The sequence below is a fragment of the Tamandua tetradactyla genome, chromosome 7 (assembly GCF_023851605.1).
Source record: "Tamandua tetradactyla isolate mTamTet1 chromosome 7, mTamTet1.pri, whole genome shotgun sequence".
NCBI lineage: Eukaryota > Metazoa > Chordata > Mammalia > Pilosa > Myrmecophagidae > Tamandua > Tamandua tetradactyla.
In genome coordinates this window covers 57,476,872-57,765,229 of record NC_135333.1, presented here as the reverse complement: position 1 = coordinate 57,765,229, position 288,358 = coordinate 57,476,872, and the positions used below count along the sequence as shown (strand labels likewise).

Sequence of the window (288,358 nt, the reverse complement as noted above, 5' to 3'; positions counted from 1 at the left end):
ATTAATTAAAAAAAGAATTAACAAAACAATTAGAAATCATTCCAATCTACATGTACAATCAGTAATTCTTAATAACATCACATAGTTGCATATTCATCATTTCTTAGTACATTTGCATCGATTTAAAAAAGAAATAAAAAGACAACAGAATAAGAATTAAAACAATAATAGAAAGAAAAAAAAAACAAAAAACCTATACCTCACATACAGCTTCATTCAGTGTTTTAACATAATTGCATTACAATTGGGTAGTATTGTGCTGTCCATTTCTGAGTTTTTATATCCAGTCCCGTTGTACAGTCTGTATCCCTTCAGCTCCAATTACCCGTTCTCTTTTTTTTTTTTTTAATTAATGGAAAAAAAGAAATTAACCCAACATTTAGAGATCATACCATTCTACATATGCAATCAGTAATTCTTAACATCATCACATAGATGCATGATCATCATTTCTTAGTACATTTGCATTGGTTTAGAAGAACTAGCAACATAACTGAAAAAGATATAGAATGTTAATATAGAGAAAAAAATAAAAGTAATAATAGTAAAATCAAAACAAAACAAAACAAAAACCTATAGCTCAGATGCAGCTTCATTCAGTGTTTTAACCTGATTACTTTACAATTAGGTATTATTGTGCTGTCCATTTTTGAGTTTTTGTATCTAGTCCTGTTACACCGTCTGTATCCCTTCAACTCCAATTGGCCATTATCTTACCCTGTTTCTACCTCCTGCTGGACTCTGATATCAAGGACATATTCCAAATTTATTCTCGAATGTCTGTTCACATCAGTGGGACCATACAGTATTTGTCCTTTAGTTTTTGGCTAGACTCACTCAGCATAATGTTCTCTAGGTCCATCCATGTTATTACATGCTTCATAAGTTTATCCTGTCTTAAAGCTGCATAGTATTCCATCGTATGTATATACCACAGTTTATTTAGCCACTCTTCTGTTGATGGAGATTTCGGCTGTTTCCATCTCTTTGCAATTGTAAATAACGCTGCTATAAACATTGGTGTGCAAATGTCCGTTTGTGTCTTTGCCCTTAAGTCCTTTGAGTATATTCCCAGCAATGGTATTGCTGGGTCGTATGGTAATTCTATATTCAGCTTTTTGAGGAACCGCCAAACTGCCTTCCACAGTGGTTGCACCATTTGACATTCCCACCAACAGTGGATAAGTGTGCCTCTTTCTCCGCATCCTCTCCAGCACTTGTCATTTTCTGTTTTGTTGATAATGGCCATTCTGGTGGGTGTGAGATGATATCTCATTGTGGTTTTGATTTGCATTTCTCTAATGGCCAGGGACATTGAGCATCTCTTCATGTGCCTTTTGGCCATTTGTATTTCCTCTTCTGATAGGTGTCTTTTCAAGTCTTTTTCCCATTTTGTAATTGGGTTGGCTGTCTTTTTGTTGTTGAGATGAACAATCTCTTTATAAATTCTGGATACTAGACCTTTATCTGATATGTCATTTCCAAATATTGTCTCCCATTGTGTAGGCTGTCTTTCTACTTTCTTGATGAAGTTCTTTGATGCACAAAAGTGTTTAATTTTGAGGAGCTCCCATTTATTTATTTCCTTCTTCAGTGTTCTTGTTTTAGGTTTAAGGTCCATAAAACCGCCTCCAGTTGTAAGATCCATAAGATATCTCCCTACATTTTCCTCTAACTGTTTTATGGTCTTAGACCTAATGTTTAGATCTTTGATCCATTTTGAGTTAACTTTTGTATAGGGTGTGAGAGATGGGTCTTCTTTCATTCTTTTGCATATGGATATCCAGTTCTCTAGGCACCATTTATTGAGGAGACTGCTCTGTCCCAGGTAAGTTGGCTTGACTGCCTTATCAAAGATCAAATGTCCATAGATGAGAGGGTCTATATCTGAGCACTCTATTCGATTCCATTGGTCGATATATCTATCTTTATGCCAGTACCATGCTGTTTTGACCACTGTGGCTTCATAATATGCCTTAAAGTCAGGCAGCGCGAGACCTCCAGCTTCGTTTTTTTTCCTCAAGATGTTTTTAGCAATTTGGGGCACCCTGCCCTTCCAGATAAATTTGCTTATTGGTTTTTCTATTTCTGAAAAATAAGTTGTTGGGATTTTGATTGGTATTGCATTGAATCTGTAAATCAATTTAGGTAGGATTGACATCTTAACTATATTTAGTCTTCCAATCCATGAACACGGTATGCCCTTCCATCTATTTAGGTCTTCTGTGATTTCTTTTAGCAGTTTTTTGTAGTTTTCTTTATATAGGTTTTTTGTCTCTTTAGTTAAATTTATTCCTAGGTATTTTATTCTTTTAGTTGCAATTGTAAATGGGATTCGTTTCTTGATTTCCCCCCGAGCTTGTTCATTACTAGTGTATAGAAATGCTACAGATTTTTGAATGTTGATCTTGTAACCTGCTACTTTGCTGTACTCATTTGTTTTGTTGTGGATTTTTCCGGATTTTCGACGTATAGTATCATATCGTCTGCAAACAGTGATAGTTTTACTTCTTCCTTTCCAATTTTGATGCCTTGTATTTCTTTTTCTTGTCTAATTGCTCTGGCTAGAATCTCCAACACAATGTTGAATAATAGTGGTGATAGTGGACATCCTTGTCTTGTTCCTGATCTTAGGGGGAAAGTTTTCAATTTTTCCCCATTGAGGATGATATTAGCTGTGGGTTTTTCATATATTCCCTCTATCATTTTAAGGAAGTTCCCTTGTATTCCTATCCTTTGAAGTGTTTTCAACAGGAAAGGATGTTGAATCTTGTCAAATGCCTTCTCTGCATCAATTGAGATGATCATGTGATTTTTCTGCTTTGATTTGTTGATATGGTGTATTACATTAATTGATTTTCTTATGTTGAACCATCCTTGCATACCTGGGATGAATCCTACTTGGTCATGATGTATAATTCTTTTAATGTGTTGCTGGATTCGATTTGCTAAAATTTTGTTGAGGATTTTTGCATCTATATTCATTAGAGAGATTGGTCTGTAGTTTTCTTTTTTTGTAATATCTTTGCCTGGTTTTGGTATGAGGGTGATGTTGGCTTCATAGAATGAATTAGGCAGTTTTACCTCCACTTCGATTTTTTTGAAGAGTTTGAGGAGAATTGGTACTAATTCTTTCTGGAGTGTTTGGTAGAATTCACATGTGAAGCCATCTGGTCCTGGACTTTTCTTTTTAGGAAGCTTTTGAATGACTAATTCAATTTCTTTACTTGTGATTGGTTTGTTGAGGTCATCTATGTCTTCTTGAGTCAAAGTTGGTTGTTCATGTCTTTCCAGGAACCCGTCCATTTAATCTAAATTGTTGTATTTATTAGCGTAAAGTTGTTCATAGTATCCTGTTATTACCTCCTTTATTTCTGTGAGATCAGTAGTTATGTCTCCTCTTCCATTTCTGATCTTATTTATTTGCATCCTCTCTCTTCTTCTTTTTGTCAATCTTGATAAGGGCCCATCAATCTTATTGATTTTCTCATAGAACCAACTTCTGGTCTTATTGATTTTCTCTACTGTTTTCATATTTTCAATTTCATTTATTTCTGCTCTAATCTTTGTTATTTCTTTCCTTTTGCTTGCTTTGGGATTAGTTTGCTGTTCTTTCTCCAGTTCTTCCAAGTGGACAGTTAATTCCTGAATTTTTGCCTTTTCTTCTTTTCTGATATAGGCATTTAGGGCAACAAATTTCCCTCTTAGCACTGCCTTTGCTGCATCCCATAAGTTTTGATATGTTGTGTTTTCATTTTCATTTGCCTCGAGGTATTTACTAATTTCTCTTGCAATTTCTTCTTTGACCCACTCGTTGTTTAAGAGTGTGTTGTTGAGCCTCCAGGTATTCGTGAATTTTCTGGCATTCCGCCTATTATTGATTTCCAACTTCATTCCTTTATGATCCGAGAAAGTGTTGTGTATGATTTCAATCTTTTTAAATTTGTTAAGACTTGCTTTGTGACCCAGCATATGGTCTATCTTTGAGAATGATCCATGAGCACTTGGGAAAAAGGTGTATCCTGCTGTTGTGGGATGTAATGTCCTATAAATGTCTGTTAAGTCTAGCTCCTTTATAGTAATATTCAGATTCTCTATTTCTTTATTGATCCTCTGTCTAGATGTTCTGTCCATTGATGAGAGTGGGGAATTGAAGTCTCCAACTATTATGGTATTTGTGTCTATTTCCCTTTTCAGTGTTTGCAGTGTATTCCTCACGTATTTTGGGGCATTCTGGTTCGGTGCGTAAATATTTATGATTGTTATGTCTTCTTGTTCAATTGTTCCTTTTATTAGTATATAGTGTCCTTCTTTGTCTCTTTTAACTGTTTTACATTTGAAGTCTAACTTGTTGGATATTAGTATAGCCACTCTTGCTATTTTCTGGTTGTTATTTGCATGAAATATCTTTTCCCAACCTTTCACTTTCAACCTATGTTTATCTTTGGGTCTAAGATGTGTTTCCTGTAGACAGCATATAGAAGGATCCTGTTTTTTAATCCATTCTGCCATTCTATGTCTTTTGATTGGGGAATTCAGTCCATTAACATTTAGTGTTATTACTGTTTGGATAATATTTTCCTCTGCCATTTTGCCTTTTGTATTATATATATCATATCTGACTTTCCTTCTTTCTACACTCTTCTCCATACCTCTCTCTTCTGTCTTTTCGGTTCTGACTCTAGTGCTCCCTTTAGTGTTTCTTGCAGAGCTGGTCTCTTGGTCACAGATTCTCTCAGTGACTTTTTGTCTGAGAATGTTTTAATTTCTCCCTCATTTTTGAAGGACAATTTTGCTGGATATAGGAGTCTTGGTTGGCAGTTTTTCTCTTTTAGTAATTTAAATATATCATCCCACTGTCTTCTAGCCTCCATGGTTTCTGCTGAGAAATCTACACATAGTCTTATTGGGTTTCCCTTGTATGTGATGGATTGTTTTTCTCTTGCTGCTTGCAAGATCCTCTCTTTCTCTTTGACCTCTGACATTCTAACTAGTAAGTGTCTTGGAGAATGCCTATTTGGATCTAATCTCTTTGGGGTGCGCTGCACTTCTTGGATCTGTAATTTTAGGTCTTTCATAAGAGTTGGGAAATTTTCAGTGAAAATTTCTTCCATTAGTTTTTCTCCTCCTTTTCCCTTCTCTTCTCCTTCTGGGACACCCACAACACGTATATTTGTGCGCTTCATATTGTCCTTGAGTTCCGTGATACCCTGTTCAAATTTTTCCATTCTTTTCCCGATAGTTTCTGTTTGTTTTTGGAATTCAGATGTTCCATCCTCCAAATCACTAATTCTATCTTCTGTCTCTTTGAATCTATCATTGTAGGTATCCATTGTTTTTTCTATCTTTTCTACTTTGTCCTTCACTTCCATAAGTTCTGTGATTTGTTTTTTCAGTTTTTCTATTTCTTCTTTATGTTCAGCCCATGTCTTCTTCATGTCCTCCCTCAATTTATCGATTTCGTTTTTGAAGAGGTTTTCCATTTCTGTTCGTATATTCAGCATTTGTTGTCTCAGCTCCTGTATCTCATTTGAACTATTGGTTTGTTCCTTTGACTGGGCCATATTTTCAATTATTTGAGCGTGATCCGTTATCTTCTGTTGGCGTCTGCGCATTTAGACAGATTTCCCTGGGTATTGGATCCAAAAGTTTGGAAGATTTTTCTGTGAAATCTCTGGGTTCTGTTTTTCTTATCCTGCCCAGTAGGTGGCGTTCGTGGCACACGTTTGTCTGCGGGTCCCACCAGTAAAAGGTGATGTGGGACCTTTAACTTTGGAAAACTCTCACCGTCCAGGAGGTTCGCTAGCCGAAGCAGCTTGAGCCGGCCCGGGGTCCGAATGTAGGGAGGGTTGCTGGCCACCGCAGCCCGGGAAAGAGCCCGTCCGAATTTCCTAGTCGGCCCGGGGCGACAAGCGTGGAGGGAGGGCGCCAGCAGCAGTGGCCCACCCGCGAGAGTGCACGTTCCCTGGGAGTCACGGGTTTGGAAGGGACCTCCCCCACCCGTCACCGTTCTCCACGGCTGGGGATTTCCGATCCAATTCTCTCAGTTGGTCCGGGGGGCCGCGCATGGTGTGGGCGTCAGCCGCCGCGGTTTCAGGGGACCGCCTCTCCAATTCTCCCAGCTGGCTCGGGAAGGGGGAAGGGAGTGACTCCGGCCGCTTGCCACCCACCCGGTGAGGCCCGCGCGCCTCGGTGATCTCACCCGAGCTGCTTCTCTCAGCCAGCCAGCTGTTCCAGGATGGGGTGCGCTGTCTTTTTTATCTCTGTTGTGGCTTTGGGCGCTTTCTGTATCGTTTCTACTCCCCTAGTAGCTGTCCTGGGGAAGAAACTAAGATCCGCATGTCTTACTAAGCCGCCATCTTCTCCGGAAGTCTGGACAACTTTTTTGAGGGCCATTTAGTTCTCCGTAAAAAAGCTCTTCTACTTCCTACCTAGAGAGCATTTGCTCAGATGCTGATTTTCTGGAAGGTGAACTGGGTTTCCTCCATTTAATTCAATAAACTTTTTTTTTAATTTCTTGTTTTCAGCCTGAGGTCTAGACTTCATCCTCAATTGAGTCTTATGTCCTTGAGCCCAGAGCTACTCTGATTTTTCTTAATATGCCCCAAAAAGCCCTCTGTAATTACTTCTAATTACTTCTGTATCCTTATCACCACTAACTCCTGCCCAGGTACGGCCACACTGAACTTTTAGTTCATTGACCTTGTTTGCCTTCAAGACATCTGTGTTAAGCTGTTTCTTCTACTTTAATCTAGATAATTTCTCCTTAGCCTTTAGGTTTTAGTGCTTAGGTTATTATTTCCTCCAGGTATCCTTTCATCTATGTACACATAAACACACACACACACACACACATATATGTGTATATATATATATATATATATCGGTGTGTGTGTGTTTATGTGTACGTAGATGTGAGAATACAGCAATCTCAGTGTGGATTTTCTGCTCCTATCACACCCTTTGCCAACCCTTATGATAACACTTGTCACACAATAGAGGTTGTCTGGCTGCAAATCTGTTACCCCACTAGAAAGTAAAATCCATGAGTGCAGAAAGTATTTATACCGTGGACTGCCAATGTGTCCAGTGCCAGCCAGCACATCATGAGCTCACTAATAGATATTATTATTATAATGTTCACAGCTCAATGATTGAGCTGTGAACATTTTTGGTATGACTTTTGGACAAATAGTCTAACCTTTGACTTTTTTTTAATTGGTAAGTTAAAGCTTATGATGTTTCAAGGAAATTAATATGTATTGGTGAACTCAAAGGAAATTTTTGTTTTTGTTTTTGCAGTCTCCCTTCTAACCTCTGCCATCAGTAAAAAGGATTTCTTTACCTAGGGGGATACTTGAACTGGGGCAAAATTCATCTGAGGCATTAATATTACTGAAGACTAACTTGAGTGGACTCATACAGTTTGAGAAAAGGAGAAACTTGAAATACAGGTTCTCATTGGGTCATCATTGATGTCAACAAGGAGGCATTACTGGATTAGGTTGTCAAGCAAAGGCTGTGTTTGCACTTCAAGTTGGCACTTGACCTTTACATCATGCAGAGAAACAAAGAACTAGAATCCTGCTAATTGCTTTAGAAGCAATTTGAATCTAGTTAGTGGATGTGGTAATTATCCAACTAAAACTAAATCTAAACAAAACGACAACAACAAAAAACAACTTTGGTTTAGAGTTAACACAGTAACTGATATATCTGAAATTTTGGATTATAGAAAGCCCAGTTACAACATTACTTAAGATGGGTCTAAAATATACTGTCAAATTTGTTATTTTCAAATTTGACAGTTGTTGCTGGAATGGCCCTAAGGATACTTGTCCAGAATAGATGGGTCAGGAGGGTGAGGAGAGAGAGGTGAAGAGAGCAGATAGAACAAGAGTACAAGGGAAACTGTGTATTAGGAAGTATGCTCTGAGTAATCTTATTGAATAACCAATTTTCCTACCTGCCTTGCCTCATGCTGCATTATTTTGTTTTGTTTTAATCATATTGTGAGGAAAGAGGACACTGCTCAACCTCAGTCGGAGGTAAGGAAAGGCTGGTTGTAGGCAGAGTCAGAGTGGAGCTATTAATAAATCCAGTTTTCTCTCCCATAAGTCAATGGAAACCATAAGATATTTGTCAGCAAAAAATCCAGTTCCTGAGTGAACAATGGCATTATAGGCAAATGGAAAAAATATGTATTCTACATGATTATAAGGGTTATATATGGCCTCATATAACAGAGACAACAAAATATAACAGCTTACATAGGATGCTTATTTTGTCCTTCCCATAAAAGCCCTAAGGTGCTCAACCCAAAGGTAGTAAAGTTAAAATATCAGGAACCCAGGCACCTCTTATCTAATTGCTTTGCCATCCTCTGCATGTGCCTTTCACCTCATGATCCATGACGGCTTACATTTCATCTGTCATACCTGCCTTCCACCTGCAAGAAGGAAAAAGGGGTGGAAGAAGAGTTCACACATGCAAGCTGTTCTTTAATAGTGTTATCTAGTATTTCTGCTCATGTTGCATTGGACATAACTTAGTAATATAAATATCTAGATGCAGAAGAGACTGGGGAACATAGCCTTTTTTCACACAGCTTTGTGACAGCTTTGAAGGTTCTATTTTTAAGGAAAAGGGGGTGAGTGGATATTAGAGTAGGCAACCAGCATTCTTCTGCAGTCAGAGTGACCTGTCTTTTCATACAGAAAGTAATTCTTCTGTTACTTTCTGTGTATAGAAAGTAATTTCTTAAATGAATCTCTCCAAAAGTTATTGTGTTTTTTAAATGGCTTTCTAAATGTCTTGATACTATTTTTTCTAAAGGAATAAGAGATGGCTAAAGAACTTCCGAACTTTTTTTTTCCTAATGAAATTCAGAGTGGTTGTATTACATTAGAAATTCCAGAGAAGTTATGCTTACCATGTGTTTTACAAGCATTACTTTATAGCTAAAGGCCAGTCCCATATCACACTCCAAGATTCCCTCAGCTCACATAAATCAGTGTGCCATCTCCTTCCTGCATATGGGTGTCATGAAGTCTCTCTGCTCTTCTTCTAAGTGCATTCCCTTTCATGCCCCTCTTCTTAGGAGATGTTTACCAAAAATCCAGAGTTATGAAAATAATTAGAATTTCTGCAACAATCTAATAAACCTGGATGTTATTACAGAAAACAAAAGGGAAGAACTTTTTTTTTTGGTGAAGACATCTATTCACACACACAAAAAAACTTTAGCCCTGTAGGAAGTCTTACTGAGACAAGGATGGAGGAGGAATATTTTCTCACTCCCATCACCTCAAATATCCCCTGGTCCAATGAGTCATCTTTCACTTTGACTCATGTTCTCTGACTCACTTGGTTTCTTTCTCTGTTAAATTATTCTTAATGTTACTGCTGAGGTGAGCTTCCCAGCTGCAGAGATTGTGTTCTGCTCAAGTTCTTGTTCACATTTCTGTCATTTTTTTCAGCTTCACCAAAGCAAATTATTGCCCCTGGCCAGTCAATTAATCTATTCCAACATCCCTTGTCAAGGAAGCTTCCCAGCAGGAAGGACTCAGTAATTTCTTAGCTCAAATCCTGGCCTTGGGGATATGGAGGGGAGGGATTGGAACTGGGCAAGTAGATGAAAATAGGGCAAGAGGCAGGTAGGGCCCAAGGCTGTTTTTCTCCTGAGCCTAAATATTTTCATACACATCTCTATCTTTTCCCATATATTTCTCTTCATTTAGACTATAGTATGCTCTAAATGACAGTGTACCTAATGGTCTTTGCTTGACAGCACTTCTAAACCAAAGTATCCCATCCTTTTACTTGAGAAAATAACTCAGAAAATAGAAATCAATAGTTTCCCTTTAATAAAAAAAAATCTCAGATTCCCAATGGACTGCGTAATAGACAATTGCTTATAAAACTTATGAATGCATTGCCTGCAGCAACATGGATGGTATACAATTTCCACATTTTGCTACACTTCACCAATTCTATTATTTTTGTAACAGTGACTGTGCAGAAATAAAGGCAATGCTTTTTCCTCCCAGTGATTAGACAAATGCACATTTCCTGGCAAAAATAAACCTTCCTCCTCAAATGTCCTTTTTGATTTCCCACCAGTCACCCACACAGCTCCTCATTCTGAATAGCTAGTTCTCTTCTACTAGATGACAGACTTTTTGGGCAGAGCCAGAGGTTGCTTCCTAAGACTAAGATAATATTTCTAACAGACTTATGCTATTTGAAAGCTTATGTGTGTTGAAATTTACTTCCTTCTCAGGGCTTGAAGGGGAAAGGGACTGGAGTAAGATATTGAACTTCTTTTTGAAACAAGTGGATTTGGAAATATTGACCAAGGGGGGAATAGTGATGTAATGGTTGCTTTTTCCAGTGTTTAATAGGTGCCATCTCTCTCCTTATCTTCATAGAGTAATCATTTAAGCCAAATTATGTAATTTACTTGTTGACTGGGGCAGGTTGAGGAAATATTCAGGGAAATTAAATAGTTTGCTATGTGTTAGCCCCTGGGGCAATAAAGTATTTTGAAATCTTGTTGAAAGGAACACAGATATAGTTATAAAATACTCAATGATTCTAATAAACAATGAAACTATAATATAATTGTCTCTAAAACACATTCAGAGCTTAGGGAAAAAGAAAGCTAAACATTTTCCCCCTGTTCTGGCTGTTAGAACCTTATTAAAACAACAAGAAATTCCAAAGCATAGATCCTTTAGCAAAGCTACTGAACACTTCATCCACTCCAAAACCTCAAATGTTGAACTGGATCATGAGGTCTTTGTAAACTTTCCTCTCCAGCTAGAAATGAATGAAACTTTGTTTCATTCAGAAACCAGTCAGTTTTTCAGGTCTCAGTCTGTCTAGCCAGTCTGTCTGGCCAGACATTGATCTCTCTGCATCCTTAGTCAAATGGCAAAGCCATAACAATGTACTTACCTGCAAAATAGGGTGTTATTTATGCACTTTTAATTAATCATGGGAATCTGAAATAATTCATTTGAGTAAAATGTTTAAAAATTCAGAGTCTAATATTGGTGCTTGTCTAAAACATTTGCTTTACATATATTTTAAGGACTGGAATATGAAGAACTTAGATATACCACAGAGCATTCTTCTACCACTCAAGTCTGGGTCATTGTGAACAAAACTTAAAAGGTCATCAAATTCCCTCCTCAACTATCCAGAAACACTGTGGAGAGCACTGCATTGGGTTAACACACCATTCCCAACCCCTTTTTCCCTACATGTCCCTATTCTAGGAAACACTAATTTTTGAAAATTTTCCCTAATAGCTAAGGTATCATAATTCTGTCTAATGAAATGAAAGTAGAAACATTGGGGTCTTTGGGGGAAAGAGTTTGCTCTACTGATAAATGGGAAAGATACAGGTGTCACTACCCTTTTGTGCCCCAGTGTCAGCCCAGAATGCACTGACCCGATGCCTGGAGATACAGCAGCAGTCTTGGATCATGGACAACAAGCCACCTTGCTATGGTTGGTGGAATAGAATATTACTGAGCCATTGCACCAGCCTGGGCTTGCTTATCTCCAGACTTCTTATACAAGAAAAAAAAAAACATGGACAAAAACATCCCTAACTGACACAGAATTTGGTGTCTAAAAATGAATGGTTCCAAGTTGCAGCAGGAGAGCAGCAGGGCCAAGAAAGTGACTTACCTGCTGTGTGCTGCTCTGCCTTCCCACCAACCCTCACAGCCATGTCCTAGCAGAAGCCCAAGGAGGAAGTAAGACAGAACGACCACATCAATCTGAATGGCCGGGAAGGATGGGTCAGTCATCCAGTTCAAGATTAAGAGGCACACTCCACTGAGCCAGCTGATGAAGGTATACTGTGATAGGCTTGTCCATGAGACAGAATAAACTCAGGTTTGATGGGCAACCAATTAATCAAACATATCCCAGCACAGCTCAAGATGGAGGATCAGAATAGCCTCCAGGGTTTCCAGCAGCAGCCGGGGCAGTGCGTGAGGCCCTGGGCCTCTGGGGGCGCAGCATCTAGAAACACCAGCTCCACAGGACATCTGCCCTTGCATTTCCTATTAAATAGTAAGCACGTGGACATGCCAATCACAAAGGCGACTGCAGAGTCTAAAGGACACTCACCAAAATTATTTTTCTCTCTCCAACATGCTGTGAGTGCAGCTCAAAACTACATCTTCAGGGATTAATCTACAACTTCAATTGAGCCAATGAGAATTGTTATATTTGTTTAGGTAAAATCAGTTGCCAGGTTGTTTTTTTAATTGTGAAATATATATATATATGCAATGAATTTCAAAGTATATTGTAATAGGTAGTTATAGGACAGGTTTAGGGTTTGGTATGGTTTACATTCCACAATTTTAGGTTTTTCCTTCTAACTGCTTGAAGACACTGGAGACTAAAATAGATATCGATATAATGATTCAGCAGTCACACTCATTTGTTAAATCCTATCTTCTCTGTTATAACTCCTCCTTCTCCTTTAATCTTTCTCCCAATCTTTAGAGGTATTTGGGCTATGACCATTCAAACTTTTCCATGTTGGAAAGGTCTGTCAGTAATATGGGATAGGGGGATGGAACTAGTTGATGTTCTGGAGAAGCTGGCCCCTCTGGGTTTTAGGACTTATCTGGCCTAGGAAACCATCTAGAAGTTGTAGGATTCTGGAAAGTAATCATAAGGCATGGAAGCTTTCTAGAATCTCAGATAAAACCCTAGGTGCTCTTTAGGGTTTGCAGGGATGGTTTTGGTTATAGTTTGGCAAACCATGGTAAGTAGCAATATCTAGCAGATGCTTGTGTAAGAATAGCCTCTCAACTCTATTTGAACTCTCTCAGGTGCTGACTCCTTATTTGTTACAATTCTTTTCACCTTTTGGAGCAAGAAGGCATTGTTGATCCCAGGTACCAGGGCCAGGTTCATCCCTGGGATTCATATCCCACATTGCCAGGGAGACTTTTACCTCTGGATGTCAGGTCAAACATAGTGGGGAGGGTAATGATTTCACTTGCAGAGTTGGGTTTAGAGAAAGAGAGGCCACATCTGAGCAACAAAAGAGGTCCTCTGGAAGTAATTCTTAGGCATGACTATAGGTAGGCCAAGCTTCTCTGCTACATAAATAAGCTTCACAAGAGCAAGCCTCACGATCAAAGATTTGGTCTATTAACTTGGGAGTCCCTAATGTTTGAGACAGTATCAGGGGTTTTCCTGGTGACAAAGCTTAACTGTCCATATTTTTTTTCTCCTATCCCTCAAGGGACTTTTCCAATACTTTTTAAATTATCTGCTCAACATACTTTGGGATATATCCAGGCATTACATTAAGCGATATAGAATTACAAGCCTGCATTCCCATTCTGAGCTCTATGTGTTTGGGTTGTTTAAATGGTCTATCCAGAGAGAGTGAACTAGATTATGTGCTACAGACTATTCAAGTTTGGACAGAATAAACCTCTGTTCCTTTGCTCTCATTAGGTAGGCAAAGTTCTAAAATACAGACAATGTCTTCATTACCCCTGTGTTCTGATTTATCTCAGTGCCAACCTGATGGGCTTTGTTTTTATCTCTAATTGAAGCCTGATCTCTTTTTCAACTTTTTTGTATGTGGCAATGCTGACTTTCAAACCTGCAGAACTCCTACTCTGAGTCTTCGGTGTCATACAGGTACCCAAAGTTCCAAGGAAATACAAGATTACACATATATAGCAGAGTCTCTCTAAGTCTAGAAAAAACAATTACAGATCTGGACTAAATGTGACTGCTATAAGAGCTTACGATCTAGGCCCAAATTTTCTTATAATTATTTTCTAAAAGAGACAATACAATATTTGCTCTTTTGTCTCTGGCTTATTTTGTATCACATAATGTCCCCCAGGTTCATTCACCTCATTGCATGCCTCATGACTTTGTTTCTTTCTGTAGCCCCACAATATTTGATAATATTTTGCCATTCTACATAACAGTTTGCCATTCTACTTCTCAGTCAGTGTATCCTTCAGCCATCTCCATCCATTGGGCATCATGTATAATGTCCAAAGTCAACAATTATCCTCTCTAACATTATCCTCACTTAGTTGTATAGCCATCAACACTCTCAATTTTAGACAATTTCCACTGCTCCAAGAGAAAAATAACCCATAAACACATACTCACCAAATAGAACACCCAAACCTCCCCTTAACTCCTGTCCTTCCCCCATCCCCCTGCAATTATTTACTCCCGGTATTACTGTGGTACTGTTGATGTCTTTCTGTTAAACATAGACCATATCATGCAATAGTAATTTTCCCCCTATACCCCGATATTATTAACCCTGTGTACAAGATTCATACCTTTGAAGTAATTCATGCAAGAACTTATTTATATTTGTAGTGTTAATTCATGTGAGACATGGATCTATATAACCCCTTTCAATCATGTTCACTTTCAATATGGCAGTAGAACTTATAGATGCACTAATGAACTGCCTTCACTTCTAACCATCCCCTTACATTTAAGTTCAACGTCATTAGCTAACCATTCATCCACCTCTAGCTTCCATGTATCTCTAGGTCCCCTATATTATATAGTATAAGCCTTGGAGTTTACCTTTACAAGATCATAAAAGTGAAATCATATGGTATCTATCTTGGCTTATTTCATTCACCATTATGTCCTCAAGTTTCATCCATGTTGTCATATGCTTCAGGACCTCATTTTGTCTTACTACTGCATAATATTTCATTGTATGTGGTATTTTGTTACTCCACTCATCTGTTGATGGGCATTTGGATTGTTTCTGTCTTTTGGCAATTGTGAATAGTACTGCAATGAGCATAAGTGTACAAATGTCTGTGCCACTGCTTTCAGCTCTTCTGGGTATATACAAAGTATTGTTATTGCTGGGTTATAGGGCAGCTCGATATTTAGTTTTCTAAAGAACTGCAAGATTATATTCCATAGCATTGCCAGGTTTTTTTGGTTTTAGTTTTTATTTTTGTTTTTCCTCCTTCTCCATTTTCACCTCAAATTTGTGCCCTGAATGTTCACTTTTAGTCTGTGGATGGAGATCTTATTCCCAGTTCCTGTGAGTCCTCCCACCTCACTGCTGTTTCTAATCATGTGGCTAACTCATGTGTCCATGGCAGTAGGGGTATTTCTGTTGGACAAGTTTTAGGGGAACATGGGGATGGAAGGCAAAATTTGACTTACTAATTGTTATTAAAATGCTAAATATTGCAAATTTAAGTTTGGTCATATTATGGTAAAGTTAAAGGGGAAATACTAGATTGCTTCTTAAAAGATAAAAGAAGGAAATATGGCCCTGAGCAGCCCCTACACATGAGTTTTGAGGCCCAGGACTCCCACCATTACTGCTTGGTACATTGGACAACAACTGGCATGGCAAAATTGGCTCCCCACCCTCTTTTTTTATATGGAAGAAAATAATTATCACAGTTCTCATTTGATGATAATGTTGTGGCCTCAGATTTCTTCTAGTATTTGCTTCTGATGAATAATTATGGTCTATGTATTTAAAAAAGTAAGGTTAAGTATTGCTGAATTTGCAGTTACATCATAGCATAAAAGAGCCATTCAAAGTGTGGTTAAAAATTAGATCCATAGTCTCATCCTCAGGGAAAACTAATGCAGGTGACTCTTTCCTCCTTAGAGGAGGCCAGTCTGGTCTGGAAAAATCTGACAGGGGTCTATAATATCTAAGCATACCCTCCTAAGGAGAAAAAAAAGGCTCCGTATAGGCAGGGTAAGAAACAAGAAAACAAGAACTGAAAAATTCTGATCTGTTAAACAAAACCTATGCTAGAGGTCTAGAATAAGTTCAAATGAATGTCAAAGAACAGATAAAGAATAAAGCCATTGAGCAAGAAAATCCTAGGTAAAAGAGTGAAAGCAATCTCCAGAATAAGCTTATTATGGAAATCAAATGCCTAGATGCCAGCAAAAAATAATGAGTCATACTAGGAAAATTGAAGATATGGCCCAGTCAAAAAAGCAAACCAACAATTCAAATGAGATACAGGAGTTGAAACAACTAATTCAGGATATTTGAACAGACATGGAAAATCTCATCAAAAATCCAATCAACGAGTTGATGGAGGATGTAAAGAAGGCAATGGGTGAAAAAAAGAAGAAATCAAAAGTCTGAAAAAAACAAATCACAGAACTTTTGGAAATGAAAGACACAGTAGAAGAGATGTAAAAAACAATGGAAACCTACAATGTTAGATTTCAAGAGGCAGAAGAAAGGATTAGTGAGCTGGAGGACAAGACATCTGAAATCCAACGAGCAAAAGAAAATATAGGGAGAAGAATGGAAGAATATGAGCAGGAACTCAGGGAATTGAAAAACAGCATGAAGTGCATGACTATACATGTTGTGGGTGTCTGAGAAGGAGAAGAGAAGGGAAAAGGAGGAGAAAAACTAATAGAGGAAATTATCACTGAAAATGTCCCATCTTTTATAAAAGATGTAAAATTACAGATCCAAGAAGTACAACATACCCCAAACAGAATAGATCCAAATAGACATACTCCAAAACACTTACTAATCAGGATGTCAGATGTCAAAGACAAAAAGAGAATTTTGAAATCAGCAAGAGAAAAGCAATACATCACATACAAGAGCATCCCACTAAGGTTATGTGTAGATTTCTCAGCAGAAACCATTGAGGTGAGAAGACAGTAGTATGATGAATTGTAAACTTGCAACTTAATAAATTTCCTTTATAAAAGCCAACCCATTTTTCCTTAATGAGGAAAGAATGAAAACTTTCCCCCTAAGATCAGGAACAAGACAAAGATGTCCACTATCACCATTGTTATTCAACATTGTGTTGGAAGTTCTAGCCAGAGCAATTAGACAAGAAAAGAAATACAAGTTATCAAAATTGGAAAGGAAGAAGTAAAGCTCTCACTGTTTGGAAGTGATATGATACTATATGTTGAAAACCCTGAAAAATCCACAGCAAAACTACTAGAGCTAATAAATGAGTAGAGCAGAATGGCAAATTACAAGATCAATGCTCAAAAATCTGTAATGTTTCTATACACTAGTAATCTGAGGGGGAATAAAAAATTCCATTTATAATTACAACCAAAAAAATAAAGTATTTAGGAATAAACATAACTAAGGGTAGAAAAGATCTATACAAAGAAACCTACAAGAAATTGCTAAAAGAAATCACAGAAGACCTAAATAAATGGAAGGGCATACCGTATTCATAGATTGGAAGATTAAATATAGTTAAGATGTCAGTTCTACCTAAATTGATTTGTAGATTCAATGCAATACCAATTTAAATCCCCAAAACTTACTTTTCAGAAATAGAAAAACCGATAACCAAATTTATTTGGAAGGGCAGGGTGCCCTGAGTAGCTAAAAATATCTTGAGAAAGAAAAATGAAATTGGAGGTCTCATACTACTTTAAGGCATATTACGAAGGGACACTGGTCAAAACAGCATGATACTGGCATAAAGAGAGATATACTGACCAATGGAATTGAATAGAGTGTTCAAATATAGACCCTCTCATCTGTGGACAATTGAACTTTGATAAGGCAGTCAAGCCAACTCACCTGGGACAGAACAATCTCTTCAATAAATGGTACTTGGAGAACTGGACATCCATATGCAAAAGAATGAAAGAGGATCCATATCTCACAACCTTATACAAAAATTTACTCAAAATGGATCAAACATAATCATTAGAGCTAAGATCATAAAACTCTAGAAGAAAATGTAGGGAAATATCTTACAAAACTTGTGACAGAAGGCAGTTTCCTCGACGTAATACCCAAAGCACGAGCATTAAAGAAAGACATAGATAAATGGGAGCTCCTCAAAATTACACACTTTTGTGCATCAAGGAACTTTGTCACGAAAATATAAAGGCAGCCTACACAATGGGAGACAATATTTGGAAATGACATATCAGATAAAGGTCTAGTATCCAGAATATATAAAGAGATTGTTCAACTCAACAACAAAAAAGACAAACAACCCAATTATAAAATGGGCAAAAGACATAAATAGATACTTCTCAGAAGAGGAAACACAAATGGCTAAAAGGCACATGAAGAGATGCTCAACTTCTCTGGCTATTATGGAAATGTAAACCAAAACCACAATGAGATATCATCTCACAACCACCAGAATGGCCAATATCAATAAAATAAAAAGTGACAAGTGCTGTAGATGATGTAGAGAAAGAGGCACACTTATCTGCTGTTGGTGGGAATGTAAAATGGAACAACCACTGTGGAAGGCAATTTGGCAATTCCTCAGGAAGCTAAGTATAGAATTGCCACATGACCTGGCAATACGATTGCTAGGTATCTATTCCAAGAACACGAGGGCGAGGAAACAAATGGACATTCACACATCCATGTTTACAGCAGCATTATATATAATTGCCAAAAGATGGAAACAGCCCAAATGTCCATCAACAGATGAGTGGCCAGACAAGCTGTGGTATACATATGATGGAATATTATGCATGACAGATAAAGTCGTGAAGCATGTAGCAACATGGATGGACCTTGAGGACATTACGCTGAGTGAAATTAGCCAGAAACAAAAGGACAAATACTATATGGTCTCACTGATATGAACTAAAATTAATGAGTAAACTTGGAGAATCTCAGTTAAAAACAGGGACCATCAGGAGATAGAAATAAGGTAGAGATTGGGTAATTGGAGCTGAAGGGATACAGATTGTGCAGTGGGACTGGTTGTAAAAATTCAGAGATGGATAGCACAATACTACCTGATTTTAGCACAGTAATGAAGCTGAATGTGAGAATGACGGAGGAGGACTGGGGGCACAAAGGAAATTAGAAGGAAAGATAGATGATAAAGACTGAAATGGTATAATCTAGGAATGCCTAGAGTGTACAATGATAGTGACTAAACGTCCAAATTAAAAAATGTTTTTGCATGAGGAAGAACAAAGGAATGTCAATAATGCAGGGTGTTGAAAATAGATGGTAATTCATATTTAACACTTCAACTTCTGTGAGACTAATGCAAGAAATGTTTATCTGATAGAAAATTTATATTTTGACTAATGCATTTCCTAATTTAACTTATATGGAGAGTTTAACTGAACACCATATGTGCATGGAACCTTGGATAGGGCATGAGATTTTGCAGGTTTGTCCATGTTGGTTTGGTGCCCTGATAAATCCCAGAGTGATTTGACAGTGAATAAAGTATTTGCAAAGTCCCCTTGGGGGAATGGCAAGTGTGCTGATTTGAAATGATATATGGACCCTAGAAAAGTCATGTTTTAATCCTAATCCCATTTTATAAAGGCAGCCGTTTCTTCTGATCCCTATTCAGTATTAAATGTTTGAAACTGTAATTAAATTATCTCCCTGGAGATGTGATTTAATCAAGAGTGGTCGTTAAACCGGATTAGCTGGAGGCTTGTCTCCACCCATTGGGGTGGGTCTTGATTTGTTTCTGGAATCCTATGAAAGAGGAAACATTTTGGAGAAAGAAGGAGATTCGGAGAGAGCAGAGAATTCTGTAGCACCACGAAGCAGAGTCCACCAGCCAATGAAGGAAAATGCCTCCTGGGGAGCTTCATGAAACAGGAAGCCAGGAGAGAAAGCTAGTAGATGATGCTGTGTTTGCCATCTACCCTTCCAACCGAGAGAGAAGCCCTGACTGTGTTCGCCGTGTGCCTTCTCACTTAAGAGAAAAACCCTGAATTTCATCAGCCTTTGTGAATCAAGGTATCTTTCCCTGGATGCCTGTGATTGGACATTTCTATAGACTTGTTTAATTGGGACATTTTCTCTACCTTAGAACTATAAACTAGCAACTTATTAAATTTCCCTTTTTAAAAGCCATTCCGTGTCTGGTATATTGCATTCCGGCAGCTAGCAAACTAGAACAGCAAGAAAGGGTGAAAAATTCAACTTCCCTACTTGGAGAATTCCTGTTATTATCACAAGCAATGGGGACAACCAAATCAATAGGCTGAGCACTCAGTCTTGGGGTTTGTTCACATGAAACATATACTCCACAAAGGATAGGCTAAGCCTGCTGTTCTAGTTTGCTAGCTGGGTGTAAACCTCCCTGGCAACATGGGACTGAAATCCTAGAATGAGCTGAGATTCATCATCAACAGATTGAGAAAACCTTCTTGACTAAAGGGGGAAGAGAGAATTGAGACAAAATAAAGTGCCAGTGGCTAAGAGATTTCAAACAGTCTAGATGTTATCTTGGAGGTTACTCTTATGCATTATATAGATATCCCCTTTTTAGTTTAAGGTGTATGAGAGTGGCTAGAGGAAAGTGCCTGAAACTGTAGAGCTGTGTTCCAATAGCCATGTTTCTTGAAGATGATTGTGAAATGATATAGCTTTTGCAATGTGTCTATGTGATTGTGTTTGATGCTCCTTTTTTCTATGGTATAGACAGATGAGTAAAAAATATGGATTAGAAATTAACAGATAATATGGGGAACAAAGGTTAAAATAAACTGAGTAGATTGAAATATAGTGGTCAATGAAAGGGAGTGGTAAGGGGTATGGCATATATGAGTTTTTTCTTTCTTTTTTTGGAGAGACACAATTGTTCAAAAAATTATCATGGTGATGAATACACAAATATGTGATTATATTGTGACCCATTGATTGTAACCATGTCAAGAATGTTTCTATGTCAGGAATGTTTGTATGTTTGTTCATTGTTTATAATAAACATATTTTTTTAAAAATGAGACCCATGGGAAAATGACTTCATGTTAATCTCCTGGATCTCACAGACCTTTGCTCTGCTGCTTTCCAAATATGTATTGAATTTATGTGTTAGTACAGTGATTTTGGTTCTGTGAAATATTTTGGGATCTGTGCCAATTCAAATTTTCCATAGTTCTGCCTGTTTTCCATCAGTTGGGATCCATTGCTCTCTACAGCCATTCTCTGCTTTTTTTATAGTGACCTGAGCAGGTGGACCATAACCAATCATCTCTTGCCTGCTTGAAATCTTACTGCAAATGTCCTCACTTCCTTGGCATTTTGCTGTACAGACTAGGGTGGGGTATTTTGTTGGCTCTGTTGTGTTTATTCACCAATTATTTTGCACAGTTTTTGTTGTCTTTTACTACTGTAAACAGTAAATATAGTTTGATATTTAAAAAAAAGAATGGCTCCAAGGAACTAAACTAAAATGTGGAATTGGCTCAGTGAAAAAGGTAGGGTGATGGGTAGCAGGAACCCAATTATTTCAAGCCGAAAAACTAGTGGCCCTTGTACTTCGGTGGCAAATAATCAATTATATTTTTATCAGCTCTAGTACCTAGAGATTAAGATTGTGAAAAGAGAAATGGTAGGAACACTTTAGATTGTTATATGTTAGCTAATGTTTCAATGCTTTGACCAATGTGTGAAAACACAATATGAAGAAATTTGCAACTTTATTAAAAGAAGTCTCTCTGCTATTGGCCTGCATTCTAAATTAACTGAGTTCCATAATAAGGAAACTTGTAAGAGATGAAAATCCACTTAATGTGTCCTAATCTGGAGCCAATGGAGCATGGTCAATGAAAAGCCATGTGTTCAGGAGATAAGATCGTCATCCAAGGTGGTAATATCTGATTAAGTTGCTGCTTTCTTTCTCTTTTACTGGTTTGTTTGTTTGGTTTTTGACAAACATTAAGATAATAACCACTGGGCTAAATAAGAGGGAGATGGGTAGAAGACTAAGGCCAGCTTCTGAGAGACAAAAAAAATTTAGGCTAGATGACTGTCAAGAAAGGTCTTTACTGTGATTACCTGAGCATGCAACTGAACCAGAAGCTTACTAAGTTTTTGAGGGTATTAGGTTATCAAAGAAACACTAACCCTGGCTGGCAATAGCCCAGGCCAGTCCAACACCTAAAGCAATCTGAACTCATACTAACAAAAATTGAACTGCAGAGCTTTATACTCCTCATGAAGTGTATCCTGTCCAATGCTCATCTCAGATAAAATCTTGGAGGCTCTTCCCAGAGGTAGACTAGGAGATTTGCCCAGAAAAACAGAAATAAGGCTACCAGATTGGATAATCAAAGAACTTGCTCTATTGCCAGGGCAGGGAGACCTCACTCCTCCTTTCAGCAAGATTTGACATGTATAACTGGTTTCATTTTCTCTTCCTCTGTTTCTCAAAAATAATTTTATTATAAGGATTCTGTTCCTTTTCCACCATTTGTCAGTTGATGTGTGAGGAACAACTAGTCTTTTTTTTTTTTTTTTTTTTTTTTTTTTGTCTTTTGAGGAAAGAGGGCTTTTTATTGCACGTTTGACTGGCAAGTAGACAGGAGTCAAGGCTCAAGTCTGTCTTCCCGTGCAAGAACTAAGGAGGGAGGAGAGGACAGTGACAGGGATTAGGGCTGGCATATTCTCATGGGTTGTTTTTAGGACTTAGACCACTTCACTTTAAGCTATAACTGGTCAGCGTCTGCATTTGGACCTGGCAGAAAAGACTGCACATCATCTAGCTGCCCCTGGGCTAGATAAGTTGGATATAATTACTTGGCAGACTTCAGGGTGCTTTCCCAAACCCTTGGGGAAAGGCATATTCTTGTATAAAGTATATGCCTGTTGAGCTGCCAGAAGGGTGGAATGGGTCAGATTTGTGAGAACTCCAACCCAATTTTCATTCTCAAACTCCGTTTCATACTTAACTTTTTGGAAAAGCTATTCTCTTTCCTAGCTTCCCTTGCAGCTAATCAATAAAACATAAACAGAAATTTTCTGGGTGTGGGGGTGGTTCTGAGAGTGCTTATTTTATTTTATTAAAAAAAATTTTTTTTTTATTAATCAAAAAAAAGAAAAGAAATTAACACAACATTTAGAAATCATTCCATTCTACGCATGCACTCAGTAATTCTTAGTATCATCACATAGATGTATGATCATCATTTCTTAGTACATTTGCATCGATTTAGGAAAAGAACTAGCAAAACAGCAGAAAAAGATATAGAATGTTAATATAGAGAAGAGAATTAAGATAATAATACTAATAAAAATATATATATATATATAAAGGAAAAAGAAAAAAAACAAAAGATACAGACAAACAAACAAACAAACAAAAAACGATATTTCAGGTGCAGCTTCATTCAGTGTTCCAACATAGTTACATTACACTTAGGTATTATTGTGCTGTCCATTTTTGAGTTTTTGTATCTAGTCCTGTTGCACAGTCTGTATCCCTTCAGCTCCAATTACCCATTATCTTACCCTGTTTCTAACTCCTTCTGGTCTCTGTTACCAATGATATATTCCAAGCTGATTCTCGAATGTCGGTTCACATCAGCGGGACCATACAGTATTTGTCCTTTAGTTTTTGGCTAGACTCACTCAGCATAATGTTCTCTAGGTCCATCCATGTTATTACATGCTTCATAAGTTTAGTCTGTCTTAAAGCTGCATAATATTCCATCATAGGTATACACCACAGTTTGTTTAGCCACTCATCTGTTGATGGACATTTTGGCTGTTTCCATCTCTTTGCAATTGTAGATAATGCTGCTATAAACACTGGTGTGCAAATGTTCGTCTGTGTCTTTGCCCTTAAGTCCTTTGAGTAGATACCTAGCAGTGGTATTGCTGGGTCGTAATCCATTCTGCCATTCTATGTCTTTTGATTGGGAAATTCAGTCCATTAACTTTTAGTGTTATTACTGTTTGGATAATATTTTCCTCTACCATTTTGGCTTTTGTATTATATATATCATATCTGATTTTCCTTCTTTCTACACTTTACTCCATACCTCTCTCTTCTGTCTTTTCATATCTGACTCTAGTGCTCCCTTTAGTATTTCTTGCAGAGCTGGTCTCTTGGTCACAAATTCTCTCAGTGACTTTTTGTCTATAAATGTTTTAATTTCTCCTTCATTTTTGAAGGACAATTTTGCTGGATATAGAAGTCTTGGTTGGCAGTTTTTCTCTTTTAGTAATTTAAATATATCATCCCACTGTCTTCTAGCTTCCATGGTTTCTGCTGAGAAATCTACACATAGTCTTATTGGGTTTCCCTTGTATGTGACAGATTGTTTTTCTCTTGCTGCTTTCAAGATCCTCTCTTCCTCTTTGACCTCTGACATTCTAACTAGTAAGTGTCTTGGAGAACGCCTATTTGGGTCTATTCTCTTTGGGGTGCGCTGCACTTCTTGAATCTGTAAATTTAGGTCTTTCATAAGAGTTGGGAAATTTTCAGTGATAATTTCTTCCATTAGTTTTTCTCTTCCTTTTCCTTTCTCTTCTCCTTCTGGGACACCCACAACACGTATATTTGTGCGCTTCATATTGTCATTCAGTTCCCTGATCCCCTGCTCAAGTTTTTCCATTCTTTTCCCTATAGTTTCTGTTTCTTTTTGGAATTCAGATGTTCCATCCTCCAGTTCACTAATTGTAGCTTCTGTCTCTTTAGATCTACCATTGTAGGTATCCATTGTTTTTTCAATTTTTTCTTCTTTGTCCTTCACTCCCATAAGTTCTGCGATTTGTTTTTTCAGATTTTCTATTTCTTCTTTTTGTTCAGCCCATGTCTTCTTCATGTCCTCCCTCAATTTATTGATTTGGTTTTTGAAGAGTTTTTCCATTTCTGTTCGTATATTCAGCATTAGTTGTCTCAGCTCCTGTATCTCATTTGAACTATTGGTTTGTTCCTTTGACTGGGCCATATCTTCAATTTTCCGAGCATCATCCATTATTTTCTGCTGGTGTCTGGGCATTTGATCAGATTTCTCTGGGTGTGGGACCCGGCTGGTTGAAAGGTTTTTCTGTGAAATCTCTGGGCTCTGTTTTTCTTTTCCTTCCCAGTAGGTGGCGCTCGTGGCACTCGTCTGTCTGCGGGGCCCACCAGTAAAAGATGCTGTGGCTTCTTTAACTTGCCAATCCGAATCTCGCAGTCGGCCCGGGAAACCGCGCGTGGAGGGTGTTCGCTGGCCACCGCAGCTTGGGGGAGTGCCGGTCCAAATTGCCCAGCTGGCCCAAGACGCCAAGCGTGGCGGGAGGGCCCCGCTATCCAATGTTCCCAGTCAGACCGGGGAGCCACATGCGTGGAGGGGACCCCAGTGGCCAGCCGCCCCGGCCGGGAAAACGCGCGCCCCTTGGGTATCTCACCGCAGCGGATTCTCCCTGCCCGTTCAGCTGTTCCAGAATGGGTACGCTGTCTTTTTGGTCTCTGTCGTGGCTCCGGGAGCTGTTTCGTATTGTTTCTGTTTCTTTAGTTGCTTTTCTGGAGGAGGAACTAAGACCCGCGCATCTTACTAAGCTGCCATCTTCTCCGGAAGTCGAGAGTGCTTATTTTTCTAGATAAAAGAGACATACTGCTGCCATTCCTACCCCTAATACATAAATGATGTCTGTCACTGTAGCAGCTAAATTGTGATCTAGAGGGAAAGGGTAGGTGGATTACAGAGAGGTTGGCCTTGACTTTATTGAGTCTCTGAACCAGGACTAGTGCTGCTCTCTGCAGACTTTCTTGTTAGTTGAGAAAAACAAATTCCAATTTATTTAAGCCTCAATGAGTCAGGTTTTCATGGACATACAGGCAAAAGCATTTTTAGTGGATATAAATACACAAGAGAGAAGTTTCTCAAACCTTTCTTAAGCAAGACTGGTTTCATGTGTTAGCATAGGTATCTTCCTGTGGAGTGAGATTTGGGATGAATTGCCTAGTCCTGTTGATGCCTGAAATTTTCTACATGCAGAGCCATACATGATGTGTGTGTGCACATAAAAACATTAGGAAGATTCTGGGCAGCCTATAGTTTTTCTTATTTAGGATCCTATATTCTACAATCCTTGGCTATTTATAATAGACCTCACTTTGAGAAAACTCTTGCATAATCCAAATCTTTCTTTTTATAGTGTAAATTCCTTCCCTCTTCTTTCAGCCATTTCATTTCTGATAACTTTTTTTTTAAAGGTATTTCTATTTACATCATTTCTAAGACACTACTTTCAATTTCTTGCTTTTTCTAATCTGCTCCCCTCCACCCTTGCCTTATCAGAAACATTATTCTGTATTCTGGATAATGGTAACTCATGTGTTCTCGAAATGATTCACTCCTTAAGCTATCTATGCACCCCTCTCTAAGTGACTCATCGGTGATGACAATGTGGGCAACCAGGAAAATGAGAGCATGCAAAGGAGAGGGTAAAATCCTACTGGAGCCTGGAACAGGGACCTGTTTTGGTAGATGAGCAAAAGGCACAGTTGTTGGGAAGAGAGAAGAAAAAGATCTAGCACCTTGATGTATGGGAGATTTGTGTGTGTGCATGAGGTCAGGGAGTTTTTTGTTGTTGGTTTTTTTTCTTATCTTTACCACTTAAGTTTAACTATGTTCAACCTACTGTTTCTAGTGAAAGAACAACAACAACCAAAAAAAAACCAGTTTTTTTTTTCTGTAGAACAGCATATGGAATAAAAATGACAACAGAAGAAAAGGGGCCCAGTTGTGATCCCCTGTACCTTTCCACCTTTATCCCTTATTCACTGCTTCATCAATTACCTCCTCTCATTCCATTGCCTGGTCAAAGTAACTAAGTTGAAATGGTCTTCTCCTAATTCCAGACACTGTATCAGAAGGAGAAAAGCTCTATTTGACTGACCTGGACTTCAATGGAAATACAATCTGACTTCTTTGCACATCAAAATTAATAAAGTTATTCAGTTATTCTTCCTTGAGGAGAGAAAGATGATCTGATTTCCTATATCTGCATTAACTGAAAGAGTTTTCAGTGAGGGTGGTTAAAAGCATTAATTCCTCATACTCATGTGAGGGGGTGCTGCCGATAGCTTGGTGGCTTGTACCCTGAACTGGGGCATGCTGGTAACATGTCAGCAGTGGCCTGAGCAAGCCCACTCAGGCGCTGGGAGAGGTAGACTCTTCCCTCCCCCTCAGACTACCCTTGTTTTGTTTTGCTTTTTAGCTTTTTTAAAATTATATATAATATATATACAAAGCAAAGAAAGAAAAAACAATAATTTTCAGAGCACTCTTCAACAAGTAGTTACAAGACAGACCCGAGTTTGTCATGGGCTACCGTATCATCAGCTTAGATTTTTCATTCTAGCCACTCCTGAATATAGGAGGCTAGAAGGAATAAACATTTTTTTATCATAACAATTGCATTTTTTTGTGTGTGTGAAAAATAACATATGCACAAAAAAGCAATAAATTTCAAAGCCCAGCACAATGATCAGTTGTAGAACAGGTCTCACAGTTTGGTATGGGTTACAATTCCACAATTTTAGATTTTTTTTAAATTTTTTTATTAATTAAAAAAAATTAACAAACAAAACATTAAGATATCATTCCATTCTACATATACAATCAGTAATTCTTAATATCATCACATAGTTGCATATTCATCATTTCTAGAACATTTGCATCGATTTAGAAAAAAATAAAAAAGACAACAGAAAAAGAAATAAAACGATAACAGAAAAAAAAAGATTATACATGCCATACCCCTTACCCCTCGCTTTCATTTACCACTAGCACTTCAAACTAAATTTATTTTTAACTTTTGTTCCCCCTATTATTTATTTATTTATTTATTTTTATTAATTAAAAAAAATTAACAACATTTAGAAATCATTTCATTCTACATATGCAATCAGTAATTCTTAACATCATCACATAGATGTATGATCATCATTTCTTAGTACATTTGCATCGATTTAGGAAAAGAACTAGCAAAACAACAGAAAAAGATATAGAATGATAATATAGAGAAAAAAATAAAAATAATAATAATAAAAAATATATACATATATAAAAAAGGAAAAAAACACAAACCAAAAAAAACTATAGCTCAGATGCAGCTTCATTCAGTGTTTTAACAAAATTACATTACAATTAGGTAGTATTGTGCTGTCCATTTTTGAGTTTTTGTATCTAGTCCTGTTGCACAGTCTGTATCCCTTCAGCTCCAATTACCCATTATCTTACCCTGTTTCTAACTCCTGCTGGGCTCTGTTACCAATGACATATTCCAAGTTTATTCTCGAATGTCGGTTCACATCAGTGGAACCATACAGTATTTGTCCTTTAGTTTTTGGCTGGACTCACTCAGCATAATGTTCTCTAGGTCCATCCATGTTATTACATGCTTCATAAGTTTATTCTGTCTTAAAGCTGCATAATATTCCATCGTATGTATATACCACAGTTTGTTTAGCCACTCGTCTGTTGATGGACATTTTGGCTGTTTCCATCTCTTTGCAATTGTAAATAATGCTGCTATAAACATTGGTGTGCAAATGTTCGTTTGTGTCTTTGCCCTTAAGTCCTTTGAGTAGATACCTAGCAATGGTATTGCTGGGTCATATGGCAATTCTATATTCAGTTTTTTGAGGAACCGCCAAACTGCCTTCCACCGTGGTTGCACCATTTGACATTCCCACCAACAGTGAATAAGTGTGCCTCTTTCTCCGCATCCTCTCTGGCACTTGTCATTTTCTGTTTTGTTGATAATGGCCATTCTGGTGGGTGTGAGATGATATCTCATTGTGGTTTTGATTTGCATTTCTCTAATGGCCAGGGACACTGAGCATCTCTTCATGTGCCTTTTGGCCATTTGTATTTCCTCTTCTGAGAGGTGTCTGTTCAATCTTTTTCCCATTTTGTAATTGGGTTGGCTGTCTTTTTGTTGTTGAGTTGAACAATCTCTTTATAAATTCTGGATACTAGACCTTTATCTGATATGTCGTTTCCAAATATTGTCTCCCATTGTGTAGGCTGTCTTTCTACTTTCTTGATGAAGTTCTTTGATGCACAAAAGTGTTTAATTTTGAGGAGCTCCCATTTATTTATTTCTTTCTTCAGTGCTCTTGCTTTAGGTTTAAGGTCCATAAAACCGCCTCCAATTGTAAGATTCATAAGATATCTCTCTACATTTTCCTCTAACTGTTTTATGGTCTTAGACCTAATGTTTAGATCTTTGATCCATTTTGAGTTAACTTTTGTATAGGGTGTGAGATATGGGTCCTCTTTCATTCTTTTGCATATGGATATCCAGTTCTCTAGGCACCATTTATTGAAGAGACTGTTCTGTCCCAGGTGAGTTGGCTTGACTGCCTTATCAAAGATCAAATGTCCATAGATGAGAGGGTCTATATCTGAGCACTCTATTTGATTCCATTGGTCGATATATCTATCTTTATGCCAATACCATGCTGTTTTGACCACTGTGGCTTCATAATATGCCTTAAAGTCTGGCAGCGTGAGACCTCCAGCTTTGTTTTTTTTCCTCAAGATACTTTTAGCAATTCGGGGCACCCTGCCCTTCCAGATAAATTTGCTTATTGGTTTTTCTATTTCTGAAAAATAAGTTGTTGGGATTTTGATTGGTATTGCGTTGAATCTGTAAATCAATTTAGGTAGGATTGACATCTTAACTATATTTAGTCTTCCAATCCATGAACACGGTATGCCCTTCCATCCATTTAGGTCTTCTGTGGTTTCTTTTAACAGTTTTTTGTAGTTTTCTTTGTATAAGTTTTTTATCTCTTTAGTTAAACTTATTCCTAGGTATTTTATTCTTTTAGTTGCAATTGTAAATGGAATTCATTTCTTGATTTCCCCCTCAGCTTGTTCATTGCTGGTGTATAGAAATGCTACAGATTTTTGAATGTTGATCTTGTAACCTGCTACTTTGCTGTACTCATTTATTAGCTCTAGTAGTTTTGTTGTGGATTTTTCTGGGTTTTCGACATATAGTATCATATCGTCTGCAAACAGTGATAGTTTTACTTCTTCCTTTCCAATTTTGATGCCTTGTATTTCTTTTTCTTGTCTAATTGCTCTGGCTAGAACCTCCAACACGATGTTGAATAATAGTGGTGATAATGGACATCCTTGTCTTGTTCCTGATCTTAGGGGGAAAGTTTTCAATTTTTCCCCATTGAGGATGATATTAGCTGTGGGTTTTTCATATATTACCTCTATCATTTTAAGGAAGTTCCCTTGTATTCCTATCCTTTGAAGTGTTTTCAACAGGAAAGGATGTTGAATCTTGTCAAATGCCTTCTCTGCATCAATTGAGATGATCATGTGATTTTTCTGCTTTGATTTGTTGATATGGTGTATTACATTAATTGATTTTCTTATGTTGAACCATCCTTGCATACCTGGGATGAATCCTACTTGGTCATGATGTATAATTCTTTTAATGTGTTGTTGGATTCGATTTGCTAGAATTTTGTTGAGGATTTTTGCATCTATATTCATTAGAGAGATTGGTCTGTAGTTTTCTTTTTTTGTAATATCTTTGCCTGGTTTTGGTATGAGGGTGATGTTGGCTTCATAGAATGAATTAGGTAGCTTTCCCTCCACTTCGATTTTTTTGATGAGTTTAAGGAGAGTTGGTACTAATTCTTTCTGGAATGTTTGGTAGAATTCACATGTGAAGCCATCTGGTCCTGGACTTTTCTTTTTAGGAAGCTTTTGAATGACTGATTCAATTTCTTTACTTGTGATTGGTTTGTTGAGGTCATCTATGTCTTCTTGAGTCAAAGTTGGTTGTTCATGTCTTTCCAGGAACCCGTCCATTTAATCTAAATTGTTGTATTTATTAGCGTAAGGTTGTTCATAGTATCCTGTTATTACCTCCTTTATTTCTGTGAGGTCAGTGGTTATGTCTCCTCTTCCATTTCTGATCTTATTTATTTGCGTCCTCTCTCTTCTTCTTTTTGTCAGTCTTGCTAAGGGCCCATCAATCTTATTGATTTTCTGATAGAACCAACTTCTGGTCTTATTGATTTTCTCTATTGTTTTCATGTTTTCAATTTCATTTATTTCTGCTCTAATCTTTGTTATTTCTTTCCTTTTGCTTGCTTTGAGGTTAGTTTGCTGTTCTTTCTCCAGTTCTTCCAAGTGGACAGTTAATTCCTGAATTTTTGCCTTTTCTTCTTTTCTGATATAGGCATTTAGGGCAACAAATTTCCCTCTTAGCACTGCCTTTGCTGCGTCCCATAGGTTTTGATATGTTGTGTTTTCGATTTCATTCACCTCGAGATATTTACTAATTTCTCTTGCAATTTCTTCCTTGACCCACTCGTTGTTTAAGAGTGTGTTGTTGAGCCTCCACATATTTGTGAATTTTCTGGCACTCCACCTATTATTGATTTCCAACTTCATTCCTTTATGATCCGAGAAAGTGTTGTGTATGATTTCAGTCTTTTTAAATTTGTTAAGACTTGCTTTGTGACCCAGCATATGGTCTATCTTTGAGAATGATCCATGAGCACTTGAGAAAAAGGTGTATCCTGCTGTTGTGGGATGCAATGTCCTATAAATGTCTGTTAAGTCTAGCTTATTTATTGTAATATTCAAATTCTCTATTTCTTTGTTGATCCTCTGTCTAGATGTTCTGTCCATTGATGAGAGTGGTGAATTGAAGTCTCCAACTATTATGGTATATGTGTCTATTTCCCTTTTCAGTGTTTGCAGTGTATTCCTCACGTATTTTGGGGCATTCTGGTTCGGTGCATAAATATTTATGATTGTTATGTCTTCTTGTTTAATTGTTCCTTTTATTAGTAGATAGTGTCCTTCTTTGTCTCTTTTAACTGTTTTACATTTGAAGTCTAATTTGTTGGATATTAGTATAGCTACTCCTGCTCTTTTCTGGTTGTTATTTGCATGAAATATCTTTTCCAAACCTTTCACTTTCAACCTATGTTTATCTTTGGGTCTAAGATGTGTTTCCTGTAGACAGCATATAGAAGGATCCTATTTTTTAATCCATTCTGCTAGTCTATGTCTTTTGATTGGGAAATTCAGTCCATTAACATTTAGTGTATTACTGTTTGGATAATATTTTCCTCTACCATTTTACCTTTTGTATTATATATATCATATCTGATTTTCCTTCTTTCTACACTCTTCTCCATACCTCTCTCTTCCGTCTTTTCGGTTCTGACTCTAGTGCTCCCTTTAGTGTTTCTTGCAGAGCTGGTCTCTTGGTCACAAATTCTCTCAGTGACTTTTTGTCTGAGAATGTTTTAATTTCTCCCTCATTTTTGAAGGACAATTTTGCTGGATATAGGAGTCTTGGTTGGCAGTTTTTCTCTTTTAGTAATTTAAATATATCATCCCACTGTCTTCTAGCTTCCATGGTTTCTGCTGAGAAATCTACACATAGTCTTATTGGGTTTCCCTTGTATGTGACAGATTGTTTTTCTCTTGCTGCTTGCAAGATCCTCTCTTTCTCTTTGACCTCTGACATTCTCACTAGTAAATGTCTTGGAGAACGCCTATTCGGGTCTATTCTCTTTGGGGTGTGCTGCACTTCTTGGATCTGTAATTTTAGGTCTTTCATAAGAGTTGGGAAATTTTCAGTGATAATTTCTTCCATTAGTTTTTCTCCTCCTTTTCCCTTCTCTTCTCCTTCTGGGACACCCACAACACGTATATTTGTGTGCTTCATATTATCATTCAGTTCCCTGATCCCCTGCTCAAATTTTTCCATCCTTTTCCCTATAGTTTCTGTTTCTTTTTGGAATTCAGATGTTCCGTCCTCCAGTTCACTAATTCTATCTTCTGTCTCTTTAAATCTACCATTGTAGGTATCCATTGTTTTTTCCATCTTTTCTACTTTGTCCTTCAATCCCATAAGTTCTGTGATTTGTTTTTTCAGATTTTCTATTTCTTCTTTTTGTTCAGCCCATGTCTTCTTCATGTCCTCCCTCAATTTATTGATTTGGTTTTTGAAGAGGTTTTCCATTTCTGTTCGTATATTCAGAATTAGTTGTCAGTTCCTGTATCTCATTTGAACTATTGGTTTGTTCCTTTGACTGGGCCATATCTTCAATTTTCCTCACATGATCCTTTATTTTCTGCTGGCATCTGGGCATTTAATCAGATTTCCCTGGTGTGGGACCCAGCAGGTTGAAAGATTTTCCTGTGAAATCTCTGGGCTCTGTTTTTCTTATCCTGCCCAGTATGTGGCACTCATGGTGCTTGTCTGTCTGCGGGTCCCACCAGTAAAAGATGGTGTGGCTCCTTTAATTTTCGAAGACTCTCGCTGTGGGGGAGGGTCGCCAGCCGAAGCGGCTTGGGGGAGTTCCGATTCCAATCTCCCAGCCGGCCCGGGAAGCTAAGCGTGGCAGGGGGCACCGGCCGCCGCAGCTTGGGGGAGTGCCATCTAACGTTCCCAGCCAGACCGGGAAGCCACGTGTGTGGAAGGGACCCCGTTCGCTGGCCTCCGCGGCTTGGGGGACCTCCTATCCAATTCTCCCAGCCAGCCCGGGAGGCCGCGCATGGGGGGGGGCGCCGGCCGCCACAGCTTGAGGGGACCACCTGTCCAATTCTCCCAGCCGGCCCGGGAAGGAGGGAGGGACTCCGGCCACCAGCCGCCCCAGCCCGGGGAAGCGCGCACCCCTCGGGTATCTCACCGCAGCAGATTCTCCCTGCCGGTTCAGCCATTCCAGAATGGGGTACGCTGTCTTTTTGGTCTCTGTCATGGCTCCAGGAGCTCTTCTGTACCGTTTCTATTTCTTTAGTAGCTGTTCTGGAGGAGGAACTAAGACTTGCGCGTCTTACTAAGCCGCCATCTTCTCCGGATCTCAAGAATTTTAGATTTTTCCTTCTAGCTGCTCTAAGATACTGAGACTACAAGAAATATCAATTTAATGATTCAGCATTCATATTCATTTGTTAAACTCTACCTTCTCTATATAACTCCACCATCACCTTTGATCTTTCTATCCCTCTCTTTAGGGTGTTTGGGCTATGGCCATTCTGACTTTTTCAGGTTGGAAGGGGCTGTCAATAATATGGGGTAGGGAGATAGAACTAGTTGATGTTCTGGAGAAACTGACTCTTCTGCATTTCAGGACTTATCTGGTCCAGGGACCCAAGTGGAGGTTGTAGGTTTCTGAAAAGTTACCCTAGTGCTTTGAACCAGATTACCCTGGTTTTAAAGGATAGTCTAAACTGCAGGGAGTTCTAGGGACTCAACATGAATTCTGTTTATAATTAAATTGTGTTAGCTATTTCAAAAGCTAATTTTAAAAGCAACATTGCTTGCAAATGGTTCCAAAATTAAAAAAAAATCGCTTTATTTGTTCAAATACAAATGTTTAGAGTAACATATATGCAATTTAACAACAAAATATCAGTGATTTTGTTCTTTGGTATGCAAACTCTTACCTCTGGGAACTCAGGGCAGGGAACTCAGGGCAGAAGCTTATATAAACTTGAAGGCTGGAAAAAAAATGGGGGAAAGGTTTGCTCCAATGCTGCAAGTTTGAGTCCTGCTTTCAAAGTCAAAAAACCTTTCACTGCTAGGGCAGAGTAAGTGTTGCTAGTTGGGACTTGAGAATGTGACTATTTCCTCTATAGGATCTCATTTCCCCCAAAAGACCTCACAGTCCATTTACAGTTTTGCAGCTCCAAAGGGGTTGTTTTTTAATAAATGTTTTCTATTTTCTTGTCTTTACCATTTAAGTTTGACTTGCGCTTAAGAGAGCTTAAGCATAAGCTTCCCTCTCAATCTTCAGGTTCATCTACAAAAACTAGAACAAAACACAATCCCAAGGCCAAGATGACCAAATTAGATTAATCTGAAATATCTTTAGGAATTATGACTTCAGAGTGTCCTTGAGTACAGCTGAGCCTGTAACTGAGAAATCAGGATTTAAGGGATGATTTTTTAAAAATTGTTTTTATTAATTTTTAAATTTTTTTTAAAAATATGAGAACAAAGAAACACAAACATTCTTAACATATGATCATTCCATTCTACATATATAATCAGTAATTCACAATATCATCGCATATTTGCATATTCATCATGATGATCATTTCTTAGAACATTTGCATCAATTCAGAAAAAGAAACAAAGACAACAGAAAAAATTACATACATATAATACCCTTTACCCCCTTTCTTTTTTTAATTAATTTATTTTTTATTTATGATACATAACCCCATACAAACACAAAAATTCTTATCATATGATCATTCTGTTCTTGTTATATAATCAATAACTCACACTATCATCACATAGTTGTATATTCATCATCATGATCATTTCTTAGAACATCTGCATCAATTCAGAAAAAGCAATAAAAAGAACACAGAAAAAAATTCATGCATACCCCTCCCCTTCACCGATCACCACCATTTCAATCTACTAAATTTATTTTAACATTTGTTCCCCCTATTAATTTATTTTTAATCCGTATGTTTGACTGGTCTGTCAATACGGTAGACAAAAGGAGCATCAGACACAAGGTTCTCACAACCACACGAGCACACTGCAACAGCCATATCATCAAACAATTATCTTCAAGAAACATGGCCACCAGAACGCAGCTCCACATTTTCAGGCAGTTTCCTCCAGCCCCTCCATTACATCTTGACTAACAAGGTGACATCTATTTAATGCATAGGAATAACCTCCAGGATAACCTCTTGACTCTGTTTGGAATCTCTCAGAAACTGACACTTTATTTTGTCTCATTTTGCTCTTCCCCCTTTTGGTTGAGAAGATTTTCTCAATCCCTTGATGCTGAGTTCCAGCTTATTCTAGGATTTCTGTCCCATGTTGCCAGGAAGGTCCACACCCCTGGGAGTCATGTCCCACATAGAGAGGGGGAGGGCAGTGAGTTTGCTTGCTGTGTCAGCTGAGAAAGAGGCCACATCTGAGCAATAGAAGAGGTTCTCTTGGGGGTGACTCTTAGGCCTAATTTTAAGTAGGCTTAGCCTATCCTTTGTGGGGTTAAGTTTCATATGAACAAACCCCAAGATTGGAGGCTCAGCCTATTGCTTTGGCTGTCTGCACTATCTGAAGAGAATATCAAGAATTCTCCACTTGGGGAAGCTGAATTTTCCCCCTTTCTCACCATTCCCTGAAGGGGACTTTGCAAATACTTTTTAATTCACTGTTCAAATCACATTGGGATTTATCAGGGCATCACTCTGGGCAAACTTACAAAATCTTATGCCCTACGCAAGGTTCCAAATAGTTTGGTGTTCGATTAAGCTGTACACATAAGTTATTTTAGGAAATGCACCAGTCAAAGTATAAATTTTGTACCAAATAAACATTTTTTGCTTTAGCCTCACACATACATTAAAGTTTTAAAATATTAATTACCATCTATTTTCAACACCGTGCATTATTGACATTCCTTTGTTCTTCTTCATGCAGAAACATTTTTAAATTTGCACATTTAGTCACTATCATTATGCACTCCTGGCATTCCTAGATTATACCATTTCAGTTTTTATTGTCTATCTTTCCTTCTGATTTCATTTGTGCCCCCAGGCCTCCTCCCTCTATCATTCTCACAGTCAGCTTCATTCAGTATTCTAGCAATATTGTATTACAGTTAGGTAGTATTGTACTATCCATTTCTGAAATTTTATAATCAGTCCTGTTGCACAGTCTGTATCCCTTTAGTTCCAATTACCCAATATCTACTGTATTTCTATCTCCTGATGGTCTCTGTTACCGATGAAATTCTCCAAGTTCATTCACTAATGTCAGTTCATATCATTGAGACCATACAGTGTTTGTCCTTTTGTTTCTGGCTAATCTCATTCAGCATAATGTCCTTAAGGTTCATCCATGTGTTACATGCTTCATGGCTTTATTCTTTCTTACAGCTACATAATATTACATCGTATGTATATACCACAGCTTGCTTAGCCACTCATTTGTTGATGGACATTTTGGCTGTTTCCATCTCTTGGCAATTGTAAATAATGCTGCTATAGACATTGGTGTGCAAATGTCCGTTTATGTTCTTGCCCTCATGTCCTCTGAGTAGATACGTAGCAATGGTATTGCTGGATCATATGGCAATTCTATACTTAGCTTCTGAGGAACCACCACACTGTCTTCCACAACGGTTGTATACCATTTGACATTTCCACCAACAGTGGATAAGTGTGCGACTTTCTCCACATCCTCTCCAGCACTTGTCGTTTTCTGTTTTATTGATAATGGCCATTCTGTTGGGTGTGAAATGATATCTCATTGTGGTTTTGATTTGCATTTCCCTAATAGCCAGGGAAGTTGAGCATCTTTTCATGTGCCTTTTGGCTATTTGTATTTCCTCTTCTGAGAAGTGTCTGTTCATGTCTTTTGCCCATTTTGTAATTGAGTTGTCTGTCTTTTTGTTGTTGAGTTGAATGATCTCTTTGTATACTATGGATACTAGACTTTTATCTGATATATCATTTCCAAATATTGTCTCCCATTGTATAGGCTGTCTTTTTACTTTCTTGATGGAGTTCTTTGATGCACAGAAGTGTTTAATTTTGAGGAGTTTCCATTTCTTTCTTTCTTTCTTTCTTCAATGCTCATGCTTTGGGTGTAAGGTCTAGGAAATCACCTCCTATTATAAGATTGATAAGATATTTCCCTGCATTTTCTTCTAAAAGTTTTATGGTCTTAGATCTAATGTTTAGATCTTTGATCCATTTTGAGTAAATTTTTGTATAGGGTGTGAGACATGGATCCTCTTTCATTCTTTTGCATATGGATATCCAGTTCTCTAGACACCATTTATTGAAGAGACTGTTAGGTCCCAGGTTAGTTGACTTGACTGCCTTATCAAAGATCAATTGTCCATAGATGAGAGGGTCTATATCTGAACACTCTATTGGATTCCATTGGTCAGTATGTCTATCTTTATGCTAATACCATGCTGTTTTGACCACTGTAGTTTCATAATACACCTTAAAATCAAGTAGCGTGAGTCCTCCAACTTCATTTTTCTTTCTCAGGATATTTTTAGCTATTTGGGGCACCCTGCCCCTCCAGATAAATTTGGTTATTGGTTTTTCTATTTCTGAAAAGTAAGTTTTTGGGATTTTAATTGGTATTGCATTGAATCTGTAAATCAATTTAGGTAGAATTGACATCTTAATTATATTTAGTCTTCTAATCCATGAACATGGTATGCCCTTCCATTTTGCCTTTTGGATTTTATATGTCAGATCTAATTTTTCTTCTTTTTACCTTTACTAATAGTCTTCATTTCTATACTGTTCTCCACACCTCTCTCACCTGTCTTTTCTTATCTGTCTCTAGTGCTCCCTTTAGTATTTCTTGCAGAGCCAGTCTCTTGATCACAAATTCTCTGTGAATTTTTATCTGCAAATATTTTAATTTCCCCCTCATTTTTGAAGGACAGTTTTGCTGGATATAGAACTCTTGGTTGGCCATTTTTCTCTTTTAGTATCTTAGATATATTATCCCACTGTCTTCTCTCCTCTATGGTTTCTGCTGAGAAATCTATGCATAGTTTTATTGAGCTTCCCTTGTATGTGATGGATTGCTTTTCTCTTGTTGCTTTCAAGATTCTCTCTTTCTTTTTAACATCTGACATTCTGATTAGTAAGTGTCTTGGAGTATGTTAAGGGATTATTGTGATTACTGAATCATTATATAGATACTCCTTTTTGCTTTCTGGTATATTGAAGTAGGCAGAGGGAAATTCCTGAAATCTCTAAATTGTAATCCGACTGCCTTGATCCCTGATAATGACTGTACAACCTTTATCTTCTGCCCCTGTGATTCTAAAAACCTTGTGAGTAAACTTCATTTGTATCCACTTGGTTCAATTTTTCAACTTTAGAGTCTTGTAATCACTAAAGATAATCATGGTTTTAGTTATTCTTAAAAAGCTACATATCACAGAAACAGCTAAATTATCACTTGCACTGCTTTGCTCTATACTTCTCTAAAGGTATATATGGTCAGCTATAGGTTAGAACCCTATAACAAGGACAGATTAAAAAATGCAGGACAAATATATTAATATTTTAATCTGTTAATTAGCATAACTCTGGTAAATGTGCAAAAGTTAAAAAGAAAAACCTCTGCTATGGTTTGTTAATATAAAAAACTGTCTAATGTTTTTATTTTTGAAAGTAGCTTCATTTGAAAATACTTCTAAAAATTATGGTCCAGATTGTAAGTTTTAACTGTTATCTTTAAATTCTTAAATGCTTTTCTCTTTATACAACCTAGTTATTCCCTGAAACTTTAAATATCTGTGTGACACCTGAGACTCAGATTTAGTTCTCCAGTTCTGAAAGTCAGCATAAGTCCATAAAGCAATTGTAAAAAAAAAAAAAACTGAAAAATTATCAAATTCCAATTAAAGATATAGTGAAACTGATCTGGTTAAAACTAAAGTAAATCAATATACAACATAAAGAAAATATTGTCTGTATTTTAAAGCTTTAAGTTTTGTGCGAGACAAAAAGAAAAATGTTTATTTTGTCTAAAATTTCAATTTTATATACCACACTAATCTGTCTGGTCAGTTAATTTAATACCATAATTCAGCTTTATTTGATATGGAACCTATAATAAGAAATAAAATCTTAATATTCTGTACAAGTTAATGTTATACCATGATGCATTTCAGAATATTTTGGGCAGAAAATCAAAGTGTTTGCAAAGTCCCTTGAGGGACTCAGAAAAATAGAACTATTAAATTTTCCCACTTGGGGAATTCCTGACATTTTCTTAAGCAAGAGGGGCTTCCAATTTAATAAGCCAAGATCTCATTTCCAGGTTTGCCCTTATGAAACTTATTTCTGTAATAACAAACTGAACCTACTTATTGTTAGTGCCTAAGAGTCATCTCCAGAAAATCTCTGTTATTGCTCAAATGTGGCCTCTCTTGAAATCAAACTTTGAACTTCCCCACTATGTGGGACATAATTTCCAGGGGTATAAGTCTGGCCCTGGCATGGTGAAATATAACTGGCCCTGGCATCATGGGACACAACTCGCACTGGCACCATGAGACATAATTTCCTAGGATGAGCCTGGTGCTGGTATCATAGATTAACTGACCAAAAGGGGAGAAACAAAAAAGTTTCAATGGCTAAGAGATTTCAAATTGAGTCAAGAATTCTTGATATTCTCACAAGCAGTGTGGACAACCAAAGCTATAGGCTGAACCGCCAGTCTTGGGGTTTGTTCATATGAAACTTAACCCCACAAAGGACAGGTCAAGTCTACTTAAAATTTAGGCCTAAGAGTCACCCCCAAGAGAGCCTCTTTTGTTGCTCAGATGTGGCCTCTCTCTCCAGCCAACACAACAAGCAATCTCACCACCCTCCCCCTGTCTATGTGGGACATGACTCCCAGGGGTGTGGACCTTCCTGGCAATGTGGGACAGAAATCCTAGTATGAGCTGAGACTCAGCATCAAGGGATTGAGAAAAATCCTAGAATGAGCTGAGACTTAGCATCAAGGAATTGAGAAAACCTTCTCGACCAAAAGGGGGAAGAGTGAAATGAGACAAAGTGTCAATGACTGAGAGATTCCAAACAGAGTCGAGAGGTTGTCCTGGAGGTTATTCTTATGCATTAAGTAGATATCATCTTGTTATTCAAGATGTAATGGAGAGGCTGGAGGGAACTTCCTGAAAATGTAGAGCTGTGTTCCAGTAGCCATGTTTCTCGAGGATGATTGAATAATGATATAGCTGTCACAATGTGACTGTGTGATTGTTAAAACCTTGTGTCTGATGCTCCTTTTATCTACCTTGTCAAAGAATGAGTAGAACATATGGAATAAAAATAAATAATAGGGGGAACAAATGTTAAAATAAATTTAGTTTGAAATGCTAGTGATCAATGAAAGTGAGGGGTAAGGAATATGGTATTTAATCTTTTTTTTCTGTTATTGTTTTATTTCTTTTTTGTTGTCTTTTTATTTCTTTTTCTGAATTGATACAAATGTTCTAAGAAATGATGAATATGCAACTATGTGATGATATTGAGAATTACTGAATATATATGTAGAACAGAATTATATGTTAATGTTTAATGTTTTCATTTGTTCTTTTTTTAATTAATAAATAAATTTTTTTTTAAATTGAGTCAAGAAGTCATTCTGGAGGCTACTCTTATGCAAGTTTCAGCAAGATATAGCAAACTGCCACAATATGGCAACCCCCAACCAACAGTTATTGCTGAAAACCCTGAAAGATATCCTTAGCTTTAAAAAATTTTACTTATTAAGTTTGTTTTTCAGAGACTTAAACCCTCCAGATTGTTCCAATGCTAGAGAAGTTCTGAAACCTAGAAATACTGGACTCTCCAGGAGCAACAACTGATTTCATCATTTCATCCCTTTGTCCCTTAATAACAGTGCCCATTTTCAGCCTTGAAGCAGTTAGAGAGTCCTTGCTAAGATATCCCTAAAGATTGAGGGATAATTATCAAATGAGAGGAAGGTATTATAACTAATAAATCAGGAGTTAAGGGGTTATTTTGATTACCATATCATTTTATAGATATTCCATTTTGCTTTCTGGTATATTGGAGTAGAAAGGGAAATTTTTGAAATCTCTACATTGTAATTCAGCTGCCTTCATCTCTGATAATGACTTATAGCCCCTATCTTCTGCCCCTGCAATTGTAAAAACCTTTAACTAACCTTCATTTTTACCCAGTTATTCAGTCTTTCAACTTTAGAGTCTTGTAATCACTAAAGACAGCCCCTAATGTTTATTAATGAATGATCTTGGATCAGCTCAGAACTAACTCATCCCAAATCCAAAGTTATCTTGATAACCTAGACTTGATCTAAACAAAGTGGGCCTACCTGACACATAGAGTAGCTTAGACTTTAACCTACAATTCACCTATATTTCATTTCATCATTTTCTTACACACATTCTGTAACTAAGCATGTATTCAATTTATGCATGCTCAATAATTAGATCACCTCTAATCACATCATCTGGGGCCACTGTGCTCATTGTCCTAAACCCTGCCCATTCTTTTCTCTAATAAAACTATCATAATTACCATAGTTCGAGGAGACAGATTTTGGGCCGCCAGACCATTTGCTCTCCTACCATGTGCCTAGTAATAAACTCTTTCTCTCTTTGAAACCCCAGTGTCCCAGGAATTGGTCATTGAGTGCATCAGGCAAAAAAATCCATGGCTTGACCAACCAACAAAACTCCTGCCACAACAGATTTTTGAAAACGTATGTCTGTCACAACAAGAACATCGCTATCAGCCTGTTCCAACTGAAGATGCCCAGAAACCCAATTAATGATATCGCCACTTGGCTTGATGCAATTTATCCACTCCCACCCCAACTACACCCTTTGATCTGCAGGAAATAACTAAAGAAAGAGCACAACATCCCTGCTCCCTTCAAAACTTGCTTTGAGCTTGGCTAGAGCATCCCCCCAAACCTAACCCCAGCTCCAGTAAAATAAAAAGGCAGGAATGTCAGGTCTCAGAAAAGGACCTTCACATATAAAATGGACTCCGTAGCCCAAAGGCCTCTCAGTATCTTCCTCTCATCTTCTTTTGCAGAGCCTGATGTTTGCGAGTCAGAGAAGTATGTCAGTAACAGAGCAGTGTGTCAGAACCCCAGCAACTTATCAAATTATAAGCTAACAAGCTCCCATCCAATCAAGGGATGACACACTACCTAGAAGGCACCCTCCCCTCCCGATGTCACTGTACCTTCAAAACACAGCTCCCAGGACAAAGATGTAGAGCTATTTTCTCTTTCCTTTTGCTGGCTCACCAGGCAGGAGCCATTTTCAGGCTCCCCAACTTCTTTCTCTCTTTTGCTCTCCCACCTACCTTCTCTCTGCTTTCTCACCTTCAATAAATCTATTAGGCTTTGAAAAAAACAAAGACAAAAAGAATCCATGGCTTTTATCCACCAACAAGCCCAAGTTACAGCCAATGGAATAATTTAAGGTAGATTATATTATTTTTACTTAATTTTTTTCCTGGAAGCTTTCTCTGACTATTCCAAACCGACCTGTTCTTCTGTTTTGGTTTTCTTTTTAAATTTAATATAAACTTAGGAGATGGTGTTTATTTAATTGCATTTTAACAAATGTTCACTGAGCAGTTTGTGTGTGTCAGGCATTGTGCAAGGCTGATGATCCAGAAAGGAATAAGACACATTTGGAATCAAGCCACGTGGAAATAGGAGTCCACAGACTTGCAACAAGGATAGCTTTGTGATTGATTCACTCATTTGTGCATTTATTTAACAAAAAATGTGCATCTACAATGAACTAGACTCTTGGAACTGGAATTATGCAGGTGAATGTCCTGGTTCTAAGCTTTTAGAAGTACAGTCTTTGGAAAGAAAGTAGTTCTATATAGCCTTCTGTTGTAGTTTGCTAGCTATAGAAATGCAATATACCGGAACAGGAAGAGCTTTTAAAAAGGGGAATTTAATAAGTTGCAAGTTTATAGTTCTAAGGTCATGAAAATTTCCCAATTAAACAAATCTATATAAATATCCAAATTAAGGCACAAGAAGATGTTACCTTCACTCAAGAAAGGCTGATGAACTTCAGAGTTTTCTCTAAACTTGAAAGGAACATGGCAAACATGGCATCTGCCAGCTTTCTTTCCAGGCTTCTTGTTTCATGAAACTCCCCCCAGGGATGTATTCCTTCTTCATCTCCAAAAGTCTCTGGTGGCATGGGCTCTGGCTCTTATCATTTTCTTGGCTCTAAAAAGGGACTCTCTCCAAAATGTTTCCTCTTTAAAGAATTCCAGTCAAGACCCACCTGGAATGGGTGTATTCACATTTCCCTCTAATCAAAAGTTAATGCACACAGTTGAGTGAGTCACATCTCCATGGGAACAATTAAAAAACTCCCACCCAACAATACTGAATGAGGATTAAAAGACATGGATTTTCTGGGGTCCACAAATTCAAACCAGCACACCATCCATTAATCTATCCAATAAATATTTTTCTAGGACCTACTGTGCATCATGTCAGGCTTATAGCTCATGAAGGGAAATCTCAGGAAGGATGGTGACATAAGACCTTTATGTCTTTTGAATACTACAATAGGTACCAGAAATTAGATTCAGAGAGGAATAAAATGAGGGTGAGGAGGCCAGCTTTTTCAGAGCCCGGCTGAGGTACTTCAGTGGATCAGGAGGCTTGAAGAGTTGGGACTTTCTCCCTGTGGGTGACCAGGAGCTCCTGTGTAATTTATGCCACCAGCCCTTGTCCAAATTCCTAAGCAATTTCCCCTGGCAAAGAGACATTCTGTGTAAAGCCTTATTTCCTTTAGGGTGTTTGCTGTGTAATAAATATCAGCACCTCCATCAATCTAAGTGACTGGTTTTGCCATTATTCCTCTCCATTGCTCCCAGATCTACCTTTCTGTCCCTAATTCAGAGAACTATGTCAGGCTAGGAAGAACTCTTAGTAGACTTTTAGTCATTTTATAGTTGGGGAAACTGAGGCCCAGAGAAAGGAAGGGGCTTGTCCAAGTTCACAGAACAGGAGTCAGCAATAGATCTAGGTGTCTCAATTCCAATAAATCCATTGGATAATTCTGCCTTGGTGAAAACCAAGAAGATGAGCTGCTATTTCTAAACCAAGTTTGACCTTTTTGGATGGCCCAGAACCTTCACCATCACCCCTTCTTAGAATAACTCCTCTTTCTCTTGGGAACTTCTCTTTCCCCAACTCAGAACAGATGGTTCGGGGGTGGGGGTAGTTGTCTCATTCCTTAGAATCTTCTCTGATGATGGTGGGATGAAAGGGGAGATGGAAGGGTGGAGCACAAGAACTGCTCACAACCTATCATCAGCATGTTCCCTGCCACATGGAGGAGGCTAATCTGCAGTGACATAATGAAACCAAATACTAGCAAACCAAATTCAGTAGTAAATTGAAAGTCTTATACACTATGACCAAGTGATATTTATCCCAGTATTGCAAAGGTAGTTCAGCATATGAAACTCAATCAATACCTCACATCAATAGAATGAAGAAAAAAAGCCACTGATCATCAATAAGTAGGAATAGAAGGAAATATGCTCAATATGATAAAGGTCATATATGAAAAACCCACAGCTAAAATATTTAATCATGAAAGATCAAAAACTTTTCCCCTAAGAAAAAAAAAAAACTTGGCAAAGATGCCTGTTTTCACACTTCTATCCAAAATTGTACTGGAAGTTCTAACCAGAGCAATTAGACAAAAAAACAAAAACAAATCAAAGGCATCATATTTGGAAAAGAAGAAGTAAAACCATCTCTACTCACAGTTGACATGATCTTATGTGTAAAAAACCCTATAAAATCAAAAACAAAAAAATCCCACAAAACCCTATTATGGCTAATAAATGAATTCAGCAATGTTGCAGGAAACAAAAATCCACATTTAAAAATCAGTTGTATTTCTATACACTAGCAACGAACAATCTGCAAAGGAAAATAATTCCATTTATCATAATAAAAAAAAAAGAATACAATACTTGGGAATAAATTTAACCAAGGAGGTACTAGAACTGTACACTGAAAATTACAATACATTGCTGAGAGAAATTAAAGAAGATCTAAGCGAATGGAAAGACATCCCATGCTCATAGACTGGAAGATATAAGATTGTTAAGATGACAATACTGACAAAAGAGATCTACAATTCAATGCAATTCCTATAAAAATCCTAATGGCATTTTTTGTTGAAATAGAAAAACTCATCCTAGAACTTATATGGAACTTTAAAGGACCCTAAATAACCAAAACAATCTTGAACTAGAAGAATAAAAATTGAGATTTTTCCTGATTTCAAAATTTACTACCAAGTTATGATAATCAAAACTGTGTGGTACTGGAATAAGGATAGACACTGCTGGTTTGACTCTGTTATGTATCCCAGAAAAACCTATGTACTTTTAATCCTTCCCTATGGGTACATACCTATGGTAGGTAGGAAATTTTGCTTAGTTTGTTTCCATGGAGATTTGACCCTACCCATTCAAGGTTGGTCTTAATCCCTTTTCTGGGGTCCTTTATATGAGGATAAAAGGCAGAGACATTTTGGAGAGAAGGACCAGTAGATGTTGTCATATGTCTTCCCATGCCAGATGCCAGTAACCTTTCCCGAGAGAAGGTATTTTCCTCTTGATGCCTCAGTTGGCACATTTTCCTGGCCTTAGAACTGTAAAATTGTAACCTAATAAGTCCCCTTTGTAAAAACCAACCCTTTTCTGGTATATTGTATTCTGGTAGCTTTAGCAAACTAAAACAGACACCATAGATGTAGGGAACAGAAGTGAGAGTTTGAAAATAAACCCTCACAGTTTTAGGCCAATTGATTTTTGACAAGGGTGTCAAGACATCTCAATGGGAAAAGAACAGTCTTGTCAATGAATAGGGCTCAGAAAATTGGATATCCATACAAAAGAATGAACCTACCTCACACTATATGCAAAAATTAACTTAAAATGGATTAAAGACCTAAATTTAAGAGCTAAACCATAAACTCTTAAAAGAAAATATAGGGGAAAACCTACATAACCTTGATTTGTCATTGATTCTTTGATATGACACCAAAAGCACAAGCAACAAAAGAAAAAATAGATAAATTGGAATTCATCAAAATTAAAAATGTGCATCAAAGCACATTATCAAGAAAGTGACAAGACGATTTATAGAATAGTAGAAAATATTTGCATATCATAAATCTGATAAAGGTCTAATATCCAAAATATATAAAGAATTATTACAACTCAACAACAACAAAAAGAACAATACAATTTAAAAATGGACAAAGGACTTGAATAGAAATTTCTCCAAAGAAGATAAACAAATGGCCAAAGGCACATGAATAAATGCTCAATATCTTGACCATTATGGAAATGCAAATCAAAACCATAATGACATACTGTGCTGGTCTGAAGATGTTATATACCCCAGCAAAGCCATGTTTTAATACTGATTCCATCTTATGGAGGCAGCCATTTCTTTTAATCCTGATTCAGTAATGTAGGTTGGAATCTTTTGATTGGATTGTCTCCATGGAGATGTGACACACCCAATTGTGGGTATCAACTTTTGATTAGATGGGGATGTAACACCACCCACTCCAGGTGGGTCATGATTAGTTTATTGGAATCCTTTAAAAGAGGAAACATTTTGGGGAGAGCCAGAATGAACAGAGCTTAGAGAAACCACAGAAGCCTCAGAGCTGACAGAACTTCACAGCTGAGCTGACAAAGATGCAGACACATGGAGAACAGAGACATGGATGTTTGGAGATGGTTGGAGTCCAGCAGACATTGCCATGAAGTGTTAAGTGAGCCTGAACCTGGAGAGAGCCAAGGGATGCCAAGAGATGACAGCCAGCCCTGGAGAAGTAAAGTGAGGAACCCCCACAGGAACAGAGGCTGAAAGCAGCGGAGTCCAGGAGCAATAGGCCACTGTACCTTCCCAGAGGATAGAGGTATTGCAGATGCATTGGCCTTCCTTGAATTAAGGTATCTTTTTCTGGATACCACAGTTTGTACATTTCCACAGGCTTAGACTGTAAACTTGTAACTTATTAAATTCCCCTTTATAAAAGCTGCTCCAGTTCTGGTATATCACATTTCAGCTGCTTGGAAACTAACACACGTACCATTTCATGTCCACTAGGATAGCATAATTAAAAAAATTTTAAAATGGAAAATAACAAGTGTGGAGAAATTAGAACCCTTGTCCATTGATGGAAATATAAACTGGTGTAGTTATTGTGTAATATACCTTGGCAGTTCCTCAAGAAATTAAATATACAGTTATTAAATGACCCAGCAATTCCATTCCTAGGTTTATACCCCAAAGTATTGAAATTAGGGACTCAAACAGATACTTGTGCACTGATGTTCATAACAACAGTATTCAAAATAGCCAAAATGGAAACAATCCAAGTATCCATCAACAGATGAATGGATGGAACAAAATGTGGTATATCCATAAATGAAATATTATTCAGCCATAAAAAGTAATGAAGTTCTGATACATAGATGAACCTTAAAGACATCAGGTTGAATGAAATAAGCCAGATGCAAAAGGAGAAAGGATATTGCATGATTTCACTTATGTGAAATATCTAGATTAAACAAACTCATAGGGAGAAAAAGTAGATAACAGATTACCATGGATGGGGGGTGGGAAATGGGGAGTTAAGGTTTAATTGGTACAAAGTTTCTGCTTGGGGTGATGGAAAAGTTTTGGTAATGCACAGTGGTTATGGTAGCATAACATTGTGATTGTAATTAGCACCACTGAATTGTATACACAAAAGTAGTTAAAATATATTACCCCAATAAAAGCTGAAAAATTAAACCTATAAAACTGTAAAACACAAAGAGCAAACCTTGATGCAAACTGTGGACTTTGGTTAATATAGTTATGATAATATTGGTTTGTCAGTTGTAACAAAGGAATCATACTGATGCAAAATGTTCATAATGATGGAAAACTGCAGGGGTGGGGTGGGGGTGTATGGGAAATCTGTACTTTCTGCATAATTTTTCTCTAAACCTACAACTGCCCTACAAAAGTGTATTTTAAAAAAAAAATTTTTTTTTTTGGCTCTGGAAATTGAACCTAGGTCTCCAGTACAGCAGGCAAGAATTCTGCCACTGAGCCACAGGTGCACTGCCCTAAAAATTTTTTTTAAAGCTTTTTTTTTTTTAGATCACATCTAGAAAATTTCCCAACAGTGAGTCTATAAATTAGCTTTCTTTTTAGTTTTAAAGATTTAAAAATTTTTATTATTGAAATAATATATCATCATTTCCTGCCACCCACACCTACTGTTTTGAAACAAATGCTGCTGTTTCTTTGGAGTATATATCAGTGCCAGATTGTAATCTTATCTAATTCTGACAAAAGCCTGCTTTTTCTCCTACACTCTATTTTGTTTCAATGGTGGCTTCTTTTTTTGAGCATCTACTACATGTGCCCGGCCCCTTTACAAATCCTACTTGAATTCTCAGATGAAACTTGAAAGGCTCGTGTTATTACCCACTTTAAGTTGATGAAATGGAGGCTTAGAAATGTTGTAACTAGACAAAGATCTCATAGCTAATATGAGAACAGATAGGTGAAAGAACATAGAATTCTGTCAAGTACAAAGATGCACAATAGAATCTCATGGATTCAAAGGATCCAACAGTATGGCATTGTATAGAAAGAGAACATCTCTTTAGAGTCATAAAACACAGAAAATACTTGAAGCAGTCAAGGAAGATAGCCACGACAAGGTGGGGGACAGGCAGAAGAATCAGGTAATCATAGGACAAATCCAGGGACAGGCGGCAACACCAGCAAAAAGGGCTCAATCAGTGTATTCTGTCCCTTTCACCAGCAGGAATTAGTTCTGGGTCCCTGTAACGGGTCTTTCTGGTCAGTAAATAGTTTCAGAGCCATGAGACAAGACCCCCGACTCCTGGTAATGACATAACTGTTTATGTATTAAGTTTCTTTTAGACCCAGAAATATTTCTATTTAAGCAGAAAAATGTAGAAGTAAATTAAAATCATATTTTTGATAGTTGGGGTTTATTTAGGTGATTTGTATGTATTCGGTATTTTAAGAACTTGTAGTTTTAACAGAATATGGTATAGAATATCCAGTGGACTAGCCTTGTGATTCAACTTAAAATACGTAATTGAGTAATTGATTTAGAATTGTGATATAAACCCAAAGGTGCAATAAGCAGTCTGAGAACATTTAATAGAATTTACGATTTACCATATTTAGTTGGTTAAGAAGGTTAAAAGACTTGTAAGCAAACTGAAGTATTTAAAACTATGAACATTGATTTTATAAATGCAGTTAAATTTTTTTTTCTTAAATGTGTCACTAAAAGAACAAAGTCTTGAATGTGCCAATATACGTTAGAGTTAAGGAATTCCCGCTTTGGGCCAAAGCAGGCTGAATGGCATTTACCAAATCCATTTAACCTCTGATAATTGCACAAACATGTATTATATACCAAGTATGATTGCATTGGAAACTAGTGACAGTTTAAAATTTTAAGGCAGTTTAAATAACTAAATTTTTGTATGGCCCCAGTTATCAAAATTTCCCCTAACATTGTTAAAATTTACTATATTATAAAATAACATTTTAGAGTAATGTAGTTTTAAGTTATCTAAAAGCATAAGAAAGGTCTAGAATTTTTAATTTTAATAAAACAAATACAAATTTTAAAAAAATTTCAAGCAATGTTTTGTATATACAAAAGCAACCATCGGTTACAGTAAAAATGTATTGTTCTAGTTTGCTAGTTGCCAGATTGACTTTTAAACGGGGACTTTTGAAAAGGGATGACTTTTAAAAAGAGGACTTTAATAAGTTGCTAGTTTACGGTTCTAAGGCCAAGGAAATGTCCCAATTAAAGCAAGTCTATAGAAATGGCCAATCTAAGGCATCCAGGGAAAGATACCTTGGTTCAAGAAGGCCAATGAAGCTCACAGTTTCTCTCTCAGGTGGAAGGCACATGGCGAACATGATCAGAGTTTCTCTCGCATCTGGAAGGGCATATGGTGAACTCAGCGTCATCTGCTAGCTTCTTCTCCTGGCTTCCTGTTTCATGAAGCTCCCCGGGAGGCATTTTCCTTCTTCTTCTCCAAAGGTTGCTGGCTGGTGGACTCTGCTTCTTTTGGCTGTGTTGTTCTACTCTGCTCTCTCTGAATCTCTCTCATTCTCCAAAATGTTTCCTCTTTTATAGGACTTCAGAAACTAGTCAAGACCCACCCAAATGGGTGGAGACATGCCTCCAGCTAATCCAGTTTAACAACCACTCTTGATTAAATCACATCTCCAGGGAGATGATCTAATTAGTTTCAAACATACAATACTGAATAGGATTAGAAGAAACGGCTGTCTTTACAAAATGGGATTAGGATTAAAACATGACTTTTCTAGGGTACATACATTTCAAATCAGCACATGTATCATCATCTAATTGTATATATTTGTTTGAAATTTCTTTCTTTATTTACTTAACAGCCATTTGCTTCTTGCATTTGGCCAATGACTAACATTCTCTGCATAGTACAAGTGGGGAAACACAGAGAAGAAGGAAGAAGTGCCCTCCAGCAAGCAGAAAACAAACCCAGGGCTGAATTTAGCTAGGCATCTTCCCCCACCTGGGCTCCTGCCTCTTGTTTAACTTGATCTTGGGAGTGTCCTTATTACAGGTGAAGTGGAACCCCATATCAAAGAATTATCTCTTTTTTTCTGGAAATGACTATATAATTAATTTAAATCACTGTGATTCTTTGTTTTCCTCTTTAAAAAATATCACCCTACTTTAGGAACGTAATGTGGTTAGAAAGTAAGCACTTGGCTCCAGAAGAAGCCTCAGCCTGATTTCTGGGAAAGAAGCAGCCAGGCTCCGCCCCCATAAATAGCATTATTAAAACCAAATGAATCAAGGCTGAGCTGCCCTCAGCTCCCTGGGGAAAGATACTGTGGCACCATCAGAACTATAGCCCCGATCAAAAGACCTAGATGGAAGTCTCTGCTCTGCTTTCGTTCTGAAGGAGCAACCAGGTCAAGTCACTTTCCCTAGCTGAGTCCAGCTTTGTCTCAGTGAAATGGGGTTAATACTTGCCCCTGCTGGAATTAAAATTCATCATGATACTATGAAAAAAATAGATATGCAAGCTTGTTGTAAAAAAAAAAAAAAAAAGCCTGGTTATATATTTGACATGGGGATGAGTTTCTAAGAGCAGCCTAGTTACCTTTTAAAGTCATTTAGGGCTCTGATGTTTTTCAATGGCTACATCTCCAACGCTCAGTGTTTTTCAAAGGCCAGAGTTAAATCCTTCGTGCAGCCTGCAAAAGCCTCCTGCCGGCCTTGGGAGTCTCACTTCAGTTACTGTCTCCTTTTGAAAAAAGGGGCAACTGTGACAGACTTGCAGGAAGCTAGTCAGCCTTGGGGGATACACATTCCTACTTTCCAGGGCTACAAGTGCTGGGTTCTTATGAAGTTTCAAAGATAGTTGAACAATAGACACAGCAGGTATCTTCCTTGCATGGGGGGCATTAACCACAGATTTGAAAAGAACCTGTTCCCTAATGTTTTAGTTTGGAAAACCTGCCAGAATCCAATACACCAGAAACAGAACAGTTTTTTAAAAAGGGAATTTTTTTCATGCTAAACGTTTTTTTTAATTAACAAAACAAAACAACATACAAAAGAACACAACATACAAACATGAGTATTCTTAACATATGAACATTAAATACTTGGTGTACAATCAATGCCTCACAATATCATCACATCACCAAGATCATTTCTTAGAACATTTGCGTCACTCCGGAAAAAGAAATAAAAAGAATAAAGAAAAGACTCATACATACCATACCCTTTAACCCTCCCTTTCATTGACTACTAAGTATTTCCATCTACCCAATATATTTTAACCTTTGTTTCCCTTATTTTTTCCTATGCCCCTTACCACTCACTTTCATTGATTACTAGTATTTCAATCTACTCAATTCATTTCAACATTTGTTCCCCATATTTGTTTATTTTTTTAATCCATGTTTTTACTCATCTGTCGATACTGTAGATAAGAGGAGCATCAGACACAAGGTTTTCACAATCATACAATCACATTGTGAGAGCTATATCATTATACAATCATCTTTAAGAAACATGGCTACTAGAACACAGCTCTACATTTTCAGGCAGTTCCCTCCAGCCTCTCCATTACATCTTGGCAATCAAGATGATATCTACTTAATGTGTAAGAATAACCTCCAGGATAACCTCTCGACTCTGTTTGGAATCTCTCAGCCATTGATACTTTATTTTGTCTCATTTCACTCTTCCCCCTTTTGATTGAGAAGGTTTTCTCAATCCCTTGATGCTGACTGACACTTTATTTTGTATCATTTCTCTTTTTCCCCTTTTGTTCAAGAAGGGTTTCTCAATTTCTTGATGATGAGTCCCAGCCCTACATAATAATCTTGTCCTCAGGGACCTTGGTCATTTCTCCCTCCCACAAGACATCACACTGGTCCATTATATTGATGACATCATGATGATTGGACCTAGTGAGCAAGAAGTAGCAACTACTCTAGACTTATTGGTAAGGCATTGCATATCAGAGGCTGGGAGATAAATCCAAGAAAAATACAGGGGTCTTCCACTTCAGTGAAATTTCTAGATGTCCAGTGGTGTGGGGCATGTCGAGTTATTCTCTCTAAAGTGAAGGATAAGTTGCTGCATCTGGCGCCTCCTATGACTGAAAAAGAGGTACAATACCTGGTTGGTCTCTTTGGGGTTTGGTGACAACATATTCCTCATTTGGGTGTGCTACTCTGGCCCATTTACCGAGTGACCAGAAAAGCAGCTAATTTTGAGTGGGGACCTGAACAAAAGGAGGGTCTGTAACCAGGCTGCTGTATAAGTTGCTTTGCCACTTGGACCATATGATCCAGCAGATCCAATGGTGTTGGAAGAGTCAGTGGCAAATAAAGATGCTGTCTGAAGCCTTTGGCAGGTCCCTACAGGAGAATCACAATGCAAACCCTTAGGATTTTGGAGCAAACCTTTACCAGCTGCTGCAAATAACTACTCTCCTTTTGAGAAACAGCTTTTGGCCTGCTACTTGGCCTTAGTAGAGACTGAATGCTTAACCACAGGCCACCAAGTTACCATGAGATCTTAGTTGCCTATCATGAGCTGGGTGTTGTCTGACCCGTCAAGCCATAAAGTTGGGCATGTGCAGCAGCAGTCCATCATAAAATGGAAATAGTATATATGAGATAGGGCCAGAGCAGGTCCTGAAGGCACAAATAAGTTACATGAGGAAATGGCCCAAATGCCCATGGTCTGCACTCCTGCCACATTACCTTCTTTTTCCCAGACCAGAGCTATGGCTTCTTGGGGAGTTCCTTACAGTGAATTGTCTGAACAAGAGAAAACTCGGGCCTGGTTTACAGATGGTTCTGCACAATATGCAGGTACCACCCAAAAATGGACAGTTGCAGCACTACAACTCATTTCCAGGATGTCCCTGAAGGACAGTGGTGAGAGGAAGTCCTCCCTGTGATCAGAACTTTGAGCAGTGCACCTGGTTGTTCATTTTGCTTAGAAGAACTGGCCAGAGGTGCATTTGTATACTGACTCATGGGCTGCTGCTAATGGTTTGGCTGGATGGTCAGAGACTTGTAAAGAACATGATTGGAAAATCAGTAACAAAGAAGTCTGGAGAAGAGGTATGTGGGTAGACCTGTCCGAGTGGGCTAAAAACATGAAGATGTTTGTGTCCCATGTGAATGCACACCAGAGGATGACTTCAGCAGAGGAAGGTCTTAATAATCGAATGGATAAGATGACCCGTTCTGTGGATACCAGTTAGCCTCTTTCCCCAGCAACTCCTGTCATTGCTCAATGGGCTCATGAACAAAGTGGTCATGGTGGTAGGGTGGAGGTTATGCATGGGCACAGCAATATGAACTTCTACTCACCAAGGCTGACCTGGCTACAGACACTGCTGAGTGCCCAATCTGGCAGCAGCAGAGACCCACATTCAGCCCCCAATATGGCACCATTCCCCGAGGTGATCAGCTGGCTACATGATGGCAGGTTGATTACATAGGACCACTCCCATCATGGAAGGGCAGCAATTTGTTCTAACTGGAATAGAAACATACTGTGGATATGGATTTGCTTTCCCTCCATCCAATGCTTCTGCCAAAGATACCATCTATAGATTTACAGAGTGCCTTATCCATCGTCATTGTGTTCCACACAGCATTGCTTCTGATCAAGGAACACCCTTCACAGCAAATGAAGTGTGGGGATGGGCACATGGTCATGAAATTCTCTGGGCTTACCATGTTCCCCATCATTCAGGAGCAGCTGGATTGATAGAACAGTGGAATGGCCTTTCAAAAACTCAATTACATTGACAACTAGGTGGCAATACCTTGCAGGACTGGGGTGATATTCTCCAGGAGGCTGTGTATGTTCTGAATCAGCATCCATTGTTTGGTCCTGTTTCTCCCATAGCCAGGATCCATGGGTCCAGGAACCAAGGGGTAGAAATGGGAGTGGTACCACTCACTAATACCCCTAGTGATCCACAAGGAAAATTTTTGCTTCCTGTCCCTGCAACCTTGAGCTCTGCTGGTCTATAGGTTTTAGTTCCAGAAGGGTGAGTGCTCCCACCAGGAGAAATGACAATGATTCCATTGACCTGGAATCTAAGACTGCCACCTGGTCACTTTGGGCTACTCGTGCCCCTAGATCAACAAGCCAAAAAGGGGATTACTTTACTGGCTGGGGTGATTGACCCTGACTATCAGGGGAAAATAGGGCTGCAACTACACAATGGAGGTAAAGAATAGTTTTCCTAGAATATAGGAGATCCCCTAGAACATCTTTTAGTACTGCCATGCCCTGTGACTAAAATCCATAGAAAACTACAACTCAGTCCAGGCAGGACTACCAATGCCTCTGAAACTTCAGGAATGAAGGTTTGGGCCACCCCACCAGGCAAAGAACGACGGCCAGTTGAAGTACTTGCTGAAGGTAAGGGGAACATGGAATGGGTAGTGAAAGAAGATAGTGATAAATATGAACTATGACAACATGATCAGTTACAGAAACAAGGAATATAATGCTGTTTTGTTCATGTTATAGTTTTTAAGTTGTAAGATATCAATTTTAAGAGTGAATATTATCCAAGGACTTGCACCCTATTCTGGGGAGATTTAATGCATTTCCAGTTGTGCACAGGAGTTGAGTATTGTTAGATGAGGAAAAAAGAATCTGTAATTGTTTTCTATTCAGAGATTAAGTATGGTTTAAGATGATGTGTACAGCTGCCAAGTTGATAAGGGGAGGACTGTCATGATCAGGTTCATGTGTCAACTTGGCCAGGTGGTGGTGTCTGGTTGTCTGGTCGGGCAAGTGCTGGCCTGTCTGTTACTATGAGGACATTTCTTGGACTTAAGTCATGATTATGTCAGCTGCATTCACAGCTGATTGCATTTGTAACCAGCTAAGGGGCACATCTTCTGCAATGAGTGAAAGTTAATCAAATCACCAGAAGGCTTTTAAGGATGATTCACATGAGTCAGTCAGTTTTCCTGCTTCAGCTGGTGAGCCTCTCCTGTGGAGTTCATCCAGACACTTCATCGGAGTCACCAACTTCACAGCCTGCCCTATGGATTTTGGACTCTCCATTCCCGTGGTTGTCTAGCCAGCCTCTCCTGAGAGGTCATTAAGGAACTTCATTGGAGTTACTAGCTTACAGCCTGCCCTACAGACCTTGGACCTTTACATTCCCATTTTTGCCCAGCCAGCCTCTCCTGAGAGTTCATTGTGGACCTTTATTGGAGCTTGCAGCCTGCCCTACAGACCTTGGACTCTACATTCCCACGGCTATGTGAGACAGGTTTATAAATTTTATATCTATGGATATCTCCTGCTAATTCTGTTTCTCTAGAGAACTCTAGCTATTACAAGGTACTTCCCTCTAGTCACTCTAGCACACCATAAACTAAAAAGGGGATATCTATATAATGCCTAAGAATAACCTCCAGGATAACCTTCCAACTTTTTTTGAAATCCTCAGCCACTGACACTTTATTTTGTCTCATTTGTCTTTTCCCCCATTTTGGTTGAGAAAGTTTTCTCAGTCCCTTGATGCTGAGTCCCAGCTTATTCTAGGATTTCTGTCCCATGTTGCCAGACAGGTCTACACCTCTGGGAGTCATGTCCCATGTGGAAGGGGGGTGGGGAGGGCAGTGAGTTCACTTGCTGTATTAGCTGAGAGAGAGAGAGTCCACTCTGAGAAACAAAAGAGGTTCTCTGGGGGACCCTTAGACCTCATTTTAAGTAGGGTTAGCCTAGTCTTTGCAAGGATAAGTTTCATAGGCTGAACACCAAGATCGAGGGCTTGGCATATTGATTTGGTTGTCCCCACTGCTTGTGAGAATATCAGGAATTCTCGAAATGGGGAAGTTGAATTTTTCTCCCTTTCTCCCCATTCCCCCAAGGGAACTTTGCAGATACATCTTTATTCACTGCCCAGATTACTCTGGGATTTTTTTGGGCATCACACTAACCTGGACAGACCAACAATCTCATGCCCTATTCAAGATTTCATGTACATATGGTGTTCAACTAAACTGACCATACAAGTTAAATTCGGTAATGCACTACCAAAAATATAAATTTTGCACCAAATAAATATTTCTCCCATTGGTCTCACATAGAAGTTGAAGTTTTAAAATATGGACGAGATATCATCCTTTACCCTATATTATGATATACCTTAGTCCTATCCAGATCAGCTTCCTTCATACCTCTATTCAATATCTTATCACTTTTTCAACTTTTTAAACAGTTCCTAAATGGGATATTACTGACTTTCATAGCATCAGAGCTCTAATTCTAAATCTCATAATTCCCTGATGTTTCTGGAAATGACCAGGAAATACACAAACATCTCAGTACCTCAGAATTTAGAGTTAACAGTTATACTTCCTGAATATATGTGACTGCAGTAAGAGCTTACAGTCTAGGCCCCAACCTGATAACAACAGGCCCCAACCTGAAAACCCATGCTCTCGACTTCAGTTCACTGAATTTTTATATTATAGTTAGTCCATATGATTGAGGCATGATAATATTTGTCTTTTGTTCCTGACATTTCATTCAACATACAGTCCTTAAGATTCATTCACCTAGTTGCCTGCCTCACAACTTCATTCCTTCTTGTGGCCACTCAGTAGTGCATTGTATGTGTACATTATAGTTCCCCCTTCCATTCCTCAGTCTTTGTATCTTTAGGCCACCTCCGTCCATTGTGGATAGGAAACACTGTTGCCGTAATGCCAGTGAGCAAATGTCCATTCATGTCCCCACACTCAGTTCCTCCAGGTATATACTGAGCAACAGGGTTTCAGGATCCTATGGTAACCCTACCCCTAGCCTCCTGTGGAACAACCACACTGCCCTCTTAGGCCACACCTCTGTTTCCCTACCAACAGTGAATACGTACATCTCTTTCTCTACGTTTTCTCTAGCACTTCTTTCTCTCTGACCATTTTTAAATAGTTTTATTCACACATCATACAATCTAACCTAAGTGTTTAGACATGTCTTTGCCACCATAATCTATCTGAAGACATTTCCTTTTCTTCCACAAAGAATCCAACCCCACCCCTGCTCCACCCACCTGTTAACATTTCATTTTGACATAATGCCTTTGCTACATTCAGTGGAAACATATTACAATGTTACTGTTGACTATAGACCTTAACTTGTATTGATTGTACTTTTTCCCATATACCATCCATTTTCAACACCTTGCAATGTTGACATTCATTTGTTCTGAGAAGGGAATTTACAGATGTAATTAAGATCTTAAATCAACCAACCTTACAATAGGGAGATTATATGGGTGGTCCTGCCCTAATCCTGAGCTCTTTAGGGTGAAGTATTTTCTCTGGCTGGCCCATAAGAAGAGGCCAGTGATTCAAAGCAGAAGGAGGATTCCACCTGCCCTTGCTGACTGGAAGATGGTGGGGTCACATGGCAGGAAGTGCAGGTGGCCTCTTGGAGCTGAGGGTGACCCTAGCCAACAGCTAACAAGGAAATGAAGACCCCATTCCTACAACCACAAGGAAATGAATTCTGCCAACCACTGGAATGAGCTTGGAAATGGATTTCCCCCCAGAACCTCCAGGAGGTAATTCAGCTCAGCCATCACCTTGCAGAGAACATCAGGTATCACACCTTACTTCATATCATACCTGACTTTGACCTACACAACTGGGTGTTAATAAAGGGGCATTGTTTTAAGGCACAGAAGATGAGAAAGCAAAATAAACATCTCTCATTAAAATGCAAATGTCATTCAAAAGCTTAGTAGGTGTGAATTATCATCAGTCATTGCCTTCCTGAAGGCATTGCTTTGGAATACTTTCAAACTTTAAAAAATTAATGCGTATCCCCTTCATCTGGATTGTCCAGTTGTTCACCAATTGTATGTTTGCTATGTCATACTCTTTCCCTTACTCTGTCTACATGGGGATGTAATTTTTTTTCTGAATCATCTGAGGCCCATTCATTCCCACAAAGAAAAACATCCACTTTTATAACCAGAGTTATAAAATTTTATAATTAAAAAAAATTAAATAAAAAAAAATCAGCATTGATAAAAAAACTACCTACTCCACAGACCTAAATTAAAGTAAGTATCCTTGTGTCTACTTTACAGGTGGAAAAAAGTAATGTATCCAAGAAGTTAGGATTTGAGGGATGATTATGATTACTGAATAATTATATAGATATTCTTTTTTATTTTCTGGTATATTAGAATAGACAGAGGGAAATACCTGAAATCTCTGAGCTGTAATTCAGCTACCTTCATCTCTGATAATGATTTGTATAGCCTTTAACTTGTGCCTTTGTGATTATAAAAACCTTGTCACTTGTACCCCCTTTACCCAATTTTTTTTTAAACTTTAGAGTCTTGTAATTACTAAGGCAACTCCCTAATGCTAATGGAGGTAGTTGAATCAGCTCAGAACTAACCACTGACTTGTTCCTGCAATGATTAGTTTGGTTCTAGAATAGTTCCTCTCCTTTACATTTGTGAATTGTTTTTCCCTATATTTGCCATCAGATGGTTACAACTCCATCTCCCCTTGTTTGAATCCATAAAAACCTTGAACTCCTTAGACAAGGAGATTTTTAGGCCAATAGACTGATTTCTTGCTTCATGCCTAACAAAAAATTCTTTTTCTCTTTGAAACCTCAGTGTCACAGATTGGCTGTTAGGCACATTGGGCAGATTACTTACAACTTTTGTCCAGTATCAGTAAGTAAGTAAATCACACAGACGGTAAGTGGCAAAATCAGGATTCTAACTCTAAAGTCTATACCCCCTTTTTTAGGCTACATCTGTTTCAGTTAGGTCTATTAAAAAGAAAAGAAACTGCCATAGGTATATCAAGGACTGGGGATTGGTTTAAAACTTTTGGGAGAGCTAGATAAACCAAAATTCCTAGAGATTAGTAATTGTAGCAAGTCTCAACCATTGCTCAGTGTGGAGGAAACAAGGAGGGCAGTGAAGCTACCCTCAGCCAAGAATGCATTCATTGCTGAGGCTTCAGAAGGGCTGCTACGTGGACTGGGTGGGGGGGGGGGGTAGAGCTGCTGCCACTCCCGCTGAGCAGGAGCCCAGGGGCCCACACCCAGTGACTGCTGCAGCTACTGGAACCTAGAATGATGCTTCTAGAGGCAATAGGCTGTTATCCTCTGCATGCTCTATCTGCTCCAGGATTGCAGGAGACTTGACTTCAGATCTTTTCCATGGCTAGTTGTGTGGCCCTGTACAAGTAAGTCCCTTGGGCTCTGAATACATCATTTTATAATAGGGGGTTTGATTGCGTTGCTCTCTGAAAGGAAAGTGAATGAATGTAGAGGAGGAGAATGCTCAAAAAGAAGGGCTGGATAGACCTCAACGGATCATGGCAGGCTTTATTAGAGAGCTTGAGAGGAACGGCTGGAGGAGCAGTCAAGCCTGGAGGACTGACAACCAAGAGCTGTGCAAAAGGGGAGGGAGAGTGGCATATTTATAGAGCAGGGTTTATTGAAATCAAGAAAAATAAAAAACAAAAGAACAATGTATCTTGTCGTTACACTTCTGTGGTTAAACGTTTGATATGCCTTGGAGATTGTTAGGAATAGGCAGGTGGGGCTCTCCAGCTTGCCAGGATGGGTAAAGTTCAATCAACTGTGAAAGGTTAGGTCAGTTTCTGTTTTCTGTTAGTTCCATCGTTCCAGACTCTGGAGGAGTATAAGAAGGGAATGGGGTGACATCGGCATATCTAGTGGCTTCCTGCTGATGGGGGGAGGGGGGCATCGTGTGGGGAGGTCCTTGGTGAGCCTGAAGGAGGAACATTGCTTTCACATAATCTTGAGTTGCGGCTCGGGAGATAGTGGTGATTCATCTGGCAAAAAATGTTTGCAGGACATAAATAAAATAGGGAAGGAAAGAGAAAATTAATACAAGACATAGGAGGGGAGTTATAAGGAGTATGCGCCAAGAGGGGGGATTACTGAGGGCCCATAAGGAGTTAGGTGAGGCTTGATCCCTGATTCTAGTAGATAGGTCTCTAAGGCGTTGGGCTCCATCTCGGACTAAGTGAGATTGTTCTTGGAGTAATGCACAGACGCCTCCATGTGCAGCTGTTAAGAGGTCGAGCCCACGCCTGTTTTGTAAGACTACTGCAGCTAAGGCGTCTACTTGGTCCTGTAGAGCTCTAAGCTGTTGTGAGATTTCCTGGAGGCTTGCAGCCTGTTATTGTGACAGATGGTAAAGCCATGTAATAATACACCTAGTCCTGCTATCCCATACTTACCCCAGAGAGGACCCCAAGTGTGGCTAGTAGGGGGATTAACTGGATGACACTTTTGATTTTTGGGAGGGTGTTTGGTTTGGACCAGGTTTGTGGGAATAGGGGTGTTGGGGGGAATTTGGTTTATTTGGGGTGATAGAAAGGCTAATGTGCGTGTTCCCATCCACAGAAAGGCATTTGAACCACATACCCAGAAGAGTCCAGACGTATAGCCCAGGCAGGGGAGAAAATTAACCCTGGAAATTGGGAAGAATTTACCTGCTCCTTGGCAGTGTTTTCCCTGGTGTGTCAGAAGGACATGGAGTGTCCAAGGGCCATAGCTGTAAGGGGCTGAAACTTTGTTAGGCTGTAACGCTTGGAGGGGGGTTTCTTATTGCAAATTGATGTTTTGGAGCTCAATGAAGATGGGGAAATGATGAGAAGCAATTTGAGGATGGTCTCTGTCCCAAATGGCAGGGTTGATGTGGGGGTCAGGTGGGTTGAGGGGGCTCATGGGGTCTAGGGGCTTGGGGGGCGGGGAGTCAGTCTGGGATTGTTGTCCCGGTTCTGCTGTTTGGAGTAAAACGATGGCAGTTTCACGTAGGGGTGGGATGTGAAGGGAAGCTCGAAGCTTACGGAGGATATCTCTTCCTAAATGGGGGACTAGGCAGGTGGGGATGATAATGAATGAGTGAGAGAATGTGAGGTCCCCAAAAGAGCAGAGGAGGGAAGGGGTTTTCTGGGGATACGTAATAGTTCCTGATACTCCTCCTATGGGCTGGGCTCCTTTTATTGTGGGCCCCTGCCATGTATTCAGGAGGGAGAGAGTTGCCCCAGTGTTGACCATTGTGCTGGTTTGAAAGGAAGTATGCCCCCTAAGAAAAACCATGTTTTAATATAACTCTCATTTCTTAAAGGTAGAATAATCCCTATTCAATACTGTATATTTGAAACTGTAATGAGATCATCTCCCTGGTTGATGTGATTTAGTTAAGAATGGTTGTTAAACTGGATTAGGGGATGACATGTCTCCACCCATTTGAGTGTGTCTTGATTAGTTTCTGAAGTCCTATAAAAGAGGAAACTTTTTGGAGAATGAGAGATTCAGAGAGATTCAGAGAGAGCAACACTACAAAGCAGAGAGTCCACCAGTCAGCGACCTTTGGAGATGAAGAAGGAAGACGCCTCCCCGGGGAGCTTCATGAAATAGGAAGCCAGGAGAGAAAGCTAGCAGATGACGCCGTGTTCACCATGTGCCCTTCCAGCTGAGAGAGAAACCCTGAACTTTGTTGGCCTTCTTGAACCACGGTATCTTTCCCTGGATGCCTTAAATTGGACATTTCTATAGACTTGTTTTGATTGGGACATTTTCTCGGCCTTAGAACTATAAACTAGCAACTCATTAAATCCCCCTTGTTAAAAGCCATTCCATTTCTGGTATATGTATTCTAGCAGCTAGCAAACTAGAACAACCATGAAGGAAATGATATGGCCAGCAACTGTCCCTACTACCCTGGGCTCCCTGGGATTGTCATACTCAGTGGCAAAGGCAGTGGAGTCTGGGTTCCCTCATTCCAGTAACGATGGAAAGTTGTTTTTTGGTTCTGTAACTGGGAGACCCAAGGGGCAGGGTGTCTGCCCCTGAGGGCACCCCACTTTTCAATGTCCCCATTGTCTGCAGCTGGGGCATGGCTTGGAGGGAGGTTTAGGGGCTGGGCAAGCTTTTGTCCAGTGCCCCTGGTTGCTGCAGCAGAAGCAGATCCCAGGAGGGTCTAAGATTTTTTGTTTCAGGGAGATGGGAGGCTGGGGTGTGGGGCCATGTCAAGGACCCTGTAGGGTCATGGCTAAGAGCTGGTATTTGCTCTTGCTTGAGGTTTTTGTCTCTTTCCCTCCATGCCTCCTTGTCCTGGTTGTTAAACGCCTGGAAGGCTACATTGAGCAGTTCTTGTTGTGGAGTCTGTGGGCCTTGTTCAAGATTCTGAAGCTTTCTTCAGATGTTGGGGGCAGATTGGCTGATAAATTGCACATGTAAGAAGGGGGTGCCTTCTGGTGTGTTGAAGTCCAGATTGGTGTAGTTTGTTACAGTCTCAGTTAGTCTGGCCATAAAGAGGGAGGGGTTTTCTTCAGGCTTTTGGGTAATTTCCTGGATTTTTTCATAATTTATCTGGGTATGAGTGTTCTTGAGCATCCCTTCAAATAAGAAGCTATCATGTCGTCCCTATTCTGAATTCCAGGGACCCTGGTTTGGTATGTCAAATCTGGCTCGCTGGTGGGGAGTGCCAGATCTGCAGCTGGGTTAAGGTTTCTATTTTCACCATGAAGGCAGTCTACATGTTCTCAGGCAGATTGCCAAATGCAGCTCCATTCATCCGGGGTTAAGGTAGATGTGAGGATGTAATAAAGATCTGACCACGTGTGGTAGTTAGATTCAGTTGCCAACTTGGCCAGGTGAAGGCATCTAATTCTGTTGCTGTGGACATGAGCCAATGATACATGTAGCTCATCTGTTGCTGATTACATCTGCAGTCGGCTAGGAAGCGTGCCTGCTGCAATGAATGATGTTTGACTTAATTGGCTGGTGCTTAAATGAGAAAGCTCAACGCAGCACAGCCCAAGCAGTTCGGCATACCTCATCTCAGCCCTCCCAGCTCAGCCCAGGCCTTTGGAGATGCAGAAAGAAATCACCCCAGGGAAAGTTGTTGGAACCCAGAGGCCTGGAGAGAAGGCCAGCAGAGATCGCCCTGTGCCTTCCCACATAAGAAAGAACCTCAGTTGAAAGTTAGCTGCCTTTCCTTTTGAAGAACTAACAAAATAAATCCCCTTTTATTAAAAGCCAATCCATCTCTGGTGTGTTGCATTCTGGCAACTGGCAAACTAGAACACCATGTAAGCAAGAAAGCCTGAGTAAAGCAGACAAAGTCCTTGCAATATTTGGTATGATTCTTGGAGAAGGAGCCTAATTTTTCCTCAATTTGAGACCTATCTGCCATTGAGAAGGGAACATGAACCCAAAATGGTCCCTCCACTCCTGCCACCTCTTGGAGGGGAAACATGTGGTGAGGTCGGTTTTGGCCTGAAGAAGATTTGGAACGTGTGTAAGGAGGGGAGGGCGAGGCTGCCTGGGGTGTGGAAGCTGGGGTTTCGATGGGGGTATCCTGTGGGGGAATAGGAGGGGGCAGGTTAGGGTTTTGGGGAGAGGGTTGGTATGGAGGGGGGTTGTTGCCAGGGTCTGGGTTGGTGAAGGTGGGGATGGAGTTGGGGCAGTGTTTTCCTGGGGGTATCAAGGAGAAGTTGGAGTGGAGAGCATGATTTACAAAGGGAAGGTCTGGAGTGGAGATAGAAAAAGGCCTGGAGATACAGTACCTCCGACCACTTGCCATTTTATTGGAGGGGGGAGAGTCCAGTTCGTTTAGAATGACAGGGTCAAAAGTTCCAAATTCTGGCCATTGATGTTGATTGTCTAAATTGTATTGTGGCCAGGTCTGGGTTGAGAGTCAGAGGAATTTAGAGGACTTTAAATCAGGCATTAAACCTAATGTTTTTAGATTTTTTATGAGACAGGCTAGAGGTGAGTCTGCTGGGATGGAGGTCCCAGACTCCATTTTGAGGGAGAGAGAGCCAGGAGGAAGGCTAACTCTGAGAGGCCAAAAGGTTGGTGAGAGGTCAGAATGGAATCCTCGTTGGGCAGAGAATACTCTGGCCAGCCGAGGGGATCCCCAGGGTCCATGTTGGAAGAGCAAGAGAGAGAGAAAAGAGCCCACAGGATGCCTCTGTGGGGAGAGAGTAAAAGGGGGAAACTCACCCGCCAGCGATCTCTGAGGGCAATTTTAATCAGTTGGTGGTGGAGGCAGTGACTGAAATGGCAAGGGTCCCCTGATCCAGAGGTTTTAATGAGAGAGCAGAGGGCTAAAGATTGCTCAGGCTCAGGGTTTGCCAAGAGGACCAATAAAGAACCACTGGGGTCCTTGCACCACTCGCATGGCAATGAGACCTCAAAAGCTGTGCTCTCCTAAGAGAGGTTAGCTTCAGGTCGCTTTCCAGCAGCTGTTTAGCCTATAGTGAGCTCAGAGGGTCACTCAGGTCCCATGGAGCCAGGCATGAAAATGAAAGAAAAGGAAAGGAGGATTTAAAGGGAAAGGGCTCAAATGGAGGGAGAAAGAGCCAGGGACTGGGGGGTCCCTGCCTTAGCCACCTCCTGGGTTTTGGCACCGTTATGAAAGGAAAGTGAAGGAGTATAGAGGAGGAGAATACTCGACAAGAAGGAACAGACAGACCTCAACAGATCATGGCAAGCTTTATTAGAGAACTTGAGAGGACAGCCCAAGGAGCAGTCAAGCCTGGAGGACTGACTTAACCAAGAGCCATGCTAAGGGGAGGGAGAGTGGCATATTTATAGAGCTTATTGAAATCAAGAAAAATAAAAAACAAAACAATGTATTTTATGGCTACACGTCTGTGGTTAAATGTTTGATATGCTTTGGAGATTGTTAGGAATAGGCAGGTAGGGCTCTCTAGTTCACCAAGGTGGGTGAAGTTCAATCAGCCATGAAAGGTTAGCTCAGTTTCAACATGTCAGGTCAGTTTTCTGTTAGTTCCATCAATCTCTAATGTTCATTCCAGCTCTGAAATAACTAATTCTGCCATTGTTTTATTTTTTAGCTATAATCAAGCCACTTTGCTGTGTTGCATTTCATCTTTTTCAGTAGCCTCTTTATATCTGTGCTGGTTTGAAAGGAAGTGTGCCCCCTAAGAAAAGCCATGTTTTAATATAAATCCCATTTCATAAAGGTAGAATAATCTCTATTCAATGCTGTATGTTTGAAACTGTAATGAGATCATCTCCCTGGATGATGTGATTTAGTCAAGAGTGGTTGTTAAACTGGATTAAGGGACGACATGTCTCCACCCATTTGGGTGGGTCTTGATTGGTTTACTGGAGTCCTATAAAAGAGGAAATATTTTGGAGAATGAGAGATTCAGAGAGAGCAGAGAATGCTACAGCACCACGAAGCAGAGAGTCCACCAGCCAGTGACCTTTGGAGATAAAGAAGGAAAATGCCTCCTGGGGAGCTTCATGAAACCAGAAGTCAGGAGAGAAAGCTAGTAGATGATGCCATATTTGCCATATGCCCTTCCAGCTGAGAGAGGGGCCCTGACTGTGTTCACCATGTGCCTTCTCACTTGAAAGAGAAACTCTGAACTCCATCAGCCCTCTTGAACCAAGGTATCTTTCCCTGGATGCCTTTGATTGGACATTTCTATAGACTTGTTTTAATTGGGACATTTTCTCGGCCTTAGAACTGTAAACTAGAAACTTACTACATTCCCCTTGTTAAAAGCCGCTCCATTTCTGGTATATTGCATTCTGGCAGCTAGCAAATTAAAACAACATCTAATAGAAATCCAAGAAGGGAAAATGGGGGAGAAAGCTAGAAGTGGTGAGAGAAAGCCAATAATAACAGTTAACACATATGTTTATCATGTGCAAGGTTCTGTTCAAAGTACTTTACCTCATTCTCATCCTGATTTTTCTTCCTTTTTTCCTCCTTTGCTCCTTTCCTAGGCTGGGAAATTCCCTGCCATCTGAGAATTCTGAACCCATCTTCTGTGAATGATGCTGAAAATGTCAGGTATTAATTTACTGTCCTTCCTTACAGGGAGGGTGTAACTATGAGACCTGCCCTGCATCAATCACAAACACCTGCCCCAGGCCCAGTCTTGAAACAGTACATAGTAACACAGAGAAGCAAGGATAGACAAACACTCTCCTGAAACCCACAGTGGTGGCAGTGGCCTCCAACTTCCAGGGTCAGCAAGGACAGCAGTACGAGTGTTGGCATCTGGGGGAGGATGCCGACTGTGCATCCAGTGCTCTGAGCCTGCTTCTCTAGTGTGAATTTGGCTATGGTTTTGACTGATATTACTAATTCTCCAGATCTCCCAGAAAAACCTGTGAGCTACTCAATATCATTTTTTTTTTACATGGGCAGGCACTGGGAATCAAACCCAGGTCCTCTGGCATGGCAGGCAAGCATTCCTGCCTGCTGAGCCACCATGGCCCGCCCTACTCGATATCCTTTTAATAAATTACTCCTTGACTAAATCATCCTGAGTTGTATCTCTTTGTTTGCAACCAAAAACCCTGTCTGATACACAAATGACCTCATTCATCAAACAACACTGGGTGTTCCAGCCCAGCACAACCCTGAGACCAAAGAACACACTAGATAGAAGATGACCCATAAGTTTAATTAGGGACTTACACTCAGGAGGAAAGCTTTCCCAATGGCGGCCAGTAGGCAGATGAAAGTCTGCACTCTGCCCAAAGCCAAGAGAGGAAAAGAACAAGAGAGAGGCATGCCCAGGGAAAGGCTTGTAAAGATTAAGAGCCTCACAAGATTTGGTTACAGTGGAGTTTTAGCAGACTCTCATGAAATTTGAATATTAGGGGAGGGGGTTCTTACATACTCTGACCTTTAACATCTGTCCTGGTCATGTGTGACTTGTTCTCAAAATGTTGGAAGGGGCAGGGCCTAGGCCCTGTGTCCTTACAATTTACACCAACACAGCAGACTTCATTGACCACAGGATGGACACTGCATTCATTAACAGTATAAGAGACACTAGAACATTAGGAGTTCTCTACACAGAGATAACTTCATAAAGTGAAGCCACCTTGGTTAAGAAAAGGAATTAAATCATTTTACTGATATTGATGAAACCTGTGATTTCAGGCTTAAATGAGAAGATTCTCTTCTCACAGGAGGAAAATTTTCTGATGTGCTGAATTCTTCCCAGGCTAGCAAGGGATTCTATGTAGTCCAATTCACAGGAGTCATGGTCCACTGGTGACACCTGACAGTGACAGCTCAGTGCACACTCAGCATTGAGATCTGTTGTGCATGTAGATTACTGCAGAAGCCTGTTACAAGAAGGGATCTGCTACAATCCTAAGGGCAAAAAGGATACAAGATAAACTTCCATTAAAAGACAGATACTGCACTTTTACCCCCAGTAATTGCAGGGAGAATTCTGGAATCATATCCACAGTTAGCCTGGGCACAAATAGCCACAGATTCATACATACTGTGCCTTGGGGTATGGGGATTCCTGGGCTGGGTACATATATACTTTTGGCATTTTGTGTATAAACTGTGGTCTGATACTTAGATTTTGGGTGACCCCAATGCTCCAGGAACCTAGGACTTCCAACCAGCATGGCTGCATTGGCCAGGACTGGACTTATTTTCCCCAATTTCTAATGCTTGTGGCACAGGCAAGAGCAAGTTATTTTCATTACCTTGTTATGGCTGTAGCATTGCTGGTCTTTTTCCCTGAATTTGCCATGACTGTATGGGCCCTGCCATTACCAGTTCAACAGGAGGGGGAGCAGCTGCTTGGGGCTGGTGAGGGACAAATTTAAGCAGGGTGTCGACTGCTGCAGGACTGCTTATCACCTTTTAATTGCTCTTTTAAAAGCCCAACCATCCTTTCAATTAACCCTGCCGCTGTGGGGTAGTAAGGCAAATGAAATGTCCATAAGACGTCATGTTCATTAGCCCAGGCTTGGGTTAGTTGTCCAGTAAAGGGACCCAGAAGAATGCACTTGGCTTTTGTAAGCTATATGTTGTAGCTCTTTGGTTAGCTTTCCCAGCTGTAAAGGCATATTTTGCACTCTCAGGTAAAGGAAAAGGCCCATTATAATTTACCTGTCACCTGGTGACTGGAACCTATTCCTTGCTGATATAACTGAGTTGATGAGGAAGCATCCTCTAGCATCACAGTGTACAGGAGGGGCAGGCATCCACAGCTCCTTTCAGTTGTTGTCTGGTGATAGGCAACTGGAATTGCTGTGCCAGTCTCCACAGAGTCTGGTACTCATGGTGCCCTGTTTTTCTATGCAACCATTCAGCAGCCTTGTATGACGTTGATTCGAGACTATGAATTTTTGCTAAAGCATCTGCTTTAATATTGCCATAAAGAATCAGTGTGACAGGCAGAGGCAGGCAGACACGGTGTGCTAGTCGGGGCCAAGATGGTGGTTTAGCGAGGTGTAGAATTTAGTTCGTCCTCCAGAGCAGCTAGTAAATAGGCAGGAAAAGTACAGAATAACTTCTGCGGCCACGTCAGTGACTGGACACACAGCGTATCCCAGTCTGGACCAGCTGGACTGGCTGCAAGCCCACCCAGACCCATGAGTTCCCTAAGTCATGGCGGCCAGTGCCCCTCCCCCACAGACCGCTTCCCAGAGGGGAAAGGAAAGAGACTTTACTGGAAGCAGGGGCTGAGCACAACCAAACTCCAATCGTGGAATTAATGAACAAATTCTGACTACTAAAAATAGGCCCCAAGCTCAGCTGAACCTTGAGTAAAAGCGGAGGTTGCTGTTTTTTGCCCCGGGTGCAGTGGGGGCAGGGCTGACAGAAAAAGAAAAAAACAACAACAGACGTTTTTGTGGATCTGTAAAGGTCTGGGCCCTGAAGGAAAGGAGGGGACACATAGGACCTGGAGATACACAGAGCAACGTACCAACTTAAGCTCTTGATTAGCAAACCCAAGAAATGAGGGTCCTGCTCTGAAAAGGATTTTTCTCTTTTGTTTTGGTGGCTGTATTTCTACAGCTTGACTGCTCTTTGGATACAACTGCAAGGCTTCCCGGATTCCACTCCACCAGGTATAGGCAGAACTAAGCTTTCTGAGTGTTTGTCTGGAGCCTGTGCCTTCCCCAGGAGAGGGGTGGGGCCCAGCTTAGGTGGAATCCCTCCCTCAAGTACTTCAGACCCCAGGGTCTGGAAAAGTGAAGCAATTAAAACCAGCCTACAACCTCCCCTCTGTCTCTACCACGCCCCCAGCAGGGAGACTCTGCTAAAGCTAAAGATACCACATCACCTTATGCTGGTGGGACCTGCAGGCAGACAAGTGCCACATACTGGGCAGGATAAGAAAAACAGAGAGCCCAGAGGCATTATAGGAAAGCCTCTCAATCTGCTGGGTCTCACTGTCAGGGAAAACTAGCACAGGTGACTCTTTCCTCCTGACAGGCCATTTTGGTATGGGAAAATCTGGTTGGGGTCTATAATATCTAGGTAGACCCTCCTAAGGGGGTGGGGGGGAAGGCACCTTACAGGCAGGATAGGAAACAAGAAAACAAGAACAGAAAAATTCTGATCTGTTAAACAAAACCTAAGCTAGAAGTCCAGAATTAGCTGAATTGAATGTCAAAGAAAAGACACACAACAAAGTCATCAATCAAGAAAATCCTAGGTAAAAAAAGTAAAAGCAATCTCCAGAATAAACTAATTAAGGTAATTAAATGCCCAGACACCAGCAAAATAAACGAATCATACTAGGAAAATTGAGGATATGACCCAGTCAAAGGAATAAACCAACAATTCAAATGAGGTACAGGAATTGAAACAATTAATTCAGAATGTTTGAACAGAAAATGGAAAACCTCATCAAAAATCAAATCAGTGAATTGAGGGAGGATATAAAGAAGGCAAGGAATTAACAAAAAAAAGAAATTGAAAGTCAGAAAAAACAAATCATAGAACTTATGGGAAGGAAAGGCACAGTAGAAGACATGAAAAAATGGAAATCTACAATGTCAGATTTTAAGAAACAGAAGATAGGATTAGTGAAATAGAGGATGGGACATCTGAAATCTGACAAGCAAAAGAAAATAAAGGGAAAAAATGGAAAAATATGAGCAGGGACTCAGGGAATTGAATAACAACAGCAAGCACACAAATATATATGTTGTGGGTGTCCCAGAAGTAGAAGAGAAGGGAAAAGGAGGAGAAAAACTAATGGAGGAAATTATCACTGAAAATTTCCCAACTCTTATGGAAGACTTAAAATTACAGATCCAAGACGTGCAGCATACCCCAAACAGAATAGATCTAAATAGACAAACTTCAAGATACTTACTAATCACAATGTCAGAGGTCAAAGAGAAAGAGAGAATCTTGAAAGCAGCAAGAGAAAAGCAATTCATCACATACAAGGGAAGCCCACTAAGACTATGCATAGATTTCTCAGCAGAAATCATGGAGGTTTCTGAAGAAGACAGTGGGATGATATATTTAAATTACTACAAGAGAAAAACTGCCAACCAAGAATTCTATATCCAGCAAAACTGTCCTTCAAAAAATGAGAGGGAAAATAAAACAATTTCAGGCAAAAAATCACTGAGAGAATTTGTGACTGGCTCTGCAAGAAATACTAAAGGGAGCACTAGAGACAGATATGAAAAGCCAGGGGAGAGAGGTGTGGAGAAGAGTGTAGAAATGAAGACTATCAGTAAAGGTAAAAAGAAGGAAAATTAGATATGACATATAAAATCCAAAACGCAAAATGGTAGAAGAAACTACTGCCTATGCAGTAATAACACTAAATGATAATGGATTAAACTCCCCAATCAAAAGACATAGACTGGCAGAATGGATTTGAAACAGGACCCATCTATATGTTGTCTACAGCAAACACATTTGTTGTCCGTCTGTTCTTTGACATTCAGTTCAGCTTTTTCTGGACCTCTAGCTTAGGTTTTATTTAATAGAGGAGAAATTGTCAGTTTTGTTTTCTTGTTTCTTGCCCTTCCCGTATGGTGCCTTCCCCCCACCCTTAGGAGGGTCTACTTAGGTATTATAGACCTCAGTCAGATTTTCCCAAACCAAACTGGCCTCCTGTCAGGAGGAAAGAATCACCTGCAAGTTTTTCCTGAGGGTGAAACACAGCATGTTGAAAGACTTTCCTGTGAAGTCTCTGGACTCTGTTTTTCTTATCCTGCCCAATATGTGGTGCTTGTCTTCCTGAAGGTCCCACCAGCATAATAAGAAGTGCTACCTTTAACTTTGGCAGACTATCCCTGCTTGGGGTGTGGCGGAGACAGAGGAGAGGTTGTAGACTGGTTTTAGTAGCTTCAATTTACCAAGCCCTGGTGTCTTAATTCCTTAAGGGAGGGATTCCACCTGAGTTGTGCTTCACCGCTGGGGAAGGCACAGGCTCCAGACAAGCCCTCAAACAAGCTTGTTTCTGCCTGTGCCTGGGGCAGTTGTAGCCTGAGAAGTCCTGCTGCTGTATCCAAAGGCTGTCAAGACTTTGTAGAAACACAGCCACAAAAATCTCTGTTTCTTTTTTTTTTTTCTTTTTCTGTCAGCCCTGCCCCCTTGGCACTGGGGCAAAAATGAGCGACCTCCACTTTGTCCAGGTTCACCTGAGCTGGGGGCCTATTTTTAGTTGTCAGAATTTGTTAATTAATTCCACAATTGGCATTTGGTCAGGCTCAGCCCCTGCTGCTGGTAAAGTCCCTTTCCTTTCCCCTCTGGGAAGCAGCCTGTCGGGGAGGGACACCAGCCGCCACGTCCTGGGGAACTCACGGTTCTGGGGAGGGCTCACAGCCAGTCCAGCTGGTCCAGACTGGGGTACGCTGTGTGTCTGGTCACTGACGTGGCCCCAGGAGCCGTTCTGTACTATTCCTGGTTATTTAGTAGCTGTTCTGGAGGACGAACTAAATCGCACACCTTGCTAAGCCTCCATCTTGGCCACCTCTTGGGCAACTGATCTTTGAATAGGCAGTCAAGCCAACTCACCTGGGACAGTACAGTATCTTCAATAAACAGTGCCTAGAGAACTGGATATCCATATGCAATAGAATGAACAAGGATCCATATCTCACACTCTATACAAAAATTAACTCACAATGGATCAAAGACCTAAACATTAGATCTAAGACCATAAAACAGTTAGAAGAAAATATAGGGAAATATCTTATCTTATAATAGGAGGTGGTTTCCTAGACCTTCCATCCAAAGCCTGAGCATTGAAGAAAGGAAGAAATGGGAACTTCTCAAAATTAAACATTTTGTGCATCAAAGAATTTCGTTAAGAAAGTGAAAAAACAGCCTGCACTATGGGAGAAAATATTTGGAAACGGTATATCAGATAAAGGTCTAGTATCCAGAATTTATAAAGAGATTGTCCAACTCAACAACAAAAAAATAGCCAACCCAATTACAAAATGGGCAAAAGACTTGAACAGACACTTCTCAGAAGAGGAAATACGAATGGCCAAAATGCACATGAAGAGATGCTCAACTTCCCTGGCTATTAGGGAAATGCAAATCAAAACCACAATGAGATATCATCTCATACCCACCAGAATGGCCATTATCAATAAAACAGAAAATGATATATGCTGGAGAGGATGTGGAGAAAGAGACACACTTATCCATTGATGGTGGGAATGTCAAATGGTACCACCTCTGTGGAAGGCAGTTTAGTGGTTCCTCAAAAAGCTAAATACAGAATTGCCAAATGACCCAGTGATACTATTGTTAGTTATCTACTCAGAAGACATGAGGCAAGGACACAAACGGACATTTTCACACCAATGTTTATAGCATATACAATCACAAAGAGATCAAAACAGCCAAAATGTCCATCAACAGATGAGTGCCTAAACAAATTGTGGTATATACATACGACGGAATATTATGCAGCCATAAGACAGAATAAAGTTATGAAGTATGTAACAACATGAATGGACCTTAAGGACATTATGCTGAGTGAGATTAGCCAGAAACAAAAGGACAAATACTGCATGGTCTCACTGATATGAACTGACATTAATGAATAAACTTAGAGAATTTCACTGGTTAACAGAGACTATCAGGGGATAGAAATAGGGTAAGATATTGGGTAACTGGAGCTGAAGGGATACAGATTGTTCAACAGGACTGATTGTAAAAACTCAGAAATGGATAGCAGAATACTACCTAACTGCAATACAATAATGTTAAAACATCGAATGAAGCTGAATGTGAGAATGATAGAGGGAGGAGGGCTAGGGGCACAAATGAAGTCAGAAAGAAAGATAGACAATAAAAATTGAGATGGTATAATCTAGGAATGCGTAGAGTGTATAATGATAGTGACTAAATGTACAAATTTAAAAATGTTTTGTTTTGTTTGCATGTGCAGGCACCAGGAAGCAAATAAAAATGTTTTTGCATGAGGAAGAACAAAAGACTGTCATTACTGCAGTGTATTGAAAATAGATGGTAATTAATATTTTAAAACTTTAATTTATGTGTGAGACTAAAGCAAAAAATGTTTATTTGGTACAAAATTTATATTTTGACTAGTGCATTTCCTAATATAACTTATGTGGGCAGCTTAATTGAACAGCATAAGTACATGGAACCTTGAGTAGGGCATGAGATTTTGTAGGTTTGTCCAGAGTGATGCCTTGATATATCCCAGAAGGATTTGAACAGTGAATAAAAAAGTATTTGCAAAGTCCCCTTGGGGAATGGTGAGAAAGGGGGAAATTTCAGCTTCCCCAAGTGGAGAATGCTTGATATTCTCACAAGAAGTGGGGACAACAAAGTAATAGGCTGAGCCCCCAATCTTGGAGTTTGTTCATATGAAACTTAACCCCATGAAGGATAGACTAAGCCTACTTAAAATTAGGCCTAAGAGTCACCTCCAAGAGAACCTCTTTTGTTACTCAGATGTGGCTTCTCTCTCTCAGCCAACATGACAAGCAAACTCACTGCCCTCCTCATCTCTTCGTGGGACATGACTCCCAGGTGTGTGGACCTTTCTGGCAACTTGGGAGAGAAATCCTGGAATGAGTTGGGACTCAGCACCGGGGGATTGAGAAAACCTTCTCAACCGAAAGGGGGAGGAGTGAAATGAGACAAAATAAAGCATCAATGGCTGAGAGATTCCAAACAGAATCAAGAGATTATCCTGGAAGTTATTCTCATACATTAAACAGATATCACCTTTTTAGTTATGGCATAACAGAGAGGCTGGAGGAGACCGCCTGAAAATAGAGCTGTGTTCCGGAAGCCCTGTTTCTTGAAGATGATTGTATAATAATATAGCTTTTGCAATGTTACTGTGTGATTGTGAAAACCATATGTCTGATGTTTCTTTTACCTACCTTATAGACGGATGGAGAAAACATATGGATTAAAAATAAATAAATAATAGGGGGAACAAATGTAAAATAAATTTAGTAGATTGAGATGCTAGTGATCAATGAAAGGGAGGGGAAAGGGGTATGGTATAAATGATTTTTTTTCTGTTTTCTTTTTATTTCTTTTCCTGAATTGATGCAAGTGTTCTAAGAACTGATCATGCTGTTGAATATGCAACTATGTGATGAAAAAAAAGAAGAAAAAACACAGTGCACTGGTTTGATGCTGTTGTGAACCCCAGAAAAGCCATGTTCTTTACCCTATTCCAATCTTGTGGGGGTAGACCTATTGTTGGGTTGAGATATTTTTTATTAAGTTATTTCCATGGAGCTATGGCACACCCAAGTATAGGTGGAACATTTTGATTTGGTGGGTTCCATGGAAATGTCTCTCCACCCATCTAAAGGTGGGTTTTCATCTGTACTGGAGTCCTTATGAGGCAACCATTTTGGTTCCCTCTTAAGCTCAGAGCCCACACAGATGGAGACCTTTGGAGATGTGGAAAGAAAACACTCCTAGGGAACTGTTCGAAACCAGAAGCCAAAGGATCAGCAGATTCTGGCCAAGTGCCTTCCCAGGTGACAGAGGTGCTCTGGATGCCATCAGCCTTTCTTGAGTCAAGGTATCTGTGCTATTTTGAAAGGATGTATGTCCCCTAGAAAAGCCATGTTTTAATCTTAATCCCTATTCAATACTGTATGTTTGAAACTGTAATTCGATCATCTCCCTGGAGATGTAATTTAATCAAGAGTGGTTGTTAAACTGGATTAAGTGATGACATGTCTCCACCCATTTGGGTGGATCTTGATAAATTTCTGGAGTCCTATAAAAGAGGAAACATTTTGGAAAATGAAGGAGATTCAGAGAGAGCAGAGCAGAATGACATAGCCATGGAAAGCAGAGTGTACCAGCCAGCGACCTTTGGAAATGAAGAAGGAAAATGCCTCCTGGGGAGCTTCGTGAAGGGAAACCAGGAGAGACAGCTAGCAGATGATGCTGTGTTCACCACATGCCTTTCCAGATGAGAGAGAAACTCTGACCCTGTTCATCATGTGCCTTCTCACTTGAGAGAGAAATCCTGAACTTCATTGGCCTCCTTGCACCAAGGTATCTTTCCCTGGATGCCTTTGATTGGACATTTCAATAGACTGGTTTTAATTGGGACATTTTCTTGGCCTTAGAATTGTAAACTAGCAACTTATTAAATTCCGCTTTTTACAAGCCATTCCATTTCTGTTATATTGCATTCCAGCAGCTAGCAAACTAGAACAGTATCTTTCTCTAGATTCCTTAGTTTGACATTTATGTGGTCTTAGAACTGTAAACTTGTAGCTTAATAAATCCCCCTTATAAAAGTCAACCCATTTCTGGTATATTGCATTCTGGCAGTTTTAGTAAATGAAAACACATGATTACCTTTTGCTTGTGACAGGTAGTTCAGGTGCCTTCACATTTCTTTTCCCTATAAGGGCAGCTGACCACAGTCCATTGCTCTTGCTTCCATGTGGCCATCCATCCTGACAGGCCCTGGTACCTTGCCCAGTTGTCAGCACAAATAGTTAATGCATCTTCTGGTTCATGAACAATGACCATCCATACAGCCCTTAATTCAGCCTGTTGGCTGCTTGCTGAGTTCTAGTTTCCCAGCATATAGTGTTGTCCTAGGGTGCACAGCTACTGCCATCCAAGTGGCAGGCTGCCTGTGTGCTAATCCACCAGTGTACCAGGCAGACCTAGGTATACTGCCACATCCATCAACGGTAGGCACAGAGACAGTCACCATGGGAGGATCAACATGGAGGGGCAAGCATTGTTCTCCCATAAAGGAAACTGGCCTCAGGATATTATGCATTTCTGCACTTAAGGGGATATTGTTGAAAATGCTGCACTGAAGCACATATATACATACTCACTCCTGTACGGGGATAGCTGTTCTTAATTTCACAGGGCATTTCTAAGTTAGTCCTTCAACTTGCAGTAAGGCATTATAGGCAGCACACAGTTGTTTTTCTAAGGGACTGTACTGCAGTTTGGCTGATTTCTAGAACTGAAGCAAAAAGCCAATAGGAACTCACTTTGTTGCCTTTGCCACAAGCCCCACCCAAAGTCAATATTGGAACTGGCCATATTTAATTCACAAGCACATCTGTGTCTACCCCCTATAAACCCTGAGCCAGTGCAATGGCCCATCTGGCTTTTTCAAAAGCAGCCTCTTGGGAGGTATCCTATTTCAAGGGACAGCTTTTCTTAATCAAAATATACACAGTTTTTAACATTTGGGCTGAGTGATAATTGAAAGTTTTCCAATTCCCAAACAATCCCAAGAAAGCCATTATTTGTTTTGGCATACACAGAATAGAAAAACTTTTTATCTTATCAATTACTACAAAAGGAATAAATTTTGTTTCTCCCAACCATATAATGCCCAAGAATTTGACAGGGCAGCCGAGGCACTGTAGTCCACCATGATCAATTGTCCATCCCTAGCTGTTAAGATGAAATAGCAATAAATCTGAGGCTTTTATTTAGTTTTTGAGAAAAGTTACTGGTTAACATGACATCACCAACATAATGAAATAGAGTTACATTTTTTCACTTAGCCAGATTCTTTACTATGAGCTCACTGCAGATGATCAGTCAGGTTATGTGAATAGCCTCATGGAAGTGCAATAAAATTCTTTGTTCTCTTTCCCAGGTGTGCTGGTTTGAAACTACTCTATATCCCAGTGTTCTAGTTTGCTAGCTGCCTGAATGCAATATATCAGAAACAGAATGGCTTTTAAAAGGGGAATTTAATAAGTTGCTAGTTTACAGTTCTAAGGCTGAGAAAATGTCCCAATTAAACAAGTCTATAGAAATGTCCGATTTAAGGCATCCAGGGAAAGATACCTTGGTTCAACAAGACCGATGATGTTCAGGGTTTCTCTCTCAAGTGGAAGGTACATGGTGAACACAGTCACAGTTTCTCTCTCATCTGGAAAGGCACATGGTGAACACAGTCACAGTTCCTCTCTCATCTAGAAGGGTACATGGTGAGCATGACATCATCTGTTAGCTTCTTCTCCTGGCTTCCTGTTTCATGAAGCTCCCTGGGAGGCATTTTCTTTCTTCATCTCCAAAGGTCGCTGGCTGGTGGACTCTGCTTCTTGTGACTATGCCGTTCTGCTCTGCTCTCTGAATCTCTTTCATTCTCCAAAATGTTTCCTTTTTTATAGGTCTCCAGAAACTTATCAAGACCTACCCAAATGGGTGGAGACATGTCATCACCTAATCCAGTTTAACAACCACTCTTGATTTAATCACATCTCCAGGGAGATAACCTGATTACAGTTTCAAACATACAGTATTAAATAGGGATTATTTTGCCTTTATGAAAGGGGATTTAGATTAAAACACGGCCTTTTTAGGGGACATGCAGCCTTTCAAACCAACACACCCAGGAAAGCCATGTTCTTTAACCCTGATTCAGAATTGCTGAGTGGGATATTTGGATTAAGTTGTTTCCATGGAGCTATGACCCATCTAATTGTGGTGGGACCTTTTAAGTTTTTTTCCATGGAGATGTGTCTCCACCCATTCATGGTTGGGTCACTTACTGGAATCCTTTAATAGCAAGCCATCTTGGAAAGAGTAGACAGAGCCCACATAGGCAGAAATCTTTGGAAAGAAAATATCCCAGGGGAAGCCACTGAAGAAGCCAGGAGAGAAAGCTAGCAGATGTTGCCGTGGGTCTTCCCAGCTGACCAAGGTGTCCAGAGGCAGGAGGCCCCAGCAGATGCCAGCCCCTTGCCTTCCCAGCTGACAGAGGTGTTCTGGACAGCATCAGCCTTTCCTGAGTGATGGTAACCTCTTGTTGGTGCCTTAATTTGGACATTTTCAAGGCCTTTGAACTGTAAACTTGCAACTTGATAAATTCCCTTTTTAAAAGCTGCTCCATTTCTGGTAAGTTGCATTCTGGCAACTTTAACAAACTAAAACAGCAGGTGAGGGCAAAAATGGGTTGGTTGGCCCTATTTAAGAGAAAACTACAGAATTGAGTGCTAATTCCCTCTAGGAAAGAGGTAACCTTTGAAAAAGTGGCATACGAAGGTGGTGTTGCTCCATCCTTTGCCTCCTAAATTTCTTCTTTTTTCTCCTTTTCTTTATCAGTAGAATCTAAGGGATCCCTGTCAGGGAAAATCAGGAGATATACTCTTTGTCTTGTATACCTGCATGCTGATATTTCTAAACTCTGATCTACAAGGCATAGCCTCTCATTCAATGCATACTCCAAATCTGCTGATTTTTCTGTCCTTCTGAAACAGTCAGCTGCAACAACATGCAAGGACTTGTGGATATCTGTCTTCCTCAAGACAGCAAACAATAGCTGGCTACACTGCACACAATGGCCCACTGACCACAATGCAGTCAAGCAAGTGAATGACTGGCTGGCTTGCCAAATGTTCTAGCCGAGCACAACCCCAAGATCAAAGAACATGCTAGACAGAATATTACCCATAAGTTCAATGAGGGGCTTATGCACAGGAAGAAAATTTTCCAAACGGCAGCCAGTTGGGAGATGAAAGTCTGTATTCTGCCCAAAGCCAAGGGAGGAAGAGAGAGAGGCATGCCTGGGGAAAGGCTTACAAAGTTTAAGATTGTCATGAGATTTGGTTACAATGGAGTTTTGGCAGACTCTCGTGAGATTGGTTATTAGGGGAGAGGGTTTTTACATTCTCTGATCTTTAATGTCTGTCCCAGTCATGTGGGCATTCGCTGTGTGATGTGCTGTTGAAATGGAGGAGGGAGTGGAACCCAGGCCCTGGATCCTTACACTGGGGGTAGGTGTCATTATTATCACCATCTGACACATCAGAAAACTGAAACTCTGTGAGGCTAAAGAATTTGCCCCAAAGTCACTGAGCCAGTAAGTGGTGGAATCCCTAAGTTATATAGCCAATTTAAGGTAAGATGTGGAGGTTGTAAGGAGATGGGATGATGACAAGAAGATCTTGACTATCCAGCTAGACTCTCTGTAAATGACAGGGACATCTAAGTGTCTGATCAGCTCTACCTTTGAAAGAGAAGCCATTACATCTCAAACCCATCAGAAAAGCAATATTCCCTGTAAAGTTTTTCTTCTTTTTAAATTTTTTAAAATTTGGAGCAGATGACCACACCATACAAATGGCAAACTAGAAAAACTAGACATACTGTTCTAATGGTAGAAAAATGATTTCTCTAATGTAACAGAGTAAAATATAGAATAAACTAAGTTTGAGACTCATTTAATGAGAGACATGGTCCTCCTTTCATGCATTAGAATTAGACTGTTTATATCAATAATGATAATTAGAAGATATTTACACAGCTAAAACAATTTTGGGGTTTTCTCTTCCATTTAGTGAGTTCTTGAGCATCTATAATTTGATGTTTTTAATTTTTTAAACTTTTCATTTTGAATTTCAGATTTGCAACAATGCTGTAAAAAATAGGTTAAAGAATTCCAATATTCCCTTCACCCAAATTCTCCAAATGTCCCGTAACCACAGATCAATTCCAAAACCTGGAAATTAAGATAAATATAATACTATTTAAATTTCACCAATTTCCCTACTAATATCCATTTTGTTGTCCAGGATCTAGTCCAGGGTCACATGTTCCACTTAATTGTCATGTCTCTATACTCCTTAGTGTCCTTCAATCTGGAACAGTTCCTCAGTCTGTCTTGCATGATTTTAAATTTTTGAAGAGTTGGTTAATTATTTTGTAAGATGTTGTTCCAGACCAGCTCTTGGAAGGCTTGGGTTTGACAGCCTGAAGACCAAAGGACACAAAGGCAAAGAGTTAGACATGAATTTAAATTAGGGCTTAAGTACAGGAGATGATCTTCCATGGTGGCAGCTGGCCATGGAAAATGAAGCTTAGTACTCTGTAAAGGACTGGGAGTGACAGGGGGTGGCTTATAAGGGCTTAGGGCAGAAATTTCATAGGGTGTTTCAGCAGATTTTCACCAGGGTCTTCTGACACTGGGGTTTGGATATTTCTTATCAGTAATCATCAGTGGAGGGGAGTTTCAATGTCTTGTTTATGCATTCTTTCCCCTACTGAGGAGGTTTGATGACCTTTAATACCTGTTGAGGTCATGTTGGTGGCCACATGCAATGATCTTCTCTCAATATGGAGAGGGAATCCAGGGCCCTGGATCTCCTCAAATGCCCTAACTTTAGGTATCTCTTGATTAAATTCAGGTTATGCATTTTCGGCAAGGATACTACAGATGTAATGTTGCATCCTTCTCAGTGCATCATATCAAGAAGCAGATGATACTGATTTGGTCCATTACTGGTGATGTTAACTTTGACATTGGGCTAAGGCAATGTCTGACAAGTTTCTACTTTAAAGTTACTATTTTTGCCTTTGTAATTAATAATTTTTGAGATAATTTGAGAAATGATACTTTGAGACTGTAAATAGTCTGTTTCTCTTTGTATTTTCACTCCCTAATTTTAGCATCCATTGATGATTCTTCCCAGTGGAATTTGCCAAATGGTAATTGTTTAGGTCTGAATCACGTCCACACAAAAGGCATGTTCAGGTTCCAACCCCTGGTCCCATGCGTGTGAACCCATTTATAAATAGGTCTTTTAAAGCTGTTATTAGTTACGGTGTGCCCAAACTGGATGAGGGAGGCTGCAATCCAATATGACTTGAGTCTTTATGAGAAAATAAATTGGACACAGAAGGAGGAAGCCAGAGGGAGCAGCCAGCAGTTGGAAGTCAACAGAACCTGGAAGAGAAAGGAAAAGATGCCCCCACATACACTGCATATGGCAGAAAAACCAAAGAACTCCAAAGAACAGCCAGAGGATTCTGACCCCAGGAAGGGATCATATCGAGCCTCTGAATCCATGAGCCAATAAACTCTTGTAAACCAACCATTGTGTGGCAGTTTCCTTTGTTTTTTTTTGGTGTGGGCAGGCTCCAGGAAATGAACCCGGATCTCCAGCATGGCAGGTGAGAATTCTGCCACTGAGCCACTGTTGCCCACCCTGGCATTTTTTTTAGCAGCCAGGAAACCAAAACATTCTATTTCCATGATTCCATCTATATTTATTAGTTGAAATTGTATTGTAATCAGATGTTTTCCCTTCTTTCCCTTTCTTTCTTTCCTTATTTCTTTTCTTCCTTCCTTCTTTTCTTTCCTTATTTCTTTTCTTCTTTCCTTCCTTCTATCTTCTCTCTCTCTCCTTTCTCTCTCTCTGTCTCTCTCTCTCTTTCTTTCTTCCATCAAGATGGATTCACGGATTCTCATTTTACTCTAGTGGTTATAATCCATTACTACCATGACTTATCTTGTTGCTCAAATTGTTCCAGAGGAGCTCCTTCTGGTTGCTCCCCATGTCCTTTGGATATGTCCTGGCCATTTTTGGGGCACGTTCATATCTGGCACCACAAATGTTGCAGGCTCATCCTGACACCAGTCAAACACAGGGTTCTCTGTCCAATATGCCTAACAACCAATCTATGACACAGGGATTTCAAAAGGAGAAAGGGTTTATTGCTATTTGAAGCAAGGAGAACAAACGACCCATCTGCCTAAAATATGTGTCCTCTAGTCTAAGGAGGTTAGGGCTTTTATGGATTCAAGCAAGGGTAGGTGGAGTTGTTACTATTACAATAACAAGTACATACAACTACAATTTACAAATGTAAAGGAGTGGAGCTTAGCTAGAACCAAGCTAGCATATCTATTACAATAACAAGTATGAACACTGTAGTCAGCAGCTGGTTCCGGATTAACAAAAGTTCCTTCATTTACATTAGGGGGTTGTCTCTGTGATAACAAGACTTAAAAGTTGTAAAAGATGATAAGGAGGTATAAGAGGGGCCATCATGAGGTTTTTACAATTAGCATTTCAGTGCGTTTCAGTAATTTCGGTTATCTCCTTTTGGCTTTTTTACAGTATACTAGAAATTAAGAAAAAGGCATTTTTGTAATGATTCAGTCATCATAGTTATTTGTTAAATTTTAATTTATCAGTTACAATCTTGTACTTTCTCCAAGGACTTGTGGTTCCTTTGATCAGAGAATGGTATTTAGAAATGAAGATCTGTGAGGTAGATATGTACATATAATTACTTTGTGTTCATGGTTCAGATAAGGTGAATCATTAATGTTTTTATAGTCACATCTGTGTGCATAGACACAAGAACTCACATTCTGGTAAAAGGCAGAACTCCAGGAGATCATCCCCCAAAAGCTGGCTTCTCCTGCCCCACTTGTAACTGAGAAGTTAGGATTTAAGGGATGATTATAACTACTAAATCATTATATAAATATTTCTTTTTCTTTCTTTCTGGTATATTACAGAGAGAAAAATACCTGCAATATCTGAGCTATAATTCAGCTGCCCTGATACATGACAATGATTGTAAATGCCCTTATTTTGTGCCTTTGTGATTGCAAGAGCTGTTACTCCCTGTATATGTCTTTTTTTTTTCAAAGTAATTTATAAAGGCAAAGGCCCTACTGCTAATAGAATAACTTGAGTCAGACATTAACTGGATCCAGCCCCTTTCACTCCTTTACATTTGTGAATTGTTTTTGCTTACATAAGCTATTGTAACAATCATTCTAGACTAGTCTCAGCCTTGTGTGTATTTACTATTATAATGTTAACAATTCTATTTCTTCTTGTTTGAATCCATAAAAACCTTGAACCCCTAGACTGAGATTTTTGGGCAGCTATGTAACAGAAATCAGGATTTAAGAGATGATTTTGATTACTGAATCATTATACAGATATTCCTTTATGCTTTCTGGTATAGTCGAGTAGATAGAGGGAAATTCCCGAAATCTCTAAATTGTAATCCAGCTGCCCTGATCTCTGATAATAGTTGTACAGCCCTTATCTTCCACCCCTGTGATTGTAAAAAACTTTGTGCCTAACCTTCATTTGTACCCATTTATCCAGTTTTTCAACTTTACATCCTTGTAATCACTAAAGACAGCCCTTAATGATTTTTTTTTTTTGTCTTTTTCTTTTCTTCCCCCTGCATGGACAGGCACCAGGAATCAAACCCGAGTCTCCAGCATGGCAGGCAAGAACTCTGCCACTGAGCCATCGTGGCCTGCCTGCCCTTAATGTTTTTTAATGAGAGGTCTTGGGTCAGCCTAGAACTAATCACCCCCAAATCCAAATTTATCTTGTTAACCAAGACTGGATCTAACCAAAATGGGCCCACCAGACATGTGCAACAGCTTAGATTTTAACCTACAAATCACCTATACATCATTCCACCATTTTCTTACATAAATTCTGTGACTAAGCATGTAATCAATCTGTGCATGATCAGTAATTAGATTATCTCTAATCACATCATTTTTGGGGAGACAGATTTTGGGCTAATAGACCATCTGCTCTTCTACTATTCACATATTAATAAACTCTTTCTCTCTTTGATACCCCAGTGTCTTAGGAATTGGTCAACTGAGTCATTAGGCAGAAAATTTATTGCTTTAGGTATCACACACACCCCTACTTGAGCTCAGGGCTGATGTTTCCTGCACTGGCCTAAATGCTCCCACCCAGTGCCCACCCACATACCCCCAACACTTTACTCCTTTCCTGAGACCAGGGCTTCCCACTGCTCTAAGACCCTCAAAATAGCTTCCCCCAGCTTCCAGGTCTAATAATAATAATAACAACTGCCATATATGGAGCACTTATTAAGCTCCAGGAAAACAAGATTTCATTGAATCATTTGAATAATCCAGAAAGAATGTATGGAGACCTTTTTGTCTCCTGATAGCTACCAATTTCTCTAGCAATTTCTTCTTTGACTCACCAGTTGTTTAAGAGTGTGTTACTTAATCTCCTTCTTATTTGTGAAAGTTCTCTTTCTTTGGTAGTTATTGATTTCCAGCTTGTGATCAGAGAAAGTGCTTTGAATAATTTCAGTGCTTTAAAATTTATAAAGGTCTGTTTTGTGTCCCAGCGTATGATCTACCCTGGAGAATGTTCCACGAGCACAAGAGAAAAATGTATATCCTGGTGTTTTGAGGTATTACAACCTATATATGCCTAGTTGGGTCTAATTCATTTTCCTCTGTTTGGTTGTTCTATCTTCAGAGGAGAGTGGTATATTGAAGTGCCCTACTATTATTGTTGAAACATCTATTGCTCCCTTCAGTTTTGTCAAAGTTCAATTTATGTACTTCGGAGCTCCTTGATTGGGAGCAAAAATGTTTATAATTGCTATTTCTTCTTGGTTAATTGTCCCTTTTATTAATATATAGTGTCCTTTTTTGTCTCTTATGATGTCTTTACATTTAATGTCTATTTTTTTCTGATATTAGTATAGCTACTCCTGTTTTCTTTCGTTTACAAGTTGCACAGAACATCTTTTTCCTTCCTTTCATTTTCAATCTATTTGTATCCTTGCATCAGAGGTGGGTCTATTGTAAGCAGTATATAGCTGAATTATATTTCTTAATCTACTCTGCCAATCTGTATCTTTTAATTGGTAAGTTTAGTCTGCTAACATTCAAAGTTATTACTGAAAATGCATTTCTTGAATACACCATCTTATTTTTTTATTTATCAGATCTATATTTTATTTTCCCTCTTTCTCTTTACATCCTTTAAGTTACTCTTAATGGTACTCTTCAATTCTGTGCCCTCCTCCAGACCTCCCTCTCCTGTTTTGTTTTTTTTTTCAGCTGGCGGAACTCCCTTTAGTATTTCTTGTAGGGCTGGTCTCTTAATTGGCAAATTCTTCCAGCATTTGTCTATGGAAATTTTAATCTCTCGCTCAGTTTTAAAGGACAATTTGGCAAGGTACAGAATTCTTGGCTGTAAGTCTTTCTCTTTCAGGATCTTAAATATTTCATACCACTGCCTTCTCACCTCCATAGTGCCAGTTGAGTTTGTCTAAAGTCAGTCTATGTGGTTTCCCTTGTATGCAGTAGATTGTTTTTCTCTTGCTCCTTTCAGGATTTTCTTCTAGTCTTCAACATTTGACAGATTGATTAGTATGTGTCTTGGGAAAGGTCTATTTGGATTTATTCTATTTGGAATTCATTAGGCTTCTTTGAGTTGCTTATTTATGTCCTTTATAAGGGTTGGGAAGTTTCCCCCATTATATCCTCAGCTAATCTTCCTAGCCCTTTACTCTTCTCTTTTCCTTCTGGGACATTGATGATTCTTAAATTGTGTGCTTTGTTTTGTCCATAATTTCCCTGAGACCCAATTCAAATTTTTTCATCTTTTTTGCCATTTGCTCTTTTGTATGTTCAAAATCAGTTGTCCAGTTTTCTAAGTTGCTTATTCTTTCTTTTGCCTCTTCAAATCTGCTGTTGCATGCCTCTAGTATATTTTTTATTTTGCCTACAGCATCTTTAATCTCTGTGACAGCTGCTATTTTTCTCTTTACTCTGTCAAATTCCTCTTTATACTCTTCTAGTGTCTTCTTGTTCTCCTTTATGTTATTAGCTATTCCATTGATTTTATTTAGTAGAGTTATTTGAACATCTTTGATTAGTTGTTCCAAAGTGTGTGTCTCCTCTGTATTTTAATCTGGTCATTAGGCTGGGCTATATCTGTATGCATCTTCATATGCTTAGTGATATTCTGTTGTCTTCAAGGCATGTAAATATCTTGATAGGGTTCCTTTGGAAATTGATTTCCTTCAGTAGGAAGGAAAGCTTTGTATTTGCAGGGTGAATGTGGAGGAGGATCCTGGGCATGGGACAGGGCAGAACAGTGTGGTGACAGGTTGTTGTGCAGATATGGGCATGGGTTGGGAATGCTATGCGGGTGCATGTGAGTGTAGGGTGCAGGGCATGGGGTTGTGGAGGTGCTGTGCGGGTACCCTGAGAAGTGCAGCCCAGGCAGGCCTTGGAGCACAAGAGCAGGGTATGGCATGGGGGACACAGAGGCAGGGTGTGGCAGGAGGCAGATGGGGGTGGCTGTGCAGATGCACGAGGCTGGTATATAAGCAGGATGTGGGTAGGTGCATGAAGCATGGGGGTTGTGGGTATCAGGGTGTGGGGTACAAGGGCACAGGGGTCAGGGCACAGGGAGGGCAGGGGGCGGGGGTGTCCTTACACAGGGGGAAGGGTCTTAGGGGTCTGGGATGCGGGTGCGTGAGTGTTTAGAGATGGGGCACAGGTCGCAGGAGTTGTGGGATATGGGCCAGGGGTGTCTGATGTCGGGTGGGTGGGGCCCTGTGCGGGTGTGCTGGTGTGCAGTTGCATGGGTGGGGGGTAGGATGGGGGCAGGGGTGCACACATGTGCAGGGCAGGGGCTATGTAGCACAGATGTGCATGTGAGCACCTGCCAGATGTGGGAGCAGGGCGCCTGTGCTGGGGGTGGGGCAAGGGTACAGATGTGTGTGGGGCAGAAGTTTGGGGTGCAGGATTCAAGAGGTGGGTGCACAGATGGGTAGGCACCCAGTAGGGAGGATGTGGCTATGCAAGCGCATGGTTCTGCTGGGCGGGGCCCTGGTGCGCTCATGTACAGAGCTCAGGAACAGCGGGCTGGGGGCAGGTGGGGCCCAGATGCCCAGGTCAGCACTTGCCCAGAGCTGGAAGGGATGGCGGGGATGTACGCATGCACCTGCATGAATATAGGGGGCAAGGGTGACCAGACACTGATGCATGGGTGCACAGAGCTCAGGGGGTGTGGAGGGCCGTTGCGTGACTATATAGACAGTGGGTGCAGCCCAGGCCTGAAGGTGAGCACCTGCAGGAGGCAGGGAAGGGGAGGTCAAGGGCCTGGGTGTGGCTGCATGGGTCTTGGAGGGTAGGGGTGACACTGTGCACTTGCGCAGGAGAGGTAGGTGGGGCTGGGCCTGTTCCCGGTGGGGGTGTGGGGTGAGGACGTGCGGTGGGGTGAAGACAGGTGGGGCAGGGGCACTTGGAGCGTGGTGGTGGTGGCGTGACAGGGTTCAGGTGCGTGGGGTGTGGGGGGAGTTGCGGGGTGGGGGCAGTGTGCATGAGAGCAGCATGTTCAAAGAACGCGACTTGGCTTACTTCCTCATCCCTATCTCCCTGTCTGTGCACTTGTGAGGGTTCAGGGCTTCTGCTTTGCCAGGGGTGCGTTAGGCTGCTTGCCCTAGCTGGATGGTCTCTGGGTCTCTGCATCTCAGTTCTTCAGCTTTTGCAACCAGAGCTTGCCTATGTGGTGTAGAAGACCCTCCCAGGTCACTTACACTCTGGAATCACCGTCCCAATCACCTTCCTGTTACTTCTCTAGTTGTTCCTTGGTGCAGGGGTGAACTTGACCTATCTTATTCCGCCATCTTCCCAGAACCTTTACCCCTTTTATTAGACAAAATACTGAGGCTCAAAGAGGATAGGTCACACAAAAGGTGACAGAGTGAGAATTCAAATCCAGACTTGTTAACAGACAAAGGCTATGGATTCTTTTGCCAGATGAGCTCAATAACCAATTCTTGAGACACTGGGGTTTCAAAGACAGAAAGAGCTCTTTACTAGGCACATAGTAGGAGAGCAGATGACCTAGTGGCCCAAAATCTGTCTCCCTGAACTGCACTAATTCTGATAGTTTTATTAGAGAAAAGATGGGCAGGGTTTAGGATAATGAGCACAGTGTCTCCATATGATGTGATTAGAGGTAATCTAATTACTGAGCCTGCACAGATTCATTATATGTTTAGTCACGGAAATTATATATGAAAATGGCGGAATGAGGTATAGGTGACTTGGTTAAAAACTAAGATACTGCACATGCCTGGTGGACCCATTTTGGTTAGATCCAGTCTTGGTTATCAAGATTACTTCGGGGTGGGTTGTGGGCTGACCCTAATTAATAAACATTAGGGGCTGTCTTTAGTGATTATAAGACTCTAAAGTTGAAAATCTGGATAACTGGGAACAATTGAAGGTTAGTCACAAGGTTTTTACAATCATAAGTTCAGAAGATAAGGGCTATACAATCATTATCATAAATCAAGGCAGCTGGGTTACAATTTAGAGATGTCAGGAATTTCTGTCTACTCCAATATGCCAACAAGCAAAAAGGAACATCTATACAATTATTTAGTAATCAAAATCATCCCTTAAATCCTGATTTCTCAGTTTTTGGTTACATCATCTCTGCTCTGTGCATCTACTCTGCAGTCCACCAGCCCTTAGGCAAATTACTCTGTAGTTCTGGGAAGTTTATTGTGGCAGCAACTTTAAACCCTGGGTAGTACTCTATGCAAAGGGGAATCCTTTGGGGGGAAGATCAGGCAATGGGGTACCAGCAGTGGGAGTCTGACAGAGGCATGGGGGCAGGAGCAGGAGGAGGGTGGTATAAGGGAAATGAAGAAATCAGGCTCCCAAGTACTTTATAGATCCTGCTGGACCCTGCCCCAGGCACCTCTCTCCCTTTCCTCCTTCCTTGTTTCCTTTATACACGTTCTTCACAACCAAAGTCCTCTGCCCCCCATCAAAAGGCTCTCAATGTGCTTCCTATGGCCTGAAATTCATTCACTGGGATACAACCCTATCTCCTATAAGTAGAGAGGAAAGGCTTAAAATGCAAATATCTGGAGAAGGGAGAGCAGTGGAAGAAGTTTTAGTTGTAAGGGTAGTGTTACATCTTTTTCTATTTAAGTGTTACCCTCCCTTCTTTGGAGAGAGCAGGAAAGCTTGAGGCCTACGTACCTGGGAAAGATCTCTAAGTGGGAGGCTTAGTGATGAAAACTGGAAGCTGTGGCCATGCGTGCTTCCTGGCCCAAGAGCTTGGGCAGAGATGCATTTAACTGGGCGCAGGTGCCAGGAGAGAAGTCTGGGTAGAATATTCTCAAGGTTCTGATTAGTAGTTAGTTCCCTGGATAGGTTGGCACCAGGAAGGGGTGGCCTGGATAGGGCACCATGGAGAGCTCCCGGTGGGCTGCAGTGTACTAATTCCTCCAGTGTTGTCCTCTCACAGCTGAGCTCCAGTCCCAGAACAACTTTAGATGTAAATCAAGCCTTTTCTCTTAAGTTCTCAGAGCATGGTTCCCAAGGTAGCAGAACTAGCAAGATCAGCATTTCCTAGGAACTTGACAAGAAATACAAATACTTGAACACCTAGTGAATCAGGAACTCTGGGGGTGGGGCTCAGCAATTCGTATTTTAATAAGCCCTCTAGATGGTTCTGATGCCTGTGCAAATCTGAGAACCTCTGCCTCAAGGAACTCAGATTATCAAATTATGCTATATAACATGAGCATTCTAAACGATGATACAACTGGGGCCTGGAGAAAGAGCTGAGTGTGGCCATGTAACCTTGTAGTTTCCTCATGATTCTTACCAATGAAGTAAGGTTTTTAAAATACCATTTTGATGTGCTAAGAGCTCCTTAGATGAGCAGTGTTTTCTTCTTTTTTTTTTTTTTTCAAATCAATAGTATACTTGACAGAACAGAAATGTCAGCAGACACAATCAAAAGTTTGATGACTGATGATGAAATTATTTGGTTCTGTGAGTGATACCATAATGTCAACAGGGCCTGGGAATCTATTCTCACTTTAAAATAGTTTCAAATCTCTTCTCCACGTCTGGAAACTAGCGGGACCATGTCCACACTCCCCCTGCCCATTTCCCAACCTTGTCCTGGCTGTCAGTTAGTTCTTCAGCCCAGCATGGCTCAGCAAATCCCATTACCTGGGGCCTGTTCTATCACATACGTGTATCTGCCTAGACTTTTCCTCCCAGCAGCTTCCTTTTTTGTCTGCAAGGGACAGACAAGGCAGAAACTCTCTGTTATTAAACACTGACATCAGTTCTTGTTTGCTGATACCGATTTGCAGTGAAACGATGAATGTTCCCAGAGATTATTTAAAAACAATGATTAAAATCTGAGAGGACTGTTATCTCTCTGGACATGGAATGGAAACAAGATGATAATGGGTTCCAATGTTCTTTTTTTTTGTATATGGGGTTAAACAGACTCAAAGGGCAGAGAACATCTGTCACAGAATCCTGTAAACATATGGTTCCAAAGAGGGATAAAAGTGCTATTGGAAGGAATAATGACCCATCCACTTCATGGACACATCCCCTAGCTGTACTACTACATGCGGCGACAGCAGATCTGGCACATTAGCCTTACACACTTTATCTGGACCGGTTAGCCTTAAATAAAATTTACCTTCTGTGGCAACTAAGTCCATGGAGCTAAGTCCAGGTCCACATGACGTGATGTTATAACAGGGAAAAGGGCAGAGGGTGCTGATGACACCTCCTAACATTGAATCTGGGTCTCCCCCTACCACCCACTTGTGCACAGACTGATACACACACCCACGGTGGCCACGACACTGTGGGTCTGAGCTTCAGAATGCAGAACTCCAGTCACAGCCATGCAGCATCTTTTTGGAAGGTCTTGCCAGCCACCACGTTCCCAAGCCAAATGACAGCAGGCTAACTCAGCAGTTGCTTCTTTCTCCCTAGCACCTTCTCCCTTCAAAAGCAGGAAAAGAGTTTGGACTGTTGTCCATAAAAGTCAGCAGGCTAAGAAATTGATTCTAATCGTAAAATAATAAAAACTACCACCACCACCAGCACAACCCCACTGACTGCAACTTTTCAGCTTGTCTGGATGGATTTTTCACTACAAAGAAAGTAGGCAAATTGCTATTTGCATGGGTGCTTTAAATATTAGCTCTGGAAATTCGTCCTAACATTTCTTCAAAATGTAATATAAAATAGTGCATTTCTCAGGAATTAACTTCTGACCATCACATTAAGGCATTTTTAGGTGCTGGCCATAAAACATGGGAAATAAGTGGAAACCTGAGGGATGATCCTTCTCCCCTTATTTCTCTTTGTTATAGTTCCTTAAGCACCACTATTATTTTTTTTGATTGTTCTAGGCTCTGGGAAATAGCTGTTTGGAACAAAAAAGAAAAATCTGCCTTCATGGACCTCACAAATAAGCAAAACAGTTAGCGAGCCAGTGATAAGCGCTCTAAAAAATAAAGCAGGGCCGGCAAGCAGTAAGGTACGATTTTAAATTTGGGTAGCCAGGAAGGCGATGAGAAATGTAACTTTTGAGTGGCTCCCTCCAGCGCTCACTTAATTTTTTTTCCCTAGCACTTGAATCTTTATTACATTTAATTTTAATTCAAAGCAATTAGCCATTTGAACGCCCGTCCCTGAGACTGACCTTCTTGCCTGAAGGACAAAAATAATAAAAATGGGATAAATCTCCCCCATGTATATTCCTTCAGTGGGTGTCACCGAACAACCTGAAGAAGCTGATGAATGAGTTGACTTTTTTTCCTTGACTGGGAGGGCTTTTCTTTTACTTTCGGTGGTACTGAGGAAGTTGGATGGCAGCTTCAGTGCCCTGGCTTCTCCCACTCACGACCCAAACCCCAGAGCTGAGGCTCGGGGCCGCAGCTTAGGGCTCCAGCGGGGTGAAGGGCGGGGCCGGGTCCTGGCTGGTGGCGCAGGCGGGGCGCTGTGCAGACATCCTGGTCCCTCTCTCCCCTTCCTACCCCGCTCCTTCTCTGCCCGTAGGTCGCACGGCAGGGGAGGGGTTAAGCAATTTCCGAAAGTGGCCATCCCGGAGGTTGCGTTTCCTGGTTGGCCGCGGTGCCTACCTCCGCTCGGGTGACGCGCTCAGGCTTTGCCCAAATTTGTCCTTTCCCCCATCCCTCGCCGGTGCCGGGCCTGCAAGCGCCCCTGAGACGCGGGGCGGCAGTTCGACGCCTTCCCCCTCGGTACCCAGGACCGCGCGCGGTCTCTGGACCAGCGCGGCAGTGAGCGCCTCCTCCGCGATGCCCTTCAGGAAAGGTAGGCAGAGCGCCCCTGCGCCCCGAAACCCACTTGGGCAGGGGTCTGGGATGCGGGCGCTCCCGCTCGCGGGGCCGTTGAGACCCGCGCTGGGGCCGAGCGGCCACCGGCGGCGCGGGCCGAGCGATCCAAGGTCTCTGGCTGCGCGGTGAGCCCTGCGCTCGCGAGGACGCCGCTGCTGGGCGCGAAGTCTCGAATCCCGCTGGATGGCGAAAGCCGGCCTCGCATCGCTCCCACCGACCCCGCAGCCCAGACTGCGCCGGCGGGAACCGCGCCGGGAAACCGCGGCGGAAAACAGGTGTTGGAGGCCATGCGCAGCGCGGGCGGGCAGAGGATGGCGCGCAGAGCTCCCGTCGTGAGTCGCGGGAGTTTTCGTTGAGTCTCCCAGTTCCTCTGCATTAAGTGCCGAGATGCGGATTAAATACGCTTCCGGGATGTGGGTTTTCGCCCGTGGCTCTCTTTTTTCTTTTTTCATCTGGTGGCGGGAGCTTGCGGGGTTGGCCATCCGGGACTCGCTCTGCTTACGGTCTGCGCCCTGGAGCGGCGGGGAGGCCACGCTGTCGCGGGTAGCCAGGGCTGTGTGCACTTTCCTAGCCTTCTTACTCTCGGGAAGTCATTTAACCACCCTGAGCCATGAGCAAAGGAGGGTTGGTGAGACAGTGGACGTAAAAGCAAACGAATGCACCGGATGAGGTCGGCCTGGCGGAGGAAGGGGCCCTCCAGCAAGTCCTTTTTGCTTTCACGGAGCGCCCTACCTGGCCCCATTTCTGCACGCCCTTGCTCTCAGCGGTGACTCCTAGCGCCTAGCGCCATCATTCTGCAGGTGGTGCGGCGCTAGGACTGCCAGAAGGTTTCGTTTCTCCCTGTGGTCATTTACTTTTAATTTCAAACCCAGAGCTGTCTGGTTTCTTCATTTTCTGTTTGTTTTGGGAGAGGCTTGACCGATTGTCACTCAAGACCCAAGAGTCTTCCGCCACATGCCTGCCCGGAGAGGACTCACCGTAAAAGAGTCACTGCAAAAGGTCACTGTGACCTGCGCTGTGGAGCTTTCGCTTCTTCTCTCTCCACCTCCTACCTTTCTTGCCTCTTTCATCACTTCTCTCATAACTCAGATTAATTGCCGGGTTAATGCTACGGTTATTGCCTCTGATGTCACAGTGGCCTTTGTCCTTTAAAAAGAGGTTGCTAAGATGCCATTATGAGCTTCTGGCTATGGAGAAGGTTGGCTGTGACAGCGCCCGCCCTCTGGGTTGGGGTGGTGGGAGAGGGGGTCAAGAAGGAAGGGAACAGCTAAAGAGCAGGGATGATGATTTTTGTTCGGTGCTTAGTATTTGGAGCAGTCAGCTGATGTTTAGTCCCATGGCCGCTGTCCTCACTGTCTCTGTTCCTCCATTTATAAGGAGTATAAGTGTGCGTTCTTGTCTCCAGGCTCTTGGAGCTGTCTCTTCGTACCCCCATGAAATGCAATCTGAAGTCACATATCTTGCAGAGTTCATCACTTTCCCTGCCCTCTTTGTCACTGGGGTCTCCGATGGCTGACTCCTAGAAGGCAAAGAAGTCTGTCACTTCCTGCAGCAAGGCAACATTAAAAAACTGGGCTACTATATTATTATTTTTATTTTTTTTCATGGGCAGGCACCGAGAATCGAACCCGGTTCTCTGGCATGGCAGGTGAGAACTCTGCCACTAAGCCACTGACGCACCTCCCTATATTATTTTTGATATGTAAAAATTTTACTTTATGACAGTATATTTTATTGCATTGTTAGATCACACAGGGCAAAAACTTCTGCAAACTACTAGCCAACTTAAGCTTTGTTTTATTTTTTATGTTTTTTTAAGTTCTGTTTTTTTTTTTTAAATCTGAAAAGACAGTGCTGCATGAAGTGGAACAGGGAGTAGTATCCTGTGCACCTATTCTGCGGCTGCTTCCTCCCAGAGGCCCTGGGTGAGAAGCAGTAGTTACTTGGAATCATTGCATTTTCCTGAAGCATTGGCATAAGCCAGGACATGGACTCTGGAGGGCTTCGAGTCTGAGGCAGAACTGTGATGTTTTCTTATTTAGAAGAAAGTGCAGCTCGTGAAATCTGTGGGGATTTGGTTCAGTAGAACGAGGAACCATCATTGTCATTGGGAGTGGCCTCCCAGTGAAAAGGTCTGCCGCGGGGTAGAGGGAACCCAGCACCCTAGCTCCAAGACTGCTCAAAGACGGTGGAGACTTCAGTGTATGTATATTTAACGCTCTTTGGAGTTTGAACCATCCAAATGCATTAACTGTTCAAAAAGTGATTAAACAAATAATAGGAAAAGATTTTGCTGTCCTTCTGCCAAACAAAGAGAAGGCAGGTAGAGAAGGACTTCCTCAGAGGGATAGGAGCTCAGAAGAAGTGAATGCTCATGCCCTTCCAGTGCTGTGGCTCTATATCTTGACAAGCATAAGACTTTGGGATTAGCTTCATCAGGGTCTGGGCAGGAAATACATGGCCCACTTGTATTGGGCAAGTTGAGAAGAGTTTTATAAAGGGACTATTAGGGAGGTTTGGGTAGGGTATAGGAGACCCACAAAGGAGAGTGCACAGCCCTAGGCCTAGAAGGGTGAGGAGTGGGGTGGTTACTGGCTGGAGCTGGGGTTTTCCCTGGGGGATATCCATGGCTCATGGTAACCCCACAGAGAGGAGCATAAATTACCCAAACCTTGCTCTCCTCTGTCCCTCTGAACTCATAACACTCGAACAGGAAGCTGAGGGCAAGGGAGCCCATTGGTGGTGTCCATATAGGTGATTCTTCTGGAATGCATAACTGGGTGGGTTTGCCTTTTTGTGACGAGTTGATCTGGGGAGACCAATGAAGATAATCGGCCAAAGATCTGCAGTTCTGGTTCTGTACCTGCATACTGGAGGTGCTCAGTAAATGTCCATTGAACTGAATTAGGTCAAAGGTGACTGCGATGTGTGTGTCACTCATCCCTGCATTCATATGTTCATCAGATTGCACAACTGTTATGTGTCAGGCACGCACTGGGTGATAAGACAGATGTGGTATCTCCCTCCCCTGAGTTAACCTCCTATGCTCTCCAGCAAGTGCCAGGAAGGGGTAGTCCAGGGACAAACATGGAGGAATTTTGAGTTGGAAAGCTCCTATTGAAGGAACTGGACTCTGGATTAAGAGGAATGTGGTTCTGGCAGAGCTTGCTGGACTGTCCCTGGCTATGGCTGGGTTAGTGTTATGATGGCTCGAATTCTGGAATGGAGTCACTCTGTCACCCTTGTTCAAGGGGAATTTGGTATGGGTAGCCAGGAAGGCTGGGGTAGCCAGGAAGGCTGGGGCAGCCAGGAAGGCTGGGGCAGCCTAGCCTTCTGTGCTCACATCTCTTCTTGGTCAGTCTCCAGAGTGGTGGTAGACATAGTAGGAAGCTCAGAGCTCGATCTTTGGCCAACTGTTTGGAAGAAGTAGGTCTTGAGATTGGTTTGAATGAGAAGGAAGTGTGACATGAAATGGGGAAGAAATCCATGAGAACCATAAGGGGCTGGAAGGACTTGGGCTGGATACTAGGAGGCTGACGTGGTCCTTTCTCTGAAGAACTTTAATGATAGGAAATGTGGAGGCTGTCTGGTTTGTGGCTCTGCTCAAAGACTGGTGACTTGCCAAATGTTTGAGGTCCCTTTCAGGTCCAGACTTCTGTGTTTTCAGAGAACAGTGTCCTACAGATTCTTACACATCCCCACTTTCAGAAGGGACAAGGGGATTAGCAACTGGAGGGTTCTAATAATAAATAATAAGGAGAAACAAAGGGAACCTTGACTGAACATTTTCAAGTGCAACGTACTGGGCTAAATGCTTTCTTTGTGTTCATTTAGCTTTACAACAGTCTTCTAAGGTACATGCTGCTATAATTTCCATTTTAAAGAAGTGAGGCTTAGTGAGGTTAAGTAAGTAGCCAAGGGTCCATTAGCAAGTAATGTGATAAGCTGAGCCAGGATGTAAATCAGTGTATTCTGTGTTTCCCACATAGACCACAGTAATATATGTTATATGTGACAGATGTCAGGTAGAAACCATATTATAGGATAAGTCTGCCATTAACAATCAACAACTTTTCCACCTAGAGATAAGATCAGAAACAGATTCAGAGGCCCAAATCTTCTCTTACTCCCTTCTAATCTTTGATCATGCAGATGGGTACAGATGAAAACAACCCATGTTCTCTGCCTCTCTTCATTAATATCTCCAGATGTCAAGGCAGCAGCTGCACGAGGACAGCCTCGGTCATCTGCTAGGCACAGAGAGGGGGTCCATGGATGCCAATAGGACATAATGGAATAACAGGTCACACCATCTCAGTGGAACTCCTGTAGGTCAGCTGCTTGCAATGGAAACCTGGTTGAAGGTAGGTCAGCATTTTTGGATTCCAAACCCAGGACTTCTGCTTTTCTCTCCCCACTGGGAATGTGAAGGCAGATCCTGAAAAGACATTCACAGAGGGAGTTGGGCTAATCCTTGATTCGTTCCTCCTCTTTTCGCTCATGCACTGTGTCAGGCACTACCTTCGGTTCTGGGTGTTCCCTTCAGTAGGTGTTCTAGTTTGTTAGCTGCCGGAATGCAATATACCAGAAATGGAATGGCTTTTAAAAAGGGGAATTTAATAAGTTTCTAATTTACAGTTCTAAGGCCGAGAAAATGTCCCAGTTAAAACAAGTCTATAGAAATGTCCAATCTAAGGCATCCATCCAGGGAAAGATACCTTGGTTGAAGAAGGCCGATGAAGTTCAGGGTTTCTCTCTCAAGTGAGAAGGCACATGGTGAACACAGTCACGGTTTCTCTCTCAGCTGGAAGGACACATGGCGAACACGGTGTCATCTGCTAGTTTTCTCTCCTGGCTTCTGGTTTCATGAAGCTCCCCGGGAGGCGTTTTTCTTCTTCATCTCCAAAGGTCGCTGGCTCATGGACTCTCTGCTTTGTGGTGCTGCAGCTTTCTCTGCTCTCTCTGAATCTCCCATTCTCCAAAACGTTTCCTCTTTTATAGGACTCCAATAAACCAGTCAAGACCCACCCAAATGGGTGGAGACATGTCATCACCTAATCCAGTTTAACAACCACTCTTGACTAAATCACATCATCCAGGGAGATGATCTGATCACAGTTTCAAATATACAGTTTTGAATAGGGATTATTCTACCTTTATGAAATGGGATTTTGATTAAAACTTGGCTTTTCTAAGGGGTATACTTCCTTTCAAACCAGCACAGTAGGCTATGTTCACTTTTCTCTTTGGTGCTCAGAAGCTTGCTGGATGTGAACTGAACCCCCTGACTATTTCAGAGGCTCTGTCCTTGTTTTAGTTTCCTGGCTGTCAAAACAAATACCATGCAATAGGATGGCTTAAACAATGGGAATTTGTTGGCTCATGGTTTTGAGGCTAGGACAAGTTCAAAATCAAGGTGTCAGCAAGGCACCCAGAAGACTTTCTCGCAGAAGACTGGGGCTTACTGGGGCTGGCTGCCAGTGGTTCTTGGTCCTTGGCTTTTTTGCCACATGGCACTGCAACACGGCGACCTCTCCTTCTTCTCTGGTTCTGTTGACTTCTTTATGTGACTTTCTCTCTCTGAATTCCAGTCTGCTTATAAAGAACTCCAATAATAGGATTAAGACCCATCCTTATTCAGTTTGGCCACATGTTAACTGAAGTAACCTCATCAAAAGGTCCTAGTTATACAGGTTTCACACCCACAAGAATGGATTAAATTTAAGAACATGTTTTTCTAAGGTATGTAGTCCAAGCCACCACAGCCCCTAGATACCATGTAACATGCTGCCTAAGACAAGGTGTTCTAGTTTGCTAGCTGCCGGAATGCGATATACCAGAAATGGAATGGCTTTTAAAAGGGGGAATTTAATGAGTTGCTGGTTTACAGTTCTAAGGTTGAGAAAATGTCCCAGTTAAAACAAGTCTATAGAAATGTCCAATCTAAGGCATCCAGGGAAAGATACCTTGGTTCAAGAAGGCCGATGAAGTTTAGGGTCTTTCTCAAGTGAGAAGGCACATGGCGAACACAGTCAGGGCTTCTCTCTCAGCTGGAAGGGCACATGGCGAACACAGCGTCATCTGCTAGCTTACTCTCCTGGTTTCCTGTTTCATGAAGCTCCCTGGGAGGCGTTTTCCTTCTTCATCTCCAAAGGTTGCTGGCTTGTGGACTCTCTGCACCTCATGGCTACATCATTCTGCTCTCTCTGAATCCCTTTCTTCAAAATGTTTCCTCTTTTATAGGACTCCAGTAAACCAATCAAGACCCACTCAAATGGGTGGAGACATGTCATCCCCTAATCCAGTTTAACAACCACTCTTGACTAAATCACATCAACCAGGGAGATGATCTCATTACAGTTTCAAACATACAGTATTGAATAGGGATTATTCTACCTTTATGAAATGGGATTTATATTAAAACATGGCTTTTCTTAGGGGGCATACTTCCTTTCAAACCAGCACACAAGGGTACCAGGGGATGTCCAGTCTGCCAACCAGCTGAGCCAGATCAGCCTTAGGTCAGGGTCTTCTTTCTCCAGGCTTCTCTCATCCATGTGCATTCTTTGCTGACAATGTCTTTTGAGGCTTTTTAGCATTTCTCTGCACCTGTCTGATATTTCCCCCTTCCTCCCTGAAGTGTACTTTCTGCTGTAGTCAGGTGCGTTCCTTGGGACCCAGGGCTTCTGTGCCATTTCACCTGTTGTCTCCCTCATCTTCTCCCCTTCTCAGACCCACCTTCCCAAATGCTTGCCATTCTGCACTCTACACGAATACACACATATAGCCTTCTGATCATTCTTCAAGGACCAGCCCAAGTTCACAGATTCTTTACTGCCTGTTCCATCTGCTCTACACATGGGACAGTTCTTAGCATGTAGCTCCTGCCCCAGAGCCAGAGTTGAACACTTACTTGTCCTCAGGATGCCTCCTGTATATGAATTTCGTGATCTCTTTGCATTGGAATGGTTACTTGCAGAGCCAGATTAACACTTTAGAGACCCTAAGCACTACAACAACTCCCTCACATGTAATTTAAAGACAAACCAAGTGTAATGAAGGTGAGCTTTCTGATTTTTACTGTGGTCACTACTTTGGTATTTTCTTGGAAACATCAAATATCTTGAAAACCAGCCAGTCAAACAAGAAGGAGGCTCATTTAGGAAGGCTTTCTTCACCAAGAATTATAGCGCTTTGAAATTTTCCAGCATTCTTATGCCCCCTTCAATGAATTGTGTCTCTCTTCTAACTTCATCACAGGTCACTGGGAGTTCGCGGAGCAGGGCCTGTGTCTTCCTCTCTGTCCCAGCACTCAGCCTGGGCAGCGGTGATCCTTCTGTGTTCTCAGTATCTGCAGCTGCCTCCCAGGAGGGACTGGGACCGGTGCCCTTGCGGCTGTAAGGAAGGCCCTTCACTCAGTGCATCCTGGCATTCCCAATAGTTGTATTCAGATGAAACCTGGGAAGAAGTCACAAAAGTCACCTGGGCAAGAAGGGAAGAGCAGGGGCGGGGTAGGGGAGAGGTGCCATTGCCTGCTGTTTTGTAGGAGTTAGGGACGGATGTAATGTAAGGGCCCCACCTTGGTCTTTATCCACCCCTCATCCCCAAATACCGGGGCTCCCAGATGATCCTAGGTACAATGGTTTAACAAATGGAGACGACCCACTCATTCCGCAGGATTGTGCCTGTGTATGTAGGTCAGTTAGCCTATAAGTATGTATTAATCATTCACTACTGTTGAGACAGTTCTGAGAGGCTCAGGCAGATAGCCACAGGCAGTAGAAATGATGGTGTGAGAAGTTGGATGAAGCAGCAGAGGGTTGGGATTTGCCCACTTTTAGGGACTGAATGTGTATGAAAAGGCCCAGGCGTCTGGGAGGGAAGGCTGACCTGGGAGCTAGGAAACCAAACCAGGCACTGACTGGCCTACTTGTATCTGTAACTGGCTGGAGGGAGCTGGGAAGGGGCAGTCGTCTCAGGCGAGAAAGGGTGGCCTCAGTTTACTCAGTTGTAAAAGAAGGGATGTGGAACTCCGATTCCATCGACGCTTTAATTCTTAGATCTCTGCTTTCCAGTCACTTGTCCCACCTGCCGAGTCTCTGACCTCCCAACCTTTTCGGCTTAAGTTGGCTGCAAGGTATTCAAAAAGAACACCATCTGTAACTTTGCTCTCCAACACTTTCTCCTGGGCACCTCTGCCTGTTATCTCCCTGCATCTCCAGGCCAGAGGCCGAATTTTCAAGCAAGCGGCAAATGAAGATGTCATGACCACGCGTTCCTCCAGTCTTTGACTGGAGTCTTCTACATCAAAAACAGTCTAAGCTCCGTGGCCATTACACTCTTCTCTCCCATTAAGCTAGTTTGGAACGTGCTGTTTTCTGACTCAAGATCATGGGCCTGCCCTTCCTTTGGGGCAAAGAATCCTTTGATCGTTTTCCCAGACTCTAAAGCCCTCATTACTGGGAGGGCCTTCCTGGTCGCACTTCAGGAAAGTGCAGCTCTTTGGTTTCTTCCACAGTGGGCAGAGGGAAGATTTTATTTATTTATTTAACTAGGTTCCGTAAATCTATAACTTCTCTAGTTAAAAAAATACATATGTTGAAAAAAACCACCAAGGAAGCCCTAGTTTTTTTCTAAATATGTTCCATTGTGAGTAATTTGTCAAATGCAGAATATGATAAAGAAGAACAGAAATATTGCTCATAATTTCATGACCCAGAGAGGAGTATCTCCATGGTTTCTTCCCAGGTGGTTAGGACAGTGGAAGTGAATGGCATAAGGGGAGGATCTGTAGAACACTGGCCCCTATATGTCACCCCTAAATGGTGAGAAGGGCTTCTGGCTGCATCTTGTGTACAGGGTCTGAGCAAGGGGAAGCCCTTGCAGAAGCGCTCAGACAAGGGAGGTCTGAGGAGCAAAAGGGCTTGGTGGTTGCACCGCCACGTCTGAAAGTAGCCTTATCTAGTTGTTTCTCCAGGTGGCACTCTGACGTGACAATCTGGCAAACACACATCCCCGGGTCTTATTCAGAAAGAGAGTTCCCCTTCTCCTCACCCTCCTCTGCCATGCAGAAAGGAAGCAGATGCCTCAGGGGTCGTGGGCCTCTGGCTTTTGGCTGTCTTCCCTTTGGTGTACTGGGATGCTGAGGCGGTACCTGTGTTTTTTTAGGTAACAACCGTGTTTTTCTCAGGATGACATTGCCTTGCTGTTTTGATTGCCTTTCCAGATACTGAACCCTAGGATTCTAGAAGCTCTCTCCCTTGGGTGGGGGTGGGGGTGGGGTCCTGAGAAAGTGGGCCAGCTAGTCACAGCAGTAGGGAGAGATTTAATCCATTAGTGGGAGACTGACAGGAACTTAGTGAGATATCCCCAGAGGAAGTATAGACTTGGAGACAGGAAGAGAAAGCCGTGTTACGATGTGGGCAGTCGTTAGGGAAAGACTGGTCTAGAACAATGAGTACAGAAACATCACTTCTCTGAAGCCAGTCTCTTGTGGCTCCAATTCCTGGCTGCACATTAAATTGAACTGGGGGAACTTTTAAACAATTCTATTGCCTGAGCCCTCACACCCAGAAATTCTGATTTAATCGTTCTTGGTTGATGCCCGGACAGAAAATTTCATGAAATGATATTTATCCTTACAATATGTGGCACACTCTGATATCTTCAAATCTATTCCATTTCATTAAAAATGTTTCGAGTCTTGTTCCCATCAATTGATTTCATGCTCACTGTTTTGGCTTCCCAGCTGCTAAGACAAATAATGTACATTGGGTTTGCTTAAGCAATGGGAATTCATTGGCTCACAGTCTTGAGGCTAAGAAAAGTCCTAGCCTCAAAAGCCCCTGCTTTGGAGCTGGCAAGCACTGCTGTTGGCATCTGACCTTTCTGTGGAGGCTTCCTGAGTGAGGCAGCCATAGCAGCAATTTCTTAATTGGCAGACAGCTTCCTAGTGCCAGAGAAGGAGACTCCCTGTAGTGTGGCTCCAGAAGCTGCTTCTGAAAACTCAACCTAAAGAATATATCCAAAAGAATTGAAAGCAGGGACTCAGACATTTAAACACCAATGTTCACAGCAGCATTATCCACAACAGCCAACAGGTAGAAGCAACCTAAGTGTCCCTCAGTGGATGAATGGATAAGCAAAATGTGGTACATATACACAGGTATTCAGCCACAAAAAGGAACGCCATTCTGTTACATGCTACATCGATGAACCTTGAAGACATCAGGCTGTGAAATCAGATACAAAAGAACAAATATTGCATGGGCTCACGTATATGAAAGAATTGGAATGTGCAAATTAATAGAGTCAGAAATTAGAATACACGTTAGTTGCCAAGGGTGGCAGTTGGGAATGGAGAATCATGGCTTAATTGGTGTAGGGTTTCTGTTTGGGGTGATGGAAAAGTTTTAGTAATGGATGGTGGTGATGGTTGCACAACCTTGTGAATGTAATTTTAACAGCACTGACCTATCTATTTTAAAGTGGTTAAAACGGGAAATTTTATGTTGTATGTTACCAGGATTAACAAAAGCCATTAACTCAACACGAAAGTGTCTTCAGCCATTGAGTTCATGTAATAAATGTCTTTCTGTTCAAACTCTCTAGCACCGTCTGACCTTCTACAGCTGCACCCAGACTGAAAACTGTTCATTAAATAAAGCAAATAGGGGCCACACTCACAAGTGTAAAGAAGGAAATAAAAGGCACCCGTCACCCCCTAGTCAGGGACTACCTTTGTCCACGTTGTGATGGATATTCACCTCGCTCTTACATACACACCCATTCTGGAGAAATTTATGGTCTAATTAACAAAGGGAGGGCCTTTGGAAGTTTATCTGTGCTGGCTCTGAATTTAAGTTGCAGTGCTTCTGAGAGGAGGCAGGGCCGAGATGGATCCTTTTCCTGCTGGCTGTTGCTCTCCCTTTGTTGGAGGGGATCCTGTTTTATAACGTGTTTTTGGGGCTGACCCTTGAAGATGAAAGGGTATGTATTCATTTGGATTGTACTGGTGTGCAAGAATTTATAAAATCCCCCTCTCCCACCCTCCCCCCTGGCTCTACTTTTTGTTTACTTTAAGTCAAATTCTCTTGTTTAGAATGATCTGGTGTCACAGAAATATGCCAGGAGGGCCCCTGGGAGCATAAAGGAGGGGTATCTATCCAAGCAGAAACTAAATTCAGGAAAATAAAAGAAACAAACAGGATTAAGGTTTTTGAATGTGGCCCTCTACTATTCTGGAGCTCAGGGATTGAATTGAGCTGAAAGAGCATTCAAAATTCTCTTTTTCTATTAGTGAGTGGGGACCTAAAAAAAAAGGAAAATCAGCTGCCTGCCATACAACTTAGAAAAACTAATGGTGTTTCTGGGGTCTTCCTTGCTTCTTCTGGAGCACTGAATTTGTCAGAGCTCCTGCCACTGCTCGTGGCTGTGGTCATGTGGGTTTGCTGGCCTGCACCCTTTGAGCCTGACTCCGAGCAGGCGAGCAACACAAGCTGATGAAATGGATGCTTCCATTTCTCAGTTCACTTGCTTTATCATTCTAGGTCAGAGAGTATAAAGCTATAAATCAGAAGTATTTCCAAAAATGTTTTGATTGTGTCCAATCAAGGGAACGAAAGAGGAAAATGTGGGAAAGCGAGGAAGGGAGAACAAAAGTCGGACGGAAGTGTGCAGGGCCCAGTAGGTTTTGAGGTCAGCGCTAAGTATGTGAGGTTAAGTAAGTCCTGCTCATAAGGGGTTGGTCCGTGTGGGCTACAAACTTCATAAAGTATCGCCGGTTATCCCTAACCTTTGCCTGGTGGCCACTCCCCCTTATGGCTGTTTAATTCCTTTGCTATTAGAAGCTGCACAGTGACTGGATAACGAGAGGATGGAGAGGGGAGGATTTAGGCAGAGCAGTTGCTATCTCCCACTCAGGCCCCTCTGTGGTCTCGGGCTGTCTGTGGGAAAGTTGTGCTGACCTCCCTACGCTGATGATCTAGACTCTAGAGGGCTGTCACTTTAAAGTGAAGGGACGTTCACAGGACACAGGAGAGGGAGGTGTTTTGGAGTAACCCCAGCAGGTCGCTTGCCCTGGTTCCTGAGAGGTGGATGGAATGGGATTCCATGCCCAGAACACAGCTCCATTCTCCCTGCTGACTGGCGGTGGTAATAGTGCAGGCCATTACCCTTGGAAATGATCCTGGGTCGACAGCTGGTCCCTGACTTTGGAAAGCTGAGACCAGGGACCAGGTTACCGTTTTCAGCCTCAATGTTGCAAAGGAAAGTGGGTTAATGAGAAATGTGCTTCCTTTCTGAGGAGAGTAGATATAAATTGGGGGTCCAATAGAGGGTCTTAAAACATATATTGCTGCTTTTGCACTTTGGGGAGAAATGGGAGAAGAGCAAGAGGGCAAGGAAGGTGTGGGGAGAGGAACAGGTAGGATTAACAAGGGGCCTAGTGAACTCTCTATAACCATCACCAGTTTTAGAACCAAACCCAGCTCCACCCAGTGTGGCCTGCACTGGTGCTAGTGAGGCCATCACTGGTTGTAGAGTTGAGAATCCAGAGCTGAAGCTTCCCACATCCTGGTTGTGTGATCCTGGGCAAGTGACTCAGCCTTTCTGTGCAGCAGATTTGCTTTTGTAAAAATGGGGTAAAATCTAATTTCCTTGAATCAAAGACATCATTGATTAGAAGATTTACTTATGTACCAAAGAGAAGGAAATGCATTGCCATTTGCTGCACTGCCATTCACTGTGTGATTCACCCTAGGTCGTAAATGCCTCTCAACTTCAGGGATGTTAAAATGTGCCTTTAGCATTGAAGAACTAGGGCAGTACCCACATTACAAGGTTGCCGTGAGGATTGAATGAGTTAGTATCAGCATGATACAGGTACACATGGCAAGTTTGCTACAATTATTTATGTGTGAATTCAGGAAGGGGGATTTCTGCCATATTCACATAAAGACTAAGCTTTTATTCAGCACCCACCATGAGCTATATGTCTTGCATTCACTGGGCACCCAATAAAGATTTATTGAATGAGTGGATGACGACACGTGGCCCTCACGCTGCGTGTTCTTACAGCCACTTTATAGTGGGGGCATGTGCTGGGGAGTTAGTTGTGCCTGGGAAGAGGGCAAACTAGAAATAATAATTCTTTGTGCCCTTCAGGAACTCACTGGATTCCATGATGCCAAGAGACCATGGAGCTTGTGAGGGAGATAAGTTCAGGTGTGCTGCCAAGATTTTTAAGAAAAATTCCTGAGACTTGGGTAAATAAAGGATCCTTGTGGGTCCTTGCACAGCCGTGCTTCTTACTTGGAGTGATATGGAGAGCCTGGAGAGGGTCTATTAAAAAAGGCAAGAAGTACGTTTATAGTGTATGGTTGCTCTCGAGAGAACAGACTGTAAGGTGAAGCAGGAGACCAGTGGGGAGCCTGTTGAAGGTATCCAGGTGAGAGGTGATGGTAGCTTGGGTCAGGGTGGTAGAGGTATGGGTGGCAATAAGTGGTTGGGTTCTGGGTTTGTTTAGGAAGACGGTAATGGCAGAATTTGCAGAGGGTTTGGATGTGGGATGAGACAAAGAATGAAAGTTAAGACTCAAGAGTTAGATTTGCCTTCTATCTAATAGAGATGCTGGGGGCATTGATTTCCTTTTTGTTCTTAAACAGCTGCACAAACCAGTAGAGATGGCAGGTTGCAGTGAGCTTGGTGGGGCTCCACCGTCACACGTTGAGTAGCGACAGCTTTCTCCAAACCGGTGCTGTCTTTGCTGGGTGCCCTCGTTGGGCCTGTGTAGCCCATGTGAGATCATCAGGACTTCCTTGAGCAGAGGGTTCAGCTTCTGCCCATGGTTCAAAAGCATCAGCACACAGCAAGTAGGCTCTCAGGGATGCAGGCTCTCAGGAATGCTAAGTCACCAGGCACTTCTTAAAATAAGGGCTGGGAACATGGCCACACATTAAGAAATCCTAAAGCTTCAGTGTGGTTTATTTATCGGCATGACGGTACAGATATTTTCCTAGATGGTGAGGAAGCATTTGTTCTGTGTTCCCATAGTTTCCATGTAAGTAATACCCAATTACCAATTAAATTTCTGTCCTTCATTTTCCTTAAATTGCAAAGGGCTTTATTTTGTAGGGGATGGGTAAAACCCCACCCAGGAGGACTTCCTGAACAAACTCAGCCCAGCCACTAGCTGACATTTTAGCCTCCAGCAAGGGATACAAACTCATCCTGGCTTGCCAGGGATGTCCTGTGTATTAGCACTGAAAGTCATGCATCCCAGCAGTCTCCTCAGTCCCAGGCACAGAGGGACTGTGGGTTGCTGTGCTTCCAGTTAACACTTGTGCCATATGCTTGATGACACCTAGACGGCCTCACTTTAGAGGAATATGTTTAAAAGTCTCATTAGTGTTTGAATAACAGAAATAAAGAAGCCAAATTCATTTTATGGCCTGTACTATAGCTTGAAACCACATCAAAGTGATTCTGATTATTATTCCTTTATAATAAAAACGAACTTCACAAAGAATCATGTTCTCTATTGTCACATCTCTTGTATGGAAGATGAAGTCAAGTTCTGTTCAAAACCTGCATATATTAAAGATTTTCATTTAACGTCAGTTGAATGAAGCTAAAGGTCATGTTATCACTATGGCTTTATAAGAAATTGATTTCTTAACCTTCTAAAACTTGAAAAGGTTCATTTAATCTTGAAATGAATACCAATAAATAATGCATGACAAAACAGGAAAATCACAAGTCCCCATTATAGAAGAATAAACTTTACTGAGGAAGGAGATGATCTTTGTTTCTTTTATAGTTATGCTCTTTTCTCTGGCTTCTGTTAGAAATAACTGAAAGACAGGTGAAACTTTTAAAAATCAGGTTGTATGTAACATTAGATAAGGAAATAAAGTTCAACCTCCTTTATGATTAAGAAAATGCTGATCAAAACCATAATGAGATATGATTTTTTCCGTTTGGCAGACATTAAGTAGCCTGCCAGTATTGTGTTGGGGAGAAAATGCGGATCAAAAGGATTTCATTTTTATTGCTGGTGGGGGTGTAAATTGGTGTATGTACCTGGGAAAAATATCTTGTAAAGTTGAATTCATTCCAACTTTACCAGCAATTCCATTCCTAGGTGTGTACCTGAGGGCAACAGTTTTCACAGGTGAGGCGTTCATAATGTTCATAGCAGCAGTCTAACTGTAAAATATGTAAAAGCAACCCAAAGGCACATTGGCAGGGGAATAACTAAATAATTCTTGGTATAGTCTCACTACTGTATAAAATATTATACAGTATTGTAAGTGACCTACACTCAATATTATGGCTGACTTTAAAATAATTCTAAAATAGTACATACAGTATAATATTTTATAAACCCTTTATAAAGTTAAAAAAGCGAAAACTAAGCAATATGCTTTTAAGAATACTCACAAAAGAGGGTCACTGAAAGATCAGTGAGGAGAGCAAAGATTATGATTAATCCATTTCTTCATAGCTGGGGTCCAAAAATCAAGACAAAAAAGGGGGGATTTCCCCCTCCTACATGTTAAAGGTTAAAAACTAACTTCATTGTTCATAAAATGGTTTTAAAGCAATTAGATTGCCGTCTGTGCCAAAAGTCGTGATAATTTTCTAGATGAAACAAACATCAAGAAGAGTGCAGTAAATCTAAGACTGAATGTCACACTTCACATAACACAAATATTTTTCTAATTTTAAATTCTTGCTTTTAATTTTACCATTTATATTTACGTTTTAACAGAGACATGCAATTATTTGGAGAATCCATTTTCCAAAAAAGTCAGATATGGCCTTTTTAAGTAATAGGGCCTTAAAAACAGATACCTAGACCAAAAAACCATGACTATAAAGCAGTACAGAATCCTGGATGGAGTGTGAATGTTATTGGGACAACTGGCAAAATTCTGTTGGCATCTGTTGATTAGACAACAGTATGTTTCAGAGTTAATTCTTGATTTTGATGATTAGGCTGTGGGTATGTATAGGAGAGTATCTTTGTTTTTAGGTAGTACATATTGAAAAATTAAGGTGAAACAGGGTGCATTTTACCTTTAAATAATTCAGAAAAAAGGATGTAAATAATTAAATTCTTCTTCTATATTTATATATAGGGACACAGACAGAGACAGAAAGAGAGGAAATAAGGTGCATGTGGTAAAATCATCAGGGATTTCAAAAATTATTTTGCCTGTGTTATTATCCATAATGACATTCATTTTGATGCTCAAGTTGTCCTAAATTTCGCTGAGTCCCCTCAAGGTGGGTGCTGTCCTTTTGACACATCTCAGCAGTTTTTGAGGTCTTCATTATTTCTGGCACCACTAGATGCTCCAGCTTCTCTCACTTCCCTGCCCCAGCATTGGAACCAGCCCTTTCGCTTTTTGTGGAGCGAGGTTGCTAGAAACGAAGATCTGGGCTACAGGTGTACTCTTGGCCACTAGCCAATCGTTATTTCTAGGCCCTTTTCAAAAGACCGAGTTAGGAAACAGGTATTTTTTAAAAACCATCAATTCATACCGTTATCTGATACCATTCCAACCCAACACCACAGATCTTCTCTCTTTCCTCCTCTCCTTCCATTTGCTTTTTATTTTGTTCACCAGCAACCTCTTGGAAAGCCCTCCTCACACCACGCCTCCATGTTTGTGCCCTACACTTCGAGCCCCAACTGCAATCTCTTCCTTTGTGACTGGTTTTATTAAGTAGGGAAACACAATTCTCATAATATCTGATTCCCCCTTAGTGATGACTTTGAGAAGAGGGAGATCATAATTTAGGTACAGAGGTGAGGGCTGATACTAAATCTCCTGGGCGTTAAAAAGTATCTGCGTTAAGGGGAGAGAGTCTGCAAGGAAATACAACAGGGAATATTTTATGTTCTTTATCCGTATTTTCGATTTATGCCAGGATGACTGAGCATACGTCGTAATGTGACCTTAAAAATAAAGAGATTTTAAGGCTGAAGAAAATGTGTATAGACCGAATGTCGACGCTCCAGTCCAATACATACCAACTAGGGGCGGGCTGTGCGGGCAGACACGAAGCAGCTGGGTCCCTCTGCCAAGGTAGCCGGTCGTACCATCACAGCTAAGCCAAGACCCTGCGGTAAGGAGGAAGGGGAGGAGAGCTCGGGACGGCCGGCAGGATAGAGAAGCGCAGCGGGCAGCGTGGCTGGTCAGTCCCCAGCCCCAGATCAGGGCGCCTCACACTTCTCGGCTCCTTCTCCCTTAGGGCCGGGTCCGCGCTCCCAGGGCACCCCTCCCACCACCCGGGCCCCGTTTATCCTTTCGGCGCAAGGGACAGCCGAGTCCGGCAGGCCTCACGGGTGGCCTCGGCCGTCTTCGAGGTCAGCCGTGGACCCGCGACAGCCGCCAGGTTAGGAGAGGGCTGCGCGGATCTGCCGCAGGACTCAGCACGAGCCAGTCAGCGCGCGCCCCGCCCCGCCCTCCACCTCTGCCTGCCGCGCATCGCACGCCGCGTTCACGAGGGCGCCCCGCCCCCGCCTGCTGCGCGCCGCACGCCGCGTTCACGAGGGCGCCCCGCCCCTGCCTGCTGTGCTCCGCACACCGCGTTCACGTGGGCGCCCCTACTGGCCCCGCCCCTCCTGCCCCGGGCCGCACGCTGCGTTCACGTGGGCGCCGGGTGTGGGCGCTCCAGGCTACGGCCCAAGAGTCTGGCGTGGAGTCTCTGGGAGGTTTCTTTTCCCTTCTCCAGCGCGATGTGTTTTGTTTTACTTTTCAAAGTTTTTTTTTAACCTTCCCCAAGAAGTCCTGGGAGTAGCCGTGCTTTGTGAACCTGCTGAAGGCATAGGTTGGGAAATAGGAAGTTGTTTATCTTTATCCTGGAGTCGGGTTCGGGGCTGGGGGTGGGATGCAGACCGCTGAGGAAGGAGGAGAGAGGAAGTATTTTTGTTTTTAAAGTTTGTACTTCTAAGATTACATAAGAGCGTGCAGTGTTTTTATCTTTGATTAGGGAGTAAATAATAGAACGGTTCCATGCTTCAGGACGCAGTGTCCCGTATAACGTGGATAAACAGCTCATGAACCAGTAGTGGGAGAGGCCCTTTGACTGCCAAGGGCCACGGTGGTCCTGCAGTGACACCACGTCAGCCTCTTGGTGCCCGCTCTCTGAGAATCTTAGGACTTTGGAGCACAGACCTGATATGTAACCACTAAGGGCTAGAATGAATTGGGACAGTGGCTACATCTGACTTCATTAGAAGGGTCTGGAGTTAGTTTGGAAAGAGTGGCTAAGCTGGTAGGGTAAAATTCATAGGAGGGATGGTTGAAGAACTGGAGATGTTTAACTCAATCAAGATAGGATTTAGGGGGCTCCTGATAGGTGTCTGCAAATATTTGTAAGGTTTCTCTGTGGGCTGGAGACTGGTCGCGTTTTGTCTCAGGAGGCAGAACCAAGGCTTTCAGGAGTAAATTTCTGGTCAATTACAGAGAAAGGGCAGAATAGAACATTTATGGAGTCATCACCAGGGGCCGGGTTCCAGGCTAGGTGTTGTATTAGTGAGAGGGAGTTGAGCCAAGATTCAAATCATGTACTGCCGGCTTCCAAAGCCCTTGCCTTTATTTGCTACGTCGATTTTAATAGAATTTACTTTGATAGTAATGATACTGCTGAAGGGTTTCTGCACTGGTTGATTGAGTTGGACTAGAGGATTCACCCAGTCCTGTTTACCTGCGTCATTTTCAACTCAGGTGAAGAGGGGGACTGTCCAAGGCCAGATGAGGATGCCAGGGCTGTTTAGGGATTGAGGAATCGTCCTGTCTCAACAGCAAATCAGATTTTCCAACATATTGTCCATATCTGACCGTTGTCCCTGTGAATGCCCCTTTCCTTGCTGAAACAATGATCTTGGGTTTGGCTTGGAGAAATGTGATCCCTGTATCCAATTGCTGTCCATCTTTCCCAGTACTTACTGGTCCTTATATTTTATTAATCTGACATTTTTATTATGTAACTGGGAAATTAGGATTTAAGGGGTGATTTTGATGACTGAATCATTGTATAGATACTCTTTTTTGCTTTCTGCTGCATTGGAGTAGAAAAGGAAATAACCTCAACTATCTAATTGTAATTCAGCTGCCTTGATCTCTGATAATGATTGAATAGCTTTTATCTTGTGCCCAGGTGACAGTAAAAACTTGTGACTAACCTTCACTTTTAATCATTTAACCAGTTTTCTGACTTTAGAGTTTATGGTCATTAAAGACAGCCCCTTAATGTTTATTAATGAAGGCTCTTAGGTCTATCTACCCAAGGCCAAAGTTAGCTTGATAACTGAGACTGGCTCTAACCAAAATTGGTGGGCAGCTATCAGAATTACTGTGGTTGGGGGAGACAGGTTTTGGACCGATAGGCTGTCTGATCTCCTGCTGTATGCCTAGTAACAAACCTTTTCTCTCTTTGAAACCTGGGTGTCTCAGGTAGTTTCCAGTGCTCAGGTAGTCTCAGTATCCAAGAAACTTCCAAACAGGAGAACAGTCCTTGGTCGAATACCCTCTCATTCCTCCTCCACAAGGTTACTTAACACAGTCCCCCTTCACTTCCAGGATGAAAGTGCTGGGGTAGTAGATGCCCCTGGGGAAGAGCCATTTTCCTGTATTTTCTCACTCTCTTGCTTGTAATAGTGTCTCTGGGAGCTATAAGCAGAACTGGATCCTACTTTTAGGGAGGGGAAAGGAAACAGCAGCTCAAAACTGGGCCATACCTCTCTTTCTCGAAGCCCAACTTAACAAGGGAAATTATTGCCTTCCCCCTGCGTGGGACATGGCATTCAGGGGTGAAAGTCTCCCTAACAACATAGGACCTGACTGCCTGGGATGAGCCTGGCTCTTTTACTGTGGGATCAGCAACTCCTTCCTGACCAAAAGAGGGGAAAGAAATGTCATAAAATAAAGCATCAACAGACAGTAAAAATTAAACAATAAAATAAGGCATTAATGGCTAGGAGATGAGATAGAGACTAGAGGCTATTCTGAAGGCTACTCTTATGCAAGCTTCAGCTAGATATTGCTAATTGCCACTGCTGGGGTTTGCCAAACCCAAATCAACATAACTCCTGCTAACCCTTTTTTTTTTTTTTTACATGGGCAGGCACCCGGGAAGCCCCGGGGTCCTCGGCCATGGTAGGCAAGCACTCTTACTTGCTGAGCCACCGTGGCCTGCCCTCCTGTTAACTCTTAAGAGCACTTAGGGCTCTGAGACTCTATAAAAGTTGAATGCACTAAGTTTACTTTCCTGGGACCTGTAACTTACACAGGGTTCCTAGGCCAGATAAATCCTGAAACCCAGGGGGACCAGCCTCTCCAAGATTATCAACTAATTATATCCCCCCTGTCCTTTAGTGTCAATATCTTTTCTCAAGCTGAAAATGGGCATTGCCCAAAGATCCCTATACACTGAGAGAAGGATCGAAGGAGAAGTAGTTATAACAGAAAATAGGATTTAATAAATGCATATGACTTCTGAGTCACTATATTGATACTTCTTTTAGCCTGCAGTGTTTTGGAGCAGCTAGAAGGAAAAATCTGAAATAGTGGAATAGTAACCCATAACAAATTCTGAAATCTGCTCTATAACTATTTTTTTAATTGAGAAATTTATTAATATTTTTCATGAAATAAGCAGAATTAAAATAAAGAAGTATACAGCTTAAAACAGTTGAAGTGACCCTAACATTTTTGACAATTGTACATTTATGGCACAAAGAGAATGAATGGTTTTTAATAATTAAATCACCTAAAATTTTTGATCAGTGATTCATCTGAAATTAGACAGAAACAAAGATAACTGGGAATCTGGGCATATTGTAAAATGAAATAATGCTACTTTATCCTTCGTGGAAATGCTGTGTGACTCGTAAAACAGTCCTTCAGTCCTGCTCCTCAATCACAGTAGACACCTATCTAGTCTGCCACTTAAAACCTGTCAACTCTCAGCTTCTAATTTGTAGGGATGCCAATTTTTGTTCCACTTAAAAATGTTTCCAAACAGGGAGTCGGAGAAATATGATCTAGTTAGCCCCATTCAGAAAAGTAGAGAAAGTGTGTCACCATATCGGTCATGGCTGTCTTCTGGTGCTCACTGAGGTCCAGTTTTCTCATATAATTATAAATGTTAAAAGTAAAATGGCAATAGTAGCCAAAATTTTATATATATTTTCATGTATTTACCATGTAGTACATATTTACATGCCCACATCAAATAGTGAATTGTGGAAATTAGAGACCACCTGCAGTGGCATTCATTTAATGTCCACGCATTATTTTCTTGTGCAAACTGAAACTTTTCTCAAGCTTTTTAGAAAGCAAAGACAGTCAATATTACGAAGGCTGCCATCCGTGGTCAAAGAGCCAAACCTTTCCAAAATATGGTTATTTTCAGTAAGTTTTTAAAATACCCCTTCCATCTTTTCCCTTTAATTTCTTCATACCAAGAGTCATCTCCACTAACATGTTAGAACTAGGATGAATTGGGGCCATTAAATGCTTGAGGAGCCTGCAAATATTTTCTGAGGCAAAGTTTCTTGTGACTCATGAGTATTGTCTTGGTACTTTGATAATTCTTCAGTATAAAAACACTGATTAGTTAGAGATAGCAACTGTTATTTCTAGTGGATTAGAGAGGTGAAACACCTTTCTCGTCCGTTCTTCTGACTTATCCAAAAATGCTTCCTATTTTTTAGTCCTCTGTAAATTGGATCATAGCTTTTGTTGCATAGTAGTACAGTTTTTGCCTGGAAATCTAGAGGACCAAGACGGTGGGTAAAACATTCCAGCATGCATTATCCCACATAACTTTTGAAGGCCTAGCAAAAAAATGGCAGAACCATCTTTCTCAAAATTCTGGAAGACGGTTGAAGGGTTGCAGTAATTCATCAAGTGTCAAATCAGTAAAATGCATTTTTAAAAATGGTGGGAGAACCCTGTGTTTCTCTTGCTGGCCTTTCCTTCGACCCCTCCCCGTTGCAGTGTCGTACCACCCTGTACTCCCATTATAGATCCCTGGCCCTACCTTTTGAAGTGAACTTTGAAAATCATTGCTTTTTCTTTATTTTCTTTGTATGTATATTACATTTTACAATAAAAAAATGTAAAAGAAAAAAAAACTGGGCCTCATCTCAATGGAGGGAGGCATCAGTAAATTCTAAGGTCACCTGCCTTCCTGCTTTCCCTTGGGTCTTTGATTTTGACTTCGGGCCATTGTGTCTGTTCCACAGACTGCCTGAGGATGATCCTGTATCGGGAGGAACTGGCTTCTGCTCACTGGTGGGTTGTGGGTGGTATGGATGAGAAACAGGGAGGAGAAGGAAGTTGTTTACCCAGAATTGAAGGCTTACAAATTAGCCGAATTTTAAGATATCATTCTAAAATATTTGGTACCCTCCAAATGTTTTTGCCCTGGCGTGATACCCTAGTCACTGAGCTCTGTGTACAAAATTAGCCACAAGCATCTGAAACCTGAGGAAGGACCCGACTTTTGCCTGACTCCTAGGTTTATGTTTTCATAAAGTTTTCCTTCTTGCATATGCAGTTCTTTAAACCTGTCCCAGCAGCTTTTAGGTTCTAGGTCTAGGATACTGAGGGGATTGAAATATTGACAGTATATATGGCTTACTCTCTGAAAGAATATTTTTCCTATTCCCAATACGTAGGAACCTTAATTGTAGGTACCACTTTGGAATTCTTTTTTGTATTGAATCTTCTGGACTTCTGTTTGTGCATATTTTGAAGAGGGGGGAGCAGCCTTCAGGAGCCCACCCTCTGGTTCTGTAATAAGGAGCCCTCAGTTTTGCTTTCAAGCAAAAGAGCTGTGTTTACCATTTACTAGCGCTGCAGAAATAGGTACTGATCCCAAGACATGTGGCGGTGGCGTGCCTAGAAACAGTTTGAAAACCTGGAGCTTAACTGGTTACCTTGTCTCGAGGGATTTCTAGGATTGTTTGGCGAGCTAGGAATTAGAGCAAACACGAATTGCTTTAACATTGAAAAAGAAATGTATCCTCCACACTCACCTCCCTCACCTGGTTTATATTTTCTTTCTTATTCCTCTAATAAATGAAATAGAGAAGATAAATTTAAGCTGGACTAAAAACATTCATCTTTTAAGAATTAGTGGGGCCATTGATGATGCAAACAGGGAAAAATTAGAACTGACATAGTATGTGAGGAGGCGGTGATCGAGTGGGAGCAGAGACAGTTGCTGTGTGGCTTGAGCAGTGAGCAGTGAACAGCTGGGTTTTAAGTGTAGCTGAAGAGTGAGAGCCTGATGGAAAGTGCTTCAGAAAAGCTGAAGGGGGTTCCAGATACTGGGGACCCTGAAACAGTACATGAAGAACTCCCCCTTTTATGTGGCAGAAAAGGTGAGACCTGTCTCATGGCCTCCTTTAGGTCCCCAAAGATTACTTTGGTGCAGGAAGAAAACATGACAGCACTTTCAGTGTTTAGCTCTTTGTTTTAAATTTCTATTTTTAATGAAAATTCTGTAGCATTAATATCACATCCATATAGTAGCACTGTGTATTATTTATAGATAAAGAAATCTTATTGGGAAGTAGTAGTAGTTGTGATCAAAGAAGTTTGGATACCACCGCTCTAAGAAATGGTGATAGAATGCTTCTCAAACTTTAATGCATATGAGTCATCTGGAGATCTTGTTAAAATGCAAATTCTGATTCAGTGGGTCTGGGCTAGGCTCCAAGATTCTGCAGTTGGAAGACTTGAGATAGGCTGTTGTGTGTCCCTCCTGCCTCCCCCCACTTTTTTTTTCCCTGTAATGTTCCATTTGGAGGCTTAGTCATTGAGGGAAGCCCCAAAACTACATGATGTCAGGAACAGATGCTGTGACGTCCTCTCCCTGGAACATGCAGCTATTATCATCAAGACCGTGGGGGAAAATCCCTGCTTGGTGGAGTCTGTTCCCATAAGGTATGTGTCATGTGCTTGAAGGGCAAAGTCCTCTGAAGAGGGGAGCAGGGGAAGCCAGGATGCTGGGAGCCAGCATTGTGGTTCCTCTTTTACTATTGTGTACTGGGTGGACTTGGGTTATATGCTTTTCCTTGCCTTGCCGTAGATTTGGCAGGCTTTAGCACAGGACTCATAATACAGACTGTTTCTAATGTTAACTAACATTTGTGAAGCACATTTAAACAACGTAACTTAAAAAGTGCAACTCCGTGAAGCCAGTATTTTTTTGACCACTTTCCAAATGAGGAAACTGAGGCTGATTCATCCACGATCACAGAGCCTCTAAGTGGCAGAGCAGAGACATATTCTTCTGACTTTTCTTGTTCACAGTTCTATTTCAATAAAAAAAAACTCTCTCTGTCTCTATTCTGAGACTCAGTGGGTATTAATAGGCTTGAATTTTTAAAGAACTTAAATTCTCATTCATTCATTCATCAAATAAGTAGCTGCTGCATGTCTAGTACTGTTTAATCTAAATAGTCATAATTCAGAGATGAACAACACAAATCCTTGCCCTTAAGAAGCTCATGGTCTGTGGAGGCAGCAAAATAAGCACAGGTGCAGTCACTAGACTGCATTGACTGCTGTGATGGAGTAAGATCACAGTGCTGTGGGGGTCATAGGAGGGTCCCATTATCCAAAGGAGAGGGGGATCAGGGGAGTTAACTGGAAGAAGTATCTTCTGAGTTGAGACGTGAAGGCTGAATAGTGCCAGCTAGGTAAAGATGGGGAAGGGCTTTACCAGCAAAGGGAGCAGCATGTAAAGATGAGGACTTTCTCCTTGATTAGACCAAAATATAAATGATAATAATTAAGTTTAAAATTTAATAAAGATAATTTCATTTGTTAATGCTTATTAATTATTTCTTCTTGATGGATTGATCTATTATTGTTATGAAATATCCTTATTTAACTCTGCTGATAATCTTAATTCTGAAATCTGCCTTATTAATATAGCTACTCTTAGTTTTCTGTTTATTAGTGTTTGCATGATATATTTTTTCCATCTTTTAATCTGTCTGTGTCTTTATATTTAAAGTGGATTTCTTATAGTTGAGCTTGTTTTTCTTTTTTACCCAATGTGACAGTGCCTTTTAATTACAGTGTTTGGGCCATTTACATTTAATGTAATTATAAAGTGTCTTCACACAAGAGTCACAAGCTCCTTGTCCCTCATTCACCTCAGGGGAAAAAGTGGGAGCATTAGAGGGGTAAGGTTGTTCTTTCAGTCTGTGTAGCCAGGTCAGGGCTAAGCAAAAGGAGCTTTGGCCTACTTTCTTTAAAACAAGATTTCCTTAATAGTAGGCCTCAGAGTTGATGACTTTCTGGGTGCAGAGTTGAGGTCTGTGAGTTTGGAGTGCTCATCTCACTGTATAGTACTTTTTGATAACCGGGTGTTGGTTACGAGAGTTAGCCTTGGAAACCACTGCTTCCCATTCCCCATGTCCCACCATTTTCTAGCCTGTCCCTGCTAATCCTTTTCTGGCCTGAAAAAGCCCCCACTGATCTCACTGTAGCAACATCATACAATTATGAGGGGCTTTCCAATTCACAAAGAATTTATTTATATAAAGTACATTAATTCTATGTGAAACATGGTGATATGGGAGTGTGTTGGTCCTGACAAAGGACCAGAAAAATTTCTTTGAAAATAGAATTTCTAAATCTCTCCCTCAAGCCTAAAATGTGATTTGCAGGCCTGGTTTGATGCATCTTGTCACAGAAGGGGTTGGCACTGGGTGTGGGAAGAGTGACTGTCTGCTTTTGTATCTGCATCATCCACATGGGAGATCTTTCTCCTGGATGAACATCTGTATGCATTGTCACTCTTCACACACTAAGTGCTTAGACCCATAACAAGATCCATTGTTGGTGGCAGTGGGCTTCTTTATGCCCTAAACACAAGAGGCATGATTTTCAGCACCTTAAAATGGAGCTAAAGGCCCAGGGTTCCAATGACAGGGATGCTTTGACATGGTGATGGTTCAGCCTTCACATGTGGGTTTTCCTAAGGCACAGGTAGATTGTTTCATTGTTACTCTCATATCTAGTGATGTCTTAGTTGCCTAGGGATGCCAGAACAAAGTGTGATCGTAGTCCACATGGTTGTACTCAATCTGCAGTCCTCCTCCCCACCCAGAAGTTGGGAAGGTGGGCTGATATGACCTTAATACATGGTTCGTCTTTCTAATGGGCCAGCCTCTGCCCTAAGACTAGGTGTGGTTTAGGGCTCACCATGAAGAACCAAGAATTCCTATCACAGGGAATTCCAAAGAGTCAGTGGTTGTTTTCCCAGGAACTAGGGACAGAGACCAGCCAAGTGTACAGACCAGACAACATAGTCTTTGATGCAGTATAGGAAATAAAAGCTCATGGGTACGGGGTGGGGGGGAATAATGATAATGCGGAAGGTATCAGTTGCTGAGAGAGTTCAAATAGAGTCGAGAGGCTACTCTGGAGGCTATTCTTTTGTAAGCTTCAGTTAGACAATGGTACATATCCCAAATCCATCTAAAACCATTCTTGCAACCCTAAAGAACACCTAAGGCTTTATTTGATATTCCATATCATGATTATTTTCTAGAAACCTACCATCTCCAGATGGTTCCTAGGTCAGATAAGTCCTGAAATCCAGAGGGGCCAGCCTCTCCAGAACATCAGCTAGTTCTGTCCCCCTATCCCATATTATTGATGGCCCTTTCCAACCTGAAAAAGTTAGAATGGGCATAGCCCAAATACCCCTAAAGATTGGGAGAAAGATCAAAGGAGAAGGTGGAGTTATAACAGAGAAGTTAGTATTTAGCAAATGAGTATGATTTCTGTATAATTATATTGATATTTCTTTTAGTCTTGGAGCAGCTAGAAGAAAAAACCTAAAATTGTGAAATTGTAATCCATACCAAACTCTGAAATCTGTTCTACAATTAATTGTTGTGGTGTGCTTTGAAATTTCTTGCTTTTTTTTTGTATATATGTTATTTTTCACAATAAAAAAATAAAAGCTCCTCGGTACAGCAAGGGAGAGATGCTGATAGGGAGGATGGGTAGGAATTAGACAAAGGAGGAGAGAGGGATCTCTGGTGTAGTTCTCTATAGAGATGCAAGAGGAAGGCATATGTGTGGGGAAGAAAAAGATGCAATGGCTGGAATGGATAGGAAATAATGGGGAGAAGCTTGCTTGAGACCCCATTGTAGAGAATCTTCAATGAAAACTGGTCTTAGAGGAAGTAAGGAGTCAGAATTGGTTTCTGAGCAGGGTAAGAATAGAACCAAATATTGTTTCAGGGAGATTAGACTTCACTGATACCATGCAGAATGGCAAGGAGTTAGGGAGATGGGAAGTGATAATCTGTGGCCTGGGTTAGGTTTTAGGGTTTAAATCTGTGTGGAGACAGTTGGAATGGAAAAAACATATTAATTATGTGAGAGACATATGTAAGATAGAACTCCGTAACTAATTAGATAAAGAGTTTGGAGGGACTTGTTAAACAGTGAAGGATGGCATTAGCAATAACTGAGCACACCTTACTCCAAAGCCCACACTGTTTTACTAATCTCTCAGCCTCAGTTTTCTTGTCTGTAAAATAGGGAATTGGATCCCAGGGATTCATTATTCTCATATTAGGAACACACTCTGCTGTTGACACCATTTCACTTACCTAGGCCTGTTTACCAGGAGAAACTGAGACTCTGACCTTATCCTCTGTAGCCATGTAACCTGTTTTTTTTTAATCCCAAGCTAGAAAAGTCATCTTCAGTAAACAATAACACACAGTTCCCGTCTAAGCCCACAATGCTTCCAACACCCGGCCTGACTTACATCATGCACATGGTTAAGACAGAGAATATGCAGCTTCAGGTTCTGTGGGGTGAGGGATTCCATGCCCCGGCTGGCCTGGCTCAACCTCCCGGATCCTGTTGGCCGCGAGCTGTCTGAAGTCCCTGGCCAAGGAAACCAAGACCTGAGTCCCAGCTGTCAGGCTTATTTTTGTTTCTGTGGAGCCAGGCTGATGGGCCTGGCTGAGCAGACCAAGAGCTAAAGCTTGGGGTGAGGGAGCATGGAGACAGGGAAGGGATTGGAGATAAGCCACATTTTGGCTCTCAGAGAAGGGCACTGGAGGCTTCTGCATTACCCTTCTGCAAGAAGAAGTCTGTGAACTTGGGCTTGGTTGGATCATGCCTGTAGGTGGGGTGTTTTTTTTTTTTTTTTTTTTTAATTGTGAAATATAACATGTACAAAAAAGCAATAAATTTCCAAGTACATTTTAACAAATAGTTATATAACAGATTTTAAAGTCCCCACTCTTTAGTGGTTGTTTTAGTTTGCTAGCTCCTGGAAAGCAATATTCCAGAAATGAAACAGTTTTTAAAAAGGGAGAATTTATTAATTTGTCAAGTTTACAGTTCTAGGGCCGTGCAAATGTCCCATTTAAAGCAAGGCTGTAAAAATATCCAAATTAAGGCACCGACAAGAAGTTACCTTCACTCAAGAAAGGCTGATAAAGTTCAGGGTTTCTCTCTCAACTGGAAGGGCACGTGGCGAATATGGCAGTGTCTGCTAGCTTTCTCTTTCATGAAACAAGAAGCTCCCCCAGGAGTATTTTCCTTCTTCATCTCCAAAGATGTCTTGCTGCATAGGCTCTTGTGGTTCTCATGGCTCTCCCATGGCTCTGTCCAAAATGGTTCCCTCTTTTAAAGTATTGCAGTAAACTAATCAAGAGCTATCTGGAATGGGTAGAGTCACACCTCCCTCTGATTAAGGGTGACATGACCAACCCACGGTTGGTCATGTCACGTCTCATAGAGATAATGCATTCAAGTTTCTGATTTACAGTACTGAATAGGGATTAAAAGAAACGGCTGCTTTCACAAGATGGATCAGGATTAAAATTTGGCTTTTCTAGGGTATCTAATCCTTTCAAATTGTCACAAGGGTATTTGGGCTATGCCCATTCTAACTTTTTCATGTTGGAAGGAGCTGTCAGTAATATGGGATGGGGGATGGAATAGTTGATGTTCTAGAAGGGCTGGCCCCTCTGCATTTCCAAACTTATCTGGTCCAGGGACCCTTCTGGAGGTTGTAGGTTTTGGAAAATTACCTTAGTGCGTGGAAACTTTGTAGAATCTTATATAATGCCCTAGGTATTCTTTAGGATTGGCAGAATGGTTTTGGTTGGGGTTTGGCAAATTATGATAGGTAGCAAAGTCTAACTGAAGCATACATAAGTGTGACCTCCAGAGGAGCCTCTTGACTATTTGAGCTCTTTCAGCCACTGATACCTTATTTGTTACACTTCTTTCCCCCTTTTGGTCAGGATGGCATTGTTGATTGCATGGTACCAGGGCCAGACTCAACCCTGGGGGTCCTCTCCCACGCCCGTCCGAGAGACTCTCATCCCTGGATATCATGTCAGTGGGGTCCTTTTTAGTGGAAGGAATGTGGGCCCTATGAATAGCTTCTTTTGGCTCTTTTCAGTTGAGATTAAATTGTCCCCAGCTTCTCTACTCAAACACCAATTTATTTCTTTGGTTTTAGTGCATGAGGGAAATGTCTGTTTTGAGTAGGACGAAATATGAAGTTTCTGTTAAAATGATGGTAAAATACCAAAAATTATGTGAGTGTTGCTCTCTCGGCTTTGCTCTGTACCTGTTTCCTTCCTTCTCATCATGGCAGTTGGTAGCACTTTCAGGTACACAGAATGCTAGGTGAAAGAACAAAAAGCCAGCATATATTGAGTGCTTATAATATGCTAAGCATTATTCTAAATGTTTTTAGAATTCATTCAGCCTCCTGGGATAAAGCACTAGCCTCATCCCTGTTTTAAAAATGGCATAGCTGGGGGCCCTGAGAGAATTCACTAGCTAGAATTATAGCTGGTTGGTGCTGGAGTTGGTACATGAACCCGGCAGCCTGGCTCCAGAGCCCACACTCTCATCCAGGAAATGCTTTTGTCCCCTGTACAAATAAATCAACTTGAAGTCACTGTGGGAACAAAGGAAGTGAGAGAGAAAAAAAAAACCCTCAAAAATCTTAACATGGGAAAACAGTTTCTATTTTACAGTGTCCTAAAAGAAGATAGCCAAATGGTCAATGATCTTATGCAAAGGCACCCAATCTCCTTAACATGTAGGAAAAACAAATGGAAGCCACAGTGAGATACCATTTACCGCCACTTTAGCCAGAATGACTTAAACAGGAAAAGACTGAGAAGACCAGTGTTAGGGAGGCTGTGGTGTAGAGAGCTTTTCTTATATGCGAGTGAACATTGTTATCATCACTTTGGAAAGCTATTTGGCAATATTTAGTGTCTGCTGAATATGTGCATACACTGGGATCCGGCAGTTCCACTCCTTGGCATGGGATACATAACGTGTGGTTGCTGAAAAGTTCAAAAACATACAAACTAACCCCTATTGTTAGAAGTCAAGAAGCTGGTTACATTTGGGGTGGTGACTGGAAGGGGGTTGGAGGGTTTCTGGGGTTCTCCTGGTGACTGGTTCTTGGGCTAGATGGTAGTTTATACAGGTGTGTTCACTGGGCAATAACTCATCAAACCATACGTTTTTCTGTTGTATGTTACACTTCACTAAAAAGTTAAATAAAAAGAAACAACAGATTGTAATGATGAATGCACAGCTATATGATGATTATAGTGTGAACCACTGATCATGCAATTTGGATGATTATATGGTATATCAATAAAATTGCATTTAAAAACAAAACAAAACAGTGAACTGGAAGGAGACCTTGGTCTGAGTTCCAGCTGCCACAAACTTGTGCATGACTCAAGAGGGACCACTTTCTGTATAAGCAGTGGCCTGGACTGGCTCATGGTTTTCAAATCTGTTGTGGCCACGGAACCATTTCTTCAAACAAAAACCTATCTGGAATCCAGATGAATTCAGTCAGGATAGGCGAGGTGAGTGCTGTCTGGAGGCCTCCCCTCCCCAGTTTTCCTGGCCAGGAAATAGGCAGAGTCACCCTGACTTCATACTGGATGCCTATGGTTGGCTTCCTGCATTGGGAGGCAACCACCCTAGTCTTTGGCTCACACTTGGCTCTCCTGATAATGTCCTCTCTCAGTGCTTAATTGTTCTGTAATGGTTCTCTCTGTGACACATTTCTTAGCTCTTCTAAAAACTCTAAGGAGGTAGGGCTTGGCTAACTTTGTTTTCCTCATAGTAGACAGAGCAAAAATTCACTTGACAACTGGTTGAAATACGGCCATTCACATCTTAGTACAAATTATTCTTATTGGATTTCTTTTAGTAGAATTCAATAAAAAGGTGTAAGTTGGAAGATTTTTGGTGTAGGCAAGTAGGGGAAGGGTGAGGATTGTTGCAGGATCATGGGCAACTGTTGGGAAATGGAGTACACCATTTGGTACACCATTTGAGAGCTTTGGGCACCCATGCTGGGGACAGATATGTAGGCTCTGAATGTAGGGTTGGGGATTGCTGTGAAGAAAGACCCAGGTATGGGAGATACCAGGGGTATACAGTGAAGCTTCCCAGCCTTCATTTTTGTTTTGTTTAAAGAGACTGATTTATTCAAATCCCTCAGTTTCTATGGTCTGATCACTGTAGGCCCATCTGTGAACTTACAGGCCTGTGCTGACTCCCACAGCCATCATACATTGATCCATCTAGTCAACAAGTGTTTATGGGGCCCCTGCTTTGTGCCAGGCTTAGTGCTAGTTAGTGGGGATGCATCAGTAACAGAAACAGACAAACAAAGCACGTGGAATGTTGAGTAATGATAAATGCTTAGGAGAAAAAAATAAAGGCAAGAGAAGGAGATGTGAAATGTTAGGGGTGCGTGGGAGTGTTCTGCTGCTTTAGGGCTGTTTGTCCAAATTCCTTATTCTTTGTTCTTTTGATCATTTATCTATTAATAATTGGTTTCCTCCTGTGTAAAAAAAATGGGACCCAGGGGAGGGGTAAGGGGAGGTAAATTAATTATACCTCCCTCAGGCCAGTTCCCTAGCAAGCCCCTGGGGAATGAGCAGGAGTTTTTCTCTGCTCTGCGATATTGCAGTTGGGGTTGGGGGGATGGGGCACAGATAAGCTATACGGAGGCCCCAGAAAGGCAGCTGGCACAAAGTGGCTTCCAGCTGCCTCCCACTGTGTTTTTCAGTGATGGACTGAGGCTTTGAGGTCATGGCAGCTAGAGTATGTAGATTCCAGAATAATAGAGCAGAAATGTAGAATAAACCTGCTGTGAGCAAAACTCAGCCACTTCGAGGGTGGAGTGGCAGTAGTGAAACCGGTATGCATCTAGTTTGATAAATTGCTGAGTGACTGGTGAGTCTGGTGAGTGACAACCAAGCAGGGACTCCCTCAGACTGGGAGCATCATTTAACCAAGCTCAAAGAGAGGCATGTCCAGTACAGCAATGATTGGACATAAGGCATTCAGCCTGTAATTAGCATTATTTTGAATATAAATGAATGAATGAATGCCTGCTGTACAAGACCCCACAGGCCCACAGGCAGGCCTGAAGCAATCAGATGAGGGGGAAAAGAGGTAATATCTTTTTGTGATGAAAAAAGTAGTCGGGGCTCATTGTAGGGACAGGAAAGCATAAAGAAGTAAATCACATCTAATTCTGTGGCACAGAAGTAGTCATTATTTTTTAATTTTTTATTTACATTGAGATATCTTCATGCACCGTACAGTCCATGCAAAATATATAATCAGTGGCTCACAAGTAGCCATTATTCACATTTTGATGCATTTCCTTCTAGATCGTTTTCAGTATAGTTGACTGTATGATATATGATGCAATTTTGTATTTGGATTGTCCTTTTTTAAAAAAAACCTCTGTAATTTATTAATATTATCCAAAACTCAAGTATTTGGTGTTCCTCCTGAAATCGTGCATAAACAAATGCAAATGGAAAGAATCCAAGAGTCAAAATAATGTAACAAAACAGTACTCCATTACAAAAGTGTGTAAAATGATGAGAATGCTATTTTAACATATGATCACTTTAAGAGAACAATAATCTCAAAAACGTGAAGTCGTCAAATTTTTCTCTAAGCTAGAAAGCAGGTAAAAATGACCCTAAATAAATGAGTTTGTGTTTTATAGAGAAAAACAAAATTCAAATAAATTGGATAACTGGTACTGAGATACAAAGTCCGAGTGTCTTCTTTCCTTATGTCTATTTCATTCACAAAGGGGTAAACCATGATATATGAAAACATACTTTACTTTAAATGTGGCACCATCCTTTCAAATACTGGCCCAATTACTTAAAAGTATATAACAGAAAATCTAAAGTTCCAAAGCAATCCATATGTAGATAAATTATAAAAGACATTTATGGCCAGTACTTTTTAGTGAGCCCTTGGTGGGACTAATATCACACAATTAAATATTGCGGTCTTATATTTTAAACTTACACTTTTGGGGATACATTCTCAGGTCTTCTTCAACGTGAGAACTGCAGATGTAACTGCCATTACATGGTAATGGTAGTTAAAGACTTATAGAGTCCTCATGTAAATTAGAATATACCTTTCTATCTATTAGTCCTTCAGTAGTCCTCTAATAATCTCATCTGAAAAGATTAGTTACTCTTCACTTTGTAAATCTGGTAACTGGGCTTTGCAAAGTTTGATTTCAGCTGATCTAGATTTCAGAGTTTCAGCTATGGATGAAGCTTGTAATTCAATTTTATTATCCCCATCATGAGTGTGCAGATGAAAGCTTATCAGTAAACTGTATGAAAAGATGAACAGTCATAATATCATATGATTCAAAAAGGGCAAAAGACTAGCTTCCCCCCCAAGAAGAATAATTTCAGACTATGGAAAGGACAACAATACTAATTTAAAAATTCAACAAAACAGCAGCACCTTTTTTTTTGCAATTACAGAGTGGTATTCAGTTAACAGAACAACAGTTATTTTGGATAAGCTGCATCAGAGACAACTGAAGATGAAAATACTACCGTCTCCATAAATAACTAATTTTTGCTGTATACCAGCAGGAACCTGCTTTAAATTTCCAGGCCAATTTACAGCCCACATACTGTGCAAGGCAAGATTAGTGGCTATTGAAAAGACTACCAGAACAGGGCTATCTAAAGATACATTTGGTAGTGTGTTAACTATACAAAAAAGGACACTCTACAATTTAAAAGCAAATGTTACACAGCCTTACATTCCAAGTTTTTTCTTTAGAAGGAGTGAGTTGGGTACACAGGGTGGGAGGTAAACTTTTATAGACAAGAAAAAAACTTCTAGAACCAATTTATTCATCACCATCATCATCTTCATCTTATTCATCTTCCTCCTTCTCCTCTTTTTCTTGCTTTTCTTAGCCTTTTTTTTTTTTTACCACATCAGGCTTTCCTTTTTTGCCACATCAGGCTTTCCTTTAGTCTGGCATGTGGCAACATCCCTTACATATTTCTCCTTCAGCTTAGCAGCTTTCTTTTCATAAGGCTGTTTGTCCTCTAGCAGTATTATTCTACATCTCTCCCAGTTTCTTTGCAACATCGCCAATGGATAGGCTAGGGTGTCTGCCTTTGATTTTGGGGTGGTACTCAGAACAAAACAAGAAAAAAGCTGAAAGAGACCTCTTGGGTGCATTGGGATCCTTGAACTTGTTTGTTTCTCCTTTAGGAGGGATATAGGTTTTCATTTCTCTTTCAGAATGGGCCTTGTCCACCTTGGCCATGTCTTCAAATTTTCCTTCCTCTTTAGCAGACATGGTCTTCTCCCTCTCTGAGCAGTTCCTAGAAAACTCCAAAAAGTTAACTGAAGCATCTGAGTGCTTCTTGTGCCCTTCCCACCAAGTTTGCACAAAGAAAACATATGATGACGTTTTGCTCCTCGGCTTCTTAGGGTCTCCTTTGCCCATGTCTAGTTGATTTTTGTCCCTGAGGCTCAGGGTCGCCCAGCTCCCTCTCAACTTGCACTTGCCCTCACACTGTCTCTGTGGAGCTCAGTGTCTGTCTACTTTGAATGATCCAAACTAAAATGTCCTATTCTTTGGATTAGTTCTCTGACAAATAAAAAAATTGTTGAACGTGTTCAGAAAACTAAGATAGAACCTGGTCGTGTATTGTAGAGGCTGGTACTGATACTCTTTTTTTCTTTTTTTTTTTTTGTATGCTGTGCTTTGGGGGTCGCATTTCATTCTTTTTCCATGTGAGTGATACTCTTTAAAAGGTGAGAATTTGGAGCCAGGATCCCTGATTTCTGGCCTCCTCCTCTCCTACCCCACGCTCTTCTTTCCTCTCTCCAGCCCCTCACACTTTCTATGGGTGCAGTTCATCTGGAGACCCATTACTCCTTTGTCTCTTCTTCCTTCATCCTTAACACATGTGAGTGTGCACATACCCACCCACCTCCACACACGCACACGCACACACACACAGGCCTTGGAGGGCTAGATTACAATTCCTGGATGTAGAAAACCCTGAGGCACAAGAAATGTTGCCAGCTTAGTATCAAGTATATTATGGAGGGAGACTGAGATGGAAGAGGGAGAATAGTCTGTGGATCATGCTTTTAGTTTCCTGGGATACTTAAAGCAGATAACATGAAATGCATTGATCTAAACAATGGGAATTGATTTGCTTATAGTTTGAGGCCATGAAATGTCCAAATCAAGGTATTGCCCACCACCGGTGATCTTGGTTCTTCTGCCACGTGGCAAGGCACGTGGTGGCCTCTGCTTGTCTCTCTCTTCTCTTCCAGGTTTGTTGCTCTCAGCTTCTTGCTTCTTTCAGGTTTGTTGCTCTCAGCTTCTTGCTTCTAATTCTCTTTGTCTGAATTTAATTCTGCTTATAAAGAACTCTAGTAAGAAGATTGCCCATCCTGAATGAGTGGGTCATACCTTAACTGAAGTAGCCTCATCCCAAGATCCTACTTATGGTGGATTTTACACCAATAGGAATGGATTAAATTTAAGAACATGCTTTTCCTGGGTACATGCAACTTCAAACTCCCACTACCATGAAAAGAAGTTGTCTTGTAATTTATGCTGGCCCAGAAAAGAAGAGTGGGAAGGAAGAGTCTGACTGAATGGGAGGCCAGTGAGCAAGTGGGCCAGCCTTTAATCTAGTGCCATGTCAGAGGGAAGCAGGAAACTGACCCCCTTCCTACCATCCCCTGGGACCAGCCTCTAATGGCTGGCTGTTGGTGTTTAATTCTGAAGTGCAGAGGAGCTGGCATAACTGTGAACTTTGATCTGGTGGGTAGAGCTGCCATGGTCATTGAAGCAGCATGCCCCCTTCCTGGGCCTCACCCAGGCCTCCTCCCTCTGCTCGGCCTCTGGCACATGGGGCAGAGAATATGGAGCCTTGGCTGTGCTTGACACCAGTTGGAAGCCAGTAGAGGAGCGAGGCAAGACCTCTGTGTGTATTCCCTGTCTCAGCTGGATGATTCCCAAATGTGGTTAAATTTGAATCCATTCCAGGCCCCAGGGCAAAGGCCGAGAGAGCTGAGGGCTGAGGCCTCCTATGGATGACTTTACCGACTCCCCAGGGTTCTCACTTTCTTGTGGAGTTAGCTGAAGTTTGTGTGGCTGTCAATCCCCTCAGACCACCCTGTTGGCCTCAGGTTCAAAAAGTGGATGTAGGCTAAGCCCAGCAAGATCTAGAGAAGCAGAGCACTGAATCGCACGTGCACGCACCCACATATGTGCACACATACATGCGTACACACATTCACGCATACGCTTAGAGTGATTTCTTCTGGGAGACACTGTACTTTCCAGTCTTGTTCCCTTTCCCAATGAATCTCTCTTCCTTCATCTATCGGTGATGGCCTGGAGAGCAAGAAGAAGGTTGTAATGCTAGATAGCAGGTTCAAATTCCACTTCTGCCATTTAGTAGCACTCTGAGGTTTTTTTTTTTGCATGGGCAGGCACCGGGAACTGAACCCGGGTTTCTGCATGGCAGGCGAAAACTCTGCCTGCTGAGCCACCATGGCCCTAGCACTCTAATTTTAGGTGAATTATTTAACATCTCTCTGCTTCATTTCCTCTTTTATGAAATGGATGTAAAATGATGTCTGTCTTCTCGTAGGTTTTGGTGAAGAATAAATAGCTTAATTCATGTGACACAATAAGGCCTTGTACTTAGTGAATACTGTGTGAATGATTACAGTACTTGCTGCAGTTTCTGGCTGTGGCGTCTCTTGCCATATCTTGCCACAACAGGGTCTCTTAACCATCACCTCTGCCCTCTGGGAGTTGGTAGCCCAAAATTAAGTCCTGGCTTCCCTTTCTCCCTGAGGCCTCCAGGTTGTTGGGGGAGGCGTTTTCTTCCTCTCTGACTTTGACAGTGAACTTAGCAGTCACTAATGCTGGACCTTGAATGAATCCCCTAACTTTTCACAGTCTTGGTTTCTTCCTCTTCAAAGTGGGCTTTATTGTAACTGCCGATCCTGTTAGTCCCCTAAACTTGTGAGGATTTATGGGACGCCACTATGTATAGGGGTATTCTCAACATGTGAGAGTGGTAACACACCTAGGAGGGATCTTAGGAAACTCTCGGGCATTTTTGTCTCTGCTGATAAATGGGTGTAAATCAACTTATAGGAAGGAAATTGGTGGATCTAAAAATTAAGATCTGAGTCTAAAAATTCTGGCACCCGGATTTTTGCTGCTTAACTTTTCCCCAGCTTCTGATCCTGTGTAGCACAGGATAAGCTAGAAGTGTCCACCCAACCCTATCATCAGGTGACTTAGTCCTCCCCTCCCCTACTTGCTGCTGGGCACCCTGGGGGACTTCACTGGGCCTCCTTTCATGTTGGACAAAGGGACTGAAGGGACTTTTCTAGGCATTGGTAGTAGGAAGCAGCAGAAAATTTTCTCTGGAAACCACCTAGCAATTTCATATGCTAAGAATTTATGTAGGCTGCTTGGAGAAGATTAGCTCAGTTCTTCATTCTTAAAAACAACAAAAACCCATTCAAGGCTGCTAAGTGGCTTTTCATAAGCTACATAGAAAAAGTCTGCAGATGTAGCACTTAAATCAACTCCAAAGAGGTCCTTCACTTAGCATGTTCATTTATTTTCATTATTTGCTTATAAATCTCCCCAAAACACCTCTAGACTTCACTACGATTTGGTTTAATAATTGTTTCCAAAGCGTATACCTATTGTTTACCTGGCAGGGCATGAAATCCTTGTAGGCAGGTATATTCTTCTCCTGATTGCAGTAGCCCCAGCCTGATGCTTGGCCTATAGCTGGCACTGTGCTTAGGAGGGTGGTGAAAACTGGCTAGCTGTGAACTGAACTGTGAATCTTGATGTGGTTGGACATTAGAACCAGCTGAGAAGCTTTTAAGACATTGCAAATGGGTTTATTTAATTGGTCTTGGATGGGATTTATACATTGGTTCAAAAAAAAAAATTCTCTGGATGATTCTTAAATGGTGCTAGGGTTGGAAACCATCAATCTATATCATGATTTGAGTTTAGAAATCAGTTTTGCATATTCAGATACACTTTTTTTCCCTCCCTAGATTGTCCTGCAAATCAGCCTCAGGTTTCAATACACAGACACCAAAAGCTGATTTACATAGCCAGGATGCTAAGTTATTACTTTCCATGAGGAATCTATTAGGTGGAGAGTACCCTTCATGGATCATTTGGTCGAAAAAATAATCAGGTGACTGGACTGAGGCCCAGAATTACATCCCATATCTATCTGCCCCCAGGGCCTTCAAGCTCTTATTATACATCCTATTCTCTGACTCTCTCAGCGGGGACACAGGAGCCGAGGTGCAGAGTCAGTCCAGCACTCTAAGACACTTACCCACTCGGCTATTAGCCTGTGCTGAATTTTTCCTCGTATACCGTGCTTCTTAACCTAGGGCAATTTTGCTATCACCTGGAGATATTTTTGCTTATCACATCTGAGAGATTGTTACTGGCATCTAGTGGGCAGAAGCCCCAGATGCTACCCTGTGACCTACAGTGTACAGGATAGCTCATTATAGCAAGGAAGTATCTGGCCCAAAATATTAGTGCCAAGATTGAGAAAGTGACTCTAGAGGTATTTGCATCAGTTAGTTCCCTCTTGAGAACCTCGCGCTGTCACTAAAGTCAGGTTTCCTGATCTTCAGACACTGTGGGACGGAATTGCACTTGGCTTCTTCCCTTTTTTACTAGAGCCCAGGTATGACGCATAAAAACTGTGCTATAGCATCAGGACTTGAAGTGTGAGAGGCACTGGGGAGTTCATGGTTGAGACTGAGTTGCCCTCGTTCTTTTGGGAGGATTTTGGCATCTACCCCTAGTTTCAATCAGCAATCCATTTACACAGCATCAGACTCTTTCTGCAGATTCAGCTCATCCAGTTGTTCACTGGTGCTTTAGCATCTGTTCCAGAGGTTAACTTGTCTGACCGTTCTGGGAACGTATACTGTCCTTGTGACCTCCATTCACTACTCAATGCACATGTGACACTTAGTTTTGAGTAATGGTTACTTGGTTAGTTTCCTGCTCAGGCTCCTTGCATCAGCAAAGACATCCAAATTGCAGACCCTCTCCAACAGACCCTGCCTGTTGCAGAGGCCATGAAGTGATAGCAGGACTAGTAGTTCAATCTCAGCTTCATTATGGAAAGGGCTGAAATGGCCCAGGTGTTCTTCAAAGAAGGACTCTTACAGTTCAGAAACAATGTACAGGGGCTTCTTGGGTATTGAATACTTTGTGAAGAAAATTCTTTTTCATATATATGGGTCAACAAATTTTAACAAATTGTAGGGAGTGCCAAAAATACTCCTTCTGGGTGCATCCTTCTCTTCCAGGTTGGCCTAACATTGACTTGCTGGGACCCAGGATTTTCTTCCCCTTTTGGTGCCTTTCCTCCAACCCTGCAACTTGGGCATCTGAGCCTTTCAGTGTATATAACATAAAAATTGCCATTTAACCATAGGTATATAATTCAAGGACTGTAATTACATTAATAATATAACACTCCAAATAGAAACTCTGTACCCATTAAACAATAAATACCTCTACCACCCCCCGGCCCCCCAGACCCTAGTAACCTGTAATCTACTTTGTCTCTTTGCATTTGCATGTTTGAGGTATCTCATATAATTGAAACCATACAGTATTTGTCCTTATGTGCCTTGCTTATTTTACTCAGAATAATATTTTCAAGCTTCTCCTATGTGTAGCTTGTCATAGAACTTCATTCCTTAAAGCCAGCCTTGTACATATGTACGACATTCTCTGTTTATGGATGCTTGGGCTGTCTCTACCTTTTTTGGCTTTTACGAAGAGTACTGCTATGAACACTGGTGTATACTAGTATCTGCTTGAATCTCTGGTTTCAATTTCTTTAGGTATGCACCTAGTAGCGGAATTGCCAAATCATATGGAAATTCTATATTTAACTTTCTGAGGAATCCACTATACTGTTTCCCACAGTGGCTGAGCTGTTTCACATTTCTACTTTGCCCATGTTTTATTGGGTTATCTTGTCATTGTTTGAATTGTAGGAATTCTTTATATATTCTGGATAGCAAGAATAAAAGTTGCAAATATGTTCTCTCATTTTGTAGGTTGTCTTTTCACTTTCTTGTTAATGTTGTTTGCATAAAAGTTTTTAATTTTGATAAAGTTCCGTTTTTCTACTTTTTTCTTTTGCTATATGGCTTTTGGTGTATCTAAGAATCCATTGCCAAATAGAAGGCTATGAGGATTTTCCCCTGTGTTATCTTTTAAATGTTTTGTGGTTTTAACTCTTATATTTAGGTGCCTGATTCATTTAGATTTAAATTTTGTATATGGTGTGAGGTAAGGGACCAACTTCGTTCTTTTGCATGTGGTCCGCCAATTTTACCAGCACCATTTGTTAAAAGAGTCTGTTCTCATTGAATTTTACTTAGCACCCTTGTTGAAAATCAATTGGCCATATGTGAGTGCTTTCAATTGTATTCCATTGGTCTATATGTCTTTTCTTATACCAGTACCACACTGTTTTGATTTCTGTAGCTTTGTAGTAATTTTGGAAGGTAAATATATTCCTAGGTATTTTATTTATTGAAAGTCCTCCCTGCACTGGCTCTGGACTGGGTGCAAACAGGTTTCCCAGAAGCCCTTGTAGTCTAGATTTCCACTTGGATCTCACTGGCCAGGACCAGATGACAAGACCAGCCATAGTAGCTAGCCTTTCACAAAAAGAAAACAATAAATAGAAGTCATTGTAGAATATAAACTGATGTTTTATAGTATTTCAGTATGCATAATTTTATAATATTTAAATAGTATGGTGTATACTACATAGTTTATATTACACTATATAATATATAATGATGAAATGGGAAAGGTTTAGGTAGCTATTCTAGGTTGCTTCTCTACAAACGACTCATTAGTTATGTCAGGTCTTTTGTTGCCAACAAAAGTCTAATTAAATATAAATTGTCATTATTCTTTATCTTTCAACATTAGTTTTTGAAATAGCAGAGATGTCATAATTCATTATATATGAAGTTTGATCAGGTATAAGCACTTCTAAATCTGATGGAGAGCCTTTTGAAGCAAATATGTGGAATTACTGTTTTGTGCGCCTCGTGAACTTTAACATTTTTGGCTTTTAACTTTTCATTTTGAAATAATTTCAGGCTTATAGAAAAATTACAGAAATGGTGCTAAACATTCCCATATAGCCTTTACCCAGATTTTGCAAATGTTAACATTTTACCCTGTTTGCTTTATTACTTCTGTCTCTAGCTCTATAAAGAGAAAGAGATATATATATATCTGTGTATGTGTAGAGAAGGAAGACGTGTAGAGAAAGAACTGTTTAAGAGTAAGGTGCAGACAAGATACCCTTTTGTCTCTGAATACTTCAGAGTATATGTCCTCAAAACAAGGACATGCTATCAGCAAAATCTGTATATTAACACCGATACATCACTTGGTAATATACACACTTTATTTAAATTTCACCAGTTTTCCCTGAATGTCCTTCATAGCAAAAAACAAAAACATAAACACATGTTTACTGATCCAGAATCTAATCCAAGCCCATATGATGCAGTTAGTTGTCATGTTTCTTTCATCTAGATCACTGCTCAGTCTTTCATGCATCTCATGACCTTGATATTTTTTAATATAGGCTACTTATTTTTTAAAATGTCCAATTTGGGTTTGTCTGTTGCTTTTATACCATGAGGTTCAGGCTCTGTTGTTAGCAGGAATACTTCAGAAATGGTAACGTGTCCTCCACAGCGTGTCCTGTCAGGGAACACAGGGTATTTCTTTGTGCCTTTACCATGATTTTAACTTGGATCACTTGTTGAAGTGGTGTGTGCCAGGCCTCTCTGTTGTTGGGTTACTATTTTCCCCTTCATAATGAATAAATATCCTATGGGAAGATACTTTGAGACTCTGCTAATGTCCTATTTCTTATCAAATGTTCACCCATTTGATGGTGATTCTCTGAATCAGTACTATGGTGATGATGAAATGGGGATTACTGAATTCCATAATTTCTTCTATATTTATTTGTTGGCATCCTACTTGTATAGAAAAGCTATACCTTCTCCTCTATTTATGTATATATTCATTTATTTTATTTATATTTGAATTTATTAATGGTTCTTACTTTTCTCTAGGTTATAATCTATTACTATCATATATTTTTATTTGCTTAGCATACCAGATTTGGTCAGTGGGAACTGCTTAAAATAGTTCCCTGTGTCTTTAACATATCCTCATTACTTTTACATTAACTTGTATTTCAGCATCAGTGTTTCCCAAGCTTCCTATCTTTAAATGATGATCAATTGTGGATATAAGGTAAATCGATTTAAAGCAGTATGTTTAGTTTCCTTGCTGCTAAAAACAATTACCATGCAGTGGGTTGCCTTAAACAGAGGGAATTTGTTGGCTCGTGGTTTTGAGGCTGGGAGAAGTTCACAATCAAGGTGTTACCAAGGTAATGCCTTTTTCTGGAAGATTGTGGCATTCTGGAACTGGCTGTTGGAGATCCTTGGTTCTTGGCTTTTCTGTCATATGTCAGTACACATGGTGGCCTCTCCTGGGCTCTCCTTTATCTTTCTGGTTCCATTGACTTAACGCCTCTGGCTTCTCTCTCTGTGGCCTTCTCTATAGAGCCTCCAGTGATAGGATTCAGTTGGGCCACACCATAACTCTGAAGTAACCCCATCAAAAGGGCCTATTTGCTAGAAGTTCACAACCCACAGGAATGGATTAAGATTAAGATCATGTTTTTCTGGGGTACATAGCTCCAAGCCACACTCTATAATCACCAGACTCATCACAGTGGCCGATGACATTGAGCTGAGTCATAAGCCAGCCAATTGTTGGGTGTATACTCACCCAGCACCCTGACCTCTGGACATGCTTACTCAATACGCACTAGATGGCTCTCAGATTATTTTCAAACTATTTTATTTTGAAGGGAAATATGTTGGTTGTGTCCTTCAGGAAGTAGATGAAGGAGTTAGAAGCACAAAAAGGTTTTTTGGGGTGATGCCTGTGAAAACTGAAAAGAATGGGTTGCAGGTTTGATACCTGTGAAGGGAGAAGGGTAAGGAAGCAGGATGGGGTAGGAAGAGCCTTAGTCTGCAATACAGCCTGTAGAGGAGTCCTGTGTAGGGCAGAGCAGAGTAGCCAGGCCCTAGGACCGTCTGTGCTGAGTCATTGCCTGGGGGCTACCTGGGAGGAGCATGCCTCCATGGATCTCAGGGCTGCTGGCCTCATTGCAGCTGATCAGGAAGTTCTTTCAAGGGAGATTAGACCAGTGGACTTCAAAGGGTGATGCAGGAAACATATTTAAAGACTATATCTATTGGTTATACAATCGAAGTATTTTTGTGTGGTATGTGAACCTCATATCCAACTTTTGTGAATCGATGAGGTTTCAGTAATCACTTGGTAGTGGAGGTAGAAATGAGGTCCACTGAACTTCTCCCAGCCTCAAAACCACAATCTTCTTACTCTGGAGTTTTGAGCTAGGTTTTGAGTCTTTGGTTTGGTGAGAGTTGCCATAATTCTCTCCAAGTACTCCCAGGAGGCATGGAGAGGGATTAGCAGCACAGTTGAGATGGCAGCAGCAGTCACTGAGAGCCACTGCATTCCACAGAGCTTGTCAGAGGAACGTCTTACCCCACATGTATGTACCTCGCAGCCCCTTGGCTACCCGAGTTGGTCAGATATATGACCAAAGGTTAAGGTAGCAGCTTTACACCTGGATTCACTTCAGATTGCAGTGCAATGTTTAAAATAGAAATGGGTCAGGGTGGCCAAAAGAGGGAAGAGTGAAAAGAGACAAAATGAAAATGGAGAGGTTATCCTGCAGGTTATACTTACGCACTAAATAGATATCACCTTGTTAGTCAAGGTGTAATGGAGAGGCTGGAGGGAACTACCTGGAAATGTAGATCTGTGTTCCAGTAGCCATGTCTCTTGAAGATGATTATATAATGATATAGCTTTCACAATGTGATGTGTGATTGTGAAAACCTTGTGTCTGATGTTCCTTTTATCTACCTTATCAACAGACGAGTAAAACATATGGAATAAAAATAAATAATAGGGGGAACAAATGTTAAAGTAAATTTAGGTTGAAGTGCTGGTGATCAAATAAAAGGGAGGGGTAAGGGGTATGGTATGTATGAAATTTTTTTCTGTTGTCTTTTTATTTCTTTTTCTGAATTGATGCAAATGTTCTAAGGAATTCATCATGATGATGAATATGCAACTATGTGATGATATTGTGAATTATTGATTATATATGTAGAACGGAGTGATCATAATTTAAGATGTTTGTGTTTGTTTGTTACTATATTTAAAAAAAAAATGGGTCAGGGTGGGCCATGATGACTCAGCAGGCAGAGTTCTCGCCTGGTATGCGGAGACCCGGATTTTTTTCCCGTTGCCTGCCCATGCAAAAAAGAAATGGCTCATTGAGATCATTCCAAACTGTGAAGTGGAGCAATGTACAAACTCACAGGGTTGGTGAGAGGCACAGTAAGGATGGGCCTTGAGTCTCCCCAGAATCATAGGGTCCCTGGTTGGCAGTCGGAGCCAGGCCAGCAGTTTGACTGCCTGTGTTGTGGAAAATCCACTGTTAACATTTTTGACAGATGGCTAATCTGGCTGCTACCGGGCCTCCCTCCTTCTCACTGACTTTTCTTTTTTTTTTGTTTTTTAGTTTTAATGTAATTTTTAAAAAAGCAGTTGTGTTCACACACCATAAAATCTATCCAAAGTGTATAATCATTGGTTCTTATTATAATCACAGAGTTGTGCTTTCATCACCACAATCAATTTCAGAACCTTTTCATTGCTCCAGAAAGAAAACTCCGTATGTACTTCCCTATTATTGACACTTAACATTGGTGTGGTACCTCTGTTACAATTGATGGAAGAATATTAAAATATTCTTTTTTTTTTTAGCTTTCTTATTTTAGTTTATTTATTTGTTTTGTTTTACATATTTTTTATTTAAGAAAACAAACAATACATTTAGAGCCACCAAAAATGGATATCTTAGCTTAAGCATAGGTATATTTAAATAAAGTATACATATAATCATTGTAAAGCCTGTGTTTATAAGTTTCATAAACCAACTTAAATTAAGGCAGCAAGGAAAAAAAAATCTGCATATTTGAATAGCAAAGTTCTTAAACTCTAAGTATTAAAAACTAACTTAGATACCATTTGATCAGCTGTTGAAACTGTGAATGTTCTCGAGATACAAATAGAAAGTTCTTAAAAATATCTGCATTACTATAGTAATGACCTATGTTATTAAATATTTTTATTATTTCAGGAAAATATGAAGATATAAATACTTTTACAATTAACACGTGGATATCTTAACCACCTAAAATGCATATCTTAGTTAGCTTATCCATAGGCATATTAAAAGAAATCTAAGTAATCATCATAAAACCTGTTTGTACGATATGTTTCATGAACCAATTTAAAATTAAAGCAAGGAAGGAAAAAAAATCTGTAAATACAGATATCAGACTTACTTGAATTCTAAATATTAAACAGTATCTTAAATACCATTTGATTAACTATCAAAACTGTGCTTTCTCAAAGTATCAAGTAAGAAGTTATTACAAATATCAACTTTGCTATAGTAGTGAGCTATGCCTCTAAATATAAAATATTATTCTTAACTATGGTCCGTAGTTTGCATTAGGTATTATTTTTTTTCCATATACCACCCTATTATTAACACCTTGTAGTGTGACATACATTTATTCTGGTTCATGGAAGAACATTCTTATATGTGTACTACTAACCACCTTCATCGTTCACAACAGGATTCACTATGTTATGTAGTTCCATGTTTCATCCTCTGCTTCCATTCTCCTTTCTCTTTCTTTACCTGTTCCATTGCTGTCCACTGTGGGACAGTTGGGGGCCATCTCCTTATACCTTCCAGCCAGCATTCCAGTTTTTGCTCAGGGGAGCAACATAAAATGCAAGACTGCCTCTCCTATATTTGTAAATGGCTGCCTTTGGATCTCGTAGTCTTGTTCTTTATCTCCTGTGTAGTTCTTTAACCCTTCCTCATAGGGCATGGTTTCAGATGGCTCAAGCATTGTGACTGCTTCTCTCTGGAGGTGTGTGAATTTGTTAAAGTTTCCCTTAAAAGGAGACACGCAAACCTGAACCCCACACTGCATTGTAGGCTTCTCATGAGTGACCATGGTCAGTCAGGTTATGTAGCTTGAACACCACACATGTATTAATACAGCCCCACTGTGCTAGGTTTTCCAACATCTAGTCAGTATTAGTTTCTAAACCTGATTTATTATTATTATTATCTTTGGCTCGATTCAGGTCTATATTTAGAATGTTTTTCACTCAGAGAAGGAGGTGGGAGGGGAAACAGAATAGGGGAGGGATGCAGTTCTGATTTGTCCATCACAGGGTCGCACCACTCTGACAACTGCTCCCCCCACGTGACCTGGCCTTGTAACACAGCACCCTTTCCTCACTTTCTCAACTTTGGCCTGTCTCTGTGGATCCCCGTGGTGGCTGAGAGCCCCTTTCTCAACAAAATCCTGGGTTAGGACCCTCAGTTGTCTTGGCTTTGTCTCGTGCCTCACCGTAGAGATGAGGGAGGATGTAGTTGATTGGTTCAGGAAAATCAAGGGAGAAGACGGAATCATGGAACAGTCAAGATGAGAGGAAATTTAGTCAGACATCTCATTTGTTCCCCAGGGTAGGCCTGGACAATGTAGAAAACACTGATCTTTGTATATTTGTTGAATTCTGTGTAATTTTCCAAAGAGCATTTCTGCTCATGTCTGATTTGAGCCTCATAGCAGCCTCTCAAGGTAGATGGGGTTGTTATCCTCATGTTCTAAAGGAGCCCACCCATGGCCCCAGTGAAGGGGTATCTGCACCCCACCCAGGGCCCTGTGGTTCCCAGAAGATATGGGGAAGCTAATTCTAGCCATGATATGCCAGCACTTGTTCCTACTTGGGTTTATTTGTTGACTGGTGAAATCATTGCAGGTACGGTTCTTTAAACAAACCTATATTGAACACTCACTATGCATCTGACACAGTGGTAAGCTGTGGTGTCACAAAGATGAACAGCAGTCCCTGTTTTTAAGTTGCTTATAGTCTAATAATTACTATGAGATTCCTATTTATAGTTCATTGAGAATAGTTAGAATCATTAGTCATTGCACTGGAGAAATGGAAGAGATGCTTAGAGATGGTTTAGAAGCTTCATCAGCCATCAAGGGAAATGGGTCCAGAGAGGAAAGTCCTACAAACAGGCGTTGACAGGGTCAGAACCAGGAAATGGTTGTTCAGTGTTGCCCTCCCATTCTCACTGGGATAAGCTTTGGAGATCGGACAAGTGTGGTTCCCAGTATCTGAACCAAGGATATCCATAGGTTTCCTAAAATTGCCTTTTGGCCAAATCATTTTGAGTCTGTAGCTCATTTTGGGATTCACCATAGATCTAATAGTGTCACTCAACATTTAGCTCTCTAGAACCCGGTTCTTTTACCATCATGAAGTAAAGTCACTCTTTTTCGTCTCCTGTGTAAAAACTGTGTTTATGCTCTCCTGAAATCCTGGAGTGGCTCCTTAACCTGCAGAATGCATGTTTTAATGGAAACATGATAGCTGCTTCTAACTGTTGGAGGATGAGTATCTGTTGTTGAAGGAAGGCATAGGCTTATTGTTCTGGCTCAAGTAGACTAATTGAGAACCAGTGGGGGAAAGTTACAGAAAGACAAATTTGGCTTTCAGTAAGAAATGTCTTCCTACCCAGCAGCACCATCTTATAATGGGACATACAACCTGGAGCCAGCAGTTCAAGCTGAAGGCTGAGTGATAGTTTTTCTTACTGATGAGAAGCAGCTTGAACTATTGCTTTAGTTATCCAGCTGCTAAAAGAATACCGTAATATTGGTCAGCTTAAACAATGGGAATTTATTGGTCCACAGTTTTGAGGCTAGATGTCCCAAATCAAGGCATCTGCAAGATGATGCTTTCTCTACAAAGACTGTGGCATGTGGGGCAGGCTGCTGGTGATCATGGGCCCTTGGCTTTTTTTTCATACGTCAGTGCACAGAGTCATCTCCTTTCTCTTCTGGGTCCTGTTGACTTCCATCTTCTGGGGGACTGACTCTAGTAATCTGGATTAAAGCACAGCTCTTGAAGAGATTTTATGTGTCCATACCAGAATGTGGGCCAAGACCAAGAACATGTCCAAATTGGGTACACAATTCAATTTCCCACACCTGTCAAAAATAATAATACAGAGGTATTTCTGCCTTTCCACCTTGCCCAAATCTTTTCAAATTTATCTAGTGACTTGCTTGGGTAGTTTTTTCCTTATGGCAGAGGTGGATTTTCTGCTTGTTTCTCTTTTCCATCCTTGATCTGGAAACAAGTCTAGTAAAGGTCATAGAAGACCCTTAGATGGGGCATTTGGGGGCCATTTAGGGATTAGTATTAGCCATGGTTTCTTCCTACTCCATAAAGGGACTTGATCCAGAGTGGTTACATCAGTTTATCTGGTATTAGTACAATTCTGAATTTTTCTGTAGCTGAGGCATCTATGTTTTGTGTCTGTGTGTACAAAATACTGTCATGGAAAAACTTCTCTTTCAAGAAACAAAGCCCACAGATATTTCATGACATAGTTCCATGGCTTATAATGAAAAGAAGCAAGATGGAGATGCCATAGAGAAAACTGGCTGGCCTATCAGCCTTGCCTGCTTGGGTGCCTGGCCATCACTGTGCCTCAGGGTCTGTCCTTCAGAGTCTAGCAGTACACCCAGAGATGGTCAACCTTAAAGAGACTGAGACACAAACCAAACTAGTAAGAGAATGATAGATAAAACAGAATGCCAGTTTGATACGTTTCCAGGAGAATCAAAGCTGCCAGTCCAAACAGACTATTCAAACCAGTAAATTCTTTCTGTAAGAGAAGGTGTGTGGTCTTTAGAAGACTGCCTTGCATGGTGCAATAGAGGAAGGAGAATGTATGTTAACTGTGCATCAGAGAAAGGAGAATGTATGTTAACTGTGCTGACAACTAGCTGTGCCAAGGTAGCCTGATACATTGGAGTCTCAATAAATTTATTCTTTTGATTTACATTTTTATTGAGATATATTGACACACCACTCAAAGTATCATCACATTGTTATGCCTATGTCCCCATGATCATATTTATCTAGCTCACTTTTAAATAACAAATAATTCCATTGTTGTTTCTTTTTCTTCCCTCCCCATTTGATTTTAATATTTAGTATTATTTTAAATCATCAGTTCTCAAAGAGTGGGCTGAATACCCTTTCAGAGGATCCAAAAAGGTCAAAACTAATTTCACAGTAATACAGAAATATTAATTGACTATTTTATTCGTGTTACCTCACTAGACTACAGGGCAGGTCTGTAGATGTCATCACATATAATGTGTCTGTATATTCTTGTATTTACAGTTTTTCTCCATTTTAATTTCTAACTTGATAAATACCAGAAGATCTAACTCACATAGATACATTATCTTTAGGGAGATCAATAATGTTTAAGACTGTAAAGAGACCCAGAGACTAATAAGTTTGAGAACTACTGTTATTTATAAACTATAAAAAAGATGGAACCTCCCAAGTTCATTATATGAGGTAAGTATCAATTCTGATATCACTGCCCAGTTAACAAAAACTAAAGACTATATTTGGCAAAATGTTGGCAAATAGAGTTTAATTCAGGCATGCAAGCCTTGTTCAGTACTTTAAAAATCTCTTAATTAAAGGAGAAAAATATGATCCATCAGTCAATGCTGAAAAGGCATTTGGTAACAGTTTAGCAATGTTCCTGTTAAAAACTCCATGTAACATATGACTGCTTGAAAACTACTTAAATATTATAATATCTGTTGATCAAAAAACAAAATCGATTCTGAATAAGGAGCCACTATTAAATAACGTTTCAATTAAAACCAGAAATTAAGAGTGGAAAGAGGTTTGTACATTAGTATTGCATTATTTTTTAATGCAATTTTATTGAGATATTCACACAACATATAATCCATCCAAAGTATACAATCGGTGGCTCACAGTATCATCATATAGTAGTGCATTCATCACCACACTTGGAGAACATTTTCATCACTCCAAAAAAAAAAAAACATTTCATTACTTCAAAAATATAACATCTAATTCCCCTTACCCCACACCCCATTTTTGTTATTTTTTAGCAGTTTTATTCACACACCATACAGTCCATTCTAAGTGTACAATCATTGGCTCCTAGTATAATCACATAGTTATGCATTCACCGCCACAATCTATATGAGAACATTCCCATTTCTTCTGAAAAGAAAGAAGGAAAAAAATCCCATACCCCTTCTTTATATCCCCTTCTTATTTATATTTAGCTGTGGTATATTGACTTTGTTACAATTAATGAAGAATGTTATAGTATTACTGTTAACTATAGACTTTAGTTTGCCTTAATTGTATTTTTTCCATACACCATCACATTTTTCTCCCCCCCCCCCACCCCCCCCCGTGGGCAGGCACTGGGAATCGAGGCTGGGTCTCCAGCATGGCAGGCAGGAACTTTGCCTGCTGAGCCACTGTGGCCCACTCTTTTTTTGTTTTTACCATCCCATTTTTAACTCCTTGTAGTAGTGACATAACATTTGTTCTTGTTCATGTTAAAATTTTCTTATATTTGTAAAATTAACCACCATTGTCCACTCTAGGTTTTGCTAAGTTATACAGTCCCAGTTTTTATCCTTTAACTTTTCTTCTCTTGATATACATGATTCTAGCCTCCCTCTTTCAACCATACTCACACTTAGCTTTGTTAATGTCACTTACAGTATTGTGCTACTCTCACACAATATTATGTTATCCATTTCCGAACCTTTACAATTAACCTTATTGAGTATTCTGTACTTCTTAAGCATTGATTGCCCAATCTCTGCTTGCTTTCTATTTCGTGATAACCTGTGTTCTTACCTTTAACTCTCAGAGTTTGCATATTATAGTTAGTTCATATTAGTGAGACTTAACAGTATTTGTCCTTTCATTTCTGGCTTATTTCACTCAACATAATACCCTCAAGTTTCATTCACATTGTTGCATATATTATGACATTATTCTGCCTTACAGCTGTGTAATAGTCCATCATACATATATACCAATATGTTTGTCCACTTGTCTGTTCATGGGCATTTGGGCTGTTTCCATCCATTGTGAATTGTGAATTGTGAATAATGCCACTATAAACATTGGTGTGCAAATGTCTGTTTGTGTCCCTGCTTTCAGTTCTCCCAAGTATGTACTAGTAATGGGATTGGTGAATTATGTGGCAATTCTATACCAGCTTTCTGAGGAACTGCCAAACTGTCTGTCTAGAGCAACTGCATACTTCTTAATTCCCACCAACAGTGAATATGAGTGTACTGTTTCTCCACATCTTTCCAGTACTTGTAATTTTCTATTTTTTTTTAATAATGGTCATTCTAGTAGGGGTAAGATGGTATCTCAGTGTGGTTTTGATTTGCCTTTCCCTGGGAGCTAGTGAAGTTGAGCATCTTTTCATATGCTTTTGAACCATTTGTATTTATTATTTAGAAAAGTGTCTGTTCATGAGAAGAAAAGAAAGTTACAGACCAATTTCTTTTATGAATAAGATGCAAAAATCCGTAACAATACTAGCAAATCAAATCCAACAGCATATTAAGAGAATTATACACCATGATCAAGTGGTATTTGTCCCAAGTAGGCAAGGATGTTTCAACATAAGAAAATGAATTATGTAATGTACCACATTAACAAATTGAAGGGAACTAAATCACATGATCGTCTCTATTGAGACATTGAAAAAGGCATTTCACAAAATCACATCTTTCTTGATAAAAGACACTTTAAAAAATGTGTATAGGAGGAAACTTGCTCAACACGATAAAGTGCATATTTGAAAAACTCACAGCTAACATCATACTCAATGGTGAAATACTGAAAGCTTTGCCTTTAAGATCTGGAACAAGACAAGGATGTCCACTGTCATTGTTGTTATTCAGCATTCTGCTGGAAGTTCTAACCAGAGCAAGTAGGTAAAAAGAAAAAGAAATATAAGACATCCAAATTGGAAAGAAAGAAATATGCTTTCACTGTTCTCAGATGACATGATCCTATATATAGAAAGTTCTGAAAAATCAACTGTAAAGCTACTGGAGATAGTAAATTCTGCAAAGTGGCAGGATACGAGATCAATTTACAAAAATCAGTAGTGCTTCTATACACTAGTAATGAGTAATCTGAGGAGGAAATCAAGAAAAAAATTCCATTTACAATAGCAACCAAAAGAATAAACTAGGAATAAATTTAACCAAGGACATAAAGTACCTATATGAAGAAAACTACAAAACATTGCTAAAAGAAATTGAAGAAGATCTAAGTAAATGGAAGAAATACCATGTGTGCTGGTTTGAAAGGAAGTATGCCCCCTAAGAAAAGCCATGTTTTAATATAAGTCTCATTTCGTAAAGGTAGAATAATCCCTATTCAATACTGCATATTTGAAACTGTAATGAGATCATATCCCTGGTTGATGTGATTTAGTCAAGAATGGTTGTTAAACTGGATTAGGGGATGACATGTCTCCACCCATTTGAGTGGGTCTTCATTGGTTTACTGGAGTCCTATAAAAGAGGAAATATTTTGGAGAAAGAAATTCAGAGAGAGCAGAACGACATAGCCACGAGAAGCAGAGTCCACCAGCCAGCGACCTTTGGAGATGAAGAAGGAAAATGTCTCCCGGGGAGCTTCATGAAACCAGAAGCCAGGAGAGTAAGCTAGCAGATGATGTCATATTCGCCATGTGCCCTTCCAGCCGAGAGAGAAGCTCTGAGTGTGTTGGTCATGTGCCTTCTCATTTGAGAGAGAAACTCTGAACTTCATTGGCCTTCTTGAACCAAGGTATCTTTCCCTGGATACCTTTGATTGGACATTTCTATAGACTTGTTTTAATTGGGACATTTTCTTGGCCTTAGAACTGTAAACTAGAAACTCAATAAATTCCCCTTTTTAAAAGCCATTCTGTTTCTGGTATATTGCATTCCAGCAGCTAGCAAACTAGAACACCATGTTCATGGATTGGAAGACTAAATATAGTTAAGATGTCACTTCTACACAAAATGATTTATAGATTCAACACAATACCAATCAAAATCCCAACAACTTATTTTGAGGAATCTTCTAGTTTGCTAGCTACCGGAATGCAATATACCAGAAACAGAATGGCTTTTAAAAAGGGTAATTTAATAGGTTGCTAGTTTACAGTTCCAAGGCTGAGAAAATATCCCAGTTAAAGCAAGTCAATAGAAATGTCCAATCTAAGGCATCCAGGGAAAGATACTTTGATTCAAGAAAGCCGATTGAAGTTCAGGGTTTCTCTCTCAAGTGGAAGGGCACATGGCAAACACAGAGTTTCTCTCTCATCTGGAAAGGGATGTGGTGAACACAGTCAGGGTTCCTCTCTCATCTGGAAGGGCACATGGCGAACATGTTGTCATCTGCTAGCTTCTTTTCCTGGCTTCCTGTTTCATGAAGCTCCCTGGAAGGCATTTTCCTTCTTCATCTCCGAAGGTCGATGGCTGGTGGACTCTGCTTCTCGTGGCTATGTCATTCTGCTTTGCTCTCTCTGAATCTCCTTCATTCTCCAAAATGTTTCCTCTTTTATAGGACTTTAGAAACTAATCAAGACCCACTCAAATGGGTGAAGACATGCCTCTACCTAATACAGTTCAACAGCCACTCTTGATTAAATCACATCTCCAGGGAGATGATCTAATTACAGTTTCAAACATACAGTACTGAATAGGGATTAGAAGAAATGGCTGCCTTTACAAAAAGGGATTAGGATTAAAACATGGCTTTTCTAGGGTACATACATCATTTCAAACCAGCACAAGGAAGTAGAAAACCCAGTCAAATGTATTTGGAAGGGCTGGGTGCCCCAAATAGCTAAAAATACCTGGAGAAAGAAAGATGAATTTGGTGTTCTCACACTTCCTGTCTTTAAAGCATATTAGAAAGCTACATTGGTAAAAACAGCATGATACTGGCACAAAGACAGATATACAAACCAATGGAATCACATAGAGTTTAGAAATGGAAAATCCTCTCATCTATGGGGAACTGATTTTTAAAGAAATATTTATTTTTATTGAGATATCTTCACATACATATAATCCATCCAAAATGTACAATCATTGGCTGACAATATCATCACATAGTTGTGTATTCCATCATCATGACCATTTTTAGAATGCTTGCATCACTCCAGAAAAAGAAATTAAAAAAGATAAAACCCATACATCCTATACCCCTTACACCTCCCACTCATGACCACTAGTATTGCAGTCTACTCAATTTTTTTTACCCCTTATCCCTCATAATATTTCTTTACTTTTTATCCTTATTTTTTTATTCATCTGTCCATACCCAGGATAAAGCAAGTGTCAGCCGCAAAGTTTTCACAATCACATGGTCACATTGTAAAAGCTATATAGTTATACCGTCTCATCTTCAAGAATCAAGGCTACTGGAAAACAGTTCAAAGGCTTCAGGTACTTCCCTCTAGCCACTCCAATACACCACAAACTAAAAAGGGATATCTATATAATGCTAAAAATAACCTCCAGATAACCTCTTGACTCCGAATGCCAGGCCCTGGCTCATCCCCGGAAATCATATCCCATGTTGCCAGGGAAATTTTCACCCCTGTAAGTCATGTCCCATGTGGTGGCGGTGGGGGTGGGAGAGTAGTGAGTTCACCTGCCCAGTTGGCTTAGGGAGGCCACATTTGAGCAACAAAAGAGGTTCTCTGGGGGTGACTCTTAGACATAATTATAAGGAGGCTTGGCTTCTCCTTTGCAGGAGGAAGTTTCATAGGGGTGAACCCCAAGGTTGAGGGCACAGCCTATTGAATTGGTTGATCCCACTGCTTGCGAGAATATCAGGAATTCCCCAGATGGGGAAGTTGAATATTTCCTCCTTTCTCCCTAGTCCCCCAGGGGCCTTTGCAAATACTTTTTTATTCTCTGCCCAAATTACTCTGGGATATATTGGGGCATCAACCTAACCTGTACAAACCAAAAAGATCTCACTTTCTATTCAAGTTTCCATGTAATTATGGTCCATGTAATTTGAGTAAATGGATCATACAAGTTAAGTTAGATAATGCGCTATCAAAAATATAAATTTTGCACCAAATAAACTTCTCTCTTTTGGCTTCACCTAGAAGTTTTAAACTATGAACCATATCATCCTTTACCCTGTGTTCTGATTTAACTTAGTCCCTATCGAGATAAGCTTCAATCATATCTCTAGTTGAAGTCTGATCACTTTTTCAACTTTTTAAACAGTTCCCGTGTGTGGTACTGCTGACTTTCATACCTTCAAAGCTGTAATTCTGAGTCTCAGGTGTCACACAAATACCTGAAGCTGCAGCGAATGACCAGGTTATACAGAAATAGCATCTCAGAATTTAGAAATAACAGTTAGAACCCTAGAATAGATTTGACTGTTATAAGGGCTTACAATCTCAGAATCTTTACAGTAAGCCCCAACCTGATAACCCATGCTCTTAAATTCAATTCTCCTAGTTTTTGTATATTATAGTTAGTCCATATGAGTTAGGCATGATCATATTTATCTTTTTGTATCTGACATTTCGTTCAACATACTGCCTTCAAGGTTCATGCACCTAGTTTCATGCCTCACAACTTCATTCCTTCTTGCAGCCACTCAGTAGTCTGTTGTATGTATGTATATACCACAGTTCCCCCTTCCGTTCCTTAGGCCATGTACCGTTAAGTCCCTACCATCCATTCCAAATCATGAACATTGCCGCCATAAACACCAGTGTGCAAATGTCCATTCTGTCCCCAAGTATATACTTGGAACTCTCAGTTACTCCAAGTATATACCTAGCAACAGGGTTGCAGAATCACATGGCATCCCCAACCCTAGCCTTCTGTGGAACTACCACACTGCCCTCCAAGAGGTTGCACCACTTTGCTTCCCTACCAACAGTGATTTGGTGCATCTTTATCTCCACATTTTCTCCAGCAGTTGTACCTCTGTTTTTTTGTGTGTGCTGCATGGTAGGGTCACATTTCATTCTTTTTCATGTGAGTATCCTGCTATTGCAGCACCATTTGTTGAATTTTTGTTTGTTTGTTTTTGTTGATTTCTTTCTTTGTTTGGGAAGTGCATGTGCTGGTAATCAAATTCGGGTCTCTCTTGTGGCAGGTGAGAATTCTACCACTGAACTACCCTTGCACCCCCATCTATTAATTTTTAAAGTTTATTCATACATCATACAATCCAACCTAAATAAAAAATCAATAGTTCCTGGTATAATCACATTAGTAATACTTTCATCACCACAGCCTATATGAGGGCATTTCTTTTTCTTCTGCAAAGAGTTGCATATCCTTCCCCCATATCCCCGCTAATTGGCATTTAATGGCATATTGCCTTTGTTATATTCAGTGGAAGCATGTTATAATGTTATTGTTAACTATAGACGCTAGCTTGCATTAGTTGTATTTTTTCCTGTATAACATACCATTTTCAACACCTTGCAATGTTGACATTCATTTGTTCTCCCTCATGAACAAATGTTCTTATATTTGTACATTTATTCACTGTCATTGCCCACTCCAGACATTCTTAAGTTATAGTGTTCTAGTCTTTCTTCTCTGTCTTTCCTTCTGGTGTTATACATGCCCTCAGGCTTTCTCTCTCAACCATACTCACAGACAACTGATTTTTGGCAAGGCAGCCAAGTCTACTCAACTAGGACAGAACAGCCTCTTCAACACATGGTGCTAGGAGAACTGGATATCCGTATCCAAATGAATGAAAGAGGACCCCTATCTTACACCTTATACAAAAATTAACTGAAAATGAATCAGCGATCCTAAACATTAGAGCTAAGTCCATAAAATTCCTAGAAGAAAATGTAGGGAAGTATCTTAAAGATGTTATGATAGGAAGTGGTTTCTGTCCCCAAAGCGTAAGCAGTGAAAGAACAATGGGTAAATGGGATCTCCTCAAAATTAAATACTTTTGTGCTTCAAAGGACTTTGTCAAGAAAGTAAAAAGGTGGCCTACTCAGTGGGAGACAATGTTAGGGAGCCACGTATCTGATAAGGGTTTAATATCCAAAATATATAAATATCCTTACAACTCAACAACAGAAAGAGAAACACCCAGTCAAAAATTGGGCAAAAATTTTATTTTTATTACTTAATTATCGCTTCCAAAATACCCCCCCCCCCCCCAAGATATGAGGTCTTCTTACTACTTAATATATCTTGGTTTGGGCCCCAATGTCTTGCTCTTTCTTATTCCACCCCACCTCTTGCTTTCAAGCCTTTGAGAGAAGTTTTCTAGAATAAAGTTTTTTCTTTCACCCTCCTCTTGTAATTTTCTAAGGGTAAGTGCTATTGGAAGAACAAGGGTGGTGGAAGAGAAATTGAGAGCCACATCATGTGAAACATAGCTCAGAAACACATCTCTCCTTCACCCCTTCTTTCTTGCAAACCCAAACCAGTGATTCTTAACATTTTGGTTATTTCAGGGACTGAAGATCATTGCCTGCCTGTATTCTGTTCTTAATAAAGCAAGCAAAAGCTGCTTAATTTTTTAAAAATTGAGGTGAAATTCATATAACTTAATATTAACCATTTAAAAGTGTACAATTCAGTGGATTTAGTACATTAACAATTTTGTGCAACCACCACCTTTGTCTAATCCCGAAGCATTTTCATCACACACCTTGGGCTCTTTCTCGGATTCCCCCATCATCCCTGGGCTCCCTGTATAAAAGGCTGCTCCCTATTCCATGCTGCTCGTATTCTGAACTTCCTTGCCCTGCTTTATTTTACTCTGTAGCACATAGCAGCATCTGATGCCCTATATATTCTTCATTTTGTTATTGTGCATCTCCCCCCGCTAGAATATACAGTCCTCGAGGGCAGAGAGTTTGACCGTTTTGTTCCTCTGCCTTATCCATGTTATTTATAGCACTAAGATAGGCTCATAATACGTACTGGTAGAATTGATGAAGGAATTAGGATTTCTGGAGAGGCTGGGCTAGGTTTCAGGACTTATCTAGACAAGGGACACATCTGGAGTTTGTAGGTTTCTGGAAAGTTACTCTAGTTCCTGGAACCCTTGTGGAATCTTATATATTGCCCTAGGTGTTCTTTAGGATTGGCTGGAATGGTCTTGGTTGGAGGTTGGCAGGTTATGATAGGTAGCAAGGTCTACCTGAAGCTTGCATAAGAGCCACCTCCAGAGTAGCTTCTCGACTCTATTTGAACTCTCTCTGTCACTGACACTTTATTAATTACACTTCTTTTCCCCCTCTAATTCCATCTTGTATATATGCAAGAAGCAAAGGTGTTATGAACACATACAAATCACAGAGTTCTGTAATACCTTGACTACTTTTCTGCTTATCTCTCCCTCCTTCCATGCCTGAATCTAAACTATCTATGAGTTTTTTTCAGAATTTGATCAAACTGAGCTATTTTTAAATTTATCTGTGAATATTTTTTATTTTTAACTTTTATTTTGAAGCCACTATTATGGACTCCTAAGAATATGCAAAAATAATACATAAAAGTACATGAACCCTTCACCCAGCCTTACTCACTGATGGCATCTTATGTAACCAGTAAAGTATCAGAGCCAGGAAATTGACATTGGTACACTTCTGTTAATATCACACAAAAATACAGTAGACATGCATGCATCCATAAAATGCAGTATACCTAATCTTTAAAAGGCACAAATATTTTGGATTAATAGTGCTTTTTAGCACAAGTAGCATGTGCTTTGATATTGATGAGGCAATTGACAAGTGTAAAATACTGTCAAAGCAGTACTAGATGCAATGCTGAATAGCCAAAAACAGCCGACAGTTTTAGGAACATAGACCTAAGGTTAGGGGTGTGCCTTAGAAACGGAAAGGACCATAGGAGGCTGAGCAGTTTGCGTTGGGCAGAAGGAAACAGAAACTTGCTGAAGGAGTTGCTGGGACTTCAGTTGCATGGTTTGATAACTCACACCCCTGCCTGTGACCACCAAATAATGCTCTTCACACCCCAGACCACCCCTCATAATGAAACATTTAATTCCACTTAGTTGGAGAAAAAAGTATATGACATTTTAGAGAAATAATTTGTTTTTTCCAACCCCTGATGTGACATCATATGGACAAGTTGGTGTCTGATCTGATTCAGGTTTGAGTTTCAAACATTTTATTTTTAAAAAAACTCATAGTCCCCGTTTCTCCTTGGATGCATGGTGAGATCAGGGTTTGGTTTTAGAGTTTACTTCACCCTCTTGTGTATGGGAGTTTTCAAGGGAGCAAATGAGGACACTTTGTATTTAATTACCAATATCTGATTGCTCACAGCCTATCTCAGATCGTTCATTTTCTCGTTTTCTCATTGGGAGGAAGTAGGTGTCAGTATGGTTTAGATGTGTGAATCTGACTGGCTTGTAAACGATCATTGAAATGGGTTGCTTTCTGTTATTATAGCAGCATTTGGGAGCTGGGTAGGGGTTAGATGACATTAGCTTGCAGAGCAGAGGGGAAGTAGGTCATGGGGAAAATCACAGCCCTCCTTTCTCCAAGACTGGCGCTACCTGAATGCATTAACCTCTTTAGAATACCTCACCAAGCACTTGGAAGGGTCTTAATAAATGTAAAGTGTCATTTTAAATAATCACCTCACTAAAGTCTCATTCTATACCACGAAGGTCTCTTTCTACTGTCTTTCTCAGCTCAGTAGTTATACGTGAGAGGGTCTGTATTTCAGTGAGACCTTCATTAGGACCCCACTTGGTTCTTGGGGTTAGGGTGGGCGGATGAGCCTCCTCCTCTCCCCCTCCCCCAACCCCCCACCCCACTGGCGGAGCTATCAGTGATCTGTGTTAGGCAGGGAAAAAACAAAAAAGCCCTGTCCCTAACTAGCTTTGTTTCTTGTCCTTTGACCCGTTCCTTGACCTCTTACTTCTTTACTCCTTTATAAAGCAAGGGAGATTGACTAGATTATCTTGAAGATTCCTTCTAGTTTTAGTATGATCATGAATCATAGAAGTTATGAGAATTTTTAACAATTTTCCCTAGTAGTTGAAGCAGTCATGACTGTAAAAATGTCATTGTTATTAGAGACATTCTTATATTCTAAACAGCCTTTCCTGAAGGACTGACTGAATTTTATGCTGTTCAGATGGGAGGCAGGGGAATTGGTGCAAAGGCTGGAGGGCACCAGTTGGAGAGAAGATGGGGCCTTTAGCTGAACAAGAGCAAATTAGGAAGATTTCTAAACTGGAACCTCTGAACTAGTAAATTCTTTGAATACAGTGGCAATTGGGTTCTGTTTAAACATAATGAGGCAATTTTATCTCTACCCTAATTTACTTGAGGGCTGTAAACCTTGCCAGGAATTCTAGCTGGCCTTTTTTTTTTCTTAAGCCAAGTGTGAATTCACCCTTTTCCAATTTCCACGTTGCTGTCAGAAGAGGGAGGGCGGGATTAAATTAATGGATAATTGCAAAAGGTATCCATGTCTGGTGCAGATAGTGAGGAAGGAGGAATTAAGTTTGCTCTGAAGCCAGGGACAGCCAGGGTGTTATTGGCATAGTTTAGATCCCTGAGGAACATAAACTGTCTCAAGCCCTGAGACCTGACCCTGGTCAAATATGCTATCTAGGTCATGAGATTAAAGACGTGCCTCTGCTGTGGCTCGCCCCTCCCTTTCCCCCTCCCCCTCTCTCAGCTGAGGCCAATAGCAATTTTTTGCAAGTTTAAAGTTAAGGGAGGAATGCCACCAAGTCCCCTTGCCTTGACTGTTAAGTGTGCGCAGAGAATCCTGGTGGGGGACGTAGCAGAACGCAGGGTCAATGATTATCATACAGTGGCTAGTATGGTAGGTTGTTGAGGGGGAAAGTCTTCCTCCCTAACGCGACCCCAGCCCGCCCCAAGAGCAAGAATTTTCCTTGGGGCAGGAACTTTTCCTTGGAGCAGCATATTGGCTGCTGTTTTTTTTTTTTTTTTTTTCCTTTGAATTAGCCCACTCATTTCAGGAGCGGAGTGGGACTCTCTCTCTCTCTCTCTCTCTCTCTCTCTCTCTCTCTCTCTCTCTCTCTCTCTCTCTCTCTCTCTCTCTCTCTCTCTCTCTCTCTCTCTCTCTCTCTCTCTCTCTCTCTCTCTCTGTCATTTTAGGGTGTCATTTCTGGCATTTGCTCCAACTGCAGAAAAACAAGTTCAAATGCAATGCACTCGGATTTCTGAACAGCTGCTCTAGCGCTCGAAACCAGACAGTCAGCAAAGCTGTCGGACAGCAGAAACTCCGGGGAGGGCGACGCGGGGCAGGGTGCCCGGAATTGGGGGATGGGGTGGAGTTGAGGGGCAGCCGGGCACCCGCCGGGTGGGCGATGCTCGTCGGGGGAGGGGAGGGGAGGGAGAGGAGGCGGAGCCGGCGCGGGAGCAGCTGTCCCCGCCCGTTGCAGCGCAGCAGGGGCGAGGCAGCAAAGCAGCAGCCACGAGAAGGCGCGCTCCCAGTGAATTCGTGCGGGACGTGAGGGACGTGTAGCAGCCTCTGCTCATACTTTTCCCTTACAAGCGCCGCCTTTCTTCCTTCCAATCGCGGCATCACCTCAGCTTGAAATACGCACCTCTCCGCAGCGCCGCGCCCCAAGGCTTGCTGAGGAGGTGCCGGTTAGCCCTCACATATGGTAGTTGGGGTGGGGGTCTTTCAGGTCGACCACTAATCTATCAGATATCTCCCAGGGGTGTAAAACTGCGAGGAACGGAAAATTAGGGCAAGTGCACACACACAAACACACCAAAAAATTGCTGAGGAAAAGATTTAGTGTTGTGCCAGAATAAATGTCACGAGTTTCAGGGTTTGCATAATCAGGGTCGCTGATTATTTATTTACTCTTAGAAAGAAAAAAAGGCTTATTTACAGTTTTTTATATGGTGAGTGTAAAATCACTCTGTCCACTCTTTACGGGCTTTGCTACCTCCCCTCATGACAAGCACCCCAAGGCCTCTCACCAGCCACCCTGAAGCTGCCCCGGGTCTAGGTCGTGGGCTGGGTGTGGGGGGGAGCTATGTTCAGCACAAGTCAACGTTTCCAGAGGATTCAGATGACAAGGGAAGTTCCCTCCCCGCGATGGGATGGGGGTGTCGTGGATAGGTGATGACTCAGTTATTATGATGAAGCAGCCCTGTTGAGGGGCCTTTACACAGCTGGACCGCGGCAAGGAGCGCCCGTCCGTGTTGTCCCAACATTCTTCCCTCAGGCTTCCCTCTAGGAGAGCAGAGACCCTCTGGTCACCTCAAATCCAACCCCAACATCAGCTGGAACTTTTATCCCTCTACCCTTGATGTCAGTTTATCCATGCCTGACACAGAGCGCGCGTTAAGAATGCAGAACCATGGGCCTCACCCCCAGAGAGGCGGGGCTAGTAGGATTCCTTTTAACCAGCACCCCAGGTGATTCCATTGCCGGGTCCTCGAACCATACTGAGCAGCGCAGCTTCTTTTCTCCCAGCACATTGGAGTTGAGGGAGTCAAAATGTTCTTCTAGGAAGTTGTGCCACTTGTCCTTTGGGCATAACAGGAGGCTCAGGTTTCAGAGACCTTCAGCCTGGGCTGGACTTGGTCGGCCTCGGCCTATCAGAGGTTGGGGCTTGTCAGGCCTGGGTTTGGGATGCGCGAGCGCGAAGCGCTGCTTTCGCGGCCCTGCAGGGGGCGCCGGAGGGCTGCCTGCTGGCACCCCACCCCCCACGTGCAAAGAGGCTGGAACCCAAGAATGTGTCCCCGCCCCAAGCTGACGTGTGCGTCGCTGTCGGCTTCAACTCATAAAAATAACCGTGGTGCGGTGCGCGGGCTAGTCTCTCAGAGCTGGAGAGGGAGCCGAGCTGAGGGAGGCGCGGTCGTCTCGCCGCGGGCGCACGTCTGGCCGGACCCGGCGACATCGCGATTGTCACGCTGCCAGGGCATCCCCGCTGCACGTGCCGCCCTCAAATGCCCGCTCCTCTCGCAGCGGCTGGCGTTGCGGAGCGTCAAACACTTTGCCAGCGTTAATTAACACAGAGCACTTTTCCAAAAAGCAGCATTCAGGGAGAGCGCCCCGGGGCTGTGCTCCCACGCAGGCATCCTCCCTTCTCCTTTGTTTCCTGAGGTCGCCAGGCCGCTTTCTTCCTTAAATTTGAATACTCCGTGAGGGGTGGAGGGCTGCCCGAAACTAGGCTGTGAGGATGCCCTTGGAGTTGACTCAGAGCCGGGTGCAGAAGATATGGATTCCTATCGACCACCGCCCCTCGTTGCCCAGATGTGAGTACAGATGCGCATGGGGCCCGAGCTGCAGGGGAGGGCTCGCCGCGTGCAGCGCGAAGGCCATTGTGTGGCCGCCACTGCAGAGGCGCTTTTGTGAGGAAACTCCTTCTCCCCTGGCGCGCGTCGTGCGGGGCCGTTCCCGCGGGCAGGGGCGCTGCTTGCCCTGGGCTTGCGGAGGGGCGGTGCAGTGGGGGCTCGACGCCGCTCGCGGTGGGGTGGGGTCGGCCTTGGCGGGGGCCGGGGACAAAAGCGGGTGCCGGTGTGCCGGGCTAGCGTGGGGCGGCGCTGGGGCCGCGGAGCCAGCCGCCCGGGCGCCTCCTCTGCGTCTCCCGCAGGCCGAGGCGGCTCGGCTCAACTCCGCTCTGCTCTCGCCCGAAAGCGAAAGAGGGAAACTCGGAAAAAGGCGTTCACCGCCGGCCTCCCGCTCCCTGCTTCAGAAGGGTTGGAGGTGGAACGCACAAGGAATCTCGAGAGCCTCGAACTCCGGGAATCTTGAAAAGGACTGTCCGCAGTCTCCGGTCCACGGGCATCCTCTGCCGGTGCTAGGCGCGGCGCAGGCGCGTCTCGTGACCCGGTGGTTCAGTGCGCTGCGCCTCCTTTCCTTGGTTTCTCTCTTTGCCATTGTCTCTATTCTCCGTCGTTCTCTAATCCTTACGTACCTATTGGCCTAGTCTCTCTCTAGTATCACTTCTCCCTGTCTCTCGCCGTTTGGCGCCCGGCTGCAAGCATGTACCCACCACAGGATGCATACTGGCCGGGGCACAGGTGCAGTATTGGGGGTCGACAGGAGAGCCACTTTGGAACCAAGACTTTACCCTCGTTTTTGAAGCGGGTCAGTTGATTCTTGACTGCACAGAGTTTTACACACACACACACACACACACACACACACACACACACACACACACACACACACACACACACAGGCGCGCGCGCTTCAGAATACTTGGAATTTGCCGGCAGCCCATCTCTCCGCCCCCATCTGTCATTTGCCATAAATGCTTTGGCAAGTTTTCTCTTGAAAGCCATCGGTAGGTAGGAAAGAGTTGCCTCTGAAAAGGAGCGAGTAGAATGTCTTGAAGGCGGGCATCACCTCTTCCAGGTAAACCGTGTTGGAAGGAGGTTTGCCTTTGAGCCCTGCTGATCAGTAAAGTCGTGCTGCTTGGTCTGGAGCCTGACAGCTAAACTTGACGCCTCCCTGTTGTCCGCCGTGTTGGCGATTTCAGTGCGCCCGAACGCACAGTAGGCTGCGGGTTGGTTCCCTGTGGCCACCACGGGCCCTGATGGTCTTGCAGCGTCAGACCTGTTTCAGTGTGCACACTCGCTGGGGCGAGTGGTGGTGGTGGAGACTTAGCGAGGCGCTTCCTCGACCAGGCATGGGCACCTCCACCAGCTTGTCCTCTCTGTTGGAAGTGTGGGTTTGAGGCGGGTGGGGGGAGGGTGGAAGGGGAGCACTTCCTCAAAGAAAGTGTTATTCTCCATTCAGGAAAAATTAGCTTCTTGGCAAAATAGAGCACTGGGTACTGTGCACTTTTGGAAATTATTTCTTATTCCTCTGCTCTTTCAGATATGTTCTTAAATAGCTTACTAGAAGGGGGCTGTTCGAGGTCTGATTGTATTTCTGTTAAGCCTGGTGGTAGTGTGGGATGGGAACACTTTGAATCCAGAGGGGATGCAGAAACAACTCTCTCCCTTTTTATGTTTGAATAAAGCTCCTATTATTTACAAAGCACTTTGAAAACCATAACCTGGCCCTACAAATATAGTTTGGTTTGATAATGTGTATTTTTTATGTAAATGTGTGTAGACATACACAAACTTAGTTGTCCCCTGAGGGTCAAGGTGATGGGGACAGGGTCTGGAAGGAATGACTTTGAGTTTCTGCAGAAGGCACTGAGATCAATTGGCATAAGCTCAGTAGTGTGACTTTGAGAGACAGCAAGTTTGCGGTGACGCTCCTTTGCTTGCGGGCTCTAGAAACCGATCCATTAGACTCTACCAGCCTGCACGTCTCTCACGCACATCAGCCATTTGCCTAAAAATCCCCGGTCAGCACCGTTCAGAGCTTGGGGGATGGGGGGTGTGTGTGGTGCAGCTTAAAGCTGATGGGTTATGTCCCTTGTCATTGCTTGCTCCTGGAACCCCCCTTGTGTATGATTCTGGGCTGTGGTCTCAGACACATTCTTTCTTATAAAAATACCCACAGCCTGGATATTTATTACATGTCTTTATTTCAAGGAGTGGTTTATAGACATTTCTTGGTTTATAGACATTTTTTCTCATTGAAATAGAGAAAACAGGATATTTTTTTCTTGATATCTTTCCTGTTTTCTTTCCTCTCTGTCCCCTCCCCTTCTCTAGTGGCATTTGAACACTGAATCTCTTTTCTTTCCTTCTATACCTGTTTCTCTCTTTAAGAGTGGTTTCCTAATGGGGGCCTACAGCCCTACAAAGAACAGCAAAAAGCCTGAGGCTGATTAGGTTGATATTTCTGCCTCTGAAACACGTTTTAGGCTCTCTGTTGCTACAGCAGCAATCTGGTAAATGTTTCTTACAATACTGGCAGCTTCCTTCAAATGCAAAGGAAGGGGGGCTTAACTGGATTTGTCAATCAGTGCTTGATTGACAGGGACGTAAATTATTGACTGGGCAAGGGCTAGCTGCCCACTAAAAATTGAGAGCCTCTCTCTGTGTTCGAATCTGTACTTAACTGAGTGAGTTATTTATTTGAACCACTTAGGACCTCAGTTTCCTCTTCTGTAAAGTAGGTTACATTACTATTTACTTAACAGGGCTTTGAGGGATTCCATACAACCCCTTTGAGGATACTTAGACAATGTCTCATATTGAGTAGGCATGAGATAAAGTTGTCAATCATCAAATAAATGTGAGAGAAAATTGATATTGGCCAGTGCAGGGTTATACTAAACAAATAGACAACATTAAAAAAAAATTTTAATGTAATTTTACTGAAATATATTGTATATTCATATACCATATAATCATCCAAGTGTACAGCCAGTGTTTCACAGTATCATTATATAGCTGTGCATTCATCATCACAATCGATTTTTTTTTTGTATGCTGTTGGGGGGGTCACATTTCATTATTTTTCCTTGTGAGTATCCCATTATTGTAGTAACATTTGTTGAATTTTTGTTTGTTTGTTGTATTTTATTTGTTTGTTTTGCTTTTTATATGTTTTGGGGGAAGTACATGAACCGGGTATTGAACCTGGGTCTCCCACATGGCAGGCGAGAATTCTACCGCTGAACTATCCTTGCACCCTACATCCCCCAATTGATTTTTGAACACTTTCATTACTCCAAAAAAAAAAAAAAGACTAGGAATAAAAATAAAAGTAAGAAAGAACACCCCAAACATCCAATGCCCCCATCCCCCCTATTATTTATTTATCTTTTGTCTTTTTTCTTACCTGCCCATATACTGGAAAAAGAGAGTCTCAGTAGCAAAATTTCCATAATTACACGCCAATACCTTAAAAGCTCTATAGTTATACAATCATCTTCAAGAATACAGTACAAGTGTCAGGTATTTCCCTCTAGCTACTCCAGTACACCAAAAACTGAAAAGGGATTATCTGTATACTGCATAAGAATAATCTCCAAAATGACCTCTCAGTTTTGTTTGAAATTTCTCAGCCACTGAAATTTTATTTTGTATCATTTCTCTTCCTATCTTTGGTCGAGCCTGTCTTTGATGAAGAAGGCTTTCTCACTCCCATGATGCTGGGAGTCATGTTGCATGTAGGAGGAAGGGCACTGAGTTCACCTGTGGAATTGGTTTAGAGAATTGGTTTTAAATTTCGCCTGTGGAATTGGTTTTGAATTGTGTTTGAGCCACAAAAGAGGTTCATTGAGGGTGACTCTGAGGCATAATCATATGTAGGCTTAGCTTCTCCTCTCCAGGAATATGTTTCATAAGGGCCAGCCTCAGAATCAAGAGCCTCTGCATCAAATTGGCAGTCCCCAGTGCTTGTGAGAATATTAGGTCTTCCCCATATTAGTCAGACATTATATGTTTGTCTTTTCATTTCTGGCTTGCTTCACTCAACATACTACTTCAAGTTTCTTTCCCCTTGTTGCATGCCTCACACCTTCATTACTTCTTGCAGCTGCTCAATAGTCCATTATATGTATATACCCCAGTTCCCCCTTCCATTCCTCAGTCTACAGTGTTTGTACCCTTAGGTCACCTCCATCCCATGCACATCCAGAACACTGCTGCCGTGAACACCAGTGTGCAAATGTCTGTTCCTGTCCCCACTCTCAGTTCCTCAAGTACACGCCTAGCAACAGAGTTGCAGGATCATACGACAACCCCATCCCTAGCCTCCTGTGTAGCCACCATGCTGCTCTCCAGAGGGGTTGCACCTCTCTGCTTCCTTACCAACAGTGAATCTCTGTCTCCACATTTTCTCCAGCACTTGTATCTCTCTGTTCATTTTTGAACAGTTTTATTCATATATCATACCATCCAACCTAAGTAAAAATCAACAGTTCCTGGTATAATCACATAGCCGTGCCTTCACCACCACAATCTATATGAGAACATTTCCATTGTTTCCTCAAAGAGTCCCATAGTCCTCCCCCATCCCCATTTTATTAATATTTAGCTTTGGCATATTGCCTTTGTTACGTTCAGTGGAAGCATATTACACTGTTACTGTTAACTATAGACCCTAGCTTGCATGATTATATTTTTTCCTGTATACCATCCCATTATCAATACCTTGCAGTGTTGACACTCCCTTGATTTCCCTCATGCAAATATATTTTTATATTTGTACATTTAATCACCATCATTGTTCACTAGGCATCATTAGTTTATATTGTCCTATTCTTTATCCTCTATTTTTTCTTTTGGTGTTATACATGCCCCCAGCCCTCCTCTCTCAACCGTATTCCCACTTGGCTTCATTCATTGTGCTTACAATGTTGTGCTGCGATGAGAAGGACATCTTAAAGCACCAAACATTAAAACAAACAAACAAAAAAAACCTTTGGGATGAGACAAACTGCTATCTTGTCTTTGCTCAAGGATTTAGAATAAACAAGAGTATTGAAAGTGAAGAAGGATCAACTTAGTACTCAAACTGATATGAAGCTTTTCACTTTCCTGGGAGGTTAAACCCTCACTGCTGATGTTTCTAACACCATCAAGAGAACTTCCCTATCTTATCCTCAGGTGGCCACATATAGTTCATAGCAGCCTGACTGTACATTAGAATCAGCTGGAGAGATTTTGAAACCAGAAACCATTCTTACCTTCAAACTAAGTATAAGACTTGCCCTGGGCATCCTAGTTTTTAACATGCCTCAGGTAATTCCTTGGTTGGGCCACTGGCTGAGAACTACTAGTTTAGGAAAGAGCCCTTAAAGGATTTCAGGTGAGACAAACCTAGACTGAGACCTAATTTTGTCAGTCCTGCTGGGAGTCTTCGGTGTTTTTGTGTTGTATCTTATTGTATTTGTCAGAAACAACAGGATATACATGTATAAAGCAATTTATTGTGAGGAATTGGATTATGTGACCATAGGAGCAGGCAAGTCTGAATTGCATAGGAGGGGACACAAGCTGGAAACTGATAACAGTGACTTTGAATTCCCTATGGAAAACAAGCTGGTTGAAAAGGCAGAAATTCTTCTTTCTAATACCTGAAATCTTGAGTTCTGGCCTTTAAGACCAACTGATTGGCTAAGGAAACTCCTTTCCTTGATGAGGGTAATTTTCTTTGTTAATTGTAGATGCAGTTGGCTGACTATAGATGCAAATCCATCTACTCCTATAGTAACAGCCATCCCAGCACTTATGTGACCAAACAGCTGTATGCTGTAACCTAGCCAAGTTGACACATGAAATGAACCCTTACACTTGGTTTTCTAATGTCTAGACTAGTGTTGGCCATAATGGCTAAGACTGATTGAGGGCACTGTACAAAGCATTTTACATGTTTATATACATGTTTACTCCTCCCAACAACTTGTGAGACATCCCCTCATTTTACAGAAGTGAAATGAAAACACTGAAAAAATAAGTATCTTGACCAAGGTGTGAAGAAGGTGCGAGGAAGTGGGAGACTGAGTCTTGAAGTCTGTTGCACTCCAAAGCCCTCCCCTCATAACCACTGTGCTGTTGTTATATAACCTCCTAAGCTTCGCTGAAATGTCCTATCCCTTGGTACCCCTGGCAGAGATAGTATTATGTTGAGAAGACCATTTGTTAGATATAAGATTAGTTAGACATTAGCAACGTAATGCTTGCACATGGCAACTATCACATAGTACAGAAGTCTTTCAGAAGAGCTTTGGAAAGCTGTGTCATCTCTGTCTACCCCCCCCCCCACCCCCAGCTTGCTTAGAAGTTAATTCCTGATATTGACTAAAGGGGTTCCTAGGGTGCTCCAGGGTTCTCTGATAACAGGATAAGGGATTGTGTCCAGTAGGCAACAGTCAAGCTCCCTGCTGGTGTTGCCTGCATTCCCTTCTCTGAGGGCCAAACCTGTTCAGCCTGTTTCCCAGGGAGACCCTCTTGGGGGCTGTGTGTGTGTATATGTGCATGTGTGTGCGTGCGTGCATGTGTGTGTGTGTGTGTGTGTGTGTGTGTGTGTAAACATAGAGTCAGAGCAGCCTCTATATGCAGCTTTCATTTCCCCTTTGCCTTGCTGGAATAGGTTGTGGTAGTTACTGTAAACATCTAAGTTTTGTTTGGTAGTTAGGCAGACGGATCCGTTTTTGCTTTGCAGCTTGCTGTCTGTCAGTCACTTCTGTTTTTTTCCCTTGAAGTTTTCATTGAAGTATAACTCACCTGCTTGTAGAAAATAACGCAGATGATTTATTTTTGAACTTTTTTTTCTTGTATAATATAACATGTATTCAAAGCAAAGAGCAGATGATTTATTTAACCCCTTATTTTGAGGTTAGCATTCAGAGTGCCTCTGGGTAGAAAAATGCCTGTTGGAGGAATGGGGGCAAGGTTTCTTCCCAACAGAAGTGTATTTGCAGAGAATGAATTGTGGGGCATCAGTATTGTGAATCAGGATGACTGCCAGTGCTTCATACATTATCAGAGGCGTATCTGAATCTAGGTTGAGGGCTGGGATTGGAGCCCAAGCATGCCAGCCTTTCAATCTCTCTGGGAAGTGGAAAAGCAATGTGCTGGGTGGAGGGGTTTGTCCAGCTGATTTATTACCTGGTTATTTTCGTAACTGGATACATCAGGTCACCATTGCCTGCTGCTCATCACACTCACCGACCAGCCTGTTGGTTTCAGTGTGGTTTCCTGTAGCACAAGTAGCTTGGTTGCATCATATACTAACAAATTGGTATGATCAGCTTCTAGCTCAAATGTTACCACCCAGGGAAGCTGACCTTGGCCACCCAATCCAAACTCACCCCCACATCTGACACCCTTGCTCTCTCTATAGACATCTGCTTTGCTTTCATCAGGCATTTATCATGTTCTGAAATTATCTTGTGTATTGACCCCACCCCCACCCCAGACTGATGTTCCTGAGCAGCAGGGATTGTCCTTCTGGTTTACCCACATATCTCCTGTGTCTTCCACGGTGACTGAGTACATGGGCTCATTAGAGTGAATGTGTGAGTGTAATCATGAGATAGCATTGTGCAACTTGGTCACTTCCTCTGAGCTCTTGCTCAAAGGACAGCCTTAATTATGGACAAAGTACCTTTGACCTGCGAGATAGGAGGGTCACACAGCAATCAAGGGGTTAATGAATGGTTTTTTTTTTTTTTAATGGGGAAATCTTCACACAAATACATTCTATACATGGTTTATGGTAGATGGCTTATAATAGCATCACATAGTTGTGTATTCATTACTGTGATCATATTTTAGAACATTTGCATCACTCATGAATGGTCTTTAATGGATGCTGAACGTAGTCAGTATCTACGTACTCTCTTACGTGTTGATACTAAATTTGTTTTATTTACGTTTAAAGACCTTGTTGTCGAGAAAAGTTGAAAATACTAACTGTTCATGTAAGATGAAACAAGACAGACGGGTACCCTTTGGAAAGTCTGGTGTTAAACTAAAAACTTCCCTAATTCCTGTGCTGTTGGGGATGAAGATGAAAGAGCAAAGATCCAGGAAGGGTGATAGGAGAGATGATGGTGGGGCTCCCTTTCTAAAAGGGGAGGGATGAAGGAGAATCTGGCAAAAAGATTTAGTTAAAAGGTTTTGTAGTTTCTCTCGTAGCATGGCAGGGAATGCTGGGGCAAGTAACAGATAAAAGACTACTTTGGCGATCAGTCTCTTTTGATGCTTCCATGCAAGAAGTCAAACAGGGAGAGTGAGTTCTGCTCTGCCGTATATGGGAGCAATGATTTGTTTGGGGCTCACATCCAACCTGAACTCCTGGTTTCAGGTATACACTCTGCCATTATCTTTATGGTTTTTTTTATTCCTCCAAAGTGTGTAATTGCGAGATGTGTTCATGGGATTAGTGGATAGATAAACTCCCCAATTTGATAACTCAGTCAGCCTCTACCTCAGGCTCCCTGACATTTTTTTGGCAAAAGAATTCCATGCATATGCACAGTTGGAAGTGTGTGTGTGTTGATGCTCTTGGGAGCAGCTGCATGATGGAGACATCTGATAAGACTGGGATTGGGTAGGGTGATTGACCATTTCCTTGAGGGAGGGATCAGGGGAGCAGGTATCATTTTCAGGCAAAAGTGAGAAAACGTCAACAGTTGCTGTCATTTCTGCAGCTGCCGAATGCAACCTGTACATGACAGGGTCTGTCTTAACGTCCTTGTTGTTTGACAGGGGAAGGGCGCATCCTCTTTCTCTGCCCATTGGTGCCCATCCCTCCTAGTCTATCCTGGACACTGCAGTGGTGCTGATTTCTAGGAACTCCTTTGTTTGTTCTGAGGTCCCTGGAAACTTGAGGGATACTAGCCAAGGCTTTTTTGTATGTGTTCATCTTCTGATCTCCTGTAGCCTTTCTTCTTCTTCCTCAGTATGCCTGCTAAGATGGTCACTAGTTTATTAGAAATAAAGTCCCCTCCTATCTGTCATATTTGCTTCTTCCTGACCCCCAGTCTTGCCTGTCTAGGAAGTAGATCCAGAATTGCTCAGTGCGTGTTTGGACATGTAATCTGAGAGCAGCAGGCTAAGCTTGGGACTTGGCTGGGATGCCAGGGGGCTTCCTCCTTTAAGCCTGTCCTTGCAGGCACAAGCTGCCTGTCGGTGGCACTGGTGGCTTCTCTTCCTACCCCATTCTGGCTCCTCTGTTGACCTGTGCATACAGAGCCTGTGTCTGAATCTGAGATCTGCTGACCGGCTTTCCCTGCAACTTGAGTGGCCCTGCATTAGCCTTGCCCATGAAGAGATTTTGCATAGCTGACAAGGAGAGCTCAGCTGATTGTGACAGCCTCTGCCTGGCACAGGAGTTTTCTCGGTGGGTCTCTTGCTTCCAATGGGAAGACATCAGCTCATGGAACTCTCCGTTACCAGGACACTGAAGTCGCCTGCAAGTCTAGGGAAGATGCAGCCAAGTGTCCTGTGCCTTAGATTTCCAGAACAGAGTTATTTGGCTGGTTTCTTAAAACCCAGTGAAAATTTCCCTCCTTGGTGTTTTGTCTCACTGAGATTCTGAACATGGGACAGGAGCTTAGCAGCTGAAGCCAGGAGGAAATTCACAGGCAGGAGCCCCTGGGTTTCCCGGAGATGAATGTTGGAGCTGGGCCCCCTGCCTGGGCCTTGGTAACTGTGGGCACCCTCTGACCCTCCTTTCATTCAGTGGGACCCTGACATCAATCAGAGTTTGACAGCAAGAAGCTGAGGAGCAGGAAAGGCCATGAGAGCCTTGGGAGTGGAGGAATTTATCTGTCAGCCTCCACAGGGGCCAGATTTTTTTTCCAGAAAGACCTCCCAGACCAACTGTATTATGTTAGGAGCTTGCTGATTACCTTCTCTCTGCATTTTGGCTTGCTGGGCCATGTCTCCTAATAACCTGCTGCCACCTCCTTACATGCTGATTTTGGAAAGCATCACTTTCTGCTGTTAGCGTCACCTTCATGGGTGTTAGAATCCCTTCCCGCCACCCCTAAGGAGGACTCCTCTATTCTGGCGTTTAGTAACATGATTCTCATCAGGGCATCAGGTTGGGAATTTGGGATTGGGACCAAGAGTCCAAGATTGAGCTGCAGTGTGCCATGGAGGGCCTCTGGCCACCAGGGGGCCCTAGACCCATTTGATCGGTTTGTGCCTGGGTCTGAGATGGGGGAATGAAATAAGGCAAGTTCTGTGAAATTCCTTAAAGTTTGTTGTTGGGTGTAGGACTTTGTCTCCCAACCTTTGCCCCCTTTTTTAACGACACCTTTCTATATTGCTCTTTCCCAGCCTGTGGCCCAAAGCTGACCAACTCCCCCACAGTGATTGTCATGGTGGGCCTCCCAGCCCGGGGCAAGACCTACATCTCCAAGAAGTTGACCCGTTACCTCAATTGGATCGGAGTCCCAACTAAAGGTAAGGCCATATTGGTGGCTAGGGTGGTTATATCATGTGCCGTGATTCTGCTTGCCCAGCCTCCTGTAGCTAAAAATGTCCATTTTTTAGCTCTAGTTGCTAGTTGCCTCTTGGATGGTCTGTCCCCTTGTATCCCAGCAGTGTCACCCAGCACTGCTGCATACCCTTACTTTTATGTTGAAATTTTTTTTCTCACTGCTGCTCACTTCTTTCCCACTCCTGAATCCTGTCCAACTCAAGTTTTGCCTCCCTTTTGAGGGCCTGTCGGAGTACTCCAGCCTATGCCAAACTTTCTGCTCTAAACTCCCATAGTACTTAGTTGTAACGTTCCTCTAATGGTGCTGATTATTTTTTTATGATACTTTGCCTGGTCTTCCCTAGCTAGATGGGAAGTGCCTCAGAGTTGCAGACTAGTTCTTAACTTTGTGTTCCCATGTGCTCAGCACAGAGCGTTGTGCATGCCATGTGCCTGATCAGTGCTAAATGCTTGCCCTTGGCTCTATCTGCTGCATCAGCAGAACGGCTGGTTTGGAACTGGCCATGGGTATAGACCCAACTTGTTTTTTAGTACCACTGCCCACTGTACTTGGGACTACTCCCTGTCCTCCAGTCTCAGTGTGCGGTCAGACCACGACTTCCTGAGATTGGAATTGGAGGCTGGGCCGTATGGGACAACCGCAGGTAAAGGGGACAGCGGTGAGCAGCAGCATTGCTTGGTCTGCGGGAAGCTGGGCTATTTCCCAGCCCATTGCTTTCAGGAAAGCAGATGGTAACTCTGGACTTAGAAGTTTGCTCTCTTGTTTCTTATCATGCTCTTATTTACACTGCTGTTTTGAGTTTATTTGTTCTCTTTTCTTTTTTATGACATAGTATTCCCAGTTGTGAGTTGATCTCTTCTTCCTGCTTGGTCCTCTAAGACTGCCCTTTTCTCTTTCATCCACAGTGTTCAACGTGGGGGAGTATCGCCGGGAGGCTGTAAAGCAGTACAGCTCCTATAATTTCTTTCGCCCTGACAACGAAGAGGCCATGAAAGTCCGAAAGTAAGCTGGGAGCTGCCCAAGGGCCTGGGACTTTGGGCTTTGAACCATGTTCTGTGAGAGGAAGAGATTGGAGGTTGTGATCTAGTTCTCTGGCTTCTGGCTTCTTTAGAGAGGGCTGGGGACCAGTGGTCAGACCCCACCTCTGCCAGCACCTGTTGAATACTGATAGGACAAGTCTCTCAGCCTGCCTGAGACTTGCTGCTTTGAGGGATTCCCAAGAGGTCTAACTCAGCTGAGGACACACAGATTAACAATCTTGATGAATGATCAGCAGAGTTTTCCTGGAAAATTTATCTGTTTCTACTCAGAAAGGATTTTGTTTAAGCACAAGATGATCCTCAAACCCTGGTCCAGTGGTACTCAGTCAGGTGTTGGAATCACCTGGGGGGCTTGTAAAAGTCCCCATGCTCAGGCACACCCTCCATCAGAATCTCTAGGTGAGATCCAGCTATCAGTTCTTCTAAAGCTCCTTGGGGATCGCAGTACTATGTAGCCAGACAGGAGACCACTTCTTGAGGGCGGCTAAAGTACAGCCAGAAGGGCCTGGTCAGCCTGGCTATCTATGCTGACTGAGCAGCATAGATAGAGATTTTGCTATTATTCTCTTAGGTGGAGTGAGGGTGGATGTTGCTTGGGCCGCTCTATCTTTTTAGGCCCTGCCCTGATGCTCGGCTTCTCTTCTTTGTATGTTGCAGGCAGTGTGCCTTAGCTGCCTTGAGAGATGTCAAAATGTACCTGATGGAGGAAGGGGGTCAAATTGCGGTAAGTCAGGGGAGTGGAGCCGTGCTGGTTCTTAATCCCATGATTAATCCCAGGATGGTGGTGTCCCCAAGAGACCGAGATGGGCACACTGGCTGAGCAGTGTCTGGAGCCATTACTTGGATACTGCAGACCTGGAAAGTGTCTTTGCCCAAGAGGTGAGGAGACCAGGAGCTGGAACAACCTGGCAGGCAGTGGGCAAGGTGATTTCCAGACACAGCCAGTGTCCTTCACCTCACTCACCTCCTTGGGGCAGCCCAGCACCATTCCACCCCTCACAGCAGAAGAGTCCTGGAGTTACTACCAGGCGTGTAAGCTAATGGACCTTCCACCTTGATCTACCCCATGCATATTACCTTGGTTTGCTTTCTGTAGTTGTTCCCAGCCCTTCCCCTACTGTCCTTCAGTGTTGTGGGCAGCAGAAGAGAGGAGGCTGGCACTGAGACAGGCCATGGGCTCTGCATCCCCTGGAGGGCACCTTAGGCAATGCATTCTCTCCTTTAACCATCTTTTTTTTTTTTTTTTTTTAATCTTATTCATAAATTGGGGAGCCTGATCTGTTTTTGTTTTTGTTTTTTGGTAAATATCATTAGACTAAAAATTCAAGTCTTCTTCACTGCTCTTCTCTCTCCCTGTCAGGTCTTCGATGCCACTAATACAACCAGAGAGAGGAGACATATGATCCTTCATTTTGCCAAAGAGAATGACTTCAAGGTAAGCCAAACTTCCTATCTGATATTGTCCCAGGGAGCTCAAAAGAAAGGAGGAAACTTTGGGACAAGCTGATTACTGGGCTTGGGGTACCTCTGCTTCCTACTTGGTACTTAACCTCTGCTGCCCTACTTTGGATGCCTAAAAATAGGCTTTTCCTTATTTTAGGACTCTTGGCATTGACATGTTTAAGGAAGTGGATGCACCCCTAAGTAGGAAAGGATTATAGAATATGGGATTGAATGGGTGGGTCTCTATGTATTGGGGAGTTTCAGAATGGTGTCCTTCCTGCTTGTATGGGATAATGACATTTCACTGGTATCAAAATTGGCCCCTTCTTTTTGCCACATTTGTTGATTCCTAACAGTCTGTCTTGGTCCTTCCACCCAGGTGTTTTTCATTGAGTCTGTGTGTGACGACCCTACAGTGGTAGCCTCTAACATCATGGTAAGACGAAACAGCTTCTCCTCTTGTTCTGAAGCTCAGACTGTGGGGACATTTGTGATCTGAGTGAAACCAGGTCATGCTAAAAAAGTTAGAGCCAAGCTTTTTAGCATGAGCTGGTTCTCCCTGTTGACTGTTGACTTTGTTTTGAGAGGTGGGAAACTGGGAGGTCAGAAGTACATAGTTGTATTTAAATCTTTTTTAATTAGAGCAGTTGCATGTTTACAGAATAATCATGCAGAGAGTAGAGTTCCCATATGCATGCCCTCCCGGCCCCAGTTCTCCCTACTGTTAACATTTGACATTCATATTGTACATTTGTTGCCATCAATGAACCAATATTTTTAGGACTATATAGTCCATAGGGTTCACCCTTTGTGTTTTACAGTTCTATGGCTTTTTCTGTTTTGTTTTTACTGTGGAAACATATACAACATAAAATTTCCCGTTTCAACTACTTTCAAGTATATAACTAATGACATCAATTACATTCACATTTTTGTGCTACCATCACCACCTTCCATTACCAAACTTTTTCATTCACCCCAAACAGAATCTGTGCCAATTAAACATTCACTCCCCATTCCCTAGCCTCACCCTAGTTCCTAGTAACCTATATTCTAGTTTCTGACTCTATGAATTTGTTTACTGTATTTCATCAATGACATAATACGGTATCTGTCCTTTTGTGACTGGCTTCTTTCACTCAGCATCATGTTTTCAAGGTCCATCCATGTTGTGGCTTGTATCAAAATTTTGTTCCTTTTTACACAAAGCTGTATTTTTAAACTTCAAAGCACATTCTGTGACCTGGACTGGCTATAATCAGATCTTTTCAGTCAGTCAACAGTAAGCAAAGTCTTTGTTGGGCCTTTAGAGATGAGATAGGGGACCGGATTGGCTTCCGTGTCTGATGGCAGTAACTTTGCAGCCCTGGCTGTTCTGGAGAAAGGGTGCAGCAAGATGGAAAGGGAGGCGGCAGGCTGATCTCTTTTGCTATTAAGGTTGCTCATAGGTGAGAATGATTCTCTATTGGCAAAAGCCTATGGCAGGTAGCGCCTTGTCTAATTTAACTTGTATGGGCAGTTTATTTGAATACCATATTTACATGGAATCTTGAGTAAGGAGTTCCAAGATCTTGTTGGTTTGTACAGGTTAGTGTGATACGCTAGTACATCTCAGAGTAATTTAGGCAGAGAATAAAAAAGTATTTGCAGAGTTCCCTTGGGGAACTGGGGAGAAAGGAAGAAATAGTCACGTTTCCTATCTGGGGAGTTTGCAAGCAGCCGGGCTAACCATAACCAATTCAGTAGGTTGAGCCCTCGATCTTGGGCTTACCCCTATGAAGCATTCCCGCAAAGGAGAAGCTAAGCCTACTTACGCCTAAGAGTCACCCTGAGAGAACCTCTTTTTTGCTCATATGTGTCCTCTCTAAGTTAATTCGATAGGTGAATTCACTGCCCTCCCCCCTACAATGGACATGACTCCCAGGGTTATAAATTTTCCTGGCAACATGGGACATGACTCCTAGGGATGAGCTCTGGTACTCAGCATCATGGGATTGAGAAAGCCTTCTTGACCAAAAGGGGGAAGAGAGAAATGAGACAAAATGAAGGTTTCAGTGGCTGAGAAATTTCAAACAGGGTTTTTCTGAAGATTATTCTCATGTGTACTGATTTGAAAGGATGTATGTCCCCTAGAAAAGCCATGTTTTAATCAAAATCCCATTTTGTAAAGACAGAATAATCCCTATTCAATACTGTATATTTGAATCTGTAATTGGATCATCTCCCTGGAGATGTGGTTTAATCAAGAATGGTTGTTAAACTGGATTAGATGACAGTATGTCTCCACCCATTTGGATGGGTCTTGATTTGTTTCTGAAGTCCTATACAAGAGGAAACAGTTTGGGAGGTTCAGAGAGAGATTTCTGAGAGAGCAGAGAATGACCTACCCACGAGGAGCAGAGTCCACCAGCCAGCGATCTTTGGAGATGAAGAAGAAAAATGCCTCCCAGGGAGCTTCATGAAACAGGAAGCCAGGAGAAGAAACTAGCAGATGATGCCTTGTTCGTCATGTGCCCTTCCAGATGAGAGAGAAGCCCTGACTATGTTAGCCATATGCCTTTCCACTTGAGAGAGAAACCCTGACCGTGTTCACCATGTGCCTTCTCTCTTGAGAAAGAAACCCTGAACTTCATCGGCCTTCTTTAACCAAGGTATCTGTCCCTGAATGCCTTAGATTGGACATTTCTATAGACTTGTTTTAATTGGGACATTTTCTTGGCCTTAGAACTATAAACTAGAAATTTATTAAATTCCCCCTTTTTAAAAGCCATTCTGTTTCTGGTATATTGCATTCTGGCAGCTGGCAAGCTAGAACATTATGCGTTATATCGATATCACTTTTAAGTTTGTGGTGTATTGGAGTAGCTAGAGGAAAGTACCTGAAATGTTGACTGTATTCCAGTAGCCTTGATTCTTGAAGATGATTGCATAACTATATAGCTTTTATAATGTAACCATATAATTGTGAAAACCTTGTATCTGAATCTTCTTTTACCCCAGGGTATGGACAGATGAGTAAAAAAATAAGAACAAAAAATAAATAATAGAGAGGGCATATAGGGTAGAAAAAAAAAGGATAGATTGTAATACTAGTGATCAAGGAGAGGGAGGAGTATGGGGTATGGAGTATGTGGTTTTTTTCTTTTATCTCTTTATTTCGTTTTTGGAGTGATGCAGATGTTCTAAAAATGATCATGATGATGAATACACAGCTATGTGATGATATTGTGAACTATTTATTGCGTACTTTGAATGGACTGTATGAATGTGATGATATCTTAATTAAAAAATAAAGAAGACACAGGGTCTACTTTAAGGGGTTCCCGTTGACCAAATCTGGTAAGCTCTGAGCAAATATAAATAATGATAGTAATAGATTATAACCTGGAGTAAAATAAGAATCTATTAATAAATTCAAATATAAATAAAATAAATGAATACATACATACATGGTATATGTAGATATCTCAAAAATATTAAATAAATAAATAAATAAAAGCCCATGGAAGACAAATTTCCCAAGTTTGGGAAGAAATGGATAAAAAGGTGGTAAAGTTGTCTTCCTTCTACTCTGTCTCCATGTACCTGCCAACATGCTGAAGCTTATGTCTGCCAAGGGGAGGTTAGCTGTATAAACTGGGGGTAATTGGCAGCTTAATTTGACTAATTATTAAGTTTTATCAATCAGTAGCCATATAATGTAAACACTGACAGAGATGCTTATTACAAAGGCTTCCACCAGCGTATCTTCTCTTGGAGCAGGTAATTTTATACCCAGCTTCAATATCTCAGAGCAAGCTTTATCTATAAGGAAAACCAATTCTTTTCTTTCTTTTTTTTTATTAAACATAACATACAAACACAAACATTCTTACCATATGATCATTCCATGCTTGAAATGTAATCAATAACTCACAATATCATCACATGGTGGTATATTCATCATCATTATTATTTCTTAGAACATTTATATCAATTCAGAAAAAGAAATAAAAAGACAACAGAAAAAAATTCCTACATACCATACCCCTTGCTCCTCGCTTTCATTGGTCACTAGTATTTCAATCTACTAAATTTATTTTAACATTTGTTCCCTCTATTATTTATTAATTTTTAATCCATATGTTTTACTCGTCTGTTGATAAGGTAGATAAAAGGAGCATCAGACACAAGGTTTTCATAGTCACACAGTCAAATTGCAAAAGCTGTATCATTGTACAATCTTCAAGAAACATGGCTACTGAAACACAGCTCTACATTTTCAGGCACTTACCTCCAGCCTCTCCATTACACCTTAACTAAAAAGGTGATATCTATATAATGTGTAAGAATAAGCTCTGGGATAACCTCTCGATTCTGTTTAGAGTCTCTTAGCCATTGACACTTTATTTTGTCTCATTTCGTTCTTCCCTCTTTTGGTTGAGAAGGTTTTCTCAATCCTTTGATGCTGAGTTCCAGCTCATTCTAGGATTTCTGTCCCACATTGCCATGAAGGACCACACCCCTGGGAGTCATGTTCCACATGGGGCGGTGGGGGAGGCAGTGAATTTGCTTGTTGTGCTGGCTGAGATAGAGAGGCCATATCTGAGCAGCAGAAGAGGTTCTCTTGGGGGTGACTCTTAGGCCTAATTTTAAGTAGGCTTAGCCTATCCTTTGTAGGGTTGAGTTTCATATGAAGAAACCCCAAGATTAGGGGCTCAGCCTATGGCTTTGGTTGTCCCCACTGCTTATGAGAATATCAAGAATTCTCCACTTGGGGAAGTTGAATTTCCCCCCTTTCTCACCATTCCCCCAAGGGGACTTTGCAAATACTTTTTTATTCACTGTTCAAATCACTCTGGGATTTATCAGGGTATCACTCTTGACAAACCTACAAAATCTCATGCCCTACTCAAGGTTCCATGTACTATGGTGTTCAATTAAATTGTTCACGTAAGTTATATTAGGAAATGTACTAGTCAAAATATAAATTTTGTAGCAAATAAGCGTTTTTACTTTAGTCTCACACATAAAGTTTTAAAATATTAATAACCATCTATTTTCAACACCCTGCAGTGTTGGCATTCCTTTGTTCTTCCTCATTCAAAAACACTTTTAAATTTGTGCCTTTAGTCACTATCATTATACACTCTAGGCATTCCTAGATTATATCATCTCAGTCTTTATCATCTATCTTTCCTTATGATTACCTTTGTGCCCCCAGGCCTCCTCCCTCTATCATTCTCATATTCAGCGTTCTAACATTCATTCAGTGTTCTAACATTATTGTATTACAGTTAGGTGGCATTGTGCTATCCATTTCTGAATTTTTACAATCAGTCCTGTTGTACAGTTTGTATCCCTTCCGCTCCAATTACCCAATATCTACCATATTTCTATCTCCTGATGGTCTCTGTTACCCATGGAAATTCTCCAAATTCATTTACTAATGTCAGTTCATGTCAGTGAGACCATACAGAAAAACCAGCTCTTACTCTGCATGCTTGGAACTTTGCAGTATTGCTGAACATTTTCCACCTATTTTTTATTTTAGAAATTTTTTAGCATGATAACATATATAACACAAAGTATCCCATTTTTAAGTGTGTGGGTTCATTGGCATAAATTACATTTACAATGTTGTGTTACTGTCGTCATCATCATAATCCACTACCAAATCCTTTTCATCACCCCAAATAGAAACTCTGTCCTCATCAAACATTAACTCCCCATTCCCTAGAAATAATGCATTTTGAACGGGATGCTGGGCATTCATTATCTTCTTGTGTTGGATTTCTTCTCCAAGGCAGTGGATGCATTTCCAAGGAATGAGTTCATATTGTAGGAAGAGCTGTTCAGGTTGTGGAACATCAGTTCAGATTTGTTTCCTTGAGTCCAAGGAAAGATCTTCAAAGCACAAGGAAGCAGAAGTTGCAGCAACCTAAATAAAGAGTTTTTCTATATATTTGTGGTGTGTTTCTACTAGTTCCTCTTGGTGGTGAAGCAAAACGTTGCTACAACATAATTTTTCCCCAGTGAGTGGTTACTAGTGTGCTTAGCTCGGCACTAGCTGCTTATTTCTTGGCATTCACACATTTACTCATTTGCCCTGACCAAACCTGACCCCCTATATTCAGAAATTTCTTGCTCTGATTAAGCCTTAAAGCAGTAGCTTTGCAGGTTAAGCCTCCCCCACTGTGCTCTTGATGTGCGTGGCTGGTCAGGGGAGCAAGGAGCTTAATTTTGAAGTGTGGCTGCTTTTCTCTCAAAGCTATGGCAGTGGTTGAGGCGTCTTTTACAAATTTTTTACAAATTACTATTATAAATTCAGTTTCCCTAAAATCTACCAGGTTTCTCTGACCTATGTTGAGTTACGGGATAGGGCTGGCCCCAGTGTTGTATCTCCTTTATGCCTTCTCGTGAAAGTAGACAGCTGATGAGGACGAGCCATGTGGTCTGTGTAGAGAAGCAGAGGGCCACTGTTACACCCAAGTTGTGTAACCAAGAACAGACTAGTTATGAGGGCACGGTGCTTCCTTGATGGTTGGGTAGAGGAGGAATTGTGCCTGGCGAGCAGGGGCAGTGTTATCTCTAGCATGGAAGACTAGCACTATAATTGTACCTTTTATAACTAGCAATATACTTTTTGGTATAGGGAAATTGTAGCTGCTTTTATGGAATTTGGTTGACTTGAGGACCACACATCTGGGGGTGACTCAGTGACTAGACTGATACCCAGTGGTTGAATCCTTTGGAGGTTGTACGCCAAGGAATCCTCTGTATTTTCTGTCTGCACCCAGTTGGAGGGCTTTGTGGCAGGCCAGCCTTCCAGCCAGCAGGTCTCTGTCTACCGCGTAATCATCAGATTGTGACTCAGCTCCCTGTGTTTCTTTTTTCTCTTAAACGCTGGATAGGTTGATCTTTATTCTGAGCCTTTTTATCCTCTCCCCTTTTGAAAGCCCCAAATCCTACTTAATCCATGCAGAAAGGCCTCCAGCGTGATTCACGAGCTGCTTCTTTGTGGTGTTATAGGAAGTGAAAATCTCCAGCCCGGATTACAAACATCGCAACTCAGCAGAAGCCATGGAAGACTTCATGAAGAGGATTAATTGCTATGAAGCCAGCTATCAGCCCCTTGACCCAGATAAATGTGACAGGTATTTCCTAAGAGTGAAGCACCTCCGAATTACTCACATTTTCAAGGTTTTCCTGATGTTCCCCCAAAACACCTGCTGCTGGATTCTTATATAAACTCTCTTAAAAGTTTTTTTTTAATCCCGATTATACATGCAGATTCAGTGTAAATATTTCAGACACTAATAATGTAGAAGTATAGAAAGTAAACATACATTTGAGCGTTTGAGTGCCAATTTTGCTCTGTTATTCTGATATTTTCTTTTTCCTTTTTTAGAAATATATTTTTAGAGAAGTTGTAGGTTTTCAGAAAAAGCATGTAGAAAATTCAGAATTCCTATATTCTGCCCCTCACCTTTCCCATTTGGCCTATTATTAGCATTTTGCCTTTGTGTGGTAACTTTCTTATAATAGATGAACCAATTTTATTAAAATTATATTATTAACTAAAGTCCATAGTTTACATTAAGGTTCATTCTTTGTGTTGTGAGTTTTTGTGTATTTTTTTGAAATTTTTATTGTGGTAACATGTGTATACTATAAAACTTCCCATGTTAACTGTTTTCAAGTATACAATTGAGTGGCATTAATTACATTCACAATTTTGCTGCCACTCCTAAAATCTTTCCATCACCCTAATAGAAACTGTACCCAGTAAACATTAACTCCTTGTTTTCACCTCACCCCTGGTAATCTATATACTAATTTCTAACTCTGTGAATTTGCACCTTCTAATTATTTCATATCAGTGAGATGATGCAGTATCTCTCCTTTTGTGTCTAGCTTATTTTACTCAACATGATATCTTCAAGGTACATCTGTGTTATAGCATACAACAGAATTTCATTCCTTTTCCAGTTGTTTCTTTCGTTTACTTTTCTATTCTCTTGCTTTTTTCTGATTGTTTCTTTCATTTGCTTTTCTGTTCCCTTGCTTTTTCCCTGACTCTTCTGTGAAGGCAGCCAACCTCTTGACCAGACACGTGCTGTGGGAATTGGTAGCTAGGTTATACTCACTGACTTTCAGCCGATAGATTCAGTCTTGACTCTCAAGGAGCTTACAGTCTACCTTGAATCTTCTGGAGATTGGCCCAGGCCTAGGGGCTTTTGTTTATGAGGCTGGGTGAGCTGGGTTGGTGGGTGCAGCATTCTGAAGCAAAGCGGTTCCTTGGTGGCATCTCTCTGCAGGGACTTGTCATTCATCAAGGTGATCGATGTTGGCCGGAAGTTCTTGGTGAACAGAGTCCAGGACCACATCCAGAGCCGAATCGTGTACTACCTGATGAACATCCACGTGCAGCCTCGCACCATCTACTTGTGTCGGCATGGGGAGAGCGAGTACAATGTCCAGGGGAAGATTGGGGGGGACTCCGGCTTGTCCAGCAGGGGCAAGAAGGTAAGAGGAGAACGGGAGAGCTGGGGCTGGGAATTTGAGGGATGGACCAAGAAGGAGCAGGAAGTTAAGGAGGCTGTAGGGTCACAGAGTGGGTAAAGGATTGCGTTTTTTGCTGCCATCTTAGTGTGCCCATGGTGTGCGTGTGTTGGAATAGGGAAGGGTGTACTGTGCTTTGAGGAGCGTCTGCCTACAGTGTAGGCAGGGACTGGCCTTCACTTTGCTCCTCGGCATTACCTCACCTTTCTACCGCGGTGGCCTGATGGTCCTCAATGGAGACAATGAGTGAGTCTTGCTTCTCTGAGGCAGAGCAGAAGTCTGATATCCAGTGTTGTGTCTCCCTCTCATCCTGTGCCCTCCCAGTTTGCCAATGCCCTGAGCAAGTTTGTTGAGGAACAGAACCTGAAGGACCTCAAGGTGTGGACCAGTCAGCTAAAACGGACCATCCAGACAGCAGAAGCCCTCAAACTGCCCTACGAACAGTGGAAAGCGCTCAATGAAATCGATGCCGTGAGTGCCTGGGTCCTGCCATGGGGAGTGGGGGTAGGTAGAAGGGAGAGAGGATGGAGACCTCCTTTCTGCCAGGGGTTGGGGTTGAGGGTGTAGCCACGCAAATCGTCCTTGGGCATCACTGTTTCATGAGATCACTTTCAGACCCCCTTAAGATGCTATGTTGCATGGGCCAACTAAAGGTGGCCTTTTTGGGCATGTGCCCTTAAGTGACCTGTGGATGTTTCCACAGGGTGTGTGTGAGGAGATGACTTACGAGGAGATCAAGGAGACGTATCCTGAGGAGTATATCCTGCGGGAACAGGACAAGTACTATTACCGCTATCCCACCGGCGAGGTGCGTGAGCTGGGTGCCACCTGTCTTTTGTCTCTGCCATCAGTAGTCTTTTGTCCATTCAGCACATAATTATCAAGTGTGTACTATGTGTCTCGTGGAGAAACTCATGGAGGACCTTAGGGGAGGCTAAGAGGAGGGTCAGTTTGGGCCAAGAGAAGGTGGCCAAGGAGATGTTCCTAGCTACAATTCACTGCTCATGGCTGCGAGATCACCACCGGGAAGAAGGACTCCTTCATTTCACCAATTTTTTGAGCTTTTCCTCTATTTTGGGTGCTTGTTCCTAACACTTTGAGTCTCCCTAAACTGATCCCCGTAAACAGCTCTCAGGGAACTGCCGTTGTATTTTCCTTTAAGCAGAAGTGGTGGCCGTTGTGTCTCTAGCAACGTACCTGGTAAATAGAGGAAGGCACGAGATAGTGGGTGGTGGGGCACTAATAGTGGGAATTGGCACTAACGGGGGTGCACCCCCAAGCCCGGGATGAACTGATTCTGGTTGAGTGAGCAGCAGCTGCAGGCAGGGGGTGGACTGGATATCCGGATGTGGTGTGTGCCCCGGGAGTCCAGCTGCAGGCCTCAGTGTGGTGACAGCCAGTAAGGTTCCTCTCACCTGTCTTCCTGCTCGGCACGCATCATGTCTTGGACCCCCATGGGCTAAGACACTGTCCTCTTCACTCATGCAGGTCCTTGGCCACAGCAACCCTGATTAGTGAGAGCAGGAAAGGATTGCAGCAGAGTGGCCAGTGCAAGTAGGAGCCTTGGTGGTCTGTTTTAAAAGTTACAAACCTATACCCCCCCGCCCCCTTTTAAAATTGAGATAAAATTCACATAGCCTAAAAGTCACCATTTTCAGTTATGCATTTGAGTGGTTGTTAGTATGTTCGCAACATTGTGCAGCCATCACCATTATCTAATTCCAGAACATTTCCATCTTCCCCCAAAGAAACCCTGATCCCCTTCCCCATCCCCTGGCAACCTCTAATCTACTTTCTGTTTCTAGTGATTTGCCTTTTCTGAACATTTCATATAAATTGAATCATGCAGAATTCATCCTTGTATCAGGCTTCTCTCACTTTAACTTAGTGTCTGTAAGGCTCATCCATGTTGTCACATGTATTATACGCCATTCCTGATTATGGGCAAATAATAGATTCCATTGCCAAGCCCAGTCCCTTCTTGGCCACCCCCATCCCTCTCTCCCACATAGAGCACTAGGAGAAGGAAGTTGTTAAGAGAGAGCATGGCACGTTTATTGTGGCCCCTCAGAACATTGCTCCATCAAATCCTTATCAACACAGGGGCAGTTTGCCTTTTCTAGGAAGCTGGCTGTGCTGCAGCTCCCAGTAAGAGGGTCACCACCTCCTCCAACCCCCTGCTAGGAAGGCAGCACTAAAACATGGCAGGGTGTTCACTGGCTGATGGCATATTCTCTGGCTTATCATGCTGAGAAACAGTGTGTGGCAGAGGCCCCCCGATCCTCCAAATCCGCGTGCAGTCCTGTCCTGACCAGAAGTACTGTCCCTCTGTCTTGCAGTCCTATCAGGACCTGGTCCAGCGCCTAGAGCCAGTGATCATGGAACTGGAGAGGCAGGAGAATGTGCTGGTGATTTGTCACCAGGCTGTCCTGCGGTGCCTGCTGGCCTACTTTCTAGACAAAAGTGCAGGTATGGTCGTCCTCTGCAGCTTCTGTCTGGGGAAATTAGGAACTGGGCTGTGAGCACAAGAAGAAGGGAGAAGGGAATCTGCTTCTGTGTGTGGTGCCTGCTCTGTTGCTGAGTATAGAAAAATCAATGCAGCCTATCTGGCTCCCAGGCTACTGAGGGGGCTGTGCTGTTATGGTCCCTTCTTGGTGGCCCTTTGGGAACTCTTTAAATGGGCTTTGATGTACAGCAGGCTTTGTAGTTTTGTGAAACGGTCTCCTGCAAGTCACTGGTCTCCATGAGTTGGTGGGTCTTTGGGGAATGTGGAGGGGTCACAGCTCTTCTCTTCAATCCACCTCCAGGGAACAAAGAACCCACAATACTCTGGCAATACTATTAAAAACTTTGTCTTGTGTCTGCCTAAGGTTCAGTTTTTTTGTTTTGTCTTTTTTTTTTTAACTCCAACTCTCATTGTGTGAGGGGGTGTTTTTGTTCTTTTGCGTAAATATCTTTTTCTAGGGTGGCAGGAAGTGGAATGGCCTAGGAGCTGGGGAGATCCCCACCCCTGCCTGGGTGTGGCCTCTGGGGTATGGGTGGGTCAGGCTCTCACTGGCATCCACGTCCCCCTGCCACAAGCTGCCCAGCTAATTGTGGGGCCTTGTCTTTCAGAGGAGATGCCTTACCTCAAATGCCCTCTGCACACAGTCCTGAAACTGACGCCAGTCGCTTATGGTAAGTGATGGCACTGCCACTGACATATGCTCCCCTGTGACTGTGGTTCCTGGTGACTATAAAGCGTTAAGTGGGGCCCACCCCCATTAACCAGAAGCTGAGCTCTTTCCCCACACTTTGCCTAGGCTGCCGGGTCGAATCCATCTATTTGAATGTGGAGTCAGTGAACACACACCGGGAAAGGTCAGAGGTGAGTGTGTACCTCAATGCCTCCAGCCCCCTCTACACCTGCCTTCTTGCCCTCCATCTCACAGAGTCAGGAACCAGCGATTTAAATAAGAACAAAGTTCTCCTGGTTGAGTTGCCTTTAAATGTTGACAAGTGCCACTCGAGACTCTCGCTATGGAGATGGGTTTGGAACAGGCCTGCGTGACTCTCCTCCCTGTTCTTAGCATCTACATATTCCCTCTGTGTCTTTCTTGTAGCTTCTTGGGATCTTTTTACTACTTTTTTTTTTTCTTCCCCAGTGCTCTCTCTCCCCGTTTCTAGTTTCATAGTTAGTATGAAAGAGGAAGACACATTTTCCTTTGAAATGTGCTTTCCTTGAAGCACAGTTATAAGTTGACTTGCCTATCAGGCAGCTAAAGCCATGCTTTTAGGTTGCAGAGTTACTGGTTAAAACAGGACTAGGTAGCAGCTGAATCATCTATATGTACTTAGGCCCAGAATGGCAAGAATATAATATAGGATGAAGGAGTGGGGCGTGGGACTGGAGAGATGTAGATTTAATCTGGAAATTGGAGATATGAGTGATGGTAAGTGGACAGACCACCACCCTTTTCCCCAAGAGCCCTCCCAGTTCTTGATTGCATCTAGTTTCCACCTTAGGGAGGTCTGAAATTTGGCGGAGCATGAGATTGGACTTCATTACCAGAGCAGATCAGGGTTCTGCTAGGTGTATGTTTTAATAGTACATCAGCATTTAAAACCTTTACACCAGCCATCAGAATGTAATGCTTTCCCAGTGGTATCTGTTTGACCCTTTCTTGTACCCTGAACTTGGCTTTCTGTCCATGTTGTTCCCCCAAACCAGGTGACTTCCCTCCACCCAAGGAGTTTGGCCACAAGACTTTGGCACCAGGGGCATGTGAAATGGTTCATATTGCTTTCCCACCTTGACTAGCATTTGCCTGGCTGGTTGACTGAAAGAAAACAGAAAGCCTTACCCTGACCTCCTCCCATGTCTCTGTTCCTGGTCCTCAGTGTGGTTGACCAGATGCTGGATTAGCTGCATGAACAGCCCTGCCAAGGAGGGTGTGGCTGCTCCTGGCTCCAGTTGCTGCTCCAGTACTTGGTTTGGGCATGAACCAGGCTCTAGTGGTCCCTGATCATTTCCCTGAGGAGAACAAAGGCAGGTCCATGACAGAGTCCAACCCGGACCTTGAGCCACAAACTATAGAAATGATGGCTGCAAGGATGTCAGAGGCCCACTTCCCCCTGCAGCTCCTAGGAAGGACAGTTCTGCTGAGCCTGGGGACTTGGGTCCCTGTTGTCTTTTTCAGATGCTCCAGAATAAGTGTCTACCCTCAGCCCACAGTAACCTGTTACCTCGATAAGAAGACTAGTGTTTGGTCCTGGCTGTGAGATTCTGCCTCCTTCAGATTTTCTGTCTTCAGTCTCCTGGTTATTTTTGAAGCCTTCATTTCCTATCCTAAGCCAGGAAATTGTTTATGTGGAGCATGGATTGTTCTGTGTATATTCTGCAGACCTCATGTGTATCCTGGACCCTGTTAGTAGAAGGGAAGCCAAGCAGATCTGCTGTTTCCCAGTGAACCTGGCCCCAGTCTGTCTCTGCTAACTCTCAGCCTTTGCCTTTCTCCCAGGCGAGAAGCAAGATTCTTTTCTGTGACGTCGTTATCTGATGTAATTGAGTGACTTTTGTCTGTGCTGATCCAAACTGGAGATTTGGTCCTGGTGTTTGTCCTGCACCTTCTGCATCTTTCATGCTTTGCAAAGGTTGCATTGGTTCCTGTACGTGTTTTTTTGAGTGACCTCGCCAAGCAGCCTGGGGAGAAGTCACCCTTGTTCTTGACAGTGGAAGTCTCAGAGCCAGCTGCAGCTCCTTGGTCCCAGGGCCTGCACCTTTGTCAGTCTCATCTCATTCAAATCCAGAAGCAGAAACCTTCCCCACCCCACCCCCCTTTTCGCTTAGTTACTTCCCCTCTCCTGGTAACTGTCTCCTTCTTTCTTTTGTCTTTGTCTGGCTTAGGATGCAAAGAAGGGACCTAACCCGCTCATGAGACGCAATAGTGTCACCCCACTAGCCAGCCCCGAGCCCACCAAAAAGCCTCGCATCAACAGCTTTGAGGAGCGTGCGGCTTCCACTTCTGCTGCCCTGCCCAACTGCCTGCCCCAGGAGGTGCCCACACAGCTGCCGGGACAAGTTAGTCAACTCCCTTTTCCTTTTGTGCCATTGCATCTCGTGAGCCCTGGGGTAGAGAAAAGAGCACCCCGCTGGGTGCAGGGGTGGCCTCAGAACCAGGGTGTGTGTGGGTGTGCATGTGCACACGTGTGTGCCATGCATACATGTGTAGGTGTGCATGTGTCCATGCATATGCACCCGCGTGAGTACGCGTGTGTATCTTCAAGTGCGTGTCCATGTGTTCCTGTGTGTGTTTGAGAGGGGGAGGGAGGTGGGGGCGAGAACATGACAAATGCCATCTGGAATTTGGGACACTGGGATGGTCCTTCCTTGCTGACAGTGGTGGTGTCTGCATGCTCTGCCTTCCTTCGGAAATGGGCTTTGCTGTTGAGAACCAGGCAGAGCGGAAGAAATTAGCAAAGTGTCAGGATCCCACCATGCATTCGTGGGTCACTTTCTCTAAAGCAAAGTCTACAGCATACACCTGGTTGAGACAGTAGCCTTGTGGATCTGAGGACCCCGGTCTTGGCCCATGCCCATATCTGGTTGTTTTTATTTACCTTCCTCTTGCCATCACTCTCCATCACAGAAAAGCCATAGTCAAAAAGGGGTTCTTAGAACTCAAGCTCTACCTGGAAACCAGCTGAAACCAGCTTTATTTCATTAGCTTTGAAGATTAAATTTAGGCTGGAAGGTCTTGACTGTTGGTTGTTAAGATTTGTTTTCAGCAAATTTATTTTCCTCAAAGACAGCCAAGAACCTTTTGGGAAAATGTGGAGTGTAGAAATCCCCTGGACACACATTTTGATATCTCCCAGGGGTTCTCCCACCTCTGCCCATCAACCCTAGTCTCTTATAGATAAATTCTGGGCTAAATTTTTAATCAGATATTTCAGCTGGATGCTACCCGCAGGGTAGTGTCTCGCAGTCTGTGTCCCCCCAAAACACAGAGGGATTTTGGGGAGAGGGATGTGGGGCAGCACTCAGTGACCTCAGCAGCTTATTCACCTCCTTTGGCCCTAGTTTTCTTACCTGTGCAATGGGAGAACAGCACCCATCACTGAAGGCGGGTCAGGCGTAGTTCATGTTGAGCATTTAACATGGTGCCTGGCACAGACCAAGCACCAGATGGGTATAAGGTGGCGAGGACTAACCAGCAGTGAAGGCCAGCTCTGCAGGGTTTTAATGGTCAGGACACATCACCTCCTGGGCCTCCACCTCCTTATCTTTTTAACATCAGGGTGTATAGGAGTGGGATGCCCCTAAATAGTTCTGCAAACAGAAGATGTTTCTTGGGAACCCTTGTGAAATAATGTGACATTCTGTTCTGGTGTAATGTGTGGTCAAGTTTGGAAGTTTTAGGGGCCATTGTCATAGATACTTAGGAGTACCCACCCCAGGGAAGGGTGAGGTGAGGTCCAGAGCTGCACCTGGCTTCAGTAGGATACAATGGACAGATTGTCTGGTTCCCTTCTCCACCCTGTCCCCTGCTCGCCTCCACTTTAGAACTGCTCCTTCAGGGGAGCCTGGAAGCCTTTGTCTATGCCAGGAGTAGAAGGTTCTGAAGATAATGGTCCCACTAAGTTAACCTGGTTTCAAAGAATTTGGCCTGTATGCTGGTCTCACTACTGACTTCTCTTTCAACTTTTTCTCTCTGCAGCCTTTGCTAGGGAAAGCCTGTTTGTAAGTATTTTTCTCTGAATAATTTTGCTGCTTGCCCATCTGTATTTTTGCTTGCTAATTTGGACTTGTGCCTGTTAAAATGTTGAGAATAATGACAGTTTAGGGGAAAGCCAAAATCTTCCATTGTGGAAGGAAGAAATGGGGATGGGGAGAGGGAAAAGATAATTTGTGGATTTTTAGAAAAGGCCCAGAAAGAATTATGGCCCAGCTGTTTTTCAGTGTTGCTACTGTCCCTGCTACAGTTCACTTCCTTCTCTTCAGTCCCTCTTGGGGCTTTCCATTGCTGTTTGTAATTGCACTGTCTGTGGCTTGACATGAATCCAACATTTACCTTCTAGAGTCAGATTTTGCTGGCAAGCTAGGTCTCTACCCGCTACCATAGTCTTTTTATGTTCCCTTGCTCTCCCCTAGTAGACCATTGTGCTTTGAAAGGCTGATTTTACTGGGACCCTGATCTGCAAAGCAAATGTACTGGAAAGTATGGGGAGGCGGTGTGGGGAGCCCTGCAGCCTCTCCCTCTGGTTCTTGCCCTCCAGAATGTTCTGTGTGGAAGTTGTTCTTCCGGATCAGGTTGCCCCATATTGGAACCTACTCAGCCTTTAATGGTCATTTTCAGGATTGGTGGCAGCTTTCATATTTGATTCACTTGATTTCCCACTTCCTTCAGCCAGAGTTCTTTGGCAGAAACTTTCTGGTTAACCATTAGCTGTAGCAGCCAGTGGACAATTTACCGTTTCTTTTGCTCCAATGATCCCCAACCACAGAAGCCACCAAGGCCTTTAGCTTTTGTAAGAGCCACCATAAAATACCACCTGTCCCTTTTTTCCCTCTTTTGCTTATTACGTTAACTTGACTAATTTATGCAGAAACTGAAAAAATTTGAGGATTCAGTGTTAGAAACTTAGGAGAGTGGCTTGCTTGGGGAAAATAGGACTTGCTTAGCATTGTACTTAGACTGTGGTAGAACCAGGTGAACTAAAAGGCATTTTTGTAATGCTTATAGCTCAGAGAACAGGCTTGTACATATCTGGTGTCTCTGATCCTTAGCCCTAGGGGAGGCAGGCAGGGCATCCCCTTTAATAGATGAGGGCTGAGGTTCAGTGACTGGCCCAAGCATGGGGCAGAACCGGCACTTGAATGAGTCTCCTGGTTCTGAGAGCTGGCTTCTTTCTCTATACTGATTTCTGAGTACGGCCCAGATACTGTTTACCTACCTCAGTTGAAAGCTGCCTGGTATATGCAAACTGTGGGGTGCTTCCCTGGGAGTGTTTGATTTTCTACTTCCCTCTGCAGCCTCTTGTTTTCACCTGCATCCAGGGTGAGTTTTGTTAACTTCATGGTGGTCCTTCTTCCTTAGCTTCACTCTTTACAGAGAAAGAGATCCTCACAATCCATTTTCTGTTATCCCCTTGGAACCAGGTTTGCACATGAGCTACTTTGGGATTGAGGGCTCGCCACATATTAAGTCTTTGGGTTTGAGCCTTTTAGGCACGTTCTGACCCTGGTGACCGGCGCCTTCCTCCTACTGGGAGCCTGCCGTTTTGGGGCCTATCCCCCCCCAGTCTTCTAAAGTTGAACTTGTCCATCTTCAAAGCTTTTGGCTAGAAGTCCTCCAGCTCTATAAACTCATACTCTGGCACTTCAGCCTCAGCCCAAGCCCAGCCTGGGAGCCTGATGCTCATGGATGCCTTCACTGTTGAGATGCAGGCACATCTGATTCTAGGAGGCAACCTGGGTCCTGTGACCAAAATTTATTCTTACAATCAGACCGAGCAGGGTTTGAATCTTGGTTCTCTGCCCTCTGTCTTTGAAACTCTAGGCAAGTTAATGCAATTCCAGGACCTCACTTTCCTCAGCTATAAAACGGATGGTAACTTAAGGAGAATTTAGACATAGTACCTAGCAGACTGTGGTTTGTGGTTAATGGCTGGTGGATAGTAGCCGCTGCTGTGACTGTGCAAGGGGCTGGGGCCCCAGGAACACATACATCCAGGTCCCTCTGGGGCTAGGCCATACCTCTCTGCATGTTGATGCTCTCCTGATCCTTCTACACCAGCGAGATGGTTTTTCTTCTCATGGGCAGCATGGGTTTTCAGATAAAGGAGTGGGGGAGCCCTAGGGCTTTTGGGGTGGTGGTCTGACTATTCATATGCTGCTACCTGATGCCAGCCTCTTGGTTTCTGACTATTTATATGCTGCTACCATATGCAGCCTGAGTGGTCCTTTCCCTGGGGCTGCACTGGCTGCTGTGGGGTCCAGAGACCATGAGTGTCATCACGGTGTGTCCTTCATTATAAAATTTCATATGCACACTGAAAAGACAACACCACTAAAGTTGTTTGTTTTTTCCTTTTTCCATCTGCTTCTTCCTTTTCCCCACTCTGCGTGAAAGACGAACTGTCTGTCACATATTCTCAAAGTTCTCTCCTTACTAACCCTGGGAAAGGTAAATGCGTGGCGCATGCTCCCTCTGTCCTCTCCCCCATCTCTCTGCGCCCTGGTGGCCCACCACAGACTGGCCTTGTGAACATGTCACCCCATGCATCTCATGTCTGGGAATTTTCTCCACGAGCAACACCATTGTCTTGGGGTCTCTCTCTTCTCCTCTCCAGTGTCTTTCTTGTCCCTTCTATGTCCTGAGCCAGGAACACTGTGAGTGAGTGATGTGAATGCCCCATGCCTTGCGATTCTCTTTGGTGACCATTTGTGGATATCCCGGCTCGTACCATCTGAGGGCAGGTGGAGCAAGTGGCTATAGCAGGAACAGCAGCTCTGACATGGGCTGAGGTTCTCTAGATGTGAGGATGCAGGGCACTCTCTGGGAGAGACTCGCAGAGGGTTATAATTTCCTGGCAGTCTGAGGGTCAGGCTGCCTGTGTTTCCAGGTCTGGGAGAGCAGACCCAGAGCTGGGCAGTGGCGTCAGTGCTGCCCCAGTGCCTAGCTTCTCTTATCAGAGGCTTTTCCAGCCTTGGCCCTCAGTTCTGCTGTAGGGGAAGGAGGAAGTGGTGGTGATCCATGTGTATTTTTGGCTGGGATTCTGCTATCTTCTCCCACTCCTCTTTAAGATGTGGCCACCCTCAGCATTTTAAGAGAATACATTTTGAAACTGTTTCTTTTTTTGAGCTTTAGATCAAGGGGGTTAGATATAGAGACTTGTTAGTACTTTGGCAGGGGACTTCTGTCCTCAGCTGGTATCATTTTCCTTCTAAGGGGTTTTGGTGCTGTTCAGTTTCTCTGTGAGCATGCTTCTGTTAGAACTGGAACAGGGGCATCTTGGGCCCTGTCTTTGCAGCTGTAGCTCCCTCAGGAGTCCTATCTCCCTTCACAGGTCCCCTGCCCTGCCCAGCCACCCAGTCATGTTTGAGTTCTAGTTGGCCAAGCCTATTGTCCTAGAATTGGGCCCCTCTGAGTTGGGACTGTGTGGCTGTGCTTTTAGTTGGGGCAGGAGGAGAACACTTAGGCTTATTTAGAGGACCCCCCCAATCCCTGCCCTGCCTCATTTAGAGGACCCCCCCAATTCCTGCCCTGCCTCATCCTCTGCTTGTCTGGGGCCAGGAGAGTTCACTGTGATGGCAGAGAGCAGTCATGGCTTTCTGAAGGACATTGAAAAGGCCCTTGGTCCTTGAAGGACCATTGGTGCTGGTTCCCACCCAGTTCCTGCCACCTCCCAGGAAGAGCACTAGAGCTGCTGGTTTGGGGTCAGTGTGGCTTTTCGCCCTCCTTCCCTTCTTCCCAGACGCAGTTGACAGGTCTCTTACCTGAGAGGGCCCCTGCCTAGTGCCAGCCCCCTTCTCCTGTCTAACTCTGGTGGATTACCTTCCATATTGTTCCTGTGACCAGCCCAGGGTGCTCTGCAGCCTGTTCTGTAGATGATGCTTTCCCAGGGGTGTGTTCTCTGTTTGCGGGGGTGGGATGGAGTGGGGTCTCAACTGCATGGCTTTGAGTCTTTCACTTTAGAACCTCTGTTGGAAGTAAATAACCATTCCTCTTTTGCTCCTTCTTTTCTCCTCAAAACAGAACCTGAAAGGCTCCCAGAAGAGTCTTCACTCCCCCAGGAAATACTGAAGCAGATGAACCCGGTTCCATTCCATTCCCATCTCTGAAGCTTAGCTCGTGCTCCTCCCTTCACCTGAGGCCAAATGAGCCCAAGGACTTCTTCCCTAGCGGGGTGGGGATGATGTAGAAGGGGTCTGCCATAGCAAAGAGAACCCGTGTCGCCCCCCCCACCCCCCAAGATTGCAGCCACGTTGTCCTCCGCTAATTCCAGGCTTCCAGGAAGGAGGAAGTCAGACAAAGCCCCAGGAGGGGATGCCGGGCACCTCCAATCCTTTTTGGTTTTGTTGTTGCATTTTCTTCGTTCTGCCTGTTCACAGCTGGGGAAAGAATGCTGGCAGCAGAATCTGGAAGTTAACGGAGGGCTTGGTCCCAATTGCTGAAGTTGAAGGGATTTTAAAATCACCTGCATGGGTCTTTTGTGCACCTTGACTCGGGGCCGTGCCTCACGGAGAACGGACTTGTGTATGTGGTGGTTTGGGGCCGTGGGAGCCAGACTGGGATGTGGAGAAAATGCTTTTCTACAGGAACCCCTGAGCTGAGATGGCCTGTCAGTTGAGCTCATGACACACAGTCACTCCTGCATGTCCACACACCTCTCCAGGACTGTGTTCCACCACTGAAGATGTCAAAGGGCAACAGGAAATCTTTTGCTGAAATAAGATGAGCAGGACCTCCCTCTTATGGGAGCTCCTGGTCCCCTCTACATCTGCTTCCTGTTTTTGGAGGCCTCTGAGGGAATCGCCTTCTGGGGGCTGCTTGTTTTTTTGCACTTTTTGTAGAAGAAGTGTGATGAGACGTTGCATCTTCTCTTAAGGACCTTTAGTGTGTGGTCTCTACCCTTGGGGTCCTTGAGCTTCTGAAAGATTGTGGGGAGTGGGGCGTGTCCGTGAGATGGGGAAGCTCCAAGGGATCCCAGGCAGTTAACCAGGGAGTGAGTCATCAAATGGTCAAAAGACAGACATTATCTAGGAAGCAGCATGGAGAAAAACAAGGGTTTTCTTCAGAACTTTCAGAACTTTCATTCCCCCATTTTTCCTATGTGGGGACAGTGGCCAAAGCAAGTCCTCATTAGATGCCATTTCCTCTAAGAGGCTGCGTATGATCCCCGACAGGACTCAGCTCAACTCCTCAGGTTTCTGCTGAGGCTTTGCTATATGCCTAGCCCTTCCCCAAACTTGGGGAAGTTTAAAGAATAAAATGTAGTCCTTACCTTGCCTTCATGGCAACCGTGATACTTTGCAGGGGAGGGGTTAGAAACAGAATGATGGGACTTGTGGTTTAAATTACTCCAGTTTGTGCCTCTTGGTTGTTCCTTGTTGCCTCCAAGTTTTGGGGGTATGAGGGGGTGTCTTGAGGCCCAAAGGGAACTCAGCAGTATGGTTTGTCCACTTGGCCTTTTAAGGGTCTCTCGAAGTTGCTGCCAGAGGTCACTTTAGGCTCCTGCTTTTGCCTTTGAACCTGTACACCCCCTCCTTCCAGCTCAAGGAACAGATATCTGAGGCTGGGATAGAAAGCAGAGCTTTAAGGAAGGCACATTTCCCTGCTGGGATCAAATGGGAAGTGGGGGCATACTTCAGATGCCCCCAAACATCCAATGCTTCCTATCCCCCTGAATTGGCCATCTGCCTGAGAGGATGTCTCTCCATACATTTCTGTACAAGTTTGAACTGGGATTAGTTTTCCTCTTTCCCACCATCTTGAGTCTTATGAGACCCTGTTTGCATGGGTGTGAGTGCGTGCATGATGGCCAGTCGTGTTTTTGGATACAGTTTTTAGCTCTTGAGAACGGTTTTCTTATGTTCCAGTTTCAGGGAAGAACGGGCTCGTTCTGCTTCTAGTGGTCAGAGCATACTCTGAATATAGACTTAAGTCTTACACAAGTGGGGGCACATTGAAGATGTGTTTCCTCCTCGCCTCTGACTGCTTAAAGTAAAGCACCCATCAGCAAGGCTTTGCCTGACATAGAACTTCCGTTTGGAGAGGGCCTGCCCAGGTGGGGGGATTGGAACATGCCTTTGTATGGGAGGGTAGGATCTTCAGGAAGTAGGATGCTGCTTCATTAATAAGCTGGCCATTTGACTTCTGAGGAAGCATTTCTGGAAGGTGCGGGTGACCCCGCACCACTCTTCTGCCGAGATGATGAATTCTTACACACTCTCTCCAGGAAACCCTGCCTGGGACCAACATTCTTAACTTTGCCTGTTTGTGTTTTGGTGAGATCCCCCTGCTCCTTATTCTGTCCAGAGAGTATAACCACGAGCAAAGCTCTTCATTTGGGGGAGAAAAAAAAAACTGTTTGAACCACACCAATGATGTTTTCATTTATAATACTTGAAATTTATTTTTTTATTATTTTGATAGCAGATGTGCTATTTATTTATTTAATATGTATAAGGGGAGCCTGGAAATAGAAAGCTGTATAGGTCAGGTTTAGTTGTTAATTGATTTACGGGGCCTTTTACGTGTGACTTATGACTTATCTGTGTTCTGTATATTTGTCTGAATCAATTACCTGGGATGAAGCTATGCTAGCATTCAAACAGGGAATGCTTTTGAAAAATTTGTATATTTTGCAGTTGCCAGACCAATAAAATACCTGGTTGAAATACTCTGATGAAGTGTACTTCTAATCCTTTAGGGTGGGGTGAAGAAGAGCCTTTAATATGAACATTTGAGGTCAGCATGCCAGGCTTCTACCACTGAACTCTTGACCTGCTACTTCCTTATCTTCCTCTAAACAGTATGTTTGGTTTCAGAAAGTCTAGAACCTACATTTGGGAAATAATAAGCCATGGCAATTTTTAGTTCCCTAAAACTAAAACTGGTTGCACTTCCCTCCATTCCTTGTGCCAAGCTCTCTTCCTCTAGGCAAGGGCAGGGCCCAGGCTGATGTCTTAGCTTGGCTTGGTCTTTTTACTTTTTCTCATAGGCACAGTTTTACAAATGATTGTACTTTAAACTGTTTAATAAACATTCTTTTGAGAACTGGTTAACTAGTCTGTGGGGAAATCTAATTAGAGCATAGTATCCCACTATAAACATTGGTCTAAGTGTTTAAAATAAAAAATCAAACTATTGAAAAAGAGAAGAATACCATTGGCTGATATCGAATTTTTGGATGGGGAAAGTGACCTTAAAAATAACAAAGAAAAAAAAACTACAAAGGAAATTATTCAGAGCCCGTATTCAAGTGTTTTAAGTTCAAGGTCATCAGAAACCATTGTAAGCAAAAGTAAAACAACACATTAGGAGAATATTTGCAACAAATGTGAGCCCCCCATACTCATGTTAAAATATAAATTGATGGAAAACACATCCAGAGCAATAAGAAAAACATTAAGCACTGAACAATGGCTTTCGTCTAATCCTTACTACACACCTTTCCTATCTGTTTAAAATGGAACCACTGTGGATTGGTGGAGTTAAGTAACTCACTCAAGATCTGCCGCTGCTAAGTGCTGGCCAGAATTGGGTCTTACTTCCATCTTGCCCTAACCTGGTTCTTGAGTGAGGAAACTAAAGAGTAACCTAAGTGTATAAGTTCTTCAACTACAGATGAAATCATATATATTGGAAAGATCCTGGGCAGAAAAAAGTCTATACAGAGACCACTGAATTTACAAATTGGCAGGTGAGATGGCCCAAATTCGGGGTATTTGTTCACTCATTTGCCAAACACTTACTGTCTATTAATTTTAGTTAAGTTTCTGAAGTCGAAAGGAATAAGATGCCCTGCCTTTGCAAAACAAGGGCATATGTTGATGGGCTGTCATGGTGTGACAAGGGTCCAGCTCATGTGGATGGATGGTGGGGACCTCAAGCACTGGCAGGTTGTCTTCCTGAGATCCTTAGCTGAGTGATTGCTGCTGCTCCAGTAGTAGTGCATTCAGTCCTGGGAGGATAGAGAACTAGATTTCTGCTGAGCTGCTTTTTAGGCCTTTGAGGAGGTGCAGGCAATACAGGGGGCCAGCACATCTGGGGGAAGGGCTGGGGGAGTCTTCATAAATTGTGTTGCCAGCCTTACAAGCTTACAGGGATCATGACAAGGCACGGGCTTCTGACTTTTAGCCAAGGAGACCCATGCGCTGATCCCCATGGGTGATCAGGCTCACTTTGTGCCAATCTTGAGTGCTAGGCCTTGTGATCTAGCTGGGGGCAGGGATTAAACCGGGGCAATTAGAAGTCAGAGCACATGGCTCTGGAATCAGCAGTTCTTGATTAGAGTTGCACGTAAGAATTGTCTGGGGAGATTTCCCAAAAGGCACAACATACCCTGGTCCCATTCAGAGAGGTTCTGACTCAAAATTCAAGAGTTCAAGGCATTTATTTTGGGGAAGGAGGCTGTTCTCCCTAATTCTGAGAAATCCCCTTCGAGAACCACTATTCCCCAGATGGACCAAAATAAGTAAAGGAAGATGGAAGTGTGTCTGATGAACATAAATTATCATGCAGATGTCTGTCACTAGTGTGGCACCTTCCACACTGGGGCCCTGGTATAGAGGTGGGGATGTAGCAGTGACAGCAGCCTGTACCCCCCAGGAAGTTTACTGTGTGGTGAAAGGGGTTCCTCGATGTGGAGGCCTAATTCAAAATATAAATTTGTGTATTTTCTTTCATATTAATATCTCACTCCTTTCCTCCTAAGGTGACTTTATCCCTCACGTACACTTAACCAGGTGGTCAGTCAAACACAAAGTTCTCCCTGTCTTTTATGAAAGCACAAGCAGTCCTATTGACGAGATTCAGAATTAAATTGATTTTAAGAAGATAAATGCCAGAATTTTACACACACACACACCCAGGGCTATGATTTTTGGATGGAGATTTGTATCTCATACACAAATAATCAAGCCCCAGTGTGACTCCATCAGCCCCATTTCGGTAGATGGCCAGAAATCTAGACATACTCTCTTCTCTACCTTCTCATTTTCAAATTCTACATTCAGTCCATCAGCAAATCCTGCTGGTGAAGTCCTCTAAATTTGCCACATCCAAGTACTTCTCATCACTTTCTCTATTTTATATCCTAGACTAAGGACCATCATCTCTTGTCTTGATCAGTGCAAGATTTTCCTCTCCAGTTTCTTCCTTCCACTTTTGCTGCTTATCTTCTTTTCCTAGGGTTGCCATAACAAAGTACTACAAGCAAGGATTTGTTCTCTCAGTTCTGGAGGCTAGAAGTCCAAAACCAAGGTGTTGACAGGGCCACACTCCATCTGAAACCCATAAGGAGACTCCTTCGTGACCTCTTCCAGCTTCTAAGAGCTCCCAGCAATCCTTGATGTTCTTTGGCTTGTAGATGTAACACTCCAGTCTCTGCCTCTCTCTTCATATCACCCTCTTCTCCGTGTGTCCCAAAATCTCTCTTGTAAGAACACTAGCCCTTGGGTTTAGGGCACACCCTGATCTAGTAAGACATCATCTTAGCTGATTATGTCAGCAAATATTTACAATTAAGGGCACATTTACAGGTTCTAGGCGTTCGTGAATTTTTGGGTGACACAAATGAACCTTGTACACCCCCTTATATCTGTTATCGACATAATAGCCAGAGTGATCTTTTAAAATATGTCAGATTTTGTCACTGTTCTTAAAATCCTCCAATGGCATCCATCTCAGGATAAAAACCCAAAGCTTTACCTGGCTTACCCAAAAATCCCATATGGGGTTTCCATTTCCTCTGATCTTATTCCTGCAACTCTCCCTTGCTCATTCTGCTCTAACCACAGTGGCCTAGAATGTGCCACACATGAGTGGACCTCAGGGCTTTTGTGCTTCCTGTTCTCACGTTTGGATGTTATTCTCCCAGATGGCATGGCTCTTTCCTCCTGATCCCCATTCAAAGCCTTCAAAGACTATGCTAAAAACAGCTTCCCTCTCTCCCAAGTCACTCCATCTACCCCTACCTGGCATTATTCTTCTCTATATAACTTTTTTTAACCATCGATCATACCATGTATTTACTTATTTTTTTGTCTTCCACCACTAGAATGGAAGGTCCACGACAGCAGATTCAGTTCACTGCTGGTTTGTAGAACAAGTACCTGGCTTTTCATCTTTTTTCAACACAGTGTAAATGGGTTTGAATCAGGTTTTTCTCAGTGTGTGAGCCAGTCTTGTCTGTTGATGCCTCAATGGCCTAGATAATCTGCAAAGGCACTGGTTTCTACCTATAGATTCTGACACATAGCTAAGACCAGACCAAAAGAGGAGGCTAGTAAAGACGTTAGAAACACCTCCACACCTGGTAATTTTGTCATGTAAGGCTTAAAAGGACCCTTCCCACACTCTTGGAAAGACGTTTTTGGATTATTTAATGGTGTGGGCGATGATGGCAGAAGCCTCACCCCCTTTTCATGTTTGGAGATTGTCAGCCATATATGATTCAATGAATAGGATGAAACAAAGACTAGGGGTCACTAAGGTGGTAGACTGTTGGAAAGAAACCAAATGGAGATGGGGATGTGGATGGGCGCTGAGAAGTGTCCCCATATATAAAATATTTCATGGCATTATATTTGTCAATAACTCCTCAAGCCTGGAGGGTTTTGGGGGTACAGGTAAGCTATCCATTTTGAGTTCCTTGAAACTCTGCATTAAATTGCGACCATCAGGGCCATTCCACCAGGACAGGTCAGGTTCACTGAGCAAAAGAGATATGAACAATGTCTTATTTTTTTAAAAATTTTTATTCACGTCTTCATGCACCATATAGTCCATCCAAAGTATACAATCAGTGGCTCACAATATCATCACACAGTTGAGTATTCATCACCATGATCATTTTTTAAATTGTAGAATACAACATATGTATACAAAGCAAAGAAACAAAAAAGCAATAGTTTTCAAAGCACTCTTCAACAAGTAGTTACAAGGCAGATTCCAGAGTTTGTCATGGGCTACCACATCATCCTCTCAGATTTTTCCTTCTAGCTGCTCCAGAATATAGAAGGCTAGAAAGAATAAATCCACAATTGACTTTTCCTTTTTTGTGAAAAAGAACATATATACAAAGAAGCAATAAATTCAAAGCACATTGTAGTAATTAGTTGTAGAATAGATTTCAGAGTTTGGTATGGGTTACAATTCCACAATTTTAGGTTTTTACTTCTAGCCGCTCTAAGATACTGAGCAATCGTATTTGTTTGTTAAATCCTACCTTCTCTGCATAACTCCACTATTACCTTTGATCATTCTATCCCATTCTTTAGGGGTATTTGGACTATGCCCATTCTAACTATTTCATATTGGGAGGGGCTGTCAATAATATGAGGTAGGGAGATGGAACTAGCTGATGTTCTGGAGAGGCTGGGCCCTCTAGGTTTCAGGATTTGTCTGGAACAGGGACCCATTTGGAGGTTGTAGGTTTTTGGAAAGTTACCCTAGTTTATGGAACCCTTGTAGAATCTTATATATTGCCCTAGGTGGTCTTTAGGATTGGCTGGAATGGTTTTGGTTGGGGATTGGCAAGTTATGATAGGTAGCAATGTCTAATTGAAATTTGCATAAGAGTGACCTCCAGAGTAGCCCCTCAACTCTATTTGAACTCTTTCAGCCACTGATACTTTATTGGTTCACTTCTTTCCCCTGTTTTGGTCAGGATGGAATTGTTGATCCCATGGTGCCAGGGCCAGATTCATCCCTGGGAGTCATCTCCCACACCACCAGGGAGACTTTCACCCCTGGATGTCATGTCCCACATAGTGGGGAGGGCAATGATTTCACTTGCAGAGTTGGCATACAGAGAGTGAGGCCACATCTGAGCAACAAAAGAGGTCCTCCAGAAGTAACCCTTAGGCATACCTATAGGTAGACTAAGCTTCTCTGCTACCTACATAAGCTTCACAAGAGTAAGCCTCAAGATCAAGAGCTTGGCCTATTGATTTAGGTGTCCCTAATGTTTGACACAATATCAGGAGATTCCCTAATGGTAAAGTTTAATAGTTTCATATTTTTTCTCCCATTCCTCAAGGACCTTGCCAGTGCTTTTTGATTATCTGCTTACTATATTCTAGGATGTAACCAGGTATTACCTTAAGCTATATAGAATTAAAGGCCCTCATTCTTATTCTGGGCTCCCTGTGTTTCAGTTGTTCAAATGAGCTATACAGACAGGTGGGGTTCGATTATGTGCTACAGAAAATTTAGATTCCTGATAAAATAAACCTTTCTTCCTTTGGTCTCAGAGAGTAGTGCCGTTCTAAAATATAGATGTCTTCCTTACTCCTGTGTTCTGAATTACCTTACTCCCGACCTGATCATCTTCATTCTTATCTCTAAATACCAGGTTATATAAATATAAAACAACCTCTAAAAATCCAGAAATAATAATTACCACTCCAGACTAAATGTGTCTACTATAAGAGCTTACAATCTAGGCTCTTGTTTTCTCATAAACATTTCTAAAGAAGACCATTCAATAATTGTTCTTTCTGTTTCTGACTTGTTTGCCTCACCAAATGTCCCACAGGTTCATCACATTGTTGCATGCCTCATGACTTCATTCCTTTTTGTAGAAGCACAATATTCAGTCATATGTATACACCATCATGATCATTTTTTGAACATTTGCATCACTCCAGAGACAGAAATAAAAAGGAAAAACGTATACATCCCTTGCCCCTTATACCCCTCCCTCTAATTTTCCACTAATATTGCAGTCTACCCAATTTGTTTACCCCTTACTCCTCCCCATTATTTATTTATTTAGTTAGTTCTTATTTTTTACTCAACTGTCCATACCCTGGATAAGAGCATCAGCCACAAGGTTGTCACAATCACATGGTCACATTGTAGAAGCTGTATAGTTACACAGTGATCTTTGAGACCTGAATCAAGGCCACTAGAATACAAAGGGGCAGAAGGAATTCTCAAGGCTTTTGTGAGATTCAATTCATTTCCCCCAGTCCAGGATACCTAGAGGAATTGAAGGGGCTGGAGAGAGGGGAGACAGCTGGCCTGGCACTATGAAACAAGGAAGCGACCCCGGCTTTGGGGGTGGGCAGTCCTGGGCACACCTCTGTCCCATCAATACTGGATGTGACTTGGAAAGTTACTTAATGGTTTTTTAAATTGATTTAAAAAAATTTTTTTTAAAGACCAAAAAACACCAAACAAATGCAAACATTCGTAACTTTTGATCATTCCGTTCTACATATATAATCAGTAATTCACAATATCATCACATAGTTGCATATTCATCATCATGATCATTTCATGGAACATTTGTGTCTATTCAGAAAAAGAAATAAAGAGAAAACAGAAAAAAATTCATACATACCATATCCCCCACCCCTCCCGCTCACCAATCACCAGCATTTCACTCTAAATTTATTTTAACATTTGTTCCCCCTATTATTCATCTTTATACCATATGTTTTACTCGTCTGTTGATAAGGTAGATAAAAGGAGCATCAGACACAGGGTTTTCACAATCACACAGTCACATTGTGAAAGCTATATCATTATACAATCATCTTCAAGAAACATGGCTGCTGGAACACAGCTCCACATTTTCAGGCAGTTCCCTCCAGCCTCTCCACTACATCTTGACTAACAAGGTAATATCTATTTAATGCAAAAGAATAACCTCCAGGATAACCTCTCGACTCTGTTTGGAATCTCTAAGCCATTGATACTTTACTTTGTCTCATTTCACTCTTCCCCCTTTTGGTTGAGAAGGTTTTCTCAATCCCCTGATGCTGAGTCTCAGCTTGTTCTAGGGGTACTTAATGTTTTTAAACTTGTTTTCTCACTCGTACAATGGGGATATTTATACCACTTTTTAAATTTTATAAGATGCACCATCAATTTAATAACTTTGTGCAAAAGAGAACAAACCAGTGTAAGACAAAATCCAATTTCAGATATATTAAAATGGAGACAGACATTTTTCTTAGAGAAGTGAAAAAATACCATCGATACATTTGAGACTTGGCATGAGGACTAAATCTTAAAAATATAGTGCTTTTGGTAGTGGCTGGCACAGAGTAAGCACTGAAATGGTAGTCAATAATACACTTACCTGTATGCCTTAGATGCACTTTGTGTACTGTCTCCACTTTATGCATGTGGAACTGAGGCTTGGGAGAACTTGTGAGTCCTGGTTGACTTTACCTGGCCATAGCTAGGGAAAGAACCCAGGTCTGCCAGACTGGCCAGCTGCTGCTTTTAGCCAAATCATGCAACTAAGAACTGCAGCTTGAGCCTGGCCCTACCTGATTATGGGAGTTGGAAATTAACAAACAGGCTTTTGTGTCCTGCAGCTACGGAGCAATTTATGCCTGTCCAGAATGAGTAACAGGATTTTTTAAGGGGTTGTGGCTCAGGGCACTTGCTCAATCTTACAAACTGGACTGGTGGGTCTCCAAGATACAAGTCTTCCTATCCTTATCTCTTTCAACGGGGCTCTAGGCAAGCATTATCTGGGTACCCTATACCTGGGGTTCATGAAGGCTTTCCAAGGGTTACACCTGCACAGAGAGTTTTAAGGAAATCATTTTCTGGATCTTCAAGTTCCATATTTCCCCTTTTCTAAAACTGCCTGGGAGATTTGCTTCCATTCCAGTAGTTTTTCTCTGCTTTGCAAAGGGAAGGCAAACCCCTCATCCACCCCAAATGTTGTTACTAGACTTTACTCCCAGGGTGGAAGCTCCCCGAGGGGGGTAACCTCTTAATTTTCTTTTTTAATATTTTTATTGAAATATCTTCATGCACCATACAGTCCATCCAAAATATACAATCAATGGCTCATGGTATCATCATATATTTGTGTTTTCATCACCACGATCATTTTTAGAACATTGCATCACTCCAGAAAAAAACTAAAAGAAAAAAGAAAAACCCCATACATCCCTTACCCCTCTCTCTTATTGACCACTAGTATTGCAGTCTGCCCAAATTTTTATAACCCCTTACCCCCCATTATTTATTTATTTTTTACCCCTATTTTTACACTTATCTGTCCATACTTTGGATAAAGGGAGTGTCAGCCACAAGGTTTTCACAATCATAAAAGCTATATAGTTATACAATCATTTTCAAAGATCAAGGCTACTGGAATATAGTTCAACAATTTCACATACTTGCCTCTAGCCAAAATATGGCATAAACTAAAATGGGATATCAATATAAGGCATAAGAATAACATCCAGGATAACCTCTTGACTCTGTGTGAAATCTCTCAGCCACTGAAACTTTATTTTGTCTCATTTCCCTCTTCCCCCTTTTGGTCAAGAAGGCTTTCTCAATCCCATGACGTTGGGTCTCGGCTTATCCCAGGAGTCATGTCCCATGTAGTTGGGAGGGCAGTGAGTTCACCTGCGGAGTTGGCTTAGAGAGAGAGGCCACATCTGAGCAACCAAAGAGGAGGAAGCCTCTTTCAGTGATTAATACAGGCACTTTTGACATCTAGTGATTTCCATGCTACCCTGTCTTTCTGTACAGGGTGAAACTTGATCCAATACTGCTGGAATGTTTGGAATTTAGAACAATTGAAGCAGTATAAATTGATGCAGAAGAACTTTTTGGTCTCAGGGCTCTGTAAGACTCTTAAAAGTTACTAATGCCCCGAAGGAACACTTACTAATGTGAGTTATATCAGTATTTAATGTATTTGAAAATAAAACTATAAATTAAAAAATACATATTCAATAATTTATTTTAAAATTAAAAGGACAATAAAACAGCAGCAAACTCATTACTTGTTACAAATAACATATTTTATATAAAATAAATAAAATTTACAAAACAAAATATTTAGTGAGAAGGGCATTGTTTACTTTTCTATCAATTTTCTTAAATAATAGGTGCCCCTATCTGATTCTGTATTCTGTTGTGATATATTGCTTGGCTTGAAGTATTGAAGGAAATTCAGTGTCAGGCAGACATGTAGTTGAAAAGAGTGGAGTACGTTAATACCCTTACAGATAATTGTGAATATTCTTCTTTCCCCGTTGAATAGTCTTGGTCCCTTGCCAAAATCAATTGGCCATTGATGTATAGATTTATTTCTAGATTTTCAATTCTATTTCATTCATCTGTATGTCCATCCTTATGCTAGGATCATACTGGTTGGATTACTGTAGCTTTGTAGTAAATTTTGAAATTGGAGCTCTAAGTCTTCCAATTTTGTTCTTTTCTTTTCAAGATTGTTTTGGCAATTCAGGGTCACCTGAAATTCCATATGAATTTGAAGACTGGTTTTTCCTTTTTTGCAAAAATGGTCATTGGATTTCACTGTAAATTTGATTTGCATAGTATTGCCATCTTAACAACATTAATTCTTCCAATCCATGAACATGGGATGTCTTTCCAGTTATTTAGATCTTCCTTAATTTCTTTCAGCAGTATTTTGTAGTTTTCAGTGTACAAGTCATTCTCCTCATTGGTTAAATTTATTCTTAGGTATTTTATTCTTTTGGATACTATTGCAAATGGAATTGTTTTCTTAATTCCTTTTAGGTAGTTTATTGCTGGTGTGTAGAAACACAACTGATATTCTTGTGTTAATTTTTATCTTGCAACTTTGCTGTACTCATTTATTAGCTCTATTAGATTTTGGGAGATTTTCTATTTTAGATGACGTAATCTGCAATAGACATAATTTTACTTTTTCCTTTTCTTTTTGGATGCCTTTTATTTCTTTCCTTGCCTTATTGCTATGGCTAGAACTCAGTATAATGTTGAATAACAGCGGTGACAATGGGAATCCTTGTCTTCTGATCTTAGGGGGAATTTTCAGATTCTCTGTATTGGATATGATGTTAGCTGTGGGTTTTTCATAAATGACCTTTATCAAGTTGAGGAAATTCCCTTATTTTCCTGGTTGTCAGAGTGTTTTTGTCTGAAGTGTGATGGATTTTGTCAAATGCCTTTTCTGCATCAATTTTGATGACCATAGGGTTTTCTCCCCTTCATTCTAATACCTTGATCTCGGTGTATTACATTTATTAGTAATAAACGTTCTTTAAAATGCAACTGGATTAGGGTGCATGGGTGGTTCAGTGGTAGAATGCTCTCCTTTGATGCAGGAGACCCGAATTTGATTCCCAGACCAGGCACCACCCCCTCTCAAAAAAAATGTAACTGGATTTTTTCTAAGAGTAATAAGAATTTCAAGAAGCACTGAACAAATCCACAGGTCACACTTTTAAGTGATTTCTTATTCTACTGGATTTTTTTATGGGTAAAGGGCCATGATGTCAACATATCAACAACTTACTTTCAAATGAGTTAGAAAAAATTTACATACACAAACACACCACTACCCCACACACAGACACACACATTTTGAGAGAGAGAGAAAAATAGATATCTGGGTAAAAGATATACAGGTGTTCTTTGTACTATCCTTATTTTTGAAACTTTTCTGAGTACTTGAAATTATAGCCAAATAAAAAAGTTAAAACCTTGTTCAAAAATTCTTAAAACTTTTTTCTCTGTCATTTAATAAGATAGCTAAATTCTATTTCATTAAATCATATAATGAAATATTCCAATTTTCAATTCTGTTTTTATTTTATCTTTTAAATCTTTTAAATTACTACTTTTAAAGTAGTAATTTCTACTTCTTATTAACAAAAAAAATATTATGTTCCAGCTGCTAGACAGATTACATTTTACGTCTACAAATTTTTTTTTCATTAAATAAATGCAAGAAAAATTTGAATAAGGTGGTTTATGAAACTAATCAAGGAACTTCTGATTTTTGTACTTGATTCTTATTTAATTGCATACAGCAATAAGTAACTAATAATACTATATACAAATAGTGACTTGAAATGGACTATTGACCTAAAATTGCAAAATTTCTAGATGAAAACATAGGAGAAAACCTTTGTGACCTTGGATTAAGCAAAGGTTTCTTAAATGCAATCTAAAAGCATGATATGTGAAAGAAAAGATTGATAAATTGTAATTCATTAAAATTAAGAACTTCTGCTCTTTGAAAGACACTGTTAAGAGAGTGACAAGCCACCGTGGACAATGACTGTGATTAACTGTACAAATATAAAAAAGCTCTTCCATGAACTAGAACAAACATATAACGCTATTACAAGGAGTTAATAACAGAAGGGTGTATGGGGGGAAAATGTACCTATTGCAAACTATGAACTATAGTTAACAGTAATGTCTTAATACACTTTCATCAACAGTAACAAGTGTACCACACCAATACTATGGGTCAATAATAGGGGGGCAACAAAGGGTATCGGAGGATTTGGGTTTTCTTTTTTCTTTTTATTTCTTTTCTGTAGTAATGAAAATGTTCTAAAATTGATCATGGGGTTGTATGCACAACTATGTGATGATCTTGTGAGCCATTGATTGTATACTTTGGGTGGTTGTGACTATATTTCAATGAAACTGTATTTAAAAAAAGATAAGCCACTAGATGGGAGAGAACATTTGCAAATCCTATACTTAATAAAAGATTTATATCCAGAATATATGAAGAACTCTCAATACCCAATAATAAGAAAGCAAACAACACAACTTAAAAAAATAGACAAAACTTTAAACAAATACTTCATCAATGAAAAGATATAGATGGCAAAGAACAACATGAAAAGAAGGTCAAAATCATTAGTCATCAGGGAAATGCTAGCTAAAATCACAATGAGATACCACTAGACACTTACTAGAATGTCTAATACACTGCTGGTGGGAATGCGAAATGATGCAACTACTTGGGAAAAGAGTTTAGCAGTTTCTTAAAAATTAAATATACTCTTCATATATGCAATTCCACTCCTAAGTGTTTACCCAAAAGAAATCAAAGTCTATGTCTGTACAAAGAATTTAACACAAATGTTCATCAAGGCTTTGTTTGTAATAGCCGCAAGTTGGAAACAATCCCTATGTGGTATATCCTTACAATGGACTACCACAGAAATAAGAAGGAACAAACTATTGATAAATACAACATGGATGAATCTCAAATAATATGCTGAGGGAAAGAAGCCAAATGAAAGAATACATATTATAAACTTCTATTAGTATAAAATTCTGGGGGAGTCAAACTAACCTGTAGTAACAGAAAGCAGATCAGTAGTTCCCTAAAGTTGGGTAGAGAGGTCAGGAGGAGTTTATATAGGTCTACAGGGAAACTTCGGGGGTTGATGGATATATTCGTTATCTTGATTGTGCTGATGGTTTCACGGTTGTGTACTGAGAGCTGAAATTACTGCATCCTCATGGCTGATCAGGACTAAGAACTAGGTCCACCTTTGACAACATAACAACTATTTGTTCCAGGAAAATTTTGATAAGGCTGTAAACCAATAAATAACTGAACTCTTTGTTTCAGGAAGTTCTTGCAAATACATTTGTCCAGGTAAAGAGATTGCTCATATGGGCAAACAGTTCTCTGAGGACAGTAACCGGTTCACAGCACAGCTCACTTGTCAAATGACTGCTTGCTTAATGAGACGAGCTTCACAACTCTCACCTTGTTAATTCCATCAGTCCTAAAGTATTATGTCATAAACTTTGCCATTTCCCAGACTGATCGCATCTTGAAAGATCCACTATGAACCTCTTGAGCCCTAAATCTGTATCCACTGAAACCTATAAACCCCCCAGACCTCCCCTTTCTGAAATACCACCAGGACTTCATAAAGGTGATATTCTTCATTACTGCTGTAGGTTTCATAACTAATATTTGCTTGGTCAACAGGTTATTCTGGTGGTTTAGGAAGGAGTTGGCAGTACACAGTAAACATTTTGAGGCATATGAAACATCCCTTTTGAAAGAAATTATGGAATATACCATATAAGTATATAAAAAAATTAAAAGAAAACTATCAACTTACAAGTAATTTGCCCAATTTATAAGTATTTCAAAAGAAAAATAACTACACTATTTCTAATCATTCATTTTATAATAATTCAACTTATATACAGTAAAATTATAAACTATGTATGAAGGAAATTGTTTATAAAAGGCATTGTATTTCCTCATAAAAGTCTTTGTGAGGGCAGGCAACGGTGGCTCAGCAGGCAGAGTTCTTGCCTGCCATGCCGGAGACCCAGATTTGATTCCTGGTGTCTGCCCATGCAAAAAAAAAAATGTGTGTGAGACTTGAAAGCAGCCATAGACAGTATGTAAACAAATGGGTGTGGTTATGTCCCAATAAAATTTTATTTGTGCACTCTGAAAAAAAAAAGGCTTTGTGAGTACATCAAACTTGATTTTTAAGTTTAAGGACAATTAAATAGGAATCAAGCATAAAAATCAGAAGTCAATCAATTAGTTTCATAAACTACCATATTCAGATTTTCCCTGCATATATTTAATGAAAAAAAATTTATAGACCTAAAATCTAATCTGTCTGGCAGCTGGAACATAATGTTATTTTTTGTTAATAAGAGGTAGAAATTACTACACATTTAAAAGATAAAAAAGGAGAATTGATAAAAGTGGAATAAATATTTCATCATATGATTTGATGAAATAGATTTTAGCCATCTTATTAAATGACAGAGATAGAATCTTTAAAAATTCTTGAAAAAGTTTTAAACTTTTTATTTAGAAATCATTTCAAATATTCAGAAAATTTCAAGAATAAGAGTAGTACAAAAAACATTTATTGCTCTCTCTCTCTCAAAATGTGTGTTGGTGTGTGTGTTGGTGTGTGTGTATGTGTGTGTGTGTGGTATGGTATGGTGGTGTGTTTGTGTATGTCAATTTTTTCTGACTCATTTGAAAGTAAGTTGTTGATATGTTGACATCATGGCCATGTACCCCTAAGAACTCCAGCAGAATAAGAAACTTCTTCCTTACCACAAACTCAATAGCTTAAAATAACACCCATTTATTGTCTTACAGTTTCTGTGGGTCAGAAGCCTAACACAGCATAACTGATTTTCTGCTTATTTCAGATTCTCCTTTTTCTCATTCTGAGATGCTGAGATTGAGACTATTGTTCAATTTAGGAGATCATTTAGATTGTTATGCTATTGAGTCTTCCAATCCATGAACATGGTATATCACTTCATTTATTTTCTTCTGATATCTTATAATATTCTCCTACAGACAATACAGGGCCTTATAATATGTTAACTCTGATCAATTTCTTTTATCTCTCATGCTGTTGTTGTGTATTTCTGTTTAATTCTTGTTCTTAAAAGAACCTTTAAAAAACACTATCATTGCTTTATGCACTCAATGTTTATGTGGATTTTCCCTGGACCAAATATTGTGGATACCTGGGTTCTGGGGGCAACTTAGTTACTCACTAGTTCTAGTTATCCGTCCATGTAATACAGAAACATTTATCAAGCACTTACCATGTGCCTGTTGCTAGAAGTTAGCATCCCCAGGTTTCTTATATGTAAAAGGATGGGCTTGGACTAGATGTGTTTTTTTTTCCTTTTTTTAAGAAACTTTTTTGTTGTATAGTATAACATATATACAAAGCAAAGAAATGAAAAAGCAATAGTTTTCAGAGCACTCTTCAAAAAGTAGTTATAGGACAGATCCCAGAGTTTGTCATGGGCTACCATATGATCCTCTCATATTTTTCCTTCTAGCTACTCCAGAATATAGGAGGCTAATGGGCTTAAATACTTTTTTATCATCACAATCGACTTTTCTTTCTTTTTTTTTTTTGTGAACAATAACATATCTACAAAAAAGCTATAAATTTCCAAGCACAGCACCACAATTATTTGTAGAACATATTTCAGACTTTGACATGGGTTACAGTTTCACAATTTTAGGCTTTTACTTTTAGCTGCTCTAAAATACTGGAGACTAAAAGAGATATCAATTTAATGATTCAGCATTCATATTCATTTAAGTCCTATCTTCTATGTATAATTCCACCATCACCTTTGATCTTTCCATACCTCTCGTTGGGGTTGTTTGGGCTATGACAATTTTAAATTTTTGACATTGGAAGGGTCTGTCACTAATATAGGTAGGGAGATGGAACTATCTGATATTCTGGGGAGGCTGGGCTAGATTTCAGGACTCATCTGGACCAGGGACACATCTGGAGATTATAGGTTTCTGGACAGTTGCTCTAGTGCATGGAACCCTTGTGGAATATTATAAGTTGCCCTAGGTGCTCTTTAGGATTGGCTGGAATGGTCCAGGTTGGGGACTGGCAGGTTACACTAGGTAGCAAGGTCAACATGAAGCTTGTATAAGAGCAACCTCCAGAGTAGCCTCTCGACTCTATTTGAACTCTTTCTGCCACTGATATAGACTAGATGGTTTTTAAAAACGTTTTTATTTTGTAACACTTTTCAACTTACAGAAGAATTGCAAAGATAGTACAGTGCTCTTATATTCCCTTCACTGAGCTTTACCTAATGTCAACATCTTACAAAATCATAGCACCTTTATCAACACTAAAAACTAGCATCACTATTAATGAAACTGTTGACATTATTCTCATTTTAACATTTTTCTGTTTCAAAATCTAACAGTTAGTTGTCATGTCTCCTTTAATCTGTGACAGTCTTTGCTCTCTTTCATGACCTAGGTCCTTTTGAAGAGGCTTAGTGAGGTATTTTGCAGTATGTTCTTCAATTTGAGTTTGTCTCATGTTTCCTCAGAATCAGATTTTTGGGGGGAAGAATGCCTACAGAGGTGAAATGCCCTTCTCATCACATGATGTCAGGGACATATGACATCAGTATCACGTCACTGAGTATGTTAACTTTTATTTGGTGAAAGTGGTATCTTCCAGTTTTCACCACTGTAAAGTTACTATTTTTCCTCTTCAATAATTCTGCTCTTTAGAAATGAGTCATGTAGTTCATGCCACATTCAAGGGGAGGACACCTCCTGAAGGAAGCAGTATCAAAGAATGTGTGGACATATGGTAAACCACCACATTAATTTATCAACATTTGGGAGTGGGAGGGGCTGTACTTTGACACTATGTGAATATTCTATCTCTCCTTAAAATCTACCCACTTATTTTAGCATTCATCAATGTATCTTGCTTGCAGCAGTTACTACTATGGTCTTCTTCTTTTTTTCGCATGGGCAGGCACCAGGAACCAAACCCAGGTCTCCGGCATGGCAGACGAGAACTCTGCCTCCTGAGCCACTGTGGCCCACCCACTATGGTGTTCTAATGGTGATTTTCTATTTCCCTCATTCTTTTTATATTAATTGTATGTAAGTCTTCTGTAAGGAAGATTGTTCCTGTCTTAGTTCTCCAGCTGCTAAAACAGTGGGTTGGCTTAAACAATGGGAATTTATTTATTTGCAGTTTTGAGGCTAGAATCTTTAATTGAGGTGTCAACAAGTCAATGTTTGCTCCCCAAAGACTGTGGTGTCATGGGGCTGATGCTGGTCATCCTTGGGTCCGTGGCTCTACTGTCACACGGCAATGCCCATGGAGGCACTGTCTTCTTTTTCCTTTCTTTGACTTCCAGCTTCTGCTTCTCCAAGTGGCTTTCTCTTACTATTGCTGACTTTCTTCTGGTGATAAAGAACTTCCATAAACTAGATTAAGACCATCCTATTTCACTTGGCCACATCTCAACTAAAATAGCATCTTTAAAGGTCCTATCTACAATGGGTTCACACCCACAGGAATAAAGTAAGATTAAGAACATGTTTTTCTGGGGTACATAATTCAACCTCTGACAGCCTCTTCTCCCTATTTATTTCCTTATCCAGTTATTTATTTATATCACTATAGATCCATGAATATTCTTGTAGCACAGTTTGTAAGCATTTCACCAGCTCTGCATTCTCTCCATGAACCCTTTCTTTCCACTATTTGGAATATTTACCACTTAATTTCCCTTACTAGGTCAGGTCTGGCCAGGTCACTTTGTTATCCCAAGGACAGAAGCAATTACCTCATTTTCCACCCTGACCCTCAAGTCAGCATGGCCCTCACTCACACATCTGAAACTCTGATGGAAGTTTTCTCTCAGGTGTTTGGGAGAAATTGTATGAGATGAAAGCATTCTCAGTGTAAGACCCTTTTAAAGTCTGCTTTTTACAGCAGATTCAGTCACTGTCCGGCATGAATGGGGTCTTTTTGGTGATCCCAGTGAGGTGTTTAATATGACTACAAGCGGGGTGGCTGTCATCTCCACCAACAATTATTTGTTGAATGCTTGTTACATACAAGTCACTGTTGCAAGTGTTAGAGATCAAAGACATTTGAAGACTTTGCAGCACCCTTATCAAGCTATTGAGCTCACTGATTCTCTAGGAAGGCTCAGGTCCTTAAAGTCCCGAGTCAGTCAATAGGGCTATGTGCAGAAGAAAGCAAGAGTTTTTGAGAGCATCTCATTAAAGAAAAAAAAAGTCACGTTGTAATGGCTGGAAATGGAGCTGCTAACCCTGGGCAGCTGCTCTCAGGATGACAATTTACCATCTTCTGTCAAACTCAAAGATTTGAAGGAAACTCAATCCAAACCACTCTTTATTTTGTTATGAAATCCCAGAATGAATCATTGGTTGAGTTAGAAATGACAAGTATAGAGAGAACAATAGGAAAGCAGGAGGAAATCCCCAGAGACAGCTTCAGAGAAGCTTATAAAGGGAAGCTGGGCCACGGCCTCTCTGAACAGGTTGGCCTTTGGGGGCTGTCACTTCAATCCCATTTTCTCCAAATTTGAGCCATCAACAGAGGCAGCCATTTTCCTGCAATGCTCACTTGGGGAGCTATGATGCTTTCCAGCCAGGGTCTGTTCTCCCGTTCTCATACACCTTGCAGATCTCTTTGAAAGAAATAGGGAAGGAAGTGTGAGACAAATTCTTGTTCTGTCATTTAAAAAATTCTAGGGTTTAGGGGTGAAATGTGCTAGCTATTCATTTCCTTTACCCTTTGAGGAGAGATGGTGCCTGTGACTAAGCTGTTTGGGCCTTTTGGGTGCCAAATGGAGAGCAAGACACCAACTCACTTGTTCACACTAAGAAAACAATTTACTCATAGGGATCGCTCAACACAGAATGTTTAGTGAAGATCAGAATTCACAATTCTCCAAGGCAGCTTGGAGGAATCAATCTAATTGATTTATTGGGAAGGCTCAGTCAGGTCCTTACATTTCTAAGGCAGCCAAGATAGCTGTGTGGAATATGATTTTGGCCCAAGTGGAAGGGAATTTCTGGAAAGACTATCATCTTTCCAGACCAATCTGATTGTCCACTCTGTTCAAGAAAAAACCTTAGCCATATTCCAATTCAGAGCAAGCCTAAAAGTGCGCCCAGTACCCAGGGGAGGGTATATTCAGCAGGTATTCTGGGCCAGGTCAGACGCTAAACCTTACTTTAGCACAGAAAAAAATCTGGAACTTCTGAAACAAGAGTAAATTTATTCAGTTGCAAGCAGATTATATCTGAAAAAGTACTTCTTGGTCTTTTAAATCCATAGGTCACATAGGATTAAGGTGGAATGAGAAGCTGAAAATAGAGCAAGCGAGGACAAAAAGCATGTTGGATTACTAGAAATACCCTCAACACACAGGGGCAGTGCTAGGTAGACTTAGTTAAAGGAGCTGGATTAAATCAGGCTCTTTCTCACACTCATTCATTCATTCAAAATCTATGGAGTCCCTGACATGTCCCAAGATAGTGCCAAATGCTAGGAGAAACGTTTATAAGAGATGAATGAGGAAAACATAAGTCCTTATCAAAGAAAACACAAACTTACAGTGTAACTGAGAAATTAGGATTTAAGGGATTATTTTGATTATTGAATCATTATACAGATATTTGTTTTTGCTTTATGGTATGTTGGAGCAGACAGAGTGAAATCCCTGAAATCCCTAAACTGTAGTCCAGCTGCCTTCATCTCTGATAATGATTGCATAGCATTTATCTTGTGCCCTTATGATTATAAAAACCTTGTGACTAACCTTCATTTGTACCCATTTATCCAGTTTTTCAATCTTAGGGTCTTGTGATCATTAAAGACAGCCCCTAATGTTCATTAAGGAATGATTTTGGGTCAGCTGAGAACGAACTCACCCCAAGTCCAAAGTTATCTTGATAACCAAGACTGGATCTAACCAAAATGGGTCCACCTGACATGTGCAGTAGCTTGGACTTGAACCTACAAGTCACCTATACCTTATTATAATACTAAAAATCACGCCCATCATCATATTAAGGCTGCCATTTTCTTACATATGTTATTTGACTAAGTATGTAATCAATCTGGGTATGCTCAATAATCACCTCTAATTATATCTAGGCATCTTTTAATTCCATAAAAGTATCAGAATTACTGCAGTTTGGAGAGACAGATTTTGGGCTGATAGGCCATTTGATCCTCTGCTGCTCACCTAGTAATAACCTTTTTTTTTTTTTTTTTTTTTTTTTAAGAGAGAGGGAGGAAGGGAAGGAAAGACAGAGAGAAGGAAGGAAGGATGGAAGGAAGGAAGGGAGGAAGAAAGGGAAACATCTTTAAACATTTTCTTGTTTTTATTATATTTTGTTTGTTTGTTTGTTTTTTACATGGGCTGGGGCCGGGAATCGAACTGGGGTCCTCCGGCATAGCAGGCAAGCACTCTTGCCCGCTGAGCCACCGCGGCCCGCCCGTAGTAATAACCTTTTTCTCCCTTTGAACCCCAGTGTCTCAGGAATTGGTCATTTGAGCACATTGAGCAAAATAATCCACTGCCTTTGTCTGGTAACAATCATAATATGAGTGAGTGTGTTAGTCTTGGAATCTTAGATTGCTATAACTGGATGGGACCTTTGGTGTCCTCTGGTTCTCTTCTCCCACTTTACAGATGAGGAAACTAATTTCAGGCGTAATAGCAGCTGGGACTAAAACTATTTGGCTCCTGATCCAGCTCTCTATTCACTGATTGTTATTTCCCCTGAAAGACTGAGGGGCATTGCCTTGGGGCAATGAGCATGCCAGGTCTCTTTGTGATATGAACACAATAGCTCAAGCAGACATACTAGCAACTTCTACTAAGCCCTAAGAGGACAATTGACTTTCCACCCTGCCAGCTGACTCCTCCTCCCTGTTCTTAACATTCTCATATAGTCAGTTTCACCCTCTTACCCAATTCCCTCAGCACCAGTGTCCTTCTGGGTTACTTTTAGGTGATGGCTGGCTGCCCTATTAGACCCAAGCTTCCTTCGAGTTTACTATTAGAGAGTGACTTTGCCCTGTGACTTGCACCAAGAAACTTTGGCAGTATTTCCCAGAGAAAGGAATTAAGCATTTACATTCAGATTAAGACCACAGAAAACAATCCTTTAATCTCAGAACAAGCACTCAAGTAATGAGAAATTCTCAGGGGTTCTAGAACATCAGAGAAAAATGCATTCTTTTACAAAGCTGAACACCAAAGGATCTTTCTGCCATGGCGATGACTAATGTACCCTGTGGCTGACATTTCCTTATGAGTCTGGGTGCACAGATCTTGACATGCAATAAATCCCAAACAAAGTAAGATAGAAGACTGAGGTCATTATGTGTTTAAATCAAGGGCAACCTTTGCGTTTATTCATTTCCTGGAAGTAGAAACAAGATGCCAAAATCATTGTCTTCATTCTCTGCTTTGCTAGCAGGGACCTTACCTCCTGGTGTTTAGACATTCATTTCCATCATGTGGGGCCCTATTTCTGTAGGGTAGAAAACTCCAGTTCAGTCTCTGGGGGAGAAAACTGTCAGCTAAATGAAAAAGAGGCAATATTTCTTTTAATATTGGGCCAAAATTTGATCTAAAATGGAAAGGCTTTGTATCTCGGACAGCCTGATTTAATCGCTGAACAAAGCCCTCTTCTTGAGGGGAAGAAAGAAGAGGGACTCCGACAATTAGCCCTCTAAAAATTTAAGTTTGTAAAAACAATTGGGAGGAAATAGGCAGTGACATCCATCCGCCCACTGCTTTTTGGGCAGTTCAAGCCAAGCCCCAAACAAAGGAAAACAAATTCTGTTGGTTCAATAGTTCAGCACTCCCTTGGTCAATGGAAAAGCCCAGCTTTCATTTCCTGGCCAGTTCTGATCTCTGTTTCCATTCTGCTTCTGTGATGATTATCTTCCAGATCCTTCCTAACTGAAACCTTACCAGTCTTGATGGGGGAGTCTCTTGTATCTGTTCCTTGTAAATCTTGGTGTTCAAAGGTTCTGGGAGTTAGGGCTGAAGTCAAGATCTTGCTCACTTTTCTTATAGGGAATGTAGGAAGAAATAGCCCCAAAGAATAAACAGAAGTAATATTTGAATATCTACTATGGGTTTGATATTTTTAGCCTTACAGCTTTGCATTTAATCTCTCCCACAGGTCTATCAGCGAATTATAACTATAGTTTTTCCATTTTATATATAACAAAATTTAGATCCATAGCTTAATAGCTTGCCCTAAATCATAGAGATATTCACTGGTAGACTAGGAATCAAACCTGAAAAGGCAGTACCTTTCCCTTTTTTGCTGGTTCTAACTTGATTAAAGAAAAGTCATTGAGTGTCCAGAAAGAAACCCTGTAGGAGCCTTTTGATTTGAGAAAGTCTTTTGATGTGGGAAAACTGATCCTTTCTTTCATTTTTATTTATGTGAATTTCTTGTAAATATATTCGCTTTTGGTTTTCTTTGGCCAATGTAAAGGTGTAAGGTATTAAGTTTTTTGGCTTGGAAAGATCATTCCCTCTTTTTTTTGTAAAGTTAAAATTTTAATTAAAAATTTTATTGTGGTTATATAGATATATATAATATATATATAGATATAAACTTTCCCATTTTAGCCATTTTTAAGTGAGCAGTTCAATGGCATTAATTGCAGTCTAGCTTTGCCATCATCCATTATCAAAACTTTTTTATCACCTCGACAGAAACTCTGGATATATTAAGTAGTAACTCCCTACCCTTCTCTCTTCCCAGCCCCTGGTAACCTCCAATCTATTTTTGGTCTCTATAAATTTTTCTTGTTCTAGATACTTCATATCAGTTGAATCATACAATATTTATCCTTTTATGTTTGATTTTTTCACTCAGCATAATGTTTCTAGGTTCATACATATTGTAGCATGCATCAGAACTTCATCCCTTTTTATGACTGAATAATATTACAGTGTGTGTATGTACCATAGTTTGTTTAGCTATTTATCTGTTGATGGACACGAATTGTTTCTACCTTTTGGCTATTTTGGTTGTTTGAGTCTCAGTTTTAAATTCTTTTGGATATATACCTAAAAATGGAATTGTCAGGTCTTATGATTGTTGAAGAACTGACAGACTGCTTTCCACAGCAGCTGAACCGTTTTATCTTGCCTCCAACAATGTACTAAGGTTCCAATTTCCATTGCCAAATTCAAGGTCAAGAATATTTGCCCTTATGTTTTCTTCTAAAAGTTTTATAGTTTTAATTCTTACTTTTAGGTCCTTGATCCATTTTGAGTTAATTTTTGTATACAGTGTAAAGTAGAGGTCTGTTCTAGTTTGCAAGCTGCTAGAATGCGATATACTAGAAACAGAACGGGGGAAATTATTAAGTTGCAAGTTTACATTTCTAAGGTCATGAATATATCCCAATTAAAGCAAGTCTATAAAAATGCTCAATCTAAGACATCAGGGAAGATACCTTAATTCAAGAAGGCCGATGACATTCAGGTTTTTTCTCTTAACTGAAAAGGCACATGGCGAATACAGTGACATCTGTTAGCTTTCTCTCCAGGCTTCTTGTTTCATGAAGTTCCCCCAAAGGCGTTTTCCTTCCTCTCCAAAGATCTCTGGCTGCATGGGCTTTGTGGTTCTCATGGATCTCATGGATCTTGTGACTCTGAAGCTTTTTCCAAAATATTTCCTTTTTTAAAAGATTCCAGAAAACTAATCAAGATTCACCTGGGATGGTGAAGTCTAATCAAGGGTTAATACCCACAATTGGGTGAGTCACACCTCTTTGGAGATAATCTAATCAAGCTTCCAACCTACAGTGCTGAATAGGAATGAAAGGAAAAGGCTGCCTCCACAAGATGGATCAGGATTAAAACATGGCTTTTCTGGGGTACAGAGTCCTTTCAAACTGGCAGAGGGTCCATATTCATTTTTTTTTTACATGTGTGTATCCAACACCATTTGTTGAAGAAACTATTTTTTACCCATCAAATGGATTTCAAGCCCTTGTCAAAACTGAACTGGCAAGACCATAGATGTGTGAGTTAATTTCTGAACTATCAGTTCTATTCCATTGATCTGTATATCTATCCTTATGCCTATTCCACACAATTTTGCTTACTATCACTTTGTATTAAGTTATTTTTCAAGAAAGTTGGTTAGTTTTGCAATCAATTTCATGTCAGTTTGATATTAGCTTTTCCTTCCTCTCTCTTTTTTTTTTTGAAGTGTTAAATTTGTAATTTAAGAAATAATTTCAAGGGGAGGTTTGGATTTTCTGTTTGGTGAGGATGTGTTTACTGGTTATCTTTCTCTTGGGAACAATGAAATTACCTAAAATTGAGAATGTTGATGGACTATTGACTTTAGACATTATACATGATGCTCAATGAATGCAGGTGGCTGAAAGATGCACTGACTGGGAAGTAGATTGGTGAATGATGGTGCATACATATGATAAAATATTGTGCTGCTACAAAAATGAACAAAGTTGTAAGTTATGAACATTGTGAATGAACCTGTAGAATATTTGATAAGGCAAATAAGCCAGAAACAAAAGAGCAAATGTTATATAATCTCATTTAGAATATTTAGAAAATACTTGTAAGAAAACAGGGGCCTAGGTTGTAAGCTCTTATAGCAGTCACATTTAATCTGGAGCAGTAATAGTTATTTCTGGATTTTGAAATAATGTTTTATATATCTATTACCAAGTATTTAGAGAAAAGAATGAAACCAATCAGGTCAGGATTAAGGTAATTCAGAACACAGAGGTAAGGAAGACATTTTTTTTCTTTTTTTATTAATTTTTAAAAATTTTTAAAAAGATATAACAACAAACAAACACAAATATTCTTAACTTATGATCATTCTGTTCTACATATATAATCAGTAATTCACAATATCATCACATAGTTGCATATTCATCATCATGATCATTTCTTAGAACCTTTGCATCAATTCAGAAAAAGAAATAAAAAGAAAACAGAAAAAAATTCATACATACTATACCTCTTACCCCTCCCTTTCATTGATCACTAGCATTTCAATCTAAATTTATTTTAACATTTGTTCCCCTATTATTTATTTTTATTCCATATGTTTTACTCATCTGTCCATAAGGTAGATAAAAGGAGCATCAGCACAAGGTTTTCACAATCACACAGTCACAGTGTGAAAGCTATATTATTATACAATCATCTTCAAGAAACATGGCTACAGGAACACAGCTCTACAGTTCCAAGCAGTTCCCTCCAGCCTCTCCATTACATCTTGACTAGCAAGGTGATATCTATTTAATGCATAAGAATAACCTCCAGGATAACCTCTCGACTCTGTTTGGAATCTCTCAGTTATTGATGCTTTATTTTGTCTCATTTCACTCTTCCCCCTTTTGGTCGAGAAGGTTTTCTCAATCCCTTGATGCTGAGTCTTGGCTCATTCTAGGATTTCTGTCCCACATTGCCAGGAAGGTCTACACCTCTGGGAGTCATGTCCCACATAGGCAGGGGGAGGGCAGTGGGTTTGTTGTGTTGACTGGAGAGAGAGGCCACATTTGAACAACAAAAGAGGTTCTCTTGGGGGTGACTCTTAGGCCTAATTTTAAGTAGGCTTGACCTATCCTTTGTGGGGTTAAGTTTTATATGAACAAACCCCAAGATTGGGGGCTCAGCTTATTGCTTTGGTTGTCCCCACTGCTTGTGAGAATAACAAGAATTCAACTTGGGGAAGTTGAATTTTCCCCCTTTTTCACCATTCCCCGAAGGGGACCTTGCAAATACTTTTTTGTTAACTGTTCAAATCACTCTGGGATTTATCAGGGCATCACTTTGGACAAACCAACAAAATTTCATGCTCTACTCAAGGTTCCATGTACTTATGATGTTCAGTTAAGCTAAGACATTGTATTTTAGAACTTTGTCTACTCATTGAGACCAAAGGTAGAAAGGTTTATTTTGTCCAGAGCCTAAATTTTCTGTAGCACATAATCTAAATCAACCTGTCTGGTTAGATCATTTAAGCAATCCAAACACAGGGATCCCAGAATAAGAATGAGAGCCTTTAATCTTATATAGTTTGATGTAATACCTGGATATATCTCACAGTATATTAAGCAGATAACAAAAAATTATTGGCAAAAATCCCTCAAGGGATAGGAGAAAAAAATAGGTAGCTATTAAACTTTACCACTGAGGAAATCCCTGGTGCTATGTCAAACATTAGGGACACCCAAAATAATAGGCCAAGCCCTCAATCTTGAGTCTTGCTCTAGTGAAGCTTATGTATGTAGCAGCGATGCTTAGCTTACCTATAGGTATGCCTAAGAGTTACTTCTGGAGGACCTCTTTTGTTGCTCTGATGTGACCTCCCTCTCTCTAAGCCCAGCTCTGCAAGTGAAATCACTGCCCTCCCCACTCATGGGACATGACATACAGGGGTGAAAGTCTCCCTGGTGGTGTGGGAGATGACTCCCAGGAATGTGTCTGGCTGTGGCACCATAAGATCAACAATGCCATCCTGACTGAAAGGGGGAAGAGAAATGTAACAAATAAGGTATCAGTGCTGAGAGAGTTCAAAAAGAGTTGGGAAACTACTCTGGAGGTCACTCTTATGCAAGCTTCAGTTAGATATTGCTACCTATTATAACCTGCCAAACCCCAACTAAAACCATTCCTGCCAATCCTAAAGAACACCTATGGCATTATATAAGGTTCTACAAAGGCTCCATGCACTAGAATAACTTTCCAGAAACCTACACTCTTCAGATGGGTCTCTGGACTAGAAAAGTCCTGAAATGCAGAGGGACCAGCCTCTCCAGAACATCAACTAGTTCCATCCCCCTATCCCATGTTATTGACAGCCCCTTCCAACATGAAAAGACTAGAATGGGCATAGCCCAAATACTACCAAAGAGTGGGAGAAAGATTAAGTTGATGTGGAGTTAAACAGAGAAAGTAGAGTTAACAAATGAGCATGATTGCTGCATCATTATACTGATATTTCTTTAGTCTCTAGTCTCTTAGAGCAGCCAGGAGTAAAAATCTAAAATTGTGGAATCATAACCTATACCAAACCCTGAAATGTGTTCTACAATTAATTGGTGTGAAGTGCTTTGAAATTTATTGCTTTTTTTGTATCATGTTATTTTTTACAAAAAAGAACAAAATTGACTGTGATGATAAATGTGCAGTTATATGATGATATTGTGAACCATTGATTGTATTCTTTGGATGATTACATGGTATGTGAATATATAATATATGTTAAGTTGCAGAATTTAGTTGCTCAGAGGTCAGGAAGTAGGGGTGGGAGGTGTGATGGTTCGGTTCTGGTTTCACTTTGGCCAAGTAATAATGCCCAGTTGTCTGGTCAGGCAAGCACTGGCTTGACTTTGCTGCAAGGATATTTCATGGCTGGTTCATAAACTAGAAGTATTAAATCATTAGTGAGCTGATTGCAGCTGTGGCTGATTACATCTGCGATCAACTAAGGCTTCTCCTACAAAGGAGATAATCCCATCAGATGAAGGCTTTTAAGGTAGAAGACACTCTTTCACTGCTTCTTCAGCCAGTTAGTCTCTCCTGTGGAGTTTGTCCAGATCCTTCATTGGAGCTGCCAGCTTCATGGCCTGCCCTTCAAATTTTGGACTTTTCCATTCCCGTGGTTGTGTGAGACATCTTTACAAATCTCATATTTACAGATATCTCCTATTGGTTCTGTTTCTCTAGAGAATGCTGACTGATACATGAGGAAACTACTAGATTTATATATTTTATCTCATTTAATACCCACTGAAACCCTGCATCCCTGACATTATGCATCACCTTCCCTGTCAGTTGGAGACCCAAACTTCTACCTACCCATTCCTGAATTAGTGATTATCCCCAGGGAAGAAAGTGACTGCCAAGTTCCATCCACCTAGGGAAAGCTCCTCTCTCTCTATGGAGCTTAGTTCATTTAGACTTCTTTGACTCCACAATTCTCCAATAGTTTTTTTTTTTTAACAAACATGTGTTTTTTGTAATTAATCCAGTTTTCATTTTCTTCTTAGTAGTTGCAAAGAGAGTGATGGACTATTACAAATTTCTACAACCCAAGTAAAAGCAGTACTCTCCATTATAGGCTTTGGGAAATCTACCAGGAAAGGAATATGAGTTGGTGTTTGGGGAAAATTAACCTAGTGGAAATGGCAGGATAAGTTAAATTTTGGAGAGCTGGGATGTGGGTAGAGGTGAGGATATTGCAAGAATAGAACAGAGAGATAAAGAGAAAGAGAGAGGGAGAGAGAGAGATGAGAGACATTATAGAAGGACAATCTTCAGGTTATAGGGACCAATTCAAATCTATGTCTGTCTAACTCAAAAGCCTGGACTCTAAGTCATTGTCATCCATGTAATTGGTCACAAAAAGCTATGGCTCCTGTGGAGTGGCTAATATAGAAATAAATCTCTTTGGTTTACATTGTTATCCTGATGCATTTGTGAGATATAATTTTGGCCTTGGGGCCCTCTGCATTTAACTTTGTTTTCTGAGAATGGATGAGATGGTTCAGTAAAAACTCATGCCCAAAGTCACAATAAAATTAGTAATAGATACACAGAACTTTCTCTGTAATTTTCTTTTGTGATTGTTTTCGATGTTGTTGGGATGAACAGTACTGTATACTTTCTGATTGGTAATTGAATAATTAAACATGTATGACTTTTGTCTTAAAACATTCGTTTCTACTGATCCAGTTATTTAGCTTCTAGAAATCTGTCCTAAGATATACTTGCATACAAAGGTATTTATAAGAGGGACAGATCTAGAAATGATTGAAACGTCTCACATAAAGGAATGGTATGGAAAATGTGACATATCTATATAATAGAAAATATACAGTCAATAAATGATGTTTTCAAGTAATGTTGCTGGCATGAAATAAAGGCTTGGAGCATGCATTCAAAAATGTTATGTAGACTGAATTTTGTGTTCTAGGTGTTGCTAGATATAGGAGGGATTAATGGTGAACAAGATTGTAGTGTGATAATTGAGCAAATGTTGAATAAAAAATGGAATACAAAATTTTTGTGTTTATTTGTGATGGTTAAGTTCACATGTCAATTTGGCCAGGTGATGATGTCCAGTTGTTTAGTCAAGCAAGCACTGGCCTGATTGTTATTGTGAGGATATTTTGTGGGTTTAAATCATCAGCATGTGGATTGCATCTATGGATGATTCATCTACAGAAAACTGAGGAGAATGCCTTCATCAGTGAGAGATGTCTCCTCTGGTCAACTGAAGACCTTAAAAGAAGAAGTGATGATTTCAGCAGTCAGAAGAGAGAATTTCCGTCTCTACTTCAGCCAGTTGTCTTCTTCTGGGGAATTCATTGAAATCCTTTATTAGAATTACTAGGTTGTGGCCTGCCCTATAGAATTTGAACCTGCTCATCCCTATAGTAACATGAGGCAACTGTTATAAAAGTCTCATCATGTTAATATATGTATATATCTCCTGTCGGTTTTGTTTCCCTAGAGAACCCTAAAACATACTTTATAGAAATATATAATCAATGTATCTATGCACAGACATACATATATACAGAAAAGATGGAAGAAACTATACTGAACTGTTAAAAATAGTCATTTTAGGGTTTTAGGGTTACAGAAAATTTTTATTTTCCTTTTTATAATTTTCTGTAGCTTCCGAATGTTCTACAGTGTGGACATTACTTTTGTGAAAAAGGTTTATATGAAAAGTATAGACAAAAGAATACATGAAAAGTCTATATGAAATCATTCTATAGAAATGCACATTTACATTAATATAAATATGCAAGGATTAATTGCAGTATTGTTTGTCTTATAAAAGTACCTGAAACTACATAAATGACCATCAATATGGGATTGGTTGAATAAATTATGGAAGGTTATATTATGGAAAACTATGCAACAATTTAAAATGCGATGTACATGTATACGTACAAATTTGAAAATATTGCAATTCATATTATTGTATAGTCAGATACCATTTATGTGTATATGATTATATATCCATATATATACACAAACATACACTCACACATACATACAGACACACATGCATACACAAATGAATGCCTATGCCTAAAGAAAAGAGTAGAAGAATCCATATCAAACATGGCAGTTTTCCCTATTATTAGCATTTTGCATTAATGTGATTTCTTTGTTACACTTGAAATAATTTATTATAGTAATACTGTTATCTGTAGTTCATTTTTGCATGACAGTTCATTATTAGTGTTTTACAATCCTATGATTTTTAAAAATTTTATTCTAGTAACATATATACAATCTAAAATTTCCCCTTTTAATCATATTCAAATAAATAATTTATGGAGTTAATTATATTCACAATGTTGTGTTACCATTACCACCATTCATTACCAAAACCTTTCCATTACCCCAAACAAACACTCTATCAATTAAGCATTAACTTCCCATTCCCTACCCTTATCCGTGCCCCTGGTAACTTGTATTTTAGTTTCTGACTATGAATGTTCTTATTTGAATTATTTTGTATCAGTGAGATCATACAATGTTTGTCCTTTTTGTATGACTATTTGGGGCCCCGTACCCTTCCATATAAATTTGATGATTACTTTTTCCAGTCCTACAAAGAAAGCTTTTGGAATTTTGACTGGGATTGTGTTTCATTGGTGTGGTAGTTAGATTCACTTGTCAACTTGGCCAGGTGAAGGCATCTAGTTCTGCTGCTGTGGACATGAGCCAATGGTATCTGAACCTCTTCTGTTGCTAATTACATCTGCAGTAGGCTAGGAGGCGTGCCTGTTGCAATGAATGATGTTTGACTTAATTGGCTGGTGCTTAAATGAGAGAGTGCAACTTAGCACAGCCCAAGCAGCTCAGCATACCTCATCTCAGCCCTCATAGCTCAGCCCAGGCTTTGGAGATGCAGAAAAGAATCACCCCAGGGAAAGTTGATGGAACCCAGAGTCTTGGAGAGAAGGCCAGCAGAGATCACCTTGTGCCTTCCCACATAAGAAAGAACGTCAGTTGAAAGTTAGCTGCCTTTCCTCTGAAGAACTAACTAAATAAATCCCCTTTTATTAAAAGCCAATCCATCTCTGGTGTGTTGCATTCTGGCAGCTGGCAGACTAGAACAATTGGTAAATACTTTGGGGTGGACTAGACATCTTAACAATATTTAGTCTTCCAATTCATGAGCACAGGCTGTCCTTATCTTATTTAGATCTTCTTTCATTTCTTCTAGCAAGGTTTTGTAGTTTTCTGTGTACAAGTCCTTAAGATCCTTAATTAAAATTATTCCACATATTTGATTCTTTTAGTTGCTATTGTAAATGGGATTTTTTCTTAATTTCCTTTTCAGATAACTAATTACTAGTGTATAGAAACATTACAGATTTTTGCATGTTAATTTTTTTTTGCATGTTGATTTTGTACCACACCACTTGGCTGAATCCATTTATTAGCTCTAGTAGTTTTGTTGTGGATTTTTCAGGATTTTCTATATATAGAATCAGGTCATTGCTAATAAATAAAATTGTGCTTCTTTCTTTCCAATTTGGATGTGTTTTTATTCCTTTTCCTTGCCTAACTGCTCTGGCAAAGACTTCCTATATAACATTGAAAAACAATGGTGACAGTGGGCATCGTTGTCTTTTTCCTGATCTTAGAGGGAGAGCTTTCAGTCTTTCGTCACTGAGTATGATGTTAGCTATAGTTTTTTTCATATATGCACTTTATTGTATTGAGGAAATCTCCTTCTGTTCTTAGTTATGAGTGTTTTTATCAAGAAGCGTTGCTGCATCTTGCCAAATGCCTTTCTTGAATCAATTGAGATGATCATGTGTTTTTTCTCCCTTCATTTTGTTTACATAGTCTATTACATTAATTGATTTTCTTGTATTGAAGGACATGTGCATGCCTTGGATAAATCCCGTTTGACTGTGGTGTATAATTCTTTTAATGTGCTGTTAGATTTGGTTTGCTAGTATTTTGTTGAGAACTTTTACATCTACCTTCACAAGGGATATTTGTCTGCAATTTTCTTTTCTTGTGGTATCTACGTCTGACTTTGTTATTGGGGTGGTAATGACCTCATAGGATTAGTTAGGAAGTGGTTAGGAGAGAAGTTCTCTCCTCCCCATTTTTTTTTTTTAGGAGTTGAGCAGGATTGATGGCATGTTTGATAAAATTCGCCAGTGACGCCATCTGGTTCTGAGCCTCTCTTTGGAGAATTTTGATTATTGATTCAATCTCCTTACTTATTTTTTTTTTAATAATTTTTTATTAATTAAAAAGAAATTACAAGAAAGAAACACAAACATCCGTAATATATGCTCATTCCATTCTACATATATAATCAGTAATTCACAATATCATCACATAGTTGCATATTCATCATCATGATAATTTCTGAGAACATTTGCATCAATTCAGAAAAAGAAATAAAAAGGCAACAGAAAAATAAAATAAAAACAGAAAAAGAAAAAGAATTTTTACATACCATATTCCTTATCCCTCCCTTTCATTGATCGCTAGTATTTCAAACTGAATTTATTTTAACATTTTTTTCCTCTATTATTTATTTATTTTTTTTCCTGAATCTACTATGTGCTTTTATTTTTTTATCCAATTTTTAAAATTTTTTTAAATTAATCAAAAAAAAAGAAAAGAAATTAACACAACATTTAGAAATCATTCCATTCTACACATGCACTCAGTAATTCTTAGTATCATCACATAGATGTATGATCATCATTTCTTAGTACATTTGCATCGATTTAGGAAAAGAACTAGCAAAACAGCAGAAAAAGATATAGAATGTTAATATAGAGAAGAGAATTAAAATAATAATACTAATAAAATATATATATATAAAAAGGAAAAAGAAAAAAAACAAAAACAGAAGATACAAACAAACAAACAAACAAAAAACCATATTTCAGGTGCAGCTTCATTCAGTGTTCCAACATAGTTACATTACACTTAGGTATTATTGTGCTGTCCATTTTTGAGTTTTTGTATCTAGTACTGTTGCACAGTCTGTATCCCTTCAGCTCCAATTACCCGTTATCTTACCCTGTTTCTAACTCCTGCTGGTCTCTGTTACCAATGATATATTCCAAGCTGATTCTCGAATGTCGGTTCACATCAGTGGGACCATACAGTATTTGTCCTTTAGTTTTTGGCTAGACTCACTCAGCATAATGTTCTCTAGGTCCATCCATGTTATTACATGCTTCATAAGTTTAGTCTGTCTTAAAGCTGCATAATATTCCATCGTAGGTATACGCCACAGTTTGTTTAGCCACTCGTCTGTTGATGGACACTTTGGCTGTTTCCATCTCTTTGCAATTGTAGATAATGCTGCTATAAACACTGGTGTGCAAATGTCCGTCTGTGTCTTTGCCCTTAAGTCCTTTGAGTAGATACCTAGTAGTGGTATTGCTGGGTCGTAATCCATTCTGCCATTCTATGTCTTTTGATTGGGAAATTCAGTCCATTACCTTTTAGTGTTATTACTGTTTGGATAATATTTTCCTCTACCATTTTGGCTTCTGTATTATATATATCATATCTGATTTTCCTTCTTTCTACACTTTACTCCATACCTCTCTCTTCTGTCTTTTCGTATCTGACTCTAGTGCTCCCTTTAGTATTTCTTGCAGAGCTGGTCTCTTGGTCACAAATTCTCTCAGTGACTTTTTGTCTATAAATGTTTTAATTTCTCCTTCATTTTTGAAGGACAATTTTGCTGGATATAGAAGCCTTGGTTGGAAGTTTTTCTCTTTTAGTAATTTAAATATATCATCCCACTGTCGTCTAGCTTCCATGGTTTCTGCTGAGAAATCTACACATAGTCTTATTGGGTTTCCCTTGTATGTGACGGATTGTTTTTCTCTTGCTGCTTTCAAGATCCTCTCTTTCTCTTTGACCTCTGACATTCTAACTAGTAAGTGTCTTGGAGAACGCCTATTTGGGTCTATTCTCTTTGGGGTGCGCTGCACTTCTTGGATCTGTAAATTTAGGTCTTTCATAAGAGTTGGGAAATTTTCAGTGATAATTTCTTCCATTAGTTTTTCTCCTCCTTTTCCCTTCTCTTCTCCTTCTGGGACACCCACAACACGTATATTTGTGCGCTTCATATTGTCATTCAGTTCCCTGATCCCCTGCTCAAGTTTTCCCATTCTTTTCCCTATAGTTTCTGTTTCTTTTTGGAATTCAGATGTTCCATCCTCCAGTTCACTAATTGTAGCTTCTGTCTCTTTAGATCTACCATTGTAGGTATCCATTGTTTTTTCCATTTTTTCTTCTTTGTCCTTCACTCCCATAAGTTCTGTGATTTGTTTTTTCAGATTTTCTATTTCTTCTTTTTGTTCAGCCCATGTCTTCTTCATGTCCTCCCTCAATTTATTGATTTGGTTTTTGAAGAAGTTTTCCATTTCTGTTCGTATATTCAGCATTAGTTGTCTCAGCTCCTGTATCTCATTTGAACTATTGGTTTGTTCCTTTGACTGGGCCATATCTTTAATTTTCCGAGCGTCATTCATTATTTTCTGCTGGTGTCTGGGCATTTGATCAGATTTCCCTGGGTGTGGGACCCGGCTGGTTGAAAGGTTTTTCTGTGAAATCTCTGGGCTGTTTTTCTTTTCCTGCCCGGTAGGTGGCACTCGTGGCGCTCGTCTGTCTGCGGGGCCCACCAGTAAAAGATGCTGTGGCTCCTTTAACTGGCCAGTCCGAATCTTGCAGTCAGCCCGGGAAACCGCGCGTGGAGGGGGTGGATCGCCGGCCGCCGTGGCTTGGGGGACTCCGGTCCAAATTGCCCAGCTGGCCCGAGACGCCAAGCGTGGCGGGAGGGCCCCACTATCCAACGTTCCCACTCAGACCGGGGAGCCACGTGCGTGGAGGGGACCCCAGTCGCCAGCCGCCCCGGCCGGGAAAACGCGCGCCCCTTGGATATCTCACCGCAGCGGATTCTCCCTGCCCCTTCAGCCGTTCCAGAATGGGGTACGCTGTCTTTTTGGTCTCTGTTATGGCTCCGGGAGCTGTTTCGTATTGTTTCTGTTTCTTCAGTTGCTTTTCTCTCCTTACTTATTATTGGTCTGTTGAGATCATCTATTTCTTCATAAGTCAATATGGGTAGGATTTTTAAAAAATCCTTTTTACCAATCTATATTTTGCTTAGAGAGTTTAATCCATTTATATTTCAAGTAACTACTGATAAAGCAGGGCTTGGCTCTGCCATTCTGTTTATTCTTTGTACATCTTATGCCTTTTTGTTTCTCAAGTCTTCTGTTGATGTCTACTTTCACTTTTTTGCAGCATTCCATTTTGAGACCCTTCTATTCTAGTTTGCTAGCTGCCGGAATGCAATATACCAGAAACGGAATGGCTTTTAAAAGGGGGAATTTAATGAGTTGCTAATTTACTGTTCCAAGGCTGAGAAAATGTCCCAATTAAAGCAAGTCTATAGAAATGTCCAATTTAAGGCATCCAGGGAAAGATACCTTGGTTCAAGAAGGCCAATGACGTTCAATGTTTCTCTCTCAGCTGGAAGGGCACATGGCGAACATGGCGGCATCTGCTCGCTTTCACGTGGCTGTACCAAAAGGGACTCTCTCCAAAATGTTTCCTCTTTTAAAGGATTCCAGCAAGCAACTCCACCTTCAGTGGGTGGAGACACACCTCCATGGAAATCATCTAATCAAAAGTTACCACCCACAACTGGGTGGGTCACATCTTCATGGAAACAATCAAAATGCTCCCACCCAGCAATATTGAATGAGGATCAAAGGGCATGGTTTTTCTGGGGTCCACCACAGATTCAGACCAGCACACCTTCTCATTTTCTTCTATATGCATATTTTTCAGATATTTTCTTTGTGGAGTTCTCTTCTTGGAATGTTTGCTGGAATTCCCCTGTGAAACTTTCTGGTCTGGGGCTTTTCTTTGTTGGGAGGTTTTTGATGACTGATGTAATCTCTTTACTAGTAGGTGGTTTGTTGAGATCATCTGTTTCTTCTTTTTTTTTTCAAGTTCAAAATAAAATGTTTAACATACACATAATACAAGTTACATACAAGATTAGGTAAAGGATGAAACCTGAACAAACTGGAAATACACAAATTTATTTAATTATAGGGAAAGTGGAGAGAACCCTTCAAATGCCAACATGTTCTGTGCCATTAATTCATTAATGACTAAATGGGCACATTTAATCTCATGTAAATATTAAGAAGCTCTTGAATTATCACTATAAATAAGAGATTAATAACAATGTCTGAGGATAGAGACTAAGTTAACATACATTGCTTATATTGTAGGCAAGGCAGAGGCATTTTTTAAAAGCTTTTGCACAGACTGCATATAATCTTTAAAAAGGTATGTAGACCTTTACAAGATTTAACTTGTTAAAATAAAAAACAAATTCAAATTATGAAACGTTCTAAGACTTCAGCTTAAAAAAAAAAAGAAAATAAAAATAACAACAAAAAATGGTTCCAGCCTTAGACCAAAATAACCCTGGAAGAGTTGTAATTTGATTAAACAAGACTGGTCAGGCTTGGAAACTGAATGTACTTTAGAGCAAAAACTCAAAGTTTGCTTGGGGTAGAGAGAGACTGGGGTGAGGGGGCAGGGGAGGAACAATCTATTTGGTAACAAAAGGTATTGCTATAAGCTGTAATATAAAAAAGATATGGTGAAAACATACCTTTTACAAAAATTTATGCAAGTTCCTTGGTCCATAAAACTATATAAGGTTTGTGTCTTCTAGTATGCTTAACTTTTATTCCAGCCACATTTCAATTTCTTGCACATTAAAGCAAAACCAAACAAAAACTAAACACACACACACACACACAAACACCTGAAAAATCGATTTCTAATAGCATTCTTACATTTTGATGCTTTCCTTTTTCTTTGGTTTTTTTTTTTTTGTGGGGGAGGGAGTGTTGTTGCTGTGGCTTGTTTTTAACTGCGGCTTCTGCATTAGAAATCAGCTCTTGTGGGTTTTTTAAATGTATTCACCTGGTATGAAAAGTTTTCTCAAGAAACCGCAAAAGATTGTTCATCTTTTTCATTTCCTTTTTTTGGTCAACTTTTTGCAGGACTTAGGTCACTCCTAGCAAAAAAGACAGTAGTTAGGACACCACTGTTGCTGTAAATGATGTGATACTGGTTGGATTTGTGTGCTGACATTTGTGTAACTTCCCTCGCTGTTTGTGTTTGATTCATTTGGGGACACTTGGCTTGAATTGGCTTGAAGGATTGCTCAGGCCACACTGCAGTGTGGCTGCAGCTCTGGTTCTGGTGTGTAGGTAAAGGTAAGACTGATGGAATAAATGATTCCATCATTGTGAACTAAAGTTAGTGGAACTTGGATTGGCTGCCAGACCTATCTCCAAACTTCTCGAAGTGCAGAAATGTCTGGGACAACACATAGCATATTCTCCAAATCTGTACCTAGTTTAAACACACTTGTAAATGTGGGGTGAAATTCAGTCCTATAAGTTCAAACATTGCTATGTCCCCACTGCCATTCAACTGAAGACTTTAATGACAGGCACAGGTGTGACTGGGGCAAGGACAGGACCCATTTCCTTATAAAACATATACTCTGCCTTATCTCTACTGATGATTGTCCAGGTAGTGCCATCATTTATCATCTCTTTAGTTGGGTCTTTTGGGTAAGGATTGGCTTGAAACTGGATTATTCTTTCTTGAGAAAGGTACAAATATGTTCTTTCTGTATCCTTATGTAAAATGCACATTTATAGAGCTGTGACACAGGATTATCTGCAACTACTAATGCTGTCTACTTATGGATTTTCCTAATTATCAGTCTTGGGAGTGCTATGCCAGTAACTGAATACACAGTTTAGTTGTTTGCCTGTAATCGATGTAGTAATTGCACACTGTGACTTCCACTCCTTCTGATTCATCATCATCCAAGAGATGGATGGATAATGCTCCCCACTGCTGTGAACTGGCATGGAATTTACTTCCTTCTACATGCAGGTATCTGATACTAACTGTCTGGAATCTAAGTTGATTAAACAGAGCGACCTTTGTTCCTGATGCAATGTACAAGTCAGCATTTTTCAATAATTGCTTCTTTTTGGAAGGTTTGGAGATGACTTCTATCTGCTTGCTGAGGAACACACCAGTGTTATCACTGTTACCACGGAACATCTTTACAGACAGCATGAAATACTTTCTCTTGTCTGAATCAGATATGTGAACTGTTTTGGCTGTGCAATAGCTCTTTCCTTCTAAATTCAGATACTACATTTCTTGATCACTATTTCCTATTCCAATAAATGCACATGGTTGAGATTCTTTGTTCAAAACAACCATTACATTCCATTTGTTCTTTTTTTCTTCCATCCACTGCCCATAAGATACACACAAGGAGGGGGAAAAAAAAAGCAAAACTAATGAGTTGTTTAGGTGGAGGCTGCTCACCAAGTTTCCTTTTAATCCCTGCCATGAAACTTCAAGAATATGTTATGATAAGGCACAGTTTGGAATACTTTGATGCACCTCAAAATACCTTAGCCAGAGCTCCCAATCTTGGGGTTTGTTCATATAAAACTTAACCCTGCAAAGGATAGGCTAAGCCTATGAAAATTAGGCCTAAGAGTCACCCCCAGAGAACCTCTTTTGTTGCTCAGATGTAGCCTCTCTCTCTCTGCCAGCACAACAAGCTGGAGGGAACTGCCTGAAAATGTAGAGCTGTGTTCCAGTAGCCATGTTTCTTGAAGGTGATTGTATAATGATATAGCTTTTGCAATGTGACTGTGTGATTGTGAAAACCTTGTGTCTGATCCTTCTTTTATCTACCTTATGGACAGATGAGTAAAAACATATGGATTAAAAATAAATGAATAATAGGGGGAACAAATGTTAAAATAAAATTAGTAGAGTGAAATGCTAGTGATCAATGAAAAGGAGAGGTAAGGGATATGGTATGTTTGAATTTTTTTTCTTTTTATTTCTTTTTCTGAACTGATGCAAATGTTCTAAGAAATGCTCATGTTGATGAATATACAACTATGTGATGAAAAAAATGTTCATATTGTATGTTGATTGGTTTTATTAATAAAAATTTAAAAAAATACCTCAGCCAGTATATCTTTATCATTCTCCTTTCTTTTTGAGATCATAATGGCTCCAAAGAACTATGATGCTTCCATTTGAATGATAGTCTCATAGTTTCAAAGACCTATCACAACAGGAGCTATCTTTCCTTCTGTTTCTTCTTGAGTCAATGTAGGTAGTTTGTGTGTTTCTAAGAATTTGCCCATTTCATCTAGGTTATGGAATTCATTGGCATACAGTTGTTCACAGTATTTCCTTACGGTACTTTTTATTTCAGTGGAGTCGGTAGCAGTGTCCCCCTTTTTACTTTTTTATTTTGTTATTCCTATCCTCTCTCTTTTTTCCCTTGTTTATCTAGATAAAGTTTTGTTGATCTTGTTGATCTTTTCAAATAACCAACTTTTGGTTTCATTGATTTTTATCATTATTATTATTTTTTGCTTTCTATTTCATTTGTGTCCATTCTAATCTTTGTAGTTTTCTTCCTTTTGTTTGTTATGGGTTTAGTTTGCCCTTTTTTTCCCTAGTTCTTCCAGTTTTGAGGTTAGGTCTCTGATTCTAAATTTTTCTACTTTTCTGACTTAGAGTTGTAAATTTCCCTAGCATTGCCTTCACTGCATCCTGTAAGTTTTGGTGTATTGTATTTTCATTTGCATTTGCATTATTTCCTAATTTTGCTTCTGATTTCCTCTTTAACCCATGGGTTGTTTAAGAATACATTGTTTAATTTCTACATAATTGTGGATTTTCCCTTTCCCCTCTGTTCTGATTTCTAGCTTCATTCCATTGCAGACAGAGAATATACAATGTATGATTTCAGTATTTTTTAATTTATTAAAGCTTGTTTTGTGACCAAACATGTGGTCTATCCTGGACAATGTTCCATGTGCATGTAAGAACAATGTGTATTCTGATTTCATTGATGCAGTGTTCTGTATATGCCTGTTAGATCTAGTTGGTTTAGTATATCATTCAAGTCCTATACTTCCTTACTGATCATCTGACTAGATGTTCTATCCATTATTGTCAGTGGTGTGTTAAAATCTCTTACTATTAGTGTAAAATTGTCAATTTTTTCCTTCAAATCTGTCAGTATTTGCTTCACATGGTTTGGGGCTCTGCTGTTAAGTGCTCTCTTTGTACCTCATAACTGTATTTGACTCAAGTCTATTTTATCAAATATTAGTATAACCACCCCAGCTCACTGTTGGTTATTACTTGCATGGTATATTTTTTCCCATTCTTTCACTTTCTATCTGTTTATGTCTTTGAATTTAAGGTAGGTCTCTTTCAGACAGGATATAGTGGATCATGCTCTTTTATCCATTCTGCCAGTCTCTGCCCTTTGATTGAAGAGTTTAATCCATTTACATTTAAAGTCACTACTTCTGTCAATTTGCTATTTACCCCTTGTGAGTGTTGTAAATTTTTTGTCCCTCACTTCTGTGAAAGCCTACTTTTATATTTATTTGTTTTATTGTGTTGTAGCATATTGAGTGCCCTCTCATTTCTATCTGAATTTATTTTTCATCTGTTTTCCTTGTGGTTATCATAGGGTTTTTTAGCATCCTAAATATATAACAATTATATTTGGTTTGATACAAGCTTAACTTCAATAGAATGCATGCGTAGTTTTCCTATACCCCTCTGCTCCCCTACCATTTTTTTTTACTTGTTACCACTTATATTTTTCTACAATGTCCAAAAACCTAGGTTTATTATTTTTTATGCATTTGCATTTATACCCTATAGGAAGCAAGAAGTGGGGTTACATGTAAAATGATACAATACAGTAATACTGACATTTATAATTATAATTATAAATTATAAATATAAACCCAAGTGGTTACCTTTAATGTAGGTCTTTATTTTTTTATGCTGCTTTAAACCGCTATCTAATGGCCTTTCATTTCATTCTGAAGAACTCCTTTTAGCATTGCTTGCAGGGTAGGTCTAGCAGTGAGGTACTCCCTCTGCTTTTGATTAACTGAGGATGTCTTAATTTGCCCCTCATTTTTGAGAGAGAGTCTTGCTGGATATAAAATTCTTGGCTGGCAGTTGTTTACTTTAGCACCTAAGTATTTCAACCCATTGCCCTCTTGCCTCTATGGTTTCTGGTGTTAAATCAGCACTGTATCTTACTGGGATTCCATTGTATACAGCACATTGTTTTTCTCTTGCAGTTTTTACAACTTTCTCTCATCTTTTGCATTTGATAGTGAAATTGATATATGACAGGGTATATTTTTCTTCATGCTTATCTATTTGGTGTTCTCTGATCTCAGATGTCATATTCACATCTTTTGCTAATTTTGGGAAGTTCTCTGTCATTATTTCCTTGACTATTATTTTTGTCGCTTTCTCTTTTCCCTTTTGCAGTCTCCCATAATGTGTACATTGGTGCACTTGATGTCATCCCATAGCTGTCTTAGGCTATTTTCACATTTAATATTTCTTTTTTTCTTTCTGTTCCTTGGCCTGACTCATTTCAAGTCTCTCCTCTTAAGTTCACTGATTCTTTCTCCTGTAAGTTGCATTCTGCTCTTGAAACTCTCCTGGACATTTTTTTCATTTCAATTATTGTGGTTTTCAACTCCAGTAGTTCATTTGATTCTTTTTTAAAATGTCTACCTCACTTTTTCAGACTATCTCTCATATTGTTCATTCATTGTTTTCTTGATACCCTGTAATTCTTTCTCTTAACTTTCCTTCATTTCCTTAAGCATTTTTGAAGATGAGTTTTTTTAAAAACAGTTTTAAGCTGATAAACTTTGTTTAATATGTCCACATTCTTATCTTCTTCATTGGTTGCTTTCTGTACTTTATCCTCTTCCTTTTAATGAGCCATGATCTCATGTTTTTTTGTCTCGTACTCTTGTTGCACACTGTACATTTAATATTTTTACATGTGAAGTCTGGGATTTATTCCCCAGGATATTTGTTTCCAGGTTTTGTAACCAGCTGGTGATAAGATAGATTTTCTTGAGCTTCAGCTCTCCTGTCAAGAAGGTCTGCCCAAGGCGATTGCAGTTTGCAGAGTTGTCCCTGTCTTATCCTGGGCTTCTGCTTGTTAGTTGCTTTGGAGTTGCTCTGTTTACAGGAGTTTGATTGTCTCCTCTGATTCCCAGGAGACAAACATCTTTCTCAGGGTATGTGAAGCCTGAAGGCTTTGTCCCAGACTGTCTGGCTCTACAGTTTCTTACATTCTTTTCATTGTCTCATGCTGCTTTTTTTCTGGAGGGCAAATTCTGGGACAGTCACCCCAGGGAGGACTTTTCCAACTTGGTCTTTTTTAGCCAACATGGGCCAGGAATCCACAAAGACAGGGGCAAAGACCAGCTTCAAAGTGTCCTGTGGAGAGAGTCAGGGAGGGCACAAAAGCTTCTCTGATGGCTTCTCAAAACTTTCCTGGCCTGCCCAGCAAATGCAGCCTTTCAACTAACTACCTCTCCACCCTCTATCACTCCCCCACCCCCCTCACCCCTCCGCCCCGCATCTTTACATCTCCACCACCTCTGCCCTACTGGGGATGCTTGAAACATTGGCTGCCAATGCCTTTGTCTTGGCAAGGTCGAAACAATAGCTGCTCTCAGAGTCAGGAGCCAGCAATTCAGTTATCAAAAGCTGTAATCAGTGACCGACCCTGCACCCCCCTGTTCTTAGGGAAGAGGATATTTATGGCCCTTACTGTTAGCAGCAGCTATCCAGGGGCTGGACCCCACAGTGGCCTGCTGCAAGAGTGGGGAATGGGTGCCAGTTGTCACACGGAGGGAATAATTAAGTTTTTACCATAATTTATCCGTCTCTTCCTCCTGCTCTTCCCTGGATGCTGTGCAGTTTTATTTTGGCCTTTGGAGTTTCTAAATAGTTGTTTGAGACAGTTCCTGCCTATAATAGTTGTTTTGGTGGAAGAGCTGGTCTTGGAGCGCCCTACTCTGCCATTTTCCCCAGAAGAGCCCCCATGCCATCTCTCCTACTGTTTGTGCATGTGGTTTTTGCCTCCTATGGTTTTTAAAGGTGTGTTGTCTTCATTCACTTGTCTGGTTACTGCAACCCTTTAACCGTTTTCCAGTGCTTTGAGAAAGACAGAGCTGCACGTTTTTGCTGATTGTTCAAAGTTTCTTATACTGCCATCTTGATGGATCTAATTCCCCTATATCTGTAAGTTGGTCTTCAAGTCAAAGTGGTATAATGATAAAGGGTTTATTTTTATTTTTATTTTTTATAAATTCCTTAGTTACATCATTTACCAGTGAGAACATTTGTTTTTATTTACTTATTTATTACTATGTAATTTAAAATAAATACATAAACTGTTACACGCATCTTTTAAAAAGTGTATGATTTTTAGTTTTTTTCCTTTGGGTCTTCTTTTAAAGCTTGCCTGCCTACTGAAAGATGGAACACCCTCTGTTTTCTAGCAAGCAAAAGTGGTGTCATACAATTTTACCAACTGGACAATTGCTTTGGGGAGAACTAACTGCCTTGTGAGGCTGCGAACAAGTTCTGTTAAGATTTATGGCTGTGAGTAGCAGGATGAGGCACACATATGAGCTGGGTTTGATCCAGGCCGGGTACATGTGTCGGCCAACCGCCAGGGGTGTGTTCTGTGATATGAACAGGAACAGCAGTCGTTCTTCTTGGACCAACATTTTTCTACTTTGTCTGCTGGGGTAGAGAAGAGAGAGAAAAGAGAGAAAAGGTGCTGTCCCAGCTAAGGGATGGACAGGGTGGATGGTCTGTGCTTCACCAAGAACAGAAAAAGGGCCGAGGCTTGAGGCAACATTTATTAAAAAGTAACATGAAAATAGGTATCTGAATGTTATTAAAAGGGGAAATGGAAATGTCAGATTGTCTATATGGCAATGGAATAAAAATTTTAAAAAGAATTCATGGGGAGAAAAAAAAGGGCAGGTCACGGTGGCTCAGCAGGCTCACCATAGACCCGGCTTCAATTCCCCGTGCCTGCCCATGCGGAAAAAAAAAAAAAAAAAGAATTCATGGAACTACACTACCCAAACAGTGAACCCTCAGTTAAACCATGGACTTTACCTAATAGTACAATTATGAAAATGTGCTATCACCAATTGTAACAAATGTTCCACCACCAATACAAGGTGGTGATGAGGTGGTATATAGGAATCCTGTTGTAAACCTACAACTTTCCTAAAAGGAAAAGTAATGCTTCAGCTTGGGCAGGGGAGTAGAATGTCTTTTAATTTATGGACCTTCAGATGGTTAGTTTTTCCTCTTTACCCTCCTCTAATTACCCACTCACATCAATCTGCAATGTGCTCCTTCCCTGTGGAAGGGGCCCTGTGTCATCCAACCCTAGCTCCCCACTGCCCTGGCAGCACACAGAGGTGTCCTGGGCATAAGGAAAGAGAGTTGGGATTTGTATCAAGCATCCTGGAGCCTTGACTAATACTTTAACCACTTCTTCATTTCTCTGGTTCTGTTCAAAGCAGCCCTTAATGGTACCTGGCTGAAAGAAATCATGTTAACCTGAGTCAAACACGATACTCATTTGGAATTTTCTCAGGGCATTCTCAGTTGTGTAAAATATGAGTTTTATTGTTTTTAGTTCTTTGTGTGTGTGTGTGTGTGTAGTACAGGCTATCTGAAAATGATTATTTTTTCAGTAACCTTTGAAACCGGGGTTTCAAAGAGAGAAAAGGTTATTACAAGGCATGGGACAGAAGATCAGATGGCCTATCAGCCCAAAACCTCTCTCCAAACTACAGTAATTCTGATAGTTTTATAGAATTAAAAGATGGTCAGGGTTTAGGATAATGAGCACAGTGGCCCCAGATGATGATGTAATTAGAGGAGATTTTTGAGTATGCACAGATTGATCACATGATTAGTCACAGAACAGATGTAAGAAAATGGTAGCCTTAATATGATGTTGGGTGTGGCTTTCTAGTATTATAATGGCTAAAGTCTAAGCTACTGCTCATGTCAGGTGGGCCCATTTTGGTTGGTCCAGTCTCAGATATCAAGATAACTTTGGACTTGGGCTGGGTCAGTTCTGGGCTGACCCAGGACCCTTCATTGATAAATATTAGGGCTGTCTTTAGTGATCACAAAACTCTAAAGTTGAAAAACTGGATAAATGAGTATAAACGAAGGTTAGTCTCTAGGCTTTTACAATCACAGGGGCATAAAATAATAAAGGCAATCAATCATTATCAGAGATTAAGGCAGCTGGATTACAATTTAGGGATTTCAGGTATTTCCCTCCGTCTGTTCCAATATACCAGAAATTAAAAGGAATATCTATATAATGATTCAGTAATCAAAATCATTCCCTAAATCCAAATTTCTTGGTTACACTATGACTAAGAGATTTATAATGGACCTGGGAATTCATTCTGGAGGTTACTCTTATGCAGGTCTCAGCCAGATATCACAAACTGTCAAGGTATGCAAAGCTTCATGCATAGTGCTCCTTAAAACCTTCAGGACATTGGACACCATAAACAAACCGCAAGATAAAGAACTCAGTAAACTAGCTTACCTGAAGGGCAATTGCAGTATTCCAAATATCCCCCAGCCGCAGACAATTTATCTAATCTTCTTTTTCTTTAAAAACACTTGTTTGACAGCACTGAGACCGGGGCATGATCTGGGTTGCTACCTGAATCTGTTCTCCCATATGGCAATTCTAAGACCCCAAATAAACGCCTTTGTCTCCCTGCAGCTTAGTTTGTTGTGTCTCAGTTGACACCTTGCAGAAAGGTGACCTCGGTTTTAAGCAGGTCCATCTCTTGGGTCCCCTTTATAGCACTATACTGTTGGTTTCACCAATAGTGCTCTCTATTTCTTTCTAATTCCCATGTAAGTGAAATGCATTTAATCAATCTAATCAACCTATTTTAATGCAAAAATGCCATTGATATTTTTCTGTATAAAATGACGTCAATAGGCATTTCCTTTATCTGATGTATAAACTTGAAAGAGTTTTTGGGTTGTTTGTTTAATATTCAGAGCTCTGCCAGGCCTAACAAAAGAGAGTGCTTGGTGGAACAGGCTTTGCCCTGAGCCAGTTTGGCTGGGTGAAGTTGATGAGATGAGGACTCCAGGTTCTGAACATCAAGTCTGCCTGATGATGCTCCAACTTTTGGGCCTGGAGGGACAGGCTTGGGTGTGGCTGATGTTAAAGCTGGTGGAGAATGCCTCTGCTGCTTCTCCTTCAGTGTATTTAGCTTGGCTATGTGTGAAAAAATAAAAAGTGAAAGCAGCATGCTACATTAATAATGTTCTTAAAAGTGTTGGCAGGATGATGGGAACAGCTTTGACATTTGCCGCCTGTTCTTTCCTAGTGCTCTTTGTGTTTCTAATAGCATTAGGGATATATCCTGGGTGAAAAGCACCCCAGGCCAGGAATAAGGAAAGCAGGCTGCAGCCTCTGATTTATCAAGAACACTCTGGCTTGGGATGAGCCACATAAACTCTGTGATAATACCACCTGTTACTTTCCCATCATCCTCCGATCTCTAAGTCCCCCCCCCCCCTTTTTTTAATTGTGAAAAATAACATATATGCAAAAAAAAAGCAATAAATTTCAAAGCATGCCACAAGAATTAGTTATAGAACAGATTGCAGAGTTTGGTATGGGTTTTTCTTTCTAGCTGCTCCAAGACACTGCCGACTAAAAGAAATATCAATACAATGATTCAGCAGTCATACTCATTTGTTAAACTTGACCTTCTCTGTTATAACTCTACCTTCTCCTTCGATCTTTCTCCCAATCTTCAGGGATATTAAAGCTATGCCCATTCTAACTTCATATTGGAAAGGGTTGTCAATACTACAGGATAGGAGGATGGAACTAGTTGATGTTCAGGAGGGTTTTAGGACTTATTCGGGCCAGGAACCATCTGGAGGCTGTAGAGTTCTGGAAAGTAATCTTAGTGCAAGGAACTTTTGTAGAGTTTCAGATAGAGCCCCAGGTGTTTTTAGGGTTGGCAGGAATGGTTTTGGTTGGGGTTTGGCAAACCATGGTAAATAACAATATCTAGTTGAAGCTTGCATAAGAGTAGCCTCCAGAATAACCTCTCCACTCTACTTGAACTCTCTCAGCCACTGATACCTTATTTATTACAATTCTTTTCCCTCTTTTGTCAGGAAGGCATTATTGACCCCAAGTTCCCTTTCAGTTCTAACATTTTAGATCCTTTGTTCTTTGAATTCACTTTCTCTTTTGTTCTCAACATCAGGACTGGAATGGTTTCTACGGAAGATTTAATTCTCCTCTTCCTGGATGGTTTGAACCAGTATCCTTTAAACCAGAGGACATGAATTTCTAGAGACTAATTGAAGCCTTTTGGGGGGATTTGAAAAGGGGGACATCACTATGAGACTGTGCGAGGGGTAGGTAAGTGAACCTCGTTTATGTTTTGCCATCCCTGGAGGAAAAAGAAGGATAAGGTCTGTCTTCCCCAGGGTGTACGTGGAAACATGGAGAGGCTTCTGGGTTTGTGATTCTCTTTATCTTTCCCCAGCTAGTCTCTTGGTTGTGATAATGTAGCCGAGTAATGTCTTCTTATATTCCATCTCTCAGCCAAGACTCCTTCATGCCAGGACTATGTTCTAAGTAGACTGACTCCATTAATTGTCCTGGAAAACTTTAAAGAAGAGGTGGGCTACCATCAGTCATATTTAATATGATGGGGCTTTTGTAATCTTGAAACTTCATTAGGAACTGTTTGGTGAGGGGAAATCTCTAATTCAAGTCCACCTGTGAGGAGAGAAGAAAGATGGCACCAAATTGTTGCTGTGTGGAAGAAATCTCTATCCTGGCAATTGCCTAGAGAGTAAGATATTTCAATTTATTTTTTGAAATTTCCTAAGCAAAATGGTTCCAAATAGATTCCTGTACGTCCCAGCTCCACATTTCAAAAAGAAATATTCAACCTACTTAGAGCATTTTCCTTCCTTTCAGAAATTCCCAGAAAATTTCACATTAGTCTTTAACATCCTAAATGGAGTTTCTCCATCATTAAGACTTCCGTCTTTGTTTGTGACCATCCAAGGAATTAGGAAGAGGCAGACACAGAGATATAAGACCCCAACAGAGACCCCCATGAATTTTTCCTCTCTGCATCCTCTTCATGTTTCTTGGACAAAGCGTCTTTTCTGAGTCATTGATTGGAAAAGACATCAACCAGATCCAACCTCTGGGGAGGGCAAGTGATTATAGCCGTTGGTTACTTAGGAATCTCAGGCCAGTGTGGCTCCAGAAGTTGTCTGGACTGAAGTTTTTTTGGGGGGGGTACTGAAGTTTTTTATCCTAACTTAATTCCAGGAAAAATAAATGAGTGCACTGCATCATTTTTCTTCATGCTGGCTAATAAATGTAGTGGGCTCCTTGCAGCTGGGTTTACATCCGTATTTTTAAACCAGATGGCCAGACAACTACCTTGACCACTAAAGGCACTCCCAACAGTGGCCTGGGAGGGAAGCGATGGAGGATTCTGTTTTAGGACCGTGTGTAAGTGTGTGCGCAGCCTTGTCTGGGATGGGGAAAGTCAGAAACGGCATAACGGCATACATGCACATTAATGGGAGGCTTGTAGGTAAGTTATGGCAAATCCTATACCATGGAATTTTGTGTGTCTTGGGTCAGCTTCCCCAGACACAGCCTGAGATGAAGATGCATGGGAAAGTGATTTCTTAGGGACGTGCTCCCATGGGAACCTGCTGGCTGGAGGAATGGGGAAGCAGGACAGGGAAGGGAAGAAGTCGAGTTATGGTGTGATTTCAGACAAAGCCCCAAAATAGGCCTGGTCCCTTTTTGAGGGAGCCTTGGAGTATAAGTTATACTGTCCGGCGCCGTCTCGCTCAGCTTCTGGTCCCCGGCCGGCGGAGGGAACAGGAGGGAGAGAGAGACAGACGCAGACAAACCGACTCAAGTGACAGACACGGGTTCGAGACACGCTGCAGTTGTGAGCACAGACCTTTACTGGAGCTAAGCTTGCAAGCTCTGTTACAAATTCCGCGCGGGACAGAATACCCCGCGGGGGAACAACCTCTATGCGGCCGTCAGGTACGGCTCCCTGTGGGTCATCTCCACCCACCCTGTCCGGGTAACCTCTTATATACTGTGCCCAAACCCAATAGGTTAGTGCCACGTATACAGAGGTGATTGGAAGATAGGGTTGGTGGGCGCGTGCGTCATACGCGGAAACAGGATGCGGGCGCCATCTTGACTCACTCGATGGGCGGGGGGAACTCTAGAGCAGGCCGCAGCGTGTCCACTAGGCCAGACCCGGGAGGCGGCTCTCCACATTATACCTCAAGTTTGTCCAGACCAGGGTCATGGAGTTGGGCTTTCATAATTTGGGGGCCCTTCCTGCTCTCAGTGCTTGCTGGCAAAATAGTTCCAGAAGCCCATCAGCAGGCTCTGCAGAGACTTGCTGGTATAGATAGCTAACACCAAAGCTGGTAAGCCTTGGATGGACACACTGAAGTGGAAAAGGGATTGGGAAGGATTCAGGCTGAGCACTGAGTGTCTGCTTTCCTATGCAACCATTAAGGAAATGAAGTAGAGCTCAAAGTATTAAACTGAAAGTTGGTTATGAGAAGCAGTGAGTGAAAACAGCAAGTACTGAGTAACATATAGTATGGTCTCATTAAAGAAAATTTTTATTTAAAACAATTTATTGTGGTAACATATATATATATATATATAAAACAAAATTTCCCTTTAACCACTTTTCAATGTAAAATTCAATGCTATTTGTTACATTCACAATGTTTTGCTACCTTTGCCACCATCCATTTCCAAAATTTTCCATCACACCAAATAGAAACTAGGTATCTATCAAGCAATAGTTCCCCATTCCCTTCTTCTCCCTAACCCCCTGTAACCTATACTCTTCTTTCTGTCTCTATGAATATACTTATTCTAGATATTTCATACAAATGGAATTATGCAATGTTTGCCCTTTTGTATCTGGCTTATTTCACTCAACATGATGTCTTATACATTCATCCATTTAGTAGCATATCAGAACTTCACTTGTTTTATGGCTGAATAATATTCCGTTGTGTGTGTATATACCACATTTTGTTTATCCATTCATTGGTTGATGAGCACTTGGGTTCTTCCATCTTTTGGCTATTCTGAATAATGCTGTTATGAACATAGGTGCAAAAGTTTGAGTCCCAGTTTTCCATTCTTTTGGATATATACCTAGCAGTGGAATTGCCAGGTTATCTAGTTAATCTCACTTTTAAGAAAAGAAAGTATGCACGTGCGTGTATGTAAATGAAAAAGTCTGGAAAGAAAAAACAAACACTCCAAGAAATATAAAAACAAAAAGAATGATAAAAAGAAGGAAAGAAACTAAAATAAAAGTAAAATAGGAAAAAGAAAAACCTTAAAACATAAGAAAATAAAAAGTCTGGACCGAAACAGGGGCACACATTAATTGTGTTACCTGAGAAGGGAACACAAGATTGGGGAAGGGGACAGAAAGGGTAGATAGACTTTCAGATTTTAAAGGCAAGCCTATTATACTTATAATAGGATTAAAAATAATGAATAGTGGTGCAGTGGCAGAGTTCTCACCTGCCATGCCGGAGACTTGGGTTCGAATCGTGGTGCCTGCCCATGAAAAAAAATAGACAAAATAATAATAATAATAATAATAATGAAGCCTCAGTCATGTGACTATAGTATTTGCCTCTGTAATTAATGGGCTTCCCTCTCTCCAGTCCCAAGAGTCAGGCTAAGTGGAAGGAGTATGGGGACCATCTGAAGAATTTAGTGATGTTGGCTTGGAATGAAACTTTGAAGTCTACAATTAGACACAGTACCAAACTAGAAACTGTGGCTTCAGTGGTTTCCATTCCAGAGGCTTGGTTGTCATTTTTGGTTCTGTTAGGAAAACATACTCTTAGCCTCATGCCCGCTCTTGATGCTTGAATCACTGTTCAGTGGGCATTTGTTAGTTTAGCCTCTGCTCTCTGGGGGCTACAGTCTGGGTGGAAAAACTACTCCCATGCTCAGCCTGCAGCCTGGATTGGTAGCTTGGCAGAAAAAACTAAGAATTGTAGGCAAGATAAACTCTCTTCCCAGTTGGTGGTAGATACTAACGATCTGGGTTGATGTAGTCACACTCCTATGCCAATAAACTGCCATAACATATAATGGTTTGCAAGACTGTTCACCAACTTCCCTCTTATCAAAGCCTGAAATAAAGCCTTAGTTTATATGGTGCTGTGATAAACTCTGGGCAAACAGAAGTGTGTATATGTGTGTGTGTGTGTGTGTGCATATGTGTTAGAGAATGTCCATACACTTGGGGTTGTAAGATTTGCATCAGACCCACTCTTGTTTTGCTTTATCACTCATCTACCCACCTATGCATTTATCTCTCCAGCCATCCTTCCACCCATATTTCTAATAATGATAAGTATTTCTTGAGCGACCATGATGTGCCATGTATTGTGCTAAGCACTAGTCCTCCCTCCTGGCACTGACCTGTTGCAAACACATTGAAATCTCTCCTCCAACCCATACCTATGTCTTTACTTTATATCAGAAGCCATTTTAGGCCACCAGACTGCTTTTGCTAGGGTTTGTTTTTTCTTAGTCCAGGGGTTTGTAGTTATTTCATCTCTTGATAGTACTAGACCAGATAATGATAACTATGTCAAGCACTTTGCAAAGCATTTAATACTCCCTATCTCATTTAATTCTTACACTGATCGTGTATTATTATCTACAGCTTAATCTTTTCATTGTGAAATACAATGTACCTGAAAAGTGCATAAAATATAATGCATAATGAGATTAAAAAAAAAACAGAACATTTATTAGCACCTGAAACTCCCTTGGGGCCCCATTTTAATTGCCACCCCTTTGCTTCCCCACCCCCATAAGTAAATGACCATACGAATATATATATTAATGATTTCCTTGCTTTGCTTTACAGTTTTAACATCTTTTATGGGTTGCACTGTGTTTCCTTCAAAAGACATGGTCAAGTCCTAACCCTCAGTGTTATAAATGTAGTCTTACTTGGAAATAAGGATTTTGAAGATGTTATTAGTTAAGATGAGGCCAAATTGGATTAGGATGACTCCTGATTTAATATAACTGGTGTTCTTAAAAGAAAAGGATAATTGAACACACAGACACAGACAGACAGAGGGGAGAGTTCCATGTGATGACTGAGGCAGAGAATGCCATGGATTACCTGCTAGTCCTAGGGAAGAGATTCTTCCCTACAGGTTCAGAAGGAGCCTGGCCTTGTAAACACCATGATTTTTCACTTCTGACCTTCAGAACAATAAATCTATCTTGTTTTAAGTAATCCAATTTGTGGAATTTTGTTACAGCAGCCCTAGAAAACAAAGGCACCATTTAATCATGCATCTTCAAACATTTGACTCTCATTTTTGTATTGTATTTTATTGTGTGAATATGCCACAATTTATTTTATGTTCTACCATTTTGGGACAGTAGAGTATTTTGTTGTACACCTCCACTCCCCACAAACCCATTTCTGGTTGCCTTAGTTTTCCAAGGCTGCTAAAACAAATGCTATAGACAGGATGGCTTAAACAAGAAGAATTTATTGTCTCATGGTTTTGAAGCCTAGAAAGTCCAAAGGCAAGTTGTCAGTAAGGCCTTGCTTTCTCCAAAGTCCTGTAGCCTTCTGGCAATCCATAACACAGTCTCTGCCTCTGTCTCATGGCCATCTATTTCCTCCTTACTCCTACTCCTCCAGCTCACAGTTGTTCAAATTTCCTCTGCTTAGAGGGACTCCCATCATATTGGATAAAGGCCCACTCTCATTGAGTTTGGCCTCATCTTAACTAATAACATTTTCAAAGTTCCTATTTGCAAAAAGGTTCACATCCACAGGACCGGGGACTGGGACTTGAACATTTCTTTGTGACTTGCACATGATTTAATCCAGAACACTGACTGTTCTAAATCATGCTGCTTTGAACACTCATGCACGTCTTTCAGTGAAGAAGGGCATGCATTTCGGTTGGATATGTAAATAAGAATGAAATTGTTGGGTAGTAGGCATGCATTCCATTTTGGCAGTGAATGCTTAATAGTTTTCCCGAATGGTTGCATTCATTTATACTTCCTGTAGTATACAAGAGTTTTTGTTGCTCTGCTTCCTTGCCGACATTTGATGTTGTCAGTCCTTGTGATTTTAGCTTTACTGATGATAGGCTGTGATACTTTATCATTATTATAATTTGCATTGCATTCATGATGAACTGAAGTGCCTTTTATATGTTTATCAGACACTTGGATATCCTCTTTCATGAATTACCTTTTCAAGTCTTTACTCATTTTCCTATTGGTGTTTCCACCTTGATTTGTAGAAGTTCTTGATGTCTTTTGGATATATTCTTTTTTTTTGTTTAAATGAGTAGCAAGTATCTTTTCCTAATCGGCCACTTGCTTTTTAGTTCTTTAAAAGTTGTCTTGTGATATTTTCAATGCAATCCAAATTATCAAGCTTTTCCTTTATGGTTAGTATTTTTTGTGTTCTGTTTAAGAATAATCTTTCCCTACTGTAAGATTTTAAGAACATTCTTATATGTTCTTCCATCAGTCATCATTGTGTTAGAAAACAGAAATCATAATGTGTATTGCAACAGAGAAAGTTCAGTAAAGAGAAATTGCTCCGTAAATATTAGAAACTGAAAAATTAAAAAGGAACCTTGTGAAATAGAGAGTTGATAACTTTAGGTAACAGATACTGCTACCTCTAAGGCCAGGAGGACAAAGGGAAGAGGTAGAGTTATCAGAATCTAGAAACTCAGAGAAGAAATGGCCAATAGCTGAGACTCAGTCTTCTAGGTGCTATTCTAAGGTGTTGATACCTCTGAGGGGTATTGGTTGGTTCTAGAAGTGCTGAAAAGAGGCTGGAACCAACTGTTGTTTCCCTTGGTGAAGGGCTATTGCTGGGGAGATGTTCACCAAACAACAAACCAAACAGGAAGGAAGAAGTCTCTTATTTGCTTCTCTTCTCTTCCAATCTCCATCTAACATTCTTTATTGCAGAAGCTAGAGGGGGGCCAGCTAGAAAAGGAAAAACATAAAATCCCAGCTCCAAAACCATAGAACAGAGTACAGAAGGCTGGATTTGGAGCTGAAAGGAAATAGCTTAATATTTTGTAGCTATTTTCCAGAAGCTTTATACTTTTGTCTTATATATTCATCTAGTCCACCATGAATTGCTTTTCGTGAATGATCTGAGTTAGGGGCCTGGTTTCATATTTTCCCCATATCTAATTGATGCAGCTCCACTTGTTGAAAGACAATCTTTTCTGCATTTCTTTGCAGTGCCATCTTTTCCAAAAATCTAAAGGGTCTGTTTCTACACTCTCTATTATATTTCATTGATTTATTTGTCTAAATCTATACCAATATCAAACTACTTTAATTAGTGGAAACTGTAAAAATAAAGATTGATATCTATTTAAGTAAATCAAGATTGTCTTGGTTATTCTTGGTTCATTAGATTTCTATTTGAATTCTAGAATAAACTTTAATTTCCATAAAATTCTTGCTGAGATATGTTTATACACTATTTTTTCACCGATGTCCCTGTGGTAGTTTGGAGCTGTTATGTACCCCAGAAAAAACCATGTTTTAAAATCGATTCTTGTGAGTGCAGACCTGTTGTGAGTGGGACCTTTTGATTAGGTTGTTTCAATTGAGATGTGACCACCCAATTCAAGGTGGGTCTTAATCCTTTTACTGGAGTCCTTTGTGAGAGGATAAAAGACAGAAAAAGCCCAGAGAGCTCAGAGAGAAAAACCCCAGTGAAGCTATTCTCATTTGCTAGTTGCTGGAATGCAATATTCTAGAAATGGAATGGATTTAAAGGGGAATTGAATAAGTTACAAGTATACAGTTCTAAGGCCCTGAAAATCTCCAAATTAAAGCAAGTCTATAAAAATGTCCAAACCAAGGCATCATCAAGAAGTTACCTTCGCTCCAGAAAGGCCAATGACGTTCAAGTTTTCTCTCTCAACTTGAAAGGTGTGTGACGAACATGGCAACATCTGTTAGCTTCCTCTCCAGGTCCCTTGCTTTATGAAGTTCCCTAGTGGTGTTCTCCTTCCTCATCTCCAAAGGTCGCTGGCCGGTGGACTCTGTGGTTCTCTTATCATCTTATCATGGCTCTGTGGCTCTCTCCTTGTTCTCAAAAGGGAACTCTCTTCAAAATGTCTCCTCTTTTATAGGATTCCAATAACCTAATCAAGACCCATATAGAATGGGTGGGGATGCACCTCCATATAATCAAGTTTAACACCCACAATTGATTGAGTCCCATCTCTGTGGAGATAACATAATCAAGTTTCCAGTCTATCATACTGAATAGGGATTAAAAGAAACAGCTATCTTTTCAAAATGAGATTAGGATTAAAACATATCTTTTCTAGGGTACATAAATCTTTTCAAACCAGTATATTCCACCCTCTGGACTCTAAAAAAGACACATTTTCCCATATACAAAATATATTCATTCCATAACAATATCAGAGAAACTTAAACCATTCCAGTAATATTAGAAATGCAATATAAAGTTAAAACTAGTACGAAGTCAGGTACAGGCACGGTCGATGCTAAGGCAAAATTCTCCCCTGGCTCTGAACCTGTGAAGTTCAAACAAGTTATTTGTTGCCAACATACAAAGGAGGGACAGTCATAGGATTCATATACCCATTTCCGTAGGGAGGAAGGAACACAGGGGTCACCAGACCCAAGCAGCCTCGAAAAACTGCAGGGCAAACTCTGTTAGATTTCAAAGTCTGAGAGTCATTTATCTTTGGGGCTTTAGAAAGTGGCGGTCCCACCCTTTCCAAGGGCCTTTGCAGGGGCCCTATAAATACAATCTTGGGGAACATTGGGGAGACCACTTTTTTCTTGGCTCCACCTTCTCCTAGCATCGGGGCTGCACCTGGGCTCTCTGCCATCTCCATGGCACACACTCAACCCTTCCATGTGGTGGCTCCCCAACCCCCAAGGAATGTGCTTATACTCTCCAGGGCCTGAGATGGCACCATTCTTTCACTGCAAAATGGTAGAAGGCCCATCCTTTGCCTTTGGGGCAAACTTACACTCTTCACGTGCTTTGATGGGTTTGCTCTCCTGGCCCAAGGCTTATTGACTTCAGACCCCAGCCTCCATGGTTTTGCCTCTGAAGTGATTTTTCCTCTAATGTATCCCTTCTTTGTCCCCCTCAGTCCTGACTGGCAGTACTTCTCTTTGTACAGATCCTGCAACACTGTTATTGGCTTTCTATGCGATAGCCTCAGATCATGCCCATTAGACATAAGGAGTTTCCACAAATTCTTTCTGGATAAATCCATGTCCAATCCTGGCTTTCTCTGAAATGGCTGACTGGTTCCACATCTGGACAAATCTTCACATGGGGCACAATTATCTGGAGTATCCCTTCCTGAAAGCCCAGAATTTTCCAGAGCATCAATTTCTGGTTTCTTTGTACCAAGTAGTTCAGTTTTCAGCTTATGTCTCTCCTGTCATATTTCACTATAAGCTATGAGGAGAAGCCATGTTTCACTTTCCACATTTAATTTAGAGATCTCTTCTGCTAAATATCCAAGTTCATGGCTTTTAAAATTTGCCTTCCAGCCAAAGCCAGTAGTCAATTTTTCCTGATTATCTGCTATTTTAAAACAAAGATCACTTTCTTTCCAGTTTTCAATAACACGTGTCTCATTTCTGTCTAGAGCTTCATCAGAGCTCTAGAGTCCACATTTCTACCAACAGTATCTTCAAAGCATTCTAGGCCTTTGCTATCAAGCTCCTCACAAGTCCTCCAAAGTCTTCCCCTCATTCACTTAAAAAGCCATTCCAACATGTTTGGTATTTGCAACTTGCAGCAGCACCCCACTTCTGGTACCAAAATCTGTTCTGGTTTGCTAGTTGCTGGAATGCAATAACCCAGAAATGGAATGGCTTTTAAAAAGGGGAATTTATTAAATTAAAAGTTTACAGTTCTGGGCCATGGTGGTTCAGCAGGCAAGGACGCTTGACTGCCATGCCAGAGGACCTGGGTTCGATTCCCGGTGCCTGTCCATGTAAAAAAAAAAAGAGTTTACAGTTCTAAGACTCTGAAAATCTCCAAAATTAAAGCAAGTCTATAACAATGTCCAAACCAAGGCACCATCAAGAGGTTACCTTCACTCAAGAAAGGCCTATGACATTCAAGGTTTCTCTCTCAACTTGAAAGTCACATGGCAAACATGGCAATGTCTGCTAGCTTCCTCTCCAGGCCTCTTGCTTCATGAAGCTCCCTGGTATCATTCTCCTTCTTCATCTCCAAAGGTTGCTGGCTGGTGGACTTTGTGGTTCTCATGTCATTCTGTCACTCTCTTGTCATTCTCAAAAGAAAACTCTGTTCAAAATGTCTCCTCTTTTATAGGATTCCAGTAACCTAATAAAAACCCATATAAAATAGGTGGAGACATGCCTTCATCTAATCAAGTTTAATACTCACAATTGATTGAATCCCATCTCCATGGAGATAACCTAATCAAGTTCTAATCTATAATACCGAATAGGGATTAGAAGAATCCTTTGCAAAATGAGATTAGGATTAAAACATATCTTTTCTAGGGTCCATAAATCCTTTCAAATTAGCACAGAAGCTAAGAGGAAGCACTGGAACCCAAAACAGAAAGCCAGAAACTTAGGATTTAAGGACCAGCAGATGCCAGCTACATGCCTTCCCATGTAACAGCAGTGGCCCAGATGCCAGTAGCCTTTCTTCAGAGTCGAGGTATCTTGTTGATGCCTTATTATGGACATTTTCATGGTCTTAGAACTTTAAACTTGTAAATTAATAAATCCTCATTGTAAAAGCCAACCTATTTCTGGCATATTCCATTCTAACAGCTTTAGCAAACATACTTATTTTAGTCTCAATTCTTCAACTAACTATATTTCCACCATTAGTCCTACAACTGAAATCTCCCTAGTCATCTCTTATTTAGCTAAAAAGCTCCCTTTGATAGATTCCTTAAGAAGGGTTTGCATGTACAATATTCTTGAGTTCTTTTATGACTGAAACCTTTTAAAATGTAGCTTTGATAGTTGAGACATAACTTGGCTGAAATAAAATCTATGATTCAGACTTTCTTTCCTTGAGTTTTTTGAAAATGTGCTCCATTGCTGCTTTTCTTTATATGGTGTTCTTCTTCTTAAAAATAATTTTGATAAAACAACATACAAACCTACAAACATTTTTAGCATACAAATATCCCATACTTGGTGTACACTCAATGACTCACAATATCACCACATAGTTGTGTATTCATCACCATGATCATTTTTTTTAACACTTGCATCACTCCAGAAAAAGAAAAAAGAAAAAACTCATACATACCATACTGTCATTATCTTTCCCACTCATTGACCACTAGTATTTCCATCTACCCAATTTATTTTAACCTTCATCCCCTGTGTTATTTGTTTATTTTTATCTTTTTTTTTTTACTCATATGTCCATACCCTAGATAAAAGTAACATCAGACACAAGGTTTTCACAATCACACAGCCACATTGCAAAAGTTATATCATTACACAATCATCTTCAAGAAACATGGTTACTGGAACACATCTCTACAGTTTCAGGTACTTCCCTTTAGCCACTCCAATACACCATAAACTAAAAAGGGATATCTATATAAAGTGTAAGAATAACCTCCAGGATAACTTCTTGACTCTGAAATCTCTCAGCCACTGAAACTTAATTTTTTTTCTCATTTCTCTCTTCTCCCTTTTGGACAAGAAGGTTTTCTCAATCTCTTGATGCTGGGTTCTGGCTCATCCTGGGATTTCTGTCCCATGTTGTCAGGAGATTTACACCCCTGGGATTCATGTCCCACGTGGGGGTGGGGGTTAGTGAGTTCACTTGCTGTGTCAACTTAGGGAGAGAGACCACATCTGAGTAATGAAAGTTCTCTGAGGGTGATCCATAGGCCTAATTTTAAGTAGGCTTAATCTATCCTTTGCAGGAATATTTCATAGGGGCAAACCCCAAGACTGAGGGCTCAGCTCACTGCTCGTGAGAATATCAGAAATTCTCCAAATGGGGAAGTTGAATACTTCCTCCTTTCCCCCCATTCGTCCCAATGGGACTTTGTAAATACTTCTTTATTTACTGTCAAAATCACTCTGGGATTTATCAGGGCATCACACTTACCTGGACAAACCAACAAAATTTCATTCCCTGTTCAAGATTCCGTGTACTTACGGTGTTCAACTAAACTAACCATACAAGTTAAATTAGGAAATCCACTACCCAAAATAGAAATTTTGCACCAAATAAACATCTCTCCCTTTAGTCTCACACAGAAGTTGAAGTTTTAAAATATGGACGATATCATCCTTCACCCAGTCTTGTGATGTACCTTAGTTCCATCCAGATCAGCTTCATTCATATCTCTATTTGATATCTGATCACTTTCTCAACTTTTTAAACAGTTCCTGTATGTGATACTGCTGACTTTCAGAGCTCCAACTCTCAATCTGAGGTGTCACATAAATACCTGAAGTTTCTGAAAAAGACCTGTATGCTGTTCTTGGGAAGCCTGATGCCAGGTTAATTTATTTTTCCTGTAAAATAATTTGATCTTTCACTTGGAGGCCCTTTAAAATCAAATAGTTCTATCATATATATCTCAGTATGAATCATTCCAGGTTAAAATTTCTGAGTATATGAGTTGACCATTTTAATATGTGAATTAAAATTTTTCCCTATTTCTGAAAAGTTTTATGGATAGTCTTTTCATATATTAATTCTGGCCCATTATTTTTTCCCCCAAGGCTTCCAATTATATGTAAGTTGGATTGTCTTTGCCTACCTTCCACTACTCTCTTTTTATAAACTTCCGTAAGAAAAATTCATTCCAGTCTTTTGGTTGCTTGATTGCCTTTTTCAAAGGTTATTGAATGTTTATTTGCATCTCTTTTTCCTTGATGACCAATTTATTCTTAATTTTGTGATGTTTTTGTCTTTTTAATTTTCCCCCCAAGTTTGATAAACTCTTGCTGTATCTCTTCTGATTCTGCCCATTCTGTTTTTAGTGTTTTGCATTGCTGATTATGATTATTGTTTGAGGATATTTAATTAATTTTGCCTGCCATTAAACAATTTTCTTCCGACTTTGTGATTTTGGGGGGTGAGGGTGGAGAATTTTCATCAGCTGAAATATTTTGATTTGCATTTTCTTTTTTGAGTAGAACTTAAGGATTTGGTTTGATGTTTTTCTATCTTTAGGCCTTTTTTTTTGGACAGCGTATATGGTTTAAAAGCACTGCATTTTATCCATATAGTGAAATGCAATTCCTGTAAAGAATGATGTTTTTGTTGGTTATGGTGGGAGAGGGGAAAGAATTCTCTTTTTCTTCTGAAATTTCTTTCTTTCTCTTCATCATAGTGTATCCAAGGAGCAACATCCCTTTTATCTTTATCTCCTTCTCCCTTAGAAGTAGTCATTATCTTGTGGCAGCCACCTGTCATCCTGTAATTTTTGAAGCAGCTGCTCTATAGCAGTGCTAGGAAACCACCAAGTCTTGGACACATTAAGTGTTTTGGCCAAAGAGTTGGACTTTTTCTTCATGGTGGTGGTTTTGTCTGTGCTTTATCTAAATCCTCTGCCTTCCTTTCCTGCTTTTCAAATATTTTCTTGACTCCACTTCCTAGTCTTGCAGTCATAGGCAGAGCTCCACTGATAGCTTTGTCATGATTAGATGCTTATTTTTCTGTTATTTGAACTTATTCTATCTCATAGTAATGCTGAATGTGCATATGTGCTTGATTTGTACTCCTTGATGATCTTATATTGTTTTTGCTTTCTTTTGGAGATGTGTGGAAAATTTTAAATTCAAGTGGCAGTTAGTATTCCTTAGACTAGGAACTTATTGGTGTCTTAAGAGAAATACTGTGGAAAGTTTTTTTCCACAACAAAATGTTTGATTAAACCAATTTTTTCTTTTGGATTGGGTAACAAATTTACAAGCTGAAAGTATCAAACAATAAAAGGAGGGTAAAGATATGATTTTAGAATTTCATTTCTAATTATTTATTGCTTGTGTATAGAAATAATAATTGTTTTTTATTGGCCTTGTACCTTTGGGCCTTATTAAATTCACTTAATAGCTCTAATTAGCTTATCAGCCTTTTTGTTGTTGTTGTTGTTCTTTTACTTTTTACATACACTAATTATGTGGTCAGAGAATAATGTCAGTTTGTCTTTTTTTTCAATTCTTATCCTTTATCCATTTTTCTTGCTTCATTGCTGTTAGAACCTGTTCTAGTTTGCTAGCTGCTAGAATGTGATATACCAGAAATGGAATGGCTTTTAAAAAGGAGAATTTATTAAGTTGCAAGTTTACATGTTCTAAGGCCATTAAAAGGTCCAAATTAAAGCAAGACTATAGAAATGTCCAATCTAAGGCATCCAGGGAGAGATACATTGAGTCAAGAAGGCTGATGATGTTCAGGATTTCTCTCTCAACTGGAAAGGCACATGCAAACATGGTGGTGTCTGCTAGCTTTCTCTCACAGCTTCTTGTTTCATGAAGCTTCCCCAGGGGTGTTCTCCTTCTGCATCTCCAAAGGTCTCTGGCAGTGTGCTCTCTGCTTCGAGTCTCTTTCAAAATTGCTTGCTTCTTTTAAAGGAGTCCAGTAAACTAATCAAGAACCACCTGGAATGGGTGGAGTCACAACTCCATGGAAGCCATCTAATCAAAAGTTACTACCCACAATTGGGTGGTCACCTCTCCATGGGAACAATAAAAAAGCTCCTGGTCAGCACTATTGAATGAGGATTAAAGAACATGTCTGCTCTGGGGTCCACCACAGATTCAAACCAGCACAATTATATCATTGTCCACTCTAAGCATTCCTAAATTATATCATCTCAGTCTTTATCCTCTTTCATTCCTTTTGGTTTCATATATGCCCCCAGCACTTCTCCCTGAATCATACTCACATTCAGTTTCATTCAGTGTACTTATATTATTGAGTTACAACCAGGTAGTATTATGCTATCCATTTCTGAATTTTTACAATCAGTCCTGTTTTATAATCTGTATTCCTTCAGCACTAAATGTCCAATCTCTACCCTATTTATATCTCCTGATAACATGTGTTCTTAACTTCACTCATTAGTGTTAGTTCATATTATTGAGACTATACAGTACTTATCCTTTTATTTTTGGCTAATTTCACTCAGCATAATGTCCTCAAGGTTCATCCACATAATTACATGCTTCAGACTTCATTCTGCCTTACAGCTATGCATTGTTCTATTGCATGTATATACTACTGCTTGTTTAGCCACTCATCCGTTGGTGGATATTTGGGCTGTTTCCACCTCTTGGCAATCATAAATAATGCTGCTATAAACATCGTTGTGCAAATGTCCATTTGTGTCCTTGCCTTCAGTCTCACTGAACCTAGTTAAGGGATTGCTAGATAATACGGCAGTTCTATACTCAGCTCCCTGAGGAACTGCCAAACTGCTTTCCAGAGCAGCTGTACCATTTTATATTCCCACCAACAGTGGATAAGTGTGACTCTTTCTCCACACCCTCTCCAGCACTTGTCGTTTTCTGTTTTGTTTTGATAATGGACAGTCTAGTAAGTGCCAGATGATATCTCCTTGTGGTTTTTTTTTTCTTGGTAGTGTTACTTTTTTTTTTTTAACTTTTTTTATTAATTAAAAAAAATTAACAAACAAAACATTAGAAATCATTCCATTCTACATATATAATCAGTAATTCTTAATATCATCACATAGTTGCATATTCATCATTTCTTAGTACATTTGCATCGATTGAGAAAAGGAAATAAAAAGACAACAGAAAAAGAAATAAAATGATAATAGAGAAAAAAAAAACTATACGTACCATACCCCTTACCCCTCGCTTTCATTTACCACTATTTCAAACTGAATTTACTTTAACATTTGTTCCCCCTATTATTTATTTTTATTCCACACGTTCTACTCTTCTGTTGATATAGTAGCTAAAAGGAGCATCAGACATAAGGTTTTCACATTCACAGAGTCTCATTGTGAAAGCTATATCATTGTTCAATCATCATCAAGAAACTTGGCTACTGGAACATAGCACTACATTTTAAGGCAATTCCCTCCAGCCTCTCCACTACATCTTGAACAACAAGGTGATATCTACTTAATGCGTAAGAATAACCTCCAGGATAACCTCTCGACTCAGTTTGGAATCTCTCAGCCATTGACGCTTTGTCTCATTTTACTCTTCCCCCTTTTGGTCAAGAAGGTTCTCTCAGTCTCTTGATGTTAATTCTCAGCTCATTCTAGGGTTTTTCTCAGTCTTTTGATGCTGAGTCTCAGCTCATTCCAGCATCTTTGTCCCATGTTGCCAGAAAGGTCCACACCTCTGGGAGTCATGTCCCACGCAGAGAGGGGGAGGGTGGTGAGAATGTTCATCATATTGGCTGGAGAGAGAGGCCACATCTGAGCAACAAAAGAGGCTCTCTTGGGCGTGACTCTTAGGCCTAAATTTTAAGTAGAATTGACCTATCTTTTGTGGGGTTAAGTTTCATGTGAACAAACCCCAAGACTGGGGGCTCAGCCTATAGCTTTGGTTGTCCACACTGCTTGTAAGAATATCAAGAATTCAACTTGGGGAAGTCGAATTTCTCCCCACTCTCAGCATTCCCCGAAGGGGGCTTGCAAATACTTTTCCAGTCACTGATCAAATCATTCTGGGATTCATCGGGGGATCACTCTGGACAAACCAACAAAATCTCATGTGCTACCTGAGATTCCAAGTACTTATGACATTCAATCAAACTATCTACATGAGTTATATTAGGAAATGCTCTAGTCAAAATCTGAATTTTGTAAAAAATAAACATTTTTTGCTTCAGTCTCACACATAAGGTGACATTTTAAAGTATTAATTATCATCTATTTTCAGCACCCTTCAAATAATGACAATCCTTTGTTCTTCCTCATGCAAAAACATTTTTAAAATTTGTACATTGTACATTTCACTATTATTATACACTCTAGGCATTCCTAGATTATACCATCTCGATCTTTAACATCTATCTTTCTTTCTGATTTCATTTATGTCCCCAGCCCTCCTCCCTCTATCATTCTCACATGCAGTTTCATTCAGTGTTTTAACATAATTATATTACAGTTAGGTAGTATTGTGCTGTCCATTTCTGAGTTTTTGTATCCAGTCCTGTTGCACAGTCCATATCCCTTCAGCTCCAATTACCCACTATCTTACCCTATTTCTATCTCCTGATGGTCTCTGTTACCAATGACATATTCCAAGTTTATTCACTAATGTCGGTTCATATCAGTGAGACCATACAGTATTTGTCCTTTAGTTTTTGGCTAGTCTCACTCAGCATAATGTTCTCTAGGTCCATCCATGTTATTACATGCTTCATAAGTTTATTCTGTCTTAAAGCTGCATAATATTCCATCGTATGTATATACCACAGTTTGTTTAGCCACTCGTCTGTTGATGGACATTTTGGCTGTTTCCATCTCCTTGCAATTGTAAATAATGCTGCTATAAACATTGGTGTGCAAATGTCCATTTGTGTCTTTGCCCTTAAGTCCTCTGAGTAGATACCTAGCAATGGCATTGCTGGGTCATATGGCAATTCTATATTCAGCTTTTTGAGGAACAGCCAAACTGCCTTCCACAGTGGTTGCACCATTTGACATTCCCACCAACAGCGAATAAGTGTGCCTCTTTCTCCACATCCACTCCAGCACTTGTCATTTTCTGTTTTGTTGATAATGGCCATTCTGGTGGGTGTGAGATGATATCTCATTGTGGTTTTGATTTGCATTTCTCTAATGGCCAGGGACATTGAGCATCTCTTCATGTGCCTTTTGACCATGTGTATTTCCTCTTCTGAGAAGTGTCTGTTCAAGTCTTTTTCCCATTTTGTAATTGGGTTGGCTGTCTTTTTGTTGTTGAGTTGAACAATCTCTTTATAAATTCTGGATACTAGACCTTTATCTGATATGTCGTTTCCAAATATTGTCTCCCATTGTGTAGGCTGTCTTTCTACTTTCTTGATGAAGTTCTTTGATGCACAAAAGTGTTTAATTTTGAGGAGCTCCCATTTATTTATTTCTTTCTTCAGTGCTCTTGCTTTAGGTTTAAGGTCCATAAAACCGCCTCCAATTGTAAGTTTCATAAGATATCTCCCTACCTTTTCCTCTAACTGTTTTATGGTCTTAGATCTAATGTTTAGATCTTTGATCCATTTTGAGTTAACTTTTGTATAGGGTGTGAGATACGGGTCCTCTTTCATTCTTTTGCATATGGATATCCAGTTCTCTAGGCACCATTTATTGAAGAGACTGTTCTGTCCCAGGTGAGTTGGCTTGACTGCCTTATCAAAGATCAAATGTCCATAGATGAGAGGGTCTATATCTGAGTACTCTATTCGATTCCATTGGTCAATATATCTATCTTTATGCCAGTGCTATGCTGTTTTGACCACTGTGGCTTCATAATATGCCTTAAAGTCCGGCAGTGTGAGACATTACAATTACATTACATTACAGCTTCGTTTTTTTTCCTCAATATACTTTTAACAATTCAGGGCACCCTGCCCTTCCAGATAAATTTGCTTATTGGTTTTTCTATTTCTGAAAAGTAAGTTGTTGGGATTTTGATTGGTATTGCGTTGAATCTGTAAATCAATTTAGGTAGAATTGACATCTTAACTATATTTAGCCTTCCAATCCATGAACATGGTATGCCCTTCCATCTATTTAGGTCTTCTGTGATTTCTTTTAACAGTTTCTTATAGTTTTCTTTGTATAGGTCTTTTGTCTCTTTAGTTAAATTTATTCCTAAGTATTTTATCCTTTTAGTTGCAATTGTAAATGGAATTCGTTTCTTGATTTCCCCCTCAGCTTGTTCATTGCTAGTGTATAGAAACACTACAGATTTTTGAATGTTGAGCTTGTAACCTGCCACTTTGCTGTGCTCGTTTATTAGCTCTAGTAGTTTTGCTGTGGATTTTTCTGGGTTTTCAACGTATAGTATCGTATCATCTGCAAACAGTGATAATTTTACTTCTTCCTTTCCAATTTTGATGCTTTGTATTTCTTTTTCTTGTCTAATTGCTCTGGCTAGAACTTCCAACACGATGTTGAATAACAGTGGTGATAGTGGACATCCTTGTCTTCTTCCTGATCTTAGGGGGAAAGTTTTCAATTTTTCCCCATTGAGGATGATATTAGCTGTGGGTTTTTCATATATTCCCTCTATCATTTTAAGGAAGTTCCCTTGTATTCCTATCCTTTGAAGTGTTTTCAACAGGAAAGGATGTTGAATCTTGTCAAATGCCTTCTCTGCATCAATTGAGATGATCATGTGATTTTTCTGCTTTGATTTGTTGATATGGTGTATTACATTAATTGATTTTCTTATGTTGAACCATCCTTGCATACCTGGGATGAATCCTACTTGGTCATGATGTATAATTCTTTTAATGTGTTGCTGGATTCGATTTGCTAGAATTTTTTTGAGGATTTTTGCATCTATATTCATTAGAGAGATTGATTTGTAGTTTTCTTTTTTTGTAATATCTTTGCCTGGTTTTGGCATGAGGGTGATGTTGGCTTCATAGAATGAATTAGGTAGCTTTTCCTCCACTTCAATTTTTTTGAAGAGTTTGAGCAGGGTTGGTACTAATTCTTTCTGGAATGTTTGGTAGAATTCACATGTGAAGCCGTCTTGTCCTGGACTTTTCTTTTTGGGAAGCTTTTGAATGACTGATTCAATTTCTTTACTTGTGATTGGTTTGTTGAGGTCATCTATTTCTTCTTGAGTCAAAGTTGGTTGTTCATGCCTTTCTAGGAACTTGTCCATTTCATCTACATTGTTGTATTTATTAGTATAAAGTTGTTCATAGTATCCTGTTATTACCTCCTTTATTTCTGTGAGGTCAGTGGTTATGTCTCCTCTTCCATTTTTGATCTTATTTATTTGCATCCTCTCTCTTCTTCTTTTTGTCAATCTTGCTAAGGGCCCATCAATCTTGTTGATTTTCTCATAGAACCAACTTCTGGTCTTATTGATTTTCTCTATTGTTTTCATGTCCTCAATTTCATTTATTTCTGCTCTAATCTTTGTTATTTCTTTCCTTTTGCTTGCTTTGGGGTTAGTTTGCTGTTCTTTCTCCAGTTCTTCCAAGTGGACAGTTAATTCCCGAATTTTTGCCCTTTCTTCTTTTCTGATATAGGCATTTAGGGTAATAAATTTCCCTCTTAGCACTGCCTTTGCTGCGTCCCATAGGTTTTGATATGTTGTGTTTTCATTTTCATTTGCCTCGAGATATTTACTAATTTCTCTTGTAATTTCTTCCTTGACCCACTGGTTGTTTAAGAGTGTGTTGTTGAGCCTCCACGTATTTGTGAATTTTCTGGCACTCTGCCTATTATTGATTTCCAACTTATTCCTTTATGATCTGAGAAAGTGTTGTGTATGATTTCAATCTTTTTAAATTTGTTGAGACTTGCTTTGTGACCCAGCATATGGTCTATCTTTGAGAATGACCCATGAGCACTTGAGAAAAAGGTGTATCCTGCTGTTGTGGGGTGTAATGTCCTATAAATGTCTGTTAAGTCTAGCTCATTTATTGTAATATTCAAATTCTCTGTTTCTTTATTGATCCTCTGTCTAGATATTCTGTCCATTGATGAGAGTGGGGAATTGAAGTCTCCAACTATTATGGTAGATGTGTCTATTTCCCTTTTCAGTATTTGCAGTGTATGCCTCACATATTTTGGGGCATTCTGGTTTGGTGCATAAATATTTATGATTGTTATGTCTTCTTATTGAATCATTCCTTTTATTAGTAGATGGTATCCTTCTTTGTCTCTTTTAATTGTTTTACATTTGAAGTCTAATTTGTTGGATATTAGTATAGCTACTCCTGCTCTTTTCTGGTTGTTATTTGCATGAAATATCTTCTCCCAACCTTTCACTTCCAACCTATGTTTATCTTTGGGTCTAAGATGTGTTTCCTGTAGACAGCATATAGAAGGATCCTGTTTTTTAATCCATTCTGCCAGTCTATGTCTTTTGATTGGGGAGTTCAGTCCATTAACATTTAGTGTTATTACTGTTTGGATAGTACTTTCCTCTACCATTTTGCCTTTTGTATTTTATATATCATATCTAATTTTCCTTCTTTCTACACTCTTCTCCACACCTCTCTCTTCTGTCTTTTTGTATCTGTCTCTAGTGCTCCCTTTAGTATTTCTTGCAGAGCTGGTCTCTTGGTCACAAATTCTCTCAGTGACTTTTTGTCTGAAAATGTTTTAATTTCTCCCTCATTTTTGAAGGACAATTTTGCTGGATATAGAATCCTTGGTTGGCAGTTTTTCTGTTTTTGTAATTTAAATATATCATCCCACTGTCTTCTTGCCTCCATGGTTTCTGCTGAGAAATCTACACATAGTCTTATTGGGTTTCCCTTGTATGTGATGGATTGCTTTTCTCTTGCTGCTTTCAAGATCCTCTCTTTCGCTTTGACCTCTGACATTCTAACTAGTAAGTGTCTTGGAGAACGTCTATTGGGATCTATTCTCTTTGGTGTGTGCTGCACTTCTTGGATCTGTAATTTTAGGTCTTTCATAAGAGTTGGGAAATTTTCAGTGATAATTTCTTCCATTAGTTTTTCTCCTCCTTTTCTCTTCTCTTCTCCTTCCGGGACACCCACAACACATATATTTGTGTGCTTCATATTATCATTCAATTCCCTGAGCCCCTGCTCATATTTTTCCATTCTTTTCCCTATAGTTTCTGTTTTTTTTTGGATTTCAGATGTTCCATCCTCCAGTTCACTAATTCTAACCTCTGTCTCTTGAAATCTACCATTGTAGGTTTCCATTGTTTTTTTCATCTCTTCTACTGTATCTTTCATTCCCCTAAGTTCTGTGATTTGTTTTTTCAGACTTTCCATTTCTTCCTTTTGTTCATTCCTTGCCTTCTTCATGTCCTCCCTCAATTCATTGATTTGGTTTTTGATGAGGTTTTCCATTTCTGTTTGTATATTCAGAATTAGTTGTCTCAGCTCCTATATCTCATTTGAACTATTGGTTTGTTCCTTTGACTGGGCCATATATTCAATTTTCCTGGTGTGATTTGTTATTTTTTGCTGGCGTCCGGACATTTAATTACCTTAATTAGTTTATTCTGGAGATTGCTTTCACTTATCTTACCTAGGGTTTTCTTGCTAGATGAATTTGTTGTTTACCTGTTCATTGACCTTCAGTTCAGCTTTTTCTGGGCCTCTAGCTTAAGTTTTGTTTAACAGAGGGTAATTCTTCAGTTCTTGTTTTCTTGTTTCTTGTCCTGCTTGTAAGGTGCCTTTTCCCTCCCCACCCTTAGGAGGGTCAACATAGGTATTACAGACTCCAACCAGGTTTTCCCAGACTAAGCTGGCTTCCGTTCGGAGGGAAGGAATTGCCTGTGTCAGTTTTCCCTGAGTGTGAGACCCAGCAGGTTGAAAGACTTTCCTGTGAAGTCTCTGGGCTCTGTTTTTCTTATCCTGCCCAGTATGTGGTGCTTGTCTGTCTGTGGGTCCCACCAGCAAAAGATGTTGTGGCTCCTTTAACTTTGGAAGGCTCTCCCTGCTGGGTCCATGGTGGAGACAGAGGAAAGGTTGTAGGCTGGCTTTAATGGCTTCAAATTGCTAAGCCCTGGGGTCTGAATTCCTTGAGAGAGGGATTCCACCTGAGTTGTGTTTCACCCCTCCCGTGGGGAAGGTTCTGGTGGGAGACAGCCCTGAAAGCAGCCTGTTTCTGCGTATGCTTGGGACAGTTGCAGCCTGTGTAATCCCGCCGCTGAATCCAGAGGCAGCCAAGCCTCCATAGAAACAGCCACAGAAGGCTCCGGTTCATCCCCTTTCCTCTTTTTCGTTTAGCCCAATAGGCGACCTCTGCCTTGACCAGTTTCGCCTGAGCTGGGGACCTAATTTTAGTAGTCAGAATTTGTTTATTAATGCCACTATTGTTTGGTTGGACTCAGACCCTGCTACTGTTAGAGTTTCTTTCCTTTCCCTCTGGGAAGGCACCTGTGGGGGAGGGGCACCAGGCGCCGGCCTCTGCTGCTTGGGGAACTGTGCACAGCTTGGTGAACTCACTGTTCCGGAGACTCGCAGCTGGTCCAGCTGGTCCAGACTGTGGTACGCTGTGTGTCTGGTCACTGTCATGGCTCTGGGAGCTGTTCTGTACTGTTTCTGGTTATTTAGTAGTTGCTCTGGAGGATGAACTAAAACTCGTGCACATTACTAAGCTGCCATCTTGGCCCCCTCTCCTTGTGGTTTTGATTTGCATTTCCCTAATAGCCAGTGAAGTTGAGCATCTTTCATGTGTGTTTTAGCCATTTGTATTTCCTCTTCTAAGAAGTGTCTGTTCATGTTTTTGCCCACATTTTAATTAGGTTATTTGTCTTTTTGTTGTTGTTGAGTTGAAGAATCTCTTTATATATTCTGTATACTAAACCTGTATCTGATATGTGGTTTCCAAATATTGTCTCCCATTGCATAGGCTGCCTTTTTACTTTCCAGACAAAGTTTTTTAATGCACAAAGTATTTAATTTTGAGGAGTTTCCATTTATCTATTTCTTTTTTCAATGCATATACTTTGGGTATAAGGCCTAGGAAACTGTATCCTATTGCAAGATTTATAAGATATTTCCCTACATTTTCTTCTAAAAGTTTTATGGTCTGTGCTAGTTTGAAGTGATGTATGTACCCTAGAAAAGCCATGTTTTAATCCTAATCCCATTTTGTAAAGGCAACCGTTTCTTCTAATCCCTATTCAGCATTGTATGTTTGAAACTGTAATTAGATCATCTCCCTGGAGATGTGATATAATCTAGAGTGGTTGTTAAACCGGATTAGGTGAGGACATGTCTCCATCCATTCGGGTGGGTCTTGATTAGTTTCTGAAGTCCAATAAAAGAGGAAACATTTTGGAGAATGAGCGATTCAGAGAGAGCAGAGCAGAACAACATAGATGCAAGAAGCAGAGTTCATCAGCCAGTGGAGATGAAGAAGGAAAATGCCTCCCAGGGAGCTTCATGAAATAGGAAGCCAGGAGAAGAAACTAGCAGATGATGTCATGTTTGCCATGTGGGGGTGAGAAACCCTGACTGTGTTTGCCATGTGCCTTTCCAGATGAGAAAGAAACTCTGACTGTGTTCACCATGTGCCCTTCCACTTGAGAAAGAAACCCTGAACTTCATTGGCCTTCTTGAACCAAGGTATCTATCTTTCCCTGGATACCTTTGATTGGACATTTCTATAGACTTGTTTTAATTGGGACATTTTCTCAACCTTAGAACTGTAAACTAGCAGCTTATTAAATTCCTCCTTTTAAAAGCCATTCTGTTTCTGGTATATTGCATTCTGGCAGCTAGCAAACAAGAACATGGTCTTAGCTCTAATGTTTAGGTCTTTGATCCATTTTGAATTAACTTTTATTTAGGGTGTGTTAGTTTACAAGCTGCTGTAATGTGATATATCAGAACTGGAATGACTTTTAAAAAGGGGGATTTAATAAGTTGCAAGTTTACAGTTTTAAGCCTATGGAAATGTCCAAATTAAGGCACCTAACAGAGGTTACTTTCACTCAAGAAAGGCCAATGGGTTTGGAATAACTCTTTCAGCTGACATGTCATGTGGCTGGTATCTGCTGGTTCCTTGCTCCTGGATCCATTGCTTTCAGCCTCTGTTACTATGGGGGTTCCTCACTTTACTTCTCCAGGGCTGGCTTTCATCACTTGGCTTTCCTTGCTTCTCTCCAGGTTCCGGCTTGCTTCATATCTCATGGCAACATCTGCTGGGCTCCAAGCATCTCCAAACATCCACATCTTTTTTCTTTATGTCTCTGCATCTTTGTCAGCTCTGCTGTGGAGCTTCTGTCAGCTCTGAGGCTTCTGTCATTTCTCACTGACAGAGAATTTCAAAGGATTCCAGTAAAACAATCAAGATCTACCCGGAATGTGTGGAGTCACATCTCAATCTAATTAAAAAAATCACACTTACAGTTGGGTATGTCACATTTCAGTGGAGATGATCTACAGTACTTGTGGTAATTAGATTGAGGTGTCAATTTGGCCAGGTGAAGATGCCTAGATTTATTGCTGTGGACATGAGTCAATGGCATATGAACCTCATCTGTTGCTGATTACATCTGCAGTTGGCTAGGAGGCATGCCTGCTGCAATGAATGATGTTTGATTTAACTGGCTGGTGCTTAAATGAGAGAGTTCAACATAGCACTGCCCAAGCAGCTCAGCATACCTCATCTCAGCACTCGCAACTCAGCCCAGGCCTTTGGAGATGCAGAAAGAAGTCACCGTGGGGAAAGTTGGAACCCAGAGGCCTGGAGAGAAGACCAGCAGAGATTGCCCTGTGTCTTCCCATGTAAGAAAGAACCTCAGTTGAAAGTTAGCTGCCTTTCTTCTGAAGAACTACACGTTAACTAAATAAATCCCCTTTTATTAAAAGCCAGTCCATCTCTAGAGTGTTGTATTACAGCAGTTAGCAAACTAGAACAGTACTGAATTGGGATTAAAAGAAATGGCTGCCTCCAAAGACTGAATTAGGATTAAAACATGGCTTTTCTGGGGTACATAATATTTTCAAACTGGCACAGGGTGTGAGATATGGGTCTACTTTTATTCTTTTGCCTATAGATACATAGTTCTTCAAGTACCATTTATTGAAGCGACTGCTCTGTCCCAGATTTGATTTTTCATGAGATTTTCAATGTCTGTTTGAATATCCTGAATTAGCTGCTTCAATTCCTCTACCTCATTTGAAGGGTTGGTTTGTTCCTTTGACTGGGCCATATCTTTGATTTTCCTGGTATGACTCACTATTTTTTGCTGGCATCTGGATATTTGATTTCCTTAATTAGTTTATTCTGGAGGCTGTTTTCACTCTTTTATCTAGAATTTTCTTGCTGAATGGCTTTGTTCTTTATCTCATCTTTGACATTCAATTCAACTTATTCTAGACCTCTAGCATAGGTTCTGTTTAATTGATGAGAAGTTTTCAGTTCTTGTTTTTGTTTCTTGCCCTGCCTATATGGAGCTCCACCCCCCCCTTTTTTTGAAGGGGATTTTCTCATATAGAGGGGGCAAAGCAGATGGGAAGAAAACAACAAAAAACCAGAGACTTTTGAGTTGGACAACATAAAATACTAGAAGAGGGCTGGACCCCAAGAGAAGGAGACACATAGAGCCTGGAAATACATAGAGCCACATGCCAACTCAAGCTTTTGATCGACAAATCTGAGGAGCAGGATAGACCCCAGTCAGACCAGACAGGCCCATGTCTCAGGACTAGAAAGTAGCCAGCATCAGTTTTCCCTGAGGGTGAGACTCAGTGGTTTGTCAGACTTTCCTATGAAGCCTCTAGGCTTGGTGATTTTCCTATCCTGCCCAGAACATGGCACTTGTCTGCCCATGGCTTCCCACAAGCTTAAAATGATGCAGTGCCTTTAATTTCAGCAGACTCTCCCTACCAGGCCCCGTGGTTGAGACAGAGGTGAGGTAGTATGATTGCTGTAATTGCTTCAGTTTTCCAGACCCCAGGGCCGGAATTCCTTGAAGGAGGCATTCCACTTGAGCTGAGCCCTGCCCACTTTTTCCTGGGGAAGATACACCCTTTAGGGAATTAACTCCTTTCACCTGACTAGTTACTTTGTCTCTTAGGGAAGCTTAATTCCACCCTTCCCTGGGGCAGTTCTGGGACCTGAGAGTGCTTCCAGTTCTATCTAATGAGCTGTTACTCCTATCTAATAAGGAGTAAAACAAACAAAACAAAACAAAAAGTCCTTTTCAGAACTGGGCTCCTCCACCCTGGATTTGTCAATCAAGAACTTGAGTTGGTATGTGGCTCTATGTATCTCCAGGCTTTATGTGTCCCCTTTTCTTGGAGTCCAACCTTTTCCCAGTATTTTATGTTGTCCAACTCAAAAACCTCTGTTTTTGTTTTTGTTTTTTTCCATATTCCCTGCCCCATCTCTCCTGTGTCTAAAACTCCTAGCTCCTAGGAGTTTTCCAGGTTTATTTGTGCTAGGGGCCTTTTTTCACTAGTCAGAATTTGTTAACTAATTCTGCAATTGGAGCTTGGTTGAGTTAAGCCCTTACTGCTAGTAAACTCTATTTCCTTTCCTCTTGGGGAACCAGTCTGCTGTGCCCATGTGGGAGGGGTGCTGGCCTCTGCAGGTTGGGGGACTTACAGTTCTGTATGGGATCTCAGCCCTTCTACCTGGGCCAGACTGGTGTATATTGCATGTCCACTCATTGATGTTCCCCAGCAGTTGTTCTGTACTGTTTCTGGCTATTTACTAGCTGCTTTGGAGGACAAACTAAATTCAGTATCTTACTATGCTACCATCTTCCAAAAGCAGTTCTAAACATGGGCTCACCTCCCTGGACCTTTGTTTTCCCTGGATGGCAATTCTTCACTATGTTTTTAGTTTTCTGATGCATCCAAGCAATTTTTTTTGCAGCTTTCTAATTGTTCTCAGCAGGATCTTTCAAAGGGTTGACCTGTTTTCCGTTATTGGAAGTAGACGTCTTATTATTTCCATTTTATAGATGAGGATGTAGATGTTGGTACTGAGAGTTATGGAACATGAATAACTTTCCCTAAACAAATTTAAGATTAAATTATAGAATCAATGATCTAGGGTGACTTAGGCTTGTCTTAGGGAGTGACATATAAAATTTTCTTTTGTACAGACTTTGCCAAAGGCAAGACATTGTAGTTAAGAAATTGGGAATGACTTAGTATGGAGAAATGGGAAAAGTAGGTTTAGTGTGTGAGAGGGTATCAAAGACTTAGCCATACCTAGAGGTAGACATTAAGTTGCTTGTATTTCTTGCCAGTAGCTGAATCATTTGTATCTGGACAGCTCTAGCTTCAGAAGTTCATGTGCATTAAGTGAAACAGGTCATCTTGTGTGACACTATCTGACAAAGTTTTCATTGACCTTTTTGAAAATGGATGTTTAGAGGCCTAAGAATATGGGACAAGAATCTTGTTTTAATTCCTGGTATGATATAATCTGGGACAGGTTGCTGTATTCCTCTCTATGTGAATTTTTCCCTCTCTAAGAGAGATAATACTTTCTGTAGATAAAACTACTCATTAATCCACTGTAAAATGGAGTCATGTTTTTGAGGTAACTGTTGGTGTCATCCTGATGTTTAAAACCCTGCAATGGTTTCCTACTGCTCTGTGTTTAATGACAAGCCTGCCATGTGCTAGTTGACTTGGCCCTTCCCACCTCTCAGCCTCATTCATAGCTGATCCCTTCAGCCATGTTGACTTTCTTTAACTCCCGTGTCCTTGACATCCTCCCTTCCTCTGCACCACCTCTACCCTTGCTGTTACTTCTGGCTAGAAGGTTTTTCCCTTCTCTCTTCACCCAGTTAGCTCCTGGTATGTCAGGTGCCATGTCCTCAAGGAAATCTTCCTACCCTTCTGCCTAGGTCAAATCTCTAGAAGATGCACTCACTGTTCAGCATGTTTCTTTATAGCACTCCCATGGTTGTAGTTCTATATTTGTGGTGTGATTGTTGGCTCATGCCTGCCCTCTCACTAGACTCAAACAACTTGAGAATAGAAATTGTACTCGATTGAATCTATGGTGGACCCCAGAAAAGCCATGTCCTTTAATTATTCAATATTGCTGGGTGGGAGCATTTTGATCGTTCCCATGGAGATGTGACCCACTCAATTGTGGGTGGTAACTTTTGATTAGATGATTTCCATGGAGGTGTGTCTCCACTCATTGAAGGTAGAGTTGCTTACTGGAATGTGGAGAGCCGCCTCCCGGGTCGGGCCTAGTGGACACGCCGCAGCCTGCCCTAGAGTTCCCCCCGCCCATCGAGTGAGCCAAGATGGCGCCCGCATCCTGCCTCCGCGTATGACGTACGCGCCCGCCTGCCCTGTCTACCAATCACCCTTGTATACGTGGCGTTAGCCCATTGGGTTTGGATTTTGTATATAAAGGCGTTACCCGGACGGGGAGGGGAGATAACCCACAAGGAGCCGTACCTGACGGCCGCATAGAGGTTGTTCCCCCGTGGGGTGTCTTCCCCCGCGTGGAGCCAGTATTAGAGAAAGCTTGCTTAACCCCAGTAAAGATCTGTACTCACAACCGCTGCGTGTTCCGGACTCGTGTCTTCACCAAGGTTAGTCTGTCTGCGTCTATCTCTCTCTCTCTCTCTCCGGCCCGGCTCTCGCCGGTTGGGCCTCCTGGTGTGTCGGTCTGCCGAACAGCTGAGGCGTCGTGCGGTCCCCAGGCCAGTTCCTTTTCTCTTTGGGTCAGCGTTTTCTTTCGGAGCGCAGCGCCTCTACCTGTGTCCTCCGCGCGGCTCGCCGCCCTGGGGCCCATGGTGGGTCCTGCCGGACGTCTGCAGGCGGGGTCGGGCCGGAGACCCGCTGCCTGGAGCGGACTGGAGGCCGCCGGGCGGGAGGAGCGCGGCGCCTGGGCCCGTCGACCCGGGAGCTCTTCGTCGCACCAGCGAGGCAAGGCACGGGACGGCAGCCAGGCCCTGAGCTGAGTGAGAAGTCGCGGACACTGGAATCCTTTAAAACAGGAAAGATGTTGGAGAGAGTCCCTTTTTGTAGAGCCATGAGAAAGCCAGGAGATGCTGCCATGTTCACCATGTGCCCTTCCAGCTGAGAGAGAAACATTGAACATCATCGGTCTTCTTGAACCAAGGTATCTTTCCCTGGATGCCTTAAATTGGACATTTCTATAGACTTGTTTTAACTGGGACATTATCTCAGCCTTAGAACTGTAAACTAGCAGCTTATTACATTCCCCCTTTTAAAAGCCATTCTGTTTCTGGTATATTGCATTCTGGCAGCTAGCAAACTGGAACAGAAACCATGCCTGTTTTTGCTCACTGCTCTTTCTGCAGCATCTAGCCCACTGCTTTCGGGATAGTAATCATGTAATAAATAATTGTGAAATAAGTGAAGGAGGGAAAGACATTTTATTAATGTCATCTTAACCATAGATTTTTTTCCAATTTATTAATTCACTTTCTGAAAAGTGGTTCAGGTTAAGAAGCATTCAGGAACAGACAATTGAAACTGTGGAAAAAAAAAAAAAGAAGGATGGCCTCCAAATATCCTTGACTACAAATAATTTGTATTCAACCACATCCACTGTCTGGAACCTGATTTCAAGTGCCAAGAGAAGACGTGTTTAGGTTTCAAAAGGATTCTTCTGGAACCAACAGTGGCAATGCAATTGCTGAAATATCCAAGCAAGGCTATGTGGACCAAGCATTTCTGTTCTTCATTTGTTTGCCTTTTATTTTTAACTGCTAGAGTTCTGGGGAATCTACCAGGGTAAGTAAGGGAAACTGGCATTTACAGCCAACAAGGAGACTGTTCCTGCCATTTCTTAATCAGCAGAGTGAGCAGACAAGTTCTGATTTTTGCTGCTGTTGCCCTAAGGATTAGCATTGTTTCTAAAACCTTACATAGGTAGACTTGGGAACTGATAAAAAGTTTTGCTGTTTTAGTTTATTTCCTGGTGCTTGTGTGACAATGTGAGAAGCCCAGTCTCTGTTCCTTTAGCCACTGAAGGATTTGTCATAGACAGCCTGCTAAGAGTGTGGGAGCCAAGAGGCAAGGAACAAAGCTTCAGATGTGGCTGCTGAATAGCAGGATGCACACGTGGTAACGGTGCTTGGAGAAGAGGCTGGGAAGCTAAAAGTTCTTTGAAGGTTCAGGCATGAGCTGATTAAGCAATGTTTGGATCAGATCTATGTGAGCTCCACTCCTGTCTCCATCCTTTGGCCTTGATTTTATATTGTGAAAGCTAAATTCAAATGAACTAGGGAATCCTTGAACGGGAGGAGGTGTTGCAAAAGTGCAATAGGGTATCAGAGGTGTGTGTGTAGTCATGTGGAAGGCATTCCTTCATTTACTCAGCAGATATTTACAAGTGCTGAGAATATGGGTAGGGGAGGGGAGGAGAGGGCATGATAAACCTGGCTTTCATATGCCATGTGCACTAGCAGAGAAAACAGATATGAAGTAATAATTATGCGATCAAGCACCATTGTGTATTATTATGTATGCCACAATGATGTGGCGCCCTGAACTCATACGACAGGGGGACTGCCTCCGGTCTGGTATGTTTGGTGAATGTTGAGGGTGGGGAGAGGTATTCAGAAATGATTACTGTCCCTCATGTCATTGTGCAGGTAGTTGGTAGTACTCCTGGTTCCTTCCCTTTACCGTAAGCTATCTAGAGGAGGTGGTCAAGTTGATGGCCTCGTGAGACATCAGGGTGCTGGGTTTCTAAGTCAAACCCTAACTGATGTATCATTCAAACATCAGATTTATGGATTCTGGTCAGTCTCCTGGAATAGCAATTCTCTGCTTTGACAGTTTACCCCAGAACTTGCTTCATATCCCAGATGTGTGCATGTCAGCAGCTTTGTGGGAAGATTTCATGTCCATTCTTTTGAGAACAGGGTCAGATGGAGGTGACAGGATTTCAGATTTGGCCTATAGGTCAGAGGTTGAGATTTATCAGAGAGCAAATAAAAGGTTAGGCAATATCCCCCCACTTTTCCAAAGTGTTCTAATGGCTTCTGCATAATAAGTGAGGTCACGTTGAGGCATTTTCATGGTGACTGCTAGTGAAATCCCCGTGTGCCATCGCCCGGAACCACCACTTGAAGTATACAGTACACACCATCATAACTGCTATGAAAATTAAAGATGAGACAGAGAAGCTGCTGCCAAGAGAAAGTTGACATTGCTATTGGGAATCTTTCCTGCTCCTCTTCTGGAGGCAAAAGAGCTGCCTGCCCAGTGGGTGAAAAACTTTGCTTTGAATCCGGAAAGGTCTATCAGTACATGGAGAGATTGGTCCCTGCTCTCCAAGCGGTTCCAATTTGGTCTATGATTTTGTGGCCCTTTGGGGTTTATAAAATACATTAAGCCCCGAGTTCTTAGCAATTAGCAATTCCCTCAGACACTCACTAACTCACTGCACTGTTCTGGGCCCAGAATAGAACCTGGAGGCCGGACTAGAGGAAGTGTTCCTTAGCTTTTCTGCACCATACACCTCCTGGGCTGTCTAGGGCTGACTCTGAACCTCTTCTCAGAATAATAATACTTCTCCGTATAATACAATAAAATACATTGCATTACAAAGGAAAGAACTTTGATTGAATGACAGTTATCAGGCTGCCAAAAGCATGTTTGTGACAAGGTTATATGGGTGCTAATTTAATGATGGATTAAATAGCAAGATGTAGTGGCAAGTCTAATAGCAGCTGTGATTTCAAAGTAGAGCTGAAGGGTGAACGATATTTCAAGATATCTGTAACAACTCAAATATGAGAGGAACACACTGTGCCTTTTCCCAAAGACACAGATGCTGCTAATATATATGTGGCCTGTGTTCCTAATTAAAACATGAAATCTTAGTTATTGACTAGTAGAAAGAAGGATTCTTTATTTCATTCAAGTTGACATATCACTAGGTTAAGATCTGCTGTGCAGGCTGGTGTCTATGGGTCTTGTGAAGTCTGTGATAAGTGATGCTGGCTTGATTCATTGTTTCTTGTCCCTTGTCTAGATCCCACTCGTCCCTTTGCTTGGGCCTTGGGGACCTCACACCAGGGGCATGTGGTCATGCCCACACCACGCCGTTCTGGGCTGACAAGATCTTTGGGCCCTACCTGTCTTTATGGCTGGTTCCTGGAACTTTTTCCTTCCTCAGTTCTCTGCACTAGATAATGCTGCCTTTCCTGCAGATTTCTCTGCATCCCTTGGTGGTGAGTCAGCGAAGGTATATTGAGTAGGTGCCAAGAACCCGTTCCGTCAGGAGAGCCGCCCACCTGGGGTCACCACGGTGTGACTGGGCCAAGCCCTTCCTGAAGCCTGGCACAGGCAGGGAGTAACTGGTCATCTGTCCCAGCTATCGGCGGAGTCATCTGTCTGTGAATCATATACCTGTTGATCAGCTGGTCTTTACTTATACCCTGCTTTGCCTGGGCTCTGGTCTCTCTGGGAATTTTCACATGAACTCATCTTATTCATGCAGATAAAAACACTGTTCTTATCGTATGAAAAGGAAACATTCCTTTCCCTCTCTGTTTGGAGAGGAGAGAGCACGTCACCATAAATGGTAGCATTTCCTTTATGGAGTAAAGGAAGATTCTGGTGTTCACATAAATGCAGGGGTTGCATCTTTTCAATGTGGAGGAAGCCAGTATGACCATATTTCATCCATTCTAAGACATGTTCTTTTCATACCTGGATATCTCTGAAATCAGGATGTGCCTTACAATCGGTAGTGACTTACATTTGATAAAATAGGGTGCATAAATAGAGAGCCTGTAAGGGAATTAGAGAATTTTGGCCAAAAGAGGGTCGAGGCATTTTCTGGATCCAAGAAAGTCCTTCAGGCCCTCACCAGCTAAAAGTTATCTTTATTTCGTGGGATTTTTGGCCCTTGACTCACTCTCGGGGTGCATGTTATATGAATAAGAAAATAAATGGGAGGATTCTTCAAAAGAAGCATAGCATGTGCATGGAAGGTGTTGGCATTTAGTTGCATTCATGTATCTGGGATTATAAATATTTTAGATAACAATTTAGAAAATGTAAAAAAGCACAAAATGTGAGCTAAACGATCTAGTTACTTGAAGGATTGTGTTTCAGGAAAAAAAAAGAATCTCTGATTTTGAGAGTATCGATTTACAGTGGCAGGATAGTTACATGTTAACTCTGTGTTTATTTAACCAGCTGAGATAATAACCTCAATGTGAATGCTGCCAGGCACTAAGGAAATCTTTGCTTTCTCAGGGCATCGGCCTTGCAGTGGTGGTGTCACAGCTGCTGGTAGGCTTAAATAATGTCAAATACAGAAGAATACTTACATCATCATTTTTTTCTTTTTCTTTCGAAATAATTATAAATTTAAGGGAGTTGTATAAAAATAGCACTGAGAGATCCCATGAACCCTTCCTCCAGTTTCTCACAATGAGGCCATCTTAGATAACTGTGTAGGATCACAACCAGGAAATTGACATTTGTGCATTCCAAGGAGCTTATCCAGTTTTACCGACATTCATTTGAATATCTGTGTGTGTGCGTGTGTGTGTGCAGTTCTATGCAATTTTATCACCTGTGTAGACTTGTGTAACCACCACCAGAATCAATATACACAGTTCTATAACCACAAAGATCTCCCCAGTGCTACCCCTTCATAACCTCTCGTCCCCATCCCTAACCCCTGCCAACAGTGAATGCGTCCTCCACTCTGTAATGCTATTTCAGTGAACTTACACAACTGAAGTCATCCAATATCCAACCTTTTGAGATGGGAGTTTTTCACTCAGTGTAATTCCCCTGAGAAGGAGCCACGTTATTGCGTTATCAAGAGTTTGATTTTTTTTATTGGTGAGTAGGATGGTATGAATGGTTCATAGTTTATCTAGCTATTTACCCATGGAAGGATATTTGGGTTATGTCGTTTTGTTTTTTCTTTCTGTGCTATTCTGAATAAAACCACTATTTGCATAGTGGTTTCTTTATTAGTGGAATTTTAGATTTACCAAAAATTCATGCTTAAAATATGTAAAATACAGTTTCTGTATACCACCTGTGGTAGTTAGATTCAGTAGCCAACTTGACCAGGTGAAGGCACCTAGTTCTGTTGCTGTGTACATGAGCCAATGGTACGTGAACTTCATCTGTTGCTGATTACATCTGTAGTTGACTAGGAGGCATGCCTGATACAATGAATGATGTTTGACTTAATTGGCTGGTGCTTAAATGAGAGAGCGCAATGTCGCACAGCCCAAGCAGCTCAGCATACCTCATCTCAGCACTCGCAGCTCAGCCCAGGCCTTTGGAGATGCAGAAAGAAGTAATCCGGGGAAAGTTGCTGGAACCCAGAGGCCTGGAGAGAAGGCCAGCAGAGACCATCCTGTGCCTTCCCACGTAAGAAAGAACCTCAGTGGAAAGTTAGCTGCCTTTCCTCTGAAAAACTAACAAAATAAATCCCCTTTTATTAAAAGCCTATCTGTACCTGGTATGTTGCATTCCAGCAGCTAGCAAACTAGAACAACACCCTACCTATTAACACCTTGTGTTAGTGAGGTACATTTGTTATAATTGATGAAAGGACAGTTTTATAATTGTGCTATTAACTATAGTCCATTGTTTACAGTAGGGTTCACTGTGCTGTGCCATTCTATGCTTTATCTTTTAATTTTTATTCTGGTAACATATGAATGATCTAAAATTTCTCATTTTAACCACATTGACATATATAATTCAGGGCTGTTAATTACATTCACAACGCTGTGCTGCCATTACCATCATACATTCCCAAAATTTGACAATCAACCCAAATAGAAATTCTGTACAAGTTAAGCATGAACTCTCCATTCCATACCCCCAACCCAGCCCCTGGTAAACTATATCCTAGATTTTAACTCTATGAATTTCTTTATTCTAATTATTTCATATCAGTGAGATCATATGATATTTATCCTTTTTTTGTCTGGCTTATTTCACATGACGTAATGTCTCCAAGGTTTATCTGTGTTGTTGCATGAACCAGAACTTCATTCCTTTTAACGGCTGAGTAATATCCCATGTATATATGGATCATGTTTTGCTTTTCCATTCATCAGTTGATGGACATTTGGGATGCTTCCATCTTTTGGCTATTGTAAGTAATGCTGCTATGAACTTCAGTGTTTGCATAGTGATTTTAAAGCTAAAAAATTTGTATTAACTATTATATCAAAAGTTTGGTGAGGACAGACTCTGTTTTTTCATTTTTTAATTTTTCAGACTGTGTTTTGTACACATTCCCCCTCACCCCCCTCTGAGAACTTAGCACAGTGCTTGTGGCAGATGCTCGATAAATGTTTGCTCAGTGAATGAATAGAATATATAGGAGCCACTCAAGGAGCCGATAAGGTCAGGTGGTTACAGTCCCAGGTTTTAGACTCAGACGGATGAGGACTCAAGTGCTTTCCTGGGTGTCTGGGTCAGACCTGCTTTCCTCATCTATACAGTGGGGATAATCACGTGACTTTGGCTGTCAGGCTGATGGGACAATTAAAAGAAGAAACGCATGAAGCTAAGTGCAATGTCTGCCTGTCTGCTCTACGGTAATTGCTCAATAAATTTCAGTTGTTATTACTATAAGATAATACTTATGTTATAAAATACTATTATTACTATAAGAAATTACTACTAAGATCTTTATAAGATCATAATCATACAATGGCTAGTAATTTTATATTGCTTTAATCCTGAAATGGCTTCATCTCTGAAATGAAAGTGTACCATGATGTCATATATTCCTGCTTAAATTTTGTATCCATGTATCTGTGGGAATATCTTGAATATCTTAGGTGCTTTCTTTTCTCAACAACAATTCTTGCTTAATCTCACAATATTATCTTAGGAACATCAATGGCCAACTATCTAACATGCCTACACATATTTTTAGAAATTTGGAAGGAATGGATAGCTCTTTTCTGCACAGCCTTTCAGGGGCCTTGGCAAACAGCTTCTGCTCTTATGAAAGCAGACTGAGCAGACTTTCTTTTTCCCTTTCATCATTTGGATAAGCAGCACATGTCTCGGTTCTATTCTTTTTTATTTTATATTTTTGAGCCCCCCCCCCCCCGCCGAGGGAAGCAAGAGGATCTTCCTCCCTCTGGCCTGCCAGCCCTGAGCTTGTGCGCCTTGGGGGTACGTCCAGGGGACACGTTCCTCCAGTAATGTCCTGGAATGTCATGAAGGCCCCGAGTCACCGAGAATCTCCCTCCAGACAGCATGAGGCAACAGCGATTAGAAGCTAACCATTAACTGGCTTTTGGGGCAGGAGGAGGTGAGTAAAATTTCCAGCAGCTTGACAAATAAAGACCAGTTAACCGCCCATGGGTTCATAATGGCTCTTCTAGGAGGGAGGTGTTAGCTCAGCTCTGTTGAGTTTATAAAGATAAATTAGATGTTGTGCCTGACCCTGGCAGATGCCATATGTGTGCAGGACAGTTTGATAAGGAATCTTCTTGGAAGAGTCTGGTCTTTGTGGTGGGGGTGGGGGTGGGGGATTGGGGTGGGCAGAAGGTCCTTGGGTAGATATGGGAGACAAGGATTCCTGAGCTTTCCCACAAGTCACATATCGCACCTGACTGGTTCCCTGCACATTGTGGTATCCCTGTTCTCAATGCCCTTCTCTGGAGGAAGTTCTCCTCATCTCTCAAGACCCAGTTCAAGAGTCACTTCCTCTAGGAATCTTTCCTTTACCAGACAGAATTAATTATTTCTTCCTCTGTGGTGTTATAGCCTTTTACACAGTATATATAATACTTAGGGCATTAATTCGTTTTAATGTGTATTATACCATTGGCATCTCCCTCTGGGCAGATGACATCTTCTTGGTATGCTTGCATCTGGCTCACATTGTATTAGTGTCACTAGAAGTTAGTGTGGTTTGGTGAATATGGAAGGTGGCCAACAAATGTTTGCCGCCTTGACTTGCCTGAAGAAGGGAAGTTGCATGGCCTCTTTGAGAAGCTCTGAGTTGACCAGTGGAACTGGTTAATACTGTTATTGCTTACCAACATCCATGTACCCAGGTACACTGCTAGATTGTGGTTTTTTTCACCTTCTTTGCATTTAGATGTGACCACAGTGTCCAGTCATGGCTGCTGGAATGTGTCTGCTTCACTTCTGGCCTGGTCTATAAAAACCTTCTATTCATACACTTTGCTCTCCTTTCTACCCCATTGCTGCATGGAGAGGACCCTGGAGGAGGGCAGAGCTCTAAAATGGAAAGAGTCAAGGTCTTTAAATGAAAACAAGGCAGGTTGCATGCTTAAGTGTATCCATTGGGCTTTGCGTCAGTGAAACAAATTTTCCTTCTTTTCTCTTTTATTGTTGAGACATAAATTTTCGAAGGATTAAATCACTGAGCTTTTAGGATTGATGATAGCAGCCAGAATTACTTTAATGCATAGAGGTAGAATTCATTTTGGATTTTGTCTTACACAGAAATAGCTCCATCTAGTTGCAAGTGAAACTTAGAAATGTATTTCTTCTGAGCCACCACATACCCAGCTAAAAATGTGGCATATTACTAAAGAAGGAACTATCAGATTTTGAGATATTGCTAGTACTATCTTCCATAGAGGGTGAGACGGTTCTTAGATGCTTCAAACAGGTTAAACTTTTCCTGATATATGTTCCATTAGGTCCCCGATCACACATGAAGTAGACTAAATAAGCTGAAATGAAAATCTGTTGAGGCAAGATTTTCTTTTCTATTATTTTTTAAAAAGTACAATGCATAAATTTTGAGATATTTACAGATGCTTCCATGATTCTCCTCCCAGAACTGATCTGTTGCTTTAGCTGGAAGGCAGATGCAGCTGAGACCAACTGAATTTCTAAGTAGATTTTAAAACAAGGTCATATCCCCCAAAGCTATGAAAATTAAAAATAGAAAGCGTTATTTTGAGCATGAAAAAATCGAAAGCCTGGAGGACTCTGTGTCTGAATTTTATAAGGTAAAGGATGACAATCAAAACAATTGTTTGATGATATAAGATCTAATTTACCTGCTTAGAAAGAGAAAAATCATGGACCAGTTGAGGATATTGGACAAGAATCGGAGGTGATCAGATTAAGGGTTCGAATCTGGCTCCTCCTCTTTGGGCTAAATTCTCAAAGAGGATGATGAGAGCCCTCCATTGGTTCCCAAATTTTATGGGCATAAAATGCCCCTGGCAGTTTCCCAGGTTCCCCGCGGGGTCTCAAGCAGGGTGTCTGGCTGGAATCTGATGTTTACACTTGCTATTGTGACTGTGTTAGGATCACTGCTCTAGGCAGAGGAGGCTTGTGCTGTACTTTCTAGGGCATGGTTCCAGAGAATACATCTCCATCCAAAGCCCCCTTGCAGCAAGGCTCTGGGGCGGCCCAGGCAAGGAGGTGGAGGCAGCGCTACAGAGCCCTCGTGAGTCTGCACAGTGTGGAGAGCCTGAGGAATGATCCAAATGGGGTGCAGGGGAAGTCCAGAGCGAGGGCTGAGACTGGCAGAGGCTTCACGCTGAGACCAGGAGGCTGACCCGAGCAGCAGACCTGGTGGGTCCGAGGCTTGCTCTCATCACCTGTGAGGCCTTTTATACCTCAGGGGAGGCCAGCTGTCTCTCTCTAAGGCGAAGGCAGCACATGAGCCCCTCGACACTCATCTACTTCCAGGAAGGTGGGAATGAGGAGAGGAGGTGCATCCTAAAATAACCAAGGATTTACTTAAAAGAGAAGGAGAAATAAATCTAGGAGTGAGTGAGCGTACCTCCACTCAGCAAGATTATGTTTTATTCAGTTATCAGCAAAACAGGAGCCAAGTTCAGTTCCATCAGAAAACTACAGAAAGGTTTTTTTGTTTGTTTGTTTTTGTTTTACTTACCTGAATTTTTGACCATGAAACTAAGACCTCCCATCTGTGGGTCTTTACCTGAAATATCAGTTAAGTGATTAGCCTCCCTCCCAGGTCCCAGTTCCCTTGTGAGCTATTTTATCTATTCAAACAGTGCTATTCTGTGTCCGTTCCCTCAGGGAGCCAGTGGTGTGGGAGCAGTGGTGCGAGAGGGTGGGGATAGGTCATGTGACTGAAAGTCAGACAAGAATTTCCTTGTCTTTGGCTTTCAGAAGTCCATGTCCTTATAGGGATGGCAAGGAACCTTGGAGGTCTTGAAAAATAATAGGCTTAGAGAGCTAGAAGTAAAAACCTAAAATTGTGGAATTGTAACCCATGTCAAACTCTGAAATATATTCTACAACTAATTGTTGTACTGTGCTTTGAAATTTATTGCTTTTTTGTATGCATGTCATTTTTGACAAAAAAGAAATAAAAAGGTGATTGTGGTGATAAAAAATATTCTTTCTAGCCTCCTATATTCTAGAAGGAAAAATCTGAGATGATGGTATGGTAGCCCATGACAAACTCGGGGATCTGTCCTCTAACTACTTGTTGAAGAGTGCTTTGAAAACTATTGCTTTTTTATTTCTTTGCCTTGTATATATGTTATACTATACAATAAAAAAGTTAAAAACAAAAACAAAAAAAGAAAGAAAGAAAGATGATGGTCTCCCCTGCTCCACCTCCATCCCTTCCGACTAAAGTCCGTCCCCTGGGCTGGAGGCAGGAGGGAGACGGAGGGCACAGGAGGAGAGAAGAGACGCAGAGAGCAGAGGGCATGGGGACGAGGGTCCTGTGCATACTGACGGTTAGAGTGCTGGGAGAAGGAGTAATCACTTGAGGGATGGCCGAGCACTACAGCCCAGCCTGGAGGGTAGGGTTGGGACATGAGCAGGTTCTCGTGATCCTTCCGCTCACAGAAGCAGTGGAAGGACTCCTGGGCCCTGGGTCCTGGCATGGAAGCCGGGGAGGAAGCTGCTGGTGAGGGCCCCTGAGCAAGGAATTGTAGGCAGACTCCAGAGGCCATGGCTGGGAGAAGCCACTCCCAGCAGGCAAGAGGACATAACGGTGAATACCAGCATGGAGAGAAGATACAGTGGAACGCAGCCCTCCCTTCTGCTCTTGTCTTGGAGCAACCTTACTTCCCCTCTCCATAAGAGAACCACCCAGAGAAAAGGAGTGTCCTACATTATCTGAGATTAAGTCTCCCTATCCTAGCAAAATATGGACGTGGCGATGGAAATTAAGTTGATTTAGAAGCTCATGGGCATTTTTTTTCTTTAAAATACACCTACGTTTGTTAACTGAGATTTGTACCCACTATAGATTGATGTTTGCAAGAATTGTAGGATACTTCCTGGAAGCTATTAAATTCAAGCTAGAGAGTCGCAGACCTACTTTATGGGAGCCTGTGGCAAAGGGAACAACAAAGCCTGGACTTGGTCTTTCTGTGTCAAAGTTGTAAAGGAAACAGGAACTCAAATTTACGGCAAGATCTGAGTCTCCAGCCACCAGCCAGGCGTGCCTAGACCTAACTGGGAAGTGGTTTTTTTTTTTTTGGTGTCTGATGACTTCCACTTGTGTTGCAGCTGAGCACAAACTGGGTTCCCAAGTTTGGCTGGGTTAGGGGCCCAGCTTGTGCTGGTTGATATGCATGGGAGCAGGCCTTTCACGGGAGAAATTATTTTGTGCAGATTCCTGGTGGGAAATTGGAAAATGTTATTTGTTCCCTAGCTGGGACACATGGATGGTATCTGAACTGCAGGGAAAGAATAAGTTGAAGATGAAACAACTGCATTCACAAGGCACTTGGCGTGACCCAAGGAGAGGAGCAGATTGGCTTAGGGACCAGGTGTTGAAGCATACCTCCAGCTCAGGAGGAGAGGAGTCAGTGAGGTGTCCTCCCCTATTCTTGGCAGGTACCTTGTGACTAAGGGGCAGAGTGTGTGTGGGGGGTGGCGGGGGGGCACTCGAGGCAATACCACTGAAAGGAAGCAGAATATTGGGTGCTGTGGGGGCTGTGGCAAGGTGAGGTGCAGTATGGAACCTGGAGCACAAACAGAACTTTTTCTGAGCACCTTGAGACTCCTGAGGCCTCGTCTCACGAGGGTTTACTTTTGAGCAGGATGTTATTGTGGAAGAATAGTTCACCTGTGATGGCACTTTGGTGTGCCAAGTGGGGAGAAGAATACTTTCGAGTAGGAAGGTCTTCCTTTTCACCAAATCACAGAAGGGCCCTCTTTTGTGTCTGCACACCTCTATAGCTCAATCACAATTTTTGTTTAACACTCTGAGTCACAGATGTTCCTAAAGATCAACCTCTCCTCCTTCTACTGACAACTTCCCAGGGGCCTAGGTGTGTTCATCTTTCAGGAATGTGGGTGAACAAACAAAGAAATTCAAACTGAAGTGGTTTTTAAATAATTGGACTGGGACAATATGTCTCTCTGTTCTATTTATTTAAGGAACTTACCACAACAGAAATCAGAAGAGGAGAAGAAGGAGACTTCTTGGCTGGAAGTCTGTTTGTAAACCCAGTTTGATCTTTTGGATAAAAGTTGAAAAGAAAAGGTGGGGCACATTCTGCGACCAAGCCCAGAGATGTCTAAACTTAGCCAAGCCAAACACACTTGTCCTATGTTTTGACTCCTTGCACTCTAAGCTACTCCTTGTAGGATAATTATTACAGAATATCTTTGGGTGATGCCCCTGGAGTCTGGTCTGGAAAGGGAGGTGGGAGAACAAAAGATGTCATGTCCTCTTGTCCTAGAAATACTTTCTTCACCTTCAGTGGCGTTCTCAAAGGCCAGACCTCCATCCTGGCTATCTCCCAGAGGTCTTTCCAATGAGAATGGTCCTGAACAATTTATTGATCTTGTAGATGGATTTCTGCAATGTCCTCCAGAGCTTCCTGGGGGAAGACTCCACCAAATCTCCTGGTACCAAAATAAACAAAGATGCCACATTTGTTGACTGAGTGATGTTGATCGTTTTGAAGAGTTTATTGTGCCATACCATTATTTTGATTTTTTTGTATAATATCTTAATTTTTTTCTACCTGATTCTGATCTCCTTGGTGACATGTCTCATTTATCTCTGTATTTGTTACAGAGTTCTAAAAATCTGTGCCACTGCATGCTGATTTCATTTCTTTCTTTGATAAAATGAAGGAACCCAAAGTATATCTGTTGCCTCCTCTTCAGCTTGACATCAATAAGCTTTCTAAGTTCAATTTTCCCCACCGCTGCCTTTTGTAGGACTGAAAAGTATAGTCTCAGTAGTATCATGGTTGGCTGAGTAAGCCAGATGAAAGGCCACCACCCAGATGGTGACATTACTGGGGGAGCTGCGTCAGATTAAGAACATACCTAAATGGGAGTACAAATTCAGTCTACTGTAGCTCTTAATGGTTTTCCGTTTGTGTGCCTTGTTCTCATGGGATGTGAGCCACTCCAGGGCAAGATCCCTGCCTTACACTGGCTTCACATTCCCTAAGGCCTACCTCAGCCTTAAAAAGCTACACAATCCAGTTTTCTTATCCTTCAAGACTGTGAACTCTTCATAGGTGAAACTGTATCTTATTCATCTTTGCTCTACCATCATTTAACACCGTATATGGCATAGAATAGATGCTCAGTATTTACTGATTGAAGGTGTAGTAGATTCTAGAAACACAGCAGGGCCAGTGCAAGTTTATCCTTCTCCATGAAGTCTTCTCCAGTGTTCCCAGGCAGTATTCTTTTTCTCTGCGCATATGTTAACACTTATTAGCACATGCTACCTTGAAAAGTCCAACTGGGCTTTTCCAGAGAGCCACTTACAATACTCTTCTTGGACAGAACTTCTTCTTGGACAGGAACTAGAAGGAAGCTAAAAGTCACATCTCAAAGCAACTTTTCAGGCAGCTTTGTTGTTAATTGTCATGCAGAAGCCTTGGTTTCAGGAGAACCAGTCTTGTAATGCAGATTGGAAATCAGGACTTATTACCAGATAACCTGCCTTCATGACTATGATTTCTGGAAGCCTTTGCTTCTTGAGAGGATTACCCCTTAGGCAGTAGAGAGAAGCTGGTGCCATTGAGAGAAGATAACTACACAAGTTTAGGGAAGGGGACAAGATCTGTGTGTTCCCAGGAGTTCCTGTTCTTTCTTGGCAATGCCCAGAAATTTGGGACACTGTGCACTGTGGAGGCTGGACTCCAGTGAATGAAGCTACCATCTTGCCAAAGACTCTTATGCCCCAACTCGGCATGGAAGCCGCAGGTGGCCAGATTTCAATGCTCATGTGGGTGTGAAAACGGAGCATGGCAGGGGTAGCCAGTGGGCACAAGAGTGTCTTGCTCTCTGTGCCTTTTTATAACCCTGGAGAAGGTGTCAAAGAGGAGGAAGCATCCACAATGAAGTTTTCATTATCTCCATGGAATGGTGATTTGGAGTGGACTTTGATTTAAGAAAATAAAGTATATGTGATTCATGCAAACCTCGTTTGCGAGACTAATGCAAATATCTATGACATCTGTAAGGCTTCTTGCAGTTCCTGGATGTTTAAGTGACTTTATAAAGGTTATTGTCCTTCACCCTTACAGATATTGGGCAATGTGTACTCTGATCATTTGTGCTGCATCCTTAAAAAAAGGTAGTGTTGATTAGAATGGTTTGTTTTTTAGATATTGCCTTGTTTTAAATGCACCAGGGAAGCACATCATTTCTTAAAGCAAGGAATCCTTGTTTAAAGAAATGTATAATCTGGACTCTCAGGTACAGTTTGCTTAATGCGATAACTAGATTAAGGAAAGCTCATTTTTAGTTTATATGAAAAGCCTTGAATGATATTACCATGAGCAATGACTTGACCCAGTGAGGGCAGCAAGTCTGTTTAAAGAGAAATTCAACTTGTGTGGGAATTGTCTTGTAAAATGAAGACAGGTCTTAGAGGAAACAGAGTTCTAATTTGTCAACATTTTTCTATCTTGAAAAGTGAAGTCCTATTTCAAATCACTCCTTTTGTTATGGTCAATGCCAGGAAGTGAGAGACTGCATTATTCCAATACAAGGAACTGGTTTGTGTGCCATTTAGGTTATTATCTTCTCTAAAGTATGAGTAATGATTGATCACCCTCACAGGTTCCTAATGACACAAGCTAGTGATTGAATTGTCACTTTGTCTTATCTGCTTCCTTATGGAAGGGGGACAGAGAAGTGTGCTAATTTAAATATGCATGCAAAGCTAATATATACTTGCGAATTTCCCACAATTATCTTCCTTTCAGGTAAAAAACAAAAGCCAAAACAAAACAAAAAAACAGAAAAAAAGAGATCTTGGTTTTAAAGTGCTCTTTTCTGACTTCTGACTTGAGGAAACCATCTTTAAAGCACAGAAAAAATCTTGGACTACTGGAGTGGGTTTTAGGTATCACATCTATTCCAGTATCTTTTTTGTGTATAAAAAGGAAACTTAAGATGGTTTGTAACATTGTGACATGTCCAAGATAACAGAGAAACAGAATTCAGGCCTCTGGGTGAGTAGCTAGTCCAGCCCATGTTTGTAAAATCAAGCACACAAATGGCCTTATAAAGCACATGTATTTTTCAACACCTACTTGCTCACTACTAGACTTCCCCTCCCCCCACAGCTTAATGTCTTCTAAGTGCTAATAATATATATTATCTACATTGTTTATTTTGTAGGCAATATATCAATTCATTTACAAGGCTACCAGGAAACTGAGGCAAAAGAAATGATACAAAAGTCTAGACTGGTTTTCTTTATAAATAGAAAAATGAAAATTCTAATGAAAATATGAGAAATGATTCAAGTAGGGTTTATTCAAAGAATGCAATGATGATTTAATATTTTAAATGCTTAATGTAATTTTCACATTAGTGGATCAAATAAAACAAGCACGTGATGATGTTAATAAATGCTGAAATGCCATCTTTATTAATTAACCATCATTATACATCCAGCCAGGACTATGTTTTCACCACTCTGTCCACCTTACATCTTTCTTGCCCCTGGAGTCACCGATGCTGAACAACACTCTTTGAAGTAGCCTTGCCAAAATCAAGCTGCCAATTTACAAGAAATATGGAACAACAAGTTAAAGATACATGGAAATGCATTGGCAAAATCCAGACTATGGGAAACTTTACCAGTCAACCTAATTTCTTCAATAAATCTACTGGAAGGGAAAATAAAAGACAGTGTGGGGGCATGTTATCTATGAGAGATTTAGCATATCAACCAATCACAAGGTGAGAAATTTATTTGGAAACCAATTCAAACAAGTGGAAAAAAAAAGAAAACTCAAATCCATTTATGACATTTATGAGACAACAAAAAATTAAACGGCAAATGTTTCTCATTGGTGATATTTTGAAAACGGAATGGCTAACAACTGTACTAACCATCTCGATTTGCCTGAGTCCCACATTATCCAGGGAGGACTGAGTCAACTGGGAATCTGATGAAGCAGCTTCAGCTTGACATACCACGATCCTGTGAGTGCCCAGTGTTTTTCTGCAGCTACCACAACTGCAAGTCTCCCAGAAAGAACTAATTTAAGCTAATTACAGAAAAATCTGCTGGCAAACATCCTGCCTCTGCGGTATCTGAACTGGCTAGCTGTCTCCAAAAACAATCCTGCTGACAAACATCCTGGCTCTGAAGTATCTGAACAGGCCTGCTGTGCTCAAAGACACTGTGCCTGAAATCATCCCTAACAATGCCCTACCCACTCCCAAGGCGGCTGAAGTCCAGATAACACATATAAGCCTCTTTTAAGACCCCAACTTCTGAACAGGTGCTTCTTTCTGGCTCTGCTCCACATGCATGTTGGCTCTTGCTTAATAAAACCTCATTCTCGCCTTGCATCAAGTCCCCTGGTTATTTCTTTCATGGGCAATATTAAGGGATTATTGCTTAAGTTTTAGGGCATTATTACATTTTTAAGAATTGCTATTCTTTTGGAGATATACAGTAATATTTATGGATGAAATGACATGGTGTCTGAGAACTTTTGCTTCAAAATAACCCAGAAGGGGGAAGAAGACAGGGATTTATATTAAACAGGATTAGTCATGAGGTGATTCATCATTGTTGGTTGATGGATATATGGGGGTTCATTATACTTTCTGTCTATTTTTATAGATGTTTTAAATTATTCATAATAAACCATTAGAAAATATTGTCCCATTCTCATGATCTACTAATGCAGGAAATTAATTATTTTATATGACAATATACTTTAGTAGAAATAAATGAATATATTCAGAATGGTAGACATTACATTTTTTTCACACACATCATTTAATTTTTTTCTTTGAAATTTGGTTTAATAAGCTTTATTAACAACTGAATAATACAAAGGAACATATTTAAAATGTGCATTCAGTGATAAAGAACAACAGAATAACCATCATCCAGTTTAGTAAATAGAATATTGTCATAACCACAGAAGCCCCACATGCTTCCCTCCAGAGTACATCCACTTCCTTCATCAAATTATCACCTTCCTGAGTTTTGTGATAATCACTGCCTTGATTTTTTTTGACAGCTATGTTATCTACACATGCATCGAGAATATTTTTCCTGCTTTGAACTTATATAAATAGAATAAGTATTATTTTGTATATATGCATATAAATATTATTTTGTGGCTTGCTCCTTTAGCTCAGCATTATGTTCCTGAGTTTTTTGCATGTTGTCACCTGTAGCTGGTGCTCCTTTCTTTTCTTTTTTACTGTGTTCCCTTACAGTAATGCACTATAGTTCATTGACCCTTCCATTACTGTTGGCCATTTGGGCTGTTTTTACTTTTTGGCAATAAAGAACAGTGCTTCTATGATCACTTTTTTTTTTTTTTTTTCCTGTGATCATTATTATACATTCTGGTGCACTTGTGTATGTGGTTCTCTTGTATATAAAAGGATGAGACTTGCTGTGCTGTAGGGTATGCTCATCTTCAACTTCATCAGCCAACAGCAAGGTATTTTCAAAGCAGTTCCAGTGTACTATCCCCCAGGCCATATATGAAAGATCCTGTGGATCCACATCCTCACCCATGCTCGAGAATGTTGTATTATTCTATTTTTGTCAATTGGATGGGGACAAACATCATTTAGTTTTAACTTCGTAAAGAACAGATGTTGAAAGGAAGTTTCAAATAAGTTAACTTTTCTATCTTAAAACTACACAGTTAGTAAATAACGGAGTTAGGGTTTAACCATCTATCTGCCTGATTTTTCAGCCTTTCTTTTTATCCTGCCCTTGATGGAGAAGGTGAATGAAGAGCTTTGTGATTTGACATCACTGTCTCCCTACATTGGCCCCAGGGAAAGTAACCATAAGTTTACTCCATATCTGAGGTAAGTTCACAGTGTTATGCATTTGCCACCCCCCTTACCTTTTGCTTATCCCTAAAGTGGAACACCTTTACTTTGCTGTCCCATGCCTCACGGAAGTTTTTAGGCTCTCCCGGGAAGTCCCATCAGGAAGCTGCTACAGATTATATTCATGGAAGTGCTTTATAAACAGCACGAAAGTGTCAAAGTTCAGGTATTCCTGGGGCTGGGAAACATTATGTTCCTCTTAATCTGTGCCTCTTAAAATGTAAGGGTTTCCCTGAAACCCTCCAAGAATCACACCTTCCCGCAAGTAAATTCACAAACTACTTTTAAGAAAGGTCTCTTTTGCCAAAAAAAGGGTGGGGGGTGGGCCGGATTTCAAAATGATGAAGGAAAAATGGGAAAGTAGCCGAAGTACCAGGTTGTCGGCAAACGCTGGGTGGATGGCTCTCAGGGGCCACAAGTTGTGTGTTTGTCTGCACTCTTCCCTGTGACTATGTGTGTTTCCTGCGTTGTCATGTCCCGAGGGGATCCTGATGACTCACAGAGAAGCTCTGGAGCCTTCTATGTGGCTGGAAAACTTTAGCTAAACTTTTCCATGAAGAACATAGAAATGATGTTGAAGGATCCCTTTTTGTCAGGGTGTGCCCTATTCAATCTGTCAGGATGATTTATGTCTTGGCAGAATAAACTATACATTCCTTCAGAGTTGTTTTGCTCCCGGGCTCTATCTACCTGTCCTCATCTCTTTAGTCTCTCTATAGCCTCCTTTCTGGTCCGAAGTTTCAGCTACGATGAAATGTTTTACCGTCAGTGGCAGACCGAGATGGGGCAGTGGGAGCCACCTGTCCCGGGTGCAGACAGTAAGGGGGTGGGATGGGATGGGCATTATCTGTGAGGAGTTTAAAGAAAAAAAAGAGAACAATAATAAAAGGGACTACAATTTGTTCTACCTTTTATCATCACCATCTGCTGGCAATGCTAAACAATGTAAGGGATAAAATACTGAAAACTGCCCTCTGCCTGAAATCTGTTCTTGGATTTCCAAGTTCTAAACAGTTGCTGTGGCTATGGTTGAGCTTTAACAATATACGTAAGCTTTAAATGAGCAGATTTTATCACTCATTCTTTAATATATGCTGTTCTATATATGGAAGTTAATTCCAAGAACTCCCAGTTATCCAGACAGCTGCTAACAGACGCAGATTTAGCTACATGCCTTTGTTTTAAGAGTAAGTTCATAATAGTCCAGAATCATTTTAGCTCACTTTGGTTACATTATCTCCAACCCCTGTATTACTGAGTATTCCAATGATTTTTAAACAGTAGATTCAAATAAGCAATGACTAGCCCAGTGATTAGAAAGGCAGAGAAACAGACTAGTTATTCCATATGACACTTGGAATTTTTAATTAGTAAAATTTAATGCCAAACAGTATGAACTGCAGTGCATAATATTTTTGTTTGGCAAGAGCATATTGGAGTTCATGCAGGGAATATTTTACTG

At 40.9% G+C, this 288,358-nt stretch overlaps 2 protein-coding genes, 1 long non-coding RNA gene and 2 pseudogenes across 11 annotated transcripts in view; 2 read left to right on the top strand and 3 right to left on the bottom strand.

The window, feature by feature from the left end:
- Positions 1–67,872: 67,872 nt before the first annotated feature.
- On the bottom strand, positions 67,873–94,649 carry LOC143691256 (uncharacterized). Of its 4 annotated transcripts, none has more exons than XM_077169487.1 (2): positions 92,331–94,640; positions 67,873–68,142 (listed from the first exon to the last, which is right to left on the bottom strand). In XM_077169487.1, the coding sequence occupies exon 1, from the start codon at positions 93,465–93,467 to the stop codon at positions 92,766–92,768; it is 702 nt and encodes a 233-aa protein (XP_077025602.1). In that variant the 5' UTR covers positions 93,468–94,640; the 3' UTR covers positions 67,873–68,142; positions 92,331–92,765. The 4 variants fall into 4 exon arrangements, 3 of the variants coding, with proteins under 3 accessions (XP_077025602.1, XP_077025601.1, XP_077025603.1); XR_013179428.1 differs by lacking the exon at positions 67,873–68,142 and adding an exon at positions 80,553–80,979 and having other exon boundaries at positions 93,963–94,649; XM_077169486.1 differs by lacking the exon at positions 67,873–68,142 and adding an exon at positions 80,553–80,979.
- On the top strand, positions 92,595–192,371 carry PFKFB3 (6-phosphofructo-2-kinase/fructose-2,6-biphosphatase 3). Of its 6 annotated transcripts, XM_077169481.1 has the most exons (16): positions 156,395–156,889; positions 167,288–167,413; positions 168,357–168,453; positions 169,149–169,215; positions 169,852–169,926; positions 170,314–170,370; positions 176,946–177,070; positions 178,235–178,442; positions 178,803–178,949; positions 179,182–179,286; positions 180,818–180,947; positions 181,593–181,655; positions 181,781–181,845; positions 183,865–184,038; positions 185,678–185,700; positions 189,719–192,371. In XM_077169481.1, exons 1-16 carry the CDS (start codon positions 156,814–156,816, stop codon positions 189,723–189,725), a joined length of 1,545 nt encoding a protein of 514 aa, XP_077025596.1. In that variant the 5' UTR covers positions 156,395–156,813; the 3' UTR covers positions 189,726–192,371. The 6 variants fall into 6 exon arrangements, with proteins under 6 accessions (XP_077025597.1, XP_077025600.1, XP_077025599.1 ...); XM_077169482.1 differs by lacking the exons at positions 156,395–156,889; positions 185,678–185,700 and adding an exon at positions 92,595–92,962; XM_077169485.1 differs by lacking the exons at positions 156,395–156,889; positions 185,678–185,700 and adding an exon at positions 93,251–93,317.
- On the bottom strand, positions 127,477–127,869 carry LOC143691257 (high mobility group protein B1-like 1 pseudogene; annotated as a pseudogene).
- A 36,589-nt stretch (positions 192,372–228,960) lies between the features above and the next one.
- Positions 228,961–230,309, bottom strand: LOC143689690 (recombining binding protein suppressor of hairless pseudogene; annotated as a pseudogene).
- Positions 230,310–286,785: 56,476 nt separating this feature from the next.
- LOC143689688 (uncharacterized) overlaps positions 286,786–288,358 on the top strand; it is an 8,418-nt gene continuing 6,845 nt past the window's right edge. Inside the window, exon 1 of the long non-coding RNA XR_013178893.1 lies at positions 286,786–286,872. This is a non-coding gene — a long non-coding RNA (uncharacterized LOC143689688). The remainder of the gene's footprint in view (positions 286,873–288,358) is intronic.

What these genes read in the sequence shown, in the direction of transcription:
- LOC143691256 (XM_077169487.1), bottom strand. Translation starts at nt 93,467, where the DNA reads ATGGCCAACCCCGCAAGCTCCCGCCACCAGATGAAAAAAGAAAAAAGA.
- PFKFB3 (XM_077169480.1), top strand. Translation starts at nt 156,814, where the DNA reads ATGCCCTTGGAGTTGACTCAGAGCCGGGTGCAGAAGATATGGATTCCT. An exon ending in CTTTCTAGACAAAAGTGCAG is followed by an intron (nt 180,948 to 181,592) that starts GTATGGTCGTCC and finishes CTTGTCTTTCAG; the next exon opens with AGGAGATGCCTTACCTCAAA. An exon ending in ACTGACGCCAGTCGCTTATG is followed by an intron (nt 181,656 to 181,780) that starts GTAAGTGATGGC and finishes CACTTTGCCTAG; the next exon opens with GCTGCCGGGTCGAATCCATC.